General features: G+C 43.5%; 3 protein-coding genes, 2 long non-coding RNA genes and 1 other non-coding gene across 8 annotated transcripts; 2 read left to right on the top strand and 4 right to left on the bottom strand.

Moving 5' to 3' along the window:
• Positions 1-13,822: 13,822 nt before the first annotated feature.
• On the bottom strand, positions 13,823-61,583 carry LOC128099217 (uncharacterized). The gene is made up of 4 exons (XR_008214461.1): positions 61,469-61,583; positions 61,019-61,152; positions 22,639-22,713; positions 13,823-16,690 (listed from the first exon to the last, which is right to left on the bottom strand). It is a non-coding gene; the product is annotated as an uncharacterized LOC128099217 (long non-coding RNA).
• Gadd45a (growth arrest and DNA damage inducible alpha) lies at positions 60,971-63,318 on the top strand. Its single transcript, XM_052721001.1, has 4 exons — positions 60,971-61,174; positions 61,268-61,369; positions 61,490-61,727; positions 62,631-63,318. The coding sequence occupies exons 1-4, from the start codon at positions 61,131-61,133 to the stop codon at positions 62,742-62,744; spliced, it is 498 nt and encodes a 165-aa protein (XP_052576961.1). The 5' UTR covers positions 60,971-61,130; the 3' UTR covers positions 62,745-63,318.
• Positions 63,319-77,952: 14,634 nt separating this feature from the next.
• On the bottom strand, positions 77,953-198,674 carry Gng12 (G protein subunit gamma 12). Its single transcript, XM_052720427.1, has 5 exons — positions 198,631-198,674; positions 179,740-179,797; positions 147,593-147,645; positions 83,574-83,692; positions 77,953-81,898 (listed from the first exon to the last, which is right to left on the bottom strand). Exons 4-5 carry the CDS (start codon positions 83,664-83,666, stop codon positions 81,773-81,775), a joined length of 219 nt encoding a protein of 72 aa, XP_052576387.1. The 5' UTR covers positions 83,667-83,692; positions 147,593-147,645; positions 179,740-179,797; positions 198,631-198,674; the 3' UTR covers positions 77,953-81,772.
• LOC128100260 (U6 spliceosomal RNA) lies at positions 133,414-133,520 on the bottom strand. Its single transcript, XR_008214761.1, has one exon. It is a non-coding gene; the product is annotated as a U6 spliceosomal RNA (small nuclear RNA).
• A 197-nt stretch (positions 198,675-198,871) lies between the features above and the next one.
• Positions 198,872-210,941, top strand: LOC128098908 (uncharacterized). Of its 3 annotated transcripts, XR_008214385.1 has the most exons (5): positions 198,872-199,436; positions 200,397-200,520; positions 201,751-201,871; positions 202,826-202,996; positions 203,839-210,941. It is a non-coding gene; the product is annotated as an uncharacterized LOC128098908 (long non-coding RNA). The 3 variants fall into 3 exon arrangements; XR_008214386.1 differs by lacking the exon at positions 201,751-201,871; XR_008214384.1 differs by having other exon boundaries at positions 200,397-201,871.
• A 66,789-nt stretch (positions 210,942-277,730) lies between these two features.
• Positions 277,731-283,265, bottom strand: Mad2l1 (mitotic arrest deficient 2 like 1). The gene is made up of 5 exons (XM_052719882.1): positions 283,063-283,265; positions 282,562-282,708; positions 280,081-280,201; positions 279,160-279,263; positions 277,731-278,493 (listed from the first exon to the last, which is right to left on the bottom strand). Exons 1-5 carry the CDS (start codon positions 283,133-283,135, stop codon positions 278,321-278,323), a joined length of 618 nt encoding a protein of 205 aa, XP_052575842.1. The 5' UTR covers positions 283,136-283,265; the 3' UTR covers positions 277,731-278,320.
• Between the last annotated feature and the right edge of the window lie 5,093 nt (positions 283,266-288,358).

Below are 288,358 nucleotides of genomic sequence, written 5' to 3'. Positions count from 1 at the left end.
AAGCTTGTCCTCTGCAAGAGCAGCAAGTGCTCATAACCACCGAGCCTTCTCTCCAGCCTGAGTAAATGATTTTTTAAATAGCTTTATGGTTCCCAAATATTTAGAGTAGTCGGAATAAAAATCTCTGAAAGAGGATGTGAACTGAATGGTACTTATTTGGCCACAGTGACAGGAGACAAATGCTGTCATGCCCCAAAGCCACAAAGCTGGGTACAGTGATTGTCCCTTTATTCCTCCCAGCTCTGGCTTCAATATGTCCCCTACAGTTCTTGTGTCAGAAACTTAATCCCCAGTACAATAGTGTTGGGAGGCCGCACATGTGTGGGGTGACTAGGTCAGGCCTCTGCCTTTGTGGGTAGGTGGAGGTCCTTATCTTGGTGGTGGGGATTGACCTTCTGCTTTTCCACCATGGGATGATGTATCAGGCTCTCAGGAGATGCTGATGCCTTCATATTTCACTTGTTAGCCTCCAGAACAAAGAGGATTACAAAGTGAACCTTGCCAGTCTGTGGTGTTCTGGTGTAATAACCCAAAACGCACTAAAGCTCTACAAACTTTGAAATTCATGGAAGGATAGTCCCAGGCAGGTTCTCCTGAGGGGGAGAGCTCATGGCCAAGAATCTAAGCTATTTGGCATTCACCCATCCTTTGGCACCTTATACTTCTGGCATCTTTTTGTGTACTGGTAGAGTGGGAGAAGGATGGGACAGAGGGAGAGACTTGCTCTCTGTCTCGTAATTACTGTGTCATGTGTTCACTCACAGATCACATTCTGAAGTATTTTATCCTTTCTCCACTTTTTCCGCAAGCAATTACTGAATGCACATTATGTAAGTGCCAGGCTCTATGTGAACTGGACCCTGGAAACCTCCCTCTCCAGGATATTCCTAATGCTGTTTATTTGACAAGTCAAGCAAATGTAGAAAATGCCAAATGAGTTCTGTAGAAATGGGTGCCTTATTAATAGCGTAATTGCAGGTATATTTAAACAATTATTTCAGACTAAGATCACAGGAGGACACTGATCCTGTTTCCATTTGTTACTCTCACTCCAATAGCTAGTCCATGAGTAATTAATGTTTGTGAAGAAGGAGGCTTAAGTGGGGAAGAGAGAGAAGGAAAAGAGGGGCTGAGAGAGACAGGGGAGGGAGGAGAGGAGAACGCAGCTAGTCTCCCAGAAGAAGGGTGAAATGGCATTATGAAGCAGCTGGGAAGTGTAGAGCAAAGCCCGCTAGACCATGGAGAAAGAGAGGAAATGGTTAAGAACAAGGGAAGGTCAAGACCTCCGGTGCCGAGCTAGGTTGACGGGCTTGTTCTCCATCTGGAAATGTGTGTGAGGACATGTCTGTGTGCAGCTGTGCAGTGCCCAGGCTGAGGCACCTTGGCTCCCCTGAGAGGTGAGCTACACCTCTGGAAAGAACCAAGGATGCCTGCGGATGGAGTCCCGTGCTATGGACTCTGCAGTCTGGACTCAGAGTGAGCTGCCTCCAGCCTAGGATGCCAAGAGTCCAGAGTTAGTGTCTAGCCTACATGTCCCCGAGGTGCTGTTGGGTGAGGACTCTGCGAAGAAGGACTTGATGCGCACATTATTTTGAAACATCCCTAGACCCTTGTCATAAAAATGTCTTTGACCGCCGGGCGGCGGTGGCACACGCCTTTAATCCCAGCACTCGGGAGGTGGAGCCAGGCAGATCTCTGTGAGTTTGAGGCCAGCCTGGTCTACAGAGCAAGATCCAGGACAGGCACCAAAACTACACAGAGAAACCCTGTCTCAAAAAACAAACAAAAACAAACAAAAAATGTCTTTAACCTTGGGCCCCTGACCTGAGTGGGCTGTTATTCTAGTTCCTTGGTTCTCATTTGTAGCAACAATAGCTCTACATTTGCACCTCTCTGTTTCTCTTAGGTGCCTTCCATTTCACGTTGACCTTTGATCTGCTCATGATAAAATGCACATTTCCTAGCCGGGCAGTGGTGGCACACGCCTTCAATCCCAGCACTCGGGAGGCAGAGCCAGGCAGATCTCTGTGAATTCGAGGCCAGCCTGGGCTACAGAGTGAGTTCCAGGAAAGGCTCCAAAGCTACACAGAGAAACCCTGTCTCAAAAAAACAAAACAAAACAAAAGCAAGCACATTTCCCAGGTTAATATAACCATGGTGTCTGGAAGTCAGAAGCCTGCTTTCAGGAAGGCCTGGAAAACAGGCAGGACTCAGGACAGGCGTGCTGCATGCCAGGCCAGCTGCTAAGTACTTTCATTGCAGGTTTTCCTCCAGTCCTTGCATCACTCCTACAAGGCAGGTGCTTTGGCTACCCACAGGAGCCAGAGAAGGAAGTGAGGCCCAACTAACTGGCTTGAGTCACATGTCCATTTGTCTGTAGGCTCCTAACCACAGCGGTAGAAATAGAATCCATAGGCAGGTGACCCAAGTCAGGCCACACTGGACCAAGGTGGGCTAGGCAGGCCCTGATGGCAATGAGCTGTGGTTTCAGTTGAAACATGGACAAAAGATTACTAATAAAATAGTTAAAAGTATGTTTAAGGCTTCCTTCTATTGGACATGTGATCCTCAGTTTTTCATTTTCTAGAGTGTCATGTTTTTGTTTATGTTAAAATGTTAAAAAATATGATTTTTTTTTCTTTTTTTGGAGTTCCATTATTGTAGACAGAGTTTCTGTCGGGACCGCTACCTCCAAAATAAGCACACAGAGACTTAATATTAATTATGAATGCTTGCCCGGTAGCTCAGGCTTATTACTAACTAGCTCTTATAACTTAAATGAGCCCATTTCTATTCATCTACATTCTGCCATGTGGCATTACCTCTCTGTCATCTTGCACCTCCTGTTTCCTCTCCATGTCTTGCTGGCGACTCCTCTGATTCCACCCTCCTTCCCAGCATTTGCTCTGCCCAGAAAATCCTGCCTAGCCATCTGCCAATCAGCTTTTTATTAACAATAAGGATAATACATATTTACAGTGTACAAAGATTGTCCCACAGCACATTATGTTGCCCAGGGTTCCCTAGAACTGATGGTCATCCTGCCTCCATTTCCTAAGTGGTAAGATGATGGACATGTACTAGTACCAGGCTAAGCAGTGGATGTTTAGAATGAAGATGCTCAGTGTGTCACATGGCAGTGAATGTGCAGTTAAAAAAGAAGAGTGAAGATGGACACAGGTAGCTGCCTGTGAGTCTTGCAGAAGCCTCAGGGCTGGCTTTGATCTTGGCCATTGGACTCAGTCACAGTGCTTTCTGATGATACCCAGGTGGGCATCTGGGCTTTTCCGAATCTGTCTCACCTCTCTGGGTCTGTGTGGTCTCTGGGTCATGGCAGGGTTTTGACAGGGTCAACACTAGGGATAGTGGAAAAGGTGACCCGGTAAAGAAGTGTCTTCAGTGTAATTAGTCCAAGGACCCATAAGAGATCCCTGCACAGAGACAACAGAGCTGAGGATCTGGCTGTCCTCTTCACTGGCTTATGGATAGCCGGAAGAGGCAATTGCTTGTGCGAGCACACTCAGAACCTGAGAGGGTCTGGAGAGGGAAGGTTTGTGAAGTTAATTCTGCTTTGTTGTGGCAAAGCATTCCTTCTCCACACCCACGTACCTGGACTCTGACCTTCAGACTTTCTGTGGCCACCAGGCCTCCCACTCAGGGGACACTCAGGGAGTTTATTCTGGACTTACTATCTTTGTCCCTGCACCTGGGAACACAGGTCCCCATGCTTGAGGATAGGGCTTTACTGTCATGTGAGCCTGAGTTTGAACTCAGCTCAGCCAGTTATCTGGTCTCTTCTCCATCTGCACACGGGGTGCTGAGCCTCCCAGGTCCCATAAAACAGACATTCTTGCAGACGCACTCAGATAACCAGGTTCTGGTAAGGCCTGAGATAGAGAGACACATCTTTCTTGAGCTGACAGTAGGGACCATCTGAGCGGAGCCTTCAGGGGCTGCATAAAGGCCTCAGAGCTGGAGCTGTGGCTCAGTCCCCAATTATCCACCATCCATGGGACCCTGCTTTCACAGGGCACATGGTAGCTTATCCCCGAGTCTGATTTCTCTCCCCCATGAGTTTCCTGTCTCATACACCCTGTACCTTTTCTGTGCCACACAGTGCCTCCTTCATACATTTTCCCCCAACTCTCTCAGGCCTGGCAGGTTCTCTCCAGCTTTTCACCTTTCACCTTCAGTTTCTACAATAAACTGATGTCTTGTATATATTACAACATGAAATTCCTAGAAGCCAGAGTGCATTTGGGCATAATGTTTCCTCTTGTGATACTCTGCAAACTTTTGGACTGTCGGTGCTATTAGGTCCAAAGCCCACCCCGATAACAGTCAGAAGTAGGTTGTGCACGTGTGTGTGAGATGTTCAGACTGCGCTAAATGAGGCAACTTGCATTCAACTGAGCGGCATCAATGCTTCTCCGAACAAACGTCCATCATGGCAACAGACATGTGTGAGTCACGAGAACATGTTGTGAGGTTTATGTCAAGATTAAATGAGAACATTTGCAGCAAATAGCACAGAACTAGAACACGTAGTGATTTGTTTTGAAAGATTTATGGTTTCTCTTTTAAATCATGTGTGAGTGGGGTGTGTGCATGTATATGGAAGTGTCTGAGGAGGCCAGGAGAGGAAGTTAGATCCCCTGGAACTGGAGTGACAAGCGGCTGTGAGCTGCCTGGTGTGGGTTCTGGAACCTGAACTCTGATAAAGCAGGAAGTGCTGCTCTTGACCGCTAAGCCATCTCTCTGGGGCACAAGGAAATGCTTCTTCAAAAAGTGTCCCTCACCTAAGGCTTATCTGTCACCAGTGCAGTCAGCTCAGAGATGCAGGGCGATTTGTAGGCCGCCACAGAGGGGATTGGCTTGGCCTTCAGATAACACAGAAGCCACTTAGGCTGTTGCTAAGTGACAGTGACGCTGGGTGAGTCTTTCCTTAAGACATTCAATTTAACTTCAGTCAAGGGAGGGGGAGGAGAGAAGGAAGGGAACCCTGGGGGAACAGCACAGGGCGGAAGAACAAATGGAGTCCCTCTCAAAAGTTACTGTTTCAAACCACAAACAGAATCCTGGAAACCCACCTACATTCCTAATGACTTTTTAAAAAAACACTGTTTATTATACTGTTTATTTACTTTTTAAGTTACTTTTGTTTTGCATGTTCACACACTTACATAGATACATAATTTCATTTGAAGACACACATGGTCACATAACACTTGTTTTTTTAGACATTCCTAGTCCTCTCGCTCATCTTCCTCCGTCTTCCCTTTTGCTTCCAGGGTAAATTCATGGATGCAGACATTGGCAATTTTCTATGTAGCGATTCCCTGCTCGGAGAAAATGCTTGTCTGCCCTGGGTCTCCTGACCAGCCGTGTAGGGGCGTTCAGCTGCTTCCCGCTGCAGAGTGTGCAGATGCACACTTTGTCCAGAGCTTGCCGCTGGGACGGTGTGCCTTTCTCTGATTTTACTGCCACATTTTTAAAAACAAACTTTATTATTTAAAAAAGGTAAATTAAAAAGTGCACGCAAAAGTTAACCATCTTAATGAGCTTCTTTCTATACAGTTAGAACAGAAATTTGAACTTCGCATGGACTTATATTTTCACTATACATTTTAGTGTACTTATCCACCAACAAATCCTCCCAATCCATGACAGAACTAGAAAAACAATTAACTATATCCTCATTCATAACTCGTGTCCATTACCTGTATTCAGTCCTTCCTTATTCATTCATTCATTCATTCATTCATTCATTCAGTGTGGGTGTGCACATACGTACACACTCACACATGCAGAAGTCCGAGGACTACTTGCAGGAATTGGTTATCTCCTTTCACCATGTGAATTCCAGGGATTGAACCCAGTTTGTCAAGTTTGGTGGCAAGTACCTTTACTAACTGGGCCACTTCACTGGCTCCCTACCTTTTAAAAAACAAAACGAAAACTCTTGGTCAGGCCTGTGTGGTCTGCTGCTCAGTTGTGGGTACTGTGGAGACTGGTTCCAGGATCTCAGAGAACCTTGTTTGTAGTCTGCAGGGACCACAGCATGCTGTTGTGCCCAGACACTCTTCTCCTCCGCTCTTTTTTAACTTCCGTTCTTTGGACTCTCTGTTCAAACAGCAGGAGGACCCTCCAGGACCATGCTTCCGTGTACGCACTTCACAGAACATGTTTGTTCTGTAGCTCACTGATTCACTGATAAGACTGTCATTCCTCATCCTATCAGTGACCAGGCTGTACAGTCACACGGCCAGGACCATGGCTGCTGCTAATCTTGTCCCCAAATAAATACTAGAATTTCTCAAATACTTAGAATGAATGGATGCTATAAAAAAAAAGTCTGTTGAATCAACAAATCAGTAATAGTTTCATTGTTGAATGCTACTAAATTACAGTCTATCTCAACGGCTAACAATGGTAGAAGCACACACAAACATTATATATATATATGCGCACTCATTGTGTATGTGTGTGTGTGTATATATATATATGACTCATTAAAATTGACCATTTGTGCCCAAAGAAAATAGCCACACATAAAAAAGTTATTATCCTATATGCACGTTCACTGACCAGAATGCAATAAAGTTAGAAATTAACAAATAAACCAAAGAAAAATCTATACTCCTAAAATAAGAAAACATACTTTTAGAAATCTCTTAGTTTGTGAAAGAATGAAACTCCTTGGAAGTAGACCACACTGTAAACAGTACACATATACAATAAAATAAACCTTCAAAAATATTTGGCTAGATGGTGCACACCTTTAATCCCAGCACTTCAGAGGCAGAGGCATGTGAATCCTGAGTTCCAGAACAGGCAGAACTGTTACACAGAGAAACTCTGTATTCGAAAACCAAAAACCAAACCAAACCAAAAACAAAAACAAAAACAAATTGGCCAGAAAATTAATTTTAAAAAGAGACAAAATGCTTAATAGGCAATATCAGGCATGAAAAATTAATATAGATGTAAAGCCTAATTTTAAAAACTAACACTGAGCTGGAGAGATGGCTCAGGGGTTGAGAGCACTGGCTGTTCTTCCAGAGGACCTGAGTTCAATCCCCAGCACCCATCTGGCAGCTCACAATTGTCTATAACTCTTGTTCCAGAGAATCCGGCACCTTCACACAGACATACATGCAGGCAAAAACCAATGCATATACAATAAAAATAAATTATTAAAAAAAACTAACACCACACGTAACTTTTTACCACTAAATTTGAAACCCAGAAAAAAATAATGCTTTTCTAAGAAAATATAACCAACCAAAATCTATCTAAGGAGTAGGAAATATTAATAAAGTAATGACCAGTAAACAAACTGAGGCATTACCTTAAATGTATCTCCTTCCAGCCTGTACAAAGAATACTGGGCAACAATATCAAAGAATCAATAATGGGTCTCTTAATCAGTGAGTTTGGCATTGATTCCTTATTGTCTGCCCCCTCTGCCCTCCCCCTCCCCCGGCCACCTGGGATCAGACCAGAGCAGCAGAGGACAGATCTCAACTCTGCAGGGAGGGCCGGACAAAACCCTAAAAACAAGAAGGCCGGTCAGTAACGTCTTCAGGGAAAGAGACAGGCAGGAATTGTCAAAATGAAGTAAGTGATGCTTGGGTGTGGTGGTCCTGCAAGTGGTCTGACCACTTGGTAGGCTGAACCAGAAGGACTGTGAATTGGGGCTATCCTCTGCTACATGGCAAGAACTCATTTCAAAGCCAAAATAAAAATGGAGTCGCCTGTGCCAGCCCTTCCACAGGACTGGTTCTCACATATGCTGACCGGAACTAAATTCCTTCCAGTATAATTCATACCATTGTTAAAATTCCTCCGCTGAAGCAGAGGCAAGAAAATTCTAAACGTTTTCTTCATAGTCCCCACTCGTGGAGCTATGGAGAACAAAGGAGGACCTGCATGCAGGTCTTTCGTTGGGTGCTTCCTGGCTGTGTCTCCATGCGGTGTTCCACTTTATAATGCTGCTGCTGCTGCTGCTGCTGCTTCCAGCTTTAACGCGGGCTAAACTTTTCACTTGCACCACCCACCGTCCCTTTCTCATTTCTCGTTTTTCTCAGTTCATTTTCTGTCCGTTTCCTTTGCTTTGGACCAGACTCCTGCTTGTTCTGCATAGGCGTGATAATCACTCAAGGAGTGACTGTTCAGTTGACCTCCTCGTTCCCCTTCAAGGCTGAAGGCGCAGAGATAAAGTCCTAACCCTGCAGTCACCCTGGACACCAAGGACAGGAAAGTGCTAAGAACAGACCTCTCCACCGTGAAATGAGGACAGTTATCTAGGATGGTGAGAATACACTCTGCGGACACCATCATTCAGGATCCAGACTGTCCCAGGCAATGAAAGCTATAACATTTTTCTATTTTTATTTTTTTTACACAGGGTCTCACTATATAGACCAGGTTGACCTTCAAACTCATTGAAATCCACCTGCCTCTGCCTCCTGAGTGCTGGAATTAAAGTTGTACATCACTATCCCTGGCTTATAACAATATCTAATTGGGCCACTTGAAAAGCCAGACCTGAGACAATGACAGCTTGACATACTCTTGCCCTTTGTTCCAGTCCTTTCTCTACTTAAACCTAAAACTAAAGCTCCTGTCAGTAGCTCATGGGTCACTGGACCTCATTATCTGTTTCATTCACTTCCCAATTCATCGATTAAGCCTACTTATTATTCCTTAAACAATTATATAACAATGACAATAAAAATGATAGGTTTATAAACTTGTACGGACTTATTAAACAAGTCATTTAAAAAAAGCTGTAATAAGAGCAAAACTGAAACATTATATATGACAGATGATATTAATAACAAAATGCTAATGTTAGAAAATATTTGCATTTGCATATATATAAACACATATATGAATACACATGACAATATATAATGGGTAATAGAGTACTAATAAAGCATATTTGCCCTCAAATTTTTATGTTGAAGCCCAAATTCCACAAATTATTGCATTTGAAAGTAAGACTTCTTTTAATTATTTTTGCTTGTTCTTTTATTTGTTTTTAACTTTAGTTGAAAGTAATTCTCATACAATATATTCTGATGACACTTTTCCCCTCCCCAAACTCTTCCCAGATCCTCTCCACCTCCCCACCCACCCAACTCCACACCCTTTCTCTCTCTCTAAAAAACAAACAAAAGGCACAAACCACAATCACAGACCTCATGAAAATACAAAAACAGAAATCAAAATATACAAACATAAGATCAACAAGACAAAAAACTGTCCAAATAAAGCAAAATACCACTGAGTTCATTTTTGTGTCAGCCAACTATTCCTGAGTATGTGGCCCGCCATAAACTATGTGGTTAATACACCCAGTGTAACTCCATTGGAGAGAATGAAATGTCCCACTGCCTGTGGGTATTCATTACAGATACCTTCCGCATCTCAGGACCCCAGCCATCTAGTTTGAACCTGTGCGGGTACTGTGCATGCTGCCACAGTCTCTGTGAGTCCACATGTGCATCAGTCACGTTGTGTCTGGAAGACACTGTTTCCTTGGAGTCATTTATCACCTCTGGCTCTTATGATCTTTCTGCCTCCTCATCTTCACAGCTCCCTGAGCCCCGAGGGGAGGGCTTTGATGGAGACATCCCATTTATAATTGAGTACTTCAAAGTCTCTCACTCTCTGCCCTTTTCCCAGTTGTGGGTCTCTGTGCCAGTTCTCATCTACTGCATGAGAAAGCTTCTTTGCTGATGGATGAGCAAGGTACTGATCTATGGGTATAGCAGAGCATCATTAGGAGTCATTTGATTGTGATGCTTATTCATGAGAACAGTAGTATTTGGTTTTCCCCTAGGTCCATGGCCTATCTTCTCTCAGGTTCTCGGTCACTTTAGCAGTGTCAGGCATGGGTTCCTGTCATGGAGTGGGCCTCAAATACAATCAGAAAGTGGTTGGTTACTCCCACAATGTTTGTGACACCATTGCATCTACATATCTCCCAGGGAGGTCACCTTTGTAGATTGCAGTTTTCTTAGTTAGGTTGATAATTATCTTTCTCTTCTGTCCTAGGAGCTTATCTGTAGGCTGTGACATTCCTTATGCTCAGCACTCAGATCCTATAATTTACACTCCTGTTAATAATGTTTATATCTTCAAAAACTTACAGCCTGGTCATGTAGCTCTTCAGAGGAGGGGCAATGTATTTGGAAAGTCTTGGCCTCAAGTCCTGGCTCTCCCACTTAGAAGCTGGGAGGCCTTGGCCTGTCTTCTAACCTCTTGTTTCAGATATTTGTCACTGCATGTGATGGCTATTCTTGGCTGTCAACTACATATGGAATTAACTAAAACCCAAGTGGTTAGGTACACCTGTAAGGAGTTTTGTTTGTTTGTTTTTGTTCTTTTTTTTTTTTAATGACACTTGGGGGTGGGGTGGAGTTGGAGCTGGGGAGGATTTAGATAAGGTTTCTCTGTGTAGTCCTGGCTGTTCTGGAACTTGCTCTGTAGACCAGGCTGGCCTTGAACTCTGAGATCCACCTACCTCTGTCTCCAGAGTGCTGCGTTAGAGACCTCTGTTATCACCGCCCAGTGGGGATTTTTCTTAATTAAGTCACTTGAAGTGGGAAGATCCACCTTTATTCTGGATCCTTTGAGGTGAGAAGATCTACCTTTAATCTGGGCCACACTTTCTGGAGACAGCCTGTATACAGTACATGGAAGAAGGAAGCATTTGCTCTTTGTCCACATGCTTTCTCTCTCACGGCCAAGTCCATTTCTTCACTGGCATTAGAGCCTAGTTCTTCGGATTCTGACATACACTGAAGACCAGCTGAGACATTAAGACTCATGGACTAAACAACTACTGGATTCTTGGACTCTCCATTGGTCGATGGCCCTTGTTAGACTAGCTGGACCACAGCCTGTAAGTCACTCTAATAAATCCCATATCTATATTCATCTATCGGTTACATTTCTCTAGAGAATCTTGACTAATACATTGCATAATGAAACATTCCAGAACTTAGGGGCTTGAAACACTGACTGTTTCACTAATCATTAGAATTCCTTGGGTCCACTGGTTAGCTCTTACATTTTGCCTGGTGTTGGCTATAAGAGGAAATCTCAAATTAGCTTTAATCTGGATTTCCCAGTTTTCATCTTTTGAGAACTCTCTGCTTAGTTAATATACACCATTTTTAAATTGGGTTATTTGCTTTCATAATGTTGGTTCTTTAGTTCTTTACATATTCTAGATACTAACACTCAGATAGATAATTGGTAAAGATGTTTTCCCACTCTATGGCCTGCCAGTTTAAACAATGATGGTGTCCTTTGCCGTGCAGAAGCTTCTCAGTTTCATGAGGTCCCTCCTATTCATTGTTGGTCTTAGTGCTTGTGCTAATGGTGTTCTGTACAGAAAGTCTTCTATGTCAATGCATTCAAGGCTACTCCCCACTTTCTCTTCCATCAGGTTCAGTGTATCTGACCTTATGTTGAGGTCTTTGATCCACTTGGAGTTAAGTTTTGTTCAAGGTAATAAATACAGATCTATCTGCATTCTTCTACATGCAGCCATCCAGTTTGACCAGCACCATTTGTTGACAATGTTGTCTTTTTTCCAGTATGTATTTTTGGCTTCTTTGTCAAAAATCAGGTGTCTGTAGGTATGTGGACTTATATCTGGATGTTCAGTTCCACTAATCGGAGTGTCTCTTTTTATGCTAATACCATGCTTTTTTTTTTTAAACTATAGCTCTATTATACAACTTGAAATTTAGGACCGTGATCCCCCTCCCTGGCAGTTCTTCTACCATTCAGGATGTTTTAGCTATCCTGCTTTTTTTTCATGTTTCCATATAAATCTGAAAACTATTCTTTCAATATCTGTGAAGAATTGTATTGGAATTTTGTTAGGGCTTGCTTTGAATCTGTAGATTGCTTTTGTGTCGAATCTATGGATTGTCTTTAGTAGGATGGCAATTTTCACAATATTGATACTAGTGGTCAATGAGCATAGGAGATCTTTCCATCTTCTAATATCTTCTTCAATTTTATGATTGGGGGTCACCACAACATGTGGAACTAAATTAAAGGGCAGCAGCATTAGGAAGGTTGAAAATCACTGTCCTAGGAGCTCATCTATAGACTGTGGCATTCCTTGGGCTCAGCACTCTGGTCCTATGATTTACACCCGAATCCTATGATTTACACTGCTAATGTTTGTATCTTCAAAAACATACAGTTCTTCATGTTGTGATGACCCCAACCATAAAGTTATTTTCAATCCTACTTCATAACTGTAATTCTGTTGTTGTTATGAATTATAATGTAAGTATCTATGTTTTCTGATGGTCTTAGGCAGCTCCTGTGAAAAGGTCATTCAACTCCCAAAGGGTTGAAACTGACAGGTTGAAAACCACTGTGCTAGTAGCTTGGGAATAATGACTTTCATTCACAGACATATGAATATTTGCAGTACTTCAGAGATTTAGAAGTGAATGTAACAGGGTGCTTGATCTCAGGAAGACGACAACCTAAATAAGAAGTGTTAATTAAAACAACACCATATGAGGAAAAAAGATACAGCTTTTTTAGAAAATAATTTGGGGGAATCTACAGAAATTGAAAAAATAGAATCATTATATGATCCAGCAAATCTGCTTTGAGAAAAAGAATTTCTCAAACAGATGTTTATACATCCATGTTCAGAGTACCACTGTTCACAAAAGCCAAAAAGACAGAAGCAGCCCAGGTACTCCTTTATCCAGTGGGCAGACAAGAAATGTACACCAATATGCAGTGCCTTGAAGAAAGGCAGTTCTGGCGTATACTACAGCATGATGGACTTTGAGGGCTTCCAGGTGTAATAAGCCAGTCACAGGACACTGATTTCTCTCATTTGAGGGACCTAGAGTAGATGAATTCCAGAGGCAGAAAGAATGGTAGTCACCAGGGGCTGGGAGTAGGGCCAGGAGCATACAGAGTTATAGTTCAATAGACAGAGAAGATTCTGAAAATGGGTAGTAGTGACTGTTGCACACCAATGTATATATACTTAACACCATTGCATTCAATGTATGCTGTGGAATAATCCTTCTGTACACTGTGAAAATGTGTTGCTCTCATTGTTAATAAAAAGCTGATTGGTCGAGGCTAGGCAGGATTTGAGGAACAGAGAGAATGCTAGGAAGAGGAAGGGCAGAGTCTGAGGAGTCTTGAGTGAGACACAGAGGAAGCAGGACATGTAGAAAATGAGGTAACATACCTCGAGCCACATGGCAAATAGCTGGACAGGTAGAGGTTAGGTGGGACTTGCAGAAAAAAAAGAGAGCCGGAAGAAGGAAGAGGAGTCTCATAGAATCAGGAGGAGATGAGGAGAGAAAGAGATGAACTTGTTGTACTAAGAAAAGGTATTGAACCACGTGGCAGAGTGTAGATAAGAAATATGGGGTAATTTAAAATGTAAGAGTTAGCTAGTAACAAGCCTGAGCTACTGGCCAAGTATTTATAATTAATATTCAGTCTCCATGCCGGTTATTTGGGAACTGACAGGCAGGAAAGAAAAGTCCATCTACAAATGTACACTTAAAATCATCAAAATGGCAAATGTGATTATTATTATTGAAACCAAGTATTATATAGCTCAGAGATGACTTTGAACTTATGACTGTTCTCCTGCTCATCACCTCTGGAGTGCTGGGATTACAGGCACTTAATAATACACATATTTTATCATAATTAAAAAGGACATGTTCATATAGGTAGATATGACACATATTTTATCATAATTAAAAAGGACACGTTCATATAGGTAGATATGACATGAAATGTAGTGCCGCGCTACCACCCGTTCACCATGTTTGAGCGAGGGGCTGAGGATTTAAAACAGAGACAAGACAGCAGGTTGTTCATCTCAGTAGAATGACAAATGCCATTTATTGAAGGAGGGAGAAAACCTTAAATACAGGCTTACAGCACAGTGGGAGAACCCCGGAGGGCAGAAGTTCGCTACAGATGTTTTACATTCGTGCATCCTAGCTGTTTACACCAAATGCAGGGTACACAAACAAGGAACCTCCAGTAAGCTGTTTTAGGAGGAAGGAAACCGGCAGGAAATCAGCATAGGGAGGACATCTGATCAAGGTCAGCAAGTAAGGCAACAGCTACCCAAGGAACGGGGACCAGGGCCCAACAATGAAAGGAGAAGTAGGGTCATCCAGAGGAACAAAAGAGACCAATGAAGGGTATGGACCAGAAATGGGGCGGGGCGGGGCGGGGGGACGACAGGAGGGAAGTACACTCAAGTGTAGCATGTATACTTGTGTGAGAGCATCCTATATAACACAGTGCCGTGTACCATAAACATACACAATGAAATTCTTTTTAAAAAGAAAAGAAATGGGCTTGGCAATATGGTTCAGTAGTTAAAGGCTCTTGGTGCACAAACTTGACAGCTGGAGTTTGAGGCCAGAACCACAGTGCTTCGAAGGACAGAGCTGGCTCCCAAAAGTCATCCTCTGACCACCATAGGTGTGCTGTGGAATGTACACACCTGTACACACACACACACACACACACACACACACTAAATAAAATAAAACATTGAAGAACTGAATAGTTATATTAAACAACACTACATAAGGCAGAGAATTGTGAGGGGATGAAGTCCAGAGTGAACAGCTCCGCTGGTGTATGGTCTAGCCCAAACCCAGACTCCCCACACTCCATCTCATATACCTTCCCAATAGCTTGAGAGGGGAAGAGCATCCTCTATCCACATGATACCAGGAAGCAAGTGCCCACACAGTAGGTCCTAAACTGCTACAAACTGGCTCAAAATTTTAGATAGAATCTACTGTAACAAAGCCAAAATGAGTATGTAAGGAAATCTAGAGAGGTTGAATGGGGAGCTGGGTTAAGAATATCTCAAAATTAGCTCCAGGAACAGAAATGGTACCCCTGCACAAATATCTTCTAAAATTTTGTTTTAGAAATAGTAAATAATTACACATTTTAAGACTACAATATAAAGAAGAAAATAAAGCCACACCTAATCTCGCCCACGGTGACTCACTGTTAGCATTTCAATATATATCCTTTTTTCCATGTATCTGGAGAGCAGTGGCTAGCTCCTTGCTAGGCCCCTGGAAGCTGGGGTGTGGTTTTTGCAGGCTCAGACAGAGCAGATCTTCCCAGGAAACCCCTTCTGGTGCCCAGACTGGGTGGTGACATTTCTCTCTTCTCTATGTGCAGTCACACAGCCCAGGTAGTTTGTGGATAGTTTGTGGATGCTTTGGGGATAGCAAGGCACCACAGAAGTTCAGTCCCCACCCTTTTATGAAATGCACACTGATCAGAATGAGCACATCCAATGAGCTGAACGGAGATTTCTACATGGACACCCAGAAATGGCAAAGAATTAACATCCTAACTTTGCTCCACCAAAAAGGCTCAGTTTTCCTACAAGCCATGCCTTTTATAGGCCCTCAACACGGGCACATCTTCCTCCCTCCTAGAGTTTTCAAAGCTAACTCCCACAAGCAAAGCTCCTTTCTTGCAGGTGAATATGCCAGCAAGATCGGGAAGCTAGCAAGCGACATCAGAGGCTGCAAGGAATGATGGGAAGGAAGGGACATGGAAATCAGGAATCCTGTGACTCAGGCTGGAGTTTCTGTATTCATTCAACAAACACTTGCAGTGACCCGTTTGTGAGATCAGTGCTTCCCAAGAGAAATAGGAATCAGCTACATGTGTGATTTATCATTTTCCACCTCCAAAAGAACAGTGAGGAAGCCAGGCATGGGGGCGCATGCCTTTAATCGTGGCATCCAGGAAGCAGGGGTCAGCAAATTTCTGTGAGTTTGATGCCAGCCTAGTCTACACAACAAGTTCCAGGCCAGCCAGGGCTACACAAAGAGACCCTACCCAAAAAAACAAACAACAAAAAACGATAAAGACAAGTAAAATTACATTTTTAATACATTAAAAAAAAACAAGTATATTTGAAATGTTACCATTTCAACAAACAACCTATATACAAATTGAGAGTTTTTAAACTCTTTTCCATACAGGTGTTCAGTGGTAGTTTTACACGTACAATAATCTCAGCCAACATAACAAACCTTCATCTTATAGGATTGAACCACATTTAAGGTTTCACAGCATGGATGGCTGAAGAGGAGATTCACATACCCAAATTATTATAAGCATGGTTAAGGGCTGAGTAACACTTTATATTTAAACAAATTAAGACTTAACAAGATTAAAAGTTTAGCTCGTGCATCCCATACTTCCAGGGCTCAGGGAGTGTGAGTGGCTTACAGCTACAGTAGATCCTCCAGTCTGAGAGCTTAAGATGGAACACTAAATCCTGCCCTTGAGATTTCAACTGAACAGGGAGCTCCAGTAAAGAAACCAACAATTAAAAGAAGTATTCTTATCAAAACAGCTGGGACCAGACACTTGTAGGTTAACTTTAGTTCAGGAGAGGAGACAAAAAAGTAGTATCTATATAAACAATCTTTGTACATAAATACACATTCATTTGCCAATCTTTTTTTAAATATTTATTTTGCCAGGCGTGATGGCATGCACGGTTAGCCCTAGTAGGCATGCAGATCTCTGTGAGTTCAAGGTTAGCTAGGACTACATAGAAAGTTCCAGTCCAGTCAGGGAGCCAAAGCTATATAGTGAGATTCTGTCAAAAAAAAAAAAAAAAGAAAGAAAGATTCATTTTGTTTTTATTTATATTATGTGCATTATTTATTTCTGTATACACACATGTGGGCCCTTTTGGAGGCCAGGAGGGGGTATCAGATGCCTTGATACTAGAGTTACAGGCAGTCGTGAGCCACCAAATGTGGATGCTGGGAACACAACCGCAGTCCTATGTACCTTTAACTTCTGAGTCATCTTTTCAGCTCCTCATTCACCAATCTTATGGACTATAACCAATAGGTTTTTCAGAATAAAAGTGTGCTGATTAGAATTTTGATTTGCTGTCCTTGTACAATTCAGATCCATTATGTGTATGTGTAGGGGATTAATTTTAGGATTGTACTCAAAGGCTACAGTCAAGGAGGAGCCAATGGGAAGGGGCACATGAGGCAGATACAGGTCATTGACTACTCACCCACCATCCTCACACCCTTCTCTGGTTTGACTGAGGTAGCAAGTAGAGCCCCTTGACCTTTTGGAAGCTGTCATGGTCTACTAGGGCCGTGGAAAATTATGATTGGTTTAACTTTTTTTTTTTAAATCTTATTTATTTATTATGTATACAGTGTTCTGTCTGCATGTACACCTGCAGGCCAGAAAAGGGCGACAGATCTCATTGCAGATGGTTATGAGCCACCATGTGGTTGCTGGGAATTGAACTCTGAAACTCAGGACCTCTGAAAGAACACCCAGTGCTCTTAACCGCTGAGCCATCTCTCCAGCCTCTGGTTTAACTTGTTGTAGGGCATAGCATATAACTTAGTTCTGGCCAGTATGGTTTCTGGATAAGTGTTTTGTCATGGCTTTGGCAGGAAGTTTCTTTGTGACTGGAAAGACAGAGTAGACAGGGAAAACATCTTTGGCCCTTGCCCCCTTCTCCGTGTTGGAAATGCAGTTTCATGACCGACTGCAGCCATCATGTTGTGAATGCAGTGAGATTAGCCCATGACATGCAAAAGTACCCCGCTGAAGATGGGCATGTGTGGGCAGTTACAGCACTCTAGACTTTTCCCTCCAGTTGAGATATATAGCCCAGGCTGGTCCTCAACTTGCTACACAGTCAAGGCTCATCTTGAACTCCTAATCCTCTGCCTGCCCTTCTCAAGTGCTAGGATTACAGGCATGTGGCACCACATCTGTTGTGTGGAATAATTAAATATGTTCATCAATAAAGTTATTATTAGCCTAGCCCCCCATTCCTGGAGCTGAAAGCTTCGTGACTATATGCTTACTCTCCAATGCACAGCATACACCTTCCAAATCTGCACTCTGGTAAGGATATTATCTGAAACCCACCATAGCTGGTCCTGACCTAACAACCAGAAACCAGGGGTTCGTTGTTGAACCATCTCCTGCAGAGTCTCTGGTGGTCGCAGAAGAGAGCAAACACCCTGCTCTCTGACTTTAACTGGAGACAGCTAGGTAGAGTTTGCCATTGTAATTAGAATGCAGTAAATCATGCACTGAGGAGTGTCTCTTCCTTGGTCTTCTTACCACCATGCTCCTTTTGAGGCCTATATTCACATGCTCATGCAATCCCTCCACCTGCCTGGGACTCCACCATGGAAGTCCACGGTCCTAACTTTTTCATACTCAATCACATACTTTATTTTGTGATACTAGGTATTGATTGAATATGGGACCTCGTGTATTAAACACAAGCACTCTACTGCTGAGAACAGCCCCAGAACTATTTTGCTTTTATTTTGAGACAGGACCTCACTAAATTACCTAGGCTGGTCTTGAACTCACTCTGTAGCTCATAAAGCCTTAAACTTAGGATCCTGAAGCCTCAGCTGGAGAGTAGCTGTGATGACAGACATGTGGGAACTGGCCAGTTTAAGCATGTGCTCTTGTGCAGGGCCTTCTGGAGCTGTGTCCTGACTTCTGTGATGACTGCAGCTATCAGGAGAAGGTCCTTGGGTTGTGCTGTTTTGCAACCCCTGTGGCATCTAGCACCAAGCATGCATGCAGCTGAAGTGAAAAAAAAAAATCTGTACAATCGGTCAGCAAAAGAGTAGCATTCCTGTTTATAGAGTAACATTTAAACCAGTGGTGAGCTGAGGGTCTAGATGGCCACCAAGTCACCCACACTCTTATGTTCTGCTCCAGCATTTGACTGCAAGATTTATCTTCATTTCTTAACATGTGGGTCAGTTTGGAAGCCACAAGCCACAAGATCCTTAACTATTTGACTGGTGTTCATGTTCACTCTCCTATTTCTTTTATTCATATTGCAAAGAACTTACTCTAAATCTTTCCACTCCTTTCTTGGAAATTCTCCATCCTCCTGTTCCTGCCACATAAGGACAAGTATCCTTCAAATGTTTCCTGGGAACTCTGCTCTGCTCTCCCTTTGCCCTGTCCAATAGGACCACCTATGAAGGGCTGGACAGAGAGGGAAGGCCTGGCCACCATGCCCCTGGTTGGTCAGTCTCAAATGGGACCAAAGCTGGCAAGGGGTGTTCTATCTGGGGCAGGCAAGAATCAAAACAGTCGGGCTCTCCAGGGAGTTCTGACAGTGCAAACACAGAAAGCCAGGGAATCTTACTAGTTTACAGAGACAAACAGGAGGCATGGACTTGGCAGACACTGGCCCAAGTAGAAGACTGGAAACGGAGCAAGCAGGGTCCTGAGCACAGTCTACGAGGGGGTTGCCTCACACCAGACAGAAGGAAAACCAAGAGGACATCTTCTTTTATACTTAATTTCTTTCTTTAGGCCATCTTTTACAGTTAACTGCTTGACTATTTGACTTACTATACCCAGTGAATTCCCTCCACACCCTCTGAGCACCGCCCCCCACCCCCAAGAAACCTGTCTGTTTACCTGGCTGCCAGCACATTTGCAAGTGTGTGACACTGTCATGTGAATACTCAATGCCTCAGGAGAGCAGTGGCTGCCTTAGGTGGACAGCCCGTGGGAGGGCCTCTAACATGTCTGCAAGGAGAGAAGAAGGAGGGAGAGAGAGAGAGAGAATAAAAAGTGCTCGGCAACATGCTAGTGTAAGAGGCTGCTTAGAAAAACAAAACAGGTCTCTATCCAGTTCCAGAACGGCAGCAATGTGCGGGGCGTGGGGGCAGCCCAAAGTTCAAGGAAGCAAGGAGAGGTGATAGACAGCAAACAGCAGGCTGCAATGGACAGATTTCCCTGAGAGGCAGGAGGCAGACAGAGCAATTACTCTTGTAAAGCAGAGAGACCCACGAAGCAAGGGAAAGAGAAGAACAATGCCCAAAGGGACCGAGGCAGAATGGCGCATCCCAGGGAGAAAAGAACAGTTTTGTCATTAGACAAAGGAAGTTCCAGCTCTTGAGACATGTTGGTTATCTAGGAGGAAGAGAAGATGATGGGGGGAGTGGGTGTTTCAGGCCAATGGCTTCTAAAGCTCAAAAGTGAGATCCCTGGAAACTTTCCCTTCAGCCCACAGCTACATAGTGACCTAGGACAGTGGAGAAAGTCTGGAAGTGCCGTCAGCCCACAGAGTCACCAAAGGGACTCCCTGAGGTCTTAGGTTTCTGTTATAGGTAGGCCTGGGGCCAGGCAGTGAATGCAGGGAGGAAGCAATGAGACCAGCCCAAGGGGAGACGCTCCCTAAGGAGATCTTGATGGTGAGGAAAGTTCCCGGTGTCTAGGAAGATGGGCAGTCTGGGAGCAGAGCAGGATCATGGGAAGGACAGGCCGGGAGGATGCAAGGGAGTGATTTGATAGAACAGTAATGCTGCTATGGCTGTGTGGTGGCCCTCCTTGTTTCTTAGGGAGCCTCTGTGGGGACCTAGGTTTGTTTGGGTATGCCACACTCAGCACTTCTTTGGCATTTAGCTGCCCTTTCCTGCCTTGGCCTTCTGCCACATCCTCTGGCCCAGTTACAAAGCTGGGTCACTTTCAGTATCCATTTTTTTCCACCTTCCTCTATAGCCCTGGACCCTACCATGTGACCCAGCCCGGCACCTGTAAATTCTGCCTGGCTTCTGGCAGACTTCCATAGCCTTCTGTAAGGATCATTTCTAAGCACATTTACCACAAGCTTTCTTTACTCCCTACCCACAAGTGAGCTGGAATTTAAGTTAGCGTGGGACATAGTCCGGTTGGTAGACTACTTGCCTAGCACGCACAAGGCCCTGGGTCCTATCCTTAGTGACCCGTAAACCAGGCATGATGGTGCAGGCCTGTAATCCCAGCACTTGGGAAGTGGAGGCCGGGGGATGGGAAGATCCAAGTTACTCTAGACAACACAACAAGTTTGAGGCCCCCTAGGCTACATGAGACTCTGTCTCCAAAACAGGGGCTTCCTCTGCTTTCACCCCATCTCGGCCAACACATACAGACACACAGCACTGGCTCTTGGCTGGTCTTTTCCGTCCGACCCCATGTCTTGTCATCTTCCAATTGCATTCCCCTCAACAGCTGCTATGACTCTCCTCTCCCCTCAAGCCCCAGATTCAACTTTCCCCTGCCACTGCTCTGGTCAGCAGGTGAAGTCATCTCCACTTAAGGAATCAGGTTATCTTACATCTTTTCTCATCTCCTTCCTGAACCTTGTGCTTGCCCTAAAGCCTGAATTCCTCACTATATGTCTCCACGGTCGGTCAGAGGGTTTCAGATCTAGCTGTGTTTTTACTCCAAGAGCTGGTGTGTGTGTGGGGGGGGGGGGGGGGGGGGCGGGGGGAGCAGAGTCTAGATATTCCCCTAAGAATTCAAAACAGGATCTTAAAGATGTGTTTGTAATCTGCATTCACAGCAGCATTATTTATAGCCAACATGTAGAAACAACCCAAATTCCACTGGAAGACAGATAAACAAAATATGGTACAACCCTATTTGGGGATATTATTAAAGGAGAAAGAAATGGGCCTGGGGAGATGACTCAGAGGGTGAGAGCTTGCTATTCAATCATAAGGACCCGAGTTCAAATTCCCAGTACCTGCACAAAAACAAACAAACAAATGAACACAAAAAACCAACGGAGTGTGGTCACATGCTTGTAACCTCACCAATGTGTGTGTATGTGGTGGCGGGACAGGGATGGAAGGATAATTAGGGATTGCTGGCCACCAGCCTCATTCCAGGCCTGGTGAGAGACTCTCAAGGGAATAAAACAGAACACTTGACATCCTCCTCGGGCTTCTGTGAATGCACACACACACACACACACACACACACACACACACACACACACACCATAAATCAATGAATAAATAAGAAATAGGGAAGAAGTTGTGATTTATGCTACAGCATGGCTGATCTGCCTTAAGTCTTCACCTCAAACAGTCAAGTCACAGAGACAAGAAGTACGGCAGTGACTGTGGGGGCTGGGGGAGCAGAATGGAGACAGAGTATTGAAGAGGTATGAAGATTTTCCTGGTGGAAAATATTCTGTGGGTGGGTGGGGGGCGAGCATGCTTAACACAACTGAACTGTATACTTTAAAAGGGTTAGAAGTAAATAAATGTTTTCTTTAAAAAATATAATAGATTCTTTTTCCTCACCAAGCTCTTAGATCAAAATTTCCAGAGTGTTGAATATTTTTGTGTTTTCCTTCCAACAGACAGTGGCTTTGCGCCAGACACCATGCTGGAGTCAGGGATTCCAACATTAACCACACGGCAGACCCTCCTTAAAGGGCTTGTAGCCCAGATAAGACAGCAGCAAGCACTTCACATGTTCTTGGCAAAGCTGGTAAATGCAAAGGATTCAAGGGAGTAGGGTGACCTCGACTCCCAGGTCAGAGGGCAGGGAAGACAACATGGCAGGGTCCCCAAAGCACTTATGAGTTCAGTCTCCTCCAGTCCACACCTGTCTCCCTTCACTCACCGCAATTTGCCAAGTTAAAACATTGGATAGGCTTAAAGGTCCTGGCCCTGCCCCTCCCTTTGAAGAGCTGTCCTGGGCCCCTAATTGCCACGTGGCAGAGAAAGTCTTCTGGCTTACCCAGTCTTCTTTCATGCCATTTTCCTCTTCCACACCCTCAGGAGCGGTCTCACTCCCCATCCCACACTGTCAGACCTTTTTAAAAAAAAAAAAAAAAAAAAGAAAAAAGAAAAATCCCTGAGGACATTCAGGTGGGGGAATAAAAGAGATGAGGACAGATTTGTATGAAAATGGCATAGTTAAACCCATCACTGTATGCTAACCTAAAAAAAAAAAAATCAAGATAAAAAACCCCTTCCCTTCCTCTCCCCCTGAACATCACCCCCTTCCCTGGCACCCGTGGAAACGCTTGCTGGAGACGGACAAACCACAAGGAAAAGACCTGCAGGACTGGTTTCGCAGTGAGTGAACACTACGTTTTCACCAGGCGTGGTGGCACATGCTTGTCATTTCAGTTTTTGGGAGGCTGGGGCCAGTCTGAGCACATAGAAAATTGGAGGCCACTTTGTACCCCACAGGGAGAGTCTGTACCAAAAAGCAAGCAAATAACTGGACACATAAATCCACTTACTTTTGCTGGGCAAAAGTACCTAAGAACTGGGGCTTTTATTTGCCTGAATGGTTCCCTGGTCTCTGTTTATACATTCACTCAATATTTTTTTTGTTGTTGCTGATGTTTTCCAAAATCAAATGTGTGGCTGAATAATTCTCACCACTTTTCATTTCTCTTTAGAATCCAGGAGGGGATTGTCTTCCTGGAATTTACTCTCCCTACAACTTGATCGCAGGGCTTTCTGGTATTTCACCCCCACTGGGCTGTCTGTCCTTCATTCCCCATCTTTCCTCCCAAAACAAAGGCATTGCCCCAAACATCTATTCTTGCTGCACCCCCTCCCCTCCCCTCCCCTCCCCTCCCCTTCCCTCCATTCTGCCTCCCCAATTCAGAAAGGAGAGGAAGCAAGAGTATGTAGGGAAAGCCTCACACAGGGCACTGTGCTGTGGAAGGAAAGAAGTGGACAGGAAGCCCCAGGAGGCAGGGCACCTCTGAGAAGACGTGAGCAGGCTCCTGAGTACCTGGTACTCCCAGGCTGGACAGTAATGGCCCTGCTCTGGTGCCTTCTTCAATGCTCTGACTCTGGTCCGGGACTCAGAGGGAGTGTCACCTCTGTGTGGATGCAGTGGTGGGCTGTAGAGGGACAGCAGCTGTTGGCTGTCAGCTCCCATCCTCCTCCCGCTGTTCCCTGGAAGATCTCAGCACGCTCCCACGCTGGCACACCTGTACTGGCTTGCACTCATTGGCACCGCTTGTCCCTTTATAAGGCTCATTAGTTCCAGTGTGTCCACTAACACTTGATATCCTGGGAGTGCTAAGGGTGAGACCCAGGCCATCTGTGAGAATGTAATTTGAATGTGTTCACACTGCCTTCGCAGTGAAGCTACACTCTTCCTCACCCCATCCCATAATGCTTGCACACTCACTACTGCTTCTGGCCTTGCCACGCTCTATTCTGCTTTGTTTTATTTCTTCACTTATTTTAAAGATGTGAAAGTGTAGTTTTTCCAGTGGTTGGTGGGCTTTGTACACATTCTTGTCTTTGCATTCCTGTGTCCAGTAAGTAGGCACTCAAACGTTCCTTGGAAGAGTTCCACAGGAAAGACTACTGGGCCGACTGCAAGAGCATGCCAAGCTGAGGGAACTGTGAGCATGGAGCTCATCCCAGTTGCAGCTCCAGCACACACTGGCTTTGTGAACAGGACACGTCACTGAGGAGTGCTGCTGACCTTCACTGTTCAGTCCGTACAAGAGGAAGAGACCACAGTTCAGTACCCATTCTGATGCTATTGGGAGTGTTCTGTGTGGTATGGCCACTGAAGAAGTACCCATTCTGAAGTGGGCATGTTTGACTTGCCCACCCCAGTGACAAACGTATCATGAGGATCGGCAAAAAGCTTTGCATATGAAACAATGAAGAGACTCGACAGCTCTGTAAGAATGTCCATTATAATTGTTCTGTATGTTTATGTGTGCATGGTGTATATATACATGTATGAGTGTTTGCATGTCTGTGGGCACATGGGGGGGAGTGTCCAAGGTTGACGTCATGTGTCTTCCTCGATCCCTCTCTACTTTATTATTAAGACAGGTCTCTCACTTGAACCCAGAGCTCCCCAGTTCGTCTAGTCTAACTAGCCAGCTTGCTTCAGGGATCTCACCTCTGTGTTCCAAGCACTGGGATTCTAAGAGAGCCACCAGCCCACCAGGCACTGGCATTAAGTGCTAAGGAGCCTTACTCTGGTTCTCACACTTTTGCAGCAAGTGTTTTATCGACTGAGTCATCCCCTAGACTCCATATATGTGTGTGTGTGTGTGTGTGTGTGTGTGTGTGTGTGTGTGTGTGTGTGTGTATATATATATATATATATATATATATATATATATATATATATATATATATATATTTAATACCCTCTACAACACAAATCTCAAATTTTTATTTCTAACCCAGCTGATGTCCTCAGGTCCAGGCGGGCATACCAGATCCTGATAAACTTGTAAGCAGCAGCATACTACAGTATTTAGTTCTTACATGTCTAAGGCAGCCTGTCTTCTGGGGTCTCATTTTATATTATTTCCCTGTGAGGCACATACCTGGCAGGGTCAAACAGGGCTAGTGTTAGAAGCAATGCTGTCTCTGTCCAGACTCTGAGCTTTTGCTCAGTCACTCCCTGAATTGGAAAGGGGTCATCCCTTTCCCCCTACTGAAATCTTACCATATTTGAAGACCAAAAAAATCTCATTGCCATCAAAATGACATCTCTCTCTTGAAAAAAGAATTTCACCATATAGCCTAGGCTGGTTCAAATTCTTGACCCTCATGCCTCCACCACCTAAGTGCAGGGATTGTAGCATGAACCACCATTCCCAGCTAATACAAGCTCTCCATACTTGTACTTTTGCTACTGATGCTAGTGGTATTACAGATCTGCTACCATTACTAATATCCAGCTGCGAGGCTGTTTGCATGAGTTCATGCTACTATTTACTAGTTGCCAGGCATCAAGAAAACAGATCTTTGCTGGGCATGGTAGCTCATACCTTTAATCCCAGCACTCAGCAGAAGCAGAAGCAGACAGCTTTCCATGAGTTTGAGGCCAGCATGGTCTAGACGACAGCAAGTTCCAGGCCAGCAAGATCTACACAGTGAGGCCCTGTCTCCAAAGACAAAACCACAACAGAAAATAGCAACAACAACAAGAGGAATGTTTGCTCTATATAAAGAGAGAGAGAGAGAGAGAGAGAGAGAGAGAGAGAGAGAGAGAGAGAGAGAGAGAGAAAATGGAAAATGGATCTTTCTATATTTTAGCTTCCTCTTCTGCAAAGTAGACACGAGTCCTCCCACATCTGGGAGCTACTTGTGAGGATCAAGTAAAATAGTAAACTTAATGCACGTAACAGAATCATGGAAAAATCGCTACACAAACTGGAAGTATGTATTATACAACCGGCGTTAAGAGATGAGACCACTCTGCTGTCAAAGGAAGCATGGAATGTAAAAGGTGTTTTTATGCAGTGAATTAATTTTATGGAGGTCTATGTCCAGGCACTATGTCAGTCACCTTATCTATGTGACCCCAAGCATCTATTGTCTAAAAACAAGGAGAAAGGCTGAGAAGGTAAGACAACTTCTCTGAACTCGCAAACCTACTCACTTCTGTAGACTTTCAATTTAACTGATTCTATACATCGATATTATACCCCACCTTATCACCTTGTCTGTCTTACCAGTCTGCTGTGGGTGACTGAGGACAGAGTTTATCTGCAATTGCTGGCTAATGCGTTTCTCTTAAGCACTGCAGTAAATACTCATTAGTAAGTTTCCGCTTGGTTGATTAGCTTTTCCACATTCAGTGAGCTCCTGCAATGTCACACAGAGAAAAAAAGTAGAGCAGGAGTTCTAACCTGTGTAGGACTTCCTATCGCAGGCTAGCATATGCTCCAGTGCACCCGTCTACCCCCACACAGTATGATCCATACACAACATAAAGAGAGGAAGCAGCCAAGGGAACGACAGATGGGCCAGCTCAGTGCAGAGCGAATCAACCACACGCAAAGACCCCAAACACAACCTTCCCAAGAAAGCTCTGTGTGCCAAGAATGTTTGGCTGGCAAGCAAACCTTAGAGCAGTCCCTGTCCCCATGGGGACTGCACCGTGCTGGAAACAGCCTTCCAGCCGTGTTTACATCAGCAGATCTGGGACAAGGGGACTGCCCGAAGGCAGCTGCCTGCCCTGCTGCTGACTCTTACTCTGGCCCGCGGACAGAGCTCTACTCCTCCAGGCCACAGCCACAGTACAGCTAGCTTTCCACAGGACACCCCCAGCCCTGAACTGGCTAAAGTAAACACCTAAAACAGGAGGAAGGAGCACGGTTCAATGGGCCTGGCAGTGAGCACACTGCTCCTCCAGTGCTCACTAAACTCCTCCCAGGGCCATTTCCAACAGTCTGCTCAAACCTACCCCTCCCTCCCCACTCCCCCTGCTTGCCTAAAAAATACTTCACTTGGCAAAGTTTCCCGGGGGAACTGCTTCATCTTCCTGCCACTAAACTCCTAAGCTTTACTACGTCTGGACCCATCTTTTTATGCCCTCTTCTTACATGATTGAAGAGGTACTCCCACAGTGACAAGCTTATGCCTCCACATGATGCCAGAAACCACCTGCTACTGTCTTCCTGCATTGTTCCTTCCTCGTCCATCACTATTCACTTTCTCTAATAAGTCATTGGCATTGGCAGAATGGCATGCTCCAGCACCTGCAGACCAGCAGACCAAAAGAGGAGGAAAAAAACCCATACAACAACAACAACAACAACAAAATAACAAGAATCAATAAACACTGCTCATTGATAACTCTCAATATTAATGCTCTCAATTCCCCAATAAAAAGACACAGACCCTCCATCCGTGCCTGCTGCTGTTCCCCTCCTGTGCTGGACAGTGGTGGTGCACACTAGGGAGGCAGAGGCAGGCAGAACTGTGTTCAAGGCCAGCATGGTCTACAGAGTGAGTTCTAGAACAGCTGGGGCTACACAGAGAATCCCTGCCTAAGGGAAAACACAGACTAACTGATTGGAGTAGAATACAGGACCAATCTTTCTGTTGCATCCAAGAAACACACCTTGCCAGCAAGAATAGATATCACCTCAGGGTAAAAGGATGGAAAAGGGTATTCCAAACAAACAGACACAAGAAGCAAGTAGGTATAGCCATTTTAATATCTGACAAAATAGACTTCAAACCAAAACCAACAAGAGGATATAGGGAAGGATACTACATGGTTACTTTTCAAAGAAAAAAAATCCACTAAGAGGGTCTTGCAACTCTAAATAACTATGCAGCAAACACAAGGGTACCCAAGTACATAAAAGAAACACTATTACATAAACAGTACATATTGATGCTCACTCGAAGATAGTGGGTGACCTTAGTACCCCACTCTCACCACAGACATGTCATCCAGACAAAAACTAAACAGAGAAAGGCTGGGGTTAAATAATGTCAAAATAAAATGAATCTAACAGACATTTGAAAAACATTTCACATAAACATAAAAGAATATATCTTCTTATCAGCAGTTCATGGAACTTTTTGCAAAATTGATCACGTATTTGAACGCAAATCATCTCTCAACAGCTACAAGAAAACTGGCATAACACCTGCATCCTAGCTGACCACCATGGACTAAAGCTGGGTATCACCACCAACAGCATCTTCAATAAGTAATTCTGGTGCTGGTCAAACTGGATGGCCATGTGTAGAAGAATTTGAACAGATTCATATTTATCATCCTGCACAAAACTCAATTTCAAAGGGATCAAGGACATCAACATCATCATGAGGGTATCATCAGGGTATCTGGCCTTTCTCAGATACCCTGAATCTGACAGAAGAGAAAGTGGGGAATAGGCTTGAACTCACTGGTATAGGAAAAGACTTTCTGTTTTTTTTTTTTTTGCTTTTTGTTTTTTTTTTTTTTTTTTTGGTTTTTCGAGACAGGGTTTCTCTGTGTAGCTTTGCGCCTTTCCTGGTACTCGCTTTGGAGACCAGGCTGGCCTCGAACTCACAGAGATCCGCCTGGCTCTGCCTCCCGAGTGCTGGGATTAAAGGCGTGCGCCACCACCGCCCGGCAGGAAAAGACTTTCTGAACAGGACGCCAATAGCATAGGCACTAAGATTAACAATTCATAAATAAGTCCTCATGAAACTGAAAATCTTCTGTACAGCAAAGGACACTATCATTTGGGTAAAGCACAGGCTACAGAATGGGGAAATATCTTTACCAATTACACATCTGATAGAAGGTTAATATCTAAAATATATAAAGAACTTGCTGGGTGGTGGTGGCGCACACCTTTAATCCCAGCACTCAGGAGGCAGAGGCAGGCAGATCTCTGAGTTCAAGGCCAGCCTGGTCTACAGAGTGAGTTCCAGGACAGCCAGGGCTGTTACACAGAGAAACCCTGGCTCCAAAAACAAACAAACAACTGAACATCAAGAAAGCAATCCAATTAAAAATGGGGCACGTAACTAAGCAGTTCTCAAAAAGATGAACCACAAAGAAGCATAAAGAAATGTTCAGTACCCTCAGTCATCAAATGTAAATCAAAACTACTTTGATATTTCATCTCACACCTGTGAGAATGGCCAAGATCAATAAAACAAGTGACAGCTCCTGCTGACAGGGATGTGAGGTAAGGAGAACACTCATCCATTGCTGGTGGGAGTACAAATTTGTACAGCCACTATGGAAATCAGTGTGGTGGTTCCTCAGGAAGCTGGGAATAAATCTATTTCAAGATTCAGCTTTACCACTCATAGGCATACACCCAGAGGACTCTACATCCTCCTACAGGGATACTTGATTATCCATGTTCATTGCGGCTCTATTTATAATAGCCAGAAATTGGAAACAGCCTAGATGTCCCTGGACAGAGGAATGGGTGATGAAAATGTGATACATTTACACAATGGAATATTATTCAGCTATTGAAAAAATGAAATTGTGTAACTCACAGGTAAATGGATATAACTAGAAAAAAAATGAGGTAACCCAGACCCAAAAAGACAAATATTGTATATTTTCTCTTATATGTGTCTGTTAACTTCTAAGCCTTTGATAGACATGTTACTATCCTAATCACAGAAGTTAGGTATAGAGTAAGGAACTAGAGGAAGCAGAAGGATCTCCCAAGAAAGAAGAAATAGTATAGACAGACATGAATAGGAGGCTTTGATGGAGAGGAGGAGGGAAGAGGGAATAAATAAGGGAGGGAACATGGGGAGGGACAGCTAGCACTAGGGGCAATCTGAGAGGTCATACAGAAACCCACTACAATAGAAGCTCCTTAAAATATATACATATATGAAAGAAACCTAAATGGAGTCACCAAGTAACAGGGAGACACAGCCCAAAGTAGACATCTCTCGACGCCAAGTAAAACCTCCAGTGCCAGGAATCGGTTACATCTAATTGAGTTGTTGGCCAAAGAGACCCCACGGAAACCCCCAAACAACTCAGGCTATTGCCAAGGCTACAGGTTACTCTCCACAACTGATGGAGGCCTTATTGACGAAGATCACATTTATATATCTCATAGAAAATTGAGAAGTTGAGCTGGTTCCTTGCTAGAGACTCTACCCCTTACTGGAGGAGAAAGGTAAACACGAACCGTGCTGCAAACCCTTTGGTCTACAATGGTGTCCTGCCAGCATCATATGCTGGTACAGTAGCAACACAAACGTGGTGGGAGTCACCAGCCACTACCTGATTAGATTTGAGGCCTGCTCCATGAGTTGGAGCCCATGCCTGACACTGCTCTGGTGGTCAAGAATCTGAGACTATAAAGGTCATGGGACTAGGGGAAAAGCTAATACTATTGTTTTGTCCTGCTGAAGGCACATGGCAATAAGACGACTTCTAATGACATTCCACTCTACCCATAGATCAGTGTCTCACTCGGTCATCATCAGAGAAGCTCCCTCCTACAACAGATGGGAACTAATACAGAGACCCACAATTGGACAGTGTGCCCACAGTGAGAGACCTTGGAATGCTCAGTCCTAAATGAGATGTCTTCATCAAATCCTCCTCTCAGGGCTCAGAGAACTTTGTGGAAGAGGAGGCAGAAGATTCTAAGAGCCAGAGGGGATGAAGAAAGGCCTTCCGTACACAGCAGGACTGATGCACGTATGAGCTGACAAATACTGTGGCAGCATGCACAGGGCATACACAGATCCAAACCAGATGAGGTCCCGGTGCTGAGATGGGGAAGTGGACATAAGCCCTCATCCCTAACTCAAAAGCTATCTCCAATTAGCAACTGCACACAAACAAAACATTAGTTTTTCCAAGGGACTCTAACTGGATATACAAACCACACTTAAGGGCGGGCCCCATGTCCATGAGTAGACGGCAAACTCAAAGATGTTTGTGCAGATTCTTTTTGTTGTATATTGATTTATTTGAGCATTTTGTGCATACATGTGTGTGTGTGTGTGTGTGTGTGTGTGTGTGTGTGTGTGTATACACGAGTGCGCACACATGCATGCACCTGTGTATCTACGTACTTCTTATGCTCTTTCTTTTCTTGTCACTTGTTACTTTGTTCATTTTGTTTTATCCTTGTTATTTGTCATTTTTTATTTGCCAGTTTGTTTTTTTAAGAGAGAGAGAAAGAAGGCATGGAGTTAGAAGGAGGTGGAAAGAATCTGGGAAGAGGAGAAGTGGACACAAGCCCCCAACCCTAACTCAAAAGCTATCTCCAATTAACTCAGTCCTCCCATTATTTTACATTTTAATTTAAAATATAGAAAAAATATAGAAAACATTATTAATATTCAACGTTCTTATATGCACCCATCAGATTTCATCTCCTTATAACCTTCCAAAGATAATCACTGTTGTGAATGTCATTTTAAATTACTCCCTTGCTTTTTTCTCTTTTTAAATATTTTAACAGCATATATTAGTTCTAGATAATAATGGATTTCATTATGATATTTCCCGACATGTATATATTTTGATCACATAAACCTCATTACTCTTTCTTGTCCCCTCCCACTCCAACTGAACCTCTTCCCAAAGAGTCCCCCTTCTACCTTCATGTCTGTGGGTATGTGTGATCCAATGACTTGAGTTAGGCCTATTTACAAGAACACAGGCACTTTACTAGTGGCTACATCACTGAAGAAAATTTCTCTTCCTTCACTAGCAACTGTTAGCTGTCTTAGATCCTCCCGGAATAGTAGGCCTCAGTAGACCTTCCCCATCTGTGATGGAAGGTCAACGGGCCCCCTACTTGTTCAGATCTCCTGTGAGTAATCATAAATGCTAAGAGTCCAAGGGTACAATGCCCACATCTTGCCCAGATGACAACATTCTACAGCACTCTCCCTTTACCTCTTACGTTCTTTCTGCTCCCTCTTCTTTGACATTCCTTGAGCTTTGGAGGGGGATGATATAATTGTCCAGCTTAGGACTGAGCACTCAAGGGTCATTTACTCTCAACATAAATCACTTGAGTCTCTGCTGTAACTGATACCTACTTGAAAAAGAAGCTTTTCTGACCAAAGATGACAGCAGCAACATAAATATTTAGAAGGCAATTTGACAGGTACATCCTGTTCTTTAGCAAAACTGTGCAGTCACCCACTAGGGTCTATGACCTTCCCAGACAAGTTTCTGACTGGGTACCCTATGTGAATTTCCTCTTGTGGAGCGAGCTTCGAGTACAATGAGAACTTGTTACTACAATGGCAGTCATGCAACAAATACACCAGTGGGCACATCCTGTCTAGCAGGTCATTAGTAGAGCATGCAGGGTCAACCGCGAAGAAAGACGGTTGACAACAATTTTCCCCCAGCAGCCTTCACAGCACCTATGAACACGATGAAAGTTATCACTTGCTTTAAGAAAACCAGACTTATTATAACATATGTAATAAACTCACATGTTAAAAAATACAATGCAATAAATTTTGCTAACATAATCAATAACAATCACCACAATCACGATTGAGAAGGTTTCATTTGCCGGTAGTCAGTCTCTACCCTTACCCTCAGCCTCTAGGAACCACTGATTTCCTGAAAGTATAGCCCTGCCTTGCTTAGCATTTTACATAAATGGAATCATACAGAATGGGTTCTTTTCCACTTTATCTCTTCCAGTGAGTATAATACTTTTGAGATTCATTTCCCGATGTAAACTGCATTGTCCAACTAATCAGTTGAGAAATATTTGAGTTATTGTTTTAGGCTATTATGACTAATACTGCTGTGAGAGTTCAAGTACAAGTCTATTTATGAGCATGTCTTTTCCCTTTTCTTGGGTGAATACCCAGGTATGAGATTGCTGGATTGTGTGTAAAGTATATGCTTAACTTTCAAGACACTGTCAGCATTCTCCAAAGTGGTTGAACAGATTTTGTTGTTTTGTTTTTATATCTCCACCACTAATATGTGAGACCTCCAGTTACTGCACGTCCTCTATGACACCTGGTGAGGTTTATTTAACTCCAGTCACTGCGGTTGCTACACAATGACATTTTAGTTTACATTGATGATTGGTGCTGAGTATCCCTGTATGCTTATCACATATATCCCCTTCCCCACTTCGGGATGAAATAACTCATAGAATCTTTTGTTTTTCCTTCCTTCCTTCCTTCCTTCCTTCCTTCCTTCCTTCCTTCCTTCCTTCCTCCCTTCCTTCCTTCCTTCCTTCTCTCCTTCCTTCCTTCTTTCTTTTTTTTTTTTTTGAGACTGGCAAAGAACTTATAGAGATCTGCCTGCCTCTGCCTCCCAATGCTAGGATTAAAGGCGTGCACTAGCATCCAGCTAAGTTTAATAATTTTTTTTTTTCGTTTTTCGAGACAGGGTTTCTCTGTGTAGCTTTGTGCCTTTCCTGGAACTCACTTGGTAGTCCAGGCTGGCCTCAAACTCACAGAGATCCGCCTGCCTCTGCCTCCCGAGTGCTGGGATTAAAGGCGTGCGCCACTACCGCCCGGCTTAAGTTTAATAATTTTAACTCTAACATTTAGGTCAAGTTAACTGCACCTTCAAAATTATTTGAGTATTTTAGGCCCTTTGCATATCCATATAAGTCCTAAAAGCAACCTGTCAAGTTTGCTGGACACAGAGAAACACACCTGTAATGCCAGCACTTGGGAAGTAGAGGCAAGAGAACGAGTAATTCGAGGCTAGTCCTCATTACATAGCAAATCTGAAGTCAGTCTAGTCTACAAAAAGAAAAGTACAAAATAAAAAAAAAGTCTGCTTGAATATTCTACTTCCTATAATTTTAGCACAAAGAGGGCACAGAGATTCATCTCCACAGCAAACGAGTATAACTTTGGACACAATTATTAACAACCTCCATTTTAGAGGACTGGAAGATGACCCAAGTCAGGTGACATTGACTCATGAAAACTCTGTCATATCAAGTAAGAACGCATTTGTGTCCTTCATTTTAGACAAGGGCCAAGAGATTTACTATATACCTATCCCTATGCTGAGTAGTGAACTCTGCAACCTTACCAGCCGGCAGTAACGGTTTGGGTTTGGGAAGGGTGCCCAAACCAAGCAAGAGTCATACAAGGGCTGGTATGATAAAAACTTCACCCAGCACTGGCTAAGTACTGAGTTATTTGAGCACCCCCAAGAGCCCAGTGAAAATGGTATGTCTGCAGAGACTTGAGGAATTCTGTGCCCTTTAATGTACTTCAACCCACACACTCAGCAGACAACCATAGCCTTATGGCTTAAGCAACTGAGCATAACCTATGACCACATCATTTGGTTCATCAATAAGCCAAATGCTAGGGAGCCAGCACACCTACTCCTGGAGAGAAACAGATAGGTAGAGATGAGTGGCGACATACTCTGGGAGAGACAGGTTTTGAGTTTTGAGTGCAGACAAGTCAGATATCTAATGAGACAAAAAGCAATAATTATAAGTAGCATAAATAGAACACATAATCAGTAAACATATTATTTCAATGTCTGCTTTTTAAACACCAAAAAATGGTCAGAAAGGAATGACTCATACTTGGAAGATAAAAAATAATCAATAAAAATTGATTCCAAGCCGGGCGGTGGTGGCGCACGCCTTTAATCCCAGCACTCGGGAGGCAGAGCCAGGCGGATCTCTCTGAGTTCCAGGCCAGCCTGGGCTACAGAGTGAGTTCCAGGAAAGGCGCAAAACTACACAGAGAAACCCTGTCTCGAAAAACAAAACAAAACAAAACAAAACAAAACAAAAATTGATTCCAAAAGAATCCAGATATTGGATTTAAGAAAATAATATTCCAAAGCATCACACGCACGCACACACATATATATATAATATTTCATGTTTAATTAATTAATTAATCAAGACAACAAAGTCTCACTGTGTAGCACTGTGACCTGGAACTCATCATGCCGACCAGGTTGAACTCAAACTCATAGAGACCCACCTGCTTCTGCCCATCAAGAGCTGGGCTTAAAGGTGAGCACCACCACATCCACCCAATGTATACGGAATTTAGAATGTGTCTGTTCGCATAAGCAAGGGGCTGTGTGCTAACAGTGAGTGAAAACAGCTGGGACCCTCATCAGACAGAAGGACCTGGTGAAAAAGAGGCAGCAGGAGTCCTCCAGCTGCAGAGAACTTCACCTCGAACACAGTAGGTGAGCTCCAAAGGTATGTCCTGCCCTGAGAGAGTTGGTAAACTTAAGGATGGACCCACACAAAGTATAAATTAAAGAAACGAGGAAATTGTAAATTGAACAGAACCTCAGAGCCCTGTGTCAGGTCACATGCAATAGTCTGTCTTGCCTTTAACTGAAATCCCAGAAAGAACAACAAAAATTCCCGAGTTGTGGGGGCCTAGAACATGGCTCAGTGGGTAAAGGGCTTGCTGCATAAGCATGAGAACCAGAGTTCAGATTCCCTAGAAACCATGTAGGTAGGAGTTGGGGGTCACCTGCATTTCCACCGCTGGGAACAGAGAGACAGGGGATCCCTGCAGCAAATGGCCAGGAAGGTCAGTGAGCTCTGGGTGCAATCCACAGACCTTCCTCAGTGAATAAGTTGGAGAGTCATGTAGTAAGACTCTTGATATCATCAACCTTGGGCTTCACATACACAGGCACGAACGCACATGTGACCATGCATAAAATGTGTGTATGTATACCACACATACTGCACATGCATGCACATACACACACACACACACACACACACACACACACACACACACGACCATGCACCCAATGCATGCATGTACACAACACACACACACACACACACACACACACACACACACACACACACACACCCCTGATTTAAAAAATTACCTGATTAAAGGCTGAAAACCATACCCTTAATGATACCTCACAAAAAGCAATGGCCACTAGAAAACAGTGAATTGGCGTATCCAGGGGCAAAACAATATAAAACCCCAACAAGCAAGAAATGTATATTATAATATATCTAAAACATTTTTGGGAAATGATGAAAATAAATACGTTGGAGACAAATGATGGCAACTCCATATCTGCCAGAATTAAGGAAGATGATCAGACTACAGAAATGGGATGTCAGATGAGCACTGGGAAAAGAGGAAATGAAACACCAGCATTGTAACATGGACATGAACACAAAATAGTGTACATAGCATATATTTTCTCTTCATCCTTTTAAAGGTACATGACTTCTTATATTTTTGGCATGTGTTTGTATGTATGTATGAGGCTTCTGTATGTATGTACGTATGCAGGTGGGTGTATTCACCTGTGTGTGCACTTATGGAGGCCAAAAGTCAACTTCTGGTGTCTTCCTCTATTGCCTTCTACCTTATCTTTGGAAACAGGCTTATTCAGTGATCCCAAAGCTGTCGGTTTCTGCTAGAAACCCTGGGAACTTCCTGTCTTTGCCCTGCCCCATCTCCAGCACTAGGATTACAGGCATGTGTCGCCACACCTAGATTTTATCTGGTCACTGGAATCCAAGCACAGGTCCTCACACTTGTGCAGCAAACACTTTGTCCCCTGAGCCATCTCCTGGGCCCGGGATATCCGATTCTCCGAAACAAATCCTGCGTGTGTGTGTGTGTGTGTGTGTGTGTGTGTGTGTGTGTGTGTGTGTGTACCAATAATGACACTGAGGGAGAGAAATGCTACTAAACTGGCCAGAGGCTCCTATGTATTAGCAGAAATGCATTAGCATTTACTTGCCTGTAGTGGGGTAAGTTAAAGAAGCACTCTGGTTTTAGAGGATGACACGAAAATGAGACTGAGTACAGCTACCATGTCAAAAGAAGAACTAATTGGAATACAAAAAATAACTCTTCACACACAAAAAGGTAAAGGAGGGATAGACCAAAAAGGCGGGGGGGGGGGGGGGGGCCGGTGGGATTAATAGGAAAAGAGCAAACAGGCCTACATACAGCACATTCATAGTGACATTCAATGTGAATGGACCAAACACTCCAATCAAAAGCCAGATAGAAAAGGAAGAGACAGCACACGACTCCCACAATCAAAGGCATAGCTCATCCAGTGAATTTTTCACTTTCAATATGGTAGTTTTCATCTCCAGAAGTTTCACTTGGGTGTTCTTCACATTTTCAAATTATTTCCTGTTTATGGTGATTGTTTTTCTGCCTTCTGGACACACAAAGCACGTTTATAATGTATGTTTGAACACTCCTGTCCACTAGTTCACCATTGATATCAATGTCTGTTTCTATTGCTTGTACATTTGCCCCATTCTAGGATGCGATTTTACTCATTTCTTATTTGTAGTTACTATGACTTATAGTTCCTTATTTTTAAATCATATGCCAGGATGGAGCTGGAGAGATGGCTCAGCGGTTGGGAGAGTTGGCTGCTCTTCTAGAGGACCCATGTTCAATTCTCAACACCCACATGGCAGCTCACAGCTGTCTGTGAGTCCAGTTCCAGGGGATCTGACACCCTCACACAAATGCACATAAAATAAAATAAAATAAAATAAAATAGATTAAATTATTTTTTAAAAAAGATTTAAAAAATCATATGCCAGGCTTTATGAATTTTTGTTGCTGGTTTCTAGATTTCCTTGTTTTTTTGTTTGTTTGTTTGTTTTTGTTTTTCAAGACAGGGTTTCTCTGTGTAGCTTTGAGCCTTTCCTGGAACTCACTCTGTAGCTCAGGCTGGCCTTGAACTCACAGAGATCTGCCTGGCTCTGTCTCCCGAGTGCTGGGATTAAAGGCATTCACCACCACTGCCCGGCCTCTAGATTTCCTTGTTTCTTTTGGCATTGCTATATCTCCTCCTGGCATATAGCCAGACTACCTAGACCACAATTGGGGCTTTTCTAGCTTTCTGTTAAGCCTTACTATTTTGGGGGCCATTGCGGTCCTTTAAGCCCACTACCAGGGTATTCTATGTCTAAGGTTCCTTCTGATACTTCAGCCATTATGGGGTCTTTCTGCTTTGAATTGTGGGAACAAAACCATCTCTCAGTCTCTGTGAGGTCTAGGAATTATTCTGTTTTCTCATTTCTGGAAAGCCTTTCCCTGGACTCAGGTATTCCCTGCCACTCTAACAGAGGTTAGTTTATGGCCAAAGACATGAAGCGAATCCTCCTGTAGGTTCTTAGCGCTCACCAGTCTGGCGGCCCACCCTGGAATACTCTGTGCTGTAAGTCGTGTCACCTATCCTCCAACTCCACTTTCTGTTCCCTCCAATCAGAAGAGCCTGTCGATCCCTTTAGAAGGCCCCTTTCTTTGCCCAGGCAGAGGCCTAGAAGCTCTACTGAAATGTCACCTTTCTGCTGTCTGCCCACTTCTGAAAACATTGTTTCACATATTTTCTGGTTGTTTAAGGGTAGATTTACTATCTGTTCTAAGACCCTGCCACAAGTTTTATTTTCTTTGTCTTTTAGAAATACTTCTAAGATAGATTCCACAATTTAAAAGATTGGATATAATAAGATTATTTTAAATGTACAGTAAATAATACCACCAGCTGGGTTTTAACAGTGTATTTTCTCCACGCAAAGTCTTATCTATAAGATTTCAATCTGTTGATCTGAATAACTATACTTCATTCATTTTCACTTCTGCATACCCCTTTCTTCCATTTTTTTATTTATTTGAGAAACTCATTCATGGCTGGCCGGTGGTGGCATATGCCTTAATCCCAGCACTTGGGAGACAGAGCCAGGCAGATCTCTGTGAGTTTGAGGCCAGCCTGGTCTACAGAGTGAGATCCAGGACAGCCAAGGCTACACAGAGAAACCCTGTCTCAAAAAACCATCACCAACACCACCTCCACCACCAAACAAATAAACAGAAAAACAAAAAGAAAGAAAAAAGAGAAATTCATACATGAATATAACGTGTTTTGATCAAGTCCACACACCTCCCCTCGCCACACTCCCTTACCTCCAACTCCTCCTTCCCCATCTACTACCACCTTTCCCTCCCAACATCACAGGATCTTTTAAAAACCCATCAAGTGCTCTTAGTGTTGCCTGTGCATGGTGTAGGTCCTCCCATCAGAACATTGGCAGCCTATCAGGAGCCTCGTTCCTGAAAGAAACTGACTCTCCCTCCGTCAGGAATCAGCTAGGGGTGGGACTCGGTGAGGCTCTCTCCCATTTAACCTTTAACCTTTTATTATATGAGTGCAGAAAGACTTTTCTCCTTTCTGTGCTTGTCTTACTTTAGCTTTCTGCCATCACGATCCATGATCAAAACTTCTGAGAATATTCTCACACATGTCTGCTGGTGGACACACACCAGCTTTTCCCCATGGGATATACACAGGAGTGAACTTGCTGAGGTTTAGGGTCGGAAACATTGACTTGCTAAACTAATGCCCTCCTTTTCAGTTTTCAACACACTCTGCTACTTTCCGTTCTTCCATCACAGGAGGCTCCTCAACCAGCTCAGGGCCTTTGCACAAACCATCTCCTTCCCTAAAATCCTTTCCCCATTTTCATTTATAAAGCTTGCCCTTTACAGACTGTGACCTTTGCACGGAAGCCTCCTTTGACTTCCCACATGGTTTGGCTGTTGCTTTAATTGGAATGTCGTTGATTAAAGTCGGATAAGAGTCTAATCCCTTATCCAACTCCAACATTAAGGGTTATGTTTGTTGTAGAGTGATTAGATTAGGTCATTCAGGTGGATCCAGGACCCTATAATTGAGTCCTGGTGTCTTTATAAGGGGAAGAGAGACCACATAGACAGAGATACACAGGTACTTCTACCAGGTGCCCAGGCCTTTACAAGAACTCACTCAATGTTCCTTAGGCCTTGTACCTCCAGGATGGTGTGCCTGCTTCCAACATTTCACTATGAATGTCTGATTTATATGTCCCCTTTTATTTTTCATCATAGCACCACGATAATTTATTGCTTCCCTTTCCAAGTTATGCGTTTATTAGAGTTGAAACAGCGTGTTTTTCATTGAACAGTGTTTATTTCGTGCCTAGTTCAATGTCTGGTATACAGTAAACATTTGTAAGAAGATGAGGTCTTTGGATGACTGAACAGATAAACAAAATATATTGTTATCTCAATTTTACAAATAAGAATTTGAGGTTTAGGAAGAGTTGTATAAAAAGATAGTGTACAAGATAGTTAACCAAAGAAGCTGGGCTTTGAATTTAGTATATGTTTTTCAGGCTTTGGAAAGCACAGTTCAGACGATATAACTTTCTAACAGTTATGAGGGTGGTCTTGAGAGTTTCTAGGATTGTTTCAATGGTCCTAGTTCCAGAATTTGGGGAAGCTTTCTAAGCAGAAACCAACTTGTCCATCTACAAGTAAGAAGTATCTTTATTCTAGCATGTTAAAAACAGATACTTATAGAAGGATTTCTATACAGGACCAGGAAATGAAATAGTGAACATGCTTCACTATTAATTTTGGAAAAAGATTCCATGGACTTAAGATCAGTCTTACTTGTCCTTTAAGAAAACTATAACGAAGGACTGTAGACATGACTCAGGGGTTAAAAACACTTGCTGCTCTTGCAGAGGACCAGAGTTTGAGTTCCAACACCCACATTGGGCAGTTCACAACCACCAATAACTCCAGCTCCAGGGGATCTAACATCTTCTAGCTTCCATGCACATATACATATAGCAGACACACATAAAAAACATACTAAATAATAAAATAAAAAATTTTAAAAGTGAATTAAAACTCAAATGCATTATTGTAGATTTCTTGTGCGTAGAAACCGTATCCTTACATCTTGGTCTCCTTGATGTCTACCACAGTAGCTTACAGTGAATTCTCCACACCCAGTTGAAGAGTGAGAGTGACTCCTATGGAGACTCTTTGAAAGGCATTTCAGGCAACCCCCACCTAGAGGCCAGCATAGGAACCTGTCCAACCCTCCTGCCTGACTCTCTCTTTCTCTAGCCCCTGCAGAACAAGCCTAACACCATTTGGCTCCAGTCAAGCAGAAGGGGACATGCAGATCTAAAAACATGCATCTGTGCATGTGATCTCTGCCCCTACAATAATCTCCCTTTCCATGATGAGCTAACTCTTACTCATTCTATACAATTCCAATTGCGTTTCCTCTCCCCAGGCTGATTTGAATGCCTTGCCCTGTGTTCTAAAATATTCTGCACTTAGCGTTTTATCACATTGGACCATGTTTCTCAACTGCATGTTCCTCTCCCTGATAAAACTCAACTCTTCAAGGACAGAAGCCACCACGACTTTATTTTGTGGCCTAGGGAGCCAACCCAGAATCTGATACACAGTGCATATTTAACTTGTAAGAAATAAATGTTCTGTTGATTGTACAATGTACTAGGTCAAAAAAACTATAAAGAGAACAATGTCCAGGAATAGGTAATATCTATTCTGCCCTCTACTAAATGCTGACCCTTTTTTGAGTATTTCATAGGAATTGTCCATTCGAGGTAGATTCCTTGATTATGTTCCCATCACTAAAAAAAAAAAAGAAACTAAGAAACTGAGAGGTTGAGTGGTGTCTCCAGGGTCACACCAGCCAGGCAGTTATTTTCTACAGTTCTTAACCATGATAATCCACTGCCTAGACCTTGCATGAACCCTGTCCCTAAGGAGTTCAAAGTCTCATGAAAGGAGACAGGCAGCTAGGAGATTCATCACCACCCAGGATTATTCGAGGTGTATGTCCAACATAAAGGGTCAGAACGGCTGGGGGAATGAGGGACGAAAGAGGTGGAAGTACACGCTTCCAGGGACGCCTTCTCTAAGAAGCAGTGTTCTAAATAGGTTTTAAAGAAAGACCATCCAACTGAAGTGAAGGGAAAGACACACTAGGCCGAGACCAAGGCTCAAGCAGCACCAAGGAATGAAACAACACGCTTTGGGTACCGATGCCAACCCAACACAAAATGAAGTGTGGGCACCCTTGGGCACACATTACTAACAATTTCGTAACAGTTATACTAGGCTATTAAATCAAACAGGAAGTGCTTTCAATCTTTGTGCAACTGAACAGGTGTCCCCCTCATAAAGCCAGACCTGATAGATGCCATAAATGCTTCAGAATTGCTGGGACAAGAAGTACCGAAGCAGGACTTTACCAGGCAGGAAATGATACTGGCAAGGTCAGGAGAGGCCAGATCATGTAAGGAGGCTGGAGTCTGTCCCACAGTTAGCAAGAAGCCACAGAAGGCTGGCTTCTCAGCAGTGATGTAACTTGATTGGACTACTTTGCAGACTCTTCTGGTAGTCCTGCCAGGAGCAGACGAGAGGGTGAGAGAAGAAAGCCAGGCTGGCTCAGTGGCAGTGCTGCCTGTATGGGCCAGAGAGGCTCCAGCCTTGAACTTGGCCTTTGTTCCAGGGATGTCCAAGAAAGGTAGTGCTGAGAAAAACTAAGAAGGTGGCTTGCAGAGTTAATACTTAAGGTGCCCAGCGTGCTCACAAGGAAGGAAGCACAGGTGAGGGCTGGCAAAGGTCACAAAGTTCAAGAGAAAACAACACCAGTTTTGCTTGGGTCTGTTAGACCAATTTAAAATGCTGGGTTTCTTTTTCTAATTACTGAGCACTATCTTATCATTTTTCATTAGGGGAGCTCGTCCTGGAGAAGGCACAAAATGCAAGAAATGAAGCTGTTGTGCAGGTAGGTCTCCTCTTCCGTAACTTGCACGAGTGGGTGAAGAACCTGCTTATTGATTATTGTTCTCCATCCGAATAGCCTCTGGGAGCCACTGGAGATCCCCCCAAGGTAGAGCTGATCCTCACACCCTTCGGGGAGAGGTCTCAGTTGCCAAGCTGTTCTCAGGAAGCTCCCTGAATTCTCTTTGCTGTACTAACCCTATTTTGTCGGAGCTACAAAGTAAGTATAACACGAACACCCCAGAGCTTTGGCAAGATCAACTCACTGGTAGGGAGATTAAATGCCCAACTTCCAGGAGGCTGAAAGTGGTTCCCACAGCTAAACTCCTCTTATTTAACCCTCTCCTGGTTCAGCTCGTTTGGGGAAATTGCCCATCCTGACTGTCCTTTTACTTCTTTGCAGATAAACTTCAGCAGCTATGATGTCAACTCACACATTGAAAGAGTCAAGGTATCTGCACAGAATTCATAACTGTGTGCATTAAATAATCTTTCAAAACATGAAGGGCAGCTGACTCTACAGCTTACTTCCTGCTTCCAAGGACAACCATCACATTTTAAATTTTATGTTCCCTCTCTCCTTGGCTGCTAGTGCCTGGGGTCCCAAGTGTGCTGTGCCAAAGCCCTGTCACTGAGCTATACCCAACCCACACACATTTGCATGTCCCTCAACAGGGCAGTATTTTTTTAGACAAAGGGTTGCTGAGTACGGCAGAAAGATCATGACTTTTCAACTCAGATGGGGGGGGGGTGTGCAGGTATGATGTTAGAGGAGTTAGCCAACCTCTCTCACTTTCATTTTACTGGGTGTAAAGTAGAGTGTATAGCTGCATCGAAAGGTTAGCAGAACAAATGAGCTCACAGATGTGTAAAGCAGTTGTGCTGAGCTAGACCGTCAACAAAGCTGGACACCTGGGTAGCTTGTGTATATTCTGGTTAAGGGAAATATTTAATATCTTTGTTATCCTGTCACAAATGTTAAATAGTTGGTTAGCTTCTGAGGCATGAGTGGGTTTCTTTGATTTTGCTAGCAAGACCCTTAAGTGGTCCCCACTTCCGGACCCCATCAAGTTTCTGACTCTCCTGGGTCGGATCCAGAGATGCAGCACCTTCATCCTACAAACAGCAAGATGCTCTCCTCTGTCCCTTTCTATAAACTGTGTTTGGTTTCTCATCAGTGCTTCAGTGTTTCCCTCAGGAGTCTCCCTCCCTCAGCCTTGACCAAACCGCTGATTCCAGTTGTTACATAGTATCATTTCCCACAACAGATCCTGAATTTCTTTTTCTCATGTACCTCCAATGCTAACTCCTTTGCAACACTGTCCTGTTCCTCACTATAAACATAGCACCTGATGCACTGCCCTGTATACAGTAGGTACTTAGTAGTAGTATGTGAGTAAATGAATGAATGTTAGGCCATTATTAAGTGATTTGTATAAACATGTATACTACTCATGGATATAAATGATTTGAGTAGATTATGTCATTCATAAGTATATGAGTCTCATCATCCATACATAAAGACTTTTGCAAATTTCAATCAACACATGTGTATAGTATATGTATTGAAGTGCTTCTACCATGGTGGGGATGACCTATGCAGATTCAGCCACACTCTTTCCTTTAATAATCACTGTATATGACGGTATATACTTACAACTCAGTGGGACTAATGACCATCCCTCATAGATGTCATGTCCCTGAAGACCAGTAAAGAGATCCATGTGGTAGTATATAAAGTCTACCTATGGAGGTTAACTAGGTCTGAGAGTGAGTTTCTGAGTCTGGGATCTCAGCAACAGATCCAGAGATATGGAAAGTGGTAACACAGAAACTATCATACACAAGTCACCAAACCCATTGACGCTGGTATAATCTATCAAAGGTGCTTAAGCTGAGATTTGATTATGGTAAACAAATTTTCCAAAGTCGCCGAGCTAGGATTCCCAAACAAGGACAACTGATCAGCAAAAAGGTCACAAAAAATATTGGGAAAGGCAAGGAAAAATATGCAGGAGCAAGAGAGACAGGTAAGATGGGTCTCACACACACAAGCCTGAAAATTTTTTTCTAAGAAATTATAGTTCTAAAAACTGGGTCTTTGACCTACATTACCCTCCTAACATCCATTCCACTTAAACTACAAAGACTCCAGCCAGGTATGTGAGGTTTTGAGAAGAGAAAAGAAAATCCATCTCAGAGTCACAAGGAGTAGCCATCACCTCAGTAGGGATGAGTTATTAGATACTCAGAGACCATATGAGGCATAGTTGAAGAACATGGGCAACAGGAAAAGCAGAAACCCAAGAGCAGAGGTGGAGGGCACCAAGTCCAATTCCTTCCGATTCTGATTTTACCCTGCATTAGCTGTCAAGTCACTTTTGCTCCTCCAGTGTACAGTAGAGTCTGGTCCCCACCACAGTTGATCCTGGAGCCATAGACTTCTTTTGTATTATCTACGATTAAGATAAAACTAATGAACCAAGTTGCTCATACAATCCAGAGTCACTTTTGATACCAGTCTTTAGTAATCATAATTAGTCATTAGCCAAAGGACGATTCCTGCTGTTTTTTTCAGGTTTGCCCATCTCCTTGCTCTTTGGTCTCGGTGAGCGCTTTTCTACCTTTTGTTATTAAGCAGCATCAACCTTCCCCACAAGATCCCTCTATGAGGTTAGGGACCATGCCTATCATTTTACCACTATATATCCAGAGTGGAGCAAAGCCATGACACAATAAGAAATCATTGTCCAAGAACAAATAAATGTTTGTTGACTAATGAAAAGCACTCACAGTTATTTACTGAGTCAGTGCCCTGTGGTACACAATGTCACCAAGAACCCAGTGAAACAGCTAAGTTAGTCCTGACCTAGAACACGGTCCGGCAGCTTCTTGCACTTTTCCACTGCAATAACGTAATGGATTTCATAACATCTCGTGATTATTTCTGCCTTCTCTGAGATCTCTTGAGCTGTATGTCTTAATTTTTAAATGTCCTTTTCTCAGCTTTCTCTTTATGGCTCCTATTTCCTAACCAGCAAGGTAAACTCCTCAAAGGCAGAAAAATGGATTTTGTGCACACAAACACACACAAACTGTTGTGAGATACACAGAGATGATTATCTGTAATTCCAAGACTCAGGAAGCTGAGGCACAAAGATTGAGAACTTGAAGTCAGTTTGATCCCTAAGCTGTGTAGTAAGACCTTGTTTCAAAATCAAGTAACCAACCAAACAACATAGTGTATGTGTACACGCACACACGTATGTAATATAATGGAAAAATGACTTAAGTTGACTGTTTTGATTGAATAAGAACAGAAGTTGCTTATGGGATGCAGCGACTGAGTGGAATGGACAGGAGAAAGTCTTCTGGCATGATCCAAGAATTACACATCTTATCGGAATACATCACTGTTAGGGTCAAAGCTTGATTTGCCCTTATATTTTATTTCTTGTGCTTCACTGAAGATAAATTTCACCTAAAAATATTTCAATTAAAATGTTTAATTACTTTATTAGTTTATATGTATGGGTGTCCCATCTGTGCACTATTTGTGTGCAATGTCTACAAAGGCCAGAAGAGGATGTCAGGGTCCCTGAAACTGGCATTACACATAGTTATGGGTGCTGGGGATCGAACCTGAGTCCCCTACAAGAGCAACAAGTGCTCTTAATTGTTAACCATCTTTCCAGCCTCACTTTAAAATATCTTAAGTTAAATATGTTTATTAAGAATACATTAATAAAGATTGGTAAGAAAAAGCCAACATGACTTGCGATCCTACACTCACAGAGGAACACTTTCACTTTTTAGATTTTAACATATGGCCTTCCAAATTATTTCTACACACATATGTACATGGATTTATACAGAATGGAGTATCTTTTAATAACTTTTAAAATAAACTATGTACTAAGAACATAATTAAAGTTTCTTTGTAATTATCTCTTAAAGGATGAATTTGCTACATAAAATCAGGATTCTAAGTTTGTTTGGAGATGTGTGGAGCCTATGATACCCAGCATCCTCTGCAGCAGCATGTGTGGAATGTAAAGTCATTCCCTCAAGAACTACCTTAACTGAGACCTGAATCTGAGCTAACAGATGATCACACAGTAAGTCATTAGGCTGACAGCGGAACATTCTAGTTGATGAGGTACACGAAGCATCGCCTCAGAATTCATTCTTCTGTCACTTTCGGACATATTAGTGTCACATTTATTGTTTCGTTTGTGGAGACCCACATCAATATATGGCTAGGCTGCTGCGAACTAGAACCTGAAAAACATGCCACAGCATGAGCTCATACAAGCAAAGCTCACATTTATATAAGAAATTCAAAATCACCCTAAATTGAAAACAATATTTGAAGTCAACAAAGCCATAGACCACCTCTGGAACTTCTATTTTACAAGATCTATTGGCAGGACTGGGAAAATGGCTCAGTGGGTGGCGTGCTCAAGTGTAAGTTCTTGAGTTCAAATCTTCCGAACCCGTGTCAAGCCGGATGTGGTAGCGAGTGTAAGTTCTTGAGTTCAAATCTTCCGAACCCGTGTCAAGCCGGATGTGGTAGCGAGCACCTCTAATCCCTGAGACGAAGGTAGGCAATCCACAAAAGCTCATGGGCCAGCTAGCCTGGCTTCTGTAGCTGCAAACAAGAGATCCTGTCTCAAACAAGATGGCAGGAGATTGACGTCAGTGTGCTCTCTGTGACCCACATGCATCTGTACTCACACACATGATCCCTAATGCACATGGCAATTTGAAAAAAAAAAAATCTGTTGCTAAGTGTGGTTCATCAAGAAGAATAGTTTGTGGGTAAATACTCTGGTAAGTTCATTTGAAAAGTAGGAAAGCAAGGACCAGCAGCAAAGATCTGTGAGAAACAGAAATGTCTTCAGCTTTACACTTCTGGCAAGTGATAAAAGGCATCTCTAATGACAGCAGCTAGATGGAGATCAAATGACAACTGGGAGTTGATAATGGTCCCCAGCCCTCTGGCACCCACAGAGTAGTGGCAAAGGGGTGGTGGTAGTGTGGGGCGGGGGGTGGGGGGGGTGGGGGTGGGGGAGTTGGAGGGTGGGGTGGGGGAGTGGGGGAGTTGGAGGGTGGGGTGGGGGGTGGGGGGTGGGGGTGGGGGGGTGGAGCCGGGGAGCAGTGTTCCTGGCACTGAAGCCCAGGTCTGGGAGCAACAGTGTTGTCCATGTCATCCATGGCCTGTTCTGAGGTTCTGCCTGCCAGCCAGCTGCTACATTCCTGAATCATTTCAGCTTGCCCCTTTCGTTCCCTGAGCAATGGACTATATTAGTTACTGGATACTATCAGCTAATTAATGTCCCCTAAGGTGGGGAGGGTCCAGATGTTGAGGCTGCAGTTGCTGATTTGAAAGTTCATAAATACAGGAAGTTTTCAGAGTATAAAAGAAAACGTAAGGGCATTCTAAAGTGGGTTTGGGAAATGCATTGTTTGGTATTTAAAGAGACACAGATGAGAAATATTTGCATAACATCAAGGCCAGCTCTTTAGCACACAGAAATACATCATTCACATTGTCAAAACTCTTCTAAAGAGGGCTTACTTCATCCAAGAAGGACCATGTACATTGGCTGTAGCTGAGGCTGTTAGACAATGTTTTCACCACAGTGGACTGACTGGGAAGCCCAGTATTTTCGTTACCATCAATGATAGTCTAAATGTTAGAGGAAATGAAAATAAACATACTGCTTTATTTAGATGAAAGAAATCAGAACAAATATAGTTAGAATATAAAGAATGTCATATCATTAACAGCGTATGGCTTTTTACTATATGCCATCTACTATGAGTGCTAAACAAATACATATTATCTCAATTAATTTTGTTTTAAAATTTCATTTGCATGTTTTTTATCCAGAGGAAAAAGAATGCTCTGTATTCCAAGTGCTGGAATTATAAGCATGTGCCAGCACATGGGTCTAGACATCCTTGATTTTTGAACACTGTGCTAATAAGTATGTTAGTTTAGAGGAAGCTTTATTTATTAATAAAAAACGTAGCAAAGAGTGAAGGGAAATCCTCATGTCACGGATGACAACAAATCTGAGAAAAGCAGACTGCAGAGCACGGGACAGGATTGCCTTGAAGGTTCCTTATAGCTCAAAGCAAAGAAATCAGAGCTGCGGCTGGATTCAAGGCCACATGTGTATAGCTTCCAGGTCACAGATGGGCTTGTTTTGATAGTTCACATGTAATATATAAATCCGAACTTCTAAAACAGAGGAGAGGGTCCAGTTGCCAGGGATAATTAGAGACACGCCAAATTAACCAAACTTAATTCAGATGGTCACTAAACAAGAGCCCCACCTGGCTTAGGTCGTTTTACCATCTGTTGGAGATGTTCTCTGGGGCGCGAGTTCCCACCAGCTCCCAGGTGTGGCCTGTTTATTAGGACACAGTGCCAAACTGTACACCATAGCATTTGGTGACCAGACACTATGTTGATGTTAATACAGTCAGCTGTAAGAGTGCTTCAGTTGAATGCTGGAGGTGGAATGGAAATTTTGAAAAGCAGTATCAAAGCTGTGGAAAATGTGTTTTGAATTCTTGGACACATACTGTGGTGATTGAATTTTTAAGACTAAAACACTGCCTGTCTCTGTCTCTGTGTCTGTCTCCCCACCCCACCCCCTCTCTTTTTCTCTGTAGTGATAGGACATATGTTTCAGGGACTGCTGAAAATTCTAGAATAACAAAATTAATAAGTACAGAATGTTAGAGCTGAAATGGACTTGGAGAACAACCTTCTTATTTCCAGTTGTGATCCAAGTGCGTCTCAAGGGCTGTGGCTGGGCTGAACGTATGGGTGTGTGAGTGGGTGCTGAGTGGAAGCCAATGCCTACCCCTCATCCCATTCCCTTTAGACTTCTGCAGTCACACCTCAGCTTCTGTCTGTGAGAGGATGATGCCCATTATGTTTCTGGGGAAAAGAGAATTGTTTGTTTGCTTTTTTTAAGTTTCATAACTAGTAGACAAATGAAGACACTAAGGAACGAAGCCAATAAACAACCTGCCTTACATGACATTATCCAATGCACGTCCTTGGAAGGACATCAAACTAAATTTATCACAGTTGGCTACTTATGCAAAGTAGCTTTACAAATCTTCACTGCATAGCATCACTTCAAACCTTCCATCAATACAAACCAGGTATAAGATATAAGCAACCAATTAAGTCTACAAGCAGCTCTTTGTGGGTCTGTAGTGAGGCGGCCTACAGTAGAGAGGACAGCTTGCGCACCTTCTGAGGCTCCAGCTGAGAAAATACCTGGCTCATTTGTGGTTAGTGGCCAGTGGTATCAACAAGACTACTTCTCACTCCTGGGTCTTAAGGGCATCCACCAAAACACGTGGTAAAAATCACGTGTGTGAATATGGGAGTGTTAAGCACAGTCCATCACTCTGCAGCACATGGATATGGTCCGAGAAGCACAGACATGCTCTTAAAGCAGAGACTGCAGCAGTGTGCTGATCACATCTCAGAACACAGTGTTTCTTGCCTGCTTCAAAGCATTGGAGTTAGTGGGCAAAAACTGAAACTAGAGTAAAGCCTGCTCTAAGTTTCCTTTGTTCTTCATTTCTTTTGTTTCCAATCTCCTGAATTTTTTTTTTTTTCATTTCCTTGTTTGCACTCGATCTTTGCTCTTTAAAATCTCCCAACCAAAAAAAGCTTTTCAGAATTTGGGGGTTTCTCTCAGTGATACAGCCTAGTAAGGCTTTAGTGCTCAGCATAAAAAAGCCACCACCAACTTTAAAGACTGCTTTCCTCATCATTATAATCTGCTTATGCTCCACTGAAAGAACAAGCCTTGAACTTGGCAATTAATCAGCTTTTTACCTAGTCAGTTTTATTCGAGTTCAGTGTTGGCTAGTAGAAATCACCAATCCTTAGTTTACAAAACACACCAGGTGATGGCTCTTAAAAAAACAAACAACCTATGCCACAAAAAACGTGAGGGTGGCATGGAGGGAGTATGAAGGATAACGTGCAGATTAGGGTGGACATAACAAGACCAGAAGCAAAGTTATGTTCCAGCAAGACAGCTTCCATTCTGGTACGTACAAAGAGAGAAGGCTTACAGCCCCGTTTTCTGTTTCTCCACCACGACTTTAAGTCCATATACACATCCTTTCCAGCACAGCATCTGATTTAACAAATGTTTAAGGGTCTGCTGTATGTAAGGTACTGTGCTGGTCACTCGGAGATTAGACAGTGAACAAAACAAAATTCTAACCACTGGACTTATACTTGAGGACTGGGATGCCCAAGAGAGGACAATCAGGTAGCCAAACTTTCTAAGTAAGAGAGATGTGCCAGAGGATGAGCAGTGAAGTGCTTTAAAAGACAGATCCGCCTTTGCAGGTCAGTGGTATGGAGGGCACAGAGGTGTTAAGACTTGAACACTTTGGCTTCTAGAGGTGAACAGGGCAGAGACCAGCGGTTACATTCATCTGAGTGGGACTTAGCATTAATAGTAAGAAAAGGTTGCGTGATTTTTACATTTTGAAGTAGAGCCAGTAGATTTACTGATGAGTGGAACTGGGCTGAGAGAGAAAGGACTCAGTGGGAGGAATGGCAATGCCACGAACCCACAGCAGGAACAGATTTAGAAGAACAAGAAATGGGTGTCATTGGAAGCTTGAGATGCTTACTGATAACGATGAGTAAGCCCCAAGGCTCAGTGGATTGCATGTACATTTGATAGTCACTGGAGTATTAATATTAAGGCCACGAGACCAGATGACGTCATCAAGAACATGAGAGCAGATAGAAAAGAGGTTCAAGGACAGAGCTTTTAAGAAGAAAACTTTGTAGTGAAGTTGATGTGTGAACAGGATCATCCCTTTTGTTTCAGAAATAAACTCCAAGCCTGTGTAAGGAGCAGGGAGAGAGTCAGCTCCGATCCTGTGTAAGGAGCAGGGAGAGAGTCAGCTCCGATCCTGTGTAAGGAGCAGGGAGAGAGTCAGCTCTGATCCTGTGTAAGGAGCAGGGAGAGTCAGCTCTGATCCTGTGTAAGGAGCAGGGAGAGTCAGCTCTGATCCTGTGTAAGGAGCAGGGACAGACCTACAATAGTTGGCTACCAACTCCAAACACTCACCTTCCTGACCAAGGACCAGCCTGTTGAACAGAGCTCTCAAAAATTCCTCCTGAGGTGGAAGTAAAGCTGAGGCAAATTCTCTAGTTGAGAGGTAGGTAGGGACATGGCATGAGAGGCTTCTTGAAGAACTCTAGTACTCTTATTTTGACACCTTGACTAGCTGGTGAGATTTGAACATCTGGAGGCAACACAGGGCAGTTGGCCCCAACTGCTCACAACACCATGACTCCATATTTCTTTCTCTCTCTCTCTCTCTCTCTCTCTCTCTCTCTCTCTCTCTCCCTCCCTCCCTCCCTCTCCCACCCCAGTATAGCCCAGACTGACTCAGAAGCGGCAATCCATCCTCCTATTTCTGCCTCCTGAGTACGAGATTGCAAGCATATGCCACCAAGTCAAGCTACTACTGTTCTTTATAGCAGAAGAGAGTTGCAATGGGGTATTTCCTAAACTCTAAAATGGTAGAACTGGGGCCAGTGTATTAGTTTTACATGGGAGGTAAGAAATTACCACATTTAGTGGCTTAAAACAACAGCTAGGGCAAGGTGGCTCAGTAGTAAAAGCACTTGCCCCCAAGCCTGACAATCTGAACTTGATCACTAGGACTCATGTGGTGGAAGGACAGAACTCCTGAAAGTTGTCTTCTGACCCCCACACATGTGTGCCTGCTGTGCACACACACCACACACACACACATCACACATAGGCACACACATCATACATGCACAGAACACACACACAAACATCATACAGACAAATAATATATACACACATCACACACACACACACACATACACACACATATCATCCACACATATCATACATACACACAAAGTAAAACAAATAAGTATAAAAAAATTGAAGAATTTTTTAAAAAGATCTATTTTATTTTTAATTATGTATGTGGGTGTGGGGGTGGGTATGTGAGTGCAGGTGCCCCAGGAAGCCAGAGGCATCAGACCCCTCTGGGTCTGGAATTACAGGCAGTTGTGAGCCATCACACATCAGTGCTGGGGCCAAACTTGGGTCCTCTGCACAGCAGTATGTCTCCTGACCACAGTGCCATCTCTTCATTCCCCAACTCCATATTACTATGTTAGAAAAACAACAGCTATTTATTATTGCAGAGCTTCTGACTATCAGAAGTCTGGGCATAGCTGCTCCATGGGAAAGAAGTGGGGGAGCTGGGCAGGGGTAGGGGAGGGTAGCGTATTCCTGGCTCTGTAAGCCTGGCTAACAACTCAGGTCTGGGAGTTCATAGGCTCAGGTAGGCAGGGAACTTATTACTGATGTTTAAATGGACAAAGCAGGGATTTGCCTTTTAAATATCTTTGCTTATACCCATAGACAAGAGTGGGTCCAGGCTTCCATGAGGGAAGCCTCTCCATACATAAAGGACAGTGGAGAGAACAGACACTCATGGCTATCCAAGATGCAGAGAATAAGCAATGGTTATGGGTCCAGCCCGAAGCAAGACAGGTACACCACCTCCTCTAAGTCCCAGGAGTATTGCAGGAGAGGAGGTGGGAAGTAAGAGCGAGTCAGGAGATAGAGTAAAGGCTATGAAACACCATTCTTTAGATTCAGTACAACCATTGCAATTACAACAACTACAGTTACCTGCATTGGACCCATATAAGATCAGCTCTAGCAACAATAAGTCAAACAGGGAATGGGGAGAGCTCCCTGGTCTCCCCCTTTATCTCTGAACTATTGGCTATTGATAGACGCTGGGAGATGGGGAACCACTGTCTTTAGTTGTGTACCCACTGCTGAGATCATTAACCTTCAAAGTCATGGTCACACAGACAGTCTTGGTTAATCTCGGACAGCCTTGGTTAATCTCAGTGGGTCACAAAACAAAGTGAATAGCCATGAATGCAAGACAGGAATTTGTGGGAAGGGTGTTTGTAGTTTTTTGTTTTGTTTGTTTTGTTTTGTTTTGTTTTTAACTCTTTGCTCTTTGGGGGCCTGTCATCCAGCTCCCAAATAAATACACGGAGCCTTATTCTTACTTATAAATAACAGTGTCTTAGCTTGGCTTGTTTCTAGCCAGCTTTTCTTAACTTAAATTATCATCCCATCTACCTTTTGACTCTGGGCTTTTATCTTTTTTTATTCTATATTCCTTTCTTTTCTTCTTATTTTGTGGCTGGTTGTGTAGCTGGGTGGCTAGCCCCTGGTGTCCTCCTCTCCTTCTCCTTTTCTCATTCCTCCTCTTTCTTCTCTCTTCTCTCTCCTTCTGTTTATTCTCTCTGCCTGGCAGCCCCAATTATTTCTCTCTCCTGCCTAGCTATTGGCCGTTCAGCTCTTTATTAGACCATCAGGTGTTTTAGATAGGCAAAGTAACACAGCTTTACAGAGTTAAACAAATGCAACATAAAAGAATGCAACACATCTTTGCATCATTAAACAAATATTCCACAGTATAAACAAGTGTCACACATCTTAAAATAATATTCCAAGTGAGTCCCAGGAAAGGCGCAAAGCTACACAGAGAAACCCTGTCTCGAAAAACCAAAAGAAAAAAAAAAAAAAAAAAATTCCACAATAGGTGTTAATGCGGTGGTTGGGAAGTGGGGGATGAGAGTGGCCAATATGTATTTTGTGTGTGTGTGTGAAACTGTCTAAAACAAATTTAATTAATAGATTAATAATAACAGTATGTAGTAGTACTACTAGTAGTCTAGCCACACAGATCACTGGCTCTCCCTTTCTAAGTCACAGTATGCTTAAATCAGTGTTAATCAGGCTACATTCCCATCTAGAAGCTTGATGGGGAAGGATCTGTTTCTAAGCTTCACAAGCTGTTAGAACAATTAATTTCCTTGTTACTGTAGTTTGCATCTGTCAAGTCAGCCATGGATATTCAGTCTCTTTTTAGAGAAGGGTTGGAGAGATAGCTTCATTGGTAAAGTCCTCTGGTGCAAGCATGAGGACCAGTGTTTGGCCTTCTAGGACCCATGTAAAATGCTGAGTACAGTGGTGTATGCATAATAATCTCAGCACAGGGGAGGAAGGAAGAACCAGTCAGGTTCCTGTGACTTGCAGGTCTGCCAGTCTCCCCTACATAGTCAGCTCTGGGCCAAGGAGACAACAATTTAAAAAAAACAAGGTGTCTGGCTCCCAGGGTTGTCCCCTGAACACAACATAGGCAGGCACACACATGTACAAACACATAAACATGCACCCACACACCTTACCTGTCTGTCAGGGCTATTCAGGAGAATTTCCTTTTCTTTCATCCAGAGTCAACTGATTAGGGACCTTAACTACACCCACAAAGTCCTTTCCTCTTGGCAATGGAAGGTAAAACCCTATTGTCATATTTTATCAGTTAAAGCAAGTCACAGGTTTTGCTCACGCTCGAGGGAGGGTTGAGATCGTCATGGTCATCTTGGACTTTCCCCTATCACTGTGATGGTCCAAGAAACTAAACCTCCAAGTTACATTCTATTTTAGACACACTTCTCATTGCTGTAAAGAAAACAAAATACCTGACATGAGCAAAGAGGGGGAGACTTGTTATAACTCAGCGTTTCAAAGGCTTTATTGAACGTGGCCAGTTATGAGGCCATCATAGCACGGGAACATGAGGCAGAGGCTGCTACCTCCTGCTAGAAAGGAGGCAAGAGAGAGGAAAGGACCGGGAACTAGGTCTGTCCTTCAGAAGCATGTTACCTACTTCTTCAGCTAGGCCCCAGCTCCTAACATTTCTGCCACCTTCTAAAGTAGCACCACCAACTTCAGGCCTTCGATGCCTGAGTTTTGGGGCATGGGGGGTCACTTTTCATATTTAAGCTACAACAAATTCACATGGAAATACTGATCCTAAGAAAAGATTCATTCTCAGGTGACAGTCAATCTTGTCCAAATAATCTTCTGTAAGAAAAATGGTATTAAACCTACAGGCTTGCTTTGAAAAAAGTAACCTTATCAATCCCATGTAGATAAACAAAAGCAACAAAAAGTTGAAGCCCTATGACTTTATAACTTATGATTTTCAGTTTTAGGAAGTGGACAGTGACCTGCCTCATACTGAAATCACAAGCACTTTTCTTTCAGTAGCATTGGTTACTTTTTGAAAGAAGGAAAAATTATAATTCCATACTATAGAACCAGTAACAGGAATGCATGTATAATAAGAATGCAGATGATGTCACAAAAATTTTAAAATGCAAAACAGCAAAATAATTTAATAATTCTCTAGTATATATTTTCCCACAACTTCCAGATACAACCACTTAGAATTTTTATAAGTATAATTAAAATGTCATTCTAGTCCTCTGTAGTTCAATACCTGAGACTACCTGGAGTAGTCTAAAAATAACATTAAGAGGGTGTGATGGCCCATACCTGTAATTCCAGCACTCAGGAGGCTGAGGAAGGAGGATTGAAAGCTTGAGGCCCTGTCATAAACAAACAAAATAGTAACTGTGCTGGCTAGTTGTATGTTAACTTGACACAAGCTAGAGTCATATGAGAGGGGGGAACCTTAATTGAGAAAATGCTTCCATGAGATTGAGCTGTAGGCAAGCCTGTAGGGAGGGCATTTTTAAAATTAGTGACTTATTTGGGAGGGCACAGCCCATTGTAAGTGGTGCCACCCCTGGGCTGGTCCTGGGTTCTATAAGGAAGCAGGCCGAGTAAGTCATGGGGAGCAAGCCAGTAAGCAGCACTCCTCCATGGCTTCTGCATCAGCTCCTGCCTCAAGGCTCCTGCCTGGTTTGAGTTTCTGCCTTGGTTTCCCTCAATGGCCTGTGATTCAGGATGTGTAAACCAAATATGCTCTTTCCTTCCCAAGTTGCTTTCAGTCATGGTGTTTTACCACAGCAAAAGAAGCCCTAACCAATACAATAACTTCACATATTGGGGTCATTATGCTGATCATAAACATCTATCACTATAATCCAGGTCACTACTATACAACTGCAGCCTAGCAGGGAAGCTGAATGCAGTTCCTATTTCCAACCATAACAATCACAGAAGACAACCACTGATGAAACATTCTAGGTAGACTCAGCAATGAGGCAGTATGACACAAGCTTGTCTGAGTCAGAGAGTATGACATGATTATTTTTGAATACCAGAAGACTCCTTCAAGACTTGGATAAAATGCCTTGCTTATAAGGCTAAACACAGCTTTTGAGGGATTAATACCATATTTTACTATTTTATACACATTTGAAACTTAACTGTCTTTATTGGGGCACTGTTGGGCTACGTTTTACCTGAACTGATGAAAACAGCCCATGGTTCTCCTGTGCCACAACTTCCACTCATATGAGAAAGTTATAGGACTTTCAGCATAGCTGGCTGATGACAGTGAATACGATTTTGTATCAAAATCCAGTTAAAGCATGGGTGTGATGCCTATTCTTGGTTGTCAACTTGACCTCATTTGGTGGAATCATCTAAACTTCAAAAATGGAAGGCACACCAGTGAGGGATTTTTTTTTTTCTTAATTTGAAGTAAGAAGATCCACTTCTAATGCACATCCTGAGGCAGGAAGACACATGCCTTTAATCTGGATCTTGAAGTGCAAGACACACACCTTTAATGTAGGTCTTGGAGGCAGGAAGACACACCTTGAATCTGGGCCACACCCTGTGCTGGAAGTCTATATAAGGACATGGAAAAAGGAAGTTTTTGCTCTCTGCCTGCTTGCTTGAGCCTCCCTAGCAAGCCCATTCCTTCACTGGCATTAGGACCTACTTCTTTGGGACTCTAGCATCTACTGAAGACCAGCTGAGATATCCAGCCTTGTGGACCGAGCAACTTCTGTATTCTTGGGCTTTCTGTTCATAACATTGTTGGACTAGATGGACCATAGCCTGCTTGTAAGTCATTCCAATAAATCCCCTTTATATATAAAGGGTCCAGGAATATAGAAATATAAATTATAAGAGATGAAAACTGACAGTCATCAGCTCTACAGGTTAACTGCTAACAATGGCCCTCTGCTTTACAGCAGCTCCTCTGTCAACAGCCAGGGGTTAACTTTTTTTTTTTTTTTTTTTTTTTTCGAGACAGGGTTTCTCTGTGTAGCTTTGCGCCTTTCCTGGAACTCACTTGGTAGCCCAGGCTGGCCTTGAACTCACAGAGATCCACCTGGCTCTGCCTCCCGAGTGCTGGGATTAAAGGCGTGCCCACCACCGCCCAGCCAGGGGTTAACGTTTAACCCCTTATAGCTAACAACTGCCTGGACCAAAGTTAACTTTTAATAGTTGTTTCTACGTGATTTCTAGCATGCATCCCATGCCTGATGCTTCTATGTGACTCCTAGCATGCATCCCATGCCTGATGCTTCTATGTGACTCCTAGCATGCATCCCATGCCTGATGCTTCTATGTGACTCCCAGCATGCACCCTGTGCCTGATACTACAAAAGCGGGCCAGTACCTACCTCCATTGCCACAGCCTCAGAATTCCAACACTGGCTGTGGTCTCAGCTAGCTGACAAACTTTTGTACTCCGTGGTGTTTCATTTTTTTTTTTATTTTTCTGGAATAAAGTTTGCTTCTGGTTTAATAGACTTTGGTGGTCGGTCCTCCATTATTGTGAAACCCCGGAACCAACATATATATGTGTACACACACACACATATTCATTTTAGAAGTTGTGCTACTCTCTAGAACTCTGACTAATACAATGTGTTTAACAATTAGATCATTAGGTCAAAGACCAGGAATTGTTCAGTGTTTGTATTTTTGAAGTAATGTTAAAGGTGGGTTATCTGAGAATTCATGCAAGGACTGCGGGATTGTGCGGTGCTGGAATTAATTTTCCAATTCTGTTCAACTCATGACACCCACTCTACTATTGAATGTAGGACTTGTGCTGGGTGACACCATGCAATGAGGACACCATGCTGATGAAGTCATAGTCTCTGCTGTCACATTGTCCTCTAATTTCTCTGTCAGCTTACAATCACAATTCCTTCCAGAGAACTTCTAAGAAATCTCTAACGGGTAGAACTCTGGAGTTCTAGGAAACACAGTTCACCTATCTCCAAAGGATGACTCAGATCATTTCGTGTAATTTTAGTTTTACAAACTTGAAAAATGCTTTAGTGCTCTCCTGTGTTAGATACTTGTTGCTGGAATAAAATCCCCAATGGAGGTAGCTTGAGGAAGGAAGGGTTTATTGTGGCTCATAGTCCCCGGGGACAGCCCATCGAAGGCTTGACAGCAAGAGCTGGCAGTGGCTCTTCACCTGGCATCCCCAGTCAGAAATGAGCCAAGAATGCCCATGCTCAGCTAGCTTTCCGTTTTACATGCAGTGAGGAATGGTGTCCATTGAAGAGTGGGTTTTCCCACTTCAACTAACCTAATCTACAGAATCCATCACAGACATGCCCAGAGGCTTACGTTAGTGATTATTCTAGATCCCCATTAAGGTGTCAATCACTGTTAACCATCACAATAGAAGCTTAAACTTCAATGTTGAAATTTTGTCCCTGTTGCTGTTTTGCAGGGCCAGGGATCAAATTTCGGGCCTGGGACTGGAGCATGCTAGGCTACTGCTCGACCACTTAGCTGGACTCCCAGGCCCAACATTGAGAAACTCTTTAACAAGCACATCCCATGTAGAGTTAAGGTACAGCTATGAGGTACACAGACACCCTAGGGTGAGCCATACATTGACACTCACTCCTTTACTCAACATTGTCTCTCGGTGACGAAGCCCTTAGGGACTGAATGGAAAACTCTTTTCTCCACTAAGTAAACTAGAAAACCAACCCCACCACTTTCCATTTTGTCAAGATCAAGAAAACTGGAAAATATCTTGTCCACAAGAATAAAAACTTAAGGATACTAAACTCACATGTACCCCTGTAAAATTGACTTCTGTGATTGTAAGCTGCCCAGTGACCTCAATATAAACACTGTTATGAATGCAAGCACATGGGAGGCAATTCCGCCACTTTTGGTTACTTCGGTAGGGTCAGGCAATGCTTTTGTATTTATCCAATAAGCTCATAAAACAAAGGGACTTTTGAACTACTCAGTAGAAGTCTGCATTAAACATTGTTTTTAATGTGTGACTCCTGCTTGCAGTTATGAAGGTTTGCCTCCCACCTACAAGTTGCCATTATCGCAAAGGTGAAATTTTAGCACATGGCTAAAACGTTCTACGGTTACAGCTTTATGATTCAGCATCAATAACTCAGAGTGAGATCATAGGCAGTGGAAGGTAGTGTCATACACTCTTTTGCCTGTGAAGGGAAGCTCGGGCAATGGCACGAGCACTTTGAATTTAGACTGTGGTTCCTGCGAGTACCATAATTTGTCTCTCAGCTCTTACCTGATCGGAAGGTGCTTTCGGGAAAGATTTTAATGGTGAATTTGGCTCGCTAGGCATGTGATCACCAGCTCCCCCCACCTTACATGGAGTGGGCAGAAATTTTTACCAGCTTTTTGTGGAAAAGATTCCAGCTTGGTACTATGCCATCACCACACACCAATGGTGCTGGGTTTTCTCTTTGGAGCTTCAAATTCTTGCAACCAACCAAAAATAAATTAAGCCAGCCATCAGGGCACCAAAAGAATGCTACTGTGAATAAGCTGCACTACCTGACACATGTAAACAACACGTCTGAAGCAAGCTTTGCCTGGTACATTTGGACACTTTGTAAATGTAATCTGCTTGCTAATAACGGCTAGACGGGGGTGGGTGGGTGGGGGGGTGGGGGTGGGGTGCATTAACCCTGGAAACAAGTTTTAAAAGCAGCCCCTTAACACAAACGACACGAAACGACAATCCAAAGATGCCCACAACTAGAAAAACAACTGGCAGGCTGTTTCAGTTCGAGCTGAGGATACTTGAACCACTCACTGCAAAGCCCTCGGCACCAGATGGCTCCACCAACTTCATAGAGCTGGCTCGGGACCCCACCAACCCGGTTTCTGCATCACTCTCATCCCCGGGGGGGCTTCCCTCCCGCGTAGCTCCGCCCCCTTCCGCTCGACTGCCTCGGTGGAGCGAGGGTGGGAGGGTCAAAGTCTGCTCATTTGCATGCGCCAATGGCTGCGCTGCATGCAAATGAGGCCGGCCGTGGTTGGCTGAGGGCTGGCCCCCATAACTCGGGCATCGGGCCCTTTGTCCTCCAGTGGCCCGGAGGCAGCTGTGCCGTCGTCACTTACCGAGACTTCGGCGACCGGCGGGCGGGTGGGATCGAGCGCTGAGCCAGGGCGCCGCGCACTGGGGGGGGCAGGAGCAGCCCGCGCGCCGCGTGAAGGGACTCGCACTTGCAATATGACTTTGGAGGAATTCTCGGCTGCAGAGCAGAAGACCGAAAGGTAAGTGTGGTGTGCCTGCGATCTCGGTGGCCGCTGCCCCTCCCGCCACCCCGGGGAACCCGGCTGACCCGCTCTCGCCCTGCCCGTCCGCAGGATGGACACGGTGGGAGATGCCCTGGAGGAAGTGCTCAGCAAGGCGCGGAGTCAGCGCACCATCACCGTCGGCGTGTACGAGGCCGCCAAGCTGCTCAATGTGTAAGTGGCCCCGGCCGCCCCCGCCTCCCGCCTGCCCTCCTGCCTGCCTGCCTGCCTGCCTGCCTCTACCCGGTGCTCCCCGGGAGCGTGTGCACTCACCGCTGCCCTTGCTGTCCGCAGTGACCCCGACAACGTGGTACTGTGCCTGCTGGCTGCGGACGAGGACGACGACAGGGACGTGGCCCTGCAGATCCATTTCACCCTCATCCAGGCGTTCTGCTGCGAGAACGACATCAACATCCTGCGGGTCAGCAACCCCGGCCGGCTAGCTGAGCTGCTGCTGCTGGAGACCGATGCGGGCCCGGCGGAGAGCGGGGGCGCCGCGCAGCCCCCTGACCTGCACTGCGTGCTGGTGACGGTAAGGGACCCGGGTTTGCAGCCCCCGGAATCTGCTGGGGTGGACCTCGGCCGTGCTGGACGCTGATCTCGCGGGGGTTCTGATGGTACCGAGCGTGTCTAAGCTCGTGGGTGGCCTCCAGCGGCAGGAGATATCCCTGTGAGTCAGCAGGCTGCCCAGCCACCCCTGCCTACCTCTGCACTACCTCGCGTGACTAATTCTCTGAGCAGGACAGATTAGATAAAGCCAAATAAATTCCCGGCTCACCCTTCATTAAGAAGTCAGCTTCATTCTTCATTTGCTGTCAAAGCTAAAGATAGAAATAGTGTAGGAGACAAAGCCTTATTAATTCCCTGGAGATACTCTGAAGTGTACAGAGTGGAATTCTTTTCTCTGCACATTTGTGTTTGTTTTAGATGGGCCCTCTCCACCCACCCACCCACCCCCTTTAAAAGTCTCTCATGGATGGATAGTATTTTCAGAGAGAAATGTGCTGTCTTGGTCTTGTTTTTTGTTTTTGCCCCTTCTCTTGTTTTGACTGGTGTAGGGAAGTGGCAGCCTGATTACTTTTGCTGCCAGTGAAGAAGTGCCATGCATCGTCAGGGAAGATAAGAACTGGTGTTAGCTGCCTGCCCTGCAGCTCGCACATCGTTGTGCGCACAGAATGTTTTTTCAGAACTATTTTCCTTATGACCCCATTAGGGTACATGCTTGGTAGGGCGGACTTATGAATGATAACCTCATGCACAATGGTACAGATAATTACGCAAAGCTCTGTGTGGCTCCGTGTGCATTACAGGTGTTTAGACTTTGCCAAGTGCTGTTTAACAGAATGTTCAGGTTTTGGCCCTTTCAAAAGTTGTCCAATTGGTAGCATAAGCTGATCATTTTATGGGGAAGTAATTTTTCTAAATTTGTCCTCAGAACCCACATTCATCACAATGGAAGGATCCTGCCTTAAGTCAACTTATTTGCTTTTGCCGGGAAAGTCGCTACATGGATCAGTGGGTTCCAGTGATTAATCTCCCCGAACGGTGATGGCATCTGAATGGAAATAACTGAACCAAATTGCACTGAAGTTTTGAAATACCTTTGTAGTTACTCAAGCAGTTACTCCCTACGCTGATGCAAGGATTACAGAAACTGTTGTCAAGGGGCTGAGTGAGTTCAACTACATGGGGGCTAGGAGGTGACTCTGCCCATGGAGAGAGGTGAAAATAAAGAAGGAAGCTGTGTGGAAACAGAAATCTAAGTCAAAAGAGACAAAAACTACAAAGAACTGTGCAAGAAACAAAACTTAATTTTGGATGGCCGAATTACATTGAAATAAGCCAAATATCGCTTTGTTGGAACCTTAAATGTGTAGCAATAGTTTGGGTTTTTTTTGTTTTGTTTTTGTTTTTGTTTTTCCAGTCTTTATGCCCTCAAGTAAAAGGAAAGTGAAAAGGATTAATTGTATTTTAAAGCCACAGGTTAATGTATTTTGATGAGATGTTAAATTCTCAGAAGTTTTATTATAAATCGTACTAAGTTATTTTATGACATGAAAGGTTATTTATGATGAAGTTTTTGAAGCACAATATCTAAAATAAACTGGTATGGAATAATTGCATCATTTCTCAATGTGTGGTTTGTGTTTTACAGCATTGACTCTATTAACAGACATTGTATTGAAGCCTTGCTTTACACCAGGCAGAAAAATGGGTGATTTTAGATGGCTTGGGTAAGGGGAAAAGGAATGTTTAGAGCTTCACCTTGCAAAGTCTAAATAACTACAATTAGTTATTTTAATGCTACAAAAAAATTATGCAGAATGTGGAAACAGAGAGGCGGACAACCAAGGCTGCTTGAAAGATGTGCGAAGCTTTTGTGAAGGAGAAATCATTTTATTAGGGTCCTAAGTGAGCTTAATTTCTCTAGCCAGAGAGAGGAAAGGGATGTTGCTAACAGCTGCAGCAGTTTGTGCAAAGGTGTGGAGGCCTGAAAGATCACAGCCTGCATAGAGACTGACTCTGCAAAGTGCCTCTGGTGCAGAAAGATAAGGGAGGGAGGGTTGGAAAGAGTAGGTGGGGGGTAGGTTCAAACTCTTGGCAGGCATTCTTGTAGCATCCTTACGTATTTGAGCTTCCCTCTGTAAATTGGCCACAGTCTGCAGAGGCCTTCAGTCTGCAGAAGGAAGTGACCTATGATCTGTGTTGTAGGAAGATACCATGGGGCTGTAAGGGATAGTTAATTGTGTGAATGGCTGACTGTACTAGTAGGTACTAGTGTAAGGCAATGCATTTGTGTAGAACATGACGAAAGACAAGTTTGGTGATGCCCTGAGGTTCTTCCTAGGGCATGGTGCCTTCAGCTGTTTTTCCACTGTGAGGGATCTGGTTAGGTGAGATGGAAGAAATGGCAGAGAAGGAAGCGAAAGAAAGGCTGCAGCAGATGCCTTTCTGTGTCTGCTCGGAACTGCACCCAATATTAACTGCAGAATGCAGTTAGAGCTCCCATGCAGGCAGAGCCAGAGGAAGCAGAGGTGCATGCTGAAGACAAGGCCTGACAAAGCTGTGGTCTCCAGGTTCCAGCTCTCACAGAAGCTCCAGAGAAGCTCCTTGGGTCCCCTACTGTTTGCCACCCTTCCTGTGACAATGGGAGGTAGAGCCGGAAAGAAAAACAACAAAACCCTTAAGCTTTTGCATATCTCAGAGGCTTATGAACCTTCTGCTTTTCTACTCCTAGAAATGTGGGTGTCTAGGCCTTATTTCATCTCCCTTTGCCTTAAGCCAGTGTTTAATCCTAAACAACTGGAGTAGTAACATTTGCTTTTTATATTAGAAGATTTGAGAGCCGTGACTTTGAAGCGAGACCTTTAGCCTTCCCACTAAAGGATCCTTCAATCTGTTTTCACAACTGTTGTATTTCATGAAGTAAGATGAGTAAGTTAAACCAAGTAGGATGAATGGAGAAAAGCAGCAGTTTGTTAGAAAGAGCATTGATGACAGCCACGTCTCCATTAGGCCTCCTCCATCCTGATTTCTTTATCTGTAAAATAAAGGTCACATTTCCCATCCTACAGAGGTACCTTTTATAGCTTTGTAATCTCTTGGGAAGAAGAACTAGTATCTGGTCCATAGATGTATCCATACCGTAGGTGCTGAGTTAATATTTGTTAAAAAGATTAGAAATAATGAATATAATCTCGGGGCTGTGGCTTAGAGCATTATGAGATCCTGCATTGACAGTCTCCGGCACTGGGAAAAATAATTACCACCTGGTACATGATATTTGCTCAGATGATAGCAACAGGAAAATATTTCAGGCCTCAGAGAGATCTGTTACTTATCACACATATTATTTAAAAAGGAGTTTGAGTCACTTAAATCACAATACTTAGCAATATGAAGTAGCTGGATACAATCTTAAGATTACTCCAATTGTTGAAAATCTCAACAATAACTGCAGTTAGGTATTCTTTTGATTTTTGTTTTGTTGTTCTTTCATAACATAATTTAAACATGACTTTTAAAAAAAATCTTAGTTATGAGCCATCGGTGGTTCAGTAGGTGCTTGCCACCCAAAACTGACACCTTGAATTTGATCTCTGAAACCCAAGGGAGAAGAAGAGAACTGACTTCTGAAAGTTGTCCTCTGACCAAATGAGTGCTGTGACTTGTACACACCCATCACACACATACACACACACACATACACACACACACACACACCACATTAATAAATAATAATAAAAAATCTATGAGTTAATTGTAAATAAGTACACAATTGCATGTATAAAATATGCCTCTAACTTATGCTAATATTTAGTTAATTGCTTTAAAAATTATTAAACAAACAAGGTTGGGGCAGGAGGATTACTTTGAGTTTAAGGCCATTAGGCTACACAGTACCAACTCAGCCTGGTATGTTCTTAAAAAAAAAAAAACAAGTCACCTGGCCTTTTTACATACATGAACAAAACCTTGACATGCCTGCCTGGGGTATATTGAAAAGTGGAAGATACCTATCTTCCACTGTTGAAAAGTGGAAGATACCTATTTTTCCACAGGTGACTTCACCAGAGTCAATGTTGCTTTTGTCCTTGTCTGGTTAACCAGGGTCTTCCGTAAGTTAAAGCTTTATAATGAGAAGAGTCCATGAAAGTAATTAATCTGCTATAATAAACTATTTCCCCAACTGAAATGAAAAGGGGTTACTTGCAGGAAAGAGCTCCTACCTAGAAACTTCTAGAGTGTGCTTTAGGACCTTATTGTAACATGAAATAATTGTTTCCTTTACCTTCACTCTTAGGCGCTTTATTCTTTGCCAGTAAAAGGTCTGTTTTCTTCAGATGAACAAAGCTCAATGATATTGACACAGCCAAGCCAGAGTTCCTCAAACTAGGAACTGTATCTTATCTTTTTTCTTTTAAACAATTCTTACGTAAACATAAGACCTCGGAAAAAAAGTTGTATTTATGAAACCATCAAGAACTATTTAGTGAGTGTTTACTACGGTCCTTGGCCTTGGCTGAAGAGACACTGGCCTCAGGGAGCTCACAGTCTAGTGAAACAGAAAGTCCATTGTTTTGGCCTAAAGCAGAGCCCAGCAACTGAACGCACAAAGGACTATTGTGGTGTGTGAAGGGTAGAAGTTTCCTCAGGGCAAATGGAATAGAATGGAGAAAAAGGTTGTAAATTCTTTGATCAGAGTTAGCATTGTATTTTGCAAACAGCATAACAGTGCTTGACTGACAGATTGGATATAATTCTGCTAGATGCTGCAGAGATGTAGCCTATGGGGCCTCTTGGCAATTGAGAAGTCTATAATCTGTAAGGAAGTCAAGCATATTCCTATAATGGATTTATTGAATGCCCATCAGGCACTTGGCACTGTGTTAGGTCCCAGGGCCATAAAAGCAGCAGTGACTTACCTTCAAGGATGTGCAAGGTGGTGGGTGGGAGAGTTTTTTTTTTTTTTTTTTTTTTAAGTGTGACTGCTGCCTTAACAATGGGTGATGTGGAAGGTACCCAACACCTCAGGGTTCCTGATGTTAGGAGACAAGACAGGTCCAGTGACACTAAGGTTAAAGTGAACCATTTCCCAGGGAAACTGAAGCAGTTGTTGCCGGAGGAGCTCAGGTGGTGGGGGTTGACGTTGGAGCTTGGAGAGGGAATCACAGCTCACGGCATGTGTGGGGCCAGTTCCTGGGGGCGCGCCAACACAGCTTCACGCCAAGTACTTTACCAATGGCAGCTCACTAGCACTCACAACAGTCCTATGGCAGTAGGCTCTGTTCCTGTCCCCATGCTTCAGATGAAAGAAGACTAATTTGCCCAGAAGCATATCGTTAGTGAGTGGCAAAGCCAAGGTGTATCATGTCCACTGATGACAGGGAATGAGGCAGGAAAGATGGAGGACACCAAACCATGATTTTGTTGAAAGGCAAGCTTTTCCCACTTGCTGATGGAAAGCTCTTTAAAAAATGACTGGTAGAGTTGGGGTTGTGTAACTATGCTGGGAGGAATGAAGACATTCTAATGTAAGCCTGCCCTTCCCTTTGGCTATCAGACTCTTGAGACAATGGACCCCAAGGCACTGGAATTCCCCCAGGAGTCTCCTGCTGAGAAGAAAAGAGCTGGCGCTGCCAGCCAGCAGGGAAGATTTGTCACACAGCGTTGAATATCTGCAGGACAGACCTGGAGGCAGGAGCCAAGACAAAGAGTAATGTGTCAATGACGGGAAGGGCCACCCCTTGACCAGGACTGCACATTTCTTGCCCTCAATTTAAATCTAAACCTCACGTCAGGACTTCAGAGGAGGAGGTCACCAAACCTCTTATTTGTTCCTTTTCCCAGTGGGAATCTCCTTTCTCTGCATTTCACTCTTGTCTCTTTAATTCCCTACTGAGAGAAGCTTGTTGGGGCCAGAGCCACTCCAGGAACAGTAGGGCTGTAGCTCAGTAGTACGATGCAATGAAAAAATGAACATCTACACATATATAAATTATATATATATTGATATGGCACAACTGAGGGAAGACACAGGATACCACCACACCATGAGAGAGCCTGGAAAGATGATGGCTTGACTCGCAAAACCCTGAGAGGTTAGAAAGTACAGCCAACTGAAATCCTGTGCACTCAATATTTAGCAATTAAAAAAAAATCAGGTGTAATCCACTTAAGCATGGACAAACTTCGATTGTCTCTTGAAACTTTACTGTCTAGAGGGGCCCAAAAAAATCGGTCAAAATAAAGGCAACAATGCCCCAGACATTCAGTTTCTAGAGGTGCTCAGCATCACTAATCTGCTTCCTTTTTATCAAGGGAGTTCCTGGAAGCACTCACGTTATCACTTACCTGTCTCTATACAAGCGCTCACTTTAGTTCTCTCATTTGGGCTATCAGAACACTTTTGTACAAAGTCCAGGGTTGGTACCTATAATCCCAATTTTCTGGAGACAGAGGCAGGAGGATTGCTACGTAGCCAGACAAACATCCAGGACTGAGCACAAGCTGTGTGTTCAACCCTGTGCTGGAGCTTGCTCCATAAGGTTGATTGCATGCGGTTTCTGCCTGCAGTCAGTCACCAGAGAGGCACACCGACAGCTTTCAGATCAGTGTGGCACCAAGGCCAGCTTGGTAAACACTCCCAACCGCACCCCTTCGCCTGTGCAGTGTGATGGTCAGAAAGCCTTCCAGGAAAGGGTGATGCCTGACCTGAGTCACGAAGCCTCATTAGGATCCTCTTAGGGAGGAGGGTGTGGCACATGTGGATCTCCCTCTGTGTTGTTGACCCAGGTTTAGGAGTTAAGGAGTAGAAACTGGCAAGCTGGGAAGGCAGAGACACCATGCCAAGGTCTCTGCATGCCTGTCACAGCAGCGTGGACTTTGCTCTGCAGACTAAGAGGCGACTCAGTATTATTTATATTAATTTATTGAAAGGATTTTGAGTAAACCTTGAACTCAGTATTGTAGCCAAGGTTAGCCTTGAACTCCCGATCCTCCTATCTCACCCTCCAAGTGCTGGGGTTACAGGTGCATGCTATCACACTTGGCTTGAAGATTTTTATACCCTTCCCCACCAAAAAAAAAAATTCAGATCTGAATGTTTTCTGGTGTTTTCCTCTCAGGTAGATTCAGGTGCCCGGGTAGATTGAGCTGTAAGGATCTGACCAGCTTGCCAGGCAGGAGGCTAGTTACTGCTCCTGTCTGGCTTTCCCCCTGTCCTGCACTTTACTTACCATACTTTGGAACTTGTCACCCCAGCCTCAGGGTGGACTTCATCGTGTACATGGGACCTATCCTCCTGACCACAGTTTGGGAATAGTGAATGTAAGTAACTTTCCAGCCAGTCAGAGATCTTCCTAACACCTTTCTTCCAGAGAAGAATTTCGTCTGGTGCTACCCTGGGGATAGACACGGGCATCATTGCTGCCTGTTTTAGAGACAGAGTCTAAAGGACGGAGAAGAAGCTGGAGAGCAGAGCCGAGTGCAGCTAGACCTGAGGATGAGCCCGGGGATTTTCAGTGATGTCCTTGAACCTGTTTCACTTGCAGCTGAAAGTAGGGTAAATCGAGACAAACCCCAATGTCAGGGCAGGGCAGGAATGTTTCAGAAAACCAGGAAACTGGGGCATGGGTCTGAGATGTATCTGGGACTCAAGCAGGCATAAGTTGGTTTTCAGTTTGAGAAATGGGAAGTAATTCCTGAATGCCTCTTGGGCTTTCAGATCAGGCAACTAAGGGATACCAGAGCTACCAATTCACCTTTGGGGAGGGGGAGAGTTTAGCCTTGGATTTCTATTTCGGGTCCTAATGTGTTAAAAAAAAATGTCCCCCAGAGAGTCAAGATGGCTCAGCTGTGAAGAGCACTGGCTGCTTTTTCAGAGGACCCGGGTTCAGTTTCCAGCACCAAATGGCAGCTCATGACTATTTGAAACTCTTTGGTGGTCCAGCACCTTCTTCTGACCTCTACGGACACTGCATACACTTCCATCTAGGCAAAACTCTCATACACATAAAATAAAAATAAGTAAATCTTTTAAAGAAAAATGTCCAGCAGGGCAGACATGGTGGCCCATTCCTAAGCCTGAGCTATTGAAAAGGCTGGGTCACATGAGCCCAAGAGTTCAAGAGCAATCAGGGTAAAACAGTGGGATTCCTACCTCAGAACAAAAGAAAAGAAAAAAAAACCAGTACCCCAAACAGAACAAAACCTAGGTTGGGCATGGTGGTACCGACCCATAACCTCAGCACAGGGAAACAAAGGCAGAAAAGAGGGTCACAGAAAGTTCTAGGCCAACCTGACCCACACAATGAATGTTAGGCCATCTAGGCCCTATCTCAAAGGCAAGCAAAGAAAATAAGACGCGTAGAAAGGCTCCTTGCATCAAAACAAAAGAACCCTAAGGAAAAGAAGCCCCACACCATCCAGCCGTCAGCATAACATAGGAAGAGCTGGTGTGATCTCCCAAGAAAAACAGGGAAAACCAGAGAAGTCACTGGGGGCTCAGGAATAGAAACCTGAGGCCATGGTGGAAAACAAGAGACAGACTGGAACAGGGGGTGGAGGGAGAGCAGGGAAGTCTGAGGTCACAGAGGATGGTGTTCCCTTAGGAAGGTCAGTGATGAAATGCTCCACTGAATCTGGAAACTGGGGGCTTACTGGTTGTGGTGTGTGTGTGTGTGTGTGTGTGTGTGTGTGTGTGTGTGTGTGTGTGTGTGAACCAGCTTCATTTTAACAGTGTCAGTAGTAAAAGCCAGGTTGTAGTCCCCTGGGAGGTGGGAAAAGGAGCCGGAGGACATTGATTAGCAAGCTTTGATAAAAGGGCAAACACCCAGCCTAAGGAGTGTGGCTTTGAATAGGGCCTCTCTTCACAGAGTCTGACACTCATACTGATAGAGATGTCTAGCTCTGGGGTAAATCTTCATCATCATCATCATCTTCTTCTCCTCCTCCTCCTCCTCCTCCTCATTATTATTATTGTAGATAGAGATTTAAATAGCCTAGAGTTGTCTCGAGTTCACTGTGTAGCTGAAGATGACCCTGAACTTCAGATGGTCTTGACTATATCTCCCAAAAGCTACTGTCACAGACATGGGCCACCACATCCAAGTGACATGTATGCTTTTGGATAACATGCTTATTCACACAGTGGCGAGGAGGGTGAAACATTTCTGATGGAGGACTTCAACAATGACCAACAAAAGGGTTATGAAGTACCATTGGGGCCCAGCAGACACTGAAACAATGCAGCCACATTCCCCTTCTATAGTCTCCTTTTCACTGTAAATATCTTCATAATGAAGACGTCCAGACCCTCTCAAAATTTTCCACCCACACGTCGGTGCAGCTTCAGTGGCTTGACTCAAACTCCCTTTCAGCTGTATTCTCCTTCCATACTTCTGCCCCAAAGATCTTTGTTGATACGGCACTCCAGGCTTCTTGAGGACCTTGACCTTGTGCATACATTATTTTCACGGCTGAGCTTCTCTCTTATGGCTCGAGTGTGAAATGTCTCCCTCCCCCGATAGGCTTATGTGCTTGAACATTTCACCCCTGGCTGGTAGCACTGTTTTGTGGAACCATTAGGAGGTGGGGCCTAGCTGGAAGAAGTGGATCACCACAGGTATGAGTCATGGCTGATAGCCTGGCTCCTGCTCTGGCTCCAGGTCTCTGTGCATACTCTTCTGCTAAGATATAACTAGTTGTGCTACCAAGTGGTGCAGGTAACTTCCCCGCCAAGATGGTGTATCATTTTAAACCATGCACCCAAATAAATTACTCCTCCCTTAAAATTGCTTCTGTCATTGACAAGAAGCAACAACTCCACAATCCTTTCCCCGTTCTTCACCAAAAATGTCCTTCAAAGCTGAACTGGTACTTCGCCTTCTCCACGAAACTGTTGCTAATTCCTCCAGGCACAGCAACAGCTAACAGCTAACATAGCTTTTGCCATGCTGGATAACATTGTATCTTTTCAGTCTACTGCCCATTCTCCGTTCTTTCCAAACAAACTATGATGTAACTGACCTGCCTGGGGCAATGGGAAATGAAGACACCAGAGACACGTGTAGAGAAAAGCTGGCGTTGAGTGGACCATGCTCTCTCAAGTGGATGCACCAGTAGTCTGGAAACTCAGTGTTTATTATGTATAGCTGAAAGAGGTAGGTTAGCTCATTTGGATAAGCGGTCTCTATAGAGGAGCAGTCTCAGGCTGCAGTCATGGGGAGGAGGAAGCTTTAGTCGATACTTTCAGCATGTACTGTCAACATCCATACTGGAACCAAGGGAAGGAAGATCTTGCCATTCCCACTGGTCTGAGGCACTGGAGTCCTTGGACAAGGCCAAACTCCTATCAACAATCACATTCACTTAGGGCTTCACCAGCTCCCTGCAAAACTATCTTTGTCTTTTTAGGGGTTTATCCAAGAGTTTATTACTTATAGACAATTAACATTGAAAATATCTTTCTGCAATTAATTTTTTTCTTAAAAATTCTCTCTAGCCCTGGTGAGAAGTCCATAGCTAAAACACCAGGAAGTAACTCTTCAAACACCTCTAATAGTACACAGCAAAAGAGGTACACATTGGTGATTGTACAGACTGGCTTTTATTACAACTTGACACAAGCTAGAGTCATTCTGGAAGAGGTACAATAATTGATAAAGTGCCCCACCAGACTGGCCAGTGGGAAAGCTTGTGGTGCATTTTTCTTAAGTGGTGATTAATAGGGGAGGGGCCAGCTCACTTTGGGTGGTGCGCCCCCCCCCAGGGGGGTGGGAACTGATGTTCCTGGGTTCTATAAGAAAGCAAGCAGAGCAAGCCAGGAGGAGCAAGCAGTAAGCAGCACTCCTCCATGGCTTCTGCATCAGTTCCTGTCTCCAGGTTCCGGTCCTGCTTGAGCTGCTGTCCCGACTTCAGTTAGCGATGGACTGTGATGCAGAACAACAAGCTGAAGTAAACCCTTTCCTCTCAAGTTGTTTTTGTTCATGGTGTTTATCACAGCAATAGAAACCTAAGACAGTGATCGTGGTGAAATTCAATTTCATGATGCAATTTAAAGTCAGAGGAAAACGTTAGGTGTTGCCTGGCCTGAATTCTTTTTACTAGACAAGAAAACAAAACCAGAGGTCCTAGCTATCCTGTGCTGAGACAGCAAACTGGCAACCAGAAGGGAGTACTTAGACTGTAAGGTTCAGTAGACTCTCCTCTGTAGTCAACCGAGATTGAAAGATGCTAAATGGAAAATTCAACAATTCAAATATTTTACTATAGCATATCTATAATCATTTTATTATGTTACTATTATTCAACTCTTACTGTGCCTGATTTAAAATTAAACTTCATCATAAGTATGTATATACAAGAAAAAGCAGTCTACATAGGACACCCACTGGCAGTGTTAGTGTTCCCTTGTGGTTGGGAAAAGGCAGCAAGGGGCAATGGGGGCCACGTGTTTTTCTACGTAAATTAAACTCTAAGAATTTTAATTTGAAAAGCATATTAAATATCCTTTTGGAGCTCTTTAGGCTTCTATTTTGCATATGTAAATTAAGACAAAAATAGTAGCTACTGCATGGATTTGCTGTGAGAATTAAATAATAGATGCAAAATGCTACAAACAGTACCTGGACTAGACCACTGTGATGGTGACGTTGCTCTGTATGCTGTGAATGTGTTGCTCTAATTGTTTGATAAATAAAATGCTGATTGGCCAGTAGCCAGGCAGGAAGTATAGGTGGGATAAGAAAGCAAGGAGGATTCTGGGAAGAGAAAGGCTGAGTCAGGAGACGCCAGCCCACTGTCCAGGGAGCAGCATGTAATGACACACAAGTAAAGCCGCGGAACACATGGCGACATATAGATTAACAGAAATGGGCTGAGTTTAAGTGTAAGAGCTAGTCAGTGGAAGGCCTGAGCTAATGGCTGAGAAGTTTTAATTAATATAAGCCTCTGTGTGTTTATTTGGGGCTGCAGGACTGGTGGGTGAGAGAGATTTGTCCTGACCATGGGCCAGGCAGGACACAGAAAGACTTCAGCTACACCACAATTTATTACTTGCCCAGACACTAAACTCTGATCCTTGGAGACAGAGTTTCATATAGCCCAGGCTGGTCTCACACTACATGGGTGACCTTGAACTTCAGAGTTTCTTTTGCTTCTATTCCCCAAGTACTGGGATTCCCTGCATGAACCATCACACCTCCTGGTCCTCTTGATTACTAAAGAACTTATTTGTTTACCTTACCGTCTTGATTTTTATGAAATAATTTATTTATTTTTTATTTTATGAGCATTGATTGATCGATGTTTTGCCTGCATGTTTGTATGAGGGTGTCAGATCTTTTGGAATTGGAGTTACGGATAGTTGTAAGCTGCTGTGTGGGTGCTGGGAATTGAACCCTGGACCTCTAGAAAAAGAGCCAATGTTCGTAACCACTGAGCCATCTCTCAGCCCCTACCTTCTTGATTTTAAGATCCAAAGTTATTGTCATTAAAAAAAAAATGCCTACTCAAAACTGAAAACAGGGAGGCACACATGGGTATAGAATTTGGATGACACGGGCTTAGGATCTACACTAAAAACATAAAAATAAAAACAGAAGATTTATTTTGAGACAGGGTCTCACTGTGTAGACCAGATTGGCCTGGAACTCACAGAGATCCACCTGCCTCTGCCTCCTGAGTGTGGGCACCATGCCAGGTTTCATTTTATCTTTTACTTTTGTATGTATGTGTGCACATGGATGTAGGTGCCTATATTCATTCTTTTCTTTTGCTGTGATAAGTCACCATGACCAAAGCAACCTATAGAAGAGTTTGTTGGGGTTTTACAGTGTCAGAGGCTTAAAGTCCATGCAGGCAACATGGCAATAGGTAGGCCGGCATGGTGCTGGAGCAGTAGCTGAGAACTTACATCTTTTATGAGGCAGAGAAAGAGAACTATCAATGGCATAGACTTTGAAACCTAGCCCTGCCCCCAGTGACACAACTTCTCAACAAGACCACACCACCCAATCCTTCCCAAATAGTTCCACAAGCTGGGGACCAAGTATTCAAATATAGGTGCCTATGGGAGCCATTCTCATTTGAATTACCACAGGGTCTGTGGAGACTGGAAGAGAGCACTAGATCCCCTGAACTGGACTTACAGATGTGAGAAACTCAATGTGGGTGGTGGGAACCAAACTTGTGACTTCTAGAAGGGCAGCAAGTGATCTTAACTGTGGAGTCATCTCTCCAGCACTTTTGAGTAACAGGATATGATGTTATCTTTCTGAGTCCGTTTCTTGACCTATGAGGTGAAATCACATTTGCTTTCCCTTAAACAGAGGCTGTGAGCCATAAGCAGAACATGCACAATGCCCACACTGTTGGTCTCCCTCTCCAACTGCACAAATGCCTAGAACTATAGACCAACATTCTATGGCTTATACTGAAATGTGCCTCACTGATGTCAGATCTCAGAGACTTATTTAGAACAAACCACTTCTAATACATTGGCCATGGAAAAATATATCAAGGTGAGAAGGAGAAATGTAAGCCTGTGCTCAGAGCAACCATGAGGCCTCAGTATAGTTTTTTACTAAAGGCAGGTTGTGCTACTTACATTTAAAGAGTGTGAACTGGTTTTCTTTAAAAATATACTTCCGAAGCTGACTTTATCTAACTTGTTACACTTGTTCTAGCTTCCTTGGACATTCACAACTGGTGAGCTAAAGGATTAATTTGTAGCTGAGCGTGTCTCCCTCAGTATAGAGGGTGCACTTAACCAAGCTTGAGGTGCTGGTTTCAATACCCATCATCAAAGGAAAACAACTGTATACCATCACCTAAGCCTCACACACCCATTGTATGATTGTCCTCATCCAAATCCCAGGGCACATTAGTAACTCGGTCTGCCGGTGCCCGGGTCAGCAGGTTTCTCTCACCCATGTGACTGCTTTAGGTCCATCCAGCTCAGAATCTAATGGATCCCAAGGCCCCTGGGTCACATGGTTTGTGTCCTCTTGCTCTTAGTGAATGTCACTAAGCAAGGTGTGTGGAGGTGCTGGGTCTACTATCTAGACCAGAAGCACAATCCGCATGAAAGCACAGTCTTTCAAGTCTGGCGTCAGCGTTTGTATTTTAACTGTTCCTATCACTCACTTTCATAGCGGCACAGACTGCCTGTGAGGACTAGAAGGTACTGCCTGGGATATTGCATTTGTAACAGCTTCCACTGATACCTAAAGATTTACTGTTATCGTGTATTCCTTTGTGCGAGTAAGCATTGCTTCCTTCCTTCATAATTCTATTTTGTGGTGCCAGCAAACTAACATATTAAGCCAATAACACCTTAGCATCAATTTACTTGGACTACAGTTTCTTAGGATTTTATTACTTGTAGTCACGTGTCTAAGTATGTATCTGGGGGCGGGGTATGTGTTCGTGCCTGCAGACGCCTGGGGAAGTCAGAGGCATCAGGTCCCCTGGCTCTGCACTTGGAGGCACTTTTACATTGCCTGAGGTAACGTGTTGGGAACTTAACTCAGGTCTTCAAGTGCAGTTCATGCTCTTAACCATCCCTCCAGCCCCTAGACTGTAATTTATTGCAGGGCAAAGGCAATATTGGATTCAGAAAAAATGAACTGTTGAGGTGAATGCTCTTAAGACTCACAGTACCTTTATTTGTCCTGGGATGGCCTACAGTTAAATGTAGATTTGAATGATTCACACAAGGACACAGCACAGGAAGGGCCCAGCTGAAGGCAAAGGTTATTCGCTGCTCACGGCAGCCCCGGGCTGGGGTAGCAGAGAGCAAAGGCAGACCAGTGAAAGGTGCTGACCAGTGAAAGGTGCTGACCATACCAAGGCTGCACAAAGACGGTGAGAGCAGACGGCGGCTTGCACTCTACAAACAGGCTCAGGGCGGTAAGACAGAAGACTGAGAGGGACATGGGTGTGAGACTCCTACCCCTCAGTACAAAGGCTCAGATAACTGTCCACGCGGCTCTGTGTAACTCACTTGTCAGTGAAAAGCGGATGATGGCACATGTCAAGAAGGGCTGAAACCCTGAGTGGCATGCACCCCCAGGCTGTTATGGCCACTGTCAGCAGGTATTTCCTGTCCATAGCTTTGGGTAGTGTATACTTACCTACTACTCCTGGGAGGTGCCTTTTGTCCACACCTTAGGGGAGTGTACACTCACCTGCTGCTCTTCCTGCCACTGTTGGGAGGTGCCTGCTGTCTGTAACTCAGGGTTGTGTCCACTCACCCACCACTGTGGGCAGGTGCCTCCCCTCAGGGGAGTGCCCACTCACTCCCTTTCAGCTTGGTTATTTCTTGTCTCTTTAAAAAAGATCACTTTGACTAAATTCCACCATCATTCCCAGTACAAATTGTCTTCAAAGAATCACAAGAACTGGGTGTAGCAGGGATGAGAAAAGGGAAATTTAAAAACAGCTTTAAGGAATTTTAACAACTGGCCTAAGTGCTCGTCCGTCCGCTGTAGCCTCACTCTCAGAGTAATGAATGACATCTGTAGTCCTGACCAGACAGGCTGAGCACCTCTGGTTGGTCCCAGGGTGCCTACTGTGGGGGCGGGACTCTGCAGAGGAGGGCCCTTTTCTAGCAGACCTGCTTTATCGTGTGGGGGTGGGGGTGGGGGTGCTCCCATCTCCTAACGTTTCCAAAGAAGCTGTCTGACCTTCATCGCTGCAGAGGGTTCCAGGGTTGGAAGCGGGGTGTCTTCAGCAACTGCAGTGTTACCTGTTTCCATGGTCACCGACCGGGTTCAGGGTGGTGTCACTCCTAACCACCTCATAAACCTCTCGTCCTTACAGGACAGACACAGTGTATGGGAGACCTACACCTGAGCTTGGAGTCTACTTTCTCTTCCTCATGAGATTCAAGCCATTGTAGTGTTTTTCCTGCTTCTCGGGCCTCAGCATACACACCACTTTAGTCGCCCTCCTAGAAGATTTGGGTGTGACACTTGTCTTTCCTCTGGGCTCCCAGAATGCCCTTTTTTTTTTGACTCATACTCTACACGTGGTACTGCAACAAGCGAGGTAAGTATGGGTTGTCCCATCCTCCTCACGCCAGACTCGAAGGCTGTCAGAGCCTGGGTGAACCTTGTTTGCCTGCATGTCATCCGCACCTGGCTCTCAGAAGGTACTTAGAAAATGTCAAGTGAATGGAGGGAAGAGGGAAGAGAAATGGTCTCTTATTCATTTATTGAGCAAAACACAGGAAGAAGTCAATGACGCAGTGACCCAGTAAGTAAAGCAAGCTTTTAATGACTCTTCTCTCACATTTGTGAGCATGTTAGCAAGTGAAAAAAATGCTTTTATTCTTTCCACAGAACAGAGTTCCAAATAACAATCACAGAGTTAAAATGAGTAAGATGCTGGACGAGTAGCCAAAGAATATTATCAAATAACAAAATCTCAACAACAGTTTATCAAATGAAATTTTACTGAGACATAAGAGAATATGGGTTTGTAGTTAACATGGCTAAAAACGAGACGTTACAGGAACTAAGTCCATAAACCCAGGACAGGCACTATGCAACATAAGCAATTAGGTGAGCACACATTATAGACAAGCCAGTATCTGAAGCAGCTCATAGCACCAACACACTGGCAGGACCAGCAGAGAGGCAGGTCATTCAACCAAGGCATCTGGGAAGAGGGAGGATCTCAGCCAGCATCTCTTTCTACTCCCTTGTGACAATGCGGGAAAGGAGAGCTGAAGTGTCCGGTCCAAAGTCACCCGGCACAGGACTGAGCAGACCACCAACCACTGGTAAGCGCTCTATTCTATTTGATTTGACGGAATTTTCCTACTAACAGGTTTACGATGGAAGAAAACTAAACCAACTAACTTCATAGCATACTTCCGTGTTACGTTTACTCCACTGGGAAGGACTCTTGGGCCTGGGCATGGACACACTTTTAATACAGATTCAGAGTGATGAGTCTGACAGTTCTACCTTAGTGGTAAGCTGGTAGAAAGGTGGCACCTGAATAGGTAATTTGGCACATTTTTAAAAATGTTTTTTTAGTGTGTGTGTGTGTGTGTGTGTGTGTGTGTGTGTGTGCAGGGGTAACACATTGAACATGTAGAGGTCAGAGAACAACCTGTGGGAATCAGTTCTTTTCTCCCACCTTGTACATCCTGGGGATTGAACACAGGCTGCTGGGCTTGGCCACAAGCACCTTTACCCACTGAGCCGTCTTGCTGGTCCCAGTTTGACACATCTTATATTGTGTAAACAATGAGTCAACATTATTAACTCATTGGTATAAAATTCTCCCCATGGATAGTTTAAAGATTAGTAAAGTACAAAAATAACCCAAACACAGAAAAAGCAGACCAAATCTTCCCGTGAAAATGTATGATACTCTTTTACTTCCATATGGTAAAAAATTGAAAAACATGATTTCAGAAAAACAAAATATTTAACTACAACCCACAGCTTATGAACCACCTAGTATATAAAGTATTTCCCCTTTTTATAAATACATGTGTTTCTTCAAAATGTTTTGGAGTCATGGAATTTTGCATACTCTATCTTGCCACAGCCCCAAGGCTTAAATTCGACAATTTATGATGAACTGTGGGGACCAGAGTATAAACGCTATATTGCTCACAGGAGTGATACTACAGACAAAACAGATTGAACATAGAGAAATGAAGCCAAGTTGTCAGTGTAGGAAAAAAAAAAATCCCACACAGGACTTCCATTCATTCGGACCATCATCATACTGCTGCAGACAGTTATCTGGCTTCCATAAGTGAACAAAGACAGATAAATAAAAGTGACTTCTGCATGTCATCTATATATTTATACATATATTATGCTTTCTCACATAGACATTTAGCTATAAGCAAATCAACATTTGGCTTAATGTTTTCCCTCTTGGGTCCAGCATCAAAGGATCTGATTTCACTTTTATTGTGAGTACAGCTCAGATCTGGTTAGGAAGTTAGAAGACATTTACTGTCTCTAACCAATGAAAAGGCAACGAAATATCTTGGGACCTCAAGTTCATTTCTTACCATTAAAAGCATATTAACAAACGTATGTTTAAGTACTAAAGAATATACTATGTTTGCTACCAATAATGTGCACATGATTGCATAAAAATATTCTGTAATAAACTGCCTTATAAATGTTTAAAGAAACATGTTTAAAATTAGAGTGAATATAAGATTAGTGTTCTGAAACCATCAGTAGAAAAATACACTTGTAAAAAAAGAATGTTTCATTAAATGTAAAAATTGTCTTTTTGGTGTACATTTCCATTTTTTACCTTTTGCACGGTAAAAAAGCTTTCTCTCTCTCCTGAACAGGTGCCTTTAATGCAGCTGGAAGCTAGGCGACCGGGGAGGACAGGTTGTGGGAGTGCTACGGCTTTCACACGCTCAGTTCCGGATGGGTGACTTGGAGAAATACTGAATGTCTCGGAGCCATTTAGGAATAGTGCTGCATCTGTTTATTATCAAGAAACAAGATGCTCAAAGTCCAGGCATTAGATATTAAAAGAGATTTTCCTTTAGGGCACTCTGTATACAAATAGGGGAACTTCTCTAAACAACTCCTGAGGGCTAAGTCCTTTCTGAGAACACTTTTTAAAAGTCCTTCCTTAGTAGTTACCCTAATGAACTGAAAATGAATTAAGATATCACAGGCCTTGTGTTTGGTTCGGGCTTCTAAATGAATATTTTAAATGAACCCTCTCATTGTGACAAAGTCAAGATATGTCCTTGGTCATGGTAGGTTATGTGCCTCTGGGGTCCTCACTGGACACTCTGAGGGTATGTGGGCTATTGCCATGATCAAAGTAAAACTGATGACCTCACTACCCAAGTGCTGGAAGTGCTGGACTGTTCTACAGAATGCAAGCCTCCCCGTGGAAGGGTCCCTTCCCCCGGGTGGTTTGTGACCATGGTGGTGATGAAACTGCACGCATCTGCAAAGAGCTTCAGTGTCTTTATACTGCTTGAATGGTTTTTTTCCCCTGCTGTGTTCCACCCAGTTGGATCTGGGTAGTCGAGAATGTCCCCCCTGAAAACAGTTGCTCTAGCAGCCAGGGGCAGGCATCATGCTGGCCAGGAAGAAGGGAGAGGGTTGCCTGCAAAGCTGGTCCTGGAGAACAGCTTTTTCAGTCTTGCTCCCCTCAACTTGAGGTTCACAGTTCATTCTTGCATTCCCGCCATGAGGGTGGGCGTTTCTGAGGTGGCCACCCCCAATCCAGCGGAGATCATGAGCCCTGGAGTGAAGCTGCCCAGGGTTCTCCCAAGGGTCTCTTGCCCTTTTTTAACCTCAGAGTCACGGAAGCTCAAATGACTGATATGAACTAATACCTCATCAAAGGGCTTTCAGTTTAGTCTTAGTGTTTTAATTGGCACAGTTTATTGCAGACTTAGGGGCCAGCACGCTTCCCATAGAGGAGAGACAACAGATCAGCTCATTATGATGAAGATGAGCTTCACGACATTCTTTCATTACCTTTTTTGTACAAAAAATTATATGGAAGGAATCTGTTATTTTACCTATACAGAGTTCAAGATAAAGGTGTAACTCTGAGGGGCTGATCTTACAGCAGGAAGTTTCAGTGTGATTAGTGTTGATAGTGCAAAAAGACATGGCTGTAGACATCTGCCTCCCCAGGCCCCTTGTGTGGGCGACAGGTTGGCAAAAGCCTTATTAAGAACATAATATAAAGGTTTCGGACTGAAGTGATTCTTGACATTTTAATTTACCGGTGCTTAGACAATTTAGGTCTTAACACATCTTAATCAACTGTATATTGTAAAGACAAGCTTCCCCAACTCCCCTGCCACTTTCCTTATACAGTAACCCAACAATGATACCATAGATACCAAATAGAAAGTAAGACTGTTATTCTGTATTAAATCAGTAAAGGGTGAAGAAAGGACAACTTGGAAGAGAGAGACTTCAGGGTCTGTTATTCCAAGAGAAGAGTGTTTTAGTTACTAGCTGTGGTTACTGGGTAAGCTGAAGGCATCTCTTCAGGTTGCTGCTGTGGTTTGCGTTAAGAGGCGAGGGGTTGCTTCCCAGTCTACTATAAGATGATGCAGGTCTTCTTATCCTTGAATGGGTTTTCCGAGGTTGGTATGCCCATCAGCAGAGGGTCGCTCCGGGCATGCTCCTCACAGTATGACATCAGGTCTGCAGATGCTTTTGAGACCTATGGTGGACACAAATAAAAAAGAGAAGACTTCACCAACCAGGATCCTCACCCAATAATCAGTGTCACGGCATGGCCTTCAGACATGTCAAGTCCAAGGATAATGGCACTGGCAGGTAAGACCTGCCTCAACCAAGTGATCGTCTGAGGACTCCTCAGCAGGAAGGTACAAAAACATTTAACTAGAAATGAGTAACAATCACCCTCGATTCTAAGTGATGGTAACACTTCGAAATGAGTTGCCTGGATCTGCCATAAAACACAGTTAAATACTGTTGTTATAGAACCCTGAAGGGCAGTGGTTTTTCAAGAAGCTTAAAGAAAAAGTCCTAGTGTTTCCTGTATAAATGTGGAACAAAAGAGAGACATGGAGAGAAAAAGAAAAGCAAGTCTCATTTCACAGTGCTCAGTAGTAACAAGTGTAAAGAAATGGCTGTGAAATCTTGGTGGAGAGAATGGATGACAGAGTGGGCAGAGGCTCCTGTTGCTAAGCCTTAGGACCCGAGAACCCCCACACTAGGAGAGAATAGTCTCCTAAAAACTGTATTCTGAAGTCTACATGTGTGCTCTGGTACTCTCTCTCTCTCTCTCTCTCTCTCTCTCTCTCTCTCTCTCTCTCTTTCTCTCTCTCTCTCTCTCACACACACACACACACACCCTCACCAAAAAATTAGTAATGAAAAATGAGTATTTGGATATCTGCCATTCTGTAGTATGAAATGTTTAAAAATAAAAGTTAGGGGCAAAGAAAGAAAGGTGTGTGAATCAAGAGGAAGTTATGTTTTAGTTTCTATCCAAGAGAAAGGAGACTGGAACACAGAAGAGAGTTTAAGAACTGAAGTATGGAGTCCACCCCTGACTAAGCTTGGAGAGGTACTGTTAGTGACCTAGTGTGGGAAGTGAAAGGTACAACATCAGCACAGGAAGGCACCGTGCTTTACTCTGGTGTGGCACAAGCAGGAACTCTGCCCTTTTCTCTCTTGTGGCATGGAGAAGGCACCACTAAGGAGTCTGGAGGTAAGATTTCAGGAGTGATGAGAGCAGAGCTCTGAGGGCCACCACAGGAACCTCACGCTTTCCACACAGGTGACTGCTTCCGTTTCAGGAGACAGCATTATAGTCACAACATTTCAGGGCTCTCACTGGCCAGTCCTCTCAGGATTGTGGGGGACACTTCAAGGTCAAGGTACCTAAGAAAATGTTCCTGGCCTGGAGCCGCTACTAAACCTGGGCCCACAGAGTGGTCACACGGAAAGGCAGGATTTTCCTAAAGGAAGATTCAGACTGACAGTTGACTTGCAACACTTTGATAACTCTATAATACTTGATAAATTCCTGGAGGATGACAAGGATGTTTATCAACTCCACTGGGAATCCTGTCCCCACTCAGAAGACAGTCATGACAAGGCTGGAACATAGTCATTCAGGAAAGGCAGACTCCCGGGAAATCTTGCCTAGGGCTTGACAGAGAGGCTAGCTTAGATATCTGGCCCCTCAGCGGTTTTAGAATAACAGCTGTGCTAGGTAGGAAATGAAAAAGAAATTACTCTCACTCAGCCTGCTCCAGGAAAAGCCTGGAAGCACGCTGCTCATGGCTGTGTCTTCTCTGACTTGTGCTTCTGCTCAGGAAGGGTGGGGATTATGCAGGACGCACGGCCAGTCCGCTCACACTTACCTTTATTCTTTCAATGGAGGCTTCCAGTCTCAGCTGCTGCACAGTTCTCCTAGCCTGGGCTATGTTGTTGCTGCTTGCTGTCTTGCTGGACATCTTGGACGATTAGTCTTCCCTGAAATCTGAAGAGAATTTTAAAGAAGGTGACCGGCACTTCCCTTAAACATTTATTAAGATGTGTTATTTGAAGGGGGAAGACTGCATCTTCCCAACGATCCCAGCCAGAAATGCCCCACAGCCATTCTGGTGATAATCCAGATGTGCTATTCATTTGAGTATCGAGAAAACCTTTCTGCAGAAATCAAGCACTAATCAGTTTAATTGGTTGTGCCCCAACATAGTACAGAAAAGTGTCCTTTAAAGAACTTCCTAAGAAAAACAAAGCCACTTTCAGTAGTTACAGGACCTACAGCAAAAGCAAACAACTGTCACAGAGCATGTAATTATCACCACACCCCCCATAACACAAGACTTCACTTCATTTCTCCTCTTTTTTTTTCCCCGGTTTTTCGAGACAGGGTTTCTCTCTGTAGCTTTGCCCCTTTCCTGGAACTCATTCTGTAGTCCAGACTGGCCTCGAACTCACAGAGATCCTCCTGGCTCTGCCTCCCAAGTGCTGGGATTAAAGGTGTGTGCCACCACCGCCCGGCTCTTCACTTCATTTCTATTAGCCTGATAAAAAATTCAAGCCACAGGAAATGGTGAGAAGCTCGCCTCTAAAGAAATTTGCCCACAGGGGTCATCAGATGTGCAGCAAGTGTAAAGACTGTTGGGAGCTAAACAAGTCTTTTTTTAAAGAAAGGGGAGGGGATCTTCAGCTGAAGGACTCTCCATGATAGAGCTACAGTAAATGTCAAACGTACAGGAGTCTGGAATAGTAGAGTGTTATCATTCCTTCCTGCCTCGTGCTGGTGGCCAGGACACTTGCCCATCCTGTTACCGCCCTTACACGTTGGAGGGTTGATCCTCCTCTCTGGCCTGCGCCCTTGGAGTCTAAGCTGCCCTCTTGCCTTGTCTTCACAAGCACCTGATGCAAAGCAGTGCAAAGAGCCCGGTCCTTGTCCTTTGACCTGTCTGCTTAGGCAATGGCACCATTTCAAGAGGAAGGCAGGCCCGGGGCAAGTGCTGCCCGGTGCCCTTGCCATATATGGTGACATTCACACCGAGAGTGGTGGTAACTGGAGAAAAAGGCAGAGCCGGCAGGAGGGCGGCAGCTGCGTGACTCATGGGAGCAGGTGGGCAGTAGGTGTGCCTCCCTGGCACTAAGTGAGGACTCAGCAGTCTAGGGCACCACGGCGCCAGCAGCAAACCCAAGCTGACTCACTCTTTGGGAGGGCTTGCTACTGCACAAAGCTTAGACCAGACGAGGTATAGAAAACCAGTGACAGACCGCATGAGTGTCCCCAGACACAGATGTCTCCATGGCCTGAGTCAGTGAGCAGAGAGGGCTGAACCTTCTGGTGTCCATTTTGACACATTTGTACAAAAACAAAAAACACTACCTCAAAAAAACAAAACCAGAACTAAAACACTGCCCGTCAATCTGTGTGCAGGACTTCCGAGTGAGCCTTGGTGTCGGGCTCACTACCATCAATCTGAGTGCAGGACTTCGGAGTGAGCCTTCCTGTCACCAAGCTTGGCTGGTCCACTGCTATTCTAGAGGAGGTTGAGACCGGGTAGGCTGTTTCACCTTCCTGTGCTCATCTTCTTGTTTGTAACAGAAGGACACCACCATCCACCCTCACAAATGTTTTTTTCTTCTTTGCAGTGTAGGGCAAATTCAAATCATGAATGCGTATCTAGTGATTTGAACAATGCAGCTGCTAATCTGGAATCCCCTGCCTATGCACCTGGTGCTGCCCACCCCGCTTCTCCTACCTGCTTGGTGGACCTCAGGGTTTTGACCGATGTGGTCTAGGCCCTTTAGAACAGGTCCTTAGGCAATTCTATCACATTAGTACCAGGACAGAAACAAAGGAGTGGTGATGACCAATAGGATACTGGAGGAATAGGGAAGCCCCAGCAGGACAGAGGTACAGGAAACAGGAGGAGGAAGTGTACGGCAGGACAAGGTGGCCTTGCCTTGTCTCAGGCCTTAAGTGACCTTGATTCAACACACGGACTAGCAGACTCTTCCTCAGACTGCAGTCATGCAGCCCTGCCCAGGGGAGAGGCCCTGGCCAGGTTCTGTTAATCAGGTGTCTGAAGTGCCATTGAGGCATGGGCAACCTCGCCTTGCTCTGTGCAGGGCCCTGATGCACACAAGCTGGTGACAAAGCCTGTCCCTGCAGCCTAGCAGAAGGGACTCTCCTTCCAGCTGCTGGCTGGTTGACTGTGACCATGACTCCTTGTCTGAGTGGCCTGTGGTTTGTAGGCGGCACCCTCAGGGTTTCGCTATGTTCCCTTTGCATGAAAATAATGCCAAGCATTCTCTTTTTCTCAACCTTCAGGGTGCTGTTTCCAGAGCCAGGGAAAATTTTCTCGTAACGGAAGAAGAGGTCACATAGGGACAGCATCACTCATTGTTCCCACCTGTGTGGCCCTCAGCAAATAATCCACAGTCAGGCTCTATTTATAAAAGCCTGGAATGGTCCCGCCCAGTGAAGATACCTAGATGGAGATACACGGAGGGTGTCTCCCCTTCCCCACTGTGATAGAGCTAATATTTAAAGCAGCTAGCTTATAAGCCAAAACAAAAGAAGATGAAAAAGGGTAAAAACAGCAACCCACAATTCCTTCTTGCCGGCTCAGGCCTCTATTGCTCCTTCACTGGACCTGATCACACTCGCAGCCCCCTTCCAAAGGGGGATCTTACCAGTTCCCAGGCTCTAAGAGGTCCATACAATACTGTCAGGCCTTTATTTTTCTTTCCCACTCTTCCTTCCATACCCGACTCTTTCCTTCTTAGAAATGGGGGGTGAGGGGTGGAGGTGGGGGAGGGTGTCTTCACTCTGTTGCCCAGGCTGGCTCCAGTGTCCTAGGTGCAAGCAACCCTCCTGCCGAAGCCTCCCAAATAGCAGGGACTGGAGGCAAAAGCTACCATGCTGGGCCTAGTAACTTCCCCATCCCCTTTTCTGAGGCAGGATCTCAAAAGGTAGGTATTTTTTCTAACCACCGAGAGAGGGACCTTCCCAGGCTTTTGTAAGTAGAGCCTGACTGTGGATTATTTGCTGATGGCCACACAGGTAGGAGCATGCTGTCTCAGGCTGGCTTTGAACTTGTGGCAATCCTCACGCCTCCCTCCCAAGCGCTGGAATGCCAGGCTTGAGACACCACATAGAGCAACATGTTTTCAGGTAAGCACTACCGGTACTGGGCTGGGTGTGCTGAGACTGAGCGACAGAAAGACACAGCCCACCCTCACAGAGGCAGCACTGAGGGAGTAAGTAAATGCGTGCTTTCCCTTTCTGCCTCGGGGAGCCGATCCCTGCCACACCGCTTGCCACCCTTCTCAGTGTCCAGCGCAAATGCAATTTTTCTGCCAGTTCCTTCCTCTCTGCTGGTACGGGGATAATCCGACCTAGAGAACTAGTGAACATTTAGAGACGAAAGCGTTTTAGCTTCATTCTTAAATACAAAGCGCTTCGATTGTATTCTGTAGTGATAGCTTTGGGAAGTCAGTTCAATGGGGTACTTGCTTGTGGGCAGCCCTAGAAAACAGCCACTGGGCCACTGGGAAGGAAAGGAATCTCTGATTATAGATTTGTTCTTAAGGAGAAATCAGATCAAATTTTTCTAATTTTAAGTTGAGGAGCCTCTTCCAGAGACAAAGAATTCGTCTACTAAGCTGCCTCAAATCTAGATAGAGGCTGCGGCTCTTCAGCGCTTGGAAGGAGGGAGGCCTTTCTGGGTCTGGGACTGGCTAGAGGTGATCTTTGTCGCTGCAGATACTTGGTAAAACCTCAACTAATGTTCTGGGCCAGAGGACAGAGAGACTGGGAAAACAACCACGAACGTCTCCATTCTTCTATTCTGGGCAGGAGAGCCAGGCTGTCTGTCTCTGCACCAGCTTGCTTTATCCAAGCACAGACTCTAGGGCAAACACCACCTGGAACACATCCTCATGGAAACTGGGAGCTCGTTTGCTGCTTTCACACAGCCTTTCAGGAAGCCGCGATACAACCCCGCAGCGGGTTACTACTGCTATTTTAAAGGTGAGGCAACTGGATCTAGGAAGGTTGGCTTCCAGGTAACCCAGTCTGCACTGTGCAGCAGGTGAGACTTCTCTCTCCAGAAGTCGCCCTTCCCACCTGCCCCACAGAGAGTGCGCTATTCCGATGAGGATGACCTCATGCACACTGGAGGCATCGCAGAACGTCCCACAACATGGCTCTTCACTGGGAGCACCTTTGGCACTCTGTTAACAGGAGTAGGGGCTTGCTGGCTGCCTGGTGTTTATGCACCAGTCTCTGGGGCACAAGACTTATCTTGCCCACGGCCAGAGTAGACTTCACTCTTGCATCCAGTTGTCGTCAAAGAATAGTCTCTGTAGCTCACAGGCAAGGGCTAAAGTCAGCACTGGGGCGTGGGGGTGGCGTGGAATCCGAGTACTCCATTTTGCCCAGCAGAGGTAAGACTCAGGAACTTGAGCCAATGTCCATCTGATGTAACCTGGCTATTGCTTCCTTTCTGCTTCATACAGGGGCAAAAGAATGGAATAAACAGGGAGCGTTTGGCTAATCAAATGGTTTGCACTGGATTTGATACTATGGTTTGCCTAAATTCTCAGGTTCTTAGAAATCCTAGGAACAAGATGTTCCATTAGGAAAACAGACATTTAAATCTGTGTCAAGAGGACCTGAGCCAGAGAGGAGAGTGGGCATAAAAAGTGTCACTGAGCATACACTCAGCAGAAGGAACAGAGGAGCCCGTAGTCTGAATGACAAGTCATAGTGGCCTGGCCCAGAGCTAATCACTGGGGCGAAACAACTTCCAAGAGCAAACATCCTCTGTGGCGTAACAAAAGAGCAGCCTTCCATTTACTCCAGCTCTCTCCATGCTGTCTATACAAGGGGGACAAGAAGACCTGCCTCTTAGGGCTGTGGGAGATGGGACCCAGACACACACTACTCTCAATGCACCAGATGTCTGGATACTATGAAATGCTGGGCTCGGGCTGACATTCTTGGTGTGACCCAAGATTAGAGTACTGCTGGAGAATTACAAAGCTATGTGATGAGGTAGTAACAGCTTTCTAACACAGCCTAAGAGGGGTGACAGCAGAGCAGGCTCTTACAGGCCTTCATCCTCATGAGCACTTACCACTCACATCAGCACCTAAAGGCTTATGCGAGCCTCAGATGGTGTGACTGGGCTCCACACTCACTGCACAGTATGTGCTTTGACTTCAAACTGAGTGTCACCCTTCGGAAAAGAGAGATTTCAGCTAGGCATGGTGGTGCAAGCCTTTACTCACAGCTCTCAGGAGGCAGAGGCAGACAGACATCTAAAAGTTCAAGGCTAGCCAAGGCTACACAGTGAGACTCTTTCTCAGATAGACAACAGACAGACAGACAGACAGACAGACAGAGGATGTCCAGAAAAATGGAAAATCCTTAGCTGGACCTGATGGGCAGCTGCTCCTTTGACATCTGTTAGTTTTAATGTTGCTCTGCATACCCTGGACATGTTGTTCCAGGGTTAGCAAGATCTCTTGTTCTTCCCAGAAAAGGTGTGTAAGACTTGATAGCTACAGAAATCTTGATTTTCTTGTGGTAAAAATGGGACAATACTACTTTACTATTTCAAAGGATTGTTAAAAATATCAGATAAAACTAGTACGAGTATAGGTATGGTCCAGTGCTAGGATGGTTGCTTAGCCTAAGAGAGGCCTTGGATTCAATCCCTACCACTGGGGAAAAGCATGTAGATTAATATAAATATAAAGAATGACTTTCAGAGTGGTTAGTACCTGTATCCTCTTATCAGATACTGTGTGGTGGGCCCCACACTCTCTGTAGTTCCTACTGTACTTCCTGGTGCTTGGCAGAGGTCTGCCCTCTTCCTGGCATACCTAACTGAACTGCAGGGCTAGACAGAAAGAAATGGTATGTCCCAATGTTAATGGGAGGAATTAACAGGAATGAAGTATTCCCCACTCTAAATTCCTATGCTGAAGGTCTAATCCAGCACTTCAGAGTCTGACTGTGTGTGAAGATAAGAGTCTTGTGAGAGGTAACTAAGCTAAAATGAGATCGTGAGAGCAGGCACATAGCCCATGGGACACTGTGTTTATAAGAAGGGGAAATTTGGGCCTAGAGGTTTACAAAGGGGAGACAAGTAGTCCAACATTTGGATCTCGGATTTCTAATCTCCAGAAACAATAAAAAACCAACTGTTGTTGCTTAAGCCCCTGGCCTGTGGTAACTAGAGAGTCTTCATAGCAAATGGACACACCCAGGTTCTCCTGCCACCAGCACAGTGGTCAAAGCATTTCGAAATGACCTGGCAGGTAAGAGTGACAGGAATTTTTGCCAACAAGAAGGGCGGAGGCTGCTGTTTGAGGAGGTGGGTGGTGGGCTATTCCGGAGTCTAGTCAGCAATCAGTTACAGAGAGGCCATAGGGCATGGCAGCTCTCTGGTTCTGCACCCAGCACTCAACCTTGGGTTCAGTTTTGTGGTGGTTCGGAGTCCTTCCTAGGGACTCTAGTGAAAGCCTGTTCTGCCTTTCAATGATTATACAGACCAGTTCTGTGAAAACTGCAGGGTGCTTTCTGTTGGCTGTACCTGAAGCCTGAGTCACACGGAATTATTAACCTGCTGTTAATAGCTTGCAGATTAGCTAGGATTTCTATTACTGCCCTGCTATCACTGCTGACCACCTCAGACTCCCAGACTTCAGTGGAGGAAGGACTGAGTCTTAGTATTCACCTTCTCTTTTTCCCAGCTGAGGTTACAGGTGTGAGGTCAAGGCAATCCAAGCCTGTGGCCCAGCTGCACATGCCACTCATCTCCTGCAAACAATCATACTGACAGTTTGTATGGAGAAAAAGGAGAAGAAGCAGTAAGAGAGGTTTGCAGGAGAGTAGGAACACACATTTTGCAGGAAGAAGGTGTTGTATTTTGTATCGATCTAGAAGATCATCTAGAGATCTTGAAGAGACATTTACACAGTTCAGAATCAGCCAATCAGAAAGGAGAACATCTCTTGCAAGGACTCAGCAGAGCTCGCCTGTGTGGCTCTTCTCTAACATCTTTCTTTGGCTGATCTTTGCCTAAGGTCACACATGGTGGAACTGCAGTTCAGGCTATATGACTCTCAAGATGTTATTATACACATCATGCTGTGAGGCTTGTCCGGAACAGCAGGAGTCCAGGATGCAGCTGGCACAAAGGAGTGGCATGTGTCAGCTAGCCTTACTGCATAAAGAAGGCACTGGACTCCATTCAGTGGGTCATTCGCACAGTTGGTCCCCACAGCAGTGTGTGCACAAGTGTGGCATGGAGTGAGTTTGTAAGAAGGGAGGGAGAGGTTAAGGAGACTAGGACCACTGCCCCAGATCCTAGGTGAGACTACGGCTAAAGACACAGATGATTGCAACATCCTGTGTGGGCTGAGGTGCTGGGAGGGAGCCAGGAGAATTAGCCAATCTCCATAGTAAATCCAGTGGGCAGGAGCTGCTGGCCCTGGCTTCAGGGAGTATCTAAGAACACCTGGGGCACTTGCTTCAGAAACCTGCTTCAGGAGGTCTGCAGCAGGGCCCAGACAAACAATGTGAAAGCTTCCTTGGAAGACTTTCCTGAAATACCAGTAGTGATGGCCAGACTCTGCCTCTGGCTCCTGCCCATCTTTACTTCCGCCTGGAATTAAAATGGGCCAATTCAGAAGAATGCTGCTTTCTGTCTATGCATGACTTTTCAAAGCTCTGACTAAGCTTTGGATGGTTCTCTATTTGATGAGAGTAGCCTACAGGGTTGACTTCCTTCAGTATGAGACTGTTCTATTGGTTGACATTCTTCTCTGCTAGAAAGTCTGTTTCCACGACAGACACTTCCTTCTGGAAAGTGCCACAGTGCTAGACAGTCCATGCTTGCCACACACAGGGGCATCCCTCCAACAGTGTTCCCTCTGTCTTCAATGCAGGTCCTCTCAGGGCTGTCTTGAGGGGCTGGTGTAGCAGAACCATCAAGGGCTTTTACTGTTGGATAAATTAAAATCCCAGCTTGTCACCTGCTACTCCAAGATGGTTTACTTCAAAGTTCATATAAAATGACTGAGATGGTTTACATTTTGGGGTGCTGAATGAATCACTGAAACCCACTGTATCTTAACTGGATCAGCAGCATTTGAGTATTCCATAGTTATATCACTTTCCAGTCTCATCTGTCCTGACCAGTCCAGTCCAGTTCCAGCTTCTATCTCTGAAAAGCTGACTTAAACAAGATCCAGGGGGTTTCCAGGGTGCCCATCAAAAAGTCCAAAGGGTTTGCACTCCAGACCTCCTCACAATTCTGTATCCATAATAAAACTCCTAACCACAAAAGAATCTTCTTTCTATATAGCATGTACCAATGCCAGGTACCAGGTGACAGTCACGCCTCTCAGTGCACTGTCCTAAGTCCTCACAATAACCCCAGGGAGGTTATTTTATTTTATTTCTAGTTTCATACATGACATTACGCATATGTTAAGAAACAGCTAAAAAGCTGCTAAGATGAGATCTGAGACCAGACAAGCTGATTCTAGGGTTCAGGCCTGGAATTTTCATTGCTACCCAGAAACAGCGGCAGCGTATGACGTTCAAGTCCTTGACTTCGTACATTGTGCTTTCAAGTCCTGAGCCTCCACTCAAATTCTCCACCAGCCTCTTGGCTCTATTTAAATTTTCTCTTGCTTTAGGTTCCTGTTTACACTGCTACCCACTTCAAAGCAGGCTAGCTTCCTTAGCTACTTTTACTTGCAGCAATGAATCCCTTTTATTAATTAATTCCTGCTACATCTGCATATAGCTCAGGGGCTCAAGGGTGCCTGAAGGGCCTGACCCATGCATGGAAAGGGCAGGCAGGGCAAGCTGTGCATGAGTAACAATGTTCAATGTATGTCGTTACGTAACTGGTTTCATGTAAACACGGTAATGTAGTGACTATGTGTCTTCACCACCATGGACCAGTGACTGTGACCAGTGCTCAGTGCTCTGTGCAAACACAGGTTTATTTAGTATCCCTGGAGCCTCGATTTATCATGCCCATAGCAACTAAAGCTCAGGAAAGTTACAGAATTCCCAAGATCACAAAGCTGCAGATTTTAGTCCATATTTCTCCGACGTCATGTCCCGACCACCTTGTTCCACCTGCCCTTGCACAGGGACTAATGCAGAGAAAGAGACCTCCATAAACACCTGGGTTAGTTTAAGACATACAGCTCAGCAACTGTATTAGCCAGTGTGAAACTATCACCCGGGGGTGTTTTAATGTCTGATAGTTGCTGTATTAGAAACAGGATATATTTTGCTGGCCTTTCCCATGGGTATCCAGCAAAACTGCCTATTTTGAGTCAATGAATACCTAGTGGTATGTGTCCTTGCACAGATTTTAGAAGCCAGGGGGAATTCCTGGTCTTTCCCTATAGTTGATTAGGTCAAAAATGTTGACTCTGAACTTTCACCTCCAGTATGAGATGGCACTCAGGTTCCAAGGGCCATGCTACTGTGTACCCATGTGAGGTATCCAAACAAGTTCTCAGCTGTTTGGGTAGGGCCACGAGAAGGTGCCATGTCACCTACAGCAATGTAGCCCTTAGCCCCCGACCTTTTATGTTGGGCCACACTCCATCCATCCGTTCAGACAAATGTTTACAGTCAACACTGGGAACAACGCTATGAACAAGTTTTACCTGCTACCTATACAGCCAGAGTGGCTCAGAAAAGATTTGTTTACATTTTTCATGACTGGTTTAGGATAGCTAAGTGTCTCATGTGTTTATCCACGAGTGAATGAAGGAATGAAAGAATTTTACAACTATGTCATGTTGAAAACAGTAATGTGGAGAGCAGAGGGAGGCTTGACTCAATGTGTGTTGACATGAACAGAGCCATGTCAAGGACCACAATGCCTCAGATCTGTGAGAGTGGCAAAGCCTTCCTCTGGTCCAAGCGGGAGTGTTTACTAATGATTGACCAGTGTATGCAGAAACTATCAACCACAGCTTCCTCCTCCAGGATGACTGCAGCCTGAGACTGCTCTCTACAGAGACCTCCTACCTAGATTAGCTAAATCTACCTCCTTGTTCCGCTGTATACGACAAGCCCAACTCCTAGACTCAGATGTATAAAATAAGGTTCGGGCCTGTGCAGGTGGTGTCCTCCATTGGAGAAAGCACAGCTCACCAGATCCCAGCTTTTCTGTACTGTCTCTCTGTCCTTTCTTCATTCCCTGTCACTAAGGCAGGCCAAGCTCTAAAGCTGTGTGGAGCACAGAAGGTGCTTTTCTGTGCTCGGCACTGTGTTGAGGGCTTTATACCACATTTTTATTTGCTCCCTACAACACCCCTAAAAAAGAAATGACCGTCATTTCATTCATTAGTGTTTTTGGTTATGAGTATTAACACTAATGACAGCCCCACAGGGTCTACAATAACACACAGCTATCTTGGGCCTGAGGAAATAGTTCGGTGGCTAAGAGCACTTGCTCTACAGCACAAGGAGTGTGGGAGTTTGAATGAGAACGGCTTCCACAGGCTCCTTTGTTTGATCACTTGATTCTAGGTGGGACAGTTTTGGGAACTGTTAGGAGGCCTGGCCATTGTTGGAGAAAGAGGGGGTGAGCTTTGAGGCTTGGGGCTGGTTTTGGGGTTTCAAGCACCCACACCATCTCCAGTTAGCTCTCTCTGCCTCTTGCTTGTAGATCAAGACTCAAGCTCTCAGCTGTTCCTGCACCATGACTGTGTTCCACCATCACGAGCTCCACTCTAATTCTCTGAAATGATAAGCCCAGTTAAACACTTTAAAAAATAAGTTTCCTGGGCCATGGTGTTTTGTCACAGTAATAGAAGAGTAACTAAAACAAGGACCTTAATTCAAATGCCCACTCAGGCTTAAAAATAAAAATCTGGGTATTGACTGTGTTTACCTTTAACCCCTCATCAGATGGATCCTAAGAGCTCTTTGGTCAGCCAGCCTAGCTGAACTGATGACCTTCTGGTTCACTGAGAGGCTCTGTCTCAAGGCATTAAGGCAAAAAGTGGTAATGTCATGCTCTGGCTTCTATTCATATACACACCAGGATACACACACAGGCACACGCCCGCCTTAGGTTACTATAGTAGACACACACTACTGTAATAATAGCGGGACTTCCAAATGGCATACAGCAGTTCTTACTGTTCCATGTGGTGGTCTTCTACATTTGTGAGAGGAAGAAGCCACAACGGGCAACAGACTCCAGTGAAGGTGTTCTCCAGTACAGCGGCTCTCCACCTGTGGTCTCCACACTTGCAGTAGCAACCTCAGGATTATCTGAGCATTTCTCAGGAATGGTAACCCAGACCTACTGAATCAGAACTGGGGTGGACTTTGTCAATGTGTGTCCTAGAAGCCCCCCTCCACTACTCCAGGTGAGGGTCTAGAGACACAGCTCAGTGGTTAAGAGCTCAGACTGTTCTCTTGCAGAAGACCCTCATACAGTTTCCATCACCAGCATGGGAGGGGAGAGGGAAAGAAAGGCTTGCAAACCCCTATAACTCTAGCTCCAGGGGGTGTGACACTCTCTTCTGAACTTTGCAGGCACCTGCACTCACATGTGCTCACACCCACACACATACATGTACACATAATTAAAAATAAAAATAAATCTAAAGCAGCAGCTCTCAACCTGTGGTTTGTACCCTAATTGGGGTCAGATATCCTATATATCAGATGTTCACATTATAATTAATAACAGTAGCAAAATTAGATTTATGAAGTAGCAATGAAATAATTTTATGATTGGGGTCACCACAACCTGAGGAATTGTATTAAAGTGTTGAATTAGGAAGGTTGAGAACCACTTTAGATTCTAAAGAAACTAAAAATCCCCAGCTGATTCTTATGCCCCTAAAGTTTAGGAAGCACCCACTGCTGTGGACAGGTGCAAAGCAGAGCAATCAAACATCAGGAAGACCTGGCTATGAAATAAATAAATAAATAAATAAATAAATAAATAAATAAATAAATAAATAAATAAACGAACAAATAAATAAATAAATAAATAAATAAATAAATAAACGAACAAATAAATAAATAAATAAAACAGTTGTTCTATTTAAACCAACATGATCATATTCCTGATGTTATCCCACAACTAAGCACAGTTGTGCACAGCCTCCACACAGCTCGAAAAGCAGCAATGACTTAAGATCAGTGTGATAGAGGAAGGAGGCAGAATATCCCAGTTGCTTAGGTTGGGAGCTTCACTAATTACCTATGATAAAGTCATCTGTGACCCTTTGCATACCTGAACCCAGAGACTTTCCTTGGTATCCATGTGAGCACCTGAGTGTTGTCCCCATCAGCCTTCCCTGGGGACCTCAGGGCTTTGCTCTTCTGTTACCTCCCTGGCTTAGCAGAGCTGAAGGCTGTTTGGAAGGAGACCTCCTAGCTATCCTAGATGTTGTCTACAGCATAGCTAGCTGTTCTCCTAGTTCCTGGCCAGCTGGGAGTGCAAAAGAGACAAGATTAGGAGTCTAGCCTTAAAGACCTAGCCTTTACTCCACACTAAGCTGAGGGCATGCCTTCTATCATTGCTAAGCAGACAGGAGCTTGCCTCTCAAGAGTGCATCCAAACAACGCCCCCAAACACCCCAAAGAGATAAAATGCGGCAACAAGACTCTGCTGCATCCATTTTGGATTACAGGGGGCATGCAGCTACTGAGCATGGCCTACAGTGCGTGGGGGCTACTGGATCTGTGGCTTAGGCTCCCACGAGGATGGACTAACTCCTGGGTACGAGGAACTAAGTGGGAGAGTGAACCCTAGATTCAATCCTCAAAGGACTGGCACTAAAGGTGGAGACGAGAGGGAAATGAATTTCAAAATGGCTACTGGCAAGAACAGTAGAGAACAGCCTAGAGTGATTTTCTTGGTGAAATGAGGCCACCAAGGGTTTCCTGGCACAAGTGATAGGCCCAAGGGAGCTGATGGAAAAGTGAGTAGGCAACCTCAGGAAGGAGACAAGTGAGGCAGAGAAGTTCAGGCAGATTCTACTCAAGGGAGGTTTAGCAGCAGCCAGTATGATAAGGTCTGGCAGTCAGACAGAACTGGGTTCAAATCTCAGCCCTGTCATTCAGTGCAGAATGGTGTTTATATGTTTATCTCCTCAAACTCCCAGATTCTCTGTAGAACAAGATGAGGGGAGTGCTTACCTTATAGGACATCTTCAGGGGAGCAGAGAGGGGGCAATGGTGTTACAAGAGCCAGGGGGAAGTAAGGAAATGCTTCCGGAAGGCAGTTAAAGCCATGGAAGTGTTTGTAGTTAAAAACATATTCAGAAAGCATGTAAGAGGAAGACATTCCAAAATGTACCTCTTGCCAGTGACAGGAATCCTAGGGGGTTGTAAGTGTTGTCTACACATCATTGTAGCTGTGAGGTTTGGGTTTGGATAATGAAATATGCTCTGACAGTACCTATGCTTGCCAATTACTGTTCTCTAGGGCTCATCACAACTTACTTTATCCTTTGAACGGTATATAAAGCTGTTACTATTTATCATTGTTTAGAACTGCGGGAACTGAGGCAGCTGCTTAGAAAAAGCCAAGACCAGCAAGAAGGTGCATGGAGAAGTTGCCAGTCTGCCCCAGCCTCAGCTACACCAGAAGCTGGGAGGGTGGAACGGTGAATGCCTTTAATGCCAGCATTCAAAGGGCAGAGATTTCTGTGAGACTGAGGCCAGCCAGGGCTATAGAATGAGCTCCTGTCTCAAAACAAACAGCCCCCCCAACTGTCACTCACTAAACTAGGAGGAGGGTAGGGAATACTGCACAAGGCTCCCTCACGGGACTTCTGAGTGGGGGCTCTCTGAACAAGTAGTTTCCAGAAGGAAGGATGGGTAACACACACTGTGAAACCTGCGAGAGAAGCATCAAGCAGGGGCAGGGGCATGACAGCAAAGGTAAGACGACCGTTAGATGTTTGGGATGGCTGGCGACAGTGTTTCCAAAAGGAACCCGGGGAGGTCAGGAATAGAGAGGAGACATGAGAAGAGGTCTTTGTCAGAGCTGACTGGATGAGCTCAGGATTGGGCTTGGAAACCAGGCAGAGGGGGCAGTAGCAGAGACACCTAGAGGGTAAAGGCATGGAAACAAAACAGTGGGGAGCTTGGGCTGAAAGCAGGCACAGAAAAAATGAAAGAAAAGAGAAGTTAACTTAAAATATATTTTGTTAACCAGGCATGGTAGCACATGCCTTCAATCCCAGCTCTTGGGAGGCACACGAAGGTGGATTTCTTTGAGAAATCCAGCCTGATCTACATAGAAAGTTACAGGCCCGTCTCCAAATAAATAGATTGATAAATAAACAAATCTTTTCTGTTTTTTAAAATTAATTTTTAAAAAGATTTTAAAAATCTGTGTATGTACATACCTACATGAATTTATGTAAACAAGGTGCAAGCAGGTGCCTGTGGAGGACAAGGCATTCGAACCCTTGGAACTGGAGTCCTCTGCTAGATCAGTATGTGCTCTTAAGCACTAAGTCATCTCTCCAGGCCCTTGTTTTTCAAAGACACAGTCTCAAATAACCAAGGCTGGCCTATAATTTGATCTTCCTGCCTCTCCCCTCCCCAGTGTTGGGATTATAGGCATGCTACCTGGCTTTTAAGAACTTTCCTCCTCATTTTCACACAAGTATATATGTGGTATGTATGTGTACACGTTTCCATGTGTGGGGGTAAGTGTGCATATGGGTGTGCATATACCCTGAGACCCAAGGTTGATTTTGGGTGTCACCTTCTATGGCTCTCTCACCTTATTCGCTGAGGCAGGATCTCCAGGTTAAACCTAGAACCTTCTGGATATGACTATTCTCAAAAGGCAGTCACTTTAAAAAATGACTTAAAAAAGACTGTTGAGACAAATTATTACAAAACATCACTGAGACACCCGGAGAGAGGCTGGGGAGAGACAGCTCACTCAGTAAAGCACCACTGTGCAAGTAAAGACTGGAGCTTGATCCTTAGCACCCTGGAAAAGACTGGGCACGCCTAGTATTGAGGAGGTAGGGACAGGGAGCGTTTGCTGGTAGGGCAATCTGCTTGAACCAGCAATCAGCGAAAAACTGTCTCAAAGAATAATGTTGAGGATGGCTGAGGAAGGCATCTGACACTGACCACTGGCTCTCCCGCACCCCCACCAGATGGAGAGCAACTGCGGAAGACACCTGATGTCAACCTTTGGTCTACACACACAACTGTAGACACAAACAAATACGTACGCACGCATGCACAACTGGACCAAAGACACTGAATATTCAGTAGGTTACTATACACAATGTGCCTGGTAAATTTGGTTCACTGAAATTAAAAAGATTTTACAAAGTAAGATTTTCAAATGGAATGGAGTAGAAGGTTCTTCTCTGTGAACTCTGGAGAAGATCTGCCAGGGCTACTGTCGGCCCTGGAGTTTCCGGGCCTGACCTCTTTGAAGCACTGGACATTGCCTGGCATAGCAGCAAGAATCACGTCCGAAGATGGTGATTCGCACGAGATGCCATTAACAGGGAGAGTTCTACAGATGCTGACATCTGCTTCCCTTGCCTTCCATTCAGCCTAATCCTGTATCTATCTCATGGTCTCCTGGAGGGACGGGGCCATATGCCCACAGTTCCTAGGTCTTCTGTGTGCAGCACACGAACAGCAAGTTCAGGCTGGTTTGATTTATTATGACACGTGGGTAGCAGGAATAGATTGTTCTGTAAGTCTTCTTCATAACTCAGGAAATAAGAGGAACAACATTCTGGAAGTGTGTACAGAGCAAGACCCAACACAATTTAATGAGCTGACCACAGAGCAAGACCCCAATAAACACACAAATGAAAAGTAGACTTCTCAAATGAACTGGGATGGTGTCACATAACCAAAGGTCTCCTCCAGTGAATGCTTCTCCAAATGCATCATTCACTAGACAAAGGTTAAGGTAAAGAAACTATTTAGCAATGATTCTAATCAAATACCAGTTAGGAACCACAACAAGCACCTCCAAAATTAAAACGCAGCATTTTTACATAATTTCCTGTGTATGTGGGGAGAAATTCTGTTGTAATTCTATGGTGCACCCACAGTGTACTCAGGACTTCTGCACTGGTGCATGGGAAGGTGATGTTCACTGTGATCTGGCTACAGGCTGTCTTTGCTTTGAAACCCAGCACTCCTCTAGGCTGCATGCACATAGGCACTGTCCCTTTATATTCAATACTGACCCAGGGAAACTCTTCTGAAGCTGGGAGCTCTGGAAATAAAGAAGTGACCTAAATGCCTTCTCTGCTAAAGGGGTGGAGGGACAGCAAGAAGCCCACCCTAAGAGTTACAGCACCAACAACCCTATCTCTTCCTCATGTAACTGTCGAGTGAATTAAGCTTTTCTACCTGTAATGAGCCCAGGTATTAAGTGATGAGCAAGGCCCCACCCAGGAAAGCAGTATTCAGCTGTGACCAAACAGGAGCTTCTGTTGGTTGAAGCAGATTCTGCCTGTCCTGGAGGCATTTTCAGAGATTGTTTTATGCACAAGTAAGCCCAAATAAATACCGTGTGTGTATCACACACAGACACATAAGGCTGAATTTACAGGAGGACTAGGCAGCCATTACTGTCTGCGCCAGCATTCTAAGTTTGCATACCTGGCACTCATGGTCCTCACGTGCTCATGCTTTTCCTGGGCTGGAGGGAGATAGGTATATAGGAAGACCATTCCCAGATGCATGCTGGGAACCATGCCTAGCTGTCAGCGGGTGCTGCTGTTCGCCTCATGTCCTTTCTTCCTTTCCTAGTCTTGTATTTCTATCCTGGGAAGCTGGATAGAATGTCATCAAGAGATTTTAAAACACAAAGTCCTTTCTTAAATATTATCTATACTGGACAGGGTCAGTTAATTGCTAAAATTTATTTTAATTTCTTTTTGTAGGCTTGTGTAAACATCTTGAATTTAGCATACAGATTTGTGCTAAATTCAGGTTTTATGCTAATTTGGTTTTACTGAAGATGATTTTAAAAGTCCAGATTTTTTTTTCTCAAGAGACTCTTTCCTAGTAGCTTATCAAGGGCTTCCTTCTTAAATATTTAGCATGTTTTCACTTTCAGTAATTTCACAGGGATAGCGAACAGAGGAAGTGTCTGTCCTCCCCATTAAATGAACTCACTTGCTTGCCTTGGATACTGTTTGAGCATGACCCTTGTGAGGATCATCTACAAGAATTATGTCCCAATATGGCACTGTTACAAGGTAGAAGCAGGTGACAGACCCTTAAGTAACTGGGGGCATGCCTCCCTTGGAAGGGATCAATGTAGTTCTCACAGAACCCTGGCTACATCCCTTGAAAGCAGGTTGTTATAATCCAAGCCTGGATTCCTGTCTCCCACTGTGGTCTCTTTGCATGTATCTCTGCTACTGTGATACCATGTCATATGTTCTCACCTGATGCCACACAAAAAGACACAAAGCATTGGGCTTCCAGGCTTCAGAACTGTGACCTAAACTAACTTCTTTATAATGTGCCAAAGGATATTATAACATGAAAGAAAACATCAATAAGCACGTGTCCAGGAAGACATTCTTACTAGGTTTGCCTTTTAGAGTCACTCAAGTAAATGCTACAATTACACTCAAGTTCCAACCTCACCCTATTCTTGTAAACTCAGAGTAGCCAGGGTAGGACCTGGGCCAGGTGCATTCTGGAAAAGCTGGGTATGATTCTGATGGGCACTTCTCCTTGAAAGCCGTATGCCTAGAAGATACCAGGACTGCTTAGTAACAAGCAGGTCCCTCTGACTGTTCTGCCGTGTGGCCTTGGACAAGTTACTTCTTCCCTCTGGGCTAACCTGGAGTCCTCATCTCTAACACAGGACAAGGTAGGTGTCCTGCACTTTCCTTTCCTCTTGTTTAGAATTACCCAGACCCCAGGACAAGCTTTTAATATGTATGTATTGTCCCGATGATCAAGGAAGGGTCTACAGCAGCTCACTCAAGCACATGGAGCCATGAACTGTGGGGCTGAGGGTTCAGGGGGCTATCACTTAGCTTCTTCTGAAATCCTAGAAGACCTTCTAGCTGGGGGCTGGGCTACATGAGGGTAAGGCAGGGTAGTATTGCTTACTGGGTAGTTTCTAAGGCAAATGAGCATCCAGGAGAAAAAAATGCCATCAGTGGGGGTGAAAAACAAATCCGCACACCTCCAACTGTCTCTGAGGGATCAACATCCACACGTGAAATCTGTTACACAGAAGGAGGGAGAGAAGGCACTTCCACCAGACTTCCTGTTTCCAGACAAAGCTCAAGCTTTGGCCAACTCCTACTGGCAGAGGAGAGGGGAGCACGGAGGCATTGAGAACAGCCCGCCCAGTCAGCTGTGGTGCTGGCCTTTCCACCTGTGATGGAGGATCTTGTCTGTCAGTCTGACAAACCTGGGAAGAGAGCCTCAATGGAAGAACTGCCCCCACCAGCTTGGCCTGGGGGCGTATCTATGGGGCACAGCCCACTGGGGGTGGCACCATCCCTAGGCATATGGGCCTGCACTGGAAAAGAAAGGTAGCTAGCTGGTCATTAGCCTGGGGGCAAACCTGTACGCTGTGTTTCTCTAAGGCAGTAGTTCTCAACCTTCCTAATGCCTCGACCCTTTAATACAGTTCCTCAGGTTGTGGTGACCCCAACCACAGAGTGATTTCATTGCTACTTCATCCCTGTTAGGGTTTTTATCACAGCCACAGACAGCAATCTAGGACAGTGTGTTCATGTTTCAAACCGAGCCTGCCCCGCTGCCGGCCTCTAAACACAGCTGTTCCTGAAGACCCACCCTGGTGCCGCTTTCCGGTCCGACTCACCCCACCACCCCTGGGGGATGCTGAGGAGCCCCACCTGTCTTTGGCCTCACAGCTGCCTGTAAGTCCCGGAGCTTTCCTCAAATGATCCAAGAAGATCTTTCTTTCATTACAGCTACCGTTTCAGAAGTTCTGTTTCTGAGATCAGCATCTTGTCTCCTTACATCCCCAGGACCAGCTGGCCTGAGCTGGTTCCAGTTTCCTGCAGTGCTCCCCTTTCCAGGTGCCCACCAGCAACTGTCCACTCAAGCCCCGCTTAACATGTATTGGGGGATGGCGGCAGCAGCTCTGGCTTTCTCGGGTTCTCGGATGCCCTACTCCACGTTTTCTGAACTACGGGACAACTGTGCTTGACCCAGAGATTCTGGCAATGGCAAAGCCAGCCCAGCAGACCTGAGGGGGCTGCTCTGACGGGGTGGGATTAGAGCCTGGAGCATCACCATCTCCCTTCCCTCCCCATGGCCTGCCTGAGGGGACACTGGGACCACACCGCAGACACCACAGATGCCGCAGTCAGGACCATCTTCCTGAAACTCAACTCTGACGGGTTATGTCAGCAAGTTGGCAAGAATGTGAATTCCATTTGCAATCCTGCAAACAGAATATTTGCATATTGTTATTTCAGACAGGAATAGTCACAATGAATGTGCACCTCATTCACCAGCAGACCTGAAGCCCTAGCCAAAGCTGGTCACGAATGGGACAGCCCAACTGAGCGCCGAGAGTTACTCAACGGATTTCATGTACACAAAGACTTTGGCAAAGAAGAAGCTTAAACACCTGTAGTGGCCGGGGTGGGTTATAAACAAGGCTGAATGAGAGAAGCCAGCCACAAAGGATGAAAATGGAGTGTACCCTACGTGGTCTCAGCCACATGCAGAAGAGAAACCGGACAAACTGTTCTATGCTGTCAGAAGTCAGGGCGGCGGGCAGTGGTAAACAGCGGTTAAAGGTGAGCGGCAGCGCTTGCCATCTGAATACTCCCTCGACCTTCTCTGTGTGCTGAACTGGCATGAGCCACCTCTGGCTTCTTGCTCTTTGGGTGGTCTCCAACCTTAAATAACCCAAATGCCTGGAGAAATGTAGGCCCTTTCTGGTGGGAGGCTCACAGCAGTTACCAGCAGGCACCCCCCCACACACCCCAGCATTCACGATTTTCAAAGGGCCCAGAGCCCAGAACACCTACTCTACTTCCTGCTCCCTCAAGTGGTCCCCGAGTTGAACTCCACAACTTGCTCCTGCTTTTTGTTTTGTTTTCTTTAGAAACCACTTCCCTTTCCCACCCCCTCTCTGTGGGAAATCGACGTCTGCTTCTAGGTCATGTCATACTACCTCTCCATCAGGTCTTGATTCATCCGTCAGATAAAAAACAACTCCCCTCTCCCTTTCACAATTCTCCATGAGGGAAGGCTACGATACCTTGAAAGGTACTTAGGGTTTACAAATTAACCACCTCTGATCTCTGACCACAGAGGACTTTCTATCCAGCAGGCAGACAACAACAGATCTATCGATAAATTAATTTTAATAAAAAAAAATCATCAGAAGAGAGAAACAGGTTAAGTTCATGGGGAAGTCCCCCGCCTGGTTGAGGGAAATCTGGGCAGGCTTCATGGAGGAGGCAGCAATGCTGCAGGATTTGGGGCTAGGAGGGAAGGGCAATGTACTTGGAGGGGCAGAGGTTAGTGCAGTGAAAGCCCCGGACTTGTGAAGACAAGGGCACACTGTGCAGAGTACAGCTACAAAGGAGAGAGGGCGAAGAGGTGGGCTGGGGTGGAAAGGTTGGCAGCTTGAGTTTTGGAGTTGCAGGATCAGAGGTGTGCCTGTGCCTGCCTCTGTACTGAGGAGTCACTTCCTCTCTGGAGGAGCTAAAACACATTGTTCTGCCTGTGAGGTTCTGCTTCATCCTTTGCTCTAGCCTGTGGTTATCTGTTGCTTACGATCTGGTACTGTCCTCTTACTTTAAGGACAGATGGTTTTGGTGCTGGGGTGCCATCTTACACACGGTGAACCAATGAATGTGCAGCATCCATTTCAAATACATCTAAACGGATGAGGAAGGAAAGTTGGAATGCTCAAAAGGAAGAAGGAAAATCCCCACACGGTGTGCAATAAAAATGATCTGGGTGAACTCAGGCTCCACATGCACATCCTGTTTGCACCCCAGTGTTCACTATGATGGCCAATACTGAGGAATCGCTGCAAGGGCAAAGGAGACAGTCAGCTGACAGAGTCAGAAAGTGGACACGCATACACGGGGTGGAAGTGAGGAATGTGTCCCGGCCGGCCACCATCCTCGGATGAACCACTGACTGCTTGTGTGCCATGAAGTACTTAGATGCTGACGAGGAAAGAGCCCCGCATCCACGTCAAGAAAGACCTGCTCTGGCAGAGCTGGCATTTCCCAGAGCGTTGGGAGGCTGACAGCTGGGGTGGCCTCATGGCTCAGGCAGCTGCTGGGAACGCTCCTCACTGTGCTGCTCCCCTCCATGGTGTGCCACCTTCTACTTCTGAAGCTGTCTCCCTCTCATTATTGACCTCGTTAGTGCCCTATCATTGTAATACTTTGGACATCAGCATAGGAGAAAACGGGCAAAGGAGAGCTGAGAACTTGCCCGAGGTCCCTCAGAACAGAGAGTTCTGACTCCCAATGAGGTACTTACTCTCTACTGCCTCATACTCTGTGGGCGAGGCTTTCACCCTGCACACCTAGGGCTCCACAGAGGTGACTCAGGTGATAAGTGCTCTCCCGCCTGTCCTGGAGTGTGGAGCGGCCCCGTCATCTCATCGAGATTGGGTGATTATGGCGCTTCCTCATGGACACAGGAAGTTCATGGGAAGCTGAGGCGTGAAGGGTGTGAGCAGAGGCTGCAGCTGCCCCCACCCACCTCAGAGAGAGCAACCATAGAGAAGGGAAAGTGAAACACTTGAACAGCACAGCTCCAGAGGCAGTGTGTGAGCTCCAGCAGTGTGTGCTATGCAGGGCTGAACCACCTGGAATGAGCTCACGTTCTGTCTGAACTCCTTCAGGCAGAGCCTTCCGGCTAGCCAGGCTAGAGGGAGCTTCTAGCCACCACTATTTGGCCCTGGTTTTTGAAGCCAGCTCAGGAATTTGTCTTTTCTTCATTTTTAAAATGCAGCGAACAAGAAATATGCTGCAAAATCCAAACTGTATTCATGTGAACAAAACAAAAGGCTACAATTCCTTCCTTCTAACCTCATTCCAAAGGGGTAGCTACTGTCCATAGTCTTCCCCCACCCCATACACCTTCTACTGACGTTCACAAACACGCCATGTGCATGGATATGAATGAGGTTTTAAACAAATGGAGTCTATTTGCATATAGTTCTGCAACTTGCTTTCTCACACAATAATACACATACCATGGGCAATCAGTTTTGCCACACAGGTGGCTAGCCTATTTTCCTGATCTTATTTTCAATTTTGAGACATTAAAGTTTTTATAAGAACGAGTTGTGGGGGGCGGGGGTGGGGTGGGGGAATGAATGACACATGGATGGACAATGCATCCAATACTGAGGGTCATTCTGGAAGCTAGGAAATCCCTGTGGCTGATGACTGTCTCTTCTCCAGGGGAGGAAATGAGCAGACCTAACCACATGTTATCTGCCTGGGGAAGGACTGGTGGCCCAGGCAGGCCAGGAAGGAGAGCAGCACTCAGAAGCAATGCCAGAGAATTCTAAGGCTCCTCAGCCAGTGGCCATTCCTTGGAGGAGCTGTTCAAGGATGGGAGCAATGTTCTGGGTGTTTCCACTTCTGGAAGCCCAGAAGCCAGAGGTTTTCAAGTGCAGTGGCATTGCTCAAATAGAGCTTTGTTTCCATTCTCACCAGTGTGTTCTTCGTAGCTTTTGTTGGGCCACCGACATCATGTGGCTACCCATGATAGCCACCTCTGTCCTGCTGTGGAATATAGTTGAAGATGTGTTACATTTGTGTATCCTGTGGAACAGTTCTTTAATGATGCAAAGATGTGTTGCATTCTTTTCTGCTGCATTTGCTTAACTCAGTGAAGCTGTTTTACTTTGCCTGTCTAAAACACCTGATTGGTCTAATAAAGAGCTAAATGGCCAATAGCTAGGCAGGAGAAAGGATAGGTGGGGCTGGCAGGCAGAGAGAATAACTAGGAGGAGAAATCTGGGAGAAGAAGATCGAGGAGCGAGAAAAGAAGGAGAAGGGGACATCAGGACCCAGCTACCCAGTCACACATGGAGTAAGAAGGAAAGAAAAGATATACAGAAATAGAGAAAGGTAGAAGCCCAGCGGCAAAAGGTAGACAAGATAACTGAAGAAAAGCTGGCAAGAAATAAGCCAGGCTGAGGCCAGGCATTCATAAGTAAGAATAAGTCTCTGTGTGATTTATTTGGGAGCTAGGTGGCAGGCCCCCCAAAGAGAAAAGAGTAAAAACAACCAACTACACTGTCCCAGGAGAAGTGAATGCTAATCTTGACTCAAGGGCAAAGACCTACTGTCTAGATCAGAGCTCAGGTTGGAGCAGTCATATGGGGAAGGGGCAGAGAGAAGACCAGACAGCTTGAGAGGAAGTGTGGGGGTGCTTTCTCTCCAACATTTTCTCAAGATCTAATGAAGCAGCATTTTGGTGAGAGCCCAACAAGAGGCAAAAGTTTTTAATCTCTCTGCTTCGTCTCAGCTACAATGTCTCTACATGTACAACACTGACGGGTTTCTTTAGGAGCACGAGTGATTGGATCCTCACAAAGTTTCCCTAAATGTATGCTGTAATTCTGTCCCTGTTACATAGATGTGGCTTGTGAGGCACAGGAGACCAACATATTTTACCTATGGAGTAGCACATCTGAGATTGGAAGCCAGGTACCTCTGCTTCCAAAATCTATGTGCCTGGTACCATATTACACTGCCTTCTTATACTAGTGTGTTGTTGCACACCCCCCCACTTCTACACACACCCATACACATAATCTGAAATAAATCTTTTTTCAAAGATCTTAATGTGCCTGGCTCTAAGCTCTCAACACATGAGAGCTCTCCTGATAGAAAATGCCACGTGACTGAGAACAAAGGAATTATAATACTTTAAAAAGGCAGACAATCTCTTATGGTGCTAGAGAATGCCACACCATCAAGAGTGTGAGAGATGTGGAGAGATGCCCAGCAGTTAAGAGTGTGTACTACTCTTCCATAGGACTCAACTTCATTCCTAGCATCCATGTCAGGCAGCTTACATCTCCAGCACCAGGGGATCTGACCACTCAGGCCTCTGAGGGCACCTGCATGGACATGGACATGCCCACACTCATAATATAATTATAAAATAACAAAAACAACATTTTAAAAATTGCTCAGTGTTCTGCTTTTGTTTTTTTGACAAAGACAGTCCTGACAGTGTGACAGATGCAGACAGGGACATGTCCCGTGTCCTGCGTGGTGATGGAGTGAGATGTCCTTCACAAGGGACAGGGTAAACTCATGGACATACTGTGCTCAGGGAATGGAGAAGGTGTCAATTTTGGAGGGATAGATTCTCATTGCTGAGCAGAAAATGGCATAGCATCAGTGGGGTACATTCATCTATGGTTGTCAGCACTGTGGGAGGGTGCTCTGGGGTTCTGTTTATGGGGGCTGACTCCCAGACATGTGGCACTCCTACCTACCTTATTTATTTTATTTATTATATATATTATTTATTATACTTATTATATACATTTATTTATATATTATACTTATTTATTATATATTATATATATTATATTTCTTTTGGCCTGGAAAACATGTGAGAGCTGACAGAAAAGTGAAACAAAGTCCATCAGGCAGCAAGAGGGAGAAGGGTACAGCAGAGGGCCACTTTCCCCAAAGCAAACATGGACGCGCTGGCTCAGGCTCCAGGGCCCCGGAGGTAACCTGCTCTCAGTGGGCGGGAGTGGCTGAGCTCCCCACACCTGACCTGCTTCTGCTGTTTTACTAGTCTAAGTACACGCTGCCGTGATGAGCCAGGCCCCAGCTGCTGTGCGGCAGGGCTATGTGCATAGCAGAAGTGCCAGGGTGGCCTCTCAGTGGAACCTGCTTGCTGAGCTCTTCAGTCTTAGACTCATGATGCCAACCCCAGGAACAGTGGCCCTCATGGGTCACCATCTCTGCCAGGGAACCCATCCATGTGGCAAGAACAGACAATTCTCTGGCAAGAACAGCCTGGGGAGACAGCCAGGAACCTCGGGAGACAGGGCATGGGTTGGTGGACAATTAAAACCTAGGGATTGGGCTCTAGGCTGGATTCTTGGGTCACTTCCAAATGGTTTCTGTTTCTTCATGTGTAAGACGACAGGCCTGTCTCTCTCAGGGTCACTCCTGCAGGCATCCAATGTTCACAGCAGTGCTACAGGCGACAGCCTCATCTCTGGTTTGCCTATGTACAAACTGTGGCTTGCAGGACTGAACACGGCCAACATCTGTTTAGTTACTGAAGTTTTGGGGCCAGAATTTGAATCAAGAACTGAAGACTGTGTCCCTTCCTGAAATCTTACACAGGCTTTTAAAAAATGATGCTTGTACCTAAAATCAATTCTTAACTTTCAACTCGAGCACTACTCTGTTACTGACTGCTGAAAATCCTACTTTAGCAACCTTTCCTGTGCTTCTCACACTTTCCCGTCACTAATGGCGAGTGTTTGGCAAACTGGAGGTAGGTTTTGAAATCTGCTAAAGCAAGATCTCATTAAAACACTCATAAAAACATTTGGCAAAATAAATCACTAAAACAATTCCAAGGCCCACTATAAATGACTTCTGTTCTAAAGCAACATGAAATTTATGGTCTAAAGAGAGTGTCAAAAGACATTGGCACACAGAGCCTTCAAGAAACCCAGGGCCAATCCAGGCTCAGTTGTCAGGCAGCTGGAAAATTTATGCAGGTCACTTGTCATCTCTTCCTCTTCCCGTTCTGCATTACTGAAACAAAGGGTTTAGACATCAGTGTCTCGAAATGCGTCCAAACACTAAATTGTTCTTCCCCAGGACAACTGTCCTTGGAATCTTCTGATATTAACGTGCGATGACAAACAGTTACAGCAACATCTTCACATGCGTCACGGCTGTAAGTTTAAGATGGTATTCAGCTTGTGTGTGCTCTGCAAACACATTCTGCTCCTGGCAGTAACCAGTCATCATTAATAGACCTTGAAGGGTCAAGGTCTGATTTCATCATAAAGCAATAATTATTTCTAAGAAACTCACAATAGGTTTCTATTTTTTGTTTGTAACAATGAAGCAAATTTTCAGTTAGTTCTGTCTTGCACTAAACCTACTTCATTGTGCAATAGCTATAGATTAACTAACTACACACACACACGCATCTTAACCAAGATTCTACACCCTCCCTGTATCTCCAGCCTTGACTTCTCCCTGGAGCTCTGGTCACTCATCTCCTTCTACCTGTTTCAAACCTCTGTGTGTAAGGCAAATCTTGGAATACATTGCCGTCATAGTTACCAAAATGCTCTCTCCTGTGGCATTCAGAAATATTCCTTTCTGAATGGTAAAATCATTAACCCAAATGCTCAGACCTGAAGGTCTTCCACTTGACATCTTCCCGATTAAGGTAACTTGTATAGACAACTCATCACAGGGGCCATGCGATCTTAATTTACCCCATGTTTACTGAACAGCTCCTATCCTTAAGAGAACTATCAGGAATGGATGACATCACAGACAGCAAGCCAACATCATACCAGTGAGGCAAGGCATCGGGTGGGGGTGTGCTCATTGCCGGGAAGTCACAGAGCAAAAGCACTCAACTCTACACCCCTAAAAGTTGGGGATTTACTTCATATGATGCCCCTATGGGTCCAAATGTCAGATAGATGAATTCCAGAGGTGAAAAGAGTCTGGCTTCCTTTTCTGCCAATCAGAGCAAGTCAGCCCTGGGCGGGAAGTAGACACATGACTTCCGATTTTCAGAGCCTAATCATGAAAACCCCCACGGAATTGGACTTTCACACGGTCCAGGAATAGTCACAGCTGTTATAAAACCACTGCTTCAGTCTTTCCCCAAAGCATAAACACTGAGGTCTAGGACTACAGCTCAGGGAGAGCATGCTTGCCTAGCTAGAACACTCAGAGCCCTGTGTCTTCAAGCCACAGCACCGCATGTCACACCCCACACATTAACATTTATACTTTGTGCTCAGTAATTCTAACCAATGGAGACAATCCAAAATATGTGCATTAAGACAGAAACTGAAAAATTATTTACTGAAAATAAAATATAAGGATTAAAAAAAATTCCTAAACATAGAATGGTATGTGATGTGGCATGCCAGCCGGATAGTGCGTTCTGTACCACTGAAGGTACAAACTTTGAAGATTTTATTGGTATATAAAACACCTACAGGATATTATGTTTTATATATATATATATATATATATATATATATATATATATATAATTTCTATAATCCACAAGCATATAAAGACTACATATTACATTGAGTGGGTAGAACAAATGAAGTTAATTTGCCAGAGAGGACTATGGATATTCTTTTACCATTGTTGCCTAAGCAGTGAAACACTGGAAAATAGGATGCTTGTATTTTTTCCCTATTCATATGAAGCAATAGTCTATAAATTATAACCTTTGGATTGGATCTAGTCTATTGTCAGGTTTCCTTTTGTGAATAAAGTTTTCTTAGAATGCAGGTTATGTGCTTGCTTATCTGTTATCCACAGCTGTTACCACCCTACAATGGCAGAACTGAGAAGTTGTCCTGACGGAGACCACATGGTCCACAAAGTCGGCATATTTACTGTCTATCCTGTCTCGGAACAGGTTTGTCAAACCCCGATCCAGAGTAAGGGAAGACCATCCCACTCCATCAAGAAGTCTACCACATATACGACTCTGGGGTATGAATCCCTCAAAGTTCTTGTGGGAATGTAGTCCCTCGGTGATGATTTTCACAAACAGGCTTCAGGCCCAGAGGAACTCAATGCCTCCTCCACACTTGGGGCAGAGGGAGAAGGTGCCATCTAAGGTTACACAGGACTACAAGCTTACTACCCAAGTTGAGATTCAGTTTACTTTTCTCTTAACACAGACTGGAGAAAGACAAAGAAATCCCTCTTTGTTTAAAACTTTTAATTTCGTAGCTTTTGTTTCAATTTTTATGTGTTTGTGTAAAAGTATGTCATGTGTGTGCACGTGCCCACTGAGGTTGAAGAGGGTGTCAGATCACACGGAGCGGGAGTTACAGGTAGTTGTGAATCAAACTTGGGTCCTCTAGAAGAGAAGAGGTGCTCTGAACCACTGGGTCACCTCTCCAGCCCCTGGAGATGCTTCTGTTAAAAGATTACGTCTCATGTAGCCCAGGCTGATCTCAAACTCCGTAAGTAGCCAGTGATGACCTTGAACTCCTGACCTTCCAGTTTTCACATCCTAATGTGCCAGGATTACAGGTGTGTTCTAGATCCTGGCTGTTTCAACTGCCTGCTCACCTAGGCTTTAGAGTCACATCTTCTTGTGTAAGATCATAGACACATAATATGGACTTCTCTTCAAAACCTTTTCTACTGCACTACAAGAAAATACGTCAACTCTGGGAGAAAGTTCATCACAGTCTACCCAGAGTCCCTAAGGAGTGGCCTATAGTGTCTGTCTGGCATCTGCTGTCTTGTTTCCTGGGGATCGGCAGTATACTGTCACAAGCACGGGCTGAGAGTGCCCTGGCTTTGTCCCAAACAGAAACTGATCACCACAGGTATATGTCACTCTTGAATCCCAGCATTGTTAGATGCTCTAATGATTGTATAAGTTGGATGACAGAGAATAAGTTACTTAAAAATTGTATCTAATTTATGGGGCTAGACAGCTCAGATATTAAGAGATCTTGCTGGGCAATCATGAAGACTACAGTTTGGATGTCAGCATTCACAAAACAAGCAAGGTGTACGGTGCATAAATAAGGCTTTATAAAACACAAGATAAGACTCGGCCACCACAACATTCACTAATCAACTAATGCCAAGAAGGTTTTATTCTCTTGACCCCAGACTCTCTGCATTTCTCCTGATCAACTCTAAAACTACCTAGTCTTTGCAACTGCTTAATACATACATGTTCTACAGGCAAGCCACTGAACCACACACTCACAAGAAGTTCAGAAATTCTCTGACTTTAAGAACTGGCCTAGGAGAACAGAGAAGTTGACCCTAACACCCCAGGCACTGTGACTGGGGACCCTGCTCTCAAAACTACCCAGCAGGTGTAATTATTATCTGGAGGACAAAGTGGGGCTTACATGACACTTAGGGTCTGAAGAAAGTGAAGAGACACTTACAAAGAAGAGAGTGGACAAATGACATATATAGCTAAAATCCAAAAGGAGTGGGGGTGGGGTAGAAACACAATCATTAACTACACTGAGAGATCAGAAGTGAATTGTACCATCTGGTCTCTCCATTAAAGAGCAGTTTTTCATTCTTGGGACATACAATATTTGGGGGATAGCAAACATGCCCTCTTCATTTTAATAGAAAAAATCAGCATATTTATTTTGATATTTGTTAGAAAAAGACACTACATATTAAACCAGTGTTTTAATGAGTGACAGTGTGAGATAAGACTAAATTGAAAAGTGTCTTAGTTACTTTTCTATTGCTGTGATAAAACACCATGACCAAGGCAACTTATAGAAAGTGTTTAATTTGGGGCTCATGTTTCCAGAGAATGATAGTCCATGACCATCATGGCAGGGAGCATGGCAGCCTGCAGGCAGACATGGCACTGGAGTAGGTTACATCTTGATGCAAAGAAAAATAGCTAACTGAGAATGGAATGGACCTTTTGAAACCTCAAAGCCCACCCCCAGAGACACACCTCCTGAAACAAGGCCACACCTCAAATCCTTTCCAAACAGTACTATTAACCAGGAACTAAGCACTCAAATATATGGGCCTATGGGGGCCATTCTCATTCAAACCACCACTGTGGGTTAGGGGGCTGGAGAGATGGATCAGCAGTTAAGAGCACTGGCTTCTCTTCCAGAGGACCAAGTTTAATCGGTATTAAGTAAACATCTGATACCGGATGGTGTCAGGTATGATGATTCCTGCAGTGGTAGAGAAAATAGCAGGATTTACCAGAAAGGTAGAGATGCAGCATACCTACTTAATGATCAGGAAAACAGAGGTTTCCAGATGCTTAGTTCAAAACTCATAAACTACACAGAATTCACCACCATCTGTCATTGGGTAGTCAAGTCCCTGAAGCTACCTTCCTAACTCCAGCCTCACAGAGAAGGGGCACAACTGGTCGGGAATGAAGGCTCTCCAGATTTAAGAGTCTGCATGTGACATCTAGGTTCAGTATACCTGAAGCAACAGCAAGGTAGTCCTAGCCGCTATTAAAACGTCATAATACAATCGGACATAGCAAAATGTAACATATTTTCATTAACAGATAATAAAAACTGGTCCTAAACCATGGCAGGGAGGTTTAATATAGTACAGACAGATACTTTATCTGCTTTCAGCATAGCCAGAGGCTCCAGAAGGAAAGTGGAGGGTTAGGTTAGGACCAGGACAACCCAGAAGGCCTCTGCACACAGGGTTTCTTCCTGGTAAAATTAAACAGATTATTTATACTCAGCTTCCCTGCTTGAATTTGATTCCCCTTCCCCCAAACAAATTAAAAATTTATAATTTATTTTTAGAACTTCAAAAACTCAAATAGCAACTAATATGACTTCTGCAATACTTAGGTCATTCCAGATATAATTAAACCATTAACTTGTATATGTGTAGAAACAGGAGGTAAATTACTAGGCAAGCCAGTCAACACATTTGTAAAAAAGTAGATATCGCTCCCCAAGAGATTTGGAAATACCAGCTGGATGTCAAGCAGTTTTCTAGGAAGTACCAAAGGGAGAGCGAAGTTTATTTGGCAATAGAGTACTACAAACATCAGTGGAAATCATGTAATAAGCTACTTTCAGTAAAGAGGAAGACACACACAGGAAGTGAGGAGAGAGGGAGAGAGAGAGGAAGGGAGGGACCGACTAAAGGCACTGTAAGGCTAGCTGGATCAGTGTTTGCTGAGTGCTTCTATTCCGGACACTACTCAACATCACCTCATCACCCCTTCATGCTCACCCTGTTAGAGTTCTATTGCCATTCCTACTTTGATATAAAGATAATCAAAGGCAGGAAGAAGTGAAGTCAACCAGGGCTAGCAAACTGCAGCTGAATGGAAGAACTCAAGCACCACTCAGCAGCTTTCTAAGCAAGAGGGTCTGGAGCTAAACAGTGAGGCCTTTATACAGCTGCATGGAAATCTAGAGCAGAGGCTGCATTCAAATCCTCCCTCCCTCCCTCCCTCTCTCCCTCCCTTTCTTTCTTAAGACAGGGTCTCGCTATACAGTCCTACATGTCCTGGAACTTACTATATAGATCACGCTGGTCTTGAACTCACAGAGATCCACCCGCCTCTGAAAGTGCCTGGATTAACGGCATATGTAGCCACTCCCTGCTTACATTCAAATTCTTAAGTGTCCCAAGAATATGTTTCTTCTCTGCAGTGCCCTGCACTGTGGTCTGGCATTTCTCTTAAGAAACACAAAGAACTTTTGAGAAGAGGGCAATGTAGTCTAGAGTCCACATATCCAGTCCAGCGCAGCACAGGGCAGCTATAGAAGACTCGAGTGCTGCAAGGGCATGGTGTATGTGTGTGTTACCTCATCTTACCCTCCCCGAGGTCTACAAAGATGAATAAGGCTCCATGGCCCAGAGGAAGGAATGGTCCTCGTTCATGTGCCTCATTTATAGGCCTACGTCACAAGCACAGTAATGCAAACATTTGGATTCTGAATGTAGGCTTCTCTCACTCAAGATCTTCTGTCTCTCTTAGTTTACCACCTAAGAGGGTATGGGACCTACTGGAAACAACAGCCAGAATCAAGTTCACAGATGAAAGCACAAATCCAGTTTGTTTGGATCTGAGCAGCTGTGTAACCTACTTCCTCTGTGACCAAGAGGAAACTGCTTCTGTTCTTGTACCATTTTCCACATCTGCAAAGTGGGAAGAATAATTGTTCACATTCTACTAGCACACTTATTAATTGAAAAATGAATGTTTCAGGGTTGGGGATTTAGCTCAGTGGTAGGGTGCTTGCCTAGCAAGTGCAAGGCCCTCAGTTTGGTCCTCAGCTCTGGAAAAAAAAAAGAAAAAAGAAAAAAGAAAAATGAATGTTTCAATGCTTGTGAAATGTTTGGAATGTGCTGGATACATGGTAAATGTTAAACTGTGTGAAACAAATACAATATGCATGTCTCTTAACTACCATACAATCTAATCATCCTGCTCCTGGGTCTATTTTCCCACAGAGTCACAGCTAGCACAGAAGACAGACATTTGTATTCTCATCTTTGTCATCGTGCTATTAGCAACAGCTGGTTACAGAACCGGCCCAGGTACCCAAGGATGAGGATAAAGAGAATGTGATCAGTATACAATGGAGCACTATTCAACCATACAGAAGAACAAAATCACGTCATTTGAAGGAAAATGGATGCAATTTCAGTATCGTGTTAAGTGAGGTAAGCCAGATGAGACAAATGCAGAACGTTTTCTCTCACGTGTGGAAAAAATGTATATGTAACACCTAAGTAGAAGCAGGACTGTTTGGGAAGAGGATCAGCAAGAAGGTGGAGGAGACAAGGAAAAAGTGGAGTGAATGCAGTCAGAATAGAGGGCATACATGCACAGAACACTAATGAAATCCATTATTTCATACAATTAATATATGAAAAAAAAATTTAGTTAAAACTTTTAAGCGTGAATAAAGGTTAGTGCCTTGAAAGAAGAAAACAAGCTCCAACTTATCTGGGAACTTACACAGAGATGGCCAATGGAGAGACAATGGACGAACCATCGGTGGAATGTGCCTGAGTCAGCTGGCTTCCACAGGGGGCCGTATACAAGACCACAACCTATGTGGCTGGGCCCCCAGGCTTTCCAGCTGTTGACTGAAGAATAGCAGACCTGGTGGTGCATGGGCTACGGAGCTGGGAAGGCATTTGACTCTTGTGAGCCTTGTTTCCTCCAGTGGTAAAGGCGGGCCTGTGTGACAAGACAGCAAGACCCGGGGAAAGAACACAGGTCCAGATCCCCTGGAGTTGGCACCTACCGATGCACTTTTCTTTTACATTTGCGGCATATATATTGGGGAGGGGGCATCTGTGGGTGCGCGGGCCACCAGTGTATGAAGGTCAGAGGACAACTTGGGGGAACTGATTCTCTCTTTTCAGGTGGGTTCCAGGGATCAAACTCAGGCCATCAGATACCTCAGCAAGTGCACTTTTGGGTTGAGCTGAGCTATCTTTTGTTTGGGTCAACAAGGTTTATAACTTTGGAAAAACTGCTTCATTTCTTCAGATTGCAATTTACTTCGACAAAATGGACAAAACAGTGCTCCCTCCCCATTTTTCAGGGTTGGGGTTAGACACGTTGAATTTGATAGACACTGAGGCAAAGGGGCTCTCCAAGAGCAAGGCCCATACCTGGTAACAGGTGGGCAGTCACACATCTGTGGTGCCTATCACCTGAAACGACCCCCTGCGCTTGTCTATTACCAGCGTCTCTCAGGCCTACAGTCTAGGGGCCCCTGAAACAGGGGGGCCTTGGGGAGGTCATCATTTAACCTGTACTCATGGACGGTTTGTGAGGGGTATAAATCCATGAACGGAGGAGCTAAAAACTCACCTAAAGGTTCCAGGAGAGCTAGAGGCCGAGGAACAGAAATGAAGGGGGCTCTCCCTATCAGCTGATCCTAGAATTCTTTCCTCCAGGGAGGGGGTTTGGGTTCTAGAACGGCCAACTATAAAAAGTGGTTAAATTAACATGCTCAGCAAGTCCACAGGCTTTCTAAAGCTGAACACCAACTGGGATAATTAAAGGCCAGTGCCTCTCCCTTTCAGAAACTGACGCCCCTATAAACTACCTGCTGACACAGCATAATTGCGCTGAGGACAGGAGGACACTTTCCCCCTCCATTCCTAATTTTAAAAGTCTCTATTTACCCCTCCAGCTCAACAAGCATTTAAATCTACCAGAACTAAAAGGAATGTTGCAAAACACCCCTTCTTCCTCGTAACCACTTGTCATGGCCTCCGTGGCTGGTGCTGGGGAGGGATCCGGAGGGAGGCAGCTGTACAGGGGAGGAGGTGTCATACTAGTTTCTCACTGAGAGAGAGAGAAGTACCCAGGAACCTCCCTTGACTGTGCACCATGTGGCTCAAAATAAAATATGCAATTTTTTTAGTGCTGTCCTAAAAAGAGTTTGATTTAGACCCACCAGTTGGTGTCTTGACTTATAAATTATATACAAACAATATGCTGTAAAGCTGGCGAGCAATTCATTCAGGGAGTTGGTCATTTTATTTGAACTCCAGCACTGTGAACATCTTTAAGAATCTGAGGAAGGGTGAAGGTGAGAGAAATGTATGTGAGTTGGAGGACATGGATGTCCTAAGTTCCAGTTTGAAAGGCGTGGCAGCTAGATGTCTGAGAGCAAGCAGCATGTGTGGAAATGCTTTCCTTGGGAGGGTACTAGAATCTACCCCTCCAATGAAGCAGGAAAAAAATGAGTGAGTTTCAGCTAAGTTACTTCAACATTTCCTGTCGTCATTTCTGGATACACTTTCATACAAACAAAACTGTAAATAACTCCCAACTTGCAGCTTTAGCATAAGGAATCCTCCAGGTGTTGGGTGGCACAAGGTCATGCCTTTGGAAGAAGTGTCAGGTCTCTCTCAGTTGGCACCATTCCCAACCAGAACGTTCATTTCTGAAAGTATGCCATGAGAGCTTCACTAATGAAGATGAACCGGACAGGAGCTCGGGCTATTTTCACGGACAAAGGGCAGGCTGCACAGTGATGCTTTAAGAGGCAAGTATTCACACTCCCTGCCTCTGGATAAAAAAGACAGAAGTACTTAAAAGTTTGAATTTGCCCCTGAACTAGAGCAGTACTACGTCAGCTAGCCTCTGGGGACCTAGGTATGTGTGTGTGGTGGGTGGGGTAGCATCACGTGTGGACCATGAAAGGCTCCGTCCCTCCTCCTCTCACCGGAACACCCACAACCTGGTGGGAACGCGGTGGAAGTTGAACTGGCTATTTCTACTGTTCAGGAATGCATGCTATGCAAACCACGTGGCTCTCTATGCCAAAGCTGAAATACAGTGGGCCTTGAGGGTGCCGCTGGCTGTGAGAAGTGTGGTGGAGCACAGATCTGCCCTTTGGGAGCAAAGTGTAAACCCACAGGCAGTGGCTGAAATGTTTCAGTCTCCCAATCTGCAAAGCATGAAGAATTACAGAACTTGCTACATTTCGAACCAGAGACTGTTGGGTCTGCAAGGGGGACGGGGAGAGGAGGAGGGAGAGGTAAGATATTAGGGGGAAAAACAGAGGAGGGAGCCTGCAGCACAGACTGCAGTATACATTCAAGGGATTCTTTTGTTTGCACACTATTTCTTGAAGTTTGGTGAGTGGTCAATAAAGGTTTCTGGCTTTCCAAGGGTAGTGGAAGAGAAGCCTGAAGGGTTTGGTGGTAGCCACCAGTAACAACTCTGTCCCACCGAAGTCAGAGTAACCCATAGCCTATCACAGGCCACAGGGAAGAAACCTTATGGAATGCTCCAGTGTGCATGTGTTTTCTCATCCTCTTGGGGAAGATGCAGGATCTTCATTAGAAGTACAAGAAGCATGGAGGAAGAAGAGCTGCAGTCTGGAGATGGAGTCGGGGGGGCGCAGGTAGAGATGAAGTCTGTCCCTCTGAGAGTTGTGAAGTGATTACTATGTATTGCCATTCTTGTTTTTACCATGGTGGGTCCACCCAGACTCTACAGAAACTCAGAATCCAATGTACTGATTTCGTTCTCTGGAAGCAAAACCCCCAAATAAGAAACCTGCAGAGAGTGGGTGGAGACTCGGACTTTATAAAGGCAGTCTCCTTCTGACTGACCAACATTCTGTGATCTTGCTGTGTGCTGGTTTACTTTCTGTTTCTCCACACATGCATCCTCCCACAGCACAGGAGAAGTGAGGAAGAGCCTCTCCCTCAGCAGCTGCCAGCCAGCGCAGCGATTCCCTTGCAAGGCCTCCTGCGGAAAAGAACTTCATCTCTGACTTACTTTTCCGAGGCCCCTCCCTCTCCTCACTTCCCATCTCTATTTGCCCTCCAGCAGCCTGGGCCAGGAAGGCAGTAAATAAAAAGGGATCTAAGAAGAATACTGTATTTGGAGGTGCAAGCCTTGGTGTGTGCCTGTGTTTGTCATAGGAACGAGGCTCTGGACAGGTTACTGAACCTCCCTGCATGTCACTCTCTTCAAATGCAACTGCCAGCAGGGCCAATTGCTACTTCAGCACGATATCGTTTGGAGTTTTGATACTGTAACATCACTTCCAGGGATGTTAAATAAGGCAAACTTGTGCAGAGTACTTCAGTACTGAAACCATAGTGAATACTCAGTACATGCTCTGTGACTCAGTACATGCTCAGTACATGGCTACCGTGACTAACATCACCAACTTCATAGAATCTAGTGCCACCTTGGAAATAAGCCTCTGGGCATGGTTGTGAGGGAGCTTCTATGTTGCATTAGCTGAAGTAAGACCCATATTAGCTATGCGTGGGTAGTACCTTCCCACGGGCCAACCTGCAGACTGAGTAACAGGAGCAACACAGGCTGAGCACCAGCATCCGTTGCTCTCTGCTTCCTGACTGCAGGTACGGCGTGTTCGAACACCTTATGTTCCTACTGTCAAGAATTCATTCCATAATGGACTGTAAGTCAATATAAAAATTCCTTCCTTTAAATTACTTTCTTTTTTCAGATATTTTATTTAATTGTCTTGTATTGAAAGTTAAACAAAGCCAAAGGTTATTCAAAGAAAATATTTTTTTTTTATTAGAGTCTAAAAGAGAAACCCCAGGGCAGTCAAGGTATGAGTCTCACCAATGAAGAAAATTAATTGGGGAAATCCATGCAGTGTGAGTGCAGCTCTAGGCACGGAGGTGAGCCACATGGTGGGGAGGAGGCTTCAGAGAAAGAGTGAAGGCCTTTAAACAGGTATTTAGAAAGAGTGTTATGAAAACGTGCTTAGGAAAGTGAGGCAAGAAAGGAAAAGTTATGCTTTTTTTTAGTAATCCAGCAAAGTGGGAAGGTTGCTTTACGAGAAACTGTCTTTATTTTAGTGTGTGTGTGTGTGTGTGTGTGTGTGTGTGTGTGTGTGTGTGTGTGTGTGTGTGTGTTTATGTGCTGTGCATGCCAGTCAAGTGTCCTTGAAGGCAGAAGGCATCCAATCTGCCTGAAGGCGGAGTTACAAGCAGACAGGAACTGCTTGATGTGGGTTCCCTGCAAGAGCGGCACAGGCTCCCCACCGCTGGCCGGTCTCTCCTGCCCTTTCAGTTGCTTTAGTCACGAATTCTGTTGCAACAGGAAAGGAAACCAAGGATGGTGATGATAATGATGGCGATAATGTGGTCAACCCTTTGAAGGGAATGCCGTTCTTTCTGCTAATGCACATAGCCAAGACCCACTGCTTCTAAAAGCCACACTACAGTATCACAAGGAAAGGTCTGGATGTGGTTCCTTGCTAATGACAGTCCTTGGGAAGCACTTCTCAGGGAGCCCTGTGTACAACAGAGTGAAGGGATTATTTTAGGAGCTTTGAGGCAGGCCAGACTGGTTGATCTGCATACCTCAACCTAGCAGCTTTGAAACTTCTTTTGCCATTAGCATTCCCAGTGGGCTGGAGCACAGCCCACATTTGAGAATTTTACTCCCAATTTGTTTGTCTCTCTCATTTTCCCTTCTCCTTTCTGGTAACCTCAAACTTGATGGAAATGAAAAGCACTGACTTCTGCTCACAACTAAGCCTTAGCCAGGGCTCCGTCCCTGCACACGTGCGCGTGCGCACACATAAACACACACACACACACACACACACACACCCCGCTCCCACCTCTCAGGTGAATCACTGGCCAGCACCTACCTCCTTTGGAGACTCACTGAAAGTTACTCAAAACTACCAAGAGCTTCAAATGACAGGCTCCAGACACTGATGCACTAGGTGGAACCTGGGATGGGACATATCCTCAACCCAGCCTGCTGCCAAAGTAACCCCAAACCAAAACACAGCAATAGAAACCACTATCAAAAATAAATAAAAATAAATAAAGGGAAAAGGAAAGGAAAAGAAGATAACAAGGAGGCAGAAGCAGGAGAAGGGAACAGGGGCGGAGGGGGGTGTGTGTGGGGTGGTGGTGGTAAGAAGGCTTGAACCTCTCTTGTGTGGTTTCAAGTTGCCCACGCCAGGATCTCTATAGCCTTGGCTTCACCCACAGGGCTGGCTCTCCAGGAAGAATGTGAAAGTCTCTGGTGCCTCTGGGGATTACAAATGAATAGAGAACATGCTTCAGGGTGGAACCCTGCATTTTCCTGATTAACCACACTGGCTTCACATCCCCTTCCCTGCTGCTGCTTGCAGACTCCTGCGTTTTGGCTCAGGCACCACAGAAGCCGCCGTACAGTCAGTTCTTCCCTGGCCAACTAGACTTCTGGAGGGCAGCCGCGCGCGCTTCTTTCTGTCTTTTGTCTCTCTCTGCTACGCCTATCAGTGTAATCTACCCAGCAGTCACTCAATGAACTCTTGATGACAGGCTAGTGCTGAGAATTTCACACATCCATAGGTGATGGCTTTATACCATTAGCCCCCAACTTATAAATCAGCAGGAGTTCAAAAGTCGATTTCAAAGAAGGTCCTCATGGGGCATATTTCTCCATGGAAACAGCTGGGGTTTAGGTTTCCAGGGCCACTCAGTCCTCAGAATGCCCTTACATGTTCCTCTGCCCTCTCACTGAGTGCTGTCATTTGTCTCAGGTCTCCCATCACACTGGCAGTGCTCAAATAACAACATCGTGGAATCAAAAGGAAGGGTACAGATGTAAACACCTGCGATCCTGGTCCCTGGGAACCACTTCTGAGTAGGCCGTGCACATTACGGAGCAAAGGGCTTATTTTAGAAGCCTCCAGACTGCAGAATACATTTATGTCTTTAAATTTACCTCAATGATCATTTGTTACAGCAACATTAACTCCTGCATATTTTTCATCTTGTTGGTTGTATTTTCTTAGTGTACATGTATGTAGGGCCAGGTAACAGTCTCTGCACTAGGTTCATTAACACTGGAGAGGCAAGGGCTCATTTCTGCTCATTAGTTAAAGATCTAAGTGCTTTTGTTTTTCCTTTTATATTAAAATATTCTTAATGGTTTCCAATTATTGTTTAGGTCCCTCCAGGGTTTTCCAAACATTTACACACATGCATTCCTATTTATATTTTACTTATTTTTCAAAAGAGAGCTAGAGTAAAAATTAAAGACTGGCTATATACATATTTTGTTTGTAATTTATACTCACTTTAAATAGTCTCTGGGTACTTAAAAACATTTATTAGCCACTAAAGAAATAATAGACATTAGCTGTAAAATAAAAGGTAAAGGCCCATTACCCCAGTACTTGAGAATCCATGCACACTGGTGTCTCACTGCTCTTGTCACTGTGACTGAACACCCTGACAAAGGCAACAAAGGTAACGGCCCATTACCCCAGTACTCGAGAATCCATGCACACTGGTGTCTCACTGCTCTTGTCGCTGTGACTGAACACCCTGACAAAGGCAACTCAAGGGAGAAGGGTTTACTCTAGCTCAGCGTTCCAGAGGGATGAAGTTCATCACGGTGGGAAAGCCATGGCAGCCGGCAGGGAAGGCAAGGCTACAGGAGCAAGGGGTTGCTGGTCACACTCACACTCACACTCACACTCAAGAAGCAAATGGTGACGAGAAAGTGGGCCTGGTGATAAACCCTAGGCCCACCCTCAGAGATGTGCTTCCTCCAGCAAGGCTCCACAGCATCTACCACCTTCCCAAACAGTGCTTGAGAGCCATGTGTCCAAACATGCAGGGTGAGCCTATAGGGACATTTCATCCTGAAACCACAACATTGTGCAAGCATGAAGCTCCAAGTTCAAATCCCAGAACCCAAGTAAAAGTAGGGTGCAGTAGCATAACCTGGGATCCCAGTGCTTCTATGGGGAGATGGGAAGAGAATCCCTGGAGTTTCACAAGCCATCAAGTCTTGTGTACAAAGAAGTAAATGACAAAGGCCATCTCAGGCAAGGCAGAAGGCGCGGACTAACTAACCTGTCCATGTATGCCACATAAGTGTATCACATTCACACACATGAATGAACTCATATACACACAGTAGGAGGAAGTCTATAGATACCTTCTCACTGGGCTAGAAGCCTTCAGTGGCTCAGAGGGAAGGACACATACCCTTAAATGCATGGAGTCTCTATGTCCAGCTTTCAGAGCCTGCTGAAGTAGTTCCAGAGGACAGTGTCCCCTCTCCAGGGTGGGAACTTCAAGCAGGTTACGGCTGCTGTACTTTGAATACCAAAGGGCATGCACACAATGCTGCAATGTGGCACTGCTCCTATGTACCAGCATCTCAGACATTGTGTTAACTTAGAAAGCTTCATCTTGCCCTTCTTCCCATCCAATAGCACTCGCAGAGAAGACTAAATGGCTAAAGCCATTTAGCATGAAGACCAAGATGTCTTTTTCTATCTCTGTGCCAATGAAAGGTCCTAATATGCTGTGGGTGCTTTAGAGGGTTGACAAGCAAACAGGAGTGTCTCTCCTCAACCCAACCTGCTCCCTGCATCGTGCGCTAAATGAGATGTATGCCCCCACATCTTTTGGGAGTACATGCTGCTGCCTTTCTAACTCAAACCAGCATTAACAGGGAGCAAAGAGATGCCAGGTTAATGGCTGCTAAGTGTGGCAAGTGTCATCACACTCATATCACATCTGCCTTTCAGGGAGAGTTGTGACTGAGCCAAGAAACAGCAGTCTCCTTCCTAGTCACATCCCTTAGTAACTCCACACAGCCCATCCTTGATTGACTGGAGTGACCCTCTTAGGTGAAGTTCCGGATAACAAGATAGTCTTGTTGCTAACACTCAGATTATGTCCTTTGGAGTCTAATGCATATTTGTTTACTCCCCATTGCGAGGACTGTGATAGTCAACACAGCAATTAATCACCGCTCCTACCCACCCACCATTTCTTGGCAATTCAGATGCTGTTCTGCTCTTAGGTCTAGTCAGGGATGGGAGGGCAGCTCTGTAGAGGCAGAAGCATGTGAGATGGTCCCAACAATGTGCTGTGCTCCAAGAGACTCTTCCAAGTATGCCTTTTAAACTTGTTCTTGAAAAATGGTTATACGCAGAGGTGCTTGAGACTAACACGTTTTGTGTCAGAGCAGAGCTGGCTGAATTATCACACCATTCAGCATGGCAGATCTGTGGTATCAAGGCTGCTGCTTCTTCTTCTGTGGGCACGTCAGTCATCATTAATGGATCACAGCCCAGAGGTAAGTTCACTAATGTCTCTGTTCCAAACTCCCAGTAGAAAGGGTTACAGGAGCCCCTCCCTAGCCTAACCTGCTGAGCATATGTACTGAGAGAAGTGCATCTCCCCTCAGCATTAACACGGTACAACAGAGATGCCAGGTCAAATAATGACCCGTGACAAATACAACCTGATCAACTGTGGACAAAACATGCATTAGAAACCAGGAGCTAGCCCTGTTGTAGTGGATTTCATAAACTTTCAGGGCTGACAAGTGACTGAAGCACCATTATCCCAGTAATAGTCTCCTTAGTCCACGACACAAAATCCCTCCACTTGTCTAGGCTACAGTGACAGCTATCTCTCAGCATTTCCAGAAACTGTCACATGCCAGATACTGTGAGACACTCAATGCTATCATCCATCCCTGTGACCTTAGAAAGATGCAAAGAGACAAAGGGAGTGGGAGTCGGAGTTTGCACAGCTTCTCGCAGCTTTCCCTGGGACCTGGAGGGTGGTACCGGAAGCCTCTGTCTCCTACAGTTCCATCACTGCACTTGCTTCACTGTCCTATCAAGCTCTGCTGTTGTGACTTAGCTCCACGAAGGCAAGATCCACAACTTTGTCGTGTACAATCAGTATCTGAAATGCTGCTGAGACACAGTGGGTGTTTAATATGTGGAAGGGAAGCTCTTGTCTAGTAGTTCTAATTCATGCTCTAGAGTGCGCAGATTATCTAGAGGCCACTGGAGGTTATTCATCAACAAGTACTGGGCAGGCCAGCCAGACCATAGGCCAGGGCCATGGCAGCCCCAGGGACTTGTGCTTTGTGCTCTGCAGCAGTCTTGCTGCCTTTCCCTGTCTCCTGTACTGGACTATGCTTTGGGAAATGCTTGGTCAGTGATGAATGAAGGCTCTCTGCAGAGGTCTCCAGTAATCAGAGCACTGACCTGAGACAAGGGACAAGGAGCCACATTCAGACATGCCCTGGCTCCCTTCAGCAGCTCCTGCCTAGGATGTTACAATGCTTGTTAATGCAAGAATGCCCGTATTCAAAGGACAAGTGGCCAGCACTAAGTGACAGTGCATGTAAGCACACTGCCAAGCTACAAGGTTGCTCTACTCAGGGCAAATGCTATCACTCGGGTGAGACTCTTTGTGCTCTAATCTCCTTTGTGCAGCTCACTTTACCATCACATAGATAGAACTTGCTGTCCCTGCCTGAACCTGAAAGGTAGGACCCCTGTACCTGCTCTCAGCATCTCCTCCCCTCCATCTTTCTTCACCATTGTCTCTGTTCCATTCTTTTTTTTTTTTTTCTGTTCCATTCTTAAGAGGATGGTGTGTGTGTGTGTGTGGCCTCTTTGCACAACCCCAGTCTGCCCCGGATTACCTAGGCTCATCCTGACCCCCTCACAGACCACTAGTTACACCTCTGCTCATCATTCTGTCTCCACTACAGAATTCACCCTACTGCTGTGGTCTCCAGCTCAGCACAGATGTCTGGCCCAAACACCCCAGAGTCATCCTAAACACCCTCCCCTCCACCCTGTCCAGGCTCTCCTCACTCTACCTCCTGGGTCTTTCTTACCTGGTATGGTTTGATCCTGTATAGCTCACACTTGTAACTGTACTGTGCTCTGACAGCTCCCCCACTGCTCTCTCTATCTATCTTCCGGCACTCCTCTCCCATTTATCTCGACACTAGAGTGATCTTTCGGAAAGGAAGATCTCTTCCCCCGTGCTTCCACAAACTCCACTTCTTCCAGAAAGCCTTGATGATCACTCCATAGCCTCTCTACTTCCTGTAGGGTAACAGGCTCATGCTCCTTGGGCATCTCTACCAGAAACAGCTCAGAAGGACCCACGTATCCTCTGAGCTATCCATGGTGCCGAAGGAGTCTCTGGATTTCTGTGGTGGTGCGCTTTCTTGAGTAATATTTGGTAGTCATCTCCCCTTCCTCTCTGCTGGCCATGCTAAATTCCCTCTTCATGTGACTACGATAAGTCTAGATTGGGTAGATCATATCAGAGATGTCAGAGATGAGTTTAGGGAGGCCAAATGTCCTAATTCTCTCCAGGGAAACAGGAGGGGAAGCTGATTAGTGGGCTTCAAGAGGTAACGTCATCTTAAAGAAGAGGTACGTAACAAGTAGTTCTTCATTCTGCACTGGCACTGGTATGAGAGGTTGCGACCATTCTGTGAAGTATGAGAAGAGATGTCTGGTGCTCTGAGGATGGATGGAGTTACAGAGGGTAAAGAGTTTGATCTTGTCTCGCTCTGCTGGGTCAGTATACCGGGGCCAGATTATACACAGACTTACTTTCTCCTGCTGGCCTGGAACTCACTCCACAGTTCAGTATTTTTCACATCCTGTTTGTCTTAGACATATCTGGGTAAAAACCCTTCCTGCTTCCTTTAGACTGTGGGCTTATAAAGGCAGGTTTGCATTTGATGTATTTTCATTTCTCCTGAAGGCTGGTGGAATCTGAGCGAAGAGCCACCTCTGGTGTTTAGTCTTATATTAAATATAACTCTATTCTAAAGATCAGCTTTCTTCAGGCTGGCTTTATTTTCTAATGTTCAACATAGGAAGGAAATCTAAAAGCCCCACGATCCATCCTAGGAGCAAAACCTGTCAGCCTACCCTGACATACTCCATCACACTGAGCACATGATTGTGCAAAGTGCACACTCAGAATGTTTGCTAAATGAATAATCTAATTTGCCTCTGATGAGTCAAGAGCACTTAAGAATTTTACAATATTCCAGGATCGTAACAATGAAGAGCAATCTTGAACAAACTGTGCTAAGTATATCCTGGTCCTAGGACATCACTGGAAGGTTCTAGGCCCTCACTAGAAATAAGTTTCTGTTTGTTCACAGGAGAGGCTCAACACTGCGGTGCTGAAGCTTTAAACAGAAGAAGCAGAGCTGGGCATTGTACTATGAAGCAGAAACTGGATGCACACTGACTGCTTGTCTTATTTATGCCAGGCCCCGGTACTATGACCACTGATCAGCCAGACCCACTGACCTCAATGGGCTTAGAGGTTGGGGGCGGAGGACAATGAAAAGCAACTTCAAAACAAGCTGGAGGCGGGCGGGGCTGCAGGGGCAGTTGAGAGGTTAAGAATGTTCGCTGCTCTCCTGAAGGACTGGAGTTCTGGTCCCAGTACCCACAGCAGGCGGCTCACAGCTGCCTTTAACTCCTCCTCCAGGAGCTCTGATGCCCTCTTCTGGCCCCTGTGAATATTTTCACACATGCGCGCACACACACACACACACACACACACACACACACGGAAACAAAACAGTGCGGTGAATGCTCTAAGAAGTCACAGGACATGGTAGGGATTGTAAGGTCAGATGTGTACTGAGCAAGCTTCCCAGAGGATCATCTACATTGCACCTGAACACAAAAGGGCAGTTCCTCCAAAGAGGGCCAAACAAAGAAATACTGGAGTGCCATGGTTAAGTGTGTAGTTCACATGAAGCCCATCCTGGCTGCATCAGGAACGGAACTGACAAGGCGGAAGTGTACAGACACTCACACCTGTTGTGGGGCGGGGCAGGAGTTGCCACAGTAATTCACCATAGAGCCACAGGGGCTTCTTGAGCTGAAAACAGGCTGACAACAAACAATTCGAGGTCTCACGGTGCCTGGCTGTTGCTTAAAGGTGACAGCTCTGGGTACCAGCCTCCAGTCTTCTGGTTGGTGATCAGGGGTGAGTCTGAGTTAAAGGCAACATGGTGGAATGCAGTAGTTTTAAATTTTCTTTTTATATGTCAAACACCTGCTGGAATGAAGTATAGAAAGCTGATACTTTTAGAGAGGCAGGGAGTGGTTCCTGCTGAACCTTGAATGTACACGTGTGTGATGTGAGGCCCTGCCTCTTCAGCCACCCTTTCCCACAGCTGTGCGAGCATGGGATCGGTTCTGGTTCCAGCACAGCCACTGATTCCTCTATGATCCAGCTCAAGTGGCCATACCTCTTTTACTCTGCTCACAAGCCCCACCAAGTGGCCAGGCCTCACAGTCTCTGACATCAAACAGACTGCAGGGACAGTCTGCACTTAACAACTGTCTGGACCAGAGATTTTTAGGCAGCGGTACCTTGTGTGGGTATTGATGTACCTCAGCCACAAATGGCTGGACAGGGCTGGGGCAGCCCAGTTCAGACAGGACATGTGCACCTTCCTCCATACAACATTATGATTTGTCTAAGTGTGTCATCTGGAGAGCACAGGTAATCCTGATGCAGACAGGAGGAAGGAAGCCATCCACAGGAGCCCCCACTCTCCGCTGGCCTCCATCCTCTTCCTTTAGTCCCTGTGTCTACTAGCTCCCCAAAAACTGGTCCTATTGCATACTGGGAAGGTAAACAATGGCCAGTGTGGCTAGAAGGCAAGGATCAATCGGGCTAATGAGGCAATGACAAATGGACCCTATCCACCTGGGCTGTCAACCCTACGCCTCCTCTACCTTCCTCCCAACAGCTCCACACTCTCCCCACCACTTCTGACAGATGTGATTCTGGCTACAGTAGAAAGCATTTTTGCATTTAGAGGGAGAAGTTCTAAAAGAAAGGTACTGCTTTTCTTAAAAGGGTAGAGTCAGGGTCCCCTGAGATGTCTCGGGAATGCTGAGATCTGAGGAAGATTTGATGGCTGTTTGCTGAAAGTAAGCATGCTACAGGGGTAAGTGACCATGCAAACAAGCCAGGTGCTCAGACCTGAGGCCCTGATAAGGTTTTCTCCCAGCTCCATTTGAACTACCTACTATGGCAGCACAATCAAAAGAACCAATGCCCCTGGAGAATGATGAACAAGCCTGAGCCCTGCTCCCCTCCTCAGTCCTTGGCAGCACCACGACCCAGCCCAACTGACCTGGGCGATGACCCTTCATGAACCTTCCCTGGGCACTGGGCTGGTATCAGAAGCATGGAGCATGCTCCCAAGTGACTGGACAGAGCTTTGTGCACGTGGTAGTAGACACAGATGGTGCAATACTGAGAGATAGACTGATACCATGGCAATCCTCTGGCCCCGGCCTTTTGAGGCTACACAGACTATGCTGGACCCAACATCCCAGACCAACCAAACCCTGTCAGAAATTAAATAAAATAAAATGAGCTAAGATTTTCCCGAGGAAGTCGTCTCCTGACTTCTACTTGAAAGACACGCCAATTCTAACAAAAACTGAACAGTGGAGTCTAGCACATGGAATGGCGTTTGTGTCCCAGAATACTAATGGTGGCAGGCAGAAGTGCAGTTTGGGGTGAAGTAGTAAACTGTACGGCTTCTCCTTGTGTAGTTCCCTGCGTTGAGGAATTATAGGTCCTTAACTATTCCCTTCATAGACATTTACCAAGTAGCTACTGAATGTAAAGTACAGTGCAGCAAGCATTTTTTTTTTTTTTAAAGTACTTTGGAATCAAGTATGGATCTGTGTTCTGAACCATTTCTTCTTGAGGTGATCCCATCAAAGCCTCACTGTGTCTGGGTTTCCTCATCTGACAATGATGACAGTGATAGTACATGCATGTCAGGGTTGTTATGAGAATGACAGTCAAAGTCCTTAGACTCACAGTTGACCTGCAGCAAGTATGGGACCTATTAAAACTCCTTCTATGCCTCAGCTGCCTCATCTGCAAAATAAACATGATAATTACACCTCTGTCAAAGGATACTTTGTGAGGACTAAGTGGAAAAAAAGCATGGGCAGCAATAAGCGTATCACCTTATGGTTATTACGTTTGCAATAAATACTAGTAGTTTTCAAGAATCAAACACTCAGATAAAAAACAACAGCTCATGCAAGAAACCCTGTCCTTGAATGATTGCACCAAAGACATTAGCTTTCCTCCACCCTGAGTTCCAGTTACCTACGAAATCCTGCTGGCTGCTAATTAGGCTCCGCAGTGATACCCCGAGTAGCTGTGATGTCTGGTCATATACTTCAGGCTGCCCTTTGCCCTCATGTTGACACAGCACCACACTGCTATCTAAGAGGCTGTTTGAAAAGCTGGCTTTGTGAAACAGAACAAGGAACGGAGCCTTTGGGCCCTTGGCAGGCCCACTTGGAAAGCAACAGAATAGCTCTGTTTTACAGTACCAGACTCCAGGAGTAACTCGAATTAATGCTGACAGCGAACAGCTCTTTTATCAGCTGGCAGAGACCTGAACACAGGACTTGGCATTTGCGGCCAAGAGGCCTGTGAGGCTCCCCTGTGTTTGAGTATGAGTAGAACTGTGGGTTCTCAATCACACTTAGCTGGAAAGTCCACATATGCAAATGCTGAAGCAACTTCCTGCCTCTTTCTTCAAGGCAAGCCAGCCAACTCATCCAGAGGCAACCAGCCTCTAATTATAATTACACAGGCTCAGGCAGTGTCTTTTTTTTTTTTTTTTGGACTATTAGTTGACCAATGATGACACCTAGTGGCTGGCCACGCATCCACAAGTTCAAGGTCATCTTTTGAGGTTGGCTTGGGCTCTGAGACCCTATCTTGATGCACATGTATGTAATGTTTTGTATACACACATTTGTATATACATGGCATCCATTTAGTAGAATGGAGAACAGAGTAATAAAGAAACAAAGATCACAGGTCACTCTGATTGTTTTATATGACACACAGCCTTTTCTTCGTCTTGCTGCGTAGGGCCTTATGCATGTTAGGCAAGCATTCATTGTATAGAGATTTATCTCCAACTCTAACTTTTTAAAAAATTATTTATTTTTATTTTATGTGCATTGGTGTTTTACCTACATGTGTGTCTGTTCGAGGGTGCCAGATCCCCTGGAACTGGAGTTATAGACAGTTGTGAGCTGCTATGTGGGTGCTAGGAATTGAACCCAGGTCCTCTGGAAGAGCAGCTAGTGCTCTTAACCTCTTAGCCATCTCTCCAGCCCCTCTTAATTTTTATCTTAAAAAAATAAAATTTTTCCTCTTAATTTTTCAAGAAATATGTTTTTAGAGAAAAATGTGCAAAGCACATTAAAGTGGATAAAAGATCACAAAAGTACACAGGAGGGGGCCAAGTATTACACACACTTATAATCCCAGTATATAGGAAGCTAAGGCATGGGAATTGAGTTCAAGGCCAATATGGGACATACAGCAAGACCCTATCTCAAAAACATCTAATTCCTTCTAATCTTTCCTAATCTCTGCTATGGCACTTCAGCCAAGGCATCTCTATATGGGATTCTTTATAATACATTATTTATGAACACCGTGCTATGGGACCTTTCTGAGGTGCAAGTCTCCTTATACTGCCCAGGGTGGTCTGAAACGTCTCAGTTCAAGTGGTCCTTCCACCTCGCCTCTTCAGGAGCAAGGCTACAGGTATTTAGCACTGAGACTAGCTTATGCCCTTTACTTAGTCGGATCCCTCCAACTTCAATATCTTACTGTGCTTATTTTAATCCCAACCTACTCTTAAGGGAAGAGAGGAAGACAGACACACAAGCGGGCAGATAGACATGTATTTCCTACTATAAGGATTTCTCTTATATAGCCATATTTTAATTAGTCAACTCAGGAAATGAACACAGATCTAACCTATAGCCCTATTCAGATTTTGGCAACTGTCCCAATAATGTCTATTGTAGAAAAAGAAAATCCAAATTATATGCTATGTTCCACTGCCATGTCTCCTGAGTCTTTTTCAACACGAGTGTCTTAGTTACTGTTCTATTGCAGTGAAGAGACACCGTGACCGAGGCCACTTAGAAAATGAAGCATTTAGCTGGGGACTTGCTCACAGTTTCAGAGAGTAACTCCATGAATACCATGGTGGGGAGCGTGGCAGCAGGCCAGCAGCATGGTGCTAGAGCAGTAGCTGAGAGCTCACATCACACCTGCAAGTTGCAGGCAGAGGGAGAAAGAGGGAGGGAAGGAGGGAAAGGGAGAGGAGGGAGAGAAGTGGGGGAGGGAGGCAGGCCTGGTGTGGGCTTTTGAAACCTCAAAGTCCACCCCCCAGTGGCATACCTCCTGACAACCATCATACCTGGCTCAAGGCTTTTATTTCATTTTATTAACAACTTTTAAAAATAGGTTTCAATTTGCAGTCTGGCAAGGAATTCTGTTTTAGGGTACCTCCCTAGTCCTGAATACTGACATGGTATAAAATATATTTTAATTAGAAAGACAAAAAAAGGCAGTATTGCAATGCTGTTTTACTTTCTTTTCTACTTTTTATTTTTGTTTTGTTTTTCAAGACAGAACCTGACTATGTAGCTCTGTCTGTCCAGGAACTCTACTATAGACCAGGCTGGCCTTGAACTCACAGAGATCTGCCTGCCTCTGCCTCCTAAATGCTATGACTAAAACTATGCCTGGTGCAATGCTGTTTTTTTTTTCTTTTAAAATATGGAACGCTTCACGAATTTGCGTGTCATCCTTGCGCAGGGGCCATGCTAATCTTCTCTGTATCGTTCCAATTTTAGTATATGTGCTGCCGAAGCGAGCACGCAATGCTGTTTTAATGGCTTTTCAACTTAAAGTATGGCTACAAAAGTCCTGTCCTCTCACAACCCTGAATACATCTGTCTGTTCTCTTGTTTACTTATTGAGTTCATATTTACCGAGTGTCTACTCTGAACATGTGTTCTAGGAATGGGACTCTATCCCATTCTCCAGTAACAGCACAAAGCAAATATTTCAGAATCGGGTAGGGAATATGAAACACATAGGCGAGGACTTCTGAATATCTGGGAGGAGTACTTCAAACCAGCAGGGAAGAGCCTAGTTCTTCAAGAAAGACAAATAAGCAGGTAAGGCTGTAGCTGGGAGCCCAGGAGGAAGAGGGTGGGGCCTCTGAGGCATGAGTAGTTTCATCTTACATCACAGCAGGCCTTTGTATCCATGAGTGCCACATCTGTGGATTTAGTCAACTGTATAGCAAAAGTATTTAGGGGGAAAAAAAGCTGTGTGTGCATTGAACATGTACAGGCTTTTGGGGAGTCATTATTCCCTAAACAACATAGCACAACACCATTTATATAGGACTTCCATTGTATTGGACAGTAAAAGTAATCGACAGATGATTTAAAGTATACAGGAAGGGGCCAGGTGTGGTGACACATACCTATAACCCTAGTATTTAGGAAGTCAATGCATGAGCAGTTTGAGTGAAGGCCAATCTGAGATATACAGCAAGGCTCTGCCTCAAAAATCAAAAAGTATACAAGAGCATATGCGTACACGATATGCAGGTACATGCCACTTTAAACAAAGAACTGCAGTGACCACGGGGGATTCCTAATGGTGGCTTTCCAGTAACAGGGGTGGCAAGGAAGGTCAGCAGGATAGAAGACAGGTGTTAACAAAAGAGATCAGCCAGTACTGGGGACTCATCTAGTTCACCAGGAATTCTAGCTTCCCAGGACCCACTGTTACCTCGAGATGTCTGCCTTAGGAAGAGGCAAGAAAAGAGAGGGGTCCCCTAAGAATCTGTCTTCAGAGAAACACATCCCATCACTTTGTTCCAGCTGAAGTCTGTTCACTGTTTAGAGCAACTGGTTTCTAGAAGCCCAAGGCAAAAAAGTAAACAGATGATATGGTCATTTTTTTCTTATATAAAAATTACATGAGATGTAAGTTAAAGACAAAATATGTAAGAATTTTATCAGTAATTATTAGATGCTTCTGCCAAATGTTTTAAAAATTAACAATAACTTACAATGTGCGTGTGTTTTAAGGAAAACAGCCCTAAAGAAACAACTGATCTGATGTGGAAATACTACATAATCTCTTGATAATGCCAAGCCCTCAAATACTGGAGTGCACCCCAGGGTTCTGGAGAAAAGAGGTTTAAAGAAGATAAGAAACCCATCACATGTGTATAAACACTGCCACCGTGTCCTTCCCTTGGGGGATGAAGATGACAACATGGTCATCAGAAGATGGAAGTACTGCTGGTGAACACAGGACCATGGGTGAGATTTTTACTACGGAGGCTCTCCATGTATAAAGCACCCAATAAAAGCTAAAGGACAAATCAGGACAAATCTTACAAATAAAAGCAGTTGAGTGACTGATAAACGGCTGAGAGGATCCAAATTCATAGTGTAACGAAGGATGGAATAAATGAGAAGGCTGCTGTACTCTAACCATTACCCTCTGAATCAGTTTTGTAAACCCCGTCTCTCTCCACCTCATATAGTCCAGGCTCGCCTTGAATTCACAATATAACTGAGGATGGCCCTGAACCCCTGATGATCCTACCTCACCTCTAAGTGGTGAGATAGCAAGTATCCACACCCCTGGCTTGTTCTCAATTCTTCTTTGAATATACGAAAGTAGAGAGCTGTCATGAGATTACTCCTTCACTGTGACTGGAATCTGGGCCCGCATTTGCTAGTTAGCAATACTAACAATATAAACTAAATGGACAATGTTACTCACTTTGTTTCCAAGACGGCAGATATTCAGTTCATAGTTGAAAATTCCTGCTTTCTGGTCGCTTTTCTGTCGCTGACAAATTATCTTTTTTTTTTTTTTTTTTAAAGATTTATTTATTATGTATACAGTGTTCTGTCTGCACATATGCCTATAGGCCAGAAGAGGGCACCAGATCTCATTACAGATGGTTGTAATGTGGTTGCTGGGAATTGAACTCAAGTCCTCTGGAAGAACAGCCAGTGCTCTTAACCTCTGAGCCATCTCTCCAGCCCCTGACAAACTATCTTTGAAAAATACTTATTTTCATTTTTAATTGTTTGTGAGTGCAGACACCTGCTAAGGCCAAAGGTTGGATCGCTTGGAGCTAGAATTACAAGCAGGTGTGAGCCACCTGACATGGATGGTAGGAACTGAACTCAGGCCCTCTGCAAGAGCAGCAGGTGCTCTTTGTGTTGTTGTAGTTAACACAGTATTTTTACTGATTATTTGGGAATTTCACATAATATACCCCGATCATGCTCACTTCCCAGTCCTCCCAGGTCTGCTCCCATCTCCTGCCCTTGTGACCTCCCCACCCCACCCCACCCCCCCAAAAAAAGGAAGGAAGAAAGGAAACCAAACCAAACCAAACCAAACCAAGCCAAACCAAACCACATGTCCATGTTGTGTTGCCCATACACTCACTGGAGCATGGGCAGTCTCCCAGTGGTCCAGTACATGCTCTTAATCACTGAGCCGTCTTTACAGCCCCTTTGGTAAAGTCTTAAGGAGGGAGAGGATGCACAACACTAGTGATAATCTGGTATAAACACTGGTTTTGCTAAATGTTCACTGTGTATTTAGTAAGTATGGAACTTCAACTCACGGCATCTTAATCGTTTTACTCTTTACCACTATAAATGGTGTACAATTCTAAGTTTCTAATAATAATAGTACTCTCAAGGAATGTAGAAGGAGAACTATGCTTGGGGTGGCTTGTGTAAATCACTCAAGTCCTCCTGCAGGGGACAAAGAAGGCCAGTGTTGCACTGGAAAAGGCGCTGTCACCCCAGTTCTCCAAAGTGCTTCAAAGTCATAGCACAGATCTCCTCCTCCCCCGATTTCTGCTCAACACATACCACTCGGACTAGCACAGCGCTTCTGCGCTGTTCTGCAGAAAGAGATGGGAGACACTTAAGGGCTGCGAGTGAGCAGCTGCACTTCAACAGTTCCTCTGTACAGTCCTGTAGGCTAGACCATTCTCCTAAGGCTTGAGTCAGAGCCATGGCTTTGCCAGCACATACAGCTTTCTTTTTTTAAAGAGAACTTTCCACAGTGTTTGCTTCAGACAGTGGACGCTTCTTCCAAGGCTCCTTCCCAACGTCTCCTCTGGGGAGCTTCTAACCAACCCCAGCTGCAGGGGTTGAGCGTGAAGGCCTCCTTTCCTGCAGGAGTGGTGGGACTTCATCATACCATGGAAGGGGCTGGGAGGCCAGGAATGACTCGGAAGCAGTTCCGCGCTGGGCTTTTTTCCTTTTATAAAAGGGTCAGGTGTCCCCACTGAAAATCCAGATCTAGCTGCACACACAGGGCCAAAGCCTGTTCGGGGAGGGAGTAGGGTTGAGTCTTAGCATGCTGGTGACCACACAACACATTGGAGGACAGGCCTGGAGGCGGGACAGTCAGTCCTGCTACACATACACTCAGATCTGGTTTCTGTAGGTTCTGAGTTTTACACTACCTTGAGAGTCTTCTTTAAATAAAGAATACAAAATTAAAGCCAGGCATGTTGATATATACCTGTAAACAGAGGGCCTGGAAGGCAGGGGCAGAGGATCATTACAAGTTTGAGGATAGTCTGGTCTACAGAGCAGAACCTGTGTCAAAAATAAACATTCAAATAATGCAAAATTGCCAGGTCACAGGAGCTACAGGGATGGGAGTGGTTGCTGCTAGGGCAAGACCTGAGACCACAGTTAGCTCATGGTGGGCCCTGCTGGTTGAGAAATATGCAGACCAGGGATTCCCATAAGCCTTGTGCTTCTGTAAGGCCATTCAGAGTAGAATGAGGACCTTGGAAATAAAGTCCCACAGCCTCAAGTGTAAGGTGGATACTCATAAACATTTGCTATCCAGCCATTGAAAAGCGGTCTGCTGACTGCCGCTGACCCATCCACCACCTCCCTGCTGCCAACTGCGTACCCATATTTCACCTTCCATACAAAGGAGGATTGTTGCTCAAAAGGCGTTGTCATGACCAGCACAGGCATGGGTTTCTTGCTCATCTGGTTATTCATTCACCAAAAGTGCACGGGCATGTATTTATTACAAAACACAAACTACAAAATCAGCTCAGCCCAAAATAATGCTGCCCTCGTTCTACACACTCCCTGTGCCTGACACAGCATGGCACTCAGTCGGTCGGGAAGACACAGGATAACGGGGCTGGAGCTCCATCTCCTCCTGACTGCCCCAGAGACTGGTTGCTGAAGTGAGTGCCTGCCACGTGAACAGGCCCCTTCTGGCTTAGCCCATCTCTGGTCCACCTCTCACACCTGCGTGACCAACCATCAGTCCCTGTGTGTATGTATCATCCCACAGTCCCAGGCCCTGCTTCCTCCCTGTTTCCTCCCAAGGGAAGTCTCAGCTTCCTTTAGTTGGCACCTGCTCTTTTATTGAAAGAAAGAAAAGTAAACATCTGAACTTAAAGCAGTTAGTTAAATATAGCTGTAAATATGTGTTTTCCTAATCCTTGTAAATTATATAAATAATTTTCCTAATCTGGTAGCAGAATCACTTTCTCAAATTTTAACAGGGAAATGAGTTCTAAAAAAGGAGAGCTGTTTAATTGGGTTAATGCAACTGCTTTCGATATGTCCTAGTTTGGTGACTACAAGCTTCTCAACTGCCAAATCTTTCTCAAACAAAACAGTAACTTCTTACATATGAAAGTGTCTTCGTGATGCTGTTTGTCGTTTATCACAGGGAACAAAGCATTCTTCAAATACTTGTCTATACAATGGAGCTGATACGGTGATAGGAAAACAATGGCCATCACAACTGGAGAGCTCCGGTGTGCCATGCCTGTACCAAGCACTGAACAGTTTTACTTAACCCTTTCCACGACACCGGACACTATTATCCCCGTGTAAACCTGAGCTAGGAAGGTAAGCCTTACCATCTCAGCACTTAGTGCTCACACTATAATGAACTTCACATAACGGATATTTTTAAAAATAACATTTATTTATTCATGTGACTGTGCACAGCATATCATGGTGGCTGTGTGGAGGTCAAAGGACAATGTCCAGGAACCAGTTCTCACCTTCCATGTGGGTTCTGGTGATAGAAGTTAGGTTACCAGTTTTGGCCGTGAGGGCCTTAATCCACTGATCCATCAATCCAGCCCAAGACAGGTTTGTTTTTTTCTAAACCACATACATATTTTAGGTTACTCTCAAACTCCTGTTTGATTTAAAGAAACAATCCGGTGAAGGAGGCTACTTTAAAAAACGACTTTCAAAGTTTTCAAAAGTGTCTTACGAGCCACATGCCAATAATCTAGAAACTGTTTGCTGACCACTGAGCACTGGCTACAGAGATGGAGACTGCACTCAGCTCATCACGTGCAGCGCTTCCTTTAGGGGGGAGATCGGATCTTATGTACTTATTATCCCACTAACAGATGAAGCAGCTGAGACTCGGCAAGGATGGGTCACTGCTCATATGTCTCAGTAACTGAAGAAAACACAAACCCATGGCCTCTTTAGTCCAGCATCCACTTCCCTGTTTCAAAAGGTGCACTGTGTGGTGGTTTAAACGAGAATGGCCCCGGCGACTCATATTTGAATATTTGGTCTCCAGTTGGTGGCAGTTTGGGAAGGATTGGGAAGTGCTGTCTCCTTGGAGGAGGTGGTGTGTCACTGGGGGCAGGCTCTGAGGTTTTGAAAGGCAGCATTAAGTTAGCACTCACTCTTTCCCACTGGGGGTTGGAGATGTGAGCTGCACCTTTGCTCTGCCATCCACAGACTATTATCACTTTAGAACTGGAAACCCGAAATCAACTCTTCTTTCAATAAGTTGCATTGGTCATGGTGTTTTAACACGGCATTAGAAAAGTAACAACAACAACAAAAAGAAAACCATGCATAAATAGCCTGTTTTAGCTAAGAGTGTGGGAATTATTTCATGTCTGTACCCGGGGCTTCAAATGGTCATGTGGAAACCACCATAGGGTTTTCTGGCTAAGAGGAGAAGGCAAGCGGTTCAGGAGGGCTTCAGCTCTTCCTTCTGGGTCCTGACTCCCAGCATCGCCTGGACATGCGGCTCATGTGACATGCGGCTCATGTGGGTCTCTGGGAGGGAGGTGGAGAACTATATCCTGTGTCCCCTTTGTCAACAGCCAGTAAATACAACACGATTCACACTTGGAATGTTGTCATGCTCAGCCCTATGGACGGAATCTGTTCCCAATGCATTTAATATCCTGTTAGACCATTGTGCCCAAAGTGCCTGCAAATTTAACTGACCCCCAAACCGTAGTAACGTGTGTCGCTTACTGGCCTGGACTGCTCCTTCACTGCAGGAGGGGGTACTACACTGGGATCCCATACAGAGGAAACTAAGGCAGCAGAGTCACAGATTCAAGGTTCTGTTCCCAGGGCTTCAGCTAGAGAAGGAAGAGGCAGCTGCTGACTTGTAAGAACGCTATTTGGGGTGATGAAGGAGACCAGTGGGAAGAGGAAAGAGAGTAAGGAACAGTGATGGGGGGGCGTGGATAGGAACAGAGCATAACAAACATAGAAAGATACAATGAATCCACTATTTTGTAAGCTGATGAAAAAGGTAAAGAGAACTATTTCTGCAGTGGGAAAAAAAAAGGGCCTCTTTTTTTTTTTTTCAGTGAAGAGGTGGAACATTCCACAAGGCTCGATTTTGTGGAACTGATAAGCTCTGCACAGAGCCCTCATCAAAACACCCTCATGATGTGCAGCAAATCAGCTCTCTGATCAAGAGAAACTATGCCAGGGTGCTGAGCATGAGAAGCGGTGACTGAGCCATTTCCTCAGAAGCACCAGCTTTCTGCAGGGTTATGCCAAGTGTCCTTTGGTATGAGGGCAGTGAGACCTACCCAGGGACATCAGTCAAAGGCTTCTGTGGGGCCACTGAGAACAGGGTGTCTGAGACTCGCTTTAGAACCCTCCTGCACAAATAAGGGACCTCCTGGTCCACACACACACACACACACACACACACACACACACACACACACACACACTCCCTCCTGACTCTTTTACCTGAAAAGGTAGAATGGGGTGAAAAAACCCTTTTTAGGTTTCTGGAGAGGGGTTTCCTGTCCTGGATCAGGAGCTGAGTTAATACAACAAGACACTATAGTGGAAGTTTCCACTGAGCCATCAAGCTGTGACACATAAGAAATTCCAAAGGAAGGGGTAGATAGACCATAACATGGAAATTTCTAAGAAGTCAACCTTGCCAGTTCTAGGGGCTAGAAAAAGGTATAAACAGGACAGGGCAGTGGAAATAGACAACATTATTAGAGGAAGAGTCCTTGAAAATGTTCTGATTTCCACCACCACAAAGTGGTGGGGACAAGGTTGGCCTTTCGATTCAAGTTCAGAGAGGCAGGGTTTTTTTTTTTTTTTTTTTTTTTTTTTGGGTTTTTCGAGACAGGGTTTCTCTGTGTAGCTTTGCGCCTTTCCTGGAACTCACTTGGTAGTCCAGGCTGGCCTCGAACTCACAGAGATCCGCCTGGCTCTGCCTCCCGAGTGCTGGGATTAAAGGCGTGTGCCACCACCGCCTGGTGAGAGAGAGGCAGGTTTTAAATCAGCTTCTGCCAGAATCCCAGGACGACAGTGCAGCAGCTTCTATCCAAGGGTACCAAATGTGAGAGGGGTTGTTCAAAATGTCAGAGTAAGTGGCTCTGTCCCCTCCTTCATACAAGTAAGGGAGCACAAACAACTTGAGCACCAGAAGGCAACCTGAGTGTCCCTTACAAAAGATCAATGAGGCGTCTGGAAACCAGAAGCTGTGAAGGAGGACACTGCAGGATCATGGAAGGTACAGAGAGGTTGACTGGGGGGACCTGGACAAAGCCACACAGGACATCAATAAAGAGATCGCCTTTCTCCATCAGCCTGCTGTAGTATGGCTTTTTCCATCCAGGCATAACATGCGCAGCCCATGCATGCCATCTCGGAGTAGACAGTCTTGGTACGGTACCAAGAACCCCCTAATCAGCAGAACAAAACACTGGCAGCTAGGTCTATGGCACTGGTGGACAGCTACTGATGGTGCTCCAGTAGAAAGGTAGGTCACAAGGTCCTCTTTCCCGTTCCCCACATTCCCAGCTACAAAGGATCTTGAGAGATGCTCGAGTTATAGAGAAAGTGGAAGGTTGTCTGAAAGAGGGCCTCCATGCGGTGGTTATTCACCAAGAGGTGGGAATTTTCGGTGATGCAGGTGCTTGGGCTCACCTGCTGCCAAGATTCTGTTCTGCTCTGCTCCAAGCCACCCACACTATGCAAAAGCATTCTCAGACAGACCCAGCGCCCGAGACTGTGCTTTACTAAGCAGCTTTCACCCTGTTTTGAGGATGGAAGATGACTCTGTACCTGAGTGGACACAAGAGCAGCACCGTGCGGCCAGCAGCACCCACTGATAAACAACCTATTCCTGGGAGTAGAGGGGGTGCCACCCCATAAATTCATCAGAGTAAACGGAGACTATAGGCATCCATGGGAATACTGAAATCCTATCAGGAAAAACCAGGCTCAAATACTTATCAGACACACCAGACCAAAGAAAGAACTCCCCAACCTGGACACCATGGATGGATACCTAGCAGTGTTAATAACAATAGGCCCCAGTGACCTGTCATCTGACACCTGATGTGTGCATCGAACGACCAAGAGGCAGAGGACTCCAGACTGTCCATTCAGCATCACTTGGTCCCCACTTTGGTCACAGCTTTCTCCTACTGCCACCTGCTTGTCCTCCTGCGAGGCTGTCTGGCCTTGGTCCTTTGAGACCTTAACTCGACCTCACACTCGAACTGCTAAATCAGCTTCTCTGCATCTTGGTTTCGTTATCTTATCAATGGAGACTTGTCTATCCCTGTCAGTTTCCCAGCTTTGGCTTCCAAAGCCCCTTAAATTCCCTGCCTCTTTAATCCTTTGTCGCCACTCTATAACCTACACATTTGTGTGTGCAGAGAGATATTTAGTGTGTGATATGTAGCGTGTGATCTGAGAATTAGTATTAGTAGTAGTCAACACTGGAACCACCACACCCTGTGAATTTATTCAAGAAATTTGGACACGGGAAAGACACAGCTGTGTGGTGTTTCTGACACGGGACATTCAGGATAATCATGAAAGCAGCACCTCCCCCAGTGAGCTGTAAAAAAGTCCAATAAACTCACTGGTTTGCCAAGTTGGATTTTGGTGGAATTATATATATATATATATATATATATATATATATATATATATATATTTTTGGTTGTTGTTGCCTTATCTGGGGTGAACAGACATTTGTTCACATCTTCCCAGGAAGAGTTAATACAACACAGTCCTTAGGTTCAAGTCAGCTGTGAGACTGTGTTCTCTCTCCTGTGGCACCCAGAGAGATCCTAATCTAAGCAGCTGGAAGAGCAGGTGGCCTTTCCTAGAGAGGACTGCAATTTTCTAAATGAATGAGTGTGTGTGTGTGTGTGTGTGTGTGTGTGTGTGTGTGTGTGTGTGTGTGTATGTGTGTGTGTTAGGGGTGAGGTATGAATCTCACTTAGTCTCTTTAATAATTCCATAAGACAGGTATCTATCCAATCTGACAGGAAACAGGCTCAGAGGCAAGCAGCTTGTCTAGGATCACACAGGAAAACAAGCAGAGTAATCAGATCATGTACGGAACTAAGTCTGAGAGCTAAGCCTAAGTTGTTTTGTTCTCTCAGCTGAGCAGGTTTCTATGGAATGCACATGTTTGGAGCAGAGTGGGAAAGCAATGAACCACATGATTTTAGCAGTGTCTTCCAAGTTGGGATTCTGATCCTATCACCGGTGGGTGGGAAGGTGGAGACAGGGTCTGGAGCAGACTAAGGAGAGAAGAAGGAGTCCGTGTTCTATGCTTCCTGAGTGGCAGCTGGAAGTTGCTGGTCCCAGCAGGATGTACTGTGACAGACTTAAGATTCTCAGAGTTAGTCATGTGCATAGATATGCAGTTCAGATACTGCACATAAAGTATGTAGCAGAACCTGGCATTAGGTAAATGGCAGCTATGACTGTGAAAACTTTATAAAGCTGGAAAATCTCAATATATAATTTAAGACAAAATGCTCAGCCACTGACATCATTGTCTGTTCAACAAGCAGCCATGTTTACAATGGACACTAAACTTTGATAGGTGAGAAAAGAACAGAGAGTAATGCCAAAGACTAAGCTAGCCAAATCTAAAGCAGCCACAGTTAAGTCAAACAATGGTTTATCAGCTGGGCCCAATGAGAGAGGAATGGAACCCAGGATCCCTCATGCACAAATCATTACAGAAGGTCTGCAGATCGACCGAAGCTCAACCATTGCCTCTAGGTACCAACTACTCTACAGCTCCTCGGGATGCAACATGAAATCCTCAATTCAGGAACTTCCCACCAAGCTCACAGTAAGGCCACTCCCTCTTGTCCTTGCCATATGCTCACCGCTGGTGGCCTGGACCATGACACCAATCTTGAAACCAGGAGCAGCATCACTAAGGCTATATCTAATTTTCAACCTTTCAAGTTTAATTGATTCCAAACTAGTAAATTTCGAAATCAGACCACTTTAGTACTTAGAGATTTTTGGCATCTTCTTTCCCCACCCTTACTGTTGGCAAAACTTTTTTTTTTTAAATGTTTTTTCCTTCATAGGGAACCCACCACATTTGGTATTGGTGGACTTGCCTTCAGTCATGGGACATATGAATAGTGTAGTCAAAGACATGCTGCTTGCTGTCCATTGCCCATTTTTAATCATGCTGATTCCAACAGGCCATCCATCCAGGCCAGTCAAAATACTTCCTTGGTACTACTATTAGAAGTCTGGCAGAAGAATTACTCATGTTAAGATCTGCTTCAAAGAATGGTGGCTGGTGCTGATGGTTCCATCTGTCACCATGGTGCAGAGATGGAGTGTGGAACAGGGATGAGAATGAAGCTGATGGGAGTTAAGGTGGCAGGAAACAGGAGAGAGAGGGAATATGTGGCTGGATGAAGGCCTTGGAGTCCCTCAACACAACTGTGCCTAAAGCTCATGGAGAAACATGCCAGTCACGTAAGTCAATAACTTAGTTTAAGCTGGAGTTCTGCTGACTATGAGCAGAATAATTGTAACCAATAAACCTTATTTAAGGGAAAATAAAGGCCCAAAGGAGATTTCCTTCTATGAGTAGACCAGTCCCTGTGGAATTATGACCAAATTACAGTCACCTCTCTGAATGAAATTCTTATAGGAAGTCTAACTGTCAACAGGATAACTTCAACACCACACCTTTGTCAAGGACAGGTCCATCTAATGAGGTATTTTGAAGAATATAAAAGAAAATACACAAAAAACTCACCAATGGCAAAGAAAAATATACTATAAGGATGGTACGCATGAGAGCAGGGTGTGGTGGTGGCACCTGTAATTCTGCACTCGGGGGCCTGAAGCAGGAGGATTTCTGAGTTTCAGTTCAGCCAGGGCTTAACAGTGAGAGCCTGTCCCAGGAAAAAGATGGGCCTGCAAATGGATGGGAATGTTCCAGGAAGTCTGTGTGTAAGCAGACAGCACACTGCCTGGCACAGTCACCACCCAATGAACAGCAGACTCTAATTATGACCACTGATGCTGTTCTAGTAAATCATTCACTTTCATCACTTCTACTCAATTTCCCACTGTCTGCTCCTCTACCACTACTATATAGGTAACTTTCCTCCTCAAAGTATAAAGTAGTTAGAGATCCAAAAGCAACTGATGTCCTTCAGTTCTACTTTATGGTCTACACAACATTTTTACACACAATCTTTTTTTTTCTTTCCCCATTTCCAGTAAGCTTTGAGTTAAGTATCATCCCCACTTTCCAGACAGGGAAACTGTAGCTCGGAAAGGTGGCTTTGTAAGGAAACTGGTAGAGCTGTGCTTAAGCCCAAGCTTTACCTAAGTTTCTTGTTCTTGCTTTAACAGGTAGTTCCCAGCTGTGAGGCCACTTGCTTCCTGTGGTCTTCCCCAAGCCTGATGAATGAAAGCAACAGGAGCCTAGTGTGCCTCTGATGGGCTGGGACGCCGCCGGGTGGTGTGAGTGAGTGCCAGGCTGGCTGCTTTCTGGTTAACTAAGTATCTGTTGTACTTTCTGCTTGTGCTGTTGGACCACAAGGAAGACATACGGAAGTTTCTACTTTCCAAGAGCTAACAAAACACCAAGAAGGGTAGAGTAGGCAAGGTGAAAAAAGAGGGCGCCACTTGGCTCGGAAGGAGGCTGGAGCAGGTAAGATCACGGTGACAAAATTAAGAAAGGATTCGACTGACCCTTAAAACAACAACAACAAAACAAAACAAAACGCCCCGGCTCTTCAGGTGGAAGAAAGGGAAGCACAATGAAATAAGATGCTCTATGTGACGGTGGGACAGATTAGCCTGGCAAAAACAGAAGGCAGAGGGGCTGGGGAAATGGCTCAGTAGATAAAACGCTTGCTGGGCAAACCTGATACCTACATTCAACCTTCAGCACCCATGTAAAAGGCCACTGCGGTGGCATATGCGTATAATCCCAATGCTGGAGATGCAGAGATAGTCAGACCCCTGGGCTAGCTGACCAGCAAGGCTAGCCTAATCGGCCATATACAGGTCCCAGTGAGGAGAAAAAAAAGAGCAAAACACAGGGTCAGTGGCTCCTGAGGAATGACACTCATGGATGACCTCTGGCCTGGACACAAATACCACACACAGTGACTGAAGAGAATAGTAAGGAGTGAGCAAGAGAGGCTGGGCTTAGGCAGATGGAGTACAGAAGCCAGAGAGGGATGCCTGGGCTGGTGTGATGGGGAGTGGAAGAGACAGGGATGGCTTGTGAGCAGAGCAGGGACATCCTGAAGGACAGCTAATGTGGCATCTGTCCATGTTCAGGCTTTAAACACTTCAGCCAACAGCCACCCATGTGACTGCCAGAAACAAAGCCTCATTCACCTGGACTTTACTCACGAACAGTCTCAGTTCAAATCTGAAGAATCATATAACAACCCCCCCCCCGCCCCCAACACACACATACAGAATTTGAAGAGACATAAACAACTGCTATTTGAGGAGTAAATTTGGGGTGGCTTATTATAGAGCAAACGCTCACACCACAAAACCAGACTACAGCTGCAAGACCAGGAAGTGATGCCATGTTAATCCTCAGATGCCTGTCCCTTAAAAAATGATTTCTACCAGGGAAGTACTGTCAGCCCGAGAGTCAGCCACACTAAGGGTAGAGGAGAATGAATACAAAGCACTAAGAATGGCCTGGGGCAGGAGAGATGACTCTGTGGTGAAGAGCACTGGCTGCTCTTGCAGAGGATCTGAGGACCCAGCTCAGTCACCAACACTCAGATGGTGGCCCACAACCACCTGCAACTACAGTTCCAGAAGATGCAAGGCCCTCTTCTGGCCTCTGCAGGCAGCTGCACTCATGTGCACATACCTCCACATAGCCGCACATGCGTACACATAATGAAGAATTGTAAACCGGTCTTAAAGAGGATACAGCCTGGTGTGTTGTAGTTGTGCACCCATTTTCACTCCAACATACTTCAAGGCAAATTCCTTAGGCAAGGAACATTTTGGTTGTTTGGGAGACTATACGAGACAAGAAGAACATCAACATGGGCCTGGGAATGGTTTCAGTATACAGAAATTTTTATTTTAATAGCATCTGGCATGCAGTCACAGATCTGTTCCTTGCCTCAATTCTTAGCAAAAAAACCCTTTTTTTTTTAAGGCATGGAAAATTCATAAATCATTCAGAGAAAAAATGTGCAAATAAATATTCAGTCATGTTTAGGGATGCATTTGACTTAAAGTGTGTCTAGCATTTCAAAAGTAACTTTACACAGTCACTTTGTTTTAATAATGAATGAATGAGACCTTACCAGCAAGGCTTTTCGTGGTCCAATGTCTCCAGGTTTTAAATGGTGGGGTGAATCTGAAAGAGAATTAAACAGACATTCCAGAAGTGAGTCACATGTGGAAACGATATGCTTTCATCCCAAGTGACTGTGTAATGCTGAGTATTTATTCTTTTGGTTAAAGATTAACAAAGCTTGTTCCTGGCTCCTACTAGAGTAGGGAGTGATTTTTTGCCTACATACTTCAACTTCCTGAATAGAAGGCATTCTCTCATCTGCCTCAGAGAGTGGCTGGAAGGCTGGGGCCAGCATAACTATAAATGGTAGTGTTTTCAACCAAACTCTAAGTGAGCAAGAGCCTCCTTGGTTGTCGCTCCCGCTTTGGTCCCACAACCCCCTGATGCTAGGATTAAGCCTAACTTGAAGGACACTAGGAGGGATGTGCCAGGCTTTTCAATGCGGTCACCTGAGCATGTAAATAATAAAATTTTGCTATACTGGTAATGGCAAGTCCCAAGAGAAATATAATACAAGCTACATCAAAAGTAAAAAGAAATGGATGAAAGTCTTCACAAGAGATTTGAATGAATAACAATGCTACTGCAACATGAAAATTAAATTAAATTTTAATATAGATATTTTACATTTCTTCATTTAAATAAACTTTATTATATATATTTGAGGTTATAGATGACATTATGAAATAATTACATAAATAGAAAAAATGGTCCCCACAGCAGCAGTGACTAACCCCTTATCTCATAGTTACTTTGTAACAAGAACAGCTCAAATCCTTCCTACAAATTACCACCTGAATCTGTGTTTGCAGCTTCTACTTCCTCACCTCACATCTGCTTCTTTGTGCCCTCTGACCTGCAGCTGTTCAATTCTTCCCCTGCTCTAGTTTCAAAATTAAATCATGAAGATCCAGTACCTCTCAACTCAGAATAGCCACCAGCCAGTGGCTGTACATAGAACAGAACAGATTGAAAAAGATATTCTCAGCTTTCAGTAAAATCCAAGCTACAAAGCAAATCAATTGAAATGGAGTGTGTGTGTGTGTGTGTGTGTGTGTGTGTGTGTGTGTGTGTGTGTGTGTGTATACATACATGCATATGAGTATGAGGCACACCCAGGCATACATGTGTTGAGATTAGAGGTTAATGTGAGATGTCTTCCTCTATTGCTCTTCATCCTATTTTATTTATTAATTATTTTCTGCACATGAATGTTACGACTACATCTATGTATGCGCACCACAGTGTTCTCTTCAGGAGCAGCAAACACTCTTAAACCGCTGGCCACCTCTCCAGCTGCTTCACCATACGCTTTTGAGAGAAGGTCTCTCACCAAATCTTAAGCTTACCTTTCCAGCTAGACTGTCTGGCCAGCGAGCCCCTGGGATCTGCCTGTCTTTGCTCCACAAAACTAGGGTAACAGATGGTAATGCCACTGCACCAAATTTTTATGTGGTGCTGGCAACCTGAATTCAGGTCCTCAGGCTTGGGCAGCCAAGACTTTTATCCACTGAGACATTTCCCCAGCTGCCAAAATAGAGATAGCAGTCACTATTTCCTTCGAAATAATCCATCGCCACCTCATTTTGATAGAAATCGGCTGCAGCAAATATTCCACAGCACCATTCAGGGGCCTGCAGGACCTGCTCCTGTTCCTTTTACCTCGGCTAATCCTCAAGGTAACTTTATGTGCTAAGTATGTAATGGGGTAACAGAAGTACAGTGAGATTACAGGACTTACCCAAGGCTTTAAGAGTCTGCCTCCCGAGTCCACACTTGTAGCCAGGCTACTCTACTCTCAATTAAGCCTGAACATCTCAAAATAAGATATTCCTTTCGTTTTTAATAATGCCCACCAACTATCCAAATCAGCTCTCATGATAACATGGTTAGACAATCACAGTAATGGCAGATGGGAGAGTTACTTTATGCTTGAAAATTAAAAACATTTTAATTTGATGTGGGAATATGAAAACCACAAGCAGGCCTGGAGTCAGGCAGAGTGCAATGAATCTGGCATCTGTGTGAATGAGAGGGGAAGTGGGAAGGAGGGAGGAAGGGAGGGGCAGAGGGAGGGAAAGAGGGGAGGATCGTACGAGATCTACAGAACACCTTGTCTCTGCCATCTGTCTCAAGGCCCATCACTTCCATCCTTCTCCAAGAAGTCACAACTATGTATCTATGCATCTGTTTTAGCAGCAGTAGGGAGTTAAGACAGAAAGAATAAAACAGAAAGTTCTGATTCAGAAAAAAAGAACACACTCTTTTATTAACGCCTGGGCAGACATCACATGCAGTGAAGAAACTTAGACCCACAGGATGGACAGGCCAGCTCATCCATGACACTGCAGAATCTCCAGGCCAAGGCTGCTGCACCAGAGTCACACACTGGGCCTCAAACCTGCAAGAAGACTCACCGAACCTCCCCCTTGTCTCATTCCTACCATTCCCCATGGGCATGCTATACGTCAGTCACCCAGACCTCCCTGTCAAGCGATAACCAGCAACCACCGCTGCAGCGTTTGTTCAATTCAGCTGACAAATGCACCGGAAACAGCAGTGACGGGAAGAGCTGGTCTTTCCGGAGCCAGGTACCAAGGTACCACAAGCTTCTCTATACTGTCAGTAATTCTGAGTCACCCTTTATTGCCCCATTTAGCAGGTAGGTAAACAAGCATAACTAAGTTGGTAGCCTAAGGTCACAAGGCACGTTGGTAACAGTACCAGATGGGGAAGCCAGATAATCTGTTTCCGTAACAACTGCACTGTACCCCATCCACGTGGTTCCGACTGCCTTCTCACCACCCTTACACCTACTGTCACAGGAAGCTCTCAGGTTTTAGTTGGTCATGTGCTGGTCTCCCTGCAGACTTTTACAGAATCCTGGAAAGTTGAGAACCACCTTTATATCACATTTTTATGTCTCCAAGACCTCATAAACTGTTCAATATATAGTTAGGTGCTCAATAAAGACACATAGAAAAGCAGCAATGTCAGGATGGGACACAGGAACTCATAAAAACATAAAGAATGACTGGATATATGCTTTAACAAAACAAGCTCTACCTTAGTCTTTCAAATCCAGCCATTACCAAGGCAGCAATACCTCCTAGGTCTATTCAGTGCATGAGGGAACACAAGCAACGAGAGCTTCACTGACTTAACCATATCTCTCTCCAAGGGATTATTCATTGGTTTGATTCTGCTTTGCATATGGATCGTGTGTGCATGCGTGTGTCTGCTTGTGTATGCAGGCCAAAGAGCAGTTTGGGTGTTGTTCCTCAGACACTGTCTACCTGTTTTTGAGACAGGCTCTCTCTGACCTAGAACTTTGCATGAAGGCCAGCCATTACCCTCTACAGGCCTTATGTCAAAAACACCACTGACCTTACTCACAGCTGTATCCCTACTGCCTACAGCTAGGCCCAGCACAGTATTTGCTTTGTAGACACCCCAGTAAGAGTGGAGATAGCAAAAATTGAAATACAGATGCATAATTTGGTCATAAGTGACAGATGCTGCTGATACATTCATGAGAAGGTAGTACATGATGTCTCTACTTCGGATGGGCATTATAGCTAACTGCATTTGTCTGTGAGTGTTGTATTGGTGCAGTCTTTGGGATAAACTAGAAAAAGCTCCTTCTCCCCAGAGGTCTTTGCATGTCTCTGATCCTGAAGAGGATCATGTCCTATACACAGTTGCTTTTTGTGGTCATCCAGAAGGAGTTTAGAAAGATGCTGTAGAACTCTGGGCCATTTCCTGGCAAGAAAGGAGGCTTTTCATTGTGGGTCTCTTTTCTCCAGACAAAACCATTGTATGCTAGCTAGGCATGCTTTCCACAGGAGACCCATATGCAGGGCTAGGGAGGTAGTTCAGTCTGGTAAGAAGTCGATTTCAAGCAAGAGTGGCTCTAAACAGTCTTGACAAGAGCAGAGATTGTCATGACTACTTGAGGAGTTCAGCTGCTTCTCTTCTGCAGCTACATGGAGGTACCTAGAAGCAACAGTGGGCCGAAGGCAACCAATTCTGAGCCCATTTAGCTATTCAGGTGAGAAATGATGGTGACCTGGCCTCGAATGGTGACAGGAGGGACAGAAGGGATGGACTCTGAAGGTAAAATGACTAAGACTAGCCAATGGTGTAGATGGGGGGCTTCTATCCTAGGAACAGCAGGTCCCCAGGGTGGTGAACCGGCCAAAGGTGTTACCACTCTGCCTCCACCTCAAGCTGGGCTCCTTGCTGACAGAGCTGGCTTAAACTGTCCATTGAGAGTAAGACACCATCCTTAATATGCAGACTAAAAGTCTATTTTTTAAAAAAGATTTATTTATCTTCTGTATGAGTGTTCTGCCTGCATGTATGTATGTGCACCACATGCATGTCTGGTGCCTGCAGAGGTTAGAAAGGGGTTCCTGGAATTGAAGTTTTAAGTGGTTGGGAGCTACCACGTGGGTGCCAGGAACTAAACCCAGGTCCTCTGACTCATGGGTGTAGGGCCATCCACTGAAGTGTGCTGACCTACTAGGGGTTGACACACCATTAAGGAAGACTGACTCTCCTCCAGAAGCTATCAGTTGTCAGTGTCTCCTCAGTTAGGGGTGGGGCTTGTGGGCCCTTCTCATTAACACACCACCAACAAAATCATGAACAGTTCCTAAGATCTGCTCCCTAAGCATTTCTGGAGATTTATGGGTATATGTACATGTGCGTGCCTGTGTTTATGTATGTGCACCACATGCACACAGGAGCCCACGGAGGTCACTAAAACATGTCCAATCCTTGGAATTGGATTATAGGCAGCAGTGGGCCGCCACAAGGGTGCTGGAAACAGAACCCCTATCCTCTGTAAGAACTGTAAGCATTGTTAACCACTGAGCCATCTTAATGTTTATAAATAAAATGGCACTGTTAATGTTGTTTTGTTTTTCTAACAATGAATAAAGATGGAGATTTCCCACTTATTATTTGTTACAATGAAAACACTCATATTCTTTGTTCATTCATTACTAGTTTACTGTTTTTCTTATAATGATGAATGCCTTCTTCACAGTTCATGACCAACAATTAATATAGAAACATACATATACTGCTACAAATATACTCCTAAAACTTTGGCAAACTTGTTGTTCTTGTTTGTTTGTTCGTTGTTTTTTGAGACAGGGTTTCACTATGTAGCTGCTCTGGACCTAGAACTTCACCATGTGGACTGGACTGGTCTTGCACTCACAGAAATCCACCTGCCTCTGCACCCCCAAGTGCTGGGATTAAAGGCGTCACCACCACACTAGCAACATTTGTAATTTTGAGGTAGTTTTTCTCAGTAATGACATTTAGTAAATGTGCAACAGCCGTATTTGTCTAAGCCACATAAACTATGACGTTGCTTCTTGGTGAAATGTTTTTGAATGCTTTTCAAAATCCATTTCCATCCACTTTGAACTTTATAATTAGTCTATGAAGCTTCTCGGTATAACAGTTCCCACCAAGTACCACAGAAAACTGAGATGCAGACTACAGGTGACATGGTAGGATCTCAGAGTCCTTCAGTTATAGACCAGATTCTGGGTCTCTCAGGAAAGAAACTTTGTGAGATAAAATGTATAGTTTTTTTTCTCTTTGGGGGGGCCTGCCACCCAGCTCCCAAATAAATACACAGAGACTTATTTTTACTTATGAATGCCTGGCCTTAGCCTGGCTTGTTTCTTGCCAGCTTTTCTAACTTAAATGATCCCATTTCTCTTTAACTATGTTTTGCCTCTGGGCTTTTAACCTTTCTTTATTCTATATATCTTTCTTTCCTTCTTACTCCGTGGTTGGCTCCTGGCATCCTCCCCTCCCTCTCCTTTACTCACTCCTCACTCTTTTCTCTCAAGTCTAGATTTCTCCTCCTATTTATTCTCTCTGCCTACCAGCCCCACATGTCCTTTGTCCTGCCTTGCTATTATTGATCATTCAGCTCTTTATTAGACCAATCAGTTGTTTTAGACAGGCAAAGTAACACAGCTTCACAGAATTAAACAAATGCAACATAAAAGAATGTAATTTTTGCATCATTAAACAAATATTCCACAGCATAAACAAATGTAACACATCTTAAACTAACATTCCACAACAAAAATGAGGGGAATCGTGTGCAACATTACACCCTCTCAGGCTCTGAACCATGCCCCCCACCCACCCACTGATATTCATGTCACTCTGGAATGTTTTGTTGGATTTTTTGTTCTGTATTTTCATAAAGTCTCACAACACCAATCTGTAGCTTTTTTTTTTTTTTTTACTGGTAACCATTACACAAAACACCAAGGAACTATCTGCTGTACTGGAGGCTCTCAAGAAATGTTAGCAAATCCAGCAAGTCTACCAAAGTGATAATCATCCTTACCCAGTCTTTTATGAAGTTAATAGTTTAAATCACTTAGATATAACCTAGGTTTTGGTCTATTTTATTTGTTTTGAGACAGGGTCTCACTATGTAGCCCTGGCTAGTCTAGAACCGGCAGTGAACTTACTGTCTCCATCTCTCAAGCGCTCGGATCACAGGCGTGCACCACCACAACTACTTTTTTTTTTAAACCTGGCATAAACATACAGTTTCTCACAAGGGTTTTCTCTTTCTTTGTTCAGTGAAACCTCTCCACTCCCTGAAGATCTGTAACCTCTCCTTTTTCAACTGTAATTTACAATACACTGTACTTAAACTGGAGAAGAAGGATTCAAGGGTCCACAGTTTTTGTGGTTCTATTTCCACACTGTCTAGCACCTTGCTCTGTGCAGAAGAATACTAATTCAGTGCTTTACAAGGAGATAAAAGAATGTTATATAGTTAAGTGGCAAGGGTTAACAGAGCAGAGTTTGGTAGAAACTTTAAAGTGTAGGTTGCATTAACTGTATGTTCTTTGCTACATTGCGAACAAGCTCCTATCATGAGACAATATTGAAGCATCCTCAGGTCCACAGTCTGCCCTAGCTAAACAATGCTAAACTATATTAAACAGTGTCCCAAGATATTTACAACCTGGCACCAATCTGTGCCTTTCTGTAAACATATCTGGTGTACTTTTATCTGCAATTCACATCTAATCCATTCTTCCAAAGTCCAGTGTGTATGCACATCTGCATATCCCACAAGTACTAAAGTCTTGGTTAGTATTTGGAAAGAACTCATAGGAATATGGAACATCTGTTTCCTAACACAGTAAAATTCACAGGAAGCAATTAACATTAACTGACAAGAAAACAGAAGAATCTGCAGCAGTGCATGAAAGGAAAACATCTAATATTCACAACAACTGAATAGAATAGAGCCTGTATGTCATCTCATCTTCAGAACTGTGGGGATGATGTCACATCTCGTGAAATACTTGTCATAACAGAATGTATTTAGTCTATGTACATCCAGATAGACATTGCACCCACCCTATGTATCAGGCTCTCAGGTTCTACACCCGCCTCTACTGATATTCATGCCACTTTGGCAGGCTTGGTTGGGGGCTGTGTATTTTCATAAAATCTCCAGTGCTTTATAGGACAAACTAAGACCCAACTGAACTGGATGGCAGTCCTTGATGGCGAGGATGAGCCATTCTGAGATATCTAGTGTTATCCGCTCCTAAGGAGAAGGGGAAGGAGGACAGCAGATACACTGTAGAGGCAGAAGGAAGGTTTGTAGCTTGTTGGTTCTTCCACCGCCTTGCTTCTTCTAAGCCTATCTGTTGTCAGTATGTGCCTGGCAGAAAGATGCCGGGAATATAAGACCGAACAAAACAACAAACCTTCTCCTTGAGAAGCTCCAGTCAATCACGCAGATACCCAATCGGGCGACTGTGAATGACAGCAGCGAAGCCAGTAGACACAGAAGAGTGCCTGTACCAGCCCAGAGTGCGCATGGGAAGCTTCTCGGAGAAAATGGTGTGAAGGGACCAGTGCTAGTGAGAAGGACAGGAGAGTGCCTGTACCAGTCCAGAGTGCTCACGGGAAATTTCTCGGAGAAAATGGTGTGAAGGGACCAGAGCTAGTGAGAAGAGGGAAGGAGTTCTTAGGTACTCAGGAGCTGCAAAGAGCTTACTGTGAGGAGTTCTGGATAGGAGAGATGCCTTACTACCTAAGAAACACTAGTCTCACAGAACCTAAAGTGAGCAAACTACAATGTAAACCATGCAGTAATGGAGTAACGCACAAGCTCCAGCATCCTCACTTTGAAACCTTATTAAAGACAATGGTTATCAAGGAAACCACTAACAGCCAGGTACTTAACTACTTGGACTCTGTGTAAGATGTAGGATATACTTGGGCTGTTAACTAAAGCAGCAGAACTACTCAAGAATATTCCTTTCTATAGAACAGGGTAGTGAGTAAAACGTAAACATTAAATGGCTTTCCAGCAGGAGCTGCAGAAAGCTTTCAAGCCAATGGCCTGCTATTAAATGCTAGTTCAAATGCATCTACCCAGGAAGCTTAGCAAATGCCATCTAGCTCCACTTCTCTGGTAGTCAGAAGAATGCATAGGGATGTGAGCCTTAATACTTTTCTCTGATAAAAAGCAATGCTATCTAACACCATTAGTTCTTAAAGAACAGTGTTAAAAGTCTAACACGCTTAAATCAAATTATTTAAGAAAGACCTAAAACTACTTAAGAAAGGAGGGGTTTTAGCCTTAGGAAATGAAAAAAAAGTGGAATTTAGCAGCAATTATTACTGGTTATGTATGTTAAAATTATGTTTCCTTCTACAACTTCCTGTTTTATTGGAGTTCTCTAGGCAGTGAGACTTTATGTGAAAATAATCATTCTGTTCACATGGCTTAGTTCTTCGCTTTGGATTTTTTCTGAAAAGTGTCTTGCTATGTAGTCCAGGCTAACCTCAAGCTCTCTAGTACTGTAAGTAAAACTCTACATTCAGAGCATAAGCAAATCCTAATACCCCTGCCTTCAAAATACCTTCCAACTATTCAGCCTTCGACTCTTACCTTTCTCAGGCAGCCAGCTGCTGGGGATGCTGTGACTGTGTTGCTCTGATTGACTGATAAATAAAACACTGATTGGCCAGTAGCCAGGCAGGAAGTATAGTGTAGGCGGGATAAGAAGAGAGGAGAATTCTGGGAGGTGGAAAGCTGAGTCAGAAGATGCTGCCAGCTGCTGCCACCATGAGAAGCAAGATGTAACATACCAGTAAGCCACAAGCCACATGGCAACTTACAGATTAATAGAAATGGGTTAATTTAAGATATAAGAACTGGATAGCAAGAAGCCTGAGCCATTAGGCCAAACAGTTTAAATAATATAAGCGTCTGTGTGTTTATTTGGGTCTGAGCAGGACTTGAGAAAACTCCAACTACAGCCGGCATCTCTTGCGAAGATGTTATAATAATCCTCTCCAGATTCTGGACCTCATTCCTGCTACTTACCTCCTCAGTCTGCTCTCCATCCAGTAAGCAAAGGGCTGTTCACTCAGAAGTCTCGGTGGCCTTAGCATGCTCGCTGAAGACCATCCCTTGGCCATCAGGCCCCCCTGGCCTTGCCCACTATATAGCTACATGGACCCTGCTTCTCTTCAAATATCGTTAGCAGGCACCAGTCTGGAGGCCTTCAAATTTACTTGTCCTTCTGCTGGGACTTTAGGCAGACACCTACACCTGCCTATCTGGTTTCCTCAGGTTCTCCAGCCTTCTTCAGAAGGGCCCTCCTCCCTCCTCCCTAAAACTGCTATGCCATGTACCTCCTGATGCTCTCCTTTCTAGTCTATTGATTTACATGCATCTCTCTCACAGGAATGAAAACTCTATGAATAAAGTTTGCTCAATGCTGTACCCCAGGGCCCAAAATGAAAGCCTAACAAAAATAAGCATCCAATAAAATATTTTATTTATGTGTATGTGTAGTGTGTGTGTAAGCACATGCATGTGATCTGAGAGGCTGAAACCAGGTGTCTTCTTCAGTCACTCTACAGCCTAACCCTCAAGTTTACTGATTCAGCTAGACTGGCCGGCCAGCTCTGGGATCCACCTGCCTGTACCACCAGTGCTGCTCTGTCTGGCTTTTAATGGGGGCTAGAGTTTGGAAATGCGGGTCCTCATATTTGACAGCAAGCGCTTTACCTACGGAAGCATCTTCACCTCCCCCATATACACTTTTAACTGGCCAGAAATATTGTCTACTGAATGGTATTTCAGTTAGTATCATAAAATTGTTTCTCATTTCCCAAAAGTAACTATAAATAAGTAAATAAATTTAAATAATAAACAATGCCAACTTGACTTGCACAGTAATGACATGAGTTCAATGGAAAAGATCACGGTTGTCCTCTAAATTTTTGGTAGGCAATTGATGTTTTTGGTCTTCGGTCTCTTAAGGCCTTAAGGCTTTGCTACTTTCAACATTACACTCCTGTTTGTCCTATCTTCGGTCAGTAGCAGAGTTTCTTCCAGCTATTTCTGAATACGGCTGGCTCTGATCTCAGTGCCAAGTGGATTGTACCACTACTCTTGCTGCATAGTTCTATAAAGTCTGAGGCCAAGAGCCACTGAAACGCTGTAGAACATTAAGAAAACCCCTGGGAGAGGGGAGTCCTAGAAACAGGCCCAAACCCTTCCCAAGTGTCTCCGATCCTTTTGGGTTCGGGCGGCTTGGCTGACACAGATGTCTTTCAGAGGAATGGTGCTTCTCTTGATGAAGGAGTCCCACTGACAGGACACACGAAGTGGGCAGTGTCAGCTCTAGGGGACAGCCATTCTACCGTGGCATCTGTCCAGGGTCAGGGAGAAGGGGACCCCACAGAGCCCACTCTCTCCCAACAATTTCACATCTTCTTTGGTTGCCTTCCTAACAAGCCTCGGTCAGCCTCAGCAAGTTTGATCAACTGCCAATCGTCTACTTGCCTTGTCTTCTCTTTTTCAAACTGGTTTTCTTTTTTTACATTTTATTTCTTATTGTTGTGGGTGGGGGCTATGCCCCAGTGTACCTATGGGACTCGGGGAGTCAGGCTTGCTCAGCAAGTACTGTACTTGGTGAACCATCTCACCAGCTGCTCTTCCTTCTCCTTTGTCTGTTATAAGACAGGGTCTTTACAGTTCAGGCTTGCCTAGTACTTGAAGCACTCCTGAGCTGGTGTCCTGAGTGCTGGGAATACAGGTGTATAACACCCATCTGGTTCATCTCTCTCTTCCTTCTTTCTTTTTTAAATCATTTATTTATTTTTATTTTATGTGCATTTTGTGTTTTGCCTGCATGTATGTCTGTCTGTGTGAGGGTGTGGGATCTTGGAGTTACAGACAGTTGTGAGCTGTCATGTGGGCGCTGGGAATTGAACCTGGGTCCTCTGGAAAAGCAGCCAGTGTTCTTAACCACTGAGCCATCTCTCCAGCCCTTTACTTCTCAAGCATAATCTTTCTGGAGCTTTTAAAGATGAGACTGGAATTCTTTCATTAAAAAATAGGGTATTCTTTTAAAAATGTTGGAAGCACTTATTCATAGTGGTAGAGGAGGTATGTATACTCCTGCCATGGCATGCATGTGGCGGTCAGGGGACACCTTGAGGGAGTGAGTTCTAACCTTCTACCACATAGGTCCTGGGAATCAAACTCAGGTGAGATGTGGCAGCAAACGCCTTTATCCACTTAGCGATTTTTCCGGCCCCCAAACAAGATATTCTTAATTTTGAATCACTTGAGAATTCACAGTACAGTTCAAGGATCTGGTCAAAACTACATATAACATAAATAAAAAACACTGATTTTTCTGTCCAGTGACCTCCTCAATAAATACAACGTAGCAAATCATGCAGGTGTCTTGGACTTTTAATGGACATTTAATGCTTAAATGGTCCTGTTTGGAATATGGTACCCCACTCACTGTTGGTCCCGTCTGCGATGCTGAAACCCTCTCTCACTGTTGGTTCTGGCTGTGATGTTATAACCCCCTCTCACTGTTGGCCCTGCCTGTGATGTTATATATAACCCCTTCTCATTATTGGTCCTGGCTGTGATTCGGTACCCCCTCTCACTGTTGGTCCTATCTGGGATGTGGAACCCTCTCTCACCATTGGTCCTGTCTATGATTTGGCAAGCCCCCTTACTGTTGCTCCTGTTTATGATGTGATAACCTTCTCTCATTGTTAGTCCTGTCTGTGATGCTGTACCCCCCTCTCTCATCTTTGGTCCTGTCTACGATGTTCTCTTATCATTGGTTCTGTCTGTGATAAGGATGCTCTCTAACCATTTAGGAATTTAAGCTTTTGGGTAGTTTATCCAAAGAAAATATTAAATATGCATTATAAGAGAAGCATGTTGTTATTCAAGTTAGTATCTCCTGCAAGGCCTCTTTCTTTCTTTCCTTTAAAATCACAAATCTGGATTCCTGGAATGTGAGCACAATTTAACTCTGGACTGAATGCCGGGGTCTCTGCTACTTGGCTTCCTTTCTCCCCTATTCTCTGAACACCCAGCACAGGCAGAGCCAACATAAACCAAGGGCTGGTGACTTTCTGAGCGACCCTCACATTCCCGCACTCTTCTGCAGAGCTTCACTGCAAACACTCTTCCTGTCTCATGTGCCTGCCTACCCAAATACTGCTTTATAGTTTCTTCTCCCTGAGCTGGGCTGCGTAATCAATCTGTTAATAGTCCTCCGGCCAGTTTTGATAGAGCGTTTCTGGCATGAGTCAGGGTTAAAACATTTCAGATGCGTAACACTAACCTCCAAATATTTCCCTATTTGAATTCTTTAATTCCTCTATTCTTTTGCCATCAGAAAGGAAAGGAGTTGAGCACTTCAGGCTCAGGGAATACCATGGGAGAGGGGGTGGAAAGAATATGAAGAGCTGGATGGTGGGAGGAGTGTTGTACAATGCTGTCTTCTGGACAAGCCATTGCAGTTATAATCCGGACATAAATAATCCGGAACCCTGTGGTTACCTGCTCACGGCCTGCACAAGACAGAGTCCATCAACATTCATGAAGCTCCACTGTGCCCTGGGGAGCTAATGGTGGTTAATGGTTGCTGGGAAAGGGGAAGTCATTTTTAAATACACCCCCGCCCCCAGCCATGATTACCTAAGCAAACTTAACTAAACTCCGCAAGTCGTGAACACACCCTAAGATATGAAAGTAAGGGATGAGCGGCAGGAAAGGAGAGGACATAGGAAGGGGCTAAGAAAGAGCAATGGGGGTGAACATGGTCAAAATACATATATGTATAGGACATTTTGAAAGAATAAGTAAAAAGAAAAGAATTACAGTAGGTCGGGACTGGAGAGCTGGCTGCTAACTGCTCTTGCAGAGGACCAGTGTTTGGTTCTCAGCACTTAGGATAAATGATTCAGAATCACCTGTAACTCCAGCTCAGGGAGAGCCACTGCTCTGTTCTGACCTCAGTGGGTACCCACAAACAGATGGGTACATGAAAAAGTATTTTTACAAACCTTTTTAAAAGGCAGGGATGGGGATGAAAAACCTCACATACACAACAGAGACATCTTCACAACGGGTTCCTTCCACACGCAAAACTAACAGAATTCAGGACTTACACCTCCTGAATCCCTTAGCATGGGTATCAGAATCTCACCAATCAATCCTGTCTAATGAACGCCCATCTTTTGCTTTTCTTTTTTCCTTCACTGAGCTACATGCAGGGCCACTACTGGTCACTCAGCAGACAGTTCCCAATGTGTTCTTGCTGACAGAACCTGGGTTCCTGTGTAGAGATGCTGGGAGTGCTGGAGAGGTGGCCAAGCTGAGGTCAAATCAATGAGACCTGAGGGGAAACATCGGGAGGATGTCGGGAAGGAGTCTATTTCCTCAGCAAAAATGGGAGCACACGGCTGGTTCTCTGAAACTGTTGGAAGCTGTGACAGCCGTTTGGTGACTATGGGAAATTTAAAATTAAAAAGCAGTACAACCAAGAGGGTGACTCAGTGGACCGAGACAAGCACAGACCTTTCATGACAGACAGAACAGCTCCCTCCTCCATGGTACATGCCCCAACTTTTAGGGTCACGACTGGTCAGTTTGCTTTTCTGATATGTTTAGTTTTAATAGTCATGAAATGACAAAGCTTACAGATTCTTAATTAACATTTGCTTGGCACACTTGCAGCTGACAGCTTATTCTAGACATATTTATGTCATCTAACACAGGAGCCCTTGGGCTTTCTCTATCCGCACAGCTGCTCCATCCATCAATGGAACCATTCGTCCACCAATCAGTGTTACCTTCTTCCGGCAACAGCTAAGTGCATTAGGCACAAGTGATACAAACCACATCGGGGACATAAAACAGTTATACCCATTTCAGAGATAAAGACACTGAGGTCCCAGTGTCTAAATGTTTTTTCTCTATTAGAAATCTGTATGCAACCTTGCTGGGACTCAAATCTATAGCATCTGAATACATAACTCTCATGCTTTTCATTATGCTTCAAGTGTTAGCCACTGCTTCACTTGCCTAATTTACATTTCACAAGAAATGAGAGAATAAAGGGTAGACTGTGGAATCTACTCTGAAAAGAAAAAAGAGATGATACAGACATGATATAGATAAAAAGGTAGATTATTGAATTTACTTTTAAAAGACAACTACTAGTTTTAAATACTTTACACTGGATTGGATTTTTATATATTGTATACAAATTATATAGAGTTTAATCCTAGCACCAATCATAAAGACGTGGAGGTCTGTACAGTCAAGACAGACAGTGACAGAACTGTGTAGGAAGAGGAAGTGAGGTAGCTGGGCTAAGAGCCAATGAGAGGGCAGAAAAGCAAGGCATATAAGCCTGGGTAGACAGGAAGTCACACTCCTTGGAAGCTGCAGAGTTGGTGAGGTAAGGTTAGCTTGTGGCTTTCCTTATTTCCCTGATCTCTCTAAGGCTTTAACTCAAATTTCTGGCTCTGTGTTTTTTATTTAATAAGACCATTTAGAAATTCGTCTACCAAGAAACTACTGCTTTTTGATATTCTGCAATTCTGACTGACCACAAACTACTCCAGTTACTAGCTGTGTCTCATCACTCTGGACATGTGGTACATCTGGAACACCTGGAATGTGAGTGCAGTTTACAGGTGATTCCGAATCATTTACCTGGCAGGCAGAGCAACCCATGCCTACAGAAGAGCAGTGCTACCATGAGCAACCACTGGGGATAACAGCTTCATCTTGCATTCCTGTGAGGCCCTTTTCCACCTTGCTAACCATTTCACGGTGTACCCCCTGGGGCACGGTGGTTCTTTTAGCTCTTCACAGAGCAGATGCCTGAGTGTATGAGGAGAAAATTAAGTCCAAGAGTAAGATACTGCCTCAAGGAACCCTGCAGGCCAGCTCTTGATAACTCTGAATGCAATGAGCTGATGACATTTCTAATGCCTTGGCAGGATCCTGTTCCAGAAGGTGTTCTACAAAGTGGCCGACTAAGCTCTCTGTGCACGATGTGTACAGCAAGTATGTCCTAACGTGAAACCCCAGAAACCACCCACATATCCAGTACTCAGGTGACAAACTAAACCAGCAGCCGCTTACCAGGGCACGATTTATTTTACTGCCACTACAAGAAGGATTTGGAGCATGAGGACATGGCAAAGGGTAATATACATAAGGGTAGACGTGAAGATAGACTAAGAGACTCACACACAGGCTCCCATCTGCGTGAAAATGTGAATCTGGACTCGTAAGAACACTTCAGTGTACAATGCAAGTTTAGACTGTAATAAAATAATGGAAACTGGCTCTTCTTTCTACTGCTTATCTTTAGAGTCATTATATTATCAATGCTGCAAATTCTTACAAACTGTAGGCTCACGATTTAAATGTTTGACTGATTTTGAAAAGATATGTTCTTTGTATGCATGATGAATGCTCTCTCTTTTTCTTTTTCTTTTTGTTCAGGGTGCCTTCCTGACAAAGGACATCCATTTACTTGCAGACTAAACATGTAAATTGTTTCTAGTATCTGAAGGCCTCACAAAAATGAATGCTGTATGGAAGCCCATACATTACTGCACTACAGATGTGGACATCCTAGGCTCTGTTCCAGACACATGCCTGGCCGAGCCGGCACACCCAGGATGCTTTCTGTTAGTGGTGTGTACTTCTTCACCTTCCTCTCGGTTAATTCTGACTTATTCAAGAAGTTCTTAAACTCAGTCAATTCTGGCTTATTCAGTAAGTTCTAGACACGGTGCTGGTTGCACCACAATTTAGCTCACGGATCTCTCATTCCACACCGGGAAGGAAGTATTGTAATTATCAGCCTTTTTATGGAGGCAGAGTCAGTCACTTCAAGCTAACAAGTTTGCCGAGGCTGACAGACAGAGACAGGCTACTCAGGAGTCCCCACTCTCAGCTCACTGTTCTCTAAGTTCTGGCTTGTTCTCACTTGGAAGATTTCACGAGTTAAAAAGTACCAGATAAGAGTCAGGCGGTGGTGGCTCACGCCTTTATCCCAGCACTCGGGAGGCAGAGCCATGCAGAGCTCTGTGAGTTCGAGGCCAGCCTGGTCTACAGAGCGAGATCCAGGACAGGCACCAAAGCGACACTGAGAAATCTTGTCTCGAAAACCCCCGCTCCAAAAACAAGTACCAGATAAAGTATAGGTATCATGTCCCCCAAAGTAAATTCTCAGATCGGTTTTCTAATAGTACCTAACCTGTCCTGTCATGAAGCCCACGACTACGGAGGAAAACTCTCTCCTTGAGGTCTCTGTGGATGCCGGAGCAGTCAGTGTAGACGGCCATCCTGCTGCAGGCTGAGCATAAAGAAGGCAGCACAAACCAGAGACTTAGGTAAGTATGAGAACAAGACATAGACTCAGATGAAGACAGCACACAAGTAAAACTGCACACCAAGAACTGAGACAGGCCAGCGACACCCTCGTGGGCTTCCTCAGTGCAGAAAGTCCCCTTCCTAAGTTCGGAATACTGGAAAAATCCCCCAAACTGATTTCATTCAAATAATTCCCAGTTAAGCTTTCCACACCATCAGAAGAGGTTTTAACCTTGAAAGTGGGTTGGGAAATGGAAAAAAGTAACATTGGTCCAGCTCCAGGGTTACCTGTGGGGGGCATACACCATGTGCACACACACACATCATTAACTATAAAGCTTTTCCTTTATAGTCATGGCCTTTCCCAGGTGACAGGCAGGCCCGGATCCCCATGTTTACTGTAAACAAGGCTGAGGTGGTGAGCCCTGTCACTGTCACCAGTGGATCATTATAATAATCTCTCTTCACCTCTTTCTGTCACCCAAACCAGTTCACTCTTCCCCAAGCTCCATTTTCACTCCCCTGTTCAAAGACCCTGAGGGATTTCTTTCCTCTCCCTGATTCTGGGGTCTCTTCTGTGTGTGCTTTCTGGCATACGTCCCAAAAGGAGGCAGCCTGAGCTAACAACCTAGTCCCTACTCTGCTCTGATGATCCCCTCTCCCTTCTACCCCTGCCTCTCGGCCTTGGTCTACTCTAGTCCCTCCAGGTCTCACTAACTCCGTGTCCTCTAAGGACCTTTCCCTCTCCTAGGCTAACTTCTAGTCACCTTTATATATATATTAAACTCTTATGGAAAGGAAAAGCTTTCTTCTATTACAAGTTTTTTTCCCAAGATTTTATTTATTTTTAATTTATATGTTTTGCGTATGTATGTATGTATGCGCACCATGGTTGTGCAGTGCCCACAGAAGCCAGAAGAGGGCACCAGGGCCTCGAATTGGAGTTACAATTGTGAGCTATCATGTGGGTGCAGGGAATCAAATCCAGATTCTCTGAAGAGCAGTTAGTGCTCTTAACCATCAAGTCATCTCTCCGGCCCCTACTGTAATCATAAAAATATCCATGACAACAAGGGCCATGAAGACTGAAAAAATAAGTGGTATCACCGGGCGGTGGAGGCACACGCCTTTAATCCCAGCACTCGGGAGGCAGAGGCAGGCGGATCTCTGTGAGTTCAAGGCCAACCTGGTCTACAGAGCAAGATCCAGGAAAGGCGCAAAGCTACACAGAGAAACCCTGTCTCGAAAAACCAACAAACAAAAACAAAAACAAACAAACAAACAAAAGAAGTGGTATCAAGAACACACTAGGGTCTGGACTCTGCTCTCCAGCCAGCACCAGGAGCAGATAGCGCACTGAAGAGGATCTAAGTTTCCCAGGTCTGCTTCTACAGCTCCTGCTGCAGTTTCGAGTTTTCCTCCCCTCTATTCACTCAGAGCTTACCTCGTGGCCTCTGTAGTGGTCTTCCCAGCCACTGGCTGACTCTCCCCTGGGTGTCCCCTGACCTCTGACCTCAGTGTCTTTCATCTTCACATGCAAATCTCCCATTCCAACTTCATATAAAGAATTTGGGTACATGTTGCTTAACCTGGGGTGAGCTGACTTGGATTTAAGGATTCCTGTCATCAGCCTCCATCAGCGGTGACTCTGGGTAGAGGTAGGGTAAGGACTAGTTAGGACAACTGTCACTGTTCTTCCTGAGCACAAAAGGAGCCTTTCTCTTCCGTGGTACAGGGGGATTCTGAAAACAGGAGAGAAAACCAGTCTTGGCTTTCTCAACAGTTGACCCAGATGTCTGCAACCAAGTGTGTATGGGTCTTCCTGCACACACCAGCAAACAAGCTGGATGCCAGCTGGATGTCCTTCCATTTGACTTACCTCTCATCTCCTCTACCTGGAGAAAGCACTGTGTCCCAGTCTTAAAGCACACCCCTAAGACTTCAGACTCCAGGCAAGAGCCCCAGGTCCTTTTATCCATGCTTCTGACTGACTGGCTAGAAACAGGTTTTTCACAACTGCCGTGTTCTGTTCAGTTAATCTGCTAGAGCAGTTCGCAGAACTGAGGGAACATTTCGGGTTTATTTAAAAGGATATTAAAAAGGACACAGATGAAGACCAGATAAAGGGATGGGTAGCTACAACAGGGCATGTGGGAAGAGACAAACAACTCTCATGCCCTTTCCAGGGGCATCAACTTCCAGGAACTACCAGGAAGCTCTCCAAACCCACTCTTCAGTTTTTATGGAGGCTTCATTCCACAGGCATGGCTGGCCAATTAAAATCACCAGCCAACATAACCTTCTCCTTCCAAGGAGTGTCTGCCACAGCCCTCTGTTCTTGCCATTGGGTTGTTTTGTTGTTTTGTTTAGCCAACCCTCATCCTGAAGCTACCTAAGGGCTGCCTACCATAAGTTATCTCATTAGCATATTAAACACTGTAATTCAAGGCTGACCACTTGCTATTGGACAAGGAATTAGGGGGTTCATCCCGGGAAAGGACTATTTCTCTCACTTTCAGCATTTTTTAATTGCCTGTAGTTCCTTGTCTATGGGAGGGGCACCATGAGAATAATTATATTTGTAATGCATTAAACATTTTTAAACTTCTCAGTTTCGGTTTCTTATGGTATACGCCAACAGTTATTATATATGTCTACAGATTAAGCCAAATAAAAGCCCCATGGGATTCTCGGTTTTTAGGAGTGTCAGAAGGTTTGAGAGAAAAAGAATTACACACTGTATTACTACCCATGTTAAAGAGTCGCAGTCACTGAAATGCCTCAGTAAAGGCTGCCTCCTTTAATGCTGTTTAGCCATGAACATTACTGTGACCTGGGACAGTGGTACCACCTATCTAGTCCAAAGTCAGGGAGGCAGGAAGACATTTATAGGATCCTATCCAGTGCTGTACTGTCAAGCCTGGGATACATCAGAAATGTGTATAAGAGAACTCACTGGAGAAACCAATTAAAATAAAAAAAGGTGGCTAGTTAAGTATGCAATAAAATAATCTATGTTTCCCGAGACACCAGGCTTGATGGTCAGAAGGGCTTTATTTCTTTATTGTGTCACGTGGTAGATTAAAAAGATGGGTTTTGAAATGAGGCTTAGGTAAATAATCTTTATTGCTTCAAGGACATCCTTAAGTAACATTTTTTTCACTCTGAACATAGGTTATAAGGAATATGACTATTGCCCAATTAATAATTAAGCAATAGAAGTTTATCCATCACTTCTTTTGCAGCATATTCCAAATGTCAACATAGTGAAAATGCCAAGTAATATTTTATTATTATAGAAACACATCTGAATCACTGGAAAGAATCTGAGACTCCTCAGGGTTGGTGGACCACACTCAGCAAACACCTGCTTTTAAGTGTTTAGCAAGAACGGCTGAACTCCCTCATAAATGACACAATTCTACTTAGCAAGGAGGGTCCAGAAAGCTTTAATGAATAAAAGAGCTTTTCAGTTCAGCCATCCAGATGACACAAGATGGAGCCAGTGAGGTGGCTCTGTCACCCAACAGTGCAAGCTTGACAGCCTGAGTTTGATCTCCAGAACCCACATAAAGGTAGGTGGCGAGAATTGACTCCATAGAGAACTTCTGGCCAGCTTTCATACTAGGGCTGTGATACATGTATGTGTTGACATGTGTCTACACACAGAGAAGAGAAAAAATAAAGATGGCACTGTATTTTTTTTTTTTTTTTTTTTTTTTTTTGGTTTTTCGAGACAGGGTTTCTCTGTGTAGCTTTGCGCCTTTCCTGGATCTCGCGCCGTAGACCAGGCTGGCCTCGAACTCACAGAGATCCGCCTGCCTCTGCCTCCCGAGTGCTGGGATTAAAGGCGTGCGCCACCACCGCCCGGCGGCACTGTATTTTTTAAGGGACAGAAGGCTGGATGAAGCTGAAACAAGAAGTTAACAAGACACAGGGAGCTTGGCAAAGCAGAAGAAAACAGCTCTGGGGGATGACCACCTTGTACCAGGCAAACTGCACTCCACATGGCTCACCCAACACAGTCCAGCAAGAAGTCAAAGGTGAGCAGGCGGCCAGTCTGGGACATCTGAACATTTAAGTCCCTCATGCAGGACCAGCAGGAGAAAACATGCAGTCAACGCCCACTAAAAGAACAGATGCACAGCTCAGAGACATGAACTACCTCTTACGGTAACACGGACAAGAAGTAATTCTAGAGCTGAACTCAGGCCTTCAAAGGCACAAAACCCATGTTGTTTCCCATAAATCAATGTCTTCAAAGCAGCAGGAAACACGGCCGGGATGGGGTGGGGTGAGTGTTAGTACAGGGAAAGAGGAAAACCACAGCTGGGAGAGGTGGGTGTTCATACAGGTACTCTGTGAAGCGACAGGGCCACACGTGTGCTGTGGGAAGATTAGAACAAGCCACTCCGAGACTACACACAAGGGAGGACGAGAGGAGGCCGTCTGGATCCCAGGCGAGCGACTCAGCTGGTCAGGAGGAAGGGCCTTGGACAAACCTCACAGATTGCCCCCATTCCAAGGCCCAACTGCATGGGTTTGACAAGTTGTACATCCTATTTGGTCCTTACTTTCCTGCACTGCTGAGTATCACTTTACAGTGATACTGATATTAATTTCTCACAGATTTTGTGAGCACTTAAAGAAATAATGCATGTAGGAAAAGGAATACAGTTCTTGGCTTCATAAACATCGCTTTACAAAGGAAAGAGAGGAAAAAGGAAGGAGGTGGAAAACAGGAAAACAGGCGGGGGGAGAGAACGGGGCCGAGAGGGAGGAGGAGTATCTACCGAGTACAGGCGTGAAGCCAGCCAGTGTCACAGAGATCAGATCTGCCAGCCCTGCTGTGCTTTCCTAACAGAGTAAGAAAGAAGCTCCACGTCATTCCAAGGTTCCAAGTCTGGGTGATCAGAAAAATGGAGCTGATATGAAGGTGCCCACAGGTCCAAGGTACCAAGGAAGCTAGTGCTGAGGTTGCAGAGGGGGAGGGCTCTGAAAAGCACGCCCAGGTCCACAGTGGAAAAGGGATGGCTAAGTCTCAGAAAGGTACAGAATACAAGGACAGACACACCTGTGGGACGTGGGGCACTGATAATGAGGCCAGATGGAGAATGGGAGGCGGGATGCTCAGGACATACCTGTAAAACCACTTCGTTCCCACACTCTCGCCAGCCAAGCATGTTTGGCCCCACCCTGGTTCTCTAGCCAGCCATTCCATTTTCTCTACCAAACCTGACTGACAGCTGATGCTTTGGGCACTGGATGTGGGCACACTCTGCTCTTGCAACTCTTCTATAGACTCAATGCCTATTCAAAAGTGGCATGTTAAGATCACATTATGAGTGTGGCAAAATGGGCTGAGAAGATGGCTAGTCTGTGGGTACAATGCTTGCCACACAGGCACGAGGACCTGAATTCAGATTCCCGGAACCCATGTAACGAGCAGGTGTTGGTGGTATGCCGACAATCCCAGTGCTGGGAGGCAGAGAAAGGAGGCTCTTGGGAGCTTGCCGGACAGCTAGTCTTGGCAGACAGATGAGCGAGATTTTGTCTCAAATAAGATGGAGAGTGTGCTGGCTAGTTTTCTGTCAACTTGACACAAGCTAGAGCCTCAGTTGAGAAAATGCCTCCATAAGATTCTTAGTTATTGATGTGGACCATCCCTGGGGAGGTTGTCCTGGGTTCGATAAGACAACAGGCTGAGCAAACATGAGGAGCAAGCCAGTAAGCAGCACCCTCCAGGGCCTCTGCATCAGCTCCTGCCTCCAGGTTCCTGCCCTGTTTGCGTTCCTGTCTTGACTTCCTCTGATGATGAGCAGTGCTGTGGAAGTGTGAGTCAAATAAACTCTTTCCTCCCCAAGTTGCTTTGGTCATGGTGCTTTATCACAGTAATAGTAACCCTAACTAGGACAGAGAGTAACTGATAAAGATATTTAATATCAACTTTTGGCCTCCACATGCGCACACACACAAGAATACATACACATGCATCAACATTCTTATATAAACAAAGATTATTCAAGTTGAAGTGAGCAGTGCCACATTTACCTTTGAAGGCCTGGGTCCCTCACAGCTGTAGGTAGGCTAGCTCTGCCCCAGGCAGCCTCCACATCCAGCCACATACTCCCCCCTGGCCCCGTGAAAGCAGCCTTAGCACCTGTCCCACAGCTCCGGCTATGTGTGTCCACCTCTCCTTAGGTGTAACCTGTCCTACAGCTCTCTACACAGCGGATGCTCAACCAGCCTATGCTCAATGTTTGAGGGGGCCATGGAGGCAGATGGAAGAGCCCCATGGGGCACGCAGGGCAGGAAGTTTGCTCTGGTGGGAGAAGCTAGAATGAAGAGATCGTACAAGACGAGCTTCAGAAGAACCAAGTGGATCATATGAACCAGACTGAGAGACGTTGGACTACATTACCGTGGAGTGAACTGGTTCTTGGTGGGACAAGCCACAGAGAGTCCTAGGCATCACTGTGGTGTACAGCCTGCCAAAGCACAACCCGACTCAATTACAATGACTTATTCTTTCAGTATTAAATTCACCTTTAGGGGAGGCATTTCCATTTAACTGAGTTATTGGACTCAAATTTCTTCACAATTTTCTCCTCGTGTGGTAATGAAAGAACAGGTTGAAGGCACAGATACTGAGGACGGCGACAGCACAGGAGGTGGGAGAATGTCCGAAAGGTCCTGGAACTCACAGCCGAAGAGGCTTCAGTCATGCAGGCTCTTCCCTACGCTGTGCACAGGCCTCCTGAGCGGCACTCACAGCAAGTCAGCCTGAGAAAAGCACTTTATCCTCATTATTTCCTCTAGCCTCACAATTTTATGAAGTCATAAACAAGTTTCCAGAAAAAGAAAGGGGGGCACACCTGTGGCAATGACTTTACAAGGCCAAATGACCGAACTTCGTGACTATGGAAATGGTAAAATGCTGCAGAGCAGAGACAACCCAGCTATTTTTAATCCCCCAGAAAGCCATTCATATCCCATCCCTGTGTCCAAGCAAACAGCCTTGCGCCTATGAAAATGTTTAAGATGTATTCTTAGCAGACCACTAGGCTCTCCCTAGGGATGTCAACCCTGAAACCTACAACAGGCTTTGCCCACGTTGCTGTACCCCTGCCTACCCACACAGTTCATCTTCCTGATGTGATACAATGCCCTGATAAAGCAGCTTAAAGGAGAATGGGATTATTTCGTCCCACGGTTCCATGTTATAGCTGACTGTGACAGGAATGTCCAAGCGGCTGGAGCACTGGAAGCAACTGGTCATGTGACATCCACAGTCATAAAACAGTGAGCCCACCCACCCCGCCTGACATTCCTATAAGCATGCACCACAGCCTGGGAAATCCACCCGGGAGTAAGAACCTGGGGAACCACCCCATACACAACACAGAAAGCAGCCTCAAAACACATACCGCCTCGCTAACATCAAGCAACCTGTGACTTTTAGGAGAAAATAGGAAACAGAAATATAAGGGAGAAGGAAATATATTGGGGAGGGGGATCCTATCATTTGGTATTCCAGCTGGTTTTACATTTTATAAGTACATGGTTTAACTTTCCAAGTGTTGGAAATGTAACTAAAGACAACTTGGCTCTAGGGTTCCCTTAATGGGGAACGTGTGGTATTCCTAAATTGGTATTTTTTTGCACATCAACCTAGAAGTCTTAGGCAACGGAACTAAAGATGAGGTACCAGCTGTCTGCTTTAACAGGAATTTAAACACAATTACAAGCACAACAGGACTCTGGAATTTGCTAAAGAATTTCAGGTCACCCTATTATAAATTACAAGGCAGACTTTTCTGACTTTTTTTAATGAATCATAAATTTCCTTTTGTAAAGGTGGCCCTCTTTGCTGATTATCTCTGAAAGACAAGAAGAGCCAATGGGATACCTTGTCTGTTAAGGTGCCTGCCACCAAGCCTGAAGACTTGAGGGGTTGGATCCCCAGGACATGTGGTGGAAGGCGTGAACTGACGCCAGAAAGCTGTCTTCTGACCTTCACACAAACTGGGAAACATGTATACCCCCCATGTGTATAAATTAATAAAAAAGTAATAAACGGAAGATTAACTTAACTCTATATAACAAGTTTCACTGGTTGATCTTTTTACTAAGATTTCTACTAAGAATACATTCTGACTGAATATAACTATGCTATGTGTGTTTGTTGCCATTGTTTTTGCAGTTTAAAAAATTGCAGTTACTTATTTATGTTAACATGTGTTTATGTGCACCACATGTATACATGTGTTCACAGTGGCCAGGGGGTGGAGTGTGGTTGACATATTGTGCACCCCAATAAACTTATCTGGGGGCCAGAGAACAGAACAGCCATAATATTAAACATAGAGGTTAGGCAGTGGTAGCACATACCTTTAATCCTAGCATTCCGAAGGCAGAGATCCATCTGGATCTCCGTGAGTTCAAAGCCACACTGGAAACAGCCAGGCATGGTGACTCACGCCTTTAATCTCAGGAAGTGATGGCAGGAAGCAGAAAGGTATATAAGGTGTGAGGACCAGGAACTAGCCTGGGTAAGCTTTTAGGCTTTTAGCAGCAGTTCAGCAGATTCATTCTGGATGAGGACACAGAAGCTTCTAGTCTGAGGAAACAGGGTCAGCTGAGGAATTGGCAAGGTGAGGTAGCTGTGGCTTGTTCTGCTTCTCTGATCTACCAGCATTCACCCCAATAACTGGCACCGGGTTTGTTTTTATTAATAAGACTTTTGAAGATTCATGCTACAGTGGAGGACATCAGATCCCCTGGTAGGAGGAAAGGTTGTTAGCTGCCATGTGGATGCTATGAACTGAACCTGGGTCCTCTGCAAGAACAATAAATGCTCTTAACCACTGAGTTATCTCTGCAGCTCCAGTGGTAACTGTATTATATGTCATTTGTGTCTAAAACAGCATGCAGGAAAACTAAATCTACCACTAAAATTTCTAACGACTAATCTTTAACGACTTCATTTTAAACTTAATGTATGCTAAAATTATTATTACTGACATGTTTAAATTAAGCCATGTACACGTATACACAGGAATATAGACATTTTAGGAGGATTCGTGGCCTCGCAAACTCTATGGCTTTCACGTGTAGAGGCTACGGCTGCATGACCTGCTCTCTCAGCCTACCATGCGATGTCCCTGCTCTACACCTCCCACTGTTTCTTCCTGAAAACGTGCTATTCCAGGTCCTCAGCCAGGCCTAGCCAAACCAGGAATTAACTACTAAGTTTGGGACTGAGGTAAAAAGCCAATGGTATTCAAAGACTTTATTTCAGTCAGGACTAACAAACTGAAGATAATGAAATGTTAATTTTGGGCTTCCCAGTGAAACGGTTTGGATCTGGCATTTTTAAATGTTAATTATGGAAACAGGCTAAAAAGAAAAAAACTACGGCGGGTTCAGAATAGAGATAACTAAATTTTGCATTTAATGAATGCAAAATTAAAATATGCTTTCATTACTTCTCAAAAAACTTTTGAACTTTTAAAATAAATTAAGAAAATAAGAAATATTAAGGGACTGGCCTAGGCAGAAACATTCCTGCATGGCTTCTGTGCTTTGCCCCATATGAAATATACACATGTTTGGTTAATGTTGAGGTCACTGGTTTTGTTAATGGGAAGACACAGTTGACATTCAACACTAATTCAATGATTACAATACAGAATTGATTTTCTTACAAATAATGTTATGAAATTAGATATCAAAGTTATCAAGATAAAACCAGCATTATTATAAAAGCCATAAGAAGGCTTATATTTGTGTCAGAAAATATTATTGTGATATAAGTACATAATCTATAATAAGCTTCTGACAGGTAAAACATGGTAAAATGTTTGTTTGGCTGGTTTTCAGCAGAAAAGGTACTTGGGGAAACAGAGCATTTATAAACACTGTGAACTGGTAAGAAATGTCCCACTGGGGAAACTGGGGTAGGAACAGCAGCAGTTCAAGGCAATCCGAGGCTACACAGAGAGCTCCGAGTCACACTGGGCTAGACCGTGAGACCCCATCTCAAAAAGACAAAAACAAAGCAACTCCCTTAAAAAACTCCAAAAACAGAAGCAAGAATACCTCAAAAACCTCACAACTAGTAGAATGTTTCATGGCATTAAACATGAAGCTTTAAACTCAAGGCTTGTCTAAAGTTAGAAAAAGGCAGAATGCCCTCTCACGATAGTTCTCCTTTTCCTTTCTTCTGAAAGATCGCACTCAGTTTTGATTGTGCGCATACAGGGCCCAGGGAGTCCAGAAGAGGGTGTTAGATTGCCTGGAGCCAGAATTACAGGTAGTTGTGAGAAGCCCAACGTAGGTGCTGGGAACCAAGCTCAGGTCCTGTGTGAGAGCTCTTAGCCAGTGAGCCGTCTCTCTAGCTCATTCCTTCTCTTAATTTTCATTTGAATTTTTCTTCATTTTTTTTCTTTTCTTTCCCTTTGGTTTTTCAAGACAGGGCTTCTCTGTGTAGTTTTGGTGCCTGTCCTGGATCTTGCTCTGTAGACCAGGCTGGCCTCGAACTCACAGAGATCTGCCTGGCTCTGCCTACCGAGTGCTGGGATTAAAAGTATGCACCACTGCCGCCTGGCTTTAATTTTTCTTTCTTGTTCTTCCTCTTTCATTTAAATCTACTGCTTCCCTCTCATAGTCCCCTTTCTGTTTTCATGTCCTACATATCTATGTATGTGTATATATGTTTATATATAAATTTAAATCTAGAGTCTACATATGAGAAAACACGCAAAAATCTGACTTTCCGAGTCTGGCTTATTTCACTCCTTTAGAGCAAGATAGAATTCTATCACACACACACACACACACACACACACACACACACACACACACACACACACGTCACATTTTCTTTATCCATTTATCTGATGATAAACTGCCACTGCTTTCAACACTGTATCCAAAATGTTAACTATGTAACCAGAAAGGCAAAAAATAAACAGGAACCCTTGAGATGGTGAAGACACTTCTGTCAAGATGGGCAGCCTGAGTTTGATCCCCACAGCCAATATGGTAGAATGATCTGACTCCCCAGAACTGTCCTCTGACCTTTAAGCATAAGCCTGTGTGTAAGTGCACATACAAGCACACACACACACACACACACACACACACACACACACACACACGCACGCACGTGCGTGCACACACACACACACACACACAAATGTAAAAGATAAACTGAGAAAGAATAAAGCTGTTTTTGTTCACAGGTGACACGATCATCTACAAATCTGAAAAAACATCAAAAATCCTCTTGAAGCTAACAGGTGATCATAGTAAGGTTGGCAGACACAAGGCTAACCAACCTATACAAGCCAGCTGCTTTTCTATATAGGAGCAAAGATCATGTTCAATTTCAAATTAAAAACATATTACCATTTGCATTGGCACCTCTCCAAATGAAATGCTGAGCTATTAACAATCTATAAGCACTATATAAGGAAAGCTACAAAATTCTGATGAGATCTATCAAAGAACTGAACAGTCCATGTTCATAGAAAAACTCAGTATTCTTATGGTCACAATTTTCCACAACTTGACCTTTAGATTCAATACAACCACAAAAATCTACTGAATCATTTTATAGATTAATAAACTGATTCTCAAGTTTCCATGGAGAAGCAGAAGCCTGGGAATAGTCAAATCACTATTAAAGACCAAATTTGGAGGTCTGAGTCTGACTGTAAGACTTAGTCTAAAGCTGCAGTCATCAAGACAGGTTGACAGGCAAAAGTACAGACGTACAGAACAGACTCACATAAACAGTCTGCTCATCTCTGACAAAGAAGTAAAGGAAGGCAATGGCATGGAGAGACTTTTCAACACAATCATTCAAAAACAAACCCAGACACAGACCTCACAACCCTCACAAGAATTCAACACCAATGACAGACCTAACCATAAAATTAAAAACTATAAACTAGAACAGCAGTTCTCAACCTGTGGGTCTCAACCCCTTTGGGGGGTCACATATTAGATATTGACATTATAATTCATAACAGTAGCAAAATTACAGTTATGGAGCAGCAATGAAACCATTTTATGGTTGGGGTCACCACACCATTAGGAACTGTATTAAAGGGTCTCAGCATTAGGAAGGTGGAGAACCACTGAACTGGAGGATAACCTAGGAACATGTGGGAGCACTTGGGTAACATACTGGTTAACACCAATTGAGAACTTGACAGAATCTAAAATCACCTCGGAGAAGGGCCTCTGGGCATATCTGTGGGGGTTATCTTGGCTATCCTGCTTGCGCTAACTAAAGTGGGAAGACCTGCCCACTGTAGATGGCACCATTCCCTGGGCTGGGATCCTGCACTGTATGTATTCTCCACATGCATTCATTGCTCTCTATCCAAATTCTGGGTGTGATGTGATCAATGGCTTCGAGTTCCTGCTATCCTGACCTCTGCACCATGATGGACTACCATAGCAACAGGAAAATACATGACAGGAACAGCAATGGCTTCTCAGAAATAATCAAGAGATGATCCAGTGAAAGAGAACTGATGAGGCTCCCTTCATTAAAATGGAAAAAAAAAGGAACGAAAATACGTTCGCTCTCCTAAAGACTATGCTATGAGAATGGAAAGAGAAACCACAGGTTGAATGAACATATTTGCAAAAGAAACTTCTGATAAAGACCTATTATCAAAAAGAAAAAAAACTCGTAAAATTCGACACTTACCTAGGGGTCCAATGCCCTGGATTTGGTCCTCAAGTACTTAAAACCTTTCAGCAATAAGAAAACAACCAGCTGATCTACTGTACACCTACTAGAATGTCCCCAGTCCACAACCCCAACACCGCCAAAGGCTGATGAGGACGCAGGGCAACAGGAGCTGACGAGGGACATGCAAAATGGCTTAGACACTTGTGAAAATACTTCGTAACCTCTCACAAAATGCAATGCAGCCTTACCACACAATCCAGTAACTGTGCTCTCTGGTGTTTACTCAGATAAACTGAGAACTTATGTTTAGACGAAAATGTGTGTATGGATGTCTGTACAGTTTGCCCATAATTGCAAAACCCTGAAAGCAACCAGAATGTCCTTTAGTAGGTGATAAACATCCAATGCATATTACTAAATGAAATAAACCATTTTGAAAGGTTACATATTATTATTGCAGTCTCAACTAGTGGTTATTCTGGAAAAGGCAAACTACTAAAACAGTATAAACACTAGTGGTTTTGAGGGTGTGAACTGAGGGAGGATGAACATATAGAACCAAGTACTTCCAGGGCATGCAACTATTGTGCAGAAGACTACAATGGTGAATACAGGCTATAGATTCTTCAAAGCCCATAGGAAATGCAGCACAAAGAGTGAACCCTAACCTCTCTCTGTCTTTTTTACAAATACTACAACTTTTGGTGGTGGCATTTAAAGAATTAAAAAAGCTCAGTATACCCATAAACCATAACGTAAAACAGACTCTGATGTAATAAAATAACGTTCCTGGGGTTTCCAGGAGCATCCCTAACTGTGCCACTTCACATGAGCAACAGTCCAGGGTTCCCTCAAAAACCTGGAAGTTGGTTAAATGACATTATCTTACCGCTTAGAGCAAACACGTCAGAAGGGCTAATGTAGCTGCTTCCCTAGTCCCCGCGGCCCTGCCTTGCTATGCAGAGGAAGTGGTCTTGTCAAAACTGAGTGGCACATTCCTGAAGGGAGGGAGGTGAAGCCTAGTGACTGATGCTGTGTCCTACTAGCTAACACTTACCGTCTTGGAATAGAAGTCTGACAGCCATTGAGGATCTATGGAAATGGAAACTGAAGAGAGGGTTTTGCTTACTGAAGAACACACAGCGCCAAACATTGAAATTGGGACTTAACAAGGCTAAAGATGAGGGAGCCAAAGAGAGAAATGGGAAGAGGGAACCTTAATTGAGAATATGCCCCTACTAGATTGTCCTGTAGGCAAGCCTGTGGGGCGTTTCCTTGATTAGTGATTAATATGGGAGGGCCCAGTCCATGGAAAGCAGTCTGAACAAGCCGTGGGGGACAAATCAGTGAGCAGCACTCCTCAATGGCCTCTGCATCAGTTCCTGCCTCCAGGTTCCTGCCTTGAGTTGCTGCCTCAACTTTCTTGGATAATAGACTATAAAAGCTATCAGCTGAAATAAACCCTTTCCTCCCCATGCTGCTTTTGGTCATGGTGTTTTATCACAGCATTAGAAACCCTAACGAAGTCCCCAGGAGAAGGGCACCTGCTTTGGTTTCTGGGATGAAACAGCTCACGGGCGTGACAGGTTAGGGAATGCCTAGTTCAGCAATGTTAGCCCGAACACTCGCCCGCACTGGCCAAATAGGCCTGTATGCCATCAGCACTCTGCCTTCCAGCTCATGTTTCACAGGAGCAGAGAGCTGCGTCTCTGGTCTCACAATGAGTATCATCTGGAAACACCGAGTTCATCCAACCACGACATCTTAGAGAAATGAAAACCTACCTATAACTAGTACCCAAACTGAAACGCTTCCAGACACCAAAGACTATTTTTAAAAAGAAAAGGAAGAAGTTTGTGAAGGAAGGCTCCTCCCATGACTTTCAAGCTCAAGCTTCTCCAAACACCTGGGAGGGACAGAACAGGTGTTAACTTCAGCTGACAGATGAGGAAACAGAGGGACGGAGAGGCCATTACGACGTCAGGTAGGAAGCCAAGTCTAGTCAGAAAGCACTCAAAGTGGGGGCCTCAGAGAGAGCTCTAGTCCAGCCTCACTGGGCAAGAGTTGCCTTCTGAAAGCGGGAGAAGGTTGGGCCTTCCACTTAACCACGGTGAGGCAGGTGAGGACAGGACCCACTCCTCCTCGATGTCCAACACGGACATACAACTATGCACATCTAAATTCTAAATTGATCGAGTCAACAAGAGCAACGCAGTCAACGTCTTAGCAACACTGGGCATTTTTCCGGGGCTCAAGAGACACGGGTGACAGGTGGCTCCCACCACGCTAGGCAGAATGGACGGTTCAGGACCGGAGGGTGCCCTTCCATGCAGATGCTGCAGCTTGCACCCTGTGGTACAGGGCTGTCACTGTTGGCACCTGCAGCAGGACTGGGAGTCCAGCAACTGCTTCCAAGCAGGTCTGTGGACACGGGCAAAACTGAGCCTCCATTCACTCTCTTTAAAAAGGTCCTTCTGCAGCAACATCCTAGGATTCTGCTCACGACCCGAGATGGGAGACTGTTGAATCGACCTATCCATCTACCCATATTGGCCCTTTATCAAATCAGACCAAAGGTCATTAGGTGTTTACCACTTCCTGGAGCATCAGTCACTAAATCCAAATTAAATAACATGCTTTAATTATTCCAAGGGTTAACATCTGAAATGGTCATAAAAAGACTACTCACCAGAAAAGCCAGCTGGAAATAGAGAAGAGGCTCACCCCAATGTCCTTCCCATATGAACCTATGAGGAAAAGGTTGCAATTTAGGGCCAGAACAAACAAAACAAAACAAAACAAAAAACAAAACACACACACACATACACACACACACACACACACACACACACACACACACACACACACACACACACACCATCTTGTTTCTCCAGAAGAATGAGTCTGTTTCCTTCTGCCACAGAATGGAAATGACATGGCTATAAGGTATGAATTAATGCCTAAGCATAGGAGACCCCTTTTCCACAGAAAAGCTGTAACCATCTTTTTTCCCTCTAGCACAGAGTTGTGACCTCTTTCCTCCTGGCCTTTATCTCCACCCATGGAAAACATCTTAAGCAGAGGCTGCATCTACCACCTCTTGGAAGATTAATGTAAGAGTTTTGAATGAAAATGGCTCCCATAGGCTCCTATGTTTGAATGCTTGGTTGCCAGTTAGTGGAACAGTTTGGAAAGGATTAGATGGTGTGGCCTTTGTTGGAGGAAATGTGTCGGTCTTTGAGGTTTAAACATCCCACATCCTAGGTGTTAACTTCAGCTGACCTGAGCACAGACAGGTCATTATGATGACAAGTATAAAGCCATGTAATTTCAGGAGCCAGTAGAGATAATGGGGGAAAGGGAAGATGTTAAAGTTGTATCTCCTCTTTCTACCTGCTGCCTATGGATCAGGATGTAAAGACCTCGGCTACTGCTCCAGCGCCATGCTGTCTGCTTCCCATCATGATGATCATGAACTCACCCCTTGATAATGTGAGCAAGCCCCCAATTAAAAGTTTTCTTCTGTAAGTTGCCTTGGTCATGATATTTCTTTGCAGCAATAGAATAGTAATTAAGCAAAGAGTATGTTTTAAGAGGTAAGTAGTGGCTTGTGCTTATAATCCCAGGACTTGAGAAGCTGAAGCAGGAGAGTTGCCATGAGTCTGAGGTTAGCCTGGCCTCCATAGTGAGTTCCAGGACAGTATGGGTTAAAGTGGTTTGGTGATCTTCTCACTATACTATACTGAGGAAATCCAAAATCAGAGTTCAGTGCCAATGAAAACACAAGCCTCAAATCACTGGGCTAAAGGGAATTATTTATCCTGGGAGAATTCAAAGAAGGCTGGACTGCGGCAATTTTAGCATCTTCCTTTGCCCCCATTATCTCTACTGGCTCCTGCAATTACATTAATTAAGCTTTAGTTAATTAAAATGGCAATAGGAAGTGCCAAGCACAGTCATAAGCACACTGGTAATTGACTCACACCTCACAATAAGTCGTTTCTATTTTGCAGTAAAAGACACCTAAGCATGGACAGGTTAAGTAACTTCTTCAAGGTCACACAAGTAGAAAATGGAAGGGCTGAGATTTAAGTCCTGTCAGGCTTCTATGCTGCCAGTATGCAAGCCCCTTTTTAAAACTGATGATGGACATTTAAAAGGTCGTCAGAAAACATTTCAGGGACGTGCAACCAAGAAGAAAAAAAGGACTGGGCTTTCTTAGCAAACAGTTTCCAGACGTGTCCCTAACACTCTTCCAGATTGCCAGCTTTGAATCTTTTCTGTTCGGAAGTTCCAGGGAACGCCAATCTTTTAATTTTGCCACTTTCCCCAGCATTTACTCTTAAACTCCCTCAGCACTGTTTTCTGGCAAAATAACCAAAAAAACCCAAAGACCTTATCCACCAGCAAAACTGCAATTGCAGCTGGGTTCCTAGCAAGGGCACCTTACAGTAAATGGACTGAGTGGGTCCTGGTAACTCCAGTCCTTCAGGTTGCTATAAACCGGTTAACATGTGACTGCACGGCACTGGGCTCTCAGGAACGCGCGGCCTGCCAGGAACGGTTCCACTTTCTCTTCCTTGGACTCTGTGCTGTAGATGTCGACTCTGCTGAGCCCCGGGCTTTAGAATGCTTGAAAATACTTTCTGTGTTTTATACACCGTCTTGTGACCAGTAAAAGACAGTCTTCCAAAGGTACAGAAACTAAAACACACATCAACAGCACAAAAAGCCTGAGGTGCTGTGCTCCCATGAACAGTGTGTCATCCTTTGGGTAAGTCACTATACCTCTCTTAGGCGTACTTTCTCTTTGGTAAAATCTGCTGCACTTTCTTTAGAAGGTGGCAATAGCTGGTCAAGAGTAGGCACATGGAGCCGGGCGGTGGTGGCGCACGCCTTTAATCCCAGCACTTGGGAGGCAGAGGCAGGCGGATCTCTGTGAGTTCGAGGCCATCCTGGTCTCCAAAGCAAGTTCCAGGAAAGGCGCAAAGCTACACAGGGAAACCCTGTCTCGAAAAACCAAAAAAAAAAAAAAAAAAAAAAAAAAAGAGTAGGCACATGGACGAGTATGGTGACTCATCCCTGGAATCCTTAAATTGGAGAGGCCAAGGCAAGAAAATCAATAGTTTAAGTCCAGCCTGGACTACAAAGTCAGTTCCAGGCCAGCCTGGGCTACAGAGACAAAGTTGTAAAAAACCAGGAAGGAAGAAAGGGAGGGAGGGAGGAAGGGAAGGAGGAAGGAAAGGAGGGAGGGAAAAATAAAATAAATGACACACCTCATAATCAACTGTTATAAAAAAAATTTCAAAACCAAGTTGTATCCTTGAGATTTCATTTTTAATTTTTAACAGGTTTGTGATCATAAAATTTCTAAAGGAATACCTACTTTCAGGTTCTTCCGAAACTTTCTTGCTCTCCAGAGAACAACACATATGGATCAAAAACTCAAGACAAGAAAAAAACCTTTGTTTCAAAAAATAAAGAAAACAAAATCAGCCTGCCTGGTCCTGAACCTACGACTGCAGACTTCATGTGAACACAAATGCTCCAAGCTCCCTTCCTCACAGCCACGGATAAATATGTTGGGCATAAAATTCTTGTTGCGCATGAAAGCCATTTCTAGTAAAAAGTAGAGGTCCACACGACCCTCAATGAACAGTTTGCTCCCAGGCTCCACGTCACAACAAGGTGGTCGATAGTAACAATGTCCCAGAATTCCAAGATCCTCAGTTTTCTGTAAAAGCACTTCCTAGGCCGACCTGGCCTTGGAGCCTTAGCCAATGGCACTCTGTACCTGTGGGCCTCACCTGTGCTGAGCTGTGGTGTTATTGTGTAGAAAAGAGAACAGAGAGAGACATTCTTCTTGAGGGCACTCTGTTTTGTATTTATACAGCAGGATGCAGCAACAATTTAAATATGGAAGTTTCTGGTTTGACCCCACCCCTTTTAAAGGGTGGATTACACAAGTCCCAGTAAGTTTCAAGGAAGAGGCTAGCAAAGAACATGGATGTGGGCGAAAAGGCTCCTCTTCGACCTCATACATAGATGAAGAAAACAAAATGTCATCTGACGACTTCTGAGCAGCCAGAGGCTGAGTCTCTCCTGTCTCTGATCCCTGATGCAGACACTCCACATGGCCTCCCTACCAGGTTCTCACACTGTTCCTTGCTTGAGCTTCCCAGGGACACTGCCTTTGGATCACACCCAGAAGGGTTGACTCCACAGGTCTGGGTGTGGTTGGGTGTTGTGATTTTTCAGTCACTCCAGTGGATGCTAGCACACAGACAAGTGTGTGACCCATACCCTGGGAACATTGCTTCAGAAAAGCTGTTGGACCCTACTCCCTCTGAGTATTGTTTTCTTTCTAACAAAACAACACTTTGAAAAGAACACCAAGTCAAAGAACTCTTAGCTTTACTGCAATGAAGGGCAGCTTTCTCTGTATGCACCCTTCCCTCTGCCTGCCCACACAATAAAGATTACAACACAGAGTGAGTAAGCCCGGAACATGCTTCCCAGCAGAAGGTAAAAAGGAACGCTCTGAAAGGGTAGGAAGGGTTGTGTACCGAGAAGTAGTCTGTGACACACTCCACTGCCCTTTGGACTTCTTACCGTGGCGTTCCCATCCCCAGAGCTCCATCTGGCTCCTCCTCCTTGACACTAGTTAGTTCCAGATCACTCACTCTCAGGGACCACGCCTCCTCTCCCTTCCTCCCCTCTCTGGCGGCTGCAGCTGGCCACCCTTCCCAGCCTCTCCCTAGGTTTCCAGGTGGACCTTCACACCCATAAATACCTTCAGGGCAGCAGGCAGGGAGCTGGGTGGGGAGAGGGTGTTTCCTAAGGCTCTCCTTTAGGCCAAGCTCTTGCCCATTCAGCCATTCCAGGCAAGGTAAAGCCAGGTGACAAAGCGGGACTGAGTCTGCCCCCATCATCTGCAAAGCTCCTACTTCTGGGGGTTGACTTGATAAGACAACACAAAGCCAGGAAAACAAGAGGAATGGGGTTCTAATCCTATCTCTGCCATTTACCTGCTAGCTTTATGACTTTGGGCAAATAGCAGAAGCGATCTAGAAGTGCCTCAGTTTCCCTATCTGTAAGGCTAATGTTTTGACCCAATTCTTCCCAAAACTTTTATCAAATTCTCGGTTATATTAATTTAATTAAATACAAATTCTCTAGACACAGAGACTTCTTTATACTATAAATATCATAATTTAGACTTTATATTCTATAGATTTATATTCTAGAAACACAGCCTGTCACTAGCAATGTAAAGATGAATGAAAAAAAAAACCACCACTGAATTCAAGAGGAAAAAAAATATATCTAGAAGAAGGACAGAAATATAGGCAAAACTACCTAGCCCAAGGTAATCATTAGCATACTGGTTGACTAGCTTGCTACAGTAAACACAGACAAGAAAAAAAAATACTAATGTGACCAGAGAAGACGTTAAAACAGAGCAAAGTCATGCTCAGTAATTTACAAATTCTGATGGCAGGCACTTTTACACACACACACACACACACACCTCAGGACAATCTTGAGAGGAGCAGATGCTGCTAGCCTCAGGTCACAAACGAAAGGTCTCAGGGTTAGGGAGGCTAGAGTGTTACAGCAAGGCTTCCGCCACTGGCTCGACACTAAGGCATGCACGTCCATCTTCTGTCACGCTGCCTCGGCCTTACCTGTGACACAGTTCCTGACTCCTCCAACCCCTTCCCCAGCCAGGCCCGAGCCCCCCTACACTGTCCTTACACTCCTTGTTCTGGATCTTGTCTCCCTCATTAGCTTTATGGACCTCAGGACAGAGGAGAGCAAATAATCACTGGTGTTTCATACACATCTTCTTAATGTATCAACAACCCACAAAATGAGGCTGGTCAAAGAGGCAGAAACCCTTTGGTTAATTTAAGGAAAACTTCTCAACAGTAAGGCATTAACCTCCTTATGCCCTCAACTTTATGGTAAGTGCTTAGTATGCCTGTGCAAGAAACTCTAGCAGAAAGAGGGGGCATAGGAACAGACCCGCCTATTTATTTCCAATAAATAAGAATATTTGTGTAAATGCAATTGTAAAATGCAATAAAAATGAATTCCTATAAGCTGGACAATATGCAAATCCAGGTTTTAAAAAACTGGATTTAACAGCTCAACACTGATGGTGAGGCTGCTACACAGATTACTAACTGTATCGTCTCAATTTCTGTACTTATCTTTGTTGTCTGCTGGAAGGGCTGGGTGAGGCTGATGTGAAGGCAGCAGGCTGGACCAGCTGAGCCTGCCACACAGATGGCAGTTGGCTAATAATGTTCACGGAGAATCTGTATACTGGGCACTGCTGAATCTCACTATTCACTCCTTTCAAATCTACAGTCTACCTGTGGGGTAGGTGCTACTGTCACCTCCATTTTACAGGAAGTGAAACTGAGACAAAATGCTTCAAATGCTTCTGAGACTGCAGGACTGGTAAGAAGCACAGCTGGCCCTGAACCTGGACAGGAAGGGTCTTTAAGGACTGGACTGGGGTGATTTCAAGGAAACCCACTGTCATTCAGGAAGTGACCATTCAGATCTTCCTTTCTGAGAAATCACCTGATGACAGAAGAATGCAAAAGTCAGGCATGAGGCAGAAGCTGGTTAGTAAGTGGCCAGGGACAGGGTTGTGTGGGATGGAGGGAGGTATAGGGGAGAGAGAGCTCCAGATAACTCAGGAGTTCAGAGCCTGATATCCTGCAGGGAGGGGCAGGTCCTGAAATGATCTAGAAAAAGGTAAAAAGAAAAGCAGACTCAAAGGGGAAGATGAGATCAGCTTTCAACAATGTTTACCTGAATGTAATTCTCTTGGCAAAATCTGTGCCCCAATCCCTGAGTATTTTGAGCTCAGGTATCCCCTCTTTTTATCTGGTTCTGCCAAACTACTCGCCTCCTCATATGCTTTGCTTTGGTACACTTAAAATGGTTTTAAAAGCAAGAGCTAAAATAGTTAAAAAAAACCTTTCACCCTTTGGCCATACATAGGTCATGACCAGGGTAGGGTACAGGCTCCCAGCTCACTATAGCTTATCTGTGAACAGCTCTTTCTCTATGAAGTCTTGTTGGCATTTTCATTAAACCTAATATCTTAGTTACTGTTCTCTTACTGTGACAAGACCCCATGACCAAGGAAACATATAGAAGAAAGCATTTAATTGGGGGCTTGCTTATAGTTTTGGAGAGTTAATCTATGATCATCATGATGGGAAGCAGACAGCATAGTGTTGGAGCAGCAGTTGAGAGCTTTACATCCTGATCCATAGGCAGCAGACAGAGAGAAAGACACTGGGCCTGGCATAGGCTTTTGAAACCTCAGAGCCCATCCCCAGTGATGCACTGTCTTCAACAAGGCCACACCTCCTAATCCATCCCAAACAGTTCCACCAACTGGGACCCAAGAATTCCAACATATGAGACTATGGGAGCCCATTCTCATTCAAGCTACCACATGGCAAGTGTGTGTGCACGCGTGTGTGTGCTAGTGTGCACATGTGTGTGTGTGTGTGTGTGTGTGTGTGTGTGTGTGTGTGTGTGGCTTATAACTGCACCCATAGCCTTTCACATGCTACGCAGGCACTCTCAATGAACTTTTTCCTAGTCTTGTCATCTGGCTCTTTGGACTTCTCCCTTACTCCTGCAATAAGGAAGGAATGAAGAAGGAAGTTAGGAAGGAAGGAAGGAAGGAAGGAAGGAAGGAAGGAAGGAAGGAAGGAAGGAAGGAAGGAAGGAAGAAGTGAGGGAGGGAGGGAGGGAAGGAGGGAAGAAGGAAGGAAGGTTCTTTTTGTGCTCAGCTGCAACCAGTTTACTGTTAAGCTTGGGATGCCTTTTGCTCACCCAGGTCTTGGCAGAAGTATCACCTTGCAGAGAGGTCTTTCCTGAGTTTTCACTAAGGCAGCTCTCCTATCCTCCTGACAGCTACCTCTTACCCCTCACTCCCAGTTCTATGGCCTTCACAGTACTTATCCTGACCTGAATCAATACTGTTAGTGTGGTTTTACTAAGGAACTGTTCATATCATGTTTAGAACCATATCTCTACAGACCAGACAACAGCTTTGTTGACTTAAAAAGATCATTTGGGTATTTAAAAGGATGAGGACTTGGGGTCTTTGTCTAATTCATAGACATTTAGTAGCAAAGGACCAAGGGAGACATCAGAGGAAAATGTCGTCGCCTCCCCTGAATCTCCTCCATTAGCTAGCAGACCACCTGATCTAGTGGGTGGACACCTCTCCTGTGGCATTTTTCATATGCTATTGTCAGGGACAGTGAGCCAAGCAACATGGACCCATAAAAAATATACCAACTTCAGAATCATATATATGTGGATTCAGACCAGGAATGTCACTATCACTGATTATTGTACCTTTCCAAACCTACTTCCTCCCCTGTAAATGGGGCTGATGCACCCTACCTCAGGTTCTCAAAAGGAGTAAGAAAGTGTCCTAGCACATGCCTACCACTGGCACTTAGGTAGTAACCATCACCTTTGTTACTGTCAAGTTTACTGTCAGCAAAACGTATTCTTTCAACTAGGGTTCGACAAATGTATTGAGATTAAAGGTGGTAGGCATGTGGGACCACAGTGATCACAGCGTCTGTATGGAAAGAGTTAACACTCAAGCATGCTTTCTAACGTGCCCAGTACTTTAGACAAACCAGTTGCTCCTCTATGCCTAAGACAGAGACAGTCATTTGCCACTTCTGAAACTAGGATGACTCTTCAGGGAACTTTCTTCCCAAGATGTTCAAAGCCCAATCCCTGGAACCTGTGAATGTTGCTACAGGGCAAAACAGACTTTGCCCAGGCCTTAAGCAAAGAAAGCATGCTATGGGTAGACTAAATCTACTCAATATAACCAAATAACCCCCAGAAAAAGAGAATTTTCCCTAGCTAGGGAAAAGAGAGCAGGAAGGCCAGCAGGGAAAGTCTGCTAATGCTGGGTTTGAGGCGTCAAGCCCAATGGCATATACCAGAAAAGTCTCTAAGAAGTGAGGACGGCCCCCAACTGAGAGACAGCAAGAAACAAACTTCAAGGAACTGAAGTCTAGCAACAGCCCAAAAGAACCTGAGTAGAATCTTCCCAGAGCCTCCTGTAAGAGCCAAGCTGACTAACAGTGAGACACAACGGTCACCTACACCTTCTGACCTACAGAACTGTGAGATAAAACATCTGCGCTGTCTTAAGCCCGGTTTATGATAACCTGTTATAGCAGTCATCTAAAACTAACCCTCTTCTGCTGATGTTTGATGTAGTTTAACTGACAGCATTTCTTTTCCCTAGTGGTCCAGAGGCATATTTCACAACTGACAGCATCTTAGATGAGTTGAAATATAGGGTTAACTGTTCTGGAAATGGACAGCAGATTAGCCATCAGGTAATCCAGACTGCAGGCTTGAGTTCTAAAGCATTGAGTACGCTTCCACAAAGCTCCCAAGGCCAAAGGATGCTGCCCAGGCCAACATCTAACATGGGATCCCGGACACAGTTGAACAAAGACCCAAAGGTGCTTACCCTCAGAAACATTCATTAGTCTACTAAGGATTAGACACACAAAGGTGCCAGGTATCTTTCTAGGCATTGGGATAAAAAGGTCATATACTTTTCCTTATGGAGTGGACTCTACAGCAGAGAACATCAATGTCACGTGACATAATGTCACATTACAATGAGTGCAAGAAGAAAAGTTAACATCTAGAGCACTCCATTGCTTTTCACAAAAGACACATATTAAATACATATACATGTGCGCACGCGCACGTGTGTGTGTGTGTGTGTGTGTGTGTGTGAGAGAGAGAGAGAGAGAGAGAGAGAGAGAGAGCGTGCGCGCGCACTCTTTTCACAGGTCACTCCTCACTGCTGCTAGTGTGGGAGCTCTGAGAAATAGTTTGTTGTTAGAGGGTTTTTTGTTTGTTTTTGAGAACAGTCTTGCTGACAGCCCACAGTGGCTTCAATCTCTCTTGCAGCCTCGGTTAACCATGAACTTACGATCATCCTGCCTCAGCTTCCTGAAAGGTAAGATTTCAGACAAGTGTCACCATGCCCAGCTGGTTTTTTTTTTTTTATGTAGTGGTAAACCAGTTTTATACTGGACTGCTTTTATGAATTTCTAAAAAAAAAAAAAAGGACCATAGCTTTCTCTTCACTGAATCAGATTCCCTCTCTTTTGATAGAATTCAGTCTTTTTAAAAATGAAAATTAGGGGGCTGGAGAGATGGCTCAGTGGCTAAGAGCGCTGACTACTCTTCCAGAGGACCTAAGTTCAATTCCCAGCATCCACATGGCAGCTCACAACTGTCTGTAACTCCAAGATCTGAACCCTCACATAGATACGCAGGCAAACACCAATATATGTAAAATAAAAAACATTAAAAATGAAGATCAGTTTTATATTAACAACGCCCAAAAAGTTTAATGTGACTAAAGAGCATCTCAGCGGCCTGGAGAGATGGTTTGGGGGTGAAGAGGAGTCCTGTTTCTCCAGACGACTGGAGTTCAGTTCCCAGCACCCACACCAGAAGGATCGCCATCACTTGTAATTCCAGCTTCAGAAGATCCAAAGTGTGCACATGACGTGCACTCACACAGATACTATCACACGAATAGATAGACAAATGGATGGACGGATGGATGGACAGATGGACAGATAAAATCTTTTTAAAAAAGGGCACCGCAAAAGCAGAATGCAACATCTTCCTAGACTGCTGGTCTTAAGCCATTTTTACTTTTGGAAGGATCGAACAACTCCCTGGTTGTAAAAATCAAACAGAACAGCCTAATACACAGAGCAAAGCAACAAACAAATTTGACCTGTATAACCTTTCTAGAGATACAAATATGTGGAAAATTCTAAACTTCTGAAAAGATTTTGCAGGAAATGTCATTGGAATCTATGTGTTTTAACCTCTTTTTCAATCTCCCTACACACACACTTGTGTGTGTACATGTATATATGTTTGAGGGTTTGTGTGTGTGTGTGTGTGTGTGTGTGTGTGTGTGTGTGTGTGTGTGTGTGTAGAAGGAGGAAAAATTCTAGGCTGGAAGGCAGTTTTTTTTTTCATGGCTTTAGAGAAGCCACAGGTTAATAACACCATTAGCTGAAGACTGTAATTCAGACATTAGCAAATGCAGCAAAACCCTACTTTGTACTTGCCTGATTCTGTACTAATGGTCTGGCAGCCCACTCCACCCAGGCCACATTCTTAAGTCTATATTTAAGAAATTCTGACAGACTACACACAAGAAGAAAGGCTACAAAGGGCCACAGGAGAACCTGCCATCCTGGACAAAAGACCCACAATTAACTCAAACCTCCACTTCACTTCTAATTATGAAAAAAAAAATCACTACTCTAAATGGTCATTTCTCGCCAACCAGATTAGCAAAATAAAAAAGAACCGACATTCCCTTGGTGGTCTTTGAGGAGCACGTTGACTCAACACTCACCTGTGTCCTGTGGCTCAGCAGACCACTTCCGGGAGTCTGTCCTTAGCAAACAAAATGACAACTTAACCTGTCTTCACAGCACTGTAAGATCAAGGGATCAGATACAACCCACAGCTCCAGGGGCGGACAATGGTCTGCGAAGTGGCCACACAACGAAGACGGATGCTATTGAAAGAGAAGCTGTTTCTATGCACTTCCTGACACACTGCTAATTTAAAACAGCACGCAGACAACAGTATAGAAACCATCTACATGAAAGAATGGGAAGAAACACAATATACGCATTCATAATAGCTTATATTTACAAGTTGATACCTGTGGTATGGGAAAAGCCTGTATGAGAAAGGGATGGAAGCATGTTTCAATATTTGTCCCTTCTAATATGATTGTTAAACTTGGGGAAGTACAGATACATTATTATTATTATTATTATTATTATTATTATTATTAATGAAGAAGTTGTCCCTAGGAGTATGAAAAATAGAGTATGATCAGCTTAGAAAAACAAAACCAAAAACAAATTCCAGGAGTTCAGCCTAGAAGGGTACTAGGGGAGCTGGGTGTGGGCAACAAGTCCTCAGGTCAAAGTCTGTACGTCAGAGAAGCACAGTCCAGAGTTCAGGAGGTGAGCACAGTGAGTGTGGAGAGGGTGACTTCTGTCCTCCTGGGTGTGGGTGGCCTGGAGTCCCTGTGAATGTATTATAGCCTGAAGGAAGTCAGGGAAGTGGAGGCAAAGGGGAGGCAAAGGCAGAAAGCCAGCATTACCTCCCAGGGAGCATGCCAGAGTGTTTGTTTGCAATCTGGACCAGGTAGTGGCTGAGGTGTTCTGCTCACAGACTAAGTACCTCAACAGGAGGCAAGGCACGAGCAGATGCACGGCACCAGAGTTTCCTCAAGAGCTGAAACTCGTGGGATTTTAAAAACTGGAATCACATGGAGATGTAGCAGATGAGCCTGCTGTTTAAGGAAGTCCGTAGGAAATTTTTATGAGGAACTGTCATCTGCTATTTCCGCTTTGGAGAAACAAGTTCAACTGAAGATGACCGACTCCATTTGACCAAATTAAAAGTGGAAAGTATTCAGTATTTTAGACATGCTGGCATCTTTTCACAAGGTGGTCTGTCCATAAAACAGCAGTGAACCAAAGGGCCGAGTACCGACCAGCCCCTTCACCTTCACACAGGCAAGGCCTGATAGCTAGACCCACCATCAGGGCTCTGCCCGCACCTGCTGTTCAGATGCCTCCCAAAACATGCAGGGAGAGGAAGCTAATTTTGACAGCAACCATGGAGAAGCTGCTGAAGAGAGAAAACGAAAAGAGCCAGCAGGCGGGAAGGGAGATGCAGACAAACCCAAAAGTAAGTTCTGGTGGATCCGGCACTACATTCCCCACTTCTCTCCCAAATTGGAAGGCTTTTCCAAAAGATGCAGTCCCAGAGTCCCACAGTCACCATCTCATCCCCAAGAGCAGGGCCGCAGCTGTTCAGTACCTAACAGGAATCCCTCTCCACATCCCCAGCAGTTCCTATGACTCCCTTCCCTCTGTCAGACAGACATTGGGGTGCTTTAGGGGGCAGAGATGACTGCAGAGGAATGTAGGCACTGTTCCAGTTCAGCAAGTGTTAGGTGATGCCCAGAATGCTGCTGTGCCATCAACACTACACAATGTCAAGGGCACCCAGGTCTTTAGCTGCCCCTGAAAGCATGATGAATCCAAGGGGAAGAAGTCACTCAAGGATCTGGGTACCGCTGAAGGTGTGATTCCCAGTAAATACAACTAAAGTTTCTTTTTCGATAAAAAAAAAAGACAGTGGCTCACATACCTTGCTGGTACACATTCAGGGAACATGGCCTTATTTCCTCATTCCTCTGGCATTCATCAAGCTCCTACTGTGTGCCACACTCTACAGCTCAGAGCACTTAGAAGGCCATTGTAACTGAACAGGCTCTGAGAAGCAGAGCTATTGCCAGACACTACATTTCTCTGGTTAGGAAAGCAAAGCCCATCACCACTACTCAAAACCCCCAAAAGAACTAGAAAGAAACACCTCTCCATCCTAGAAGAACAGTCCCACTGCAGGACATGGTTATGTTCTGTTGGGGTTTTTTTGTTTTTGTTTTGATGGTGTGAAGAGGCTTGTTTTTGAGATAGGGTCTCACTGTGCCGCCCTGCCTAGCCTGGAAATCACTATGTAGACATGGCTGGTTTCAATTTTCTAGCTACCCTCTTGCCTCTGCCCCTTAAGTGCTGGGATTATAGGTATACACTGCCATGCCCAGTTTGGCCTATTTTTTTTTTTCCTAACTTGCCAGAGATTCTAGTGGACAAAATTTGAAGTTACCATGAGTTTGAGATCTGAGTCAGTGGCACTCCAGTGGGAACTACTGGCTTCGTGCCCAGTAGTCAGGGGTACTTTGGCCAGCAGCACCTACAGCTAAAAAGAAATCTGCAGATTATCAATCAATGAAATGTCCCTCTTGACTGTCTCGTAGGGGCTTGCACACAGCCATGCTGCATGACAGCTCTCCAGAGAAAATCCAAGTGCAGACCATGGCAGTGAAGCCCACACTTCAGTGACCACTGGTGACCACACCCACTCAAATCCAACCTGGGCTCCTACTTCTCTTCTCACCCAAATGTCAACTACATGACCTTGTCTCCAAGAGGAATGACAGACAACAGACTATTCTGCAAGAAAGGATACATAATATATGAATTTCTGACTCCCTGGCCCCACAGGCGCAATCTTAAAGTCAACAAATGTGAAAAGCAGGAGTTCTTAACAACTGATTCATTCAGACAGACCCAGAAAAGAAATTCTTTTAGCTACAATCTTCGGGAATAGCTCAAGGTATCAAGTCTGAAAGCTCTGCAACACTCTGGCTCACTGTTCAGTAACCTTCTGCAATGTAGACCCATAAAAAAAAGAAGACAAAATCCCTCCTTGTGGAGGACAGCAACCAGACACTCGAAGCAAAGCATTTTTACGACACTCAATAAAACCTGCCATGACAAACCAAACATTTAGGTGACACTAGAAACGATTTTCAAGACAGACTTGGCACAAACGGAAGAATCCAGCTGGAAGTCATCTTTAGTTCAATCACTTCCACCCTCTACCCAGCTCCAAGCTGCTTGCCTACTGCTCCCCTGGCCCTGAGAGAAAATATAGGGTGCTGTGCACCTGCTGGCAGGAGCTGCTCTGGGACGGGACTTTGTAGGCCAGTTTTCTCTTCTGCCCAGCCAAGGCTTCCTCTGGGAATTGTGGGAAGACAAGTCTCTGAAAGACTGTCCTGTGATATCTCAGGCCTGTTGAGTCTCAGATGTTATATGGGGCACTAACTACAACGGCTGAAGAGGCAATGAGCCCCAGTGGAGAGGCACCCATAATTCTCTTCTGGTTGCTTGTCTCTCATGTAAGAAGTCCTCTCTATCTCTCTCGACTTGATTTACAGCTTTCCAAAGTACATTACACACACACACACACACACACACACACACACACACACACACACACACACACACACCGCATTAAGCCCTCTGCTCTCTCTCCTTTGATCCTATGGGCCTCTCCTATGACTCTTGGCAGAGTGCTGAATCAGCTATGGCATTACGGCAACTCTGGGGGAAAATTTGCTCTACCTCTTGAGGTTTGGATGCTTAAGGAACGCCAGCTTCATGTGGGCCTTGGTGAGAACTGATCAAGGTCTGGACTCAGAAAAGGCCCAGGGTGTATGGTACGGCAGCTTAATGACGAGAAGCACTCAACTGTGCTGCAACCACATTTTATTTATCCAATGTTCCTGTTAGCCTCGGTGCACCCATTCTTCCTCATCCCCGTCATCCAGGGCAGATGGGAGGTGCTCTACAAATGCAGCTTGTCAAGGCAGAGGACCTGGATCTGGGAAGTAGCAACTTCTGTGAACTCAGACTTGGCTTATATACAGCTCTTTCTTATTTCTCCTACGGCAGCAGAGATCTGTCACCCCAGTCCTTGGGAGGTGGCCGTAGGAGGCTCCTGACTGTAGCAGTATACAGCACCACCTAGCATGTACAAGGCCGTAGATTCAATCATCAGTAACACACACACACACACACACACCCCCTCTTGCAAACATAAACCTAAAAACTTCTGAAGGGCTTCCCATTTGCAAAGGCCTTGGCACTTAATGTGATGGCATTCATATGTCACAAAAGTTGGTGTGTTTTTTTCCCAAGGCAACAAAATTCTGCTACATGCAGTTATAGACCAGAATTTATTTTGAGTAACAAATATTACAAATGATTTGTTATACGTACATGCTTACTGGGAGAAAATGGAGGCATCCACTTGTTTGTATTTCCTTCAAGCCTTTTAAAAATACATAGCTAGCTGTAATTGTGAATAATGCACTATATTTGTACCTGTCTTCCAACTGTGTAACCCAAAACAGACTTCATGCATGAGCTAGCAGTTAGAAAGGAAAATGAAATTAAGATCTAGAATCAATTTGCTGAGTAAGTTGATATCACAACCCATTTCATATTTAAAAGACAAAATACTACTGCCTAATCATTGCATAGTCTCTTACTTTGTAAGCACAATCTGGCAGCGTGTTTTGAATAATAATAGCCTTTTTGGATTTGAGAGAAATATGAAAATTTTGTGTGGCCATTTTCCCGTTATAATAGTAATGCATGCTCATTATTTGTACAAAGATGTATTAATGCCAATACTTATTGAATACAGACTCCATGTCAGGCAATGTTCCACATGGTCTATGAAGACAAATTCATGATTCCCCACAACCTCAACAGAAGCACAGAGAAATTAACCAAGTCGTCCAATCTACAAGCCTAGGAACACAAGCCAGCAATCCATCATTATGCTCTAATCTTCTAGGAGTGAAAGCAAGCGGTAATTTATTCAATCAAGTCTTTCACTACAGCAGGGCACAATATCGTGGGCCCAAAACAATTCATAATGAACACTGTACCCTTCCTACTGGAAATCATTATAAACTAGGATTTCTGTGTATCACTGACATGAGCTACAATCCAGATCAATTGGATTCCAGGCATCTGATATGTATTAAGAACTTTGCAAATTTTAGCAAATGATGCAGTGTCTCCATGAGCTAATTCCCTGAATTAACTAACCACCCACTCTCACAAAAATGAACACGATTAGTCCCCACTTCTCATGGCTTACCTGCTGCCTCGGACAGCCATGCACACAAGAGCAAACAACATACTCTTGGGCCGAATCCTTTCAAACTTGAAAAGTCACACTTGATGAACGACAAATGCTGCTTCCATTATTGATTCAATTTCCTATCCAAGTTAATAAATGTAACTATTTGAAATAAAAACTCTCTTTAAATTTAAAGGCTAACTTATGTTCCTAATTGCCTAACCCTAAAAATATTATGTATTTAACAACATCAAAAGCAAATTAAAATTATTAGTCCATCAATCATTATTATTCATACTGCTGTGGCAGAAAAAGGAATACAAGCTTATACATATTTACACACACACACACACACACAAATCTGGTCAACTTTCTAGTTTTTTGAGCAAGATCTCACTGTAGTCTAGGCTAGCTTGGAACTTACTATGTTGTCCAGACTGGAGTTGACAACTCACAGCAATTCTCCTGCCTCAGCATTGCCATCTGCTGAGATTACAGATGTGATTACCATGCCAGCATCCATCATTCTTTGGAACTTAAAACTGTGGTGTCTGGCATTTCCAGAAGGTTCTAGCTAGCACAATTTACCCATTTATCCTGCTGACTGAGTAAAGGAGGTTAAAAAAGGAAAGAAAGCGATCATTCTAAGCACTTACCATAGTTATTCTCAGTCTACAGTTTTCCAACACCTAGCTGACACAATTTCACTAAAACTCTAGAAATAGAGAGCATGATTATCCCTATTTTACAAATCAGATTGGAAAAGGCTAAACACTATTCTCATCCTGGTCTGACAAGAAAGCCTACACAGTAAACCCCTGTGAAACCCCTTCCTTCCCAGGCAGGGCTGAAAAGAAAAAATTACTTCTAGAACTTACCTTCCTAGGTAAGGCTTATACTAAAACGAAACAAACAAAAACAACAAAAAACCCACCTCATGAAAACCCAGCATCGTCAGTGATATTATTATTCTACGTCTCATTTTCTTCCTACTAGGGAGAGGTTTGGAATAAAAATGATTGGGCACTAGTTAACTTTTCGGAGCTCTCCTTTACCCCGAAGTCCTCCGCTCTCACAACCAGATCATCACACAGGTTCTGTCACAAGAGACAACAGCAACTCAACTGTCAGAGACTTTGTCTTTCAAGTAAGCCCAGCGCTTTCTGCACAGAGTGCGGCCTTTCCATACCACACTGGCAGTCTCTTGCGAAGCACTGGTCCTCATTTTTACACAGTTCTCTACACACCTAAGTGCTGTGCGCTGCACTGGGGGTTCGACGCCTAGTAAATTGCTTGTGCTAAATACAAAGGCATTGTAGTTACTGTTCAGCATTCACTGGATTTAATCCATAGCTTTATGGTGCTGGCTGACTGCTAAGGAAGGCAAAGGGTCTGACTATCTTATCTAGTTAGCAATCTTCAATTGACTGCTTTTTAAAACCGGGCTAGGAGGAAGTGGGTGGTCAGTGGGAGGGGGTTGAAAGAGAGTAAGGGGGTACACATGTATGAAGCACACAAAAATAAAAAGTAAAACTATGTGAGAACCACGTGTTTATTTATTGGAAAATGGCCTGGCCGACATATACATTTTTGTTCTAAAAAGCGGGAGAACCCTCCTTACTTGAAAGTGACTGCTAGATTTAACCCCACTGTTCTGGAGTGGCCTGCTTTCCCAGTTTCCCTGGGGAAGGGCTGGAATCCAGTGGTAATTTACATCCATGGTCTGAAGTGCCAAGCCATGGTGCAGCAGGGTGACTGACCAGCATTCTAAAAACAAAGCCAAGCTATTGCTTTAAAAATTGAGAACACACAGACACAGAGCCTGGCTCTGACAACATCCAAAAAGATTCATTATAGACAATCTATTCAGGAGACGCTACGACCGCCCCAGGAAATATAAACAGTGTCCAAAGACAGCCGAGGGGAGAGGAAATAACTGGCCGGAATGAGGCGAATCATGTGAAGTCTGTCCAACAAGGCCTAAGACATCCCCAGTGTTTCCACTGGGAGCCGCGGTTAAACGTGCCCTGGCACATGGGCACAGACCTCCCCTCCAGCTCAGGCATGGGGCTGCTTCCTTGCCTACCCACTTGTTTGTGCACTGCCACGCCCGCACAGGACCACGAAACCACAGGCCTTGGCAGATCCTTCCAGCTGATCCCCAGTTGCTCAAAGTTTAACAAGAATCACGGCTCCCTTTGCGAAAGTTATGAATGATTTAAGTCAAGTTTACAAGACACCCACGGCCAGGATAAATGAGTGTCAGTAGACACTAGCAATGGCGTCTTAAAATGAGGTTTAATTGGCAGGCCCTTACTAAAATGAAAACGAGTTTCTCTAACCCACAGGCTAAGCGTCCGGCGCTACATTTAAAAAAAAAAAAAGAAATAAATCACGCAAGGCTCAAGTTTAAACTCCGACCTTCCTGTCTGAGTCACCGCCGCAGGGTCCCTCGTGGAGTGTCACCCGAGTTCTCTCCACGATCCTCTCCTTCCCGGCCGCCACCCGCCCTGTGCGGACTCCAGCACCCTGGCTGCCAGTCCACGCGCGTCCGGAGACCGTCGCGGGGAGAGGTGGGGTGTGCGTGGCAGCCCCGACCCGCTCCTCCCGCACCAAACGCGAGCTGGGCGGTGACTCCCGGGCCTCCCGCGGGCCGGTCGAGGCCGGGCTGGGTGGCAACAGAGACCCAAGCCTCGGGGGTCGCTCGTGTCCGCGGGCTCTCGCGTCTGTGGGCCGCGGCGGGCCTCGCTCCCACTCCCCTCCCGCGGCCCAGGGCGCCCGCAGCCCGCGCTTCCTTCCTCCGCTCCCTCGCTCCAGCCCACGGCCGGTTCGCGGGGCCCGCCGGCGGCCCGTAAGTGGAGGCGTCCCGCGCCGTCCTGTTTGGGTCCCCGCGGCCCGGTCCCCGCGATCGCTTGGCACTCACCCGCCGCCGCCGCCGCCGCCGCCGCAGCCAGGGAGTCGGTCTCTCTGCGCTCCGGGACCGCCCGACCTCTCCTCCCCACTCCGCTCCGGCTCCTCCCCGCGCGCGTGGGCGGGGCGCGCGGCCCGGGGGGCGGGGCGGCCGCCGCCACCCCCTCTGCTCGGTTCCACCGGCCCGGGACGCCGTCGCCGCCGCGCTCTGCTGCGGCCGTCGGGGGTGTGTGTGTGTGGGTGTGTGTGTGTGTGTGTGTGTGTGTGTGTGTGTGTGTGTGTGTGTGTGTGTGTGTGTGGACACGCGTGCCCGCGGCAAGGTTGGTGCACCATTGTGTGTGTGTGTGTGTGTGTGTGTGTGGACACGCGTGTCCGCGGCAAGGTTGGTGCACCACTGTGTGTGTGTGTGTGTGTGTGTGTGTGTGTGTGTGTGTGTGTGTGTGTGTGTGTGTGTGGACACGCGTGTCCGCGGCAAGATTGGTGCACCACCGGCCCGGGACGCTGTCACCGCCGCGCTCTGCTGCGGCCGTCGGGTGTGTGTGTGTGTGTGTGTGTGTGTGTGTGTGTGTGTGTGTGTGTGTGTGTGTGGACACGCGTGCCCGCGGCAAGGTTGGTGCGCCTCTCTGCGGTGAGGTAGGACCCACGCGCCGCAATCACCACGCACCGCCCAGGTTCTCCGCAGTGCCCGGCCTGAGAAGATGAGCTCTGCCAAACCCTTACACAAAAGTGAGGCTCTGATCCAGAAAGGTCTGAGGAAACGGCCACCATCGTATTTAAAGGGCTCTGGGGCCACGGGGATGTTGTTTCTCAGGAAAGGAGGTAAAGCCAGATGGTGAAATGTTAAGAACATCATCTACCGTGCCTTCCCCCTAGATTCCCGTGAAATTTGTGCTTCCGAATGCCCCATACTTGGCAAAGTTGTGCGTAATAAATTAATTGGATCAGATTGGTCTTTTTTTTTTTTTTGGTATGAATTTAGAGTTTGGTAGATTGAAGGGCCAGTTTTGCTTCCACAATAGCTGCTGACAGTCATTCAACGAAACGAAGCACCTGTTGCGTGTCAAGTATTATGCTAAACGTGATAGGAGATACCAACCCAAGGGAGGCTTGCTTTCAAAAAGCCTGAGTTCAGCAGAGATGGTAATAACCAGCAATCGGCTAGTGCACTCCGAGGGATCTACTTTCTCGTTTAGCAGGATAGAGATAGAAGGCCAAAGTAGGTCACTAAGAACCAATGTGGGCAAAGTGCTTCTTTAAAGTATTGGGTGAGAGCAGGCAGCTCTAATTGGACCCAGTTCATTACAGAAAGGAGGGAGGGAGGGAGGGAAGAAAGGAAGGAAAGGAAGGAAGGAAGGAAGGAAGGAAGGAAGGAAGGAAGGAAGGAAGGAAGGAAGGAAGGAAGTAAGTCGGAAACATGTTGACGGTTGTGATGGGAGAGTGGGAGAGGAAGTTGAGTGTGATCAAGATACATGTATGAATTGTCAAAGCATAAATAAAACATATTCTTTAAAATGAGAAATCAAACAAGAAACATGTGAGTATTTGTGATAATCAAAGAATAAATAAATACAAGAAGTGGGTGAGTCACTGGAGTTTCATTGAGGAAGAGAGGTGAGTTGTTGGGATGCTGGGATCTAGGCACTGAATCCCACTGATAGCATTAAATCCATTCCTGTTTACACTTACTCAAGTATGCCTTGCTTGGCAGCCTCCAGAGAATGTTCTTGTTGGGGTACAAATCACAGCCTGCCCTTTATTTCCTACTTTGTACCGGGTTAGGATACAGTCGGCTGATTCAGATGGGGCAGTTCAAGGACGCACCCTAAACACATCGGCCTGACACAACAAAAGACTGTTACGGTCATACCAGTGATTTGCATCTCGTGACCATTCTCTAGCTCAGGTAAGTGTTGTCCTGTACTTTTAATTTTCCTCTCATTAGTCTGTGACAGAAACAACCAAAGTGGCTTGTTGAAGTATGCCTGGTTCAGTGCTCTTCAAATTGTAACCACAGAACAGTCTATAAACAGCTATCCCCATAAGGAGAGAACAAAAATCCAAGATCACGTACAAACTTTTGCAGAAATTGTCTATTGAAATCAAGTCATTTGAAGTGTGGCCTTTTATTTTTTCTCATCTCCCCCATTTTGTATTTCTCTCTCTCTCTCTCTCTCTCTCTCTCTCTCTCTCTCTCTCTCTCTCTGTTTTGTACTAAAATATCAGCCTGCAACAAATTAAGAATAAAATGCAGTTAATCATTAATATCTGTGGGATCTGCACCCTCAGATTCAACTACAGATTGAAAAATATTTGAAAACAAAATTAAGTCTGTTCTGAACAAGTATGCTTTTCTTGTCTTTATTTCATTTATACTACAGTCTAACAAAATTACCATTTACATTGTGTAGAACTAGATAACAAATAATCTAGGAATAACTAAACCATTATCATATGTAAGATGTAGGTAAGTTATATGCAAATACTATGCAAATACTATGTCATTTGATCTCAGAGTTTTCCGTCCTTAGATTTTAGTGTAGCAGTGGAGGATGGTCCGGAAGCCGATCCCCTGTGGGCACTGAGGGATAAGTGTACTACAGAGAGTTGGGAAGTTCTGATCATTTAGCCAAAAGGCAAGAACAATGAGAGCTAACATTTAACTAGTACTTCCTGTGTGGCAGATGTTGCTTTAAGAGCCTTACATATATTAAATCTTTTCATTCTCCTGGCAACCCTAGTAGGTAGGCACAGCAAAGTTAACCCACTCAGTCTGAAAGGGGCAGAGTCAGGTTTTAAATGCAGGGTATTTCCACAGTTTGTGCGTTTACCCATGGTTCCAGACCTATTTTCCTGAACTTCGATAACTCACATTCCATCTCCATGTATCCGTGCCTCCTATTATATATATATATAAATTTATACATATGATATATATGCATGTAGTATATATAGATAGTATATATAATACATTATGTATATATAATATATAGGCTCACTTGTTTCATATAAATGAGTATATGCCTTTGCAGTTAGTAATTTCACTCATGAAATAGTTGGATCATCAAGCACTCATTTTTGCCTGTTCCTGTATTTCCATTAACATTTGGTTGTCTCTCTTGTGATCCTTCTCCAGTTTTAAGAACACTGATTCCAAGTGTACTTCTTGCCGGCTAGCATCTACATGTCATGGTCAAACTACCACCTTCAGCTTCAGGATGTCCTTTGCCTGGGCACAGGATGGCTGGAAGTGCCTGGTAGCTAACATTCTTTCTACACTTTTTTTTTGAGACAGGGTTTCTCTGTGTAGCTTTGGAGCCTGTCCTGGAACTCACTCTGTAGACCAGGCTGCCCTTGAACTCATAGAGATCTACCTGCCTCTGTCTCCCAAATGCTGGGATTAAAGGTGTGCGCCGCCGCCGCCGCCGCCGCCGCCGCCGCCGCCGCCGCCGCCGCCGCCGCCGCCACCACCACCACCACCACCACCACCACATGGCTTACTGTCTGCATCTTGTCTTTAACCAGTGACAGGAGTGTGGAGGTAAAAATACTGCATTTTGACCCTAATTGGGATAACAGCAAAGCTACATCTATGCTGTCAGTGGCACTCCCTGCAGGGGTGGGATCAGAGTCTACCCTTTTCTCCAGCATTTTTCTTAGGCCGTCTTCCCTTGCCCTTCTTGGTCTTCCCTGTTCTACTTCCTACTCTCCTGTCAAATTTTCTTGGGAATAGGTCCCAAACAGGACTTGCAATATGATTTATGTGACTCAATACAGAATGAAAAAAATGCTCAAAATTATTTAAGAATTTCAAAATGTTATGGCTGAGCATTAAGTCAATCATAGGTTTCTGTGTAGTGCACAGGCGTGTGACTTTCCTTTGCACAGGAGTGAAGCTGGCCTAGATTCTGATACATCATTTTCACTTGAGTCTTTCTTCATCTCAGGCTCTGATTCTAGAGAATCTTGAGCAAAAATAGCAGCTATTAAAGTAACAACAAACTCAGCTAACTACTACCATACCTGTCTGTATAAGCCACCAGTATCCCACACCTCATTGGAAGAAGAATTATGCTCTCATAGGTAGAGCCTTGGCCACAGAAAGAGCTATAGTCATCAGGAATGATCTGGGTTAATGAGGTAAGAAAATGAGCTTTGGTCAGGATTCTGACAGACACTAAAGTGCCCTGTGAATTTGTGCCGTGTCCTAGAAGCAGTATCCTGGAAATGCCTTTCCTCAAGAAGTTCTAACGGCAGTTGGTTGAAAGAGGCACCTGTAAGGAAGTAAGGCTGGCGGCGCTGGTTGGAAAGACAAGCCCCTCTCAACGCAGAGATGGTAGAAGCCTCAGCTGAGCCTACAGCCTCGTCAGGGACTGAAGCTGGTGGGTGTATAGCGTTGGCCTGAATTGAGTCCATGGTGTTGACCTTTGTGTTTTGCTTTTCTGTTTTTTGTTTGTTTTAAATGGGGTCAGGGAATGATCTTTGTGTCTCTATATTTTGCATTACTAGAAAGAAGCAGTACTTTAACAAAGTACATTGTTAGAGTAGTGCCCGTTGACAGAGATGCTCAGTAACTGAGAATAGCTGTGGCAGCCTACAGCTGGGAACCGGGAGAGGCTTCACAGGAGGGCATCTCCCAGATTCTACTTGGGTTGATGATTAGGAATAATAGGAGTATGGAGCTAAATCCAAGAGGGAGTGACCTTAGATTTTACTTTGTTTAATTTGTTTGGGGGACCACATGCTCTGGTAAGGGTGCAGAGGTCAGAAGACAGGTTTGAGGAGCCACTTATTCCACCTTTACATGGGTTCTAGCTATCAAACTCGAGTAACATGTCTTTACCTTCTGAGCTAGCTCACCAGGCCCCCTAAGCTCAGATTTTTATGTTGTACTGGGGCAATTGCTGGTTATACTTTATCTGGTATCATGGGCTTATTGAATTTCCTATTTTGTTCTTTCCCAGGATTCCTTTAAACTGTTCTCTTCCCTCCATTTGTTGACTGTATTTTCCACCCTCTCCCTCAATGGCTCCGAAATAAAGCAAATAAATCAGTTGCTTGTAAAAAAATCAGTTTCTGTGAAAGAACAGTAGAGGAGCAGGATGAAGTCAGTCTTACAGGGGGAGGTTTGGGGGTTGAGTATGTAGTATATAAAGGAGTTGTAAGAGAGCAATCTATAGATTCAATGCAAACCCTATTAAAATCCCAACACAATTCTTTACAGATCTTGAAAGAACAATATTCAACCTCATATGGAAAAACAAAAAACCCAGGGTAGCTAAAACAATCCTGTATAGTAAAAGAACTTCTGGAGGTATCACTATCCCTGATTTCAAGCTCTACTACAGGGATATAGTAATAAAAACCTCATGGTATTGGCATAAAAACAGACAGGTGGATCAATGGGATTGAATCAAACACCCAGATGTAAACCCACACACCTATCAACACCTGATTTTCAACAAAGAAGCCAAAAATATTCAATGGAAAAAAGAAAGCATCTTCAACAAATGGTGCTGGCATAACTGGATGTCAACATGTCGAAGATTGCAAATAGATCCATGTCTGTCACCATGCACAAAACTCAAGTCCAAGTGGATCAAAGACCTCAACATAAATCCAGATACACTGAACCTGACAGAAGAGAAAGTGGGAAATAGCCTTGAATGTATTGGCACAGGAGACAACTTCCTGAACAGGACACCAATAGTGCAGGCACTATGATCAGCAATTAATAAATGGAACCTGATGAAACTGAAAAACTTCTGTAAGTCAAAGGACACCATCAATAGGTCAAAACGGCAGCCAACAGAATGGGAAAAGATCTTCACTGACCCCACATCCGACAGAGGGCTGATTGCCAGAGTATATAAAGAACTCAAGAAACTAGACATCAAAAAACCAAATAATCCAATTTAAAAATGGGGTACAGATCTAAACAAAGAATTCTCAACAGAAGAATCTCAAATGGCCAAGAAACACTTAAAGAAATACTCAATATTCTTAGCCATCAGGGGAATGCAAATCAAAACAACTCTGAAATGCCATCTTACACCTGTCAGACAGAATGGCTAAGATCAAAAACACAAGTGAGAGCTCATGCTGGAGAGGATGTGGAGCAAAGGGAACACTCCTCCATTGCTGGTGGGAGTGCAAACTTGTACAGCCACTTTGGAAATCAGTATGGCAGTTTCTCAGAAAACTGGGAATCAATCTACCACAAGACCCAGCAATACCACTCTTGAGTATATACCTTGTGGATACTCAATCATACCACAAGGACACTTGCTCATCTATGTTCATCACAGCTTTATTTGTAATAAAAAAATAGTCAGAACCTGAAACAACCTAAATGTCCCTCAACCAAAGAATGGATAAAGAAAATGTGGTACATTTACACAATGGAGTATTACCCAGCTGTTAAAAACAATGACATCATGAAATTTGCAGGCAAATGATGGAACTAGAAAAAAGTCATCCTGAATGAGGTAACCCAGACTCAGAAAGACAAACATGGTATGTACTCACTCATAAGTGGATATTAGCTGTAAAATAAGGATAACTATGCTATAATCCACAGACTTAGGTAACAAGAAGGGTTCAAGGAGGGGGGAATACCCAGATATTCCTGGGAGGGGGAAATAGAAGAGATTTCATGAATGGACTTTGGGCAGGTGGGGATGGGAACATGAGTGATCAGTTTGTGGGGGAATGGAAGGGGACAGTACTGAAAAAGACTATTGGAAAGGGGAGGAGCACTTCAGGGTCAGGTAGAAACCTGGTACAAGGGAATCTCCCAGGAATCTACAAGGAGGACCCCAGTTAAGATTCCTAGCAAAATCAGATTTGTAGCCTGAACTGGCCATCTCTTGTGACCAGGAAAGACTTCAAGTTGAGGAATTGGGACACCAACCTAGCCACATAGCCTTCAACCTACAGTCTGTCCTGCTTATGGGATGTGCTTAGGTAAGGGTGGCCTGGAGATTGAGGGAGTGGCCAGCAATGACTGGTCTAGTCTAAAACCCATGCCAGGTGAGTAAGACTACCCCTGACACGGTCTGGAGTACCAGGATCCACAGGCAGGATGAGCCGGAGACCTAGGATAGAACCAAACATAACTGGAGGAAAAAATGTCAATGTAATGATGCCTAATAATATTCTGCTATACCCAATTGTCATCAGAGAGACTTCATCTAGCAACTGATGGAAACAGATGCAGACCCACAGCCAAACATTAGGTAGAGCTCAGGAAATCCTGCAGAAAATGAGGAGAAAAGATTGTAGGAGCCAGAGGGGTCAAGGACACCACAAGAAAACTCACAGAATCAACTAACCTGGGCTCACAGGGGCTCATGGAGACTGAACCGATAACCAGAGAGCCTGCATGAGATTGACCTAAGCACTCTGCATATATGAGATAGTTGTGTAGCTTTGTCTTCTTGTGGGACTCCTAACAGTAGGAGCAGGGACTATCTACAACTCTTCTGCTGGCTTTTGGGACCCTACTCATCATACTGGGTCTCCTTGTCCAGCTTTAATACATGGGGAAGTACTGCAACTTGATATGCGATGTTTTGTTGATGTCCATGGAAGGCCTGCCCTTTCCTGAACAGAAATGTAGAAGGAGTGGATTGAGGGGGTAGGGACATAGGGAGATTTGGGGGGCCTGAGAAGAGAGGAAGGAGGGGAAACAGCAGTCAGGTTGTAAAATAAATAATCATGAAACATTAAAAGGGTGGGGCGGGGGAGTTAAGAGAATGGCTTCTAAAGTCCCAAATCTATGAAAACCAAATTTTACGTAAGAAGTGCCTTTTCCCCTTGTATAACCTTTCTCCCCTTCCCAAAACAAGCAAAATAAATGACACTATAGCCCAAGATAGCTACTCTTTAAAATGGATTGCAGTTTGTATGTGAATGTATTGTGAATTTTTTGTTCTCTATTCAATGACACTCCTCTGTAAGCTTTTTGTCAATGTTCAATAACATCATTGTAACTAAAGCATCAGTAGGAAAGGATTCTGAAGAATGGGGGAAGTGAGGCTGAGCAGTGAGCCCTTTTGAGATCAGGTTCCATAGACCGGAACAGTTGTGTAGGGATCAGCTTCCCTCCCTGTGGTTTTTCACTTGTTCTGTTGCACACGGCTACTTTCTGTCTGAACCTGCCCTAGATGTTATGAAGAACTACCTTCTTCTGAGTAGTTTAGTGTTCCACAAACTGGTTTTTCTGCTCAGTCAGAGGCTGCCATTTTGCCATGTAAAAGTTAGCTAAGGGAGAAGCAGCTAGAGTCCTGGGAATCCCTAAGTAGCCTGTTGTAACTCAGATGCCCAAAAGAAAAAACTATGATCCAATGATAGCTACAGATCAGAAGGCAATTTAATATAGTTCCATCCTCAAGTGAGTCTAGGTCATCAATTACTAACTCAGTATAAGTTTTCTGTATCACTACCAAGCTAGACCCTTGATCTAGAGAGTGGAAGTCCCAAGTACTATTGCCTAGATGGTAAATATATTGGCTCAAGAGTTCATGAATTTTCCATCACTGGAGGAGTCAATAGATGGCCAATCAAAAAAAAAATGGAGAGCAAATGATATGGGGAAACATCCCAAATGTCCATTGTAGGAAACAGAGTGCCTCAATTTCCAGTATCTTACGAAGAAATGGTACATGGAAAAGATGCCATGAATGTATTTTTTGAACACTGAAAGTATATTTTAGATTCATAAGCATATAGATTGCTTTATGAATATATTCGTAATGATTTTTTGGCAAAATATTAAAAATTACTGTAGCTAGAGTTTTCCTGCCTGGCCCACAGTCAGGACAAATCTCTCTCACCTGCCAGTCCCACAGCCTCAGACCCAACCAAGTAAACACAGAGACTTATATTGGTTACAAACTGTATGGCTGTGGCAGGCTTCTTGCTAACTGTTCTTACAGCTTAAATTAATCCATTTCCATACATCTATACCTTGCCACATGGCTCGTGGCTTACCGGCATCTTCACATGTTGTTTTTCATCATGGCGGCTGGCAGTGTCTCTCTCACCCAGCTTCCTGTTCTCTCAATTCTCCTCTCTGTTAGTCCTGCCTATACTTTCTGCCTGGCCACTGGCCAATCAGTGATTTATTTATTGACCAATCAGCAACACATTTGACATACAGACCATCCCACAGCACTTCCTCTTTTCTTTTCTTAAAAAGGAAGGTTTTAACCTTTACACATCTCCAAAGTCAGCTTGGTATATTTGGGAATTTGGGCGTAGCTTCTCTTACTACTTCCTGCTGGAGGGGGGCGCTATATCTTATGGGGACACAAAGAAAATTTTAGGATTATGGAATAGTCCATGAGGCTGTATTGTCTGAGCCAGTTGCCTTCAAACCATTCTGGATGTTGGATCATCTGGGCCATGGTGTCATCCGAGACCTTTCAGGGGGCCTTGGCTGGTCAAACCTGATGTATCTTAATCTGGAACAAATCCATAGCCTCTGGCTTTCTGTGGGAACAAAAGCAGAGATTCCTTTCCAAGGCAACACATCCTTATATCCAAATTTTGAAGTCAAGGTACCTTTAAAATATACATTTTGGCATAACTCAACAGCTTTTACAATCAAATGTTTTTCTGCAGTTAAAAATCCCAAAGACAACACAATCCAGATTCTCTGTGTAATATTCATCTTTACGTGTCTTAATCTCAGGGTCCTGGGTTCGTGCCCCACGTTGGGTGCCATTTGTAGCTTGAGTTTTCCTGCCTGGCCCACAGTCAGGACAAATCTCTCTCACCTGCCAGTCCCACAGCCTCAGACCCAACCACGTAAACACAGAGACTTATATTGGTTACAAACTATATGGCTGTGGCAGGCTTCTTGCTAACTGTTCTTATAGCTTAAATTAATCCATTTCTATTAATCTATACCTTGCCGCATGGCTCGTGGCTTACCGGCATCTTCACATGCTGTTTGTCATCATGGCGACTGGCAGTGTCCCTCTCATCCAGCTTCCTGTTCTCTCAATTCTCCTCTCTGTTAGTCCCGCCTATACTTCCTGCCTGGCCACTGGCCAATCAGTGATTTATTTATTGACCAATCAGCAACACATTTGACATACAGACCATCCCACAGCAATTACTTTCTTAGTGGAATTTTAGATATCAGGCAAATCTCTCTCTTCTTCCATGCCTCCATCATACAATTTTCACACAACCCATCAAACTTCCAGATACACAGAGACATTGGGCCTGGCTTGAGCATTTGAGACGTCAAACACCCCCACCCCCCAGTAACACACTTCCTCCAGCAAGGCCATACCTCTTAATCCTTGTCAAGTAGCACCACTCCCTGATGCCCAAGGACTCAAATATATGAGCTATGGGGGCCATTCCTATCCAAACCATCACACTTTAAAGTTTGTTTTAAGTTTTTTGTCCTTTAGGTCACATATTCTTCTTCTTTTTAGTATTAATTTTAATGTTTTTTTTGATATTCATAAAATATTTTAGATTAAACTATCCATTCCATATGTATATTACATTTTGTTAAAAAATTGTCCAAAGCATTGGAAGGAAATAATAGGCCTGTTGTCAGCTAACATTTGTTAAGACCTTACTCTGTGTAATGCACTGTGCTAAGAATTTTATACATGTTATTTCATGAATTGAAACCTCAACCATCTTAAAATTTTATAGATGAAATATTTGACACAAGTCTTACAGCAAATGAATAAAGTTATAAAATGTAATTGCTTCCCCTGTATTATTGGGGGATTGTTGTTTTTCCACTGGCACAGAGGCTGCAGCTGAATCTACTGCTGTTTCAGTCATAACTGTGGCTCTGCAGTTATTGGCCTGCTTCTCAGGCAATGGCCTAGTGGGACTTCTACATCCCACCGAATCCACCTCCTGCTGCTGCCACCAAATGTAGTTTTTAATGAAATCTCTATCATCCTATTTACTAATAAAGACGTGGGAGTCAAAGGCTGGGGTGAAAACTTGCTGGTTCAGAGAGGTTGAGGAGGAACTAGCTGACCTTCCTTCTTCTCTGGCATCCGAAAAACAGAGCATCTCTTCTGATGCTCCAAACCAAAAAGAACTGCCACACTCAAAGCCCCTCTCTACTGTGTATCTCTATCAGTTTTCCTGACTCCCATTGACTCTCTAGGACACCAGACATTAATGGGGTATGTACACATACATGTAGGCAAAACACTAATACATGTAGAAAGAGAAGGGAGGGAGGAAGGGAAGAAGGGAGGGAGGGAGGAGGGAGAGAGAAATGAAGAAAGAAAGAAAAAAGGAGAAGGAAAGGAAGGAAAAGAAAGAAAGGAAGAACGAGTGAAAGAAGGAAAGAAAGAAAAAGAAACATCAAATAGGTCACAGAAAAGCAGGGATTTGTCGGCCATAGTCCTCAGATCCTATCTGGTGACATTCTTAGCCTTTTAGCTGATGTGAACTGGGGGTCTACTTATACATCCCAAAGGATTTACCTTTTGGTCACAAAGATGTGACCTTACCAAAAGTCACATACAGAGGCAAGCAATAAATGGCTGTTAATAAATGCCCAAGGCTAATTTGTCTCAAGACTTCCATTTTTCCACCCTCCCCACCTCACTAACGTTGTGAATTGTCATTCCTCCTGGCCAAAGGCTCAAAGAAAGTGTGGTTCTTCCCAGGAGATTCTGTTCATAGTTCTCCCTGTTAGCCAGGCATCACGTTGTGTGCAGGTAGGGGCCAAATACTCATTTCTCCTCATGGGTAGGAAAAGCTCATTCCCAGTATGTGATGTAGATGATGATGAGAAGGTAAGAAAGCAGCCTTTAGGAGGAGAGATGGTAAAGCCATTAAGAAAAAAAATTCCTGCAACAGATTGTCAAAATCTACTAGCCCTTGGGATCTAAATCAGATTGTTAGTATATTTTATTTATTTTGTGTGCATGTGTGTGCATGTGTGCGGGTGCACTTGTGTCAAAGCCCATAAGAGTGGGTCAGAGGACAACTTTTGAAAGTCAGTTCTCTCCTTCCACTTGTGAGTCCTAGGGATTGAAGTGATCTCATCATGCTTGGTGGCAAATGACTTTACCTCTGAATCATCTCTACTCCTATTTTTTTCTTTTTTTCTTTTGTCCTCTGTATTTGACATAACATGTAACATATAATAGGGATAATATACCTAAAATTAAAACAATCAAGAACACTGGCCTACCAAAGAGAAGGTAACAGATAATGGAAATAAACATTTTAAACCACCAAAATTTATACATTTCTAAACATTAAATTTTATGTTTAGCAATGTTTATATGTTTCATAGTTATTTATGAAACTGTGAACAGTTTTACTTATATCTGGAGTATTTAAACAATTATCTATCTATCTATCTATCTCTCTATCTATCTCTCTATCATCTATCTATATATCTATCATCTATCTGAGATAGGGTCTTACTACATAGCCTTGGCTGCCCTGGAACTTGCTCTATAGAGTAGACTGGCCTTCAACTCACAGAGATCTGCCTTAATAGAAGGACTCAATATTCTCCTGTGCAATTCTACTAAAACCAAGATTAGCATTATTCTAATCACTTGGAACAGCAGTGAGTGAAATACTGAGTACCTTAAAATTAAAAATATCCAATTATAAATGACTTAAGAAAGCTAACCATGTGAGAAACGTTCAGTTGCCTGGGTACTCAGCTGTCAGTGTTGTTGAAGATGAATGTCATCTAGAATGTCTGAGGTCCAGGTGCATGTCTTCCCAGAAGACATTAGCACACAGGATGTGAGACTTACAAATCTGAGAGTTCATGGCATGAAGGGTTGTCCTGCAGGAATAGGTTAGAAGCATCTAGATGGAGTCCTTCCCTCCAGGCAGGATGGAGTCTGGGAGGCGATGGTTACTTTGTGCTTGTTCTGCTTCTTTTTTCTCAGTTGATAAAACCATGGTTTTCTTAATCTTCAGAGGAAGGCTCTGTGACCCATTCTCAATTTTTAGTTATCATACTTTAAAGTCCCTTACGTGTTCCCCTTTAGTAAAGATGGCTCCAATAATTTTAAATGTTTTATAGGCTGTCAAGTACTTACTTTATAAGGAGATCTTAGAAGAAAGGCAAAGCTTTAGTTAATTTTGATAATTTATTAACATTATTTGTCTCTCCAATAGTCCAAGCTTATGAATAGATTTAAATATTTGTCCATTAAATTGAGTTCCATGGCTACTGTGTGATTTAACAGATTTTTTTTTTTCTGGAGCTGAGGACCGAACCCAGGGTCTTGCGCTTGCTAGGTAAGTGCTCTACCACTGAGCTAAATCCCCAACTCCCAGAAAAATTTTAAATAGGATTAGTTTTGTTTTTTCTTTAAGATTTACTCTTTTTTTTTTTTTTTTTGAGACAGGTTCTCTCATTAAGTAGTTCTGACTAGAACAGAACTTAATATATAGATCAGGCTGGCCACAAACTCAGAGCCTCACCTGCCCCTGCCTCTCCATTGGCGGTATTAAAGATGTGCAACAACACATCTGGCTAAGATTTACTTATTTTTGTTCTATGTGTATGAGTGTTTGTCTGTCTGTATGTGTACTATATGCATCGTGGTGTCTTAAGAATTTTGGAAGAGGCTGTATGATCCTCTGGAACTCAAGTTCAGACAGTTGTGAGCCACCATGCCAGTGCTGGGAACTGAACCTGGGTCTTCTACAAGAACCACAAGTGCTTTTAACAGTTATCTCTCTGGTCCTCTGGTATGATTCTGTTTCTTTCTTTTTGTTGAAAATTCATACAATATATTCTGATTATGGTTTTCCTGCCCTCAACTCCTGCCAGATCCTCCCCACCTCCTCACCTATCCAGCTCCATGCCTCTTTTCTCTCTCTCTCTTTAGAAAAAATAACACAGGAAAATAAAAAAGCAAATCAACCAGAATTGAAAAACAAACAAACAAAAATGAGAAGGCACACAAGAAACACACAAAGACAGACAGACACAAACAGAACCTATAAAAATACAAAATTGGAAACCATAATATACAAGCAAATGCAAGATTTAAAAATACCCAAACCAAGCAACATGAGACAAAAAAAAAAAAATCTCCAAAAGCAGCACTAGGTTCGTTTTGTACTGGCCGTCCACTACTGGGCATGGGGACTCTCCTTAAGTGTAGTTTGTATTCCTACAGAGACTCTATAAGAAAAAAAAATGATTTTTCCTTCGCAAGGGGTTGTCAATTGGAGACCGTTTCTTTATTAGAGATGGGAGACCATGTCGACTTTCCCATCTCAGTACTGATACCTTATCTGTCTTGAACCTACGCAGGCCCTGTTTCTGCTGCCATGGTCTCTGTAAGCTCATGTGTATCAGTCCTGTTGTATCTGGAAGACAGAGTTTCCTGAGTGCCGTCCATCCCCTTTGGCTTTTACAATCTTTCTGTCTCCTCTTCCTCATAGCACCCTGATCCTTGAAGGGAGGGGTTTAAGAGAGAAATCCTATTTAGGATTGAGTGCTCCGAAGCCTCCCAATCTCTGCATATTGTCAGTTGTGGGTCTCTATGTTAATTCCTGTCTACAGCGAGGAAGTCTCTTTGATGATGGCTGAGAGAGGCAATATCTATGGATATAGTAGTATGTCATGAGGAGTCATTTTATGTCTGTGTCCTTTATTTGGTTTTCCCTTAAGCCCATGCCTATCCAGTCTCAGGTTCTTACCCACCCAGGCAGTTTCAGGCATGGGTTCCATCTTGTGGATTGGGCCTTAAATCCAATCAAACAGTGGTTGGTTACTGCCACAACTTTTATGCCAGTATTTCACCAATTTATTTTGCAGGTAGGTTACTGTAGGTCAAAGAGTTTGTAACTGGGCGATATTGATGATAATTTTTTCCCTCTGGTAGCATGCAGAGTACCTTTCAGCACTATAAACACTATCCAATAGTGGTGAAGGTTCTAGTTAGGCACCAGTTCGAATTCTCGGTGTTAGAAGTGAGATATATACGTGTTATCTTCAGCAGTAGAACTGTACCATCAGTTTGTAGATAACAACCAATATCCTTGGCAATAGCGTGAGTTGTTTGAGTGTGTCCATGGGGCCTCCTTTGCTAACAGCTCAATTATATGTAACCCATTCCCAGCACAGAAAGTTTCACTTGGTGGCAAAGATGGCTAGTTAGGGTTGGAGTAATTCTTTTTATAAGAATTTTCTCTGCTGTTGAGGCTATAGCTATCCTGTAAGGGGGGACTTTATTCAATGAGATATCCAAAGCAACAAGAAAATAAAAATACAAATAAAGTCTTACCACAAGTTTTAGATATCTCATTTAGTAAAAAACGTCCTTGTTTTCCTAAGTCAGTTTCTAAAAAAAACCCTAAAAATAGATCAATACTTAAGAAAAGCTTATCATTGTAGGCAGAGAATTAGACATCAATTCTATCGCAGAGTATTGAATTTTGACCTTTAAAATTTAGTAGCTGTTGTACAGGACTATCTTCAGGGTTTCTTGGCCTGCTCTCAAAACATCACTACTGTGCTTGTTGGTAGTGGACATTCCTCACTGAAGAAGAGGGTAGGGAAAGCCGTGGGATTTTCACTTTGGTGTATAGCCATTCCTCCCAATCAAGTATATGCTGTTGTGCACTAATTACACATGGCTGTGGGATCTTAGGAAAGGGCTAGAGTATACAGGTGACTAGGGAGGGGGACTCCATCCTCAAAGCAATGAGAAGTCATCATCTTCCTGGGTGCAGACATTCCAGAGCTGCCTTAAGGTTGTCCATGTGTCTGCCTATAATCCCTTACCCATTGGTCCATAAGAAGCCTAATAAACCTGCTGGTTCTTCACACCTCACCCCCGAACTTTGGTGGAATTAAACTTTGGTTTTTTTCATTGGAATCTCATAAGGAGGCAGTGGACACTGTCTAGACCTCACCTCTCCACAATTGACTTAGTTATAACCATACTCAATTTCTGATACTCCTACAACATACTTTGATCTTTTAACTTTGTTTCCATCTATTTCTGGTTTGTAACCACCTTCACCTTACCATACAAAGTGTTTACCTTTCTTTTTATTTTTTAAAAAATATTATTTTATGTGTGTGAGTGTTTTGCCTACATCCGTGCCTGTGTACCATGTGTGTGCCTGGTGCCCGTGGAGGCCAGCAGAGGGCACTGAATCTCCTAGAACTGGAGTTATAGATAGTTGTGAGCCAGCATGTGGGTGCTGGGACTCAAACCCACATCCTTGGAAGAACATCCAGTGTTCTTAATGGCTGAGCTAGCCCTTCAGCCCCATGGTACTTCTTCTTAACTTTCTCTTATCAAAAATGTATCTCATACACTAGATTTTCTTTTCTGTATTTGTGGGTTCCTTTTTTAAACCTTATCATCATCATTCTTATTGTTACTTTTGCACAATTTAGAAAATACTTTCCTTTTCAAGAAGATGATCATATTTTAAATGAAAGCCCAGGAGACTGTATCTAAAACTCAGATGATCTACACAGTATTTTAACTATCTAATAGGTACAAATCCAGATAAAACACCTTAATAGTCTTGTGTTTTCTTAACAAATTTTAAGTATGTGTTAAAGGTTTAAGTCATTGTAACAGGCACTCTGAAATTGCTTTGTTTTAAAAAATTAAAAAAAAAACACTTCTCGTTAGAGTTCATGAGACATCCAGAGCAGGGTAGCTTTTGGTATTTCTACTGTGTTTCTTATAATGGCAGACCTAGATTGTGGTGATTTACTATTAGGAGGAAGGGCTGCGTGATGGGGCAAGATCAATTTTCTCCTAAAAACCAGTTCATCCCTCCAGCTGTAGAGACTTTCGGGATGATCTTGTAGAACCAGAAATGAGTCAAGGATCCAGGAGATAGCATCTCCAGCAGCACTGTGTCATCAGGCATGGCTTGGGATTGTTTAAATTTAATTTTAAACGTTCATGTTAATACCCCCAAAAGACAGACCTGGGGCCAATGGACATGTTCATTTTTTTTTTAAATATGGTCACATTGTTTACATATCCTCTCTGTCCCTTGCCATTAGTTTGTTCTTCTCATTGACCTACTAGATGTGTTGGCCAAGCTTACTGAGCCAGTTTAGGCAGCTGAAGTTGGGCTTTCTTTTTCCCTTTAAAACTCTAGTTTCTCTCTGAGCCAGAGGGAAGGTGGGACAATTTAACAACTCCAGTTTACTTGAACACTTATTTAAAACCAATTTGATACCAAATGTGGTAGTTTGAATAAGAATGGCACCCATAGGCTCATATATTTTAATGCTTAGTTATCAGGGAGTGGTATGGCTTGGGAGGGATTAGGAGGTGTGGCCTTATTGGAGTAGATTTGGCCTTGTTGGAGGAAGTGTGTCCCTGGGGGTGGGCTTTGAGGGTTCAGAAGCCCAAGCCAAGCTCAGAGTCTCTCTTGTGGTCAGTAGATCAGGGTGTAGCTCTCAGCTATTCCTCCAGCACAATTTCTACCTGTGTACTGTAGTGCTTCCCACCATGATAATGAACTAAGTCTCTGAAACCGTAAGCAAGCCCCCAATTAAATGATTTCTTTTATAAGAGTTGTCATGGTCATGGTGTCTTTTCACAACAATAGAACACTGACCAAGAAACCAAATAAACATTGTAAATAAACACGACATATAGACAATACAGAATGCTAAGTATTTTAAAAAAACCAGGAATTGATAGCGCTCATTGGTATTTATTTATTTTATTAAAATTTTCCATACAATATATTTTGATCATGTTTTTTTCCTTCCAACTCTTCCCAGACCATCTCTACCTCCCTACTCACCCAACATTCTGTTGTTCCCTTTTTTTCTCTCTCTCTCAAAAAAAGCAAAGACAAAAACCAAGAAAAATATTTTAATAAGCAATAAACAAACCCTTAAAAAATCAAAACAGATAGGCAAAAGAACAATAAAGCAACAAAAAAAACTTTCCAAGACAAAGCAAAAAAAAAAAGTTCACAAAGGTACAAAGAGCTCATTTTGCATTGGCAAGTAATCACAGGCATGGGGTCTGCCAGAGAGTATAGTTGATATGCCCAGTAATATTCCTTTGGAAAAAACTGATTTTTCCCTTTGCCATCAGGTACCAATTGCAAATAGCTTCTTGGTTAGGAGTGGGACTTTGTGTTCACTTCCCCTTCCAGGCACTAGGATTTGGTCTGGTTTGAACCTATGCAGGTCTTCTGTGTGTTGTCTCAGTCTCTGTGAATTAGTGTGTGTATCAGTTCTTTTGCTTTTGGAGGACACTCTTTCCTTGAAATCAATCACCATTTCTGGGTTTTCATAATCTTTCTGCCTCCTCTTTTACAAACATCCTCAAGTTTTGATGGGAGGGGTTTGATGAAGACATCCATTTAGAACTGAGAGCTCTCACTGTCTGCAAATTGTCCAGTTGTACATCTTCTGTGGTAATTCCCATTTGTTGCAAGAAGAAGCTTTTCTGATGATGGCCGACAGAGGCACTGGTCTATGGGTACAGCAGTGTATTATTAAGAGTCATTAGATTGCTAAATTCCTCTAGCAAAATAAAAGTATTAGTTTTTTTCACTAGGCCCATGATACATCTGTTCTCCGGTTCTTGGCCACTTTAGCAGTGTCAAGGATGGATTTCACATAATGGTGTGGCCTTAAATCCAACCAAAAAGTGGTTGCTTACTCCAATAATATTTGTATCACTATTGCACCAGCATATCTTGCAGTCAGGTTACTTTGTAGGCCGTAGGATTTGTAACTGGGTGATACTGATGGTTATCTTTCCCTTCTGGTAATGTGCAAGGTATCTTCCAGTACCATGAACACTACTATCCATTAGGGGTGAAGCATCTTGTTAGACACCAGCCCAACTTCTTCATGTTTGATGACATAGGTAAGTGTTTTTCCTCAGCAATAGGCTCTGCCATCAGGTTGTGAAGAGTAAGCAATAACCTTGGCAATAGCCAGTGATGTTTGGGGTAGGGGTCCATGGGACACCTTTGGCCAATGACTCGACAAGATGTCACTCATTCCTGACATAGGAGGTTTTTACTTGGTGGCATAAGATGTCTAGTTGGGGCATTCTCTCCCCTATTATGTGGTGACTCCATTTAAATTCCTTTCATATCTTAATATATTTCAGGAAGCTTCTATAGTGGCATGCTTCCATTTTTAAGACCTTTAGTGTTAGTTGTCCCTCCCGGATTCACCCATTTACCCTGCTCTCCCATCCTGCTCTCCGTTTAGTCCTCCTGTTCTAGGTTCCTCTTTGTCTCTCCACAAGAATATATTCCATTTTGCCTTCTGTGTGAGAACCTCTCTTCCCATCTAGTCCCTTATGAGGTACTTAACCTTGGAGGTTATTTGGAATGCAGCATGCTTATTGAATGAATAATAATTTTTTTCTAGCTCCATACATTTACCCAAAATTTTCATTGCTCTCAATAGCTGAATTATGTCCCATTGTGTAAATCCACCCCACAGTTTCATTATCCATTCAGCAACTGATGTACATTTCCAGTTCTTGGCTGTTGTGAATGGAGCAGCAATGAATATGATTAAGCAAGTATCTCTGTAGTAGAATGGAGTCCTTTGAGTGTATGTCCAAGAGTGGTATAGCTGGATCTTGAGGTAGATCTAGTCCTAGGTTCCTAAGGAACTGCCACACTGATTTCCATAGTGGCTGTACCAGTTCGCACTTCTATTAACATTGAATAAGTGGTTCCCTTTCCCCACATCCTTCAGCTTGAAACATCCTTTTAGAGAACTGTTGACAAAACATTATAGTGAAGAACACCTTTTGGTGAGTAACATGCTTCAGTGGCCATTTGGTTATACAAATTGTTATACAATAGTTGAACAGAATGGGTGAAAGAGAGGCATGCAACTCAGCAAAACTATGAAGGATTATTAATAAAATTTAAGAGTCTTCTTGGGTAATGGTTGTTCTGAAGTTGACCTAGGCTGTGGGATGAGAGAGTTGGTGGTGGTGTACAAGATGCTGTGTTAGGTTGAGCATGGTAGCACACACCTTTAATCCCAGCACTTGGTAGACAGAGGCAGGCAGATCTCTATGAGGTCAAAGCTAGCCAGGGCTACATAGAAAAACCCTATCTTAGTTCAAGCAAGCAAGCAAGCAAACAAACAAACAAAAAGACACATTGTTAGGGAGAGACAAAGATTGAGGCAAGAAGCAATGGAAGAGGACAGTGTGAACTGAGTAGATGTGGGCCTTAGTACATGGGCTCAAAAACAGCAACAGCTAAGGAACCTTGACCATGACTGAAGGAACACTTATGGGCACCAGGGGTGGTAGCTTGCAACATTGTGTTTTGCATGGTATTGACTTGGAGTATCATAATGACCTAAAGATAATCCTAAGTTTCCAATGATGCTGATTCATTATTGTAATTCAGCAGAATTCTAATGACTTAAGGAAGGAAAGATTGTGTTCATAGTTAAGGCAAACCAACAGAGATGCAAACAGTAGCCAGTAGAAACGGTTATGATATAGGGAGGAGACACCAGGATAGAGTACATGTCATAAATGAGAGATAGCTAAATCCATCAACAGATGTCCATTTTTTGTAGTTCAGAAAATGCCCCGCATGCTTTTTTAGAGGGGTGGTTAGATTGCTTCTAATTACATAAGAATTAGTTAGGGACTAGTGATTGTTTTACTTAAGTCTTAGATTTTATTTACTTATTTGTTTCTTTTTAAAAAACATGGGCTCACTATGTAGCCCTGACTGTTCTGGGACTTGCTATGTAGCCCAGGCTAACCTTGAACTCACAAATATTTGCCTCCCTTTGCCTCCCTGGTCTGGAAGTAAAGGAGTGTGCCAGCACACTTGGCTACTATTTTTCAGATATTAAAGAAGCTGATGTGCACTCTGGCCAGGGAAGCAGGTGGGCTAATTGCAGATCTTCGTCTCTCTCTCAGCTCCTTCTAAACTAACCCCCCAGTCTTATCTCCAGCTCTGTAGCAGACCACCTGCTGCAGCTCCCTTCCCCCACCCCTGTCCCCATCACCAGTGGATCACACGGATTCATTCCTCCAAACTTCTTTCTCTGCATTCATTGCTTTATCCCAGCACCCAACTCCAACTGACATTCCCTGGGAATCCACAGGCCACTCTGGCCAGGGAAGCAGGTAGGCCAACCGCAGAGCTTCACCTCTCCCTCCATTCTTCCAAGTCTAATCCCACAGTCTCATCCCCAGCTCTGTAGCAGACTACATGCTGTGGCCTCTCCTCACTCTCGGCCCCAATTTCCAGGTAATTAAGCAGATCCTGGTGGAACAGCCCATTTTCCTCCTGCTTACGAGCCCCTTCAGTGCTCTGCTTCTAGCCCATCGCCATGGCTAAGTATCAGCTCCCAATATCTAGGAACACATTGTACCCAGAACCCCCAGTTCACCCCATAGGCCACACCTATGAGGTTCCCAAAAGCATCCCCTACCAGGTAACACACAGCCACCACACGCTCCTAAGGAACACAGAGGGCAACAGAAACCAAGGAACAAAACACCCACCCAACAAAGCAAGAGCAAATATCAGCATGTAGAATTACAGTCTTCCCAAACCCAAATATCTAGATGCCATTGTAAAAACATAGTCAACAACAGTTAGGGCAGTATGTCTCCTCTAGAACCCAGCACCCTTCCCACAGCAGGTTCTGAGTTTTGTAACATAGCTGAAGTACAAGAAAAAGATTTTAAAATAGCCTTTATGAATATGATAGAGTTCCTTAAAGAGGAAATGAATAAAAAGAAGAAATTACACTAAAGAAGAGGAGATGACAAGGAGTAATCAAACTCAGGGCTGAAATCAATAAAATAGAAACAAAGAATCAAAGGAACAAAGAGTTGGTTCTTTGAGAAAATCAATAAGATCGACAAACCCTTATCCAAATTAACTAAAAGGCAGACAGAATATCCAAATCAACAAAATTAGAAATGAAAAGAGGGGGCATAGAGTAACAGACACTGAGGAAATCCAGAGAATCATAAGGACATACTTAAAAAAAACCTCCACTTCACCAAACTGGAAAATCTAAAAGAAATGAATGCTTTTCTCGATACATGTCACTTACCATTTCACCTTATAGAACTATGAAAGTTAACCAGCGGGGAGAAAGCCTCCAGTTCACTTCCAGCTTGATGTATTTGTTCTGTATCCAGAGCGTGGCTGGTGTCTATAGCAATAGGGCCTTACCACCAGGCTCCCCAGGGCAACCAAGTACAATGGCAAAAGCTTACGTTGTTTGGAAGCCTCTGGAGTCTCCCAGACTAACAACTTGTAGAGAGCTATCCTGTACCTAGAACTAGAAGATTTTATTAATAATGTTATGTGATACTTCCTGGGGAGATATAAACAAACATCTACTCTCCCCAGATCAGGAACTGATGACAGTTCAAAGCATGGATACCACCAAAGTTCAATTTGGTGAACCATGGAGTTTAATGCGGGTTACTTTTAGGAATATGGATCCTAGGTTAAATACAGGGCAGGAATGATTCAAAGACAGCTGCATTATCAAACTGTATCCTAGCGTGGGTGACCGCTCACAAGCTGGAAACCTGGAACATACTGCACAAGCTTCCAGAAGCTCAACACGTTGGAAAAGTGTCCTTTCCAGGTGGCTTGGTTAGTGTGAGTCTCTTCCAGGCAGCTCAGCTTGTCTGAGAATATCTTTCAGTAGTCCTAAAGTTTATATATATATATGTGTGTGTGTGTGTGTGTGTGTGTGTGTGTGTGTGTGTGTGTGTGCGTGCACGCACACTCAGGGAGGGAGAGACCTAGTGAATCTGGTCAGTTTTGGGGACTTCTAGGAGCCATTGAGTTGTTTCTTGAGCGTAGCTAGATTCTCTGCAGGATGGAGAGTTTCACCTCCCTTAGAAATCCTTTTGTTTCACCTCTCCTTTAACATCCTGTGTCTTAATGTATAGGAGTGTGTCAGGAAACTGCTACACAACACATAAGCTATGTCTTCTGGGAGGAGCATTGCATCCACGCAAAGTGCCTCCATTTAAATCCTTTTAAAAATGCATTATTTAACAAGTTCGTAAAAGAGTAGGTCTTCATCCATTCTTATTTCTGGCTACCTTCTGCTCACTCCTCCTTTCCCATACCTCCCCACTCTCCTCCGCACTTAAGCTTTGCCACTCTGTCTCTTCCCTTACTTCAGTGTCACAAGTGTTGTACTATTCCTTCTCTCAAGTCTCTTTCTTCCAGCCCCTCCTCTGATAGCCCCCTTTCTGGCCTTTATGGGCACTCCAAGTTAAACACACTGCTGCAAGAAGTCATAGCTGGGACGTGCAGATGAGAGAGGGAAGGGCTCTAGTAGGCCAGAGAGTGGCAAACATGGCTGTGGCAGCCCTTGCCCTCCCCCATTCCCTCTACCTTGCTAAACCATCATATAGAGTTCCTAAAGCCAGCCACTAAGGCCAAGGTCTGTTCCCTAAATGGCCACTTTCTCCTCCTGAGACTGAGCACCAAGGTCGAGCTATCAAAGTATTGAAGTCCAGCAATCAAAAGCTTGATTTCATTAACAAGATTATAAATGAAAAGGGGGGGACATAACAACAGACACTGAGGAAATCCAGAGAATCATAAGGACATACTTAAAAAAACCTGTACGTCACCAAAACTGGAAAATCTAAAAAATATGGATACTTTTCTCGATACATGCCAGTTACCATTTCACCTTATAGAACTATGAAAGTTAACCAGCGGGGAGAAAGCCTCCAGTTCACTTCCAGCTTGATGTATTTGTTCTGTATCCAGAGCGTGTGGAAACAGAAAAAAAGCTCTAATTTGGCTACCATCATGAACATGCCCAACCCAAACAAACCAACCCATCCTAGCATGAGGCTGGAGGGTGTTTGTCTGCTCTCTATCCAGAGACAGTTCTTTGTTCCTCAGGAGAAATACCCCTTCCCTCTTTCCCTTGCCTCTTTTCTCCCCTCTCCCTTCTCCCTCATCCTCTGTCTCCTGTCATTGTCTGGTTCCCTACCTTTTGTCCCTCTGGGGCAAATAAATCTTTGTGCTGAGAACTTGGTCTTGGTGTGTTTTGTGCCGATTCCTATTCTGTCAGAGAGGAATTTCATGCAGTGTTTGTCTTGCCGGACCTGAGTTGCCTCACTCAGTACAATTTTTTTTTCCGGTTCCATTCATTTTCCTTCAAATTTCACTTTTCCTTAAAGCTGAATAAAAGTGCCTTGTGTATGTACCACATTTTCATTATCCATCCATCAATTGATGACATCTAGGCTGGTTCCATTTCCTAGCTGTTATGAATAAAATAGCAATAAACACGGATGTGCAAACATCTCTATAGCAGGATATAGAGTCCTTTGGGTGTCTGCCCAGGAATGGTATAGCTGGATCACATGACAGTTCTATTGTTTTAGCTTCCAGTTTCTTATCCAGGCCTGGACATTTAGCTGATGAAAGTGACTTTAATAAGATCATGAAAACAAAGGAAAGATGTGATTTGTATGGGGGATGACCAACAATGGATAGGCACCATGTGATTTGAAGCCTCACTTAATTGCACAGTAGAGCCCTACAATTAAGGCTGAGATACCCGAGGCTGAAAAAGAACAGCTTGATTTCAAAATTCATAATTCTTTCTTCTTTTACTCCCTGCAACCCATGGGTATTTTTTTTTTTAAAGTGTGACCAGACATCCACCAGATGGCAACATTCCTTTACGAAAGCCCAGGTATGGCCCTTTTACTTCTCAGCTAGCTGAGACGGTGGATTCCTGGGGGTGGGGGGTAGGGTGGGGTGGGGGGCACACAACCAACGTCTAGTCAAAATCACTGAGAATGCATCCCATATTGTTGAATTCATCTAGTGATACACACTGGTGAATGGGCCTTATGAACAAGGCCCTTTGTGACTTCTGCCAAGAGGGCTCATGTGTGACTGTATATCTGTGTGCGTGCACCATCTGATTCAGTGTGCTTGATATGGCAGGAGGATCCTTAATCCTAAATGCTCATTGTTAGCACCTGATAAATACTAGTGGTCTCAGATAAACTCTTTGATCCTCCTCTTCTACCTGTTGAATGTTGCATAAATCTCATGGAGTCAGTATGAGTATGTAATTAGATAACCTATGCCTGTTAATGTTTTTGCCAAAGCCTGAAACAACGTAAACATCTAATACAATGACCCTTATCCTTACTCTTATTCCCCCAAGACTCAACTCTGCCAGCCTTGGCCACAGGCAACATTCCAGCATAATTCATAAGTGAAGCACATGAGCCACACAAAGTGGCCAACTCCTTTTCATCTCCTTGGAAGCTCTAATCCAAAGTAGATGGTCTGCTTTGAGAACCCTTTCTCCAGACTTCACTTATGCAAGATGGAGTCCTTCTGTCCAGTCAGATAATTCATGAAGACAGAGGGAGGAAAGTCTTGGGGAGACATAAGCTCTTTTCTGACACACTGCATCAAATTTAGCTGAGTTCTGGTTGTCCCCCTCATCCATGGAACTTGCTATCTGTTAGAATAATATAATTTCTAGCCTCCAAAGTGGGATACTTCCAGACACTCATTTTGTTTGGAACTTAACACAGAAAATACACCTGTGTGAATATTACTCTTATGTGTGTGTGGGGAAACCAAATTTACAGTAGGGCCTGAGATTCAGCTGCAGGCTGAGGTTCAGCCAGATCTCTCCACCACATACATCTCCTCCCTTCTCCATTTTTCAGGCTGACAGATTATTCTTTGTAAAATTCTAAAATACTTGGACTAAAGAGAAAGATAAGCATATTTATTAGGCTATTGGAAAGAATGAACCATACTAGAATAGTAGCCAAACAAATGAGAAATAGGAAAACAGCAAACAGAACAAATCAACAAAATGACAGGAATTAATATATATCTCAATAATTACTGTAAATATTAATGATATAAATTCCCCCAAGAAAAAGTCATATTGTTTAGATTAAAAGCCAGGCTCTATCTATTTTCTACCTCCTTACCATCAAAGAAAAACGCAAACATAAAGGTGAAATAATGAAAAAAATTTATTCCTAACAAATGGAACTAGGAAATAGTAAGCAGGTATAAGTGGTCTAATGTCTGACATAATAAACTTCAAGATTAGTCAGAAGAGGAAAAAGGGCCACTTCAAACACACTGATTAAGGGAACAATCTATCAGGGGACATTACAATTTTAGTCATATTCAAACTTAACATGCTGCATTCAATTTTATAAACAAATACTGTTAGCTGTAGACACATAGATCAACACTAATACACTAATATTGAGTGGCTTACATACCCCATTCTCACCATAGAAATATTAGTTTAATAAAAAATTAAGCAAAGCATCTGAGTTCAATGGTATTAGAGACTAAGTGGATCCAATAAATCCACAGAATATTCTATCCAAACACTATAGAATACATATTCTTCTCAAAACCCGTGGAACTTTCTCTAAAATAGACCATTTAAAAAGACACAAAGTAAGTATCAGCAAATGCAGGGTAACTGAAATAATTTGTTGCATTCTGTCTGACCACAATGGAATAAAACTACAAATTAACAGCAAGAGAAATTATAAAACATACACAAAATCATGGGTATTGGAAAATGTGCTATTGAATGACAAATGGAACCTTAAAGAACTCATGAAGGAAACATGAGAACAAGAGACAAGTGATGTGGGATGGTCTATATGTCAAATGTGTTGCTGATTGGTCAATGAATAAATCACTGATTGGCAGTGGCCAGGCAGGAAGTATAGGCGGGACTAACAGAGAGGAGAATGGAAAAAACAGAAAGCTGGAAGAGAGAGACACTGCCAGCCGCCATGATGAGAAACAACATGTAAAGATGCCGGTAAGCCATGAGCCATGTGACAAGGTATAGATTAATGAAAATGGATTAATTTAAGCTGTAAGAACAGTTAGCAAGAAGCCTGCCACGGCCATACAGTTTGTAACCAATATAAGTCTCTGTGTTTACTTGGTCGGGTTTGAGTGGCTGTGGGACTGGCGGGTGTCAGTCAGAGATTTGTCCTGACTGTGGGCCAGTCAGGAAAACTCAAGCTGCAGACAAGAAAACATGGAATGATGTATTTGAGACCTGGAAGGGAATAACTGTCAGCCAAGATTGCTATGCTTTGAAAAGTTGACAATGAAAAATGGATGGAGAAGGCTGTGTGTGGTGGAGCACACCTCAAATCCCAGCACTTGGGAGGCAGAGGCAAGCAGATCTCTGTGAGTTTGAAGTCAGCCTGGTCTATGTAGTAAGATCTAACTTAAAAAAAAATAGCCATTATAATGAATCACTGCTGTATAAAAACACACCATTTGTGACATCATAAAGTTCTACAGTGATATTCCAATTCCCCATTGTGAGACTATAAATCCTGTTATGACACTATAATACTCTCTTTGACTTCACATGCTCCGTTTTGTCATTACAATTCTTCACAACAGTGTGACACTGCAATGCCATTATGAAATCACAATTCTCCATTTTGACATTAAAGTGCCCCATTGTGATATAAAAAAATCTATATTGTGGAAAAGTGCTTCTCCCTTATGACATTGTAATGCTTTATGTGCAATCAATGCCACAGTGTGGCATTACAGTTCTCCATTGTGACAACATAATGCTCAATTGTAGTGTCACAATACTGATAGGGGGAATGTCTTTATGTATGCTGCGAATATGTGTTGCTCTGATTGGTTGATAAATAAAGCTGTTTGGCCTATGGCAGGGGGAGACACCAGCCCGCCGTCCAGGAGGCAACATGTAATGGGACGCAGATAAAGCCACAGAACATGTGGCGAAATATAGATTAATAGTTATGGGCTAATTTAAAATATAAAAGCTAGCTAGCAAAAGACTTGAGCCATGGCCATGCAGTTACAATTAATATAAACTTCTGTGTGTTTACTTGGGGGACTTGAGGAGGAGAGATTTGTCCCTACTGCTGGCCAGCTGGGACACCGGAAATCTTCCAGCTACACAATGCTCAATTTTGTCATCAAAATTTTTTGTTGTGACCAATTCCAGATTATGATATCAAAATGTTCCATTGTGACATCATAATCTCTCATTATGGCATACAATTGTTTTCCATTTGATATCACAAATATGCCTTACTAATATACCACAATTCTTTATTGTATTATTACAATGTTCTGCTGTGACATTACAATTCCCTATTGTGGTCTCACAATGCCCAGTTATGACATCACAATTTTACACTGTGACATTGTAGTACCCCATTGTGATACCACAATTCTACATTGAGACATCACAGTTTTTGATTGTGATGTTATAATGCTATGCTGAGACATCACATCTCTCCATTTTTCCATTACAAGCTGAACTGTGTTCAATTGTGACTTCAAAATACCCTAGTGTGACAGCATAATGCCCAGTTGTCATGTGAAAATTAACCTGTTTTGGCATTACAGTGTTCTACTGTAAATCATACTGACCCATTGTGACATCACAATGCTCCACTTTGACATCTCAATTCCTCAATGTGATATCACAGTGTCTCCTTAGGGCACCACAATACTTCATTGTGACAATATAATCTCCTTAGAAATGGTGTTTGTAAGATATTTTATAGACCAAAAATTTCCTTCTTCCATGCTGGGAACAAAACAAAACAAAACCCTCGGCCTGCACTTGGTGTGATGTTATTGCAACCTTTTTGTCTGTAAAATCCCTACCACACCTTGCTTTGGGTATAAGAGTTCCTTGTGGGAAGATCCTGCCCTTGGTCCAAGGCTTAAATAAAGAACTCTCTCTATGTTTAATTAGCTTAATGAGTGTGATGACAAGTAACTTTCTTGTGTCATCTGTGACAAATTTGGAGGCCCCAGCAAGATTTTCCACACCACTCTGGACTCAGCCTCACTCCAGGCCTTCCTGGCCAGTGTGGAGGTTTCAAGGAAGTTGCCCGCTGAAGATGTTCCAGGATCTCCCTTCTCTTATTAACTCTGGAAAGATCTGGAATGAATTTGTTGCTCCTGGACACCAAAACAGACAGAGTCCTTCTGATTCCCTAGGAGGTAACTCAGAACTGAGTTCAGTTCTGAGTCTGGTTTGGGAAAAGTGCTCCTGATGAGGGAACTTTCCCATCTTTTGGCTTTACATTAAACTGCCAGTTACAAAAGACTTGGTATTAAAATCGTGTCTTATGAGCGTGAGAGAGACTTGGTTTCAATTCTTCGTGCCACGAGTATTTGGGAGACTTGGGTTTTGAGGGGATGGCTGATCAGACTGTAATGTGAATGACTGGATGCCTTCTGGACAGGTTCTGCCCTAAGAAGGCCCGTTGTGATTGGTGTTGTCTCTTTTTGCTGCCGTATGGAGAAATCGGCTGCCCTCATCACCTTCGTTGCTTGAGAGGAGTTTGTGCCTTTCAGGGGTTGTATTAACAGTTCCAGTAAACTCTGCCATCTGTGTTTGTCTGCTTTCCATTCTGTCTGTTGTCTGCAGACTCCTCCATCATCCTCTCCCTTCGATTCCCCCTCCTAGGGTGAGAATTCTCCTATCAACATAAGCTCACTCCAGGGTTCCCCCTTTCTGGCTCACTCATCTGCTTGCCCCAGCACCACAGCTGATCACATGTAAGGTTGCCTCTTATTTATTGTTGCTGCCTCTGTCCTTTTAATCCTATACTTCACTAAGTCACATAAATCTTTTTAACGTGGGGATCACTCATTCTGAGCGCTCCCTACTTCAATACATGCTGAAAAATTTTCCTTAGGGGCTTGGGGATAATTACAGTGTTACTCTCCTAAAAGGAAAACTGCATACCTTTTGTGAGATTGACTGGCCCTCTTAGGAGGTAGGCTGCCTGTCACCCAAGCCATCTGGCTTAAGGTCGTAGGAACTCCAGGGCACCCTGATCAGTACCTTTACATTTATTAATGGCTAACACTTGTCCAAAACCTTCCTGCCTCACTTAAACTCTGTCCTCTCAGGAATTATCCTACTGTCTTGTTTTCCAGAAAACCTCTTGCTACTCCAACACTAGCTTGATCCCCTTACAATGCCAAAGATCCCCTTGATTCCTTTCCCTCACCTTATAATCTACGTCCTGTAGCAGAAGTTTCTCTGGTCCTACCTGGCCCGTGGTCCCATAGCCATTTATAAAATAATCATTCAGAGGCTGATATTAATTACCAACTGTATGGCCTATAGCAGGCTTTTCGCTAGCTAGCACTTTCATCTTAAATTAACCCATTTCTATTTATCTATGCATTGCCACATGTTCTGTGGCTTTATTTGCGTCCTATTACATGTTGCTCCTTGGACCTCAGTTCGGCATCTCCCCCGACTCTCCTTTCTCCTCTCATTATCTCTCTCGGATTTTTCCGCCTGGCTCCATCCTGCCCTGCCATAGGCCAATGCAGCTTTATTTACTAGCCAATGGGAACAGCATATATTCACAGTGTATAGAAAGACATCCCATGGTAATGCCCATCCTTCTCAGCATCATATTTCTCTCCTCAGCCTCAGATTTCTTTACCTGCCAGACCCCACACTATCCATCCATTCCATTTTCTCTACAACCCCTGTGTCACCCTCACAACCTCTCCTGATTCAGGCATGCACTCGCTTCCTTTTGTCCACTTCCCTTCACCGCAATAGCTTCTTGCTTAAAGTCTCATCATGTCCCAGACCTGAATGAGACCCCAACATTTGCCCTTCCATTGCAAGAAGGTTCTCCTCCTACATTAGAGAATATTCCTTTCTGGTGTACCTTCTGATCTCTATAACTGAAAAACCCCAAGCTCTCCCTTTCTGGTACACCCGAGTCCTAACCACCCTTCTCAAGCCTATCCTCCATACCTACTGCCCCACTTTGGATGACTGCCAACTTTGTTCTAACCTTGTTTACTTCAGAGGAATGACAGTGTATTATAGTGAAGGCAAAGAAGATTTTCTAGGCCTTAACAACCAAAATGAATGCCTATAAACTACTTGATTTTGAGGGAGTCTCCTCATCCAAACACCCTAATTGGGATCCCTATACATCTGCCAATTCCCAAGCATATCACTTTTCACTGATACATTATGAATGGGATATGGGTACCTGAAAACCTAGTAACTTATATAAAATACCAAAGACTCTGAAAGGGTCAGCAGAATCCCTGAATCATTCCTCAGGCATATGTGGGAAGCTTTCTGGACCTACATCCCCGTGCACCCTCTGGCCCAAGAAAATGCTAGGGCATTAAATTTGGCCTTCGTTTCTGAGTCAGTTCCTTATATCTTCAAAAGGATGGAAAGCTTGAGGGCTTTGCTGGTATTAATACTTCCCAAATCCTAGAGGTGGCCCAGAAAGTCTTCAATAATCAAGATACTAAGAGACAAAAATAGGCTGTCCTGGCTGCTGATTGAGCCACATGTTGGCAGGTCAAAATTATGATGGCCACATTCCAGGCAGCTCATCCTGGGGCTTTAACTGACCGTATTCAAGAAAGAGAACCCTAAAAACAAAAACAAACAAACAGACAGACAAAAACAGAGAGGATAGAGAGGCCCACACTAGAGAAAGACCAATGTGCTCACTGTAAATAAAAAGAAAAGGGTCCTGGTGGACAAAATGCTCCCAACCCTAAGAAAGCACTGACCCTCCCTGTTACAAGGGAAATGGACAGCAAAACAGACTGAAGAGGCCAGGCCTATAATCTGTCAGGCCTCCTGAAGTCATTGGTCACAGCTTCGTTTAGAGTCCACTCTGTTAAGTTCTTGGTAGACACTCCAATGGGGCTTGTTCCAAACAAACAAGCAAATGTCAGTTCAGGAGGCTCCCATCACACTTAAGGATTATTCAGACCTCACACCTGAAAAGACAGTCAGCTTAGCTACAAGCAGGTGACTCCTTCACAGTGATCCCAGACTGTCCTTTCCCCATTCCGGGAAAAGGTACCTTCAAAAACTAGGTACCACTGTAGTGGTTTGTATAGGAATGACCCCCATTGTAGGGAATCATGGAGTTGGCCTGGTCTAGCTGCCTTGAGAGGCACACATCATAGGTTTTTCAGGTTAGAGTCTGTGGCTCTTGGGACTCTGTATGCCTTTCAGTTCCTGAGAAATTGAGGCACTCCCTTGGGCATTGAAGCATTCAGACCACCTGGTTATCTCCGTGTTCCCTAGAAATCAGTGTAGCATACAGAGGCTTGGTTGAACAATTAGTCTTAGACATTAATCTTATGTACCTTGTAGAGCTTGCAAACATCATTGTATCCTAGTAACTACAATTGTATTCTTCATGGCAACGGCCATTGTAGTCTCTTTCTGATAAGGGGATAAAAGGCCTGACTGCTTGCAATAAGCTTATCTCAGCCTTGGTCTTGTGTGTGTGTGTGTGTGTGTGTGTGTGTGTGTGTGTGTGTGTGTGTGTGTGCGCGCGCGCGCGTGCGCGCGCGTTTGTCTTTTTTGAGACAAGTTTTCTTTGGTAACAGCCCTGGCTGTCCTGGAACTCACTCTGTAGATCAGGCTGGCCTTGAACTCATAGAGATCTGCCTGCTTCTGTCTTCCAAGTGCTGGGATTAAAGGTGTCAGCCTCAAGTCCTTTTGAGACCCCTGTGCCACAACCTGGTTGACATTCCCTCTGACCATAATCAGGAAACCCTGGATTGATAAGTAAGTGCTTGTGCTTGCTTAGGTAAGCTCATCTGTTTGAAGGCTTGGTTATTAGGGAGTGGCACTACTTAATAGGGATTAGGAGGTGAGGTGTGGCCTTGTTGGAGTAGGTGTGGCCTTGTTAGAGGAAGTGTGTCAGTGCAAATGGGCTTTGGGGTTTCAAATGCTCAAGCCAGGCCTGATGTCTCTGTGTTCCTGCTGCATGCTGATCCAGATGTAGAACTCTCAGCTACCTCTCCAGCACCACATCTGACTGTGTGTCCCTGTGCTTCCCACCGTGATGACAATGGACTAAACCCCCACTTAAATGCTTTCCTTTGTAAGAGTTGCCATGGTCATGGTGTCTCTTCACAGCAATAGACCGTTGACTAGTAAAACCACCATCAGCTTTACTCCCCCAGCAGAGTAAAATTTCCTTTGCATCCACTTACCAACTCAGTTTAACCACTATCTGAAGAATGCCTCCTAGCCCTTCCAGAATCCACAAAGGAAGCAACTGCTGATTCTTGGACCTGCTCTGAGATCTGTAGCCATTGTTTCCTAAGGTATGGGCAGAGGCAAACCCCCCAGTCTTGATGGCATGCCATCCACCAGTCTTGGTAAGTCTCCTGGCTACAACTACACCAACATCCCATGAGCCAAAAGGCTAGAATAGGGATTGCCACAATTCACACATGTCAAGAGACTGTTGGAAGCAAGCATCTTCACCTCATGCCAGTCTGTCTGTAATGTACCTTTCCTGCCAGGAACTTCAGATTATCCGTTAGTCCAGGATCTCCAGGAGGCTAACAAGTGAACAGAGACCATTCCCACTATTGTTCCACACCTTTACACTCTGCTTAGCCTCTTCCACCACAGCATCAGGTTTGTTCAGTTTTGGACTTGAAGGAGGCTTTCTTTCCTACTCGACCTCACTGGGTTTGGTATGCCTGTCTATATTTGTCTTTGAGTGGGCTGATTCAATGTTTGCTAAGACAAGCCAGTTAACCTGGACATGATATCTAAGGATTAAAAATTTCCCTACCACTCTTCTGGGAATCGCTGGAGAAGGACTTGACAGATCTCAGGGTATCCCACCTTGACTCAACTCTGCTCCAGCATATAGATGATCTTTTATTGGCAGTAACCAACTCAGTCACCTGTTTAAAAGACACCAAAGACTTGTTCTCCTTGCTTCAGATGTTGGGGTATCAGGTCTCCACAAAAAAAGGCCCAACTCTGCCTGATAGAAGTTTTCTACCTGTGGTACAAGCTCACACAAGGGAGGCGGGCTCTCAGTGCCACCCAGTAGGAAGCCATCGTCTGCATCCCCATGTCCCAGACCAGAAACGGGTATATGAATTTGTGGAGGAGGTGATCCTGCGGGCTCTGGATTTCAGAATTTGCCAAAATAGTTCAGCCTTTCTAGTAACCAACAGTGGGAAATAGCCCTTAAGTTGGACAGAGATACAGTAATTGGGTTTTCTAAGACTTGAAGTGGGCCTTAACCAGAGCCCCTGCCTTGGCTTTAGCTCATGTCACAAAGGTATCTCATCTTTTTGTCCATGACACTTGACGAATTTCAAGGAGTATTTTATTTTAGACACTGAGAACCTGGTAGAGGCCTGTGACATATCTATTCAAGTGCTTGTATAGATCTGGTGGCCTTGGGAGGCCTTCCTGCCATGGGGCCATAGCCACAATCTCCATGATGATAAAAAGAGGTTGACAAGCTCAACTTAGACCAAGATTTGACTCTGCTGAACACCCATGCTATCGAGACTCTCCTGTAGGAGGCAAATGGCCAATGAATGTCAAATGCCCAAACCACTCTCTATTAGAACCTCCTGCTGGACCAGGCCTGGCTCACTTCTCTTGCCATTCAGAGCATTAACCCAGGGACACTGATGCCTGATGACAGCCCCGGAGCCCCTCTCCATGACTGTGAAAATCTGCAGAACATCTCCCAGACTAGCTGCCAGGATCTCAGAGATGCTTCCTTGCCCAAAGTGGACATCAACCTGTTCATAGATGGAAATAGCCTGGCCACTGATGGGGTGATGATCTAACGGGATGTCAAAAGGCAGAACTGATTACGCTTGTCCCAGCTTGGTGTGGGGGAAAGAATAAACAAGTGAACATCTATACAGACAGCGGGCATGTTTTTGTCACCCTGCATGCTCAGGTCATGATTTACAAGGAAAGAGGACTTTTGACTGCTGAGGGAAATACCAAAATACCATTAAAAATAAAGAAAAGCTGCTAGCTCTGCTCAAAGCCATCTGGCTTTTCAAATAGGTGGTTGCCGTACACCGCAAGAGCCAATCAAACGACTAACCCTTTGAGGCCAAAGGAAACTGAATAGTAGGCTGTGGAGCTGCTTTACTATCTTATCTCTAACATTTCCAGACCCCAAACTTCCTCCATAACCAAAGTGCGTCCTGGCAGGAAAAGAAATGGCTCACTCCCAAGGTGTGTGATGGAGCAGGAGCAGGACAGAGGATCTCGCTGAAGTCTAGGATGATTCTCCTGGAGAACCTTGGACGTCTTCTGGTGAATCAGTCAGGAGTTGTTAAGGAGACTTTACAAAAAGACAGAGATGATTTAGATGCAAGACAGAAGAAGCATGAGTCAAATAACTCCTACAACAGTGCTATGCAGCGTTGACTGGAACCCCTGCTTACTGACCTCACCCTCCTCCTCACAAGGCTTGTAGTGAGACCTTGTGAAATCAACAGTGTCTTAAAATTTGTAAAACAAAAGGACTCAACATTTACTCCTTAATAAGAAGCAAAGATCTGAAAGTTACTAAAGAAGTGGGAAATGAAATGGCCTAGGAGAGGCCAGGTTACCCTCACCCCATTCCTCCTCCCCTTTGGAGCCACAACCTGCTTGTAAACAAATGGTTTCTCCCTTCTGAGAAATGGCACTTATAAGATATTTTATAGATCAAAGCATTCCTCCTTCCTTGCTGAGAAAGGATTACTTGAAATAAACAAACAAACAAATAAATAAATAAAACCAAACCCTTGAGCTTGTACTTGGTATGACTTGAATTTAGTCTTTTTGTCTTTAAAAATCCTACCTTGTCCTGCTTATTGGGGGTGGGGTGAGAGTTCCCTGTGGCAGGAACTGCTTAAATGAAGGACTATCTTTATACCTAACTGGACTAATGAGTGTGGTGGTCTGGAACTTTCTTGCATGATTTATAACATTATAATGCTAAATATAGCATCATAATGCCCCATGTTACTCCACAAGTCTTCATTGTGACACAGTTCTCACAATTCTCCACTGTGAAATAAGAATTCTCTATTGTGACATCACAATAATTCACTTTGACATTACAGTAAGATCACAATGAAGCTTTGTGTCATCCTGACGCTTCATTGTGAAATAAGTGTCTCTTTGTGACATCATAATGCCCCATTGAGATATCATGAGTCTCCATTCTGCCACTGCAAAGCTGAATTGTAACAACATAGTGCTCAATTGTGCCTTCAAAATGCACCATTCTGACCAAACAGTGCCCATTTTGTCATCAAGATGCTCTTATGTGATGTCACAATTTACCATTGTGACATCATAACACCCTACTAGAACACCATCATTCTTCATTATGGTATGATTCTCATAATTTCCATTTTCACATTATAGTGCTCCATTGTGACTTTACAATCCTCCATTGGGACATAATTAAGACACCACAATTCTTTATTATGATAGTATAGTAGTGGCATTGTGGTGATCACTGTTTGATCACTTTTTAATCACAGTTTTAACAACACAATGCCCATTGTGACAACATAATGTCTTACAGTGACACAACAATGCCCCATTGTCATATCATAATTTTTCCTTGTAACTTTACACTTCCCAATTTGACAACACAATGCCCCATTGTGATATCACCATGCCCTGTTAGGACACTGTGGTGATATTTTGTGTATGCTCTAACAAATAAAGCTTGCCTGAAGACCAGAGGGCAAAGCCAGCCACTAGTTAGCCATAGAGGCCAGGCAGTGGTGGCACACACCTTTACTCCCAGCACCAGGGAGGTGGAGACAGGAAGTGATATGGCTGGGTGGAGAAAAGGAATATAAAGCGGGAGGAGACAAGAGCTCAGTCTTTTCAGCTGAGGAGTTGGTGAGGTGAGAGGTCATTGTGGCTTCTTCCTTTGTTTCTCTGATCATTCAGCATTTACCCTGCTATCTGGCTCTGGGTTTTTATTAAGACCAATTAGGATTTGTGCTACATGACACAATTATCTATATATAGTGACACCCTATTGTTTCATTTGGCATCACAATACTCAGCTTTGAGTTGACAGCTCTCCACTGTAACAACATAAAGTCCATTGTGATGTCACAATGTCTGCTTTGAGATCAGAATTTAACATTGTAATAACATACTGTCTTGTTGTGACATCATGGTGCCCATTATTAAATAATTCTCCATTTTAACATCAAAATATCCTATTATGATGTGACAATGATATACTTTGATATTACAATTCTCCATTATGACAACATAATATTTTATTGTCACATTAAAAAGTCTTTCACCGGGCGGAGGTGGCACATGCCTTTAATCCCAGCACTCGGGAGGCAGAGCCTGGTGGATCTCTGTGAGTTTGAGGCCAGCCTGGTCTACAGAGTGAGATCCAGGACAAACACCAAAACTACACAGAGAAACCCTGTCTCGAAAAACAAAACACAAACAAAAAAGTCTCTCTGTGACAATTCAATTCCCTGTAAAACATTACAATTTTCTATTGTGACAACAGAAGATTCCACTATGATAATACAATACCCCATTACAGCATCTTATATCTCCATTTCTAAAAAATGGAGACCTTTTTGAGACAAGGTCTTGGTAGTTGGACTTTTTTTTGGGTGGCCAGCTCCAAAATAACAGCATGGAGACATTACTAATTAGAAAGCTTGGCCCTACCCTAATTGTCATCAGAGAGCCTTTATCCAGTAACTGATGTAAGCAGATGCAGAGATCCATAGCCAAGCACTGAGTAGAGCTCTGGGAGTCCTGCTGAAGAAAGAGAGATGGGATTGTATGAGCCAGGGGGATCAAGGTCATGATGGGGAACCCACAGAGACAGCTGACCTGAGCTTGTGAGAGCTCATGGACTCTAGACCAACACATAGGGAGCCGATATGGGACCAACCTAGGCCCTCTGCATGTGTCTGACTATTGTGTAGCTTGATCTGTTTGTAAGGCTCCTAGCAGTGAGATCAGGACCTGCCCCAGGTGCTTAGCTGGCTTATGGGAACCTGTTCCCAATGATAGATTACCTCTTGCCTCAACTTGATGTGCTATGCTTTGTTCAAGTCTGTGGGAGGCCTGACCCTTTCTGAATGGAGATGGAGGAGAAGTGGATGGGGAGTGGGGTAGATGGGAGGTGTAGGAGGGGATGGGAGGAGAAGAGGGAGGGGAAACTGTGGTTGGTAAATAAATGAAAAAAATGTTAATTAAATTAAAAAAAAGAATATAAGAAAAAAGAAAGCTTGGCTTTAGCTTAGGATTTTCCCACTAGCTCTTACAACTTAAATTGACCCATATTTTTGTTAGTCTACATTCTACCACATGGCTTTTACCTCTCTCCCAAACTGTGTGTCCCACTCATTCCGAATCTCCATGGCATCTCTTCTTCCTCTCTCTGCCAGAAAGTCCCACCTAGCTCTCTTGTCTAGCTATTGGCCATTCAGCTTTTTATTACACCAATCACAGCAACACATTTTCACACAGTGTATAAATATTCTGCATTAGGTCTCTTTACACAGCCTTGCCTGTCTTGGAACTTGCTATGTAGACCAACCTGGTCTTGGACTCATACAAATCTGCTTGCCTCCACCTCCTGAGTGCTGGAATTAAAGACTCATATGCCTAGCCATAAGCGACACCTTTGACATCACAATAATCCATTTTGACTACACCATGCTCCATTGTTACAACACAATGTCTCCTTGTAACATCACAGGGAGCCATTATGACATCACAACTTTCCATTTTGACCACACAATGCCCCATTATGCCACTATAATTCTGTATTGTATCATCATAATGCTCCACTGTAACATCATAATGCTTCATTGAGACATCACAATGCTCCAGAGTGACATGACAATTCTCTATTATGAAGTCATAGTTCACTATTGTTATAACATAAAAGTTTTTAGGCAGCCTGGATGTTAGTTTCTTCTCATAAAGTAGACAACCAACTTTATTCTTCATGTGTATTAACAGCCTCCAGGAGGTGTGCAGTCCTGATGCCAGGGACCATATTATCTGACACTTGCACCATCAGCTTAAAAGGAAAGAAGAAGGCACATATTCTCAAGTCCAAGAGGATGTTCCTATATGCCAACATGTGCAAATACCCGATAAGTAAACATTTTTTTGTTATATGCAAACAAGTTTCTCTTCTCTTAATTTGATTTGATTATTTTCAATATTATTCAAATATGTTCTGATCCTTGGTTTGCTGTAGAATAATCCTCTTTTACACTATAAAGATTTGTCACTTGAATTGGTTTAATAAAATGCTGATTGACCAGTAGCCAGGCAGGAAGTATAGGTGGGGCAACCAAACTAAGAATGATGGGAAGGAGAAAGGTGGAGTCAGGAGTCAGCATCCAGATGCAGAGGGAGCAGGAAATGAACATGCCATGCTAAAAAGGTACTGCCACATGGTAGAGCATAAATAAGGAATATAGGTTAACTTAAAATGTAAGAGGTAGTTAGTAATAAGCCTGAGCTATTGACCTAGCAGCCTGAGCTATTGGCCTAGCATTTGTAAGTAATATTAAACCTCCAAGTCAATTATTTGGGAAGTGGCTGCCAGGTATTTGGAAACAGGCAGGCAAGAGAGAAATGTCCAATTACAGTGGCCCTGTTTGGGGATGCTTTGGAGGTGTGAACATGCTGAAGTAATTATGTCACTGAGGCTGGTGTTGAAAGCTTAAAGACTTGGTGCCATTTTGAGTTTGTTCTCTCTGCTTCCTGTTTATGAGTTGTGACATGTGAGTTCTCAGCTGCTGCTCAGCCAGTACAATTGGTGCTTGCAGTCATGCTTCCTGGCCATGATGGACTCTTATCCCCTGGAACTGTACACCAAATAAACTCTTCCTCTTATAAGTTGCCTTGGTTACGATATCTTATCAGAGCAATAGCTAACTAAGACGCACTGGATAAAGAACAGCACCATGTCTTGAGATTTTGGTCAGGAATAGATATGAGAAGTGAGAAAAAAAGCACTTGAAGGAAGGTAAGGGACTCATTGCTCTGCTGCTGGCTTCCGGTCTGGTGCCTGGACTTTAGGATAAACTATCCAGTGGCTCTAAGACTGGTTCATCAAACCTAGAAAAGAGGTAGAGCTTCTCCACACCCCAGAGATGAATCTAGCATTTCAAAGGTTGCTCATTTTGATGCCATATAGATGTTCATTCCCTATATGAGGATAATTTTAAATATGGATTGATGCTATTAGTGGTGAGTACAATAAAACCTGCACCTGAGTATGTGCTCATGCTAGCTCTCCTTAGATTTCTGTAATCAAGAAGGCAGTGACTCCCTGGAACATCAGGAGTGTTCACTGGGGAGACTGGACCGAAACCGGCATCTAAACATCAAACATAAACCTATAGTCTTGTCTGCAATGCATAGGCATTAGTCTACTATAGGATGGAGACGTCTACTCTATCGCCCTGTGACACTCTTTAGGGCCTCTGGATTCTGCCATGCCGTCCCCCAGATATTTACATCTTAGAGAAATCACTTGGCCTCTCTAGTTTACATTCATGGTTTTAAACAATTGTCTTTCATCTTTCAGAGACTTCCCATGAAAAAAGAGAATATGTTACTGTGCTTTGGTGGTGTTTCAGGAATTTCTGAGAAACTGAGTCACTGAGCCGTTTTTTTCAACCAGGGAGAGGAAAGTTTGTTACCTTGGCTGGCCGCACCTAGATCACTCTGTAATTGCGTGGGCCTCATGCTTCGGGTTCAACAGCTTTTTATGAATGGGAAAGTGTTATCTGGGAAGTGAGCAAACAGGAAGTGCAAGTACAAAAGCAGCTGTGGTTGGGCAAGGTTAAAATTCCATAACTCCACCCCCTCAGTGCCTCAAGTTCCTGATACTGCAAGTGGGGCTGGGCAGTTCAAAAGAACTGTTTCAGCACTGAGGAATTTCTGTGTTTCAACACATGGCAGTTTGGGGATTTCCCACCACATTCCCTCCATTAGGAATATACGTAAAACCATTTTCATATAACCGGGAAATTCTGTTGAAGACAAGTCATGTCATTTTGAACCAAGAATTGGTTTTGACAAAATGATTCCAAACATGTTTTGACTTAAAGAATATCTAAAATTATTGTTGTAAAAGGAGACAAGTATTTACAAACAGCGTGAACATAACATGTATTAACTGTGAACAAAACAAAACAAAAATGTGCAAAATAATTACTCCAAAGCCAAACATGTGGAGCCTGATAAGCCATGAGCTGACACACCCAAAGGGTTAGGCACTGAAATTAGACAGGGCTGCGGGACTGCAGGACATCTCAAGCCTTTGCGCTGACTACACCAGCAGCAGGACTTTGAGATTGCCTACTGTGTGACTGGCTCTGGCCGTTGCTGAGTGTCCAACATCACTGCTGAGTCATCTGTCAGTGTTCATTGACTCTTAAGGACCTTCTAGAATTTCCAACAGTACCACCCACCCGGCCTGCAATAGCTGAAGGACCTCACAGTGGATGTGGGTTGAATCTCTCCCAAAATGTCCTCTTGGGAGAGGGTTCCCCAGCAGATGCTGGCACTGCTTTTTTCTTTTCCTGCCCTTCTTTTCCATTTGGTGAGATGGCTGTTTACATGGATTACTGTAATCCTTATAATAGCATGGTATTTTAAGGAATTCAAATAAATCAAGCATATTCAAGAAGAAAATCTCATGTGGACATCCTAATTGCCAACTCCCCACAGCTCACGAGCTGTGCTCTTCATGCCTTCTCTTCTTGGTCATAACCCCTTATGATCCTTCTGAAGAAATCCTCCAATACTGGTGGAGGACCTGGAGTCTAATTGCTTCTATCCTCTTTTGATGAAGGGAGTTAGAAGATTTGTAAGACTTGGACCAAACAGTAGAGTCAGGAGAATCATAATCAAAGGCCTCACTAGGGGAAGTTAGCCATAGACTCCAGAAGGCCCAGGTCTTACCCCAGTAAGATCCTTTGGTCTTAGGTTAATCCCTAATTATTCACTTTGAATCCTTTTCTAGCTAGAAATCCAGAGCCCGAGTTACCTTGGCCAAGAAGGAAGGATGGCTTCCTGAGTGCCCGCCTTACCCAACTGAGGGGTGTGGGGCGAGGCAGGGGTGCGTTGGTGCAGTTTCTCTGGAGCTTCTGGAATGTTGCTGAAATTTTTGGGAAACTGAGTCACAAAGCCATTTGTAAGTTGGGGAGAGGAAAGTTCATTAAAGCAGTGGGCTTCACCCAGATCTCTCTGTAATGGCTTCGGTGTCGGTAGACTTTTAGAGAGCAGACTCCCCTCCCCCACAAAAAAGAAGAACAACTACAAAAGCAGGTACATGGCAGTAAATGACGTGGCTGGGTTGGGTTACCTGTCCCCTGTTCTGTTACTCTATCCCCTCACAGCCAGATACCATGAGTAGAGAGGGGGCAGTTCAATAGAACTGTGTCAACACATGGCAATTTGGGGGTTTTCTACCAATGGTTAGTATTCTTTAAATAATTTGACCATGTGTGTTCTCAGAGAATTGCTCTGATTCAGGTTTCCTTACACACAACGTTTATCAGGTTTATAAAGAGAGATTTCATTTCCCACTCTCAGCTCTGCAGCCAGGCTTCTCATAGGCAATGGGGTGGTTTTCCTTTCTCTACAGCTTGATCTAGACGGTGACGAGAGGGAAGCTAAGGGGCACTGGAAACTGGCAAGTTCAAAACAGTGTTTGCAGGAGGGACAAGCACACTCAGAATTTTCAGGAGTTCTATACAAGATTTTTGTTTTGCTTTTCCACGCCTTTCAGCCCTTACTCTGCCAAGAATTCTTAAAGGTCCTGTACTGTGAAAGTGGATTATATTTCTTCAGGAGTAGAGGGAAATCTCCTTTTCTTCCAATTCGGCTTTATCAGCGATCTAAGCTGGTGAACCCCCACTTTGCCTTTCCATGGTGGAGATGCGGTACTGTGTTCAGGATAAGAACTAGAATGAGACTCAACTTTCAGGGTCCCCGAATGTCTATGGAATGGACAATTTAAGCTGTAGGCAGGCATCAGGACAGCTAGGAGTTGATGCACACTTGAGAACAGGACTGAGAATGCCATGGAACTTGCATTCGGAATGCCTGCCAAGGAGGTAAGAATGCCAAGATCTTAGGATTCCTCCAGAAAACCACGATGCATGAAGATGTTCCAAGCCTTCAAGCTAATATAAAATTTTATTAAGTTAATACATCCCATTAAATAAATGTACTTTCAGTTTTTCTCTTTTTTCTTCACACTTTTTTTTGGGGTGAGTTTTAAAATGATGCACATACTATAAAAACCAAAATGGTCAGATGTTTTGGCATATTCTGTATTTGCCTGCATTCCTGGCACTAAGGAGGCTGAGAGAGGAGAATGGAGAATTCAAGTCTAGCCAGGGGGGCCTAGTGACATCTTGTTCCAAAAGAAAAAAATTATGAAAAGAGTGGTTATATGTTGTCCTCGGATATGTCTTGAGTACTCCTTTTTGTCTAATACTGAAAGTGCACATTTTGTATAAAAAAAAATCATAGTTTGCTATTTTCTGGTAGTTTAAAAGCTTTCTTAATTGTATTAAAAATGACCTCACATGATTGTTGCCAGGAATAAAAAAAAGAAAAAAATCAAAAAGAAAGAAAAGAAGAGAGGAAAATGCAAGTCCAAGACAATGCTATATAATTTCCCACAGACATCACCACTGTTGTAATACTACAGGGCCAGGGAAGTTCTATTTCTTCCCTTGTTCCAATGGCTTTGTTTCAGTCAACCACACTGACCACAATAGATGATTCAAGATTTTTTTGTGTGTGTTTAAATTATTCTGATAACTATTTTAGAACAGGAATAACCCACTCATCAGATCAGTAATCTTAAGAAAAATAATATAAAATATGACTGAAAAAATGATAGGCAGTTTAGTTAAGGAAGATTTTAACAGCCCAAATATGATGATCTCTGCTGTGGGATGTTCTGTATGCTGTGAATGTATTGCATTCAATGACTGGTTGATAAATAAAAAGCTGATTGGCCAGTAGCCAGGCAGGAAGTATAGGTGGGATAAGCAGAGAGGAGAATTCTGGGAATAGGAAGGCTGAGTCAGGATGCTGCCAGACGCCACTGTGAGGAGAAACAAAATGTAAAGATACCCGTAAGCCATGAGCCATGTGACAAATATAGATTTATAGAAATGGGTCAATTTAAGATGTAAGATCTCGCTAGCAAGAAGCCTGAGCCAACAGGCCATACAGTTTGTAATTAACATCAGCCTCTGTGTGTTCATTTGGGTCTGAGCAGCTGCTGGACTGCAAGGACAAGGGAGCTGGGTGGGCACAAGAAAACTTTCAGCTACAGATCTCATTTTCTTTTTGTGGTGAGGAAATGTTCTGGGCTTAGAGCAGATGTGCAGTGAATACTTCTATATGGATTCAGAAGTGTGGCTGGAGTTTAGAATCTCCTTCCAAACAGAGCCTACATAGTGGTGAGGAAATGGAAAAGGTTTATTGGAATGCGGGCAATAATTCGGGGAACAGATTTCTAATCATTGTTTTCCTTCAGAACAAAAATTAGAGTATTTCCCAAGGAATCTCCAAGAATCTTTCAGTAAAAAGCAGAAGAAAACTTGACATTGTTCTCTTCAGCTGGGCCAGATATTGTTGTGTGAAGACACACTATTATGCATGTGGGTTAGAATAAACACTTGGTAAATATTTCTTAAACACATGAATGAATATTGCACAAGATCTTTGTTTTTATGGATTTTTAAAGTCTCACACCAAGCATTCATACCCTAAAGCTTCAGGTTACAAACCTGAGCTCCCTGAGTCTCTCAGTAGATCTCTCTACTGCTTAACCATGAGTGGATATGGAGCTTCCTTCCAGCCAGGACAGAACCACTGCTGCTAATCTTTGTCAGCACTCTGGGAGACAAAATACCAGTGGTCACAGAGAGTTTTCCACAGGAGACCCTTGAAGAGCATCTTTCTTTCCTACTTCTATATTTTGAGAACTTTTCTACTTCTGTATTTCAAAAGCTGGAAAAGATGGGGCAAGCAGAAAAGCTGCTCCATCCATGTGTCACCCATGGTCATGATTTCGGTGGTACCGCTCCTCTTCCAGTCTCTGGAAGGAAACCTACTCTTTGTGCATCTTTGTGATGAAGCATACACTGCAGATGCATAATCTAACCAGATCTTAATGTTTCCTGTGAACTAGAAATAATTTTCATGCCCTCTACCTAAGTGTGATGGCTATTCTTGGTTGTCAATTTGACTGAATCTGAAATTAACTAAAACCCCCAAATGGGGACACCTGTGAGGGCCATTTGCTTAATTTGCAGTCTGATTCTTTGAAGTGGGAAGACACACCTTTAAATCAGATCTCTTGAGATAGGAAGATTCTGGGCCATGCTGTCTGCTGGAATCCTATATAAGGACATGGAAGGAAGTTTTTGCTCTTTTCTTGCTTGCTCTCATCTCCCTAGCAAGTCTGTTTCTTCACTGGCATTAGAGCCTACTCCATCTGGCCTGTAATGAAAACCAGCTGAAATAAGAGTTTTCAACCTGTGGGTTGGGATTCCTTTAGGGGTCACATGACCCTTTCACAGAGGTTGCATTTCAGATATTTATGATTCAGAACAGTAGCAAAATTACAGTTATGAAGTAGCAACAAAAATATACTTTTATGGTTGGGGTCACCAAAACATGAGGAACTGTATTAAAGGGTCACAGCATTAGAAAGGTTGAGGACCACTGAGCTGAGACATCCAGCCTCTCGGACTGAAGAACTACTGGATTCTTGGAACTTCTGTTCATAGGCAGACATTGTTGGGTTAGAAGGACCACAGCCTATAAATTATTCTAATAAATCCATCCCTTTTCTCTCTGGGTCTCTCTGTCTTTGTGTCTTTGTGTCTTTGTGTCTGTCTGTCTGTCTGTCTGTCTGTCTGTATCTATCTATCTATCTATCTATCTATCTATCTATCTATCCACCAAAACCACCTTTCAAACTTTCAACTCAGTCCTGTATACCACCACACTTCCTGATGAACAGGAAGCATATTCTATGCACCAGCCCAGTCCCCTCTGTACACCTGACTTCACCTCACTGAAGAAATTTCCATCCTTTAGACCCAACTCATTCCTATATCTTCTTTTCTTCCCACTCTGCTTTATCCATAACTAATTCAGAACTAACAAAGGAAGTCCACATGCCCCAATCTCATCTCAGAAATACCAACAATATGAAAGAACAAGCCAGTATCTTCTCTCTAAAACCCACCAGTCTTGTAGAAATGTTTACCCTTAAGAATTACCTAGATGAACCCAGGACACAGAATTAAAAAAAAATCATAAACCTTCTCAAAGAATTCAAGGTGTTTAAAGAAGATACAAAGAAACAGCTCAATGAAATCAAGGATAAAGAGCATACAGAGAATAAATGCCCAAGTGATGCCCAAGAAAACACAAACAGAAGGCTGATGAGAATGATGAAGACAATCTAAGACTTGAGAACAGAATTCAACCAGGATATGGAATCATTGAAGAGGACTCAAGCTAAAAAGAAGAAGAAATTGAAAAACTCATGAGTCCAACTAGAAAACTCAAAGAAAAGCCTTAAAAGTAGAAGGAGTCAAGAAGAAGATAAAATATTAGGTCTTGAAGATTAAAATAGAGACCAAATAAGGAGGAAATGTGAAAATTAAAAAAAAAGAAGGAACACACTTGAAATATGAGACACCATGAAAATACTAATTCTTCAGATTGTAAGCACAGGTGAGGGAGAAGAATCACAAGTCAATCACATAGCCCAGATATTAAACAAGATTGTAGAAGAAAACATCCCCAAATTAAGGAAAGACACACTCATACAGATTTAAGAACAATGAGGAACACCAAATAGATAAGACTAGAAAAGAAAATCTCTACAGCTTATCAAAGTTAAAATACTAAATATACCTAATGAAGAAAGCATATTGAAAACTGCAAGAAAAAAATGCAAGTCACGTATAAATCCATCAGAATAACAACTGATTTCTCAATGGAAAGTTTGAAAGCCAGAAGAGTCTAGAGCAATGCATTCTAACTCCTAAAAGACTATGACAGCCAACCTAAAACATACTCATCATACCTATCTGCCATGCTTAAGGAGAAAGAAAAACTTTCAACAACCTGAAGAATCTAAAAAATTATATTCAGGAAACCAAATCTAAGGAAAATACAGGAAGCATTATTTCAGGCTGAATAGAGGGAAAAGCCTAGAAGAGAGATGGTGTAAAGAAATATGGAGCCATAATTGTTAAAACACAAAATACCACTGAAAACAGAAATAACAACACCCAAAATCAACAACATAATGACCACAATTATCATACATTTCAATAACTTTAAATATTAGTGGCCTAAGTCTCCCAATCAAAAGACTTAGACTGACTGAATGTATCAAGAAATAAAATCTATCCATCTGCTGCCAACAAGAAACACATCTTAGTTTTAAAGATAGGAACCACCTTAGAGAAAAAGGATGGACAAAAGTACTTTAATCAAATGGGATCAGGAATCAATCAGGTGTCATTCTCTTAACATCTGACAAAATATACTTCAAACTAAAACTAATCAGAAGAGATAAAGAACACTTTAACCTAATGAAGGGAAGAATTAACCAAGAAGACATTACTATCATAAAAATATATTCACCAAATCGTGGGGCACCCAATTTCACAGACATACACAAATATACTGCTGGATTTAAAAGCACAGAGTAACATCATTCCATTAATAGAAGGTGATTTTAACACTCCAGTTTGTTTAATAGACATGCCATCTTGGACAAAAATAGAGAAAACATCAGAATTAACAAACATCATAAATCAAATGGACTTAATAGTTATCTACAGAATATTCTATCCAAACCTCTTCAACTGGTTCATTTTTTTACTTGGCTGTGCAGAAGATCTTTATTTTCATGATGTCCCACTTGTCAGTCATTTGCCTTTCTTGTTGGGCAAATGAAGTCCTATTCAGAAAATCCTTTCCTACACCTACATTATGTAGGGTACCACCTATGTTTTCTTCTAGCATTTTCAGAGTTTCAAGTTTAGGTCTTTGACTCATTTGGAGTTAGTTTTGAGTGCAAGGTGATAAAACAGGTCTAATTTCATTCTTTTGCATGTGGACATCCAGTTTTCCCCGAAACATTTGTTGAAGATACTTTCTTTTGTTCCAGTGTATGCTTTGGCAACTTTGTCAAATATTAAGTTGTTGGAGTCACATGTACTCATGTTTGTATCTTTAATTTTGTTCCATTAGTCTGCATGTTTGTTTTTTGTGCCAATACTGCCTTGTTTTTATTACTATGGTTATGTAATACATCTTAAAAACTGGAATTATGATTGCTTCAGCACTGTCCTTTTTGCTCAGGATTATTTGGTTATCCAGGGTCTTTTGTGGTTCCATAAAAATTTTTAGGATACTTTTTCCATTTCTGTAAAAAATAAGATGAAGATTTTCATTGGGGTCACACTGACCCTGTAAATAACTTTTGGCAGACAGGTCTTTTTCACAATGTTAATTCTACAAATCCATGAGCATGGAATGTCTTTCCATTTTCCAGTGTCTTTCTCTTTATTTTTCCTTAAGGGGTTTAAAGTTTTCAATGTAGAGGACATTTGCTTCCATGGTTAGGCTTATTCCTACATATTTCCTTTTCTTTGAAGTTATTGTGAATGGGAGTATGACTATATGGTCTCCTCTGTATGTGTTACTGTTGGTATATAGAAAAGCTATTGATTTTTGCAAGTTGATTCAGTATGCTGCCATGTTGCTGAATTTGTTTATTGTTTCTAGAAAATTTCTGAGAATTTGGAGGATCTTCAATGTATAATCCATGTCATCTGCAAATGGGGATAGTTTGACTTCTCCTTTCCCTACTTGTATCCCTTTAATTTCCTTTTCTTGCCTTATTGCTTCAGCTAGTCCTTGGAGCACAGTGCTGAAATGGAGTAGAGATAGTGGGCATCACTGTCTTGTACCTGACTTCAGTAGAATTGCTTCAAGCTTTTCTGTGTTTAGGATGATATTAGTTGTGGGTTTCTCTTTATAACTTTTATGATATTGAGAAATATTCCCTCTATCCATACATTCTGTAGTACTTTTTTTTTCTGGAGCTGAGGACTGAACCCAGGGCCTTGCACTTGCTAGGCAAGCACTCTACCACTGAGCTAAATCCTCAACCCCCTGTAGTGCTTTTATCATGAGTGCATATTGGGTTTTCTCAAAAGCATTCTCTGCATTTATTGAGATGATCATGTGATTTTTTTAAGTCCATTTATGTGGTTTATTACATTTATATCCTTGTGTATGTAGAGTCATCTCTATATTTCAGGGGGATAAAGCCAGCTTGTTCATGGTGTATACTCTTTTTGATATCTGTATTTTGTTTGCAAGTGTTTTATTGAGTGCTTTTGAGTCCACGTTCATCAAGATTATTGACCTGTAATTTTCCTTTTTCTTTTGTGTCATTTCTTTGTTTTAGTATTAGAGTAATATAGGCTTTGGAGAAGCAGTTTGAGATGTTTCTATTTCTTTTTCTTAAGGACTGGCATTAGATCTTCTTTGAAATTCTGTTGGAATTCTGCTGTGAATTCATCTGGCTCTGGTTTGTTGTTTTGTTTTGTTTTATCTGAAAAACTTTATTACTCTTTCAGTCTCATCATTTGTTATGAGTTTATTTAGGTTGTTGACTTTTTGTTCTAATTTTGGTAGTTTGGCTGAATCAAAAAAATCATAACATTTCTTTTAGATTTTCCTGCTTAATGGAATGCAGGTTTCAAAAAAATATCCTCTTACAATATTCTGAATTTCTTGATGTCTCTTGTAATGTTTACCTGTTCATTTTTGAGTCTGTTTAGTTGGGTCCCTTGTTCTTTCTTTTGGTTAGTTGGGCCAATGGTTTCTCAATTTTGTTTGACTTCTCAAAGAAATGGCTCTTATATTCATTGGGGTTTTTTTGTGATTTTTCGTCGTTTCTGTTTTGTTGATTTCTGATTTCATTTTTATTACTTCTTAATGTCAAACTTGGTTTGTTATTTTATTTTTCCCAACTTTTTGAGTAACATCCTTAAGTAACTTATTTGCACTGTTTCTGTTTTTTAAATGGAAACTTAGATCTATACATTTCTCTTATAGGACTGTTTTCAATGTATCCCAGAAGTTTTGTTTTGTTGTTTTCATTTAATTCCACAAAGTTCTTATTTCTTTCTTGATTTTTCTTTTGACCCAGTCATCATCGTGTAATATGTCATTTAATCTCCAGGAGTTTATATATTTAACAGAGATTTGTTTGTTGTTAGTTTTCAGTTTTATTGCATTATGGTCAGGTAAGACACAAGAAATGTTTTCAATATTTTTGAATTTGTGATGATTTGTTTTGCATTTCAAGATGTGGTCTATATCAGAAATATTATGCACTACTGAGTAGAATGTATGTTCCTTGGTGTTTGAGTAGAATATTTTGTAGGTATCTGTTTAGGCAATTTGATGCATAATGTCAATTAATTCTCATGTTTCTCTGTTTAATTTTTGTCCAGATGACACGTCTTTTGCAGAAATTTGAGTATTGAAGTCACCTGCTATTAATGGGTACCCTTGAGTTTGGTGCATATATGTTTAAGATAGAAATGTCTTCTTGGTTAACTGTTCCCTTGATCAGAATAAAGTGTCCCTCTTTATCTGATCTGATTAGTTTTAGTTCAAAATCTATTTTGTCAGATATTAGGATAATGACACTTGATTGATTCTGGGTCCCATTTGAAGTACTTTTGCCTATCTTTTTACTTTAAGGTGGTTCCTATCTTTAAAACTAAGATGTATTTCTTGTTGGCAGCAGATAGATGGATTTTATTTTATTTTATTTTTGTCCTGGTGTGATTGGACACCAGACAGCCTGGGAATTGAACCCAGTTCCTCTGAAACATAAGTCAGTGCTCTTAACCACTGAGCCATCTCTCTCCTAATAGATGGATTTTATTTCTTGGTTTATTTAGTCAGTCTGTGACTTTTGAGTAAAGAACTGAGGCCATTCATATTTTATTGTTGAAATGTGTGTGTTGGTTCTGGAGATCATGTTGTTGACTTTTGGTGTTTTTGTTCTCAGTGGTACTTTGTGTTTTAGTAATTATGGTTCATATTTCTTTCCATAGTTTCTTTGCTATCCTCATTCCTCTACTCAATCTGACACAATGCTTCTTGTGTTTTTCTTAGATTTGGTTTTTTGGGCATAACTTCTTCCTTTTTTTTTTGGTTTTTTGAGACAGGGTTTCTCGGTGTAGTTTTGGTGCCTGTCCTGGATCTTGCTCTGTAGACCAGGCTGGCCTTGAACTCACAGAGATCCACCTGGCTCTGCCTCCAGAGTGCTGGGATTAAAGGCATGTGCCACTGCCGCCCGGCCCTGGACATAACTCTTTTAAAGGTTATTTATGTTGTAGAAAAATGATCTTTCTCCTTCAATCATATCAGTAGTTTTGCTGGATATATTCTTTTAGGTTGGCTGCAATAGTCTTTTAGGACTTAAAATGTATTGCTGCAGGCTCTTCTGGCTTTGAATGTTTCCGTTGAGAAAGCAATTGTTCTTTTTATGGATTTTCCTTTATTTGTGACTTGTAGTTTTTCTCTTCCAGCTTTCAATACACTTTCTTTGTTTTGTGTATTTAGTCTTTTAACTGGAAGATTCCATGGAGATTTTCTTTTCTAGTTTTATCTATTTGTGCTGTGTTATTTTTGTATTTGTATGAGTGTGTCTTTCCTTAGTTTAGGGCAGTTTGTCCTATGGTCTTATTGAATATCAGGTTTATGCCATTGTGGTGGTTTGAATAGGAATGGCCCCCAGAGACTCATGTGTTTCATTGCTTGGCCCATAGGGAATGGCACTTTGTTGGAGTATGTGTGGCCTTGTTGAAGGAAGTGTGTCACTGTGGAGGTGGGCTTTAAGTTCTTATAAGTTCAAGATAGGCCTAGTATTGCAATCTCCTGCTGCCTGCATATCAAGATGTAGAACTCTCAGCTACTTCTCCAGCATTATGTCTGCCTGCACACTGTCATGTCCCATGATGATGATGATGGACTAAACCTCTGAAACTGTAAGCCAGCCCCAATTAAATGTTTTCCTTTGTAAGAGTTGCCATGGTCATGGGGTCTCTTCACAGCAATAGGAACCCTGACTAAGATAGCCATTGCCTTTGGGTTCCTCTCCCTCACCTGTGTCTATAATTTCAAAGTTTGGGTTTTTCACAGTGTCCCACATTTCCTGTGGGTTTTTTTTTCATATTCTTTACTTATTTGGTCTAGATCTATTTTATCTTTGGGACTTGATATTCTGTCTTCTGACTGATTCATTCTGCTTGTAAAGCTTTCCTTTGAGTTTTTTAGTTGGGCTAATGGGTTTTTCAATTTCTTCTTCATTTCAGCTTGAGCCCTCTTCAGTGACTCTGTATCCTGGTTGAATTCTGTTCTCAATTCTTGTATTATCTTCATCACTTCCATCAGTCATAAGTTTGTGTTTCCATGGGCATCACTCAGGCATTTATTCCCTGTATGCTCTTTATACTTCATTTCATTGAGGTGTTTCTTGGTGTCTCCTTGAAATCATTGAGGAGGTTTATGATTTTTTTAAAATTCTGTGTCCTGGGTTCATCTAAGTAATTGACAAACATTTCTACAGGACTGGTGGGTTTTGGAGAGAAGACATTGGCTTAATCTTTCATATTATTTGTATTCCTGAGATGAGATTGGAGCATGTGGACTTCCTTTGTTAGTTTTGAGTTTGTTATGGAAGGAGCAGGTTGAGGGAGAAGAGAAGATGTGGTGGTGAGTTATCTAGGGATCGGAAATGGCTTGAGAAAAATGAGGTCAGATGGACAGAGGGGACTCAGCTGGTATACAGGATGTGCATCCTATTCTAAGATGTGAGTATGAGCTTAGATAGTCATCTTAGTTACTTTTCTATTGCTTTGAAGAGATATCATGACCAAGTTAACTCATAAAAGGGAGCATTTAACTAGGGGCTTGCCTACATTTTCAGAGGGTTTGTCCATTATCCTCATGGTAGGGAGCATTGTTGGTCAACAGGGAGGCATGACACTGGAACAGTAGCTGAGAACTCACATCTGATTCACAAGTAGCAGGCATAGAGAAGGAGACACTGAGCATGGTGTGTACTTTCCAGACCTCAAATTCTATCCCCAGTGACATACCTCCTCCAACAAGACCATACCTACCACACCATACCTACCACACTTAGGCCATACCTCCTAATTGCTCTGAAATATTAATTGGAGACCAAGCATTCAAACACATAAGCCTATGGGGACATTCTCATTCAAACCACCACTCTCCACTCCCTAGCCCCATAGGCTTGTAGCCATATTATAATGCAAAGTACATTTAGACTAGTTTCAAAAGTCCCCATAATCTTTCATAGTCTCAATATTGTTTCAAAGTCCAAAGTCCATGTCTTTTCTGAGACTCAAGTCAATCTCTTAATTATAAAAATATCTTTTATAATTCAGGTAAAGGAAAGAGCAAAAAAGCCAATCACATACTTACAACATAACAATGGCACAGAATATATATTACCAGTCCAAAAGGGAGGAAATGGGGCACAGTGAGGAAATACTGGACCAAAGCAAAAACAAAACCCAACAGTGCAAAGTTCAAATCCTTCATCTCCATGTCTAATGTTAAAGCATTTAGTAAACTGCTCTTCCCTTTCAGCTTTGTTAATGGTAACATGTAGATGAATTTCTAAATGGTCTTATCAAATAAAAAACACATAGCCAAATATAGGGGTGAAAGCCTTAGAGAGATCAGGGAAATAGGGAAAGCCACCAGCCAACCTTCCATTTGATCTTTCCAACCACAGTAGTCCTCAAATAACAGGTGAGGGAACAAATGTGGGGATTCTGTTGTGAACGAAAATTCTTGAGAAGAAGCTGTGTCTGGCTATGAACAAGAGACTCCCTGAAGGAGTCTGTGTCTGCAGAGACTGATGGACCGACAGGAAACTCAGTACTGCGGAGAGGCTGAAATTTTGTAGGATCGGAGGCTAACTACTTTGCCTTGGGCTAGTTTATGCCCCCGGAACAGTCATTCCATGCCCCACTCTGTATCTGAACTAACACCTCATGATAAATAAGTTAAAAGCCTCTTAGAAGTTATTGATTTAAACTAACAGCTCATGATTATAAATAAAAACCTATCAGAAACTATTAACTTAGCAGAACACTAGCTTCAACTAGTCCAAGAGCTAAGAATGTCATCAGGAAACATCTAGGGCCTATAAAAAAGCTTTCCACATCTCTATGTACCCACATCTCTGGTGTGTCCACCAATGCATTTTAAACTTGTCTTGATTTATAATGTTCTTTGTTCTGTAAAACTATAAAAACTTTATGGAACTGCTTCCACATTGGAACAAAGAGTTTTGGGGCAACCTGAATTTGTGTTTCTGGGCCATGGTCACTCACACACAAATAAATCAAGTCTTTTATTGATGTGAGAGCTGTTTCTTTTGTGGACTTGCCAACTTTAAAGGTTATGTATCTTAATTATACATTCTGGGACTTTGTAAATAACCACAGCTTGAATTTTGGACCCCACTGTGAACTGGATCTTCACAATGGATGGAGCCACAATTCCATCAATCTTGTGACATCCATCAGCCCATACTTCAACTGGAAAGCCACGATGTTGTTGAGATCTCTCAGAATCATTGTCAATTCAGAACCAGTATCAGATAGGCAGGGAAAGTCGATAGTTTCTTTTCCCCCAATGTATGGCTACCCTAGGAAAAACCTGGAGGTCCTTCTTAAGGATGATGGGGAAAAGGCTATCAGTAAAACTCTAGTTTTGAGCTGCCTAATGTGGGTTCTGGGAACTGGACTTGGGTCCTCTGGAAGAACAGTAAGTGTTCTTAACCACTGAGCCATCTCTCCAGCACCAAAACAAATTTAACAAATTTTAAGCAGTGAATCCACTCAAACATTCTAATTACCCCGAGTCTTAAAAACCTTCCATTAACACTAAACCAAGGGCTATCAGGCACCCCCAGCTCCTTCTCACTAGGTCTTCTTTTGTCAAATACTTCAGCAAACTCTTGATGTCTTAAAAGAAAGTGTGAGTCTCAATGTTAACCCTCGAAGCTCTGCTCAGCGATCTCATTTCAATAAACTCAGACTGATTCAGCTTTATGTTCCTTCTGCCATTACCCCACAAGCCTTAAAATCCAGTCCCACACATCTCCCTCAGATTTGTGCTTGAATGAAATGACAAGCTCATTCAGTTCTTTGGAAATATGACATACCTCTTCATGCTCCACTCTTTGTATCTCACCTCTAGGGGCCTATTTAGCCTGGAGTCTAGTTATAGGTCCACGAAATGATGGATGGGCCCTGAGGATTATCCCCATTGTCTGTTCTGTCATCTCCGTAGGAAAGGTCACTGCTTGCTCTACAGATGTGGCAGGATTTTTCAGAAAGAAAAACACAAGCATCTAGAATTGTTAATGCCTCACTTTTCATCATTGTTTGTCCATGGTTTTAAGTCTCCACCATACACATAACTTGAGAGAATTTAAACCGTACATTTTAATGGCTTTATTTGCTGGTGGGACATTTTCTCAAAAGCTGCTCTTGAGAACTAACTAGAGCTAACTTGCTCCGCAGTAAGTTTGCTGCCTTTCGTAATTGAATGTCCTTGGATTCATGTTTGGGACCAGAGACCTCTGACATGTTTTCTAATGACTTGAAAGTACGTGTGACATGAAAGAAAGGTGGTCTCTTTGTGGGGAGGGAAGAGGCCAGAAAGAATGAGTAGGATGGGTGGGGAAAGGTAGTGAGAAAAGGGCCACAGAAACCTAATGGACTCTGAGGAGGTTTGAAAGAAAATGGACCCCAAAGGGAGTGGCACTTTAGGAGGTGTGGCCTTGTTGGAGTAGGTGTGGTCTTGTTGGAGGAAATGTGTCACTGTGGAGGTGGGCTTTGAGGTTTCATATATGATCAAGATACTGCCCAGTGTCTCAGGCCACTTCCTGTTGCTTGCAGGTTGTAGGACTCTGAGGTACTTCACCAGCACCATATCTGCCTGCACATCACCATGTCCCACCATGACAATAATGGATTGAACCTCTAAACTGTAAGCAAGCCCCTCCCCTGCAATTAAATGTTTTCCTTATAGGAGTTGCTGTGGTCATGGTGTCTCTTCACAGCGATAGAAACCCTAACTAAGTTTGTCTTAACAGGCTCAGTGAGGTAGATGTTAGTATTAACGTTAAGTTAATTCCTTGAGCTGAGTCTGAACCTTGTTGTCCACACCTAAGTGAGTCTGACTAGGGAGCCAGATCTAGTTTCTCCTCGGTGCGGAGCTGAAGGTGGCTGGACAGAAAGGACCCTGTCTAATTCCCTGATCCTTAGCATGCCACACCTTGGTCATAGTCATGGCCTTTGTCCTCAGAATGCTATTCTTGGCTTTTTGTCTTGCTGTAGGAGAACTGTGCTGTGATGGGTAAGGTGTAACCCAACTTTATCTGTGTGGTATGTCTCCTCCTATGAATCATTAGCCAGAAAGCCCTTCACTTTGTAGGGCTCTTTGAGCAAACTCAGATTGGTAACCAGATATCTCTGGACCAGATGTTCTCCATGGCCTTGAGAAAGAGGTCTGCAGATGAAGAGGTAAGTGACAGGATGTGTAAGCAAAGGGTGGTCTTGGCAGAGTAGAGAAGGCTACAGGATTTATGTACCCAAATGGCATCCAACGTAAGAGCATAGGGCCTGGCACAGCTAGGCATGCCTTGGGATTTAAACAAAGGAGTGGATGTAGGGAGGCAAGGATAGGAGAAGAAAGAGGGCCTGAGAGGGTGTGGATCTGAGGCTCCTGCTTAGAAGCTGAGCAGTAGGTGTGGCAAGACCTCAGTGCCCTGGTAAAAGGAGCCCAGTGGACACTGAGGTCACGTGTCTGATCCCAGGAAGGGCCTATAGTGACCAACGTGGCACAGGGAAGACCATGCAGCCCCTGCTGAGCAGAAGTGCCTCTGCTCAATGAACACAAAAGGAACTCTTAGTTCAGGACGTGCGTGTTTGGGGGATCTTGGTGGCTCTGAAGATGACTGTGGCATCCATAGGCCACATTGACTGAAGTGTCATAGAGTAGAAGGTAGAGGAAGTTAGAGAAAGAACTAGGGGCTTGGGAGATGGGGGTGAGGGGAGACTTCCCTTAAAATACCCTGAAGCCATTTTGATTCACCCACTCTAGGGGATAAGCCTCAGCTTCAAGCTAGGGCTGCATCCTCTGCACCCTGGGCATGGGAAATGAACTACCCCTACAACCAGTCTTGGAGGAAATAACAGAGGGCATGGTGAGTCCTGGAGCTGGAGACCCTGAGGCCTGGAGAGCAAACAGAGACTGTTATTCAAGACCTATTACCTGAGCTGAAGCCCCAACAGGGGCAAAAGGAGCCTGCAGGGCAGTACCAGCTGCACAAAGATGGCTACAGTGCCAGGCCCTGCTCTGAATTGTTCTCTGAAGAGTGGGCTTTTAAACATGGGGCCCAGCATGCCCTGGAGCTAGGGTGAAGCCTGGCACAGTCTGTTTAATGGAGCAGCCACTGGCTTGGTGACCACCCACCTACAGGGCAAATTGAACTGAACTCAGTGGGCCCATAGTACTGCCTCTATGCCAGACATAATCTTGGAGGAGTGCCTGACCCGGTGGGAGACCTCAGCCCCTTGTGGTCATTGTGGGGCACTCATAGATTTGGCCAATAGAGGCTCCTTACCCTCATCTTGGTGTCTACAGAGTAGCCTGTGCACACCTTCAACTACCACAAGGAAAAGATCAAATTGAACACCCTAGGAGTACAGGAGAGGGCGTGAAATAGATAGTCATGGGTGTATTTTGTCCCCAGGAGTCAACAAACTGGGAAGAGAGTGCCCTGTGGAGTGGTGAAAAAGACTGACAAAATCCAGCAAGCCTCCATGGTAAAAGTCCTAGAGAATGCAGGGCCAGAGGGAACATGCCTCAACCTCGTGAGAGCCACATATGGGAAACACACAGCTGACATTATTCTGAATGGAGAAAAGCCTGAAGCAATCTCAGTGATGCCAGGAACAAGACAGGAACCTCATTCTTTTTCAACATTGTGCTCAAAGTACTAGCTGGAGTAATAAGGCAAAAGATGAAAATTGAAGGGATAAAAATAGATTAAAAAATTAGTCAGACTATTCCTATTTGCAGATGATATGATACTATATATTAGAAACTCTAAGAATTCTACCAGAAAACTTCTAGAAATCATAAACAAATTCACCTGAACAAAGTTGTCAATAGCTTTTAATACACTAACAACAAACACACAGAAAGGAGATTATAGACGCACACCCATTCATAATAGCCTCAAAGAAAATAAAATATCTAGGAATAAACCTAAACATGGATGTTAAAGACCTCTACAATGAAAATTTCAAACCTGTGCAGTAAGAGATGAGAAAGTCACAAGAAGACGGAAAGACATCCCATGCTCATGGATTGGTAGAACCAACACTGTGAAAATGACAATTCTACTAAAAACCATTTACAGATTCAGTGCAACCCCAATCAAAAGTCCTATATCCTTCTTTGTGGATATAGAAAAAAACTATTCTAAAATTCATATGGAACCACAATAGACCACAGGCTGCCAAAACAATCCTGACCAAAAAAGGACAATGCTGAAGAGATTACAATTCCAGATTTTAAGATTATTACAGAGCCATTGTGGTGATATATTCTGTCCCCAATAAACTGTGTACCCTAGTAAAACTTATCTGAGGGTAGAGAATAGAACAGCCACTAGATTAGACATAGAGGCCAAAAAATGATGGCACACACACCTTTAATCCTATCACTTGGGAGTTAGAGATCCATCCAGATCTCTGTGAGTTCAAGGCTACACTGAAAACAGCCAAGCATGGTGACACACACTTTTAATCCTAGCATTTGAGAGCTCATGTCTTGCTCAGGAAAGACACACGCCTTTAATCCCAGGAAGTGACAACAGGAAGCAGAAAGGTATATAAGGCGTGAGGACCAGGAACTAGAGGCTTTTAAGCTTTTAGGCTTTTAGCAGCAGTTCAGCTGATATCCATTTGAGTGAGGACTCAGAAGCTTTCAGTCTGAAGATTTGTGGAAACAGGATCCAATGAGGAGTTGTCGAGGTGAGGTTAGCTGTGGCTTGTTCTGCTTCTCTGATCTTTCAGCATTAACCTCAATACCGGGATCTGGGTTTTTAATTAATAAGACTGTTTAGAAATTCACGTTACAAGCCATAGTTATAAAAACAATATGGTCCCAGAACAAAAACAGACATGTAGACCAATGGAACAACAATTAAAGACCCAAACATAAGCATGTACTAAATTTAGCAACTTAATATTTGACAAAGATGCCAAAAACAAGCCAGGGGGGAGAAGCATCTTCAACAAATGATGCTAAGAAAATTGGATATTCACATGCAGCAATAATGAAATTAAATCATATCTATTACTTTGGACAAAGGTAACTCCAAATAAATAGATCAAAGACCTAAATACGAAACACTGAAACTGCTAAAAGAAAACATAATCAGTACCCTATATGATATAGGCGTAGGAAAGTACTTTCTGAATAGAATTCTATGGCCAACAATTGGCAAGTGAGGCTTTATGAAACTAAAAAACTTCTGCACAGCTAAATAAACAATCACTCAGGTGGAAAGGAAACCCACAAAGGAGGATGGGAGAAAAATCTTTGCTACTTATACATGTGATAGAGGATTATTATCCAGAATATACAAAGAATTCAAAAAATCAAAGAGGAAAAAAAAAACAAAAAACAACGGCCTAACAAATGACCCATTCAAAAAAAATGTTCATCACTCTTAGCAATTAGAAAAATGCAAATAAAAACTTTCAGATTTTATCTTAAGCCAGGTACACTAGCAAAGATCAATGGAACAAACAACAACAAATTCTGCAGGGAAGCAGGTGGGGGGGTGGGGTGGGGTGTGTGTGTGGTGAGGGGGGTGGGCGGAATGAGTCCTCATTCACTGTTGGTGGGATTGCAAGCTGTGCAGCCAGTATGGAAATCAGTGTGGAAAATTCTCAAAAAGCTATAAATAAATCTACCATAGGACTCAGCTACACCATTCCTTGGCATATGCCCAAAGGACTCAATACTCCACTCCACAGATACTTGTTCAGCCATGGTCATTGCTGCTCTAATCACAATAGCTAGGGAATTAAAAAAAAAAACAGAACAAAACAAAACAAACAAAAAACCCAAAACTAAATGTCCTACAATCAATGAATCTGATATATGTACACTATGGAATAATATTCAGATGTAAAAAAAAAAAACAAACCAAAATCAGAAACATTGTAGGTAAACGGATGAAACTAGAAAAAGATCATATTGAGTGAGGTAACCCAAACCCAGAAACACAGGCTGAATGTTCTTATTGGAGGCTCTTAGCTCCAAATCGTTAGATATGAGTACATAGCCTGTAGTAACTCCAGAAACCAGGAAAGTAAACAGAATCACTTCCAGGATAGGGGTTTAGGGGAGCAAAAGAGAGAAATAATAGGGTACAAGTCTGATCAGGGAAATGGGAAAAGGGAAGGCTCTTTAGGGAAGGAGAGAGATTGGTAAAATAACAGTAAGGATGTCTGAAAAAGTGATAAGGAATTATACCATTAGCTATTTAAAAAAAAAAAAACCTCTACTACACGTAACTCTGTGTATAAACATATAGTTTTAATGACGTTTTCTTATCTGGGCTGATGGTGGCCCCTCCAGGAGCCAAAGACCATTTAACAAAACCCCAATGCCAGATATGAGAAGCCCTCTTTTGAGTTGTTGGCCAGGGCTGTCCAAGAGACTCCTAAAACATATAGCCTATTGCTGTTGCCTCCCAGAGGTAGAAGTGATTCTCTATTTTTGGAGACACCATATACTTCAGAACAGGGCTCAGATATCTGTGAGCTGGACATGACCTGAATGGCCCCTTCCTGAGGACTAGTTTTCATGGTACCAGAAGGGGTCATGCAAGCTTCTAAAGGAGGGATGCAACCAATAGTCCTACCCACCTATGGTGCCTATGGACATTAATGACCAGCATGGTACAATCACCTTAAGAATGCAGTAGTGGCACACATATCTTGGTCGTAACCAATGGCTTTCTAATTGGACTTAATACCTAATCAAGAAGAGGGAGATTATGTCTGGTACTGGAAACCTGGCTAACCACTCAGTGCTTGTGAAGTCATGGATATTAGAAGAGAATATACAACCACTAATTTACCAAACAAGCACAATCTTTATCAATAATCTATAAACATTTGTCCTAATACCCACAGATAAATGCAGACTTAAGCCATCATCGAGGAAATTTCTCTTTGCAACAGATGGAGACCACTACAGAAAACTACAACTAATCAGAATGCAGAAATGTAGAGCCCTGTAAGTGCCAGCACTTACTTAACAGGCCAAGTTTACCTGATATAGCTGGTGAGAGATGAAAACCAGGCACAGATTGGAAGGGCCACAGCAAGACTGAGGCTGTGACAAGTTTATTCCAAGCAACCAGACTTTTTATACCCTTACCTGAAACAGAATATAATGGCTGTTGTCAGGATCAATACAATGGTAGTTGCCAGGATATTATGACATTTGAAAGCAATACAGGGTACACAAGATTAATGCCTAAGACCAATTGCCAGCCAAGTTTCTATATGCTTCATTGACTTCTAGGAACACAAAAAAACACAGAGCATATGGAATGCTTCACTACCTGAGGGAGTGCCTTGGTTTCCCAGGAACTGAAAGACACACAGTGCCTCATGAGCCATGGAATCTAAGCCATGAAAAATCTATGATGCATGCTTCTCAAGGCAGCTAGACCAGGTCAACTCCATGATTCTCTGCAGAGCCCCATCCCAATGGATACATTACAAAACCCTCCTGCACCTAAGGTCCAGGGAACATTGTGGAAGAGGGAATTGAAGGGCCAGAGGACCAGGGAGTTTCCTGTGAGATTGTGTCTTTAAGTAACATCTGAAGCAACACCCATAAAGTCTTACCATCATGACTACCCAAATGTGAGCTAAACAAGGATGACACCAAAGAACATGACAAACTGGGTGGAGAGAAGCACAAGGCCTCAACCCTACGGGCAGAACTACAGGCAACAGAGAAAAGCTGAGGATGGGAGATGTGCCCCTCCCTTGGGGAAGAGTACATCAAGTGGTTGTCAAATGGTCAGCCCTAAAAACATCCATACAGGTAGCATTATACAGACAGAACAGATTGTATTCCAGCTCCCTCTGTACAATTCAATAGAGACACCATTTATCACATTCTCAGGATGAGCATCCAAGGGACAACATATTCTAATGTCAAAAATGCGTATCAAAGCATGTCCTTCAGGAATTATCCCAGAGGTTGAATCTTCAAGAAATAATCTCAATAAATAGGTATGAAAAGGGAGGAAACATAAAAAAAGGTGCAAAAAGAGCAATCTAAATTTCTTAAATGCCCAAGTATTGCTCTGGAAGAAATAATTCTTTGAATTTCTTATCAATATTATACAATTTTTATGCATGTAAGGTACCATTATATATAAATATATAATATTGACATTAAATATACATTTTTACTTGAACTATAGAGTTATAGACCAATTTCATTATGTTATGATACTTATTTCACATGGAATTAAACTGAGAATGCAAGAACAGTGACCATGCGTAGACTAATATTATATATATTTGCTGTATTTAGTTTAAAGCTGGGCTGACAAAACATGACTTGGACATGTATAACAATCAAGTATCTTGCAATAATATTTAGACATATTTATTTAAATATTTATGGAACATAAAACAGAGTTGATTTTTAAATGAAAAGAGCTTACAAGTCACCTTCTCCTCCTCCTCCTCCTCCCCTTCTCCTCCTCCTCCTCCTCCTCTTTCTTCTACTACTACTACTACTAATCAAGTTGAGAACAGTCAGACTGACATCCACAATACATCCTGAACAGATTTGTACATCTTTCCAGTTCTCTTTGGCCTGTAACAAGAATGCCTCTTACTCAATAGCAGGTAGCTTCTGCCATATGTCAGGACACCTTGCTTGATGGAAAAACCTTGTTTGTTGTTCCTATCATCAATTCAGACCGTATAACCCTTCTACTCATTAACTTTAGGAAGCACATTCAGTTCTCCAAGCATTACTGTCTGCATGGAAGGAACAAACACCTTCCTAGGATCAAGGGTAGATATCAGCAGTTGATGTGAGTGACCATAGGAGAGTAATCTGTATTTAAGAGAATTTTTTTTTTTTTTAGATATACAACACTTTATTCAAACAAATGAGGAAGCAATATGAAGACTGACCTCACCCAGGGCTGCTGCTTCTTCTTCTTCTTCTTCTTTTTTTTAATTTATTTTAATTTATTTTGCAATACAATTCAGTTCTACATATCAGCCACGGATTCCCTTGTTCTCCCCCCTCCCGCCCCCCTCACCTTCCCCCCAGCCCACCCCCCATTCCCATCTCCTCCAGGGCAAAGCCTTCCCCACAGACTGAGGTCAACCTGGTAGACTCAGTCCAGGTAGGTCTAGTCCCCTCCTCCCAGGCCGAGCCAAACAATCCTGCATAGGCCCCAGGTTTCAAACAGCCAACTCATGCAATGAGCACAAGATCTGGTCCCACTGCCTGGATGCCTCCCAAGCAGATCAAGCCAATCAACTGTCTCACCCATTCGGAGGGCCTGATCCAGTGGGGACCCCTCAGCCATTGGTTCATAGTTCATAGCCAGAACATGGAAACAACCCAGATGCCCTTCAACTGAAGAATGGATAAACAAAATGTGGTACATATACACAATGGAATACTACTCAGCAGAGAAAAACAATGGCATCATGAGGTTTGCAGACAAATGGATGGATCTAGAAAAAATCATCCTGAGTGAGGTAACCCAGACTCAGAAAGACAAACATGGTATGTACTCACTCATAGCAGGATACTAGACATGAAACAAGAGAATTTAATATATGACTCAAGAATACTGTTTGGACCAATAAGAAGGTTGGAGAGGAGGAAATAGTAAGAGTGGTGACCACATATTTCTCAAAATAAATATAATGTGAGTGTTAATTAGAGAAGCAACAGCCAAAGCCAGGAAATGTCTAAGCAAGAAGATATTTCAGGGTTGTCTACCAATTTTATTATATAAAAGGGATAATATGAGAGCTCTGGTTTGCATAATCTGTTATTATTTTATCACTAAGTAAAGAATTAATATATGAGCACTGGTAAAATACCTTTGAAGGGTAAAGTGTCATTGTTACATTTGTTCCAAAGAATTATAATAAAAAAAATGAGAGCTGGGCAGTGGTGGAGCACACCTTTAACTTGAGTACTCAAGAGGCAGAGGCAGGTGGATCTCTGTGAGTTCAAAGCCAGCCTGGTCTACAAAGCAAGCTCCAGGACAGTCAGGACTGTCACACAGAGAAACCCTTTCTTAAAAAACAAACAATCAAACAAACAAAAAAAGTGAGAAAAACTTAAACTGTAAAATATTCATGCTATGATTTTTAAGAATACTCTTTCATTTTTTTCTTTTTCTTTTTTATAATGACTGGGAAAAAGAGTTTTCTTTCTATTTTTCCACTTTGTTTTTAATTAAAAAATTTTCACACAATATATTTTGATCATGTTTTCACCTCCTCCAATTTCTCTCAGATCCTCCCCACTTCCCTAACTTTATATTCTTTCCCAGTCTGTTTTAAAAACAAACACAGAAAAAAAACCAAGAAACATATCCTCCCAAAAAAAGAACAATAAAAAGGAAACAAAATACACCAGGAAAAGATCAATCAGAAAAAGAAAATGCCCAAATAAAGCAAAATGAGTAAAAGTGTCTGCAAAAAGCATCAGTAAGTTGGTTTTGTGCTGGCCAACTACTCCTGGGCATGGGACCTTCCCTGAAGTATGGTTACTACATCCCGTGATACTCTATTGTAAAAAACAAAGTTTTCCTTTGCCAGTGGGTATCAATTGATGATAGCTTCATTGTTACAGGTGGAGGCCTGTCTTAGTTTGGGTTAATATTGCTGTGATGAAACACTGTGACCAAAAAGCAAGTTGGAGAGGAAAGTGTTTATTTGGCTTATACTTCCACATTGTAGTCCATCATGGAAGGAAGCCAGGGCAGGATCTTAGACAAGGCAGAGATCTGAAGGCAGGAACTGATGCAGAGGCCATGGAGGTGTGCTGCTTTCTTATAGAACCCAGGACTACCAGCCCAGGGATAGCACCATCTATAATGGGTTGGGCCCTCCCCCATCAATCACTAATTAAGAAAATACTCTAAAGGCTTGTGTACAGCCCAGTATAAGAGGCATTTTCTCAATGGGGGTTTCCTCCTCTGAAATGACTCTAACTTGTATCAAGTTGATATAAAATTTGCTAGCAAAGAACCCATATCCACTTCTCCCTTTCAGTATTGGGACCCCGACTAGCTGGAATCTGTACAGGCCTTGTGTGTGTGTGTTGTCGCAGTCTTTGTGAATTCAGGGTACGTCAGTCCTATTTACCATTTAAGATTGAGTGCTCCAAAGTGTCTCACTCTTTGCACATTGTTCAGTAGTGGATCCCTGTGTTAGTTCCCATCTACTGTGAAAAAGAGCTTTGCTGATGACGGCTGACAGAGGAACTGACCTATGGGTATAGTGTGTGTCATTACGAATCATTATACTGCTATGATCCTTTAGGAGAATAATAGCAATTGATTTTCCCCTAGGTCCATGGCTTATCCAGTCTCAGGTTCTTGGCTATTTTAGCAATGCCAGGGATGGGCTTCATCTCACAAAGTGGGCCTGAAATCCAAGCAGAGATGGTTGGTCACTCCCATAACGTTTGTGCCACTGTTGCAGCAGTATGTTTTTCAGGCAGTTGACTGTTTCAGGTCACAAGGTTGGTAAGTGGGTGATCTTGACGATTCCCTTTTCTCTCTAGAAGTGTGCGGAGTACCTTCCAGTACTGTGAACACTATCCACTAGGGGTGAAGCTCCTGGTTAGGAACAAATAAACTTCTCTATGCTTGATGGCATAGGTGTTTTCCTCAGCAATAGGTCCTTACCATCACGTCGGGAGAGTAACCAAATTGGTCACCACTGTTCTGCCTGTATGTGACCTGAAGTGACTTGTGAAAATGGTTCACTATTCTCTTGACCCTGAAAATCATGCAAAATAAACAAAATTAAGAGTTTCAAATCTTCAAGTCCACTTTCAGTGCACCCATGAAACTGCCCAGGCCATTAAGGGTATTCATATCTGAAAAGCCACCAAAGTATTTGGGAAGTGTCACTTTCAAGAAGCAATATGTGCCTGGACCAGACATGGAGCTGTGTCTGTATTTAAAAATGCAGAGAGTAATGCCGGACTTAAGGGAGACATTTTTGTTCATTCAACCTGGTGATGATGCAGAAGAAATGGAAAGAGGATAGAGGATAGAGGAGAGAGAAAGAGAGAGAGAGAGAGAGAGAGAGAGAGAGAGAGAGAGAGAGAGAGAGAGAGAGAGAGGAGAGAGGGAGGGAGGGAGAGAGAGATAGAGAGTGTTGAATACTGATAATGAATTCTCTAGTTGAAAATAAGTATGAAAGTTGGTGTGTGGTTTTTCAGGTTAGTAGATGTATGCTATACAATCCCTGTGAATCCAGCAGTATCACCCATAATCTTCCAGGCACATGGACATATCTCCTACCTTTATGCTAGCCTAAGACTGTATTGGAAAACTAACCTGCACCCCACAAATCGAACCTCTGAGATGCTACATCATTCAAAGAAGCCTCAGATAGATCATAAATGGTTACGTTAGTGAGCTCTCATGAGGCAATGAAACAAAAGGGCAATGAGGGATAGAGAGAGCAGCTGTCCTTACACATGGAAGACACTGATGTGAAGGCAGGTGAAAAGGTAGTTCCAATTTGGTTTTGTTTATGAAAATTCAGATAAATGAATATTATAGGAAATGTATTCCCATCTTATCTAAAACAATGTTCAAATATTTGGAAGAGCTGGTAAAAACAGCAAATAATATTGGAAACATCAAAAAGTTTCTTAACCCAAGGGAGTTCTTTGAGGTTCAGTTGAGGTCTGACCACTTTCCAGCAGGACTCTGTGGCCACCATGGGTAAAACAACTAAATTGAGCAGAATGTAAAACCTTACAACCAGGGCGGATCTTAGATTTACAGATATGTACCTCTTGTGGAGCACAGAACATAGCTCCCTGATGGTCAAGCCCACTCACTCAGGTTTGACATGGAAAGTCACAAACAGGAGTAACTTCTCATGAAACCAGTGCCGAAGGTGAGAATTAGTGCACATGATTTCCAGAAAAACAGGCCCCACCAAGAAGATAAAAACCCAGGACATTAAAAAGATACTTTTTACAGTAAAGCCTTGAACTTTTTGTTTTCTTCCTTTCTTGGTACTGAAGACCCAAAATGGCAGACCAACTGCTGAATTCTAGGATTCTGCTGTAGCCAGGGGGTCACTGACTACTATGATGTCAAATTTCTGACATAATTGAAAAACTTCCATTTTTTTAAAAGCTTCCGAAATTAATTTTTTAAAAAGATTTTATTTATTTATTATGTATATAGTGCTCTGCCTGCATATATGACTGCAGGCCAGAAGAGGGCACCAGATCTCATTACAGATGGTTGTGAGCCACCCTGTGGTTGCTGGGAATTGAACTCAGGACCTCTGGAAGACCAGTCAGTAAGTACTCTTAACCTCTGAGCCATCTCTCCAGCCCCCGAAACTAATTTTTATCTAGACAACTTTAGATCCAAGTGCAATTTCCAAATCGAATGCAGGAATTCCACCAATCTTTCGTCTGGTTTGCCACAGTTGGGGTACGTATCCCCAAACTGAGGCACAGTATTATAAACAGATGTGGCAGACTGTTTTCTGTTGCTTAATCTTTGAGGCTGAACGGACAGCTCAGGTAGTCCCGTGGAGGTGGCCTCTGGTTGGGGCCACAGAGGTTATGTCCCACCCCAGAAAACGGCAGGCATTGCAGCAGGCACTCAAGTGAGAGAGCACATGGGGAGGCAGGAGGCCGGACAGCACGCGGAAGGTCCACTCTTGCTCTCTGATAATAACGCTCCTGCAAGGGCTCATGACAGACTCACTAAAACAGGGGCTGCACTTCCAATGACAGGACAGCTGTCCTAGAAGCCCAGTATTTTACAGTCTGTCTTCTCTCGTTGTAATAGTAAGGGCTAAGTTTCTAACACATAAACCCTTGAGTGCCAAGTCATATCCAATTACAGAACCAGGATGTCAATATTGACACTATTAGGACATAGGACAGTTCTTTATATGCTCCCTTTACAGTCACACCAATTGTCTCCTCCTGTTGGCCTCCCTGTAATTCCTAGCAACCACTTATCCAGTCTTCATTTCTGTTTTTTTTTTTTCTTTTCAGAATGATGTGCAATCAGGACCATATGGTATATACAGCTTTTAAATTTTTTTCATTCTGCATAATTAGAGATTCATTCATATTATTGCTGGTATCATAGATTATTTTTGTCTTTGTATCTGCTAATTGCATTGTATTGCATTTTCTTTAATTGTTTGGCTCTTTGAACGGCTGTTGGATTGTTTTCAGGTTGGGTCATTATAAATAAAGTTGCTATATAAATTGATGAACAGACATTTTCTCCTGAATGTCATAATGAATTTATTTTTTTAAAAAACAGTACCACCTTGCTCATGGTGACCAGTATATACATGATGATGGATCTTCTCTTGGGTATTTATACTGCGATATTTTTATATATGTAAATATTTCATCAGGACTGAGAAAATCAGAGAATAGAGCTTAACTGGACATACACGCTAACATCTCTGGTGTCTTGACTCACAATGGATTTATATTCCCTGAGAATCAGTGGCATTATGTCCTATAGTTATGAAGAACAAAGCAGCATTAGCTTGTATTTCTCTATACTTTAATGTTTAGTTTTTGTAACTATGGCTAAAGCACCTAAGACAGTTGTGAGGGTTAATATTGTCAACTGGACATGATCTAGAATCATCCATGAGTCAAGCCTCTTGGTACTCCTCGCGGGATTATTTAGGCTAGGTTACTCCTGGGCATGCCTGGGAAGGGTTTCTGGATTTAAGTTGAGCAGGAAGACCTACTGTGTGCAGTGCAAATGAAAGGCTTTTGTTGTCTCCCTGTTTGCTGTTGTTACCGGGTTCTCAGCCTCGCCAGTACTAAGACAGCCATCGTTGGACTATCAGATAGTATCCTGTACTCGAGTGCAATAGTTCGTTAAATTGCATGATTTTAATGATGGTACGTTTAAAAAGAGGTGGGGTGTAGCTTAATTGTTCAGTGCTTGCCTAGCATGTGCAAAGCCCTAGGTTCAATCCCTACCACTGCATACGTGGGCATGATGGCTCATATCAGTGATATGAGTGATATGAAACTGGGGCTTCAGAAAGGAACAAAGACTGAAAATGTAAGGAACAAAATACTTAGTTGGGGTTTGTATAGTTGAATTTAGGTAATCAATCCACAAGAATCAAAAGAGATCCACAACTGGCCCTTACCCAACCAGTTTTTTGAGGAATTTCATGGGTGTTGAGGTCTTCAAAATATGCTGAAGAAAAAAAAATCAAGCAAAAAGACAAATAGCATAATCATTCTAAAGATTATAATGGTAATGTAGGTATACATAGTATACTGTAGTTACAAAGTAGTTAAGAACACTTGCTCCTCTTACAGAGGATCTGGGCTTAGTTCCAACACTTACACGGTGGCCCACAACTCCCTAACTTATTCCCAGGGATCTTCTAGTCTCTGCTAGCACAAGGCATGCATGCGGGACACACACACACACACACACACACACACACACACACACACACATATATACACACATATACACAAAACACCCATTTTTTTTTTTTTTAAATACAGGAGTACTCCACTGTCACACTCAGAAAGGGCTGGATCTGGTGGATGAACCACAAAGCCATCCACCAATGTCTCTGAAGTGTGACTGCTTCCAGAACTTACTGTCCTGCCTGGAAGAGGTCAAGAAAAGGCCTAGAAGGAGCTGATGGTGAACACCTACTGCTTCCTGACCTTGAGCATGGCCCTATTGCTACCCTGGACCTGCTTAGTCAAAGTGTTCAAGTACTTCGCCAAGAAGATGGATGATATGGGGGTCCAGCTCAGTTATACAGTCCTGTTCTTTAAAAAAGCATCAGAAGGACCATTCCTTTTGCCAGGGCTTTAAGGTGGCCTCTCACTGGGCCTGAAGTAAACCATGGCTTTCCCTAGAGCCCGGGAGGATGCCATTAGCAAGCTCTTCCCAGAGTAGAACAAGCAGTACCTGGAATCTGTAATGAACCTGTTAGAGCTGAGTCAGAAGCACCTTAAGATCCCAGACATGAGTCATGTTTAGAGAGCTCTTACCAAGGTGGAGGAGAGTAGGGGACCAGTGGTAGAAGGGATGAAGATCCCCAGGACTGACAGCATTCAAAACAGCTGCCGTTGCCTTGGCTGTGATGTACCACCTCCATCAAATCAGAGTAAGAGATTTGTGACTGGAAATCAACAACAAATAGCATTTTCCCAAAAATGACTCAGAAGTTGAGAGAAGTTCTTCCTAAGTATAAATATGTTTAGGTCCAGACATAAGATTGTGTCCTTGTTTTCAGTTCACGAAAACCTCTTCCAGCAGGATAGAACTTGCTATCAAAAACTTGTTGGCAGGCTGGAGAGATGGCTCAGTGGTTGAGAGCACATCTGCCCTTGTAGAGGACCAGAGTTCAATCACTAGCTAACAGCCAGATATGAACTCCAGACCTGGTATCTCCTGGGACACTTGCACTCAGCCATAGCCACACATGAGCACACACATATATATGCTTAAAAATAAATGTTTAAAAAGTAAACTTAATGTCAACTGTCAGTGGTACAAGAATGGTTTTGAGTTCAAACCTGGCTGAGTATGTAATGGAGGAGAGAAACAGTTAATGTTTAAACCATAAAGTATGGTTCAGTTTTCAGTTTTATGCAGGAGACATAGAATTTCAATATATAATATTTAGTTCATGGGATCAGGGACACTAATAGAGGGTAAAGATAGTGAAATCATGCTGCAAAGTCCTTGATCCTTATAGATTTTTATCTTAAAACCAAATTATCGGAGACATGTGGTAGACATCTTGAGAGGCATTTAATAACTTTTGAAACATATTAATACATTAATTGTATATATGAGTGCGGCATAGTGTTAAGATATTTCCATACAGACTGCATTAGTCAAATAAGCCCTTCTCCTTCTTCTCTACCCTCCACCAGCACCCTTACCAATACCTGCTAATTACTACTTTCCTTTCAAGTCAACAATTTTTAGCCTCTTGTGAAAGAAAACATGTAGTCCTTGCCCTTTTTGTCCCTATTTTATTTGACAAAGTCATGTGGTTCTATCCGTTTTACTGCAAATGGCAGATTTCCCACTTTATGGGTAATAGCACACTTATTTGTAGTTTTAATTTGCATTTCTCTGATGCCTGAAGATTTTGACTTTTTTTCATGTATTTGTTGGGAATTTAAATTTCTTGAAAAATATCTATACAGTTCATTTGTCCATCTTAAAACAACCTATCAGACTTGTTGAAATTTGCAAGTTCCTTATCCATTATGGATATTAAACTTCTGTATTAGCTAAGGGTCTGTAGAGGACCAGAAAAAACAGGATAAAAATATGTATACACATAAAACATACATATTAAAATTTATTACATCAGCTTACTTTGAAATAATAACAGCTCAGTCACACCTGAGCGGCCAAGTGCCTGGCAGTTGTTTGGTCCTGGGGCTGAGTGTTGAGTAGTCAGAGCAATCGCACAGTGGCTGTCTCACTGGAAAGGCTGAGAACTCAGTGCATGGGGCTGCATGCTTCAGGAGTCCCCATCCAGTGTCAAAAACCTGGGAACACTGGATTTGGTATTCGCAAAGGAATCCTTTTTTTTAAAATCTAGATTGCTACCAAAGGCACCAGCCACCTTTGGGTTGGGTCATTCCATATTAATTAAGGCGATTAAGACAATTCCACAGTGAAGTTCCCTATTCCAGGTGATTCTCATTTTCTGCCAGTTGCCATTAAACCAACCATCACAACTTCTACCCAAATAAACACTGACAAATATTTTCTTCTATTCTGTAAGGCATTTGTTTCATTGTGGTGGTTATTCCTTTTGCTGTGCTTTTTAGTTTGATGTAATGCTATTTGTCAGCCTTTGCTGTTATTTCTTGTGCCTTGGAGTCCTCTCCAAAAACTAATGTCTGTACTGATACTGTAAAGTGCTTCCACTATGTTTTCTGATAGTTGTTGTGTAGCTTTATGTTTGAACTTTGGGTCTCCAATTATCTGGAGCGGATTTTGTACAGGGGTAACAACCTATAAAGGGACAAGCTCACTGGGTAGCACTGCCCGTACATCAAACCTCCAAGGATCCATTTAAGATCCAAAATGCTAGCAGTCTCTTCTCTGTGCCTTTCCCAATCCGAGAGTGTAGCAGGCCCACCCTCCTGCTACACTACATTCTTTGACTTCAGAGAAGCTAGGGACCTCTGTACTTTTAGAATCTATTCACCACTGATACACCCTGCTAGGCATTATCAGTCCCTTGGAGGAATTTTCAAAGACTCCTACCTCCCGCCCCACAGATCTAGTAACTCATCAAATCCAGGAAGACTGTATTCTTAAGAGGTGCTGCCAGGGGATTCTTATACTTGGCTAAGACTATGACTGAGGTTTAGGTATTTTTAAAACTTTTCTTTTCTTTCTTTCTTTTTTTTAAACTTTGTGAGACACAGGGTCTTCTATGTAGTCCAGGCTGGCCTCAAACTCAGAGAGATCCTCCTGCCTCTGTTTCTGGAATGCTAGGATTAAAAGTATTTGCCTTAGCTGGGCTGTGGTGGCACACACCTTTAATCCCAGCACTCAGGAGGCAAAGGCAGGCGAATCTGAGTTTGAGTCTAGCCTGGTCTATAGAGTGAGTTCCAGGACAGCCAGGGCTACACAGAGAAACCCTGTCTCGAAAAACAAAAACAAAAAAAAGTAAAAAAGTGTAGAATGAGAGCATTGTAGACACCTGAAAGTCCTGTTAAGCTCTGAACTTCTTTCACAGGACAGGTGAATAAACCTTTAAAAGTATTTGCTGTTAGAAAGAAAGAGTATGCTGACACCACCTTCTTCATGCAATAATTAATTACGTGTAATAGATAATGCCGACTCTCTCTCCAATGTCATTGTTAAGAGGGGGTTCTGGGAGTAGTAGGAGCACCAGACCAGCAGAACGTTGGCATCAAACACATATTCCAGGCACAGTGTAACCAAAAGAGAGCAAAAATGACTGTACCAACAGAAGCTTTCAGTCAAAAGACAGAATACAACGGGTACTACGTATTTTAAAGGGTCAGAACAGAAAGGAGACAGAGCAAGCATGAACATTTACAGACCTAAAACACCATGTGCTGCAATGATTAGAAAATGGAAGGGCTTTGAAGACAGTACACGACCAGCGAGGGGCTTTCAAACCTTGCCAGCACTAATTTACCTATAAATTGGCTACGGTGTGACATATATGACTGTCCCCAACAATAACAGTCAGTACAGAAAACAGTATGTTGGTTCCTAAAAAAACTGAAAAACAAAATTTTTTTTTTTTTTTTTTTTTTGGTTTTTCGAGACAGGGTTTCTCTGTGTAGCTTTGCGCCTTTCCTGGAACTCACTTGGTAGCCCAGGCTGGCCTCGAACTCACAGAGATCCGCCTGGCTCTGCCTCCCGAGTGCTGGGATTAAAGGCGTGTGCCACCACCGCCCGGCGAAAAACAGAACTTTTATACAGTCCTGCAGTATATTTGGGTATATCCCCATGCCCCAAATGACTGAAAACCTAGACTCGAAATATATGCATATCCACAGTTACAACTGCATTATTCACACTAGCTGAAACATGGAAGCATCCAAACATCCATAGATGGATAAACTGATAAAGTGTGGTATATACACACACAGTATATTACTTGTTAAAAAGGGAATTCTGAGATATACTATATGGGTAACCTTGAGGACATCAGAATAATAAAACATACATAAACTGACAAACAGTATCATTTCCTTTTTTATGAGATACTTATAAATGGTCAAAATGAGAAACAGAGTCAGTTGTCAGATTCAGGGAGGAGCTGCCGGAACTTACTATTCCAGGAATAGTTTTACAAGATGAAGTATATGGGAATGGATGGTGGAGACAGAAGCACAGCATTATCAACATATTTAATATGACTATATATCAGAAAGCAGGCAACACCAATGCATGGTAGTTTATGCCTACAATTCCAGCACTAGGAAGGCTGAGTTAGGAGAGGTTGCAGGTTCTAGAACAGCCTGTGCTACATGAATTCCAAGACCAACCTGGGCTACAGTGGGAGACCTTGTCTCAAAAAGTCTAAAATATAAGGAAAAAAAGTTAAACTTTATTAGGTGCATTTTCCTTCAATAAAAGAATTGGAGAAAAAGAAGAGTCAGTAAAAATTATTGTTTTCTTTAAAATTAAAATTATGTGTGGATGGATGTTTTGCCTGTATACATGTGTACCACATGTGTGCAATGCCAGAGGTCAGAAGACACTAGATCCTCTGGAAGTGGAGTTACAGAGGGTTGTGAGCCACCATGTAGGTGCTGGGAATTGAACCTGGGGCCTCTGGAAGAGCAACCTGTGCTCTTACGGAGCCATCTCTCCAGCCTCCCATTGTTATTTCTTTTAGGAATAGCTTTTCAAGGATGACTGACAGGCTTTGATTCTTGGTCAGCTCTATCTGTAATAACAAAATATGGAGGTACAGACAGATACTGTTTCTTACATTATGGAAGCCAGAAGCAGCCCCATGTCTGGATTCTGGTGAGGGCTCTGTCTAGTTTGTAACAGTCATCTTCTCAATGTTTCTTCATGGTTGGAGGAAGATAGATATTAACACAAGAACACAGGAGTCTGAGGGAACACAACACAGAAGTCTCTTTTCATTTGGTCCCCTGTGGGCTCCTAGATAGAACCTCAGGGAATGGCCAGCTGTGCTGCTGAGAGAATGGAGTCCACACACAATCAGGACAGACCCCAGTAGGGGAGCTCATGGAGGTAACAAATGACGCAAGTGAGCCTTAACCATTATAAAATGAGATGCTCAACTCAGAAGGGGTGTAAATATCTGGCCTACAGCCCCCTTGATCTAAAACAGGGTTTAGGAATTGTAATCCTCAAGACAAATCAGATCACTTGACCTTTGTTGTTGAAACATGTTTTTTTTACTCTAGAGTAAAATTAAGGAAATAATTTTGGTTTTTACCAAATTTTATACATTTATTTTGTGTACATTTTGTATACATTTGTTTTTTACTCTAGAGTAAAATTAAGGAAATAATTTTGGTTTAATACCAGATATTAAACATTTAAAGTTGGCTTCACTGTCTTATAATCATCTTACCTAGTTTCTTATTTTCTTCTGGAATGATAAAATACCTACACAGGAAGCAAGCTTGTCCTTGGTGCTCATCCCCCTCCTCTCTACTGACTGTGAACCTTTGGCTACTGTTGGCAGCATGTTCTCAACCCCAGGCCCGAGCTCGCAGCAGCAGCAGCTCCCTTGATTGACAGTGGACTCCTGCTTCTTTAAGGACCCCACACCTTGGGCTTCCCCCAGGTGGGTGGGACTGAGCCCTGAAAACTGTGAAGGTGCTGGGAAGGTCTCCCCGTTCTCTCTATGGTAGACTGTGAATCTCCCCCTTTGACTATTTCTACTCCAGTGCTCCTTCTCGTCTCCACCCCAGTTTACTGTCACCCTGGGAAACTTTTACCTTCACAAAGTGGAGGTGACCCTGACAAGTGTCTTGGCTGCCCTCTGCTGACAAAAGCTGGAAATCAGCGTTGCTGTCTGAGGCCTTGGCTAGGAGAATACAGCTAGGAACACAAAATTTGAAGATGCATCATAAAACTAAGTTAAACAAGATTACATTTTTGGAAAATATTTTAAAAAGTCAAAATAATAATAATAATAACAAACCACAGCGAACAAAAAAAACTGTCCTGATATACAGTTTAGTAGAGCCTCTAGCCCTACAGTAACTGGGTGATTAGAGTTCATGTCTGACCCAGAGACCCACCAGGTTATAGCTGCACCTTGACTTCCCACGAGTACAAGCTAGTCACAAATTTTTTGGCTGTTAGATGGAATACCTTTCTCCCAAGATGATTCTCAAAGTGAGAGTCACACATCTATTTGGAACCACAGGCTAAATTTTTCCAACTCACTTCCAACAAAGTCAGCTTGACCCCAAAATGTATATTTAAATAATACAAAATCTTTAAGAGATAAGAAATGCTTAAGGCATATGATCAACTTCTAAGAATGTGATTTTACATAATTTAGTTATAAACTTCAAAATTATTATGAACAATCTGTCACTTTTCTGGAAATTTTTAAATGTTGGAAAGTTGGACTGACTAGAACCAACACACCTATTAAGAAGAACAGTGAAGGAAAAGGAAAAGCTTGGTGCTCAAGGTTGTAAGAAACATGAGGCCAACAATTATTAAGAGTCTGGGGGGTCCTAGAAAGAGCTGGGCTGGGCTCCGCCACCAGCTCAGTGAGCACTCACCAGGTCACCTGGGTCTGAGGACTGCCACTCCTTGGGAAAACTCAGAGAAAACTGAAAGTGAGAGAGTTTGCTCTCTGCCACCCCTGCAACCAAGAGCAATAACGGAGCAAACTTTACCGCAGGCTACCTCTCCTCTGCTCTAGCAATTCTTATTTGGCTCCAACTTTGTACCACTTAAAAAATGACACTGGTGATGGGATGTTCCTTCAGTGAGTGCTCTGTGCTGCCATTTGGTTGGCGGCCTTGGTGGTCAACTTGAAACTGTATCCAGAGGCAGTCTTGCCAGGCTTCCTGTCAGTGGTGCTGCGGGGCCATCGCCACCTGCTGCTGGTTCATAGCCCACCACTCACCGAGCGACATGATCAGCTTCCCAAATCACTGCTGGTCCTGGACTTGCTGCTGCGATGTGGGTTATCTTCATTTCAAGGAAATACAGGGTCTCTGATATTACTTAATGATGATGCTTGCATTCTGTATCATCCTGACAGGCCCTTGTGCACTGCTTTTTCTGAAATCTAACTATTCACAAAAAGACCAGCAGATGGCAGCAGTGGCTAGTTAGAATGCCTCTCCTGCACAAGCTAATACTGAGGACTGCTAAGCAGTCTGTATAGCAAGGGCTCTCTGCCACTCTGGGAATGAATGGATAAATGACTACTCCACAAACATGAGAATGAAGAGACCGTGAAAAGCCCTCCCATGAGCTTTAAAGAAGGCAGGACTTCTCTGGGTAGCTCAAAGACATGCTGCATTCTTGGGTCATCCTGTCTGAGGGTGCTGTCCATCAGTGTCTACTTAGTGTTAGAATCCAGAAAATAGGATGGAGTTTGTACAAAGGAAATTACCACCCAAATTTCTAACTTATTAATGAAGAGAAGCAGAAATAAATACTTTATTGGTTGAGGGAAGGAACTCAGGTTTACCTTATGGAATTTAAGTTCAATGAAACTGGGCCCCTTTGTTAGAGAAAGTAAATGTCATAGTTGCTAATTGAATGTTTTAAAAGGCCAGCTCATTATTTTCAGCAAAAAATGATTTACTTTAATATTGCTCATCTCTTCACATTGTCTGCCCTTCTTAGCTCAAAATACTTTGATAATTATTCCAGATAAAATCCATCCCCATTGGGATCCATCTCTGTTGCATGGGCAGGCTTCTGGGAATCTGGTGCCTGTGGTGTGACATCTTGTGCAGCCTTGGTGCAGTGGGAAGGGGCTTGATCCTGCCTAGGTTCGGTGTGCCGGGCTCTGCTGACTCCCCATGGGAGACCTTGATTTGGGGGATGTGGGGATGCGGGATGGCTTGGGAGAGGGCTGGGGGGTGGGAGGAGGGAGGATCTGTGGGTGGTATGTGGAGTAGAAAATTTCTTAAGAAAACTGAAAAAAAAAAAAAATCCATCCCCAGAGAGCATGTCATGATCACTTACAATGTGTGATATAATGTAAACATTCACAAGCACACACGTGTGTACCAAATCCAGATTTGGAGAACATTCTAGAGTTGCTAAAATAAAGGTTTTAGTTTATCGGGGCTCAATTTAAAGGGAGCATACTTGTTGAACTGTACAGCTATATTTTTGTTCTTAAAAGAGTTAAATTCCTTTTAATTAGAAGTTTGTTTTGATTCTATTTTAACTGATTTCGAGGAGACAAAAGAACATAGTAAATGTATTGATTTGATTCTTTAAGAAAACCAGCCCTGAAAGCACACTGCTCATTACCATGGTGTCTGCACCCTTAACACAGTAACCGGACTTGGCTGTGCCTCTTACCCATTCCCTCCTGATATTGCAGTACTGTGCTGTGCTAGAGAAACAGAATAGCATCCTGCACCTGTCTAGGCTTCAACTTCATCGATGCTGTTTGAGTTATGTGGCTCTGGACCTGAGTCCTTGGCATGGCATGCTTCCTGTGATGGGGAGTTAACGATAGTATGTAACTGTCTTAAGTTCTGTTGTCCAGGGTAGTTAAATCTCTAAGTATGTTCACCAATGTCTTGTTGCCTGACAAACACTTTAAGCTTATTTGCTATTGTTATGACATGTTAATCAAGGGGAAAGACAGTTTGTAGACAGGAAAAACCTTGAACTTACCAAACTACTGTCCTTACTATTCTCATCCCAATTTGTTTCCAAGTCAGCAATGTCACTGGAGTCCCTGTCTAATCACTGAATTGCCAGCACAGACAATATTTGATAATAATGTCTTTTACTCATTTCAGTTTTTACTTGAAATGTCATTAAATTATGTTGATGACTTCTGAATAAATGTGTATGACAGAAAAAAAAAAAAACCCAACAAAAACCCAGGGATACTATAGCCTGATATTTGAACTAATTTCAAAGGACATTTGCCTCTTCACATTAACTGCACTGTTGAGAGATGAAGGTGTAGCACATAATCAAAAAGAACAATCCACACACTCAATCCACTGCAGTATCTGATTATATTAATACCACACCATTCATCAAAGATACTCTAACACAAATTTAAAACACAAGAGTTAACTTAATTTTCTGTATCACTGCCATTTAAAGCTTGATTTTTATAAAACATTAAAACAAGAGTTCTTTATTACAAAAATTAAACAGTATCAATTGCTTGGCGAGTTCAAGGTATATACACTAAAATCAAACAACTAGCATGTATTTCAATATGGGGTCTATACAAAGAGAAAAGACAAATGGACCCAGTAAGGCAGTATTCGTGACTCTCAGAACTAAACAAAGTTTCAGTTCCTTCTGCTGTATTTACATTCAGATGCTTCTCTATATCCTGGTCAAGATTCCCAAGCTAAATGGTTAAAGGATGTATTTAGCTTTCTAACAAAAGAATTTCTATCTACAGTGACCACTTTTAAAGGAATCCACTCCACAATGCTGACGAAATCTGTTGGTTCCCCTCACTAATGTGTAGCAATCTTGTTATGTTGACTCTGGCAAGTCCAGGAGGAACCCAAGAAATGGAACAACGAAGCACATTTATCGAAGTTGGATCCTGGCTTTCTTCACCTCTCTTCAGTCATTGACAGGGACTTTGTAGGCCACCATACTGTTCACTTTGTGGATGGTGGTAGTAAACGAGCGGAGACGGACTTCTTCAGAATTGGTAATGAACTGGGGTCCCGACTCCTCCCATTTTTCAGGTACCACCAAATCTTTGTCAGTGTAAATCAGCAGATCAAATGAACCTAAGGTGGAAATGAGATTAAAGTAAAAGTGAAGCTGTCTTCCCTGCCTGTCTCACTGGGCCTCACTTGAATCCTCCCTTGCTAAAGATAGCTTCGCTTGCTTGAATTATGATTTTCCTGAAGAAAACCCGAGTTTAGAACAAAGTAGTATATTTTATAGTAGAAAGTAAAAGTAGTAAAAACAACTGTGAGAAAACTTTCACAAAGTACTGTAGAATGTTTTCGTGGGGTGGGCGCATGTGGAGGCCCCAAGCTAATGGTGGCTCTTCCACTTTGTTCACCGAGGCAGGCATTCTCAAGCAAACCCAGAGCTTCCCAGCATGTCTAGTTTTGCTAGCCAGGTTGTTTTGGTGATCCCATCTCTGCCTTTCTGGGCTGGAGTTATAGGTGGGCCACCCTAACCACCTGCAGGGTCCTGCTGGTGGGAATCCTAATCCAGGCCTTCACACTTGCTCAGCAAGGACTTTAACCACTGAGCCATCTCCTCAGCCCTTGTCCTCACATTTTCTGGAACACACATGTGGTATTTGTGATGTTATTTGCTCTGCTTCCCATATCCCATTATATCACAAGGCAGTGATAAATTAAGAGATTTAACAAGTGGAGATCCTCCCAAGAGCAGTGTACATTTTCCCCAGCAAATTTAAAAGGGTGTATAATACTTACAAGAAACTTCCAACAGTGGCAGGAAAGTCACAGTAGCTGTGATCTGCCTGATCACTGAACGGATTTCATCCTGGATGGCTTTCTGTGACTTTTCTCTACAAACACTGTAGAAGAACCAAACAAATGATTCATTCTAGATTTCATTAAGTTAATTAAAATACACTGGTAAGCATTTATCTGAACAAAATGCTTCAAACAACACAGAAACAGTACATTAGGAGACTACTAGAGGTATTCTTGGGCTACTGTATCTGCATCTGTCCTTCCCATCATTCTTCAAGGCTGATCTTAGTATCAGGTTATTCAATGTATGATGGTTATTAAGTTTCTCAACCACTCCCAATAAGGATATTTACAGTAACTCTTTAAGATAAAGGGAAATGGATTCTAACACATAAACTTGGTAGAATTTTGGTATTTTTAGTAACATCTAAGTACCCAATTCCTTATTGAGTCAAGTAAAATAAATTACACATAAAATATTTTATAAGCTAAAAATTTCTTACAGATCAAAGAGCAAAATGCTCTTCATTACAGGAACTTACAGAAAAGTATGCCTAGCATAACAGGCACTCTGATGTACAAGGATCACAATCTTCAAAGTTTACAAAGTTCATGGCGTTAGATGAAGCAGGGCTACATCTAAGTTAGGAATGGGTCTAGGTTCATCTCCTGAAGTTAACAGGATCTTTAAGCACTTGATTAAATGGTCCACATATTACATCATAGTTCTGGTATAACCAGAAACATGAAGGTCAAATTTCACTGAGTTAGCCTAAAGACAGCGTGTTAAAAGCATCTTAGCTACACAACTACTAACAGGCTGAGAACTCAGAAGTCCCTTATAAGCCAGTATCTTTAAAAACATACAACTTGAACTCATGTAACAACAGAAGTAGGAGTAACTGAATTCACACTTACCCCTCCTCTTTCGCAGTTTTGTCACACTCAATATCAAACTGCCATCTTTCGAGGACCTCACCACTTTCAATGTTTGAGATGACCACCACCAGTTTCTGCACTGAGCACTTGTAGAGCCAGTCTGCAACACACAGGGCATCTCTCACGCTCTAACTATAACAACTCTCCCTAAAGACCCACTTCAGCCTTACAAAATCCTTACTTCATACATAAGGAAAAAGTTCTCCATTAATAATTTAGCCAATTTTTAAATTTTCTACATTACTAATAGGTGCAATCAGGGGCATCACAGTGAACCTGTATTTCCACTGTTATTCACAGTTAAGAGAAAGAATACGAGATAGGTTTTCATCTAACCACTGTTAAAACAACTGTCAGGTTACATCTGTGGTGCTTGTTAGTAACAGACAGTGTAAGAGCATAAAAAAAAAATCTGATCCATTCTGATCCATAGGTGAAGAATGGATTTAGTTTTTGCATTAACTGTGCAAAGGAGAGGGAAGTCTAGCCCTTAAATACTCAAAAGAGCATATGTAATTTGGAAAGATAATTGCAAAGAAAGGGAGACTATATTAATAAGTCACGATGTTATATTATATAAAATCTTATGTGTTGAATTAATGAAACTATGCTTTTAAGAATCAGGAAAATCACAACTATGTTTTAGGCAGAGTAATCGATTAACCTTGTGTTCCCAAACTATCACCCTGGGTAGTAAGTTAGCTGGAGGGGGTAAAAGAGGGTCTACAGACACTTAGAATTCAAAGCTCATTGGATAAACTGGTAGAGATGACACAAAGCAGATTTCATGCTTAAAACCGTTAAGATTTACTCCATTAGCTTTGAGTAAGAATTATTTTGAGGTAGTCTTCAGGTTTCTGACTTCATTGCTGGTTGGACTGGTGACCTTGTCACTGATAAACCATTTGGGAGATCATTTCGCTTTTATTCTGCAGAAGCATGTTTGAGAGAATGACAAAACAGGCTGCTCTCAGTGTGTGTGTATATATATATATATCTTGTTTGCACTTGAGAATAGAAGTCTATCTCCACGTATTTACCAAGTACTTCATCTTTCCTATTCTAGCAGTCTAACCTACCAAAGAAGTTCTCAACCAAGCCAGGCTACCTGTGGCAATATAGATGCATCTGATGGTCATAGCCAGGAATGTGTTAATTGACATCTGGTAAGCAGGAGCTAGGATGCTGCCACATCATCTTATGACACACAGGAAAGTTCCCCACTAAATATCCAGATCAAAATGTCACTAATGTAAGATTGAGAAAATTTGTAAAGAGTAAACCCTACCTTCTTTGCTTGTGAATTCATACTCAACCTGTATAAGTATTGATGAATACTCTACTATGGATATGAATAGTAAGGAACGTTTTGGAGTATGGCCTTAAGCTGGGCATAGTGGCAAATGCCTTTAGTCCCACCACTTGGGAGGCTGATCTCTGTGAGTTCAAGGTTAGCCTGGTCTACATAGCAAGTTTCAGGACATCCAGAGCTACAAAAAACCCTGTCTCAAAAGCAAAACAAAACAAAAAAAGAATATGGCGTTAAAGAGATGTCAAGCTAACTATGTTCACTTGGTCACCAAAAGAAGGCCATTTTAATGCTGAAGTTATCAGAAATGCAGTGAACACTGTAATGAAACTACAATAGAAACAAACTAAAACACTCTTAAGAAAAGAATTTGGGGGGGGGGGGGGCTGGAACAATGTCTCAGTGGTTAAGAGCATGGGCTGCTCTTCCTGAGAACTGACATCCTCTTCAGGAACCAGACAGACATGTACCTGATACATACAGACATAACCCAGGCAAAGCACCCAATCACATAAAATAAAAACTCAAAGAGAAAAAAGACAGTGGCAATGCTTTTAGAATTGGTATTTTGTAAGTCTATGTTGGGAGATACAAGGCTAAACACAGATTATAACTAGAGTGGCAATCCTAAGTGATGTGCAACCTGAGAAATAAGGAATTCCAGAAGGAATAAAAATAGGTAGAAATAAGTATTGACCTAACAGGCAGTATTAACACTGAGCTACCAATGAATAAAGTGTCCAGATATTGAATTACTGCCACAACTTTTAAGAAAGATAAAGAATAGTTTTAAAGTAAAAATGTAAAACTTTCCTGTATATTGTTATTTAGTAATACCCTAATTACAACAATTACCACATATTAATCTATGCCTCAGAAGAGCGAAATCATTTTGTGTAAAATTACCAATCTGTTGTACCTGTTTAAACTGCAAAATTCATTCCTAAAGCAGCTGATAAGGCACTTAAAACTCCAAGACTCCTAACATCAAGACATTAAACCTACTGAAAAGCAGTGGGGGAAAGGGTGGGATTTCTCTTCATTATTTGCTTCCTCCCAATTCAGAAGCACTCTATTTGAGAAGGCATATTGCTTTATTTCCTCCCTTATAAATGTAACGCTATAAGATGCAAAATTCAAAAGGTGATTACCTTTTAGCTGCTCCACTACATTATTGAGATACTTTATGAGTTCGGGGTCAGTAGTTACAAGCAAGGTGAGTCCGTATTTCTGCACTCGAGTAAAGGTTTCCGATGGATATATGCCACGCTGGTACAAAATGCTGTTGATGCCAAACGCTGAAAACGAAAGAAATAAAGACATAAACGTCTACTCACGTTTGTAAGTCTCCCAGAAAGCAGAGTAGGCACAAAATAACACGGAAAACCTTTTTAACTCAGCAATCTAAGTGTAAATACAGATTATGTGGTCAGAGGATGTCAACATAGACCCCGGCTTTCAAAGAGCGAGTGGGATGGCTCCCCCGGTGAGCCCCTTCTGTTCCAGGAGGCGGAAGCCTGCGCGGGGCAGCGCAGCGTTCCCCGCCAGCGGGAGGAATGAGCGGGAGACCGTGCGGTGGTTCCGCCCTAGCGCGCGTCCCAGGGCCCGGGCCAGGCCGCTCTCTGGCAGCCGGGGCCGCACGGAGCACTCACAAAAAAATTCGGCTACGATTTCCGCGCTCCCGCGCAGGGTGATGCCTTGCTCCCGGGCGAGCTGCTGTGCCATCACTGGGTCTAACGGAGAACCCTGTCAACCTCACGGCACACGGCGCCCTCACGGCTCAGCTCCTACAGCTATTCCCCGCCACCCGGTTCAAAAGTAACTACGCAGCCCGCGGGGCGCTCCGTGCGCAGGCGCAACGTGCCCGAAGCCCCACCTACACCGCCGGTTTCCGGCCCCAGGCTTGTCCTATCAACACTTAATCTCTCCCTAAGCCCGCCCCATGCTTCCGGTTTCCGCCCTAAGCTCCACCCACACGACAGAACCCGCCTTGACTAGTCTCTTCGTCTCAAAATTCCGTTCTGAACCCGGCTTCCGCTGTAAGCCCAGTCCCACGAGGACCAGCGAACTGCCCCTAAGCCCCGCCCATAGCGACTTGTAGCTGTCCCTGGCTCCGCCCTCGCTGGCACACAGTTACGCAGGCGCAGAGTGGGCCTCGCTCAGTGTTTCCGGACATTCATGCCCTGGAGGGTCCTTGGTGGGTGGGATCTCTGGTCCGTTGGCTTAGACGAGGACCCCGGATGGTGGAGGGGAAGCTCACCTGCTAAGCCCGTGGTCTGCATATTCCTGAAGTACAGTCTCAGCTTCGTGGATAGTTTCAAGTTGGGGAGAGCCTGTGTTTTGTGTGGGAACGGGACTTTTCTGGAGAAATAAGATGAAGGGAACTGGGGCTTCGAGAAGGCTCAGAGAGTAAAGGTGCTTGCCTCCAAGTCTGCAGCGCCTTGCGAGTTTACCCTGCTGCAAATTGTACACACACACACACACACACACACACACACACACACACACTATAGAAATCCTTTCTTTGCAATTAAATTAGCCTGCTTTTAAGTTCTTTGGTCATATGCTCCTCCTCTTTGAGTATGTAAAGCCTGTACCAGAGCATATAAGATTACACATGGGATTCAGGTTACAGTTTTTATATTGTACAGCGTACGGGGGTCCAGGAGATGGCATGTCTTCCAAGTGTCCCAAGTGTTTCTAATGCTAGTACGCAGATCACACTTTGAAACCAATCGACTGTTATAGATATTATAATATGAAGGTTTAAGACGTTGAGTGCCTGAACTAAATAGTTGCCTGAGAGATTAAATAAGAAAGGACGCAGCAGAGAAAGAAATTGTGGAGCAGGAACTGATGACAGATGAGGAAGCAGAATGAAACGGTGCCATAGATAAAGCTGAGATACCATGCTCTTTCCTCTCAAACTGTGGATGGATTTTTCTAATTTATCACAGCAGTATTTAAGATTCTGGAATTTGAAGGTTGGTTTCTTTCCTATTAACTTTTGGGCACTTGGTTTAACACCCTCTCACACACCTTATCAAAAGCAGTGCTATAAATGCTTCTTGGAAACGTCTCAGTTTCTTGAGTTTACTTTTCCTCATGATTCAGTGGACTCTTGCTGTGTATTGTTTAGGGAAAGGATGTTTGAACAGGGAGGAATAAAAATTGAGTCTTTTTTCTAAAGATAATTCAAACAATAAACAGTCAATCTTTTATTAATAAAACAAATGTGGAGATTATGTCATAAATAGTCCTATATTTTATATTAGGGTATTAAAGACAAGTATTTGATTTTTCTCTAAATCTAGAAGCACATGAAATTTTAGGCTGAAGAGCTCCATTAATGACTTAGTTAAATAATCTTATAGATGGGAACTAAGGTCTAGACTAGTTATAGAGTTAGTCCAAGATCCAATATCTACTTAGTGGCAGATTTATTGGAGAGTTTAGACTGCCTAGTTTACTCTCCTTTTAAAGCATACCTGTTTGGAAACATGGCGATAAGTGTCTTTATCGTTGTGAGGATTTTCTTTTTTGGAGGGAGGAGATTTGGGCTAAGAACATTTACTCATTATCTAATGTACATAATTTGTTGAGAGATTTGCAGTAATAAGCCATAAAAAGTTTGGTGTAACTACACAAATATTTGTAATTGCCAGAAGAGGGCAGTGTTTACCTGTACAATAAAACTTGAAACTCCAGCTGAATGCTTGTTAACAGTTTTTAGGCATTTGTGTGAATATGGAGAACTTCAGAATGAAACGTTGAATTGAAATATAAAACAGAACTTACACTAATTTTAGACTTTAATATATGTGCACCACACATATTGGAAATATATGTAAATGTGTTCTTGAAACTAAGCAGTTTATTCTAAATCTCATAAAACTGGGTATGCATATCACATTTTTGTGCAATTTTAATCTGCCATTTTTTTTAAATAGTATTTTTATACAGTAGGGATTTTATTATGTGGATTTGATGTATTTGGTTTTTTTTTAATTCTTTTTTTTTTTAATCACAAAACTTAGTGTTACTCAGTTTCTTTTTTGTATTGTTCTTGAAATAGGCTCTCATCTATCCCAGGCTGGCCTAAAACTTTTTATGTCGTCCAGGGTGACAAGGACTTCTTATCTTCCTGCCTCCACCAGCTGACTGCTAGAATCATAGGTATGCATCACCATGCCCAGTTTATTCAGTGGTAGGAATTGAAAGCAGGAGTTTGTACAAGCACTCTATCAGCTGAGCTACATCTTCATCCTTTATTTGTAGCTGGAGGCTTTTCTTTGTCCCGCCCAGTCCCGCAGCTGCTTATAAAATAATTACTCAGAGGCTTCTATTAATTATAAATGTTTGGTCGGTGGCTCAGGCTTATTATTAACTAGCACTTACAACTTAAATTAACCCATTTCTATTAATCTATCTATTGCCATGTGGCCATGGCATTACTGGTCTGTTGGCATCTGGCTCCTTGGGTGGTGTCCCTCTCACTCTCCCTGTATCTCTGCTTGCATTTCCCACTTGGCTCTTATCCTGCCTTGCCATAGACCAAAGCAGCTTTATTTATTAACCAATGGGAGCAATACATATTCACGGCATACAGAAAGACCATCCCACAGCACTTATTTTTTCTTACATAGTATACTTTTCACTTTATGTGAATAACAAGAATTATATATCACTCATTTTCTGTTCTGATTACTAAGGCTCATTTATTATGTCTAATGAATATACATATATTTACATGGTTTTAATGATTAAATTGTAGAGTGTTAAATCTCTTAAAGTCCTATTCCCCTACCTCATACTTTAATGTGAGACTCAGGTGCTCAAACAAGAATACCTAACAAATTTTAATGATGACATTTAATTAGCAATGCTTTAAAGATTTTATTTGTATTATTACTTATGTGTATGTCTGAGTGTGTGTTTATGCATGTGAGTGCAGTGCCTGTGTAGGCCAGACAAGGGTGGCATATCCCTTGGAGCTGGAGTTACAGGCCATTGTGAGTCATGGAACTTGCTTGCTAGAGACCAGATTTGGGTCCTCTGGAAGAGCAGCAAACACTGGCCACTCCTGAGCCATTTCTCCAGACCCAGCATTGCTTTAAAAAAATCAACAGCTTTATTTCCATAATGATAGAGTTTATAATTTTAATTACATGATTGCACACATGGTAAATTTTTAGTAAAAATTAAGTATGATGTAGTATTGAGAACTAATATAAATTCTTATAACAAAAATAGATGGCTTATTATCAGAAAGCATTACCATATTTTGTTGTTTACTGTATTTGTTATTTATATGGCATTTGTTGCAATGTTATCATGTTGGTGATAGTTCCATTTTGTTTTTTATATTTATTTGTGGGAGGAGGGGTTTTGTGCATATGTGGATATCAGAGGACAATTTGCAGGAATCAGTTCTCTCTTTCTCCCATATGGATTCTGGGTATGGAACTCAGGCTGCCAGGCTTATTGTGCTCCAACTCATTGAACCATCTTGCCAGCCTTACATAGTATTTTATGTGTATTTAATCCTTGGTGAGAGAAAAGTGAACACACACACACACACACACACACACACACACACACACACACATGTTGGAATACATTATATAGAATACAGGTGCATATATTTAAAAATGTGAATGCAATTGGAATTTTGAACAGCTCAAAATGGTTTAGATATAAAAACTAACTGCACAGCAGTCCTGTGAGAAGCTAATAAACCATGACCCTTTTTAAATGAGCAAAATGTATTTAATGCATTAAATCATTTTATAATTACTTATTGTGGTGGTTTGAATAGGAATAACTCTCACAGGCTCATATATTTGAGTGCTTGGTCATCAGGGAGTGGCACTGCTTGAGAAGGATTAAGAGGTGTGGCCTTGCTGAAGTAGATATGCCCTTGTTGGAGGAAGTATGTCACTAGGGGTGGCCTTTGGGTTTTCAAAAGGCCAAACCAGGCAGGCCCAGTATCTCTCTCTTCCTGCTGCCTGTGGATCTGGATGCAGAACTCTCAGATACTCTTCAGCATCATGTCTGCCTATAGGCATCATGTTCCCTGCCATGATAACAATGGACTAAACTCTGAACTGCAAGCAAGCCCCAATTAAATGCTTTCCTTTATAAGAATTGCCATGGTCATGATGTCCTTTCTCAGCAAAAGAACACTGGGTTATTTAACCTAGATATTTTATGCTTATAATTTTATCTGTTTATGAATATATCAAATATAAGATTGTTTTATTACCTAATATATAAATATAGATGAAGTTTTGTTACATAGACTATCTAATAATAGAACTCTTGTTTAACCAAGAAGAAAATATTTTTGAAAGAGTGCCACATATAAAGTTAGTAGACCATAAATTTGGGTCTTTCTCGAAAATTTGTCAGTGCTAAATATTGTAGAAAGAAAATGCTTAAACACAAAAATCAGGTTACTTCAAGTTTAAAAAAATAAATTTTTCTGGGAGAGGTTTTTTTTTTTAACTTTTCTTCTGTTTATAGTTCATTGAAGTACTCTGGTGGTTATCTGGATAGCCTTCATTTTCAGCTTGGCTAGATATAGATACCTAGGAGACACACTTCAGGGTATGTCTGTGAAGTCATTGCCAGAAAGAATAAATAGAGGTCTTCCCTGAATGTGCTGGGGTTCTGAACTGAAGAAAAGCAGGGCGGGGAGGGGGAAGGGAGAGGGGGAGAGGGGAGGAAGCTAGCAGAATGCAGGCATTCCCTATCTCTTCCTCCTGGTGCACCTGCTGCCAGATGAGCCAATCCTGTTGTGAGCATTCCCCACCATCATTACTGCACCCTCAACTATGGTCAGTAGGAAGTCTTTCTTTACCTAAGTTGTTTGCCTTGTGTTTAGTCACAGTTGAGAAAAGTAACCTTTGTAGTAGTCTCCCTTCCCTGCCCCCACATATAAATTGA

This window comes from Peromyscus californicus, unplaced genomic scaffold (genome assembly GCF_007827085.1).
Source record: "Peromyscus californicus insignis strain IS unplaced genomic scaffold, ASM782708v3 Scaffold_6__1_contigs__length_162567912, whole genome shotgun sequence".
NCBI lineage: Eukaryota > Metazoa > Chordata > Mammalia > Rodentia > Cricetidae > Peromyscus > Peromyscus californicus.
Note: the sequence above shows the minus strand (reverse complement) of the source record. Positions and strands in the feature narration are given on the sequence as shown.

Bases quoted from the DNA above. Each gene is read 5' to 3' on its own strand.
- Gng12 (XM_052720427.1), bottom strand. From the start codon at position 83,666: ATGTCCAGCAAGACAGCAAGCAGCAACAACATAGCCCAGGCTAGGAGA. The intron at 81,899-83,573 runs GTAAGTGTGAGC...TGTCCACCATAG, and splicing joins CCTCCATTGAAAGAATAAAG to GTCTCAAAAGCATCTGCAGA.
- Mad2l1 (XM_052719882.1), bottom strand. From the start codon at position 283,135: ATGGCACAGCAGCTCGCCCGGGAGCAAGGCATCACCCTGCGCGGGAGC. The intron at 282,709-283,062 runs GTGAGTGCTCCG...TTTCGTTTTCAG, and splicing joins AATCGTAGCCGAATTTTTTT to CGTTTGGCATCAACAGCATT. The intron at 280,202-282,561 runs GTAATCACCTTT...TGTGTGTTGCAG, and splicing joins TGTAGTGGAGCAGCTAAAAG to ACTGGCTCTACAAGTGCTCA.
- Gadd45a (XM_052721001.1), top strand. From the start codon at position 61,131: ATGACTTTGGAGGAATTCTCGGCTGCAGAGCAGAAGACCGAAAG. The intron at 61,370-61,489 runs GTAAGTGGCCCC...TGCTGTCCGCAG, and splicing joins GCCGCCAAGCTGCTCAATGT to TGACCCCGACAACGTGGTAC. The intron at 61,728-62,630 runs GTAAGGGACCCG...ATTTGTCCTCAG, and splicing joins TGCACTGCGTGCTGGTGACG to AACCCACATTCATCACAATG.